This window comes from Uloborus diversus, chromosome 3 (assembly GCF_026930045.1).
Source record: "Uloborus diversus isolate 005 chromosome 3, Udiv.v.3.1, whole genome shotgun sequence".
Lineage (NCBI taxonomy): Eukaryota > Metazoa > Arthropoda > Arachnida > Araneae > Uloboridae > Uloborus > Uloborus diversus.
The window spans coordinates 61,782,206-62,070,563 of NC_072733.1; the positions used below are offsets into that span (position 1 = coordinate 61,782,206).

At 33.8% G+C, this 288,358-nt stretch overlaps 4 protein-coding genes across 5 annotated transcripts in view; 3 read left to right on the forward strand and 1 right to left on the reverse strand.

Annotated features, from left to right (window-relative positions):
• LOC129218767 (FRAS1-related extracellular matrix protein 1-like) overlaps positions 1-38,743 on the forward strand; it is a 75,012-nt gene extending 36,269 nt beyond the window's left edge. The window contains exons 11-16 of the mRNA XM_054853091.1: positions 3,748-3,950; positions 4,607-4,759; positions 4,871-4,968; positions 8,287-8,536; positions 32,635-32,805; positions 37,797-38,743. Coding sequence (XP_054709066.1) covers positions 3,748-3,950; positions 4,607-4,759; positions 4,871-4,968; positions 8,287-8,536; positions 32,635-32,805; positions 37,797-38,029 — 1,108 coding nt within the window. The 3' untranslated portion in view covers positions 38,030-38,743. The remainder of the gene's footprint in view (positions 1-3,747; positions 3,951-4,606; positions 4,760-4,870; positions 4,969-8,286; positions 8,537-32,634; positions 32,806-37,796) is intronic.
• Positions 38,744-70,517: 31,774 nt separating this feature from the next.
• LOC129218768 (uncharacterized) lies at positions 70,518-71,440 on the forward strand. Its single transcript, XM_054853092.1, has 2 exons — positions 70,518-70,773; positions 71,232-71,440. Exons 1-2 carry the CDS (start codon positions 70,551-70,553, stop codon positions 71,438-71,440), a joined length of 432 nt encoding a protein of 143 aa, XP_054709067.1. The 5' UTR covers positions 70,518-70,550.
• A 1,991-nt stretch (positions 71,441-73,431) lies between these two features.
• On the reverse strand, positions 73,432-78,549 carry LOC129218769 (putative nuclease HARBI1). Its single transcript, XM_054853093.1, has 4 exons — positions 78,340-78,549; positions 76,882-77,010; positions 75,703-75,844; positions 73,432-74,056 (listed from the first exon to the last, which is right to left on the reverse strand). The coding sequence occupies exons 1-4, from the start codon at positions 78,547-78,549 to the stop codon at positions 73,680-73,682; spliced, it is 858 nt and encodes a 285-aa protein (XP_054709068.1). The 3' UTR covers positions 73,432-73,679.
• An 11,006-nt stretch (positions 78,550-89,555) lies between these two features.
• LOC129219317 (calcyphosin-like protein) lies at positions 89,556-237,439 on the forward strand. 2 transcript variants are annotated; one of them, XM_054853667.1, is made up of 5 exons: positions 89,556-89,656; positions 121,235-121,422; positions 179,050-179,233; positions 232,712-232,921; positions 236,882-237,439. In XM_054853667.1, the coding sequence occupies exons 2-5, from the start codon at positions 121,274-121,276 to the stop codon at positions 236,981-236,983; spliced, it is 645 nt and encodes a 214-aa protein (XP_054709642.1). In that variant the 5' UTR covers positions 89,556-89,656; positions 121,235-121,273; the 3' UTR covers positions 236,984-237,439. The 2 variants fall into 2 exon arrangements, with proteins under 2 accessions (XP_054709642.1, XP_054709643.1); XM_054853668.1 differs by having other exon boundaries at positions 89,656-89,774.
• Positions 237,440-288,358: the final 50,919 nt, after the last annotated feature.

A 288,358-nucleotide genomic window follows, 5' to 3' on the forward strand; every position in this document is an offset into this window, starting at 1 on the left:
TCAAGCGCTTGAAAAAGTTTTAAAACCCTTAAAAAGTTTCTTAATGCTTAAATTCTTTCAAAAATCACCGAATTGTGCATAAAATTTTTAAAAAAATATTTCACCAATGCAATTTTCTGAACATGTGCGACTTGCAACATCGCGAAAAATTGTTTCCGTGTTTGGGATTTCAATCCTTTTGCATCTCGTAAATATTTTAAAGTTTTTTACAATCGGAAGTTATTTTAACACGTGGTGCCTCGGATTAGTTTTTTTTTTTTTTTTTCAATTTCAATATTTAACACAGGAATTAGTTTGGACAGCATTGAACTTGCTCGGATTTCGCGGAAAATTGCTCTTGTGTTTGAAATTTCAATCTTTTTGCATCCTGCAAATATTTAAATATTTTGGGTAATCAAATGTTATTTTCGCATATGCTATCTCAGATTAGCATATTTTATGTCTAATTTTAGTAAAAAATAAACAAATTTATTTTATGGAAAACATGCCAACTCAGACTTTGCGGAAAATTGCTTCTCATGTTTGAAATTTCTATCTTTTTGCATCTTGCAAATATTCAAATATTTTGGCTAATCAGATGTTATTTTCATTTATGCTACCTTAGATTAGCATATATTATGTTTAATTTTAGTAAAAAATAAATTTATTTTATGGGAAACTATCCAACATTGAACATAATTTGTGAAAATTTGCTTCCCTTTATTGAGGTTTCAACCCTTTGAATTTTTTAAATATTTTTATATTTTTAGCAATTAGAAATTATTTTATCACATGCTACATCTGATTAGCATTTCATATTATTTTTTAATAACTAATAAAATAATTACTTTTGTTTTGTTTAAATACATATATACTTATTTAATTTTGTAATTTTGATTTTAATTATCATTTTCAGTTATTACAGGTTTTTTGAAAAAAATTTAAACTTAGACAATTGAGCACCTAACATTTTAACTTAAAAGTTTGTATTTTATGTAAAAAGCTGAATTATATAATTTTATGATGTTGGATTTTAAGTACATCATTTTCTTTATGTCTGCTGAAACAATTAAGATAGGGCTGATTGTGTTTCGGTTATTCACTGGAAATCCATTAGTGTGTGTTATGCTTTCCCCTTCCTACCTCTGATTTCCCCCCTTTACCTCAAATGCTCAACTTTTGTAGGGTTGTGGGCACTTGGAATAACTTACCCGAAGAGTGGATTCCAACAATAACCCATTTGTCATAATGTATGTCAGCTTCCTGTGAAACTTTTTAATTTGGAAGTATAGCTCTATGAATCTGAGCATTCTGAGTATTTATCACTTCTTAAGTAGCTTTTGCAAACTTTGAGGTGTGGAGACTGGACTGGGGGCTTTCATAAAGTGTTTTCTTTCTCACTAATTTTTAAATTTACTTGAGGGCAGTTGAAATGCCTTATTGGCTGAACAACTAATACATAGCAAATAATTGATTTTCAAACCTCTAATATTTTTCAACTTAATAGTACAACTGTAAATTACCTTCTGGGTGGTGTTTTTAGTCCTAACCACTCTTATACAAGTTAACTACTATCAATATTAGAATTAAATATTGAAACCGGGGGGGGGGGGGGGATTGACTTCAAAGCATCCTCTCTGGCTATTCTATTGAACTTAGGTCCTATAAAAGGTAAAAGCATTCATGAAAGGTTTATTTATTTATATTTTTTAATATTTGCTTGCAGATTCTATAAAATATACCTCTCTGAATGTGGAGATTTCAAAATTAACCCTCATTGGATCTGCTCCTCTTTATGACCGATCTTTTCAGACATTTGCAGAAAAACTTTTGTCACAGTAGATCTTTTATCAAAGTGTCCCTTGTTGTAGAAAAGGCAATTTTGTTTTCTTTACTTTTTATATTATTGCCTATTATTTATATGTTTGAATTTGAATGAAATCTGCATACAATGTTTCTAGTACAAATTAATGATATTGCCTTGAAAAAAAATTTTTTTGCTTTGAAAAGTACTTGAAAAGAACTTGAATTTTTTTTCTTCCTGAAGGGTATGAACCCTGGTAGAGGAATGTGGAGTAAAGTGAAATAATTAACAATAACTTACCTTTTTTTCAAAATGAACAAACTGGAAATTTGTTTTGAAAAATGCAGTACATAAAGGAAGAACAATGTATTTTATAATATAACTTTTAATTGAAACATTATTTTTAAATTTTGGCAGCAAATTAGTACCTTTAAAAAAAAGGAAAATGTTCATTTTTTTTTCCCATGGGAAAAAGTGAAAAATTAAATATCTTTTGAGTGAAATATTTTCTATTCAATTATTAATAATATTTTGACTCAAATAAATAAGCAAATAAAGGAAAGAATGAATAGATAATGAAGTAATAAACAACTAAAGTAATTAGTATATGAGAAAAAATGTTGGAGTGAGTAAAAAAGTGAATGAGAAAATAAGTGAAAGAATGAATAAACAAGTGAGCTATTAAATAATGGAATGGGAAATGAATTGGTTAATGAATAAATACATAGGTGATTTAATAAATATTTATAAGAGTCTACGAAATTCGCTGTTTTACTTTCTTCCATCTACTTTGTCCCATATGTACTTGAATAATTGCATAAAACATGTAAAATAAAAATAAGTTTTAACACTAAATAAGTAAGTACTGTACAAAATAGTAGTAGGTCTCATTCAATGTTTAAAATGTTAAAAGCAAGAACTTTATTGTTTTATAATAACAAAAATAACTATTAACTTGCAACAAAATATTACAATGTGATTATCAGTTTTTGAAAATTTTTGTATTATCATATGCTTTGATCTTCAGAGCTAACTTTTTCCCGACTGAAATAGCCTACATACCTACATAACTGAAATATTACCAGATAGGTGGCTCTGAAAACCGAATAAATATTCAACCATTTCACTTTGCTCCGCTATTTCATTTTGCCTCACATTCCCCTATTTGTTTTTCATTATGAGAATTTGAATGGCTGTAGTCCAACTTAAACTGCAACTGAGGTTGAAAATATTGTTAGGTATAACTTTGTAATGAATGATTTGTTTTATATTTTTATCTTGCATAAGTATTTCTGTATTTCCCTCTTTGCAAATAATAGCTTTCTGTGTATGCATGATTTTACCTTCTGGGCAGTATGAGTAGCAAATAGTACCAAAAATGCATGTAATGTTGCATCTTATAAATATATTTCTTTTTTTTTTAATATCCAAGTATTGTTTTCAAAGAGTTTATTTTTTGCTATAAAAAGATAGAAAAGTTAAAGCTTTGTGAGCTGTCAAAATAAAAGGATATTGGTACTTTAATTTTCATATTTAATAAATTTAAACTTATGGACTCAGCAAAGATTGAAATTTGTTGCTTTTTTAAGATTGTAAGTCCTTATTCTAAGTGTGTGTCCCTCTAATATGCTTTAAAATTTCCTTTCCTGCTTAGCAGTAATTTTCTTTTATGAGAAAAAGAAAAAATATAAAACTTATTTTGTGGTTTAATATTTTGCATCACCCTTAATAACTGTACATTTTGCTAAAATTACATGATTTTCTTGCTGATTTTGAATTTTTTTTTTTTTTTTATTTTAACTTATAACAAATTGGTTGTAGGAACATTATTTTTGCCAACTGTGTTTAACATTGTTAAAGGCGGAGTAATGGTGCCACTCTGCAATATTCTGCCATTTATTTTACAGTATTTTAGTGTGTATCTATTAATTTAATTTGTATAGTTAAATATTTGTTTTGTTTAGGATGGAATTTCAGTGGGCTGCAGTATTTTTTCCTTTCTTGGAATATTCTGTTTGTGAAGATGCAGCCGCTCTAAATATTGTGATACATAGAAAAGGAAACTTGGACATTTCATCTTATGTTACTATTTCTGCTGTTGAACAGACTGCTAGAGAGGGCCTTGATTTTGTATCTAGATATGTGAATAAAATCCAATTTGATCCTGGTAACTTATTTTTCAATTAAGCTAATGAGTATTCATTGTTCTTATTAAAATTAATTTATTATTTTTGTTCCTGAAATACATATTTAATTTTAGAAACAATTTTATTACTTTTGAAGTATAAGTAGTTTCTTCTTGTTCTCATTTACAAAGTGTACCTGGAACTCTTTGGAAACATATCTGAAATACCACGAAACGAACTGATTAAATGAAAATTTTGTCTGTGTTATTTCATTTTCATTGAAGCATATATTGATGAAATTATATATATATATATATATATATATATATATATATATATATATATATATATATATATATATATATATATATATATATATATATATATATATAATATGTGTGTGTGTGTAATTTTATTTATATTTTTATATTGATCCTAAATATATAAAATGTTTAATTTTCTACTGTTATTGCTTCACACATTTGTGAATTTAAAAAAATGTGCAATTGTTTGAGTTCCAGACAGTTATTTTTGGTAACACAATGCATAGAAGTAGCATTTTGTTTTCCTGCATATACATTTTTCATTTAATTTGAAGTGAGGAAGCTCTTTAGTTTTTTTTTTCTTTATACTGCATGTTTAGATTTTCTTGCTTCAGATTTTGTAAAGATATAAATGAAATATTATCTTTTGTAAGGTATTTCTGAAGTTCTGTGGAAAATTATCATTGTTCAGGATGATCTTGAAGAAGCTCCCATTGAACAACTGCAAGTTATTTTATCTGAGCCTGAAAACTGCATAATCTCATACAAAAATCGAACAATTGTGAGCATTTATGACTTAAATAGAGGTAAAGATCTTACTGCTTAACTAAACATTTTTACAAGTTCTATTCTGTTTAATCTTTTTGTTAATGATAGTATTACTAGCATACTCTTATTGTTGTCTTGTTTATCTTTAGGTTCCTGTTCTAAAATTCCTGTCATTAGGTCTGAAACACATAAAGGAGAAGCCAAACCTCCTTTAAAAGTTTCAGAAAGGTCTGAGTTGGAGAACAATGTGAGTTAATGTCAACTGTTTAGTAATCAAAATAATTAAAAGTCTTAAGCTTAGTTCTAGCATATTTCTGAGTAGTTGTTAACCCACGGATGTATTTGTACTGCTAATCACAAATAGTTTTTCAAAGTTCTTGGCTATCCCGAAAAAATATAATGTAAATAAAAGATACACTATTAAACAGAAGTAATTTTTTATTTTGTTCATAAAGGCAAAGCTAATAGTTTGGTTAGATACACTCATTGGGACAGTTATAATAAGATGTTAACATAGTTTGTTTTTTGTTCAAAAGGAGAACATTTATTTTTGCAACATTACAATATCCTTTCTGAAAATTTTTCACAATTAAATTTTAAATTTACCTGCACATTTATTTAAATTTAGCTCTGCGGTACACACTTAAGTGTAAAGTAAGACATAACAATGTCAAAAAAACAAATTGCAGATTACTGCAGACACGTGTTTCGGCGTTACAGGGAACGTCTTTTCAATGCTAAAAGTAATGAGCTTATGGAGGAAAAGACATCTAATATCGATTCTTCCTCAGCACCTGTTTTTGCCCCAAGAATTTTTTCTTCATGAACCAATAGTAGTTGTCAAGTGTTTCCCATACTAATAGAAATTACTGTTGGTCTTTGTTAGCACAAATTCTATATTTGAAATCAATGCACAAGTATCAGTTTTTCCAAGGTATGATAGTGTTACTGATCTGGTGCAACTTCAAACTTTTTTCGAAATGAGGATATCAATCTTGGTAAAAACACAATGAATTTATTAACAAATATTAGCAATAAGAGCAGGTAACCATTGCAAATATCCAGCAATTAATCGATTATTGTTAAAACACTGCACGTTACTCAGTACACCACGCATTTAAATCCAAAATACGTGAAAAGAACAAATTTGAAAATCACAGCACAAGCGCTAATACATTCACAGGCAGCAGTGAAAAACAAGACTAGAACAGTTTGAAAGCAAACTGACTCTCTGCTTCATTCACAAGACGTCCGGCGTTATATACCCAGCAAAGAAACATCCAGAAAATCCTACAATGTTCTACCAATTTCTCATATTTTCCTTTTATTCCATTCACAATTGTTATCCGGGGACCATATACATCATACAAATGTTAGGGGGTTGTATATTCATAACAAGAAACAATTTACAGGTTAAGTTACTACAATAATTTTAGACGAAAATTAATGGAACAAACGCCAAAATTAGCCAGATTACAACAAATTAATCATAAAAACAATTATTATTTACAAAATTTGTAACAATAGGTTTAATTTTACCTTGCGAGGCAAAAATGCAAATGAGACCAGAGTGTATCTCACAACCGAATTGTACATATGTGTCAAACTCACAATGTTATTTCAGATTTTGATTTGGATTTTAGAGAAACTCTAGCAGGGCTACATTATAAATAAAGTTTGGTAAGTAAAAAGTCAAGTGTTGTTCTTGGAGTGTTGAAGCACTAGGAACCTACATGAATTGAGTTACATGTATTTTCAATGTGAAGAAGCAGCTCACCGTAGAAAATGAAACAAAAAGTTGCAATTTATCTGCTTTGGGACAAAATATTTGAAGATTCTTTGAAGCTTTTTATTATGTTGCAAAAGCATATTTAACCATATTTTTCATAAAAACTTATAGAGTACTTATATATGTCCCAAATGTATGAAAACATGTTTCTTATTACACTTCACATTGCACTCCAGAAGCATTGGTCCCTATTCAACCCATTATTTTTTGAAGGGAGACATAATATACTTGACTATATTTGTTTAATATGAGGGTGACCATTATCGAATCCTGAGAGTTTAAGAACAGTTAATGGATAGCTATGGTATTGGTTACACATCACTGTGAGGTACTAGCCTTAATGCAGAACTGAGTATGAGATACTGAACATGCTTGGGCTTCTTAAAACTTATTCGTTTTGCAGTTGGAGTTATATAAAAATTGCAACTTTCTGAATTATCTCTAGGGTCTTTCTAGGTCATTGGAATGGCGTTGAAATCCTCTTTCACATGATCCATACCCAAAGCCTTATGAATGGCAAAAATGTGGCTCTCATGGTTTACTTTGTTCTCCAATTTGACATCTAAAATAATATTTATTGGCAGTTTTAATTAACAAATTCATATTTCTTCTGTGAATTGTGCTCACAGATGTGCCTCAGTTACACATTTTAAAAGTATCCGTTTTTTAGCTTATTAAATATTTTGCAAATCAAACATTTATTTCAAATGAACAATCAAATTCACTTTGGTTGTCAGACAAAACTCATAAAAATGGCAGCTTTTTTTTAATCACGAAAATTTAGTATCATTTGTTTGCACTTTAAAGGAAAAAAATAGCATCTCATGAAACTTTTAAGCAAGGATATCTCTGAAATGAGAATCAATTTCACATTTCTATGAATATATTTGTAATTCTTGCCAGTGAGGTTGCTTGAACTTGTCAAAATTTACAACTAAAAAATTTCATGTTTATCAGTGTTATTTAAAAAGGATAAAAAAAAAACTAACCCTATCAAATTCTAAGAATGCTTACTTTTTCCTCAAAATCTGATTTTTTTTTTTTTTTTTTTTTTACAAAGTGAAATATAATTATTTGAGACTGGTTTATAAAGGGCTCCAAAAGTGGCCTTAATAATCAAAAATATTTTGAAATCTCTGAAACATTATTGCTGACTATAAAGGAAGTCAAATATCATTACTTTTAGGTTTGCAAAAACTTTCACTGTGTGTGGGTTTGTTAAGTTGGAATATTTGAAATAAGTAAGGGAATAAGCAGCCTTTTAGAGCAATTGTTAAAGGTTTTATTTATTTTTTTAAATAAGTCTGAATAATTTCTTATGTTGTGTGTAAGTTCCTCAAAGTAATTTTTAAACTGAATTTCTTGTAAAATTGTTGTGATGAAAACTTGGAATTTTTTATGGTAGACTTGCTGAGCTTTTACCTGTTAAAGTTGATAAGTGGCTCTGAATTAGCACATATTAACTGTCTTCTTTTTTTTTTTTTTTTGAATCTTTAGGGCAATATATTTGATGGAGATGAAGAAGGAGTAAATGATTCTGCATTTCCAATGGTATTGATACATTATTGTGCACTAAATTATTTTGAAGTTCCTGAATTTTATAATTATCATTTGGAGTATTACATATAATTTATTGATTTTGTGCATCATAGAATTTTTCTCAACTGAAGTTATCTCTATCTAGTTAAATGCATATAAAAACATTTTTGTTCTTTGTTCTTATTTTAAGATTCAACAAAATATCTTTATTGCAAAAAATGTATATTTTTGTCACAGGAATGCAATCAAGATATCTATGGTCTTCTGCACTTCAAGCAATCTACTCAAAGTTTATTCCAGTGTGATGGGAAAAAATGGTTGCCATGGCATTCCACCAAAAGTAATGCATCCAATATTCATTCTTCTTTTGGTATTCCTCACATAGATGACAATGAAAGAATTGAAGACAAGCTAGATAATAATACAGAAGCTTCCACATCAGAAGAACAAGAATCGACTACATTTTTGCCTGAAAATTGCCCAAAAGGTAATTAAACACTCACATTTACTGATGTACTCATTCTTAGCTGTAAAAATATTCAAAATTTAAGTCACACTCAAAGCCCTTTTATTGTAGGGAAATCATTATGTTTCTGCCTGTAATTTTTTCCCCCGCAAAATGTTCACAAAATATTGACTACATTTCAGAAAAATCTGTGCACTTCATCAAGATATCCTACTACGTTCCCAACTCAAAAAAGTATTTGTTATCATCCAAGACCCATCAGACCAACATTTTAACCACCCTGGATTCAATTTAGAATTGGTTACAATTTTGTGTTGAAAAGAAGTGAATCATGATCTTCTTTTTCTTGATGAATCAGTCATTCATAAGAACAATATTTCAATATGGTGTATAGAAAACCTTTTTTAATTTGCTTATCTCAACATCTGAATAAATTATCTGAATTTAGATTAAATGTTTTCTTATTATAGTAAAATTATTGGTGATCAATCTCATAGCGTCCAGATTTATCATTACTTTATTTTACTGGTGAGAGTATATGTGAATGGATGAGATTTGCGTCGTCCTTTTCTTCACTAATCTCTTTATAATCAAAATTTATGCTTTGTGACTTTTCTATGTGCGCTGTGGAATAGAAGGCAAGTTCAATTGACTGAAAAAATTGACACAGATGTCAAACCACTGTACTTAAGTATCTTTCACGGATTTATAGTTTTCTTGAAACCATCCAGTAATAGAATGAATACAGAAAAGAACTATTAATGAATTAAAAATCATTTTTTTATTTAATGAAACAACTTGAATGTATCATCATATCATGAGCATGGTGCAAAAAAAAGTGGGATCATTTTTTTTTATCGCCGAGAAATGCCGGAGCATTGTTGGGAAATCTTTGAATTTAATTCTTTTATTATTACTACTAGCCACTTGTGGTGACCAGTTGGTTTGCCTTTTTCCACCATTCGCCTTTTCATACTAACAGCTGCCTATGGTGGCTGTTTGACTTACTTGCCATTCACATTCTTACGCCGAGATTGCCGCCTTCGGCGGCTATTTCAATGAATTGTGCCGCGTTTTTATCAATCTATATCTATCTATATCAAACTTACTTTTACAAAAAAATTATCTATCTCCAGTTGACGTTGCTATTAGGACTCGACCGATGCATCGGCGCCGATGGTTCAACAATTTAGGCATCGGCGGGCGATGCTAACTTGCGGGAAAGATCGGCCCATGGGCCTTTAAAAACATCGAAAAGCCGATGGAATTGGCCGATGTTTTTGAAAAATAATAGGACCTTTGCTGTTTTACTTTTTTAATACAAAGTAAAGGGAGTTATTGTTTTTATATAAAATTAATCAGGTACCAAACAAGTTTATTATTGCGTTGTTTATTGCAGCAGGATGTACATATGTATCTCTCATAAGTCATAACTCAAAAAGGATAATCTGTAGAAGGTTAAAATTTCATATGTGGGGTCTGCGTACGTTCCAGTTGTGCACTTCCCCTTTTTGTTTTCGATCTGGTGTTCTGAAAAGCCTGTTTACTCATTTTTTGTGGCTATTAATTACTTATTTCAATGAAAAAACAATATAGCGTCTCAGACTTACGATCATTTGGTGATATATTGCCGAATTGGAGACCATGGAAACAAATATGAGATGGCGAAACCGTTTTTTTGTCACTTTATTAGATTCCCGTTGAACCGACGGTAATTTTTAATTTTTTGATATTTGTAATATGAATCACAGTAATGCAGTCTTTTCTGTTTCTCTTCGGTGGAGTTACAAGTTTGGTGCCCGTTGAAATACATTTTGGGGCCCTATTTCTCTATCACAGAAAATGTAAAATATTTATCATAGGCATTTTTATAACTCCTACGGTGAACCTATGGTTATGGGATCTCTTGCGCAATTGCAACATTTGCTATATTTTAAATCCGCCACTGCACGTCAAAACAAACTCGGGTGCAAGTTTTGAAAGGGTTTTTTTCCTCAATGTTTATGATTATTTTAAATTCTATTTTTACGACTATTTTCTGAATTTTCGAGAACACTTGCGTGCCCCTCCCTCAATTTCTGAAATTAAACTCTAGTTGTACTTCTGAGTTGTTTAAAACTAACACCATTCATAAAATTGGAGATTTTTTTTTCAAACTTTATCTATGGTTTAGAAAGAATTTAGGGCATTAATGTAAGAAACTGATTAAAGACGTTTTGAATGGTGATATAATTCAGAAATCAAAGGGACTTTTGATTTTTTTTTTCAGAAGTGCTGAAGTAGATTCAGAAACTCTTCCCAGGCGTTGGTGGTAGCGGTTCTGTACTAAAAAAATGAGGCCAAGGTTTTGGCCGAAGTGTGATTTACTCCAAAATCAGAGGGTGACCCCCCTAACCCTACCTCGTCGTTTCAAGCATTTCTTAAATATTTAGCGATTATTTATTTTGGTCAAGAAATGTCATTTTGATATTTCTCATACTTGTTTCACCTATATTTCGTAATGCGCCATCTTTTTTGCATCATAAGTTATTTTCATTTCTTATAGAAAAGTTTCAAGGATTTTCTATTATGCAATTTTTTAAATTTCATAAGATTATTGTTAAATTGAAAATTTTAATTTGAATTTGTTTGTAAAGCTTCATAAAAGATTAAACAATCAAATTGTTCAATATTATGTGTGCAAACATCAGATCTAATAGTATATGTATTCAATTATTGACTTGGTGTAAATATTGAGTTTGTTTATTGTAGCTGCGTTTTAAGAACCTCGCTCTTTGCATGGCTATTTCTTTTTTCAGCAAAATTTTTGTCACTGTTATAGCTTTTATGAAAAATGCCAACTTTTCTATTCATAAAATTTAAATAAGTATAAAAATATTCCTATTTTGATTTAATATTGTAATTTATCTGTTACTTTTTTGTTTAATTTGATGACTAAAAAATGTCTATGTCCATCTTTCCACTTTAATTGCGTAATTTGTTGACGGTTTCATAGTTTTATTCTTTTTTTTTTGAATGATTAAACAACATAATTTAATGTTTTTTAACTATGTTTAATATACCTAAATCCATACATTATTACAACGTTACTGAAATCTTAGTTATATGTTCAATAAAAAAAAACAAAAACAAATCAATTCGTTATTAAATCAGTCTCTTTGTTTTTCTTCCCTTTTTTTTTCTTTCTTTATTTCTTTATTTATTATTATATATATATATATATATATATATATATATATATATATAATTTTTTTTTTTTTTTTGGTGTTGTTCTTTCTCTTTCATCATACAGCAGTCAAAAAAGGAGAAGCATAACTACACCCTATACAGATTGTATGTAGTACAATCCAAATGTTCGGGGACAAGCTGTATAAAAACTTACCCAGAATAATTCACATTACCGAAGCACATCCACCTTCAAAAGGTCACCTTGAGGGACTATGTACTTCTGCCAGTGTTCATATAACTTTTGGAAACACTCCTGGAAGCCATTTTTCGCTACCTTCTATGATGCAGCTTTATCTTCTCCTGACGGAAGAAAGCGGCGTCCATGCAAATGTCTTTTTGCTGGGAACAGGTAAAAGTCACACGGAGCAAAGTCCGACGAAACGTTATGTTATTTGTTTGTCATATCAGAGTATTGACCAATAAAACCGTGCATCCTCGACATGAAAGTTGCCTTCTTCCCCACGATAAAGTTAAAGCAGCAGCGCAACAGGCCTTACAGGAGGTTGCGAAAAATGTCTTCCAGGAGTGCTTCTAAAAGCTATATGAACGTTGGCAGAAGTGCATAGTCGTTCAAGGTGACTATTTTGTAGATAGATGTGCTTCGGTAATGTGAACTATTCAGGGTAAGGTTTTATACAACTTGTCCTCGAACTTTTAGATCATACTACGTACGTATGAGTTTTCAACTTACTATTTCATAACGTTTTTGAGTGACGCAAGTTTACGCGCATGAAGGCATCACAAGAGAATATTCGATAATTAACTGAGGAGGCGTTCAAAATTTATATTTCGGTTATCTATATGTTTTTAGGGACATATGTATGTACAGATGTGCCGAAAAACTTTTGAAGTATAAATTGGGTGATCGTAAAATAGAAATTTAGGTCGAAATCTGATTTTTTTTTTTGTGATTACAATTCCTTATTCGTAGAAAAGAAGGAAAGTGAAATGAATCAATGATCCTTTAAATCCCTGACAATCTTATCAATTTATTTCTGTTTTTTTTTTTTTTTTTTTTTTTTTGCCATCGGCCAAAGGCATCGGCTATCGGCCATTTGGAGGAAAACAATCGGCCATCGGCCATCTTTGAACAATCGGCCAACAATCGGCATCGGCCCATCGGCCAAAAAATGCCATCGGTCGAGCCCTAGTTGCTATATCTATCTCCAGTTGTGTTTTATGCCATGCACCATTTCCCGCTAAGATTGCCGCCTTTGGTTGCTTCTATCTATCTATGCGATCTGTCTCTATTTATTTTACCTAACCGCCTATTCCCTAACAAAAAAATAAAGATCACTCAAAAAACTGTGTTTTATGTATTTAATTAAATAGCACAAAATTAAAAAAAAGCTCTATCTTTTGTTCCCCGTAGTGTGCAAAAAGTAGCATTTCCAAAAAAAAACCTCACTGCTTTTATCGAATTAAATGTGCGCAAATATGTAAGGTAAAATAGATACAGCAAAACATCCGGCGGGGGAGAAGGGGGATCGAAAAAAGAAAGAAATTACTAAAATAAAAAAAGGAAAGAAAAAGCAAGTGCTACCGTTAAAATATAGAAGTAAGCAATAGTAAAAAAACAATTAAAAAAATTGTAGCGATTAAGATTTGATTCTTCAATACGGAATCAAAATCCAGATTGTGACCTCACAGCAGAAGGAAAGAAAGTTTTTTCGACCGATCTATGGGCATGCCAAAACGGGCAAGGGGTTCTGCATTTAATAAGTTGTAAAAAAAAAATTTAAAAAAACTTGCGTATTGTTAAACATTTTTTTTTCTGAAGAGGGTGAAATGTTCTCACTATCACATATTTAAATTTTTGAAAAGAGGCTTCGCTACATTTTGCAGGATGAGTTTCGAAAAAACTAAACCCAGGAAAAAATGCAAAGTAAAGGTTTTTTCAAAAACTCATAAAAAATACAAAAATTGCTCTATCTTCGATTTTTTTTGTTTATCATATTTAAAATTAAATTTCCTACACTATAGTATAAAAAATGTTTGTCCGGCGCAATTGATTCAGGGTCTGTGAGGTAAAAAGTACTAAAAAGTGCAAAAAAAAAACACATAAAACATTAAATAACTTTTTTTGTAATTAAAATATCAAAAATCAAAGTCTGAGATGCACATCTTTGGCAAAAATTGCACCTGTATGCCAAATTTCATCTTTCTAGGCCTTGCCATTTTCCCGGGAAGTGCGCCACACACGCACACACACAAACAAACAAACAAACAGCTTATTTTATTATATGTATAGATTATTTCAATTCTAACATATACACCAGTGTATTTAGAGAAGGCAATTAACCAGCATCAACGAAGGTCATATACCGATTGCATCCATGACATTCCTAGCTACATTCTAAAGATTGTTTATGCCAATGGAGTTTTTGTTGCATTCATTACATTTCCACAACAAGGTTACCTTGGCTATAGATAGCAAAAAGTGTGGATGTTGTTTATATTGATTTTCAAAAGCTTTTGATAAGTTACAGCATGTTGCTCTTCTCAGCAAATTAGCTGATATAGGAATAAGAGGAAAAACTTTACTTTGGGTTAGAAATTGGCTGACTGGAAGGAAACAAAGAGTAGTTGCGAGGGGAAATCACTCTAAATTGAGTGATGTTTTAAGCGAGGTTCCTCAGGATTCAGTTTTAGGGCCTCTCTTGTTTATTATTTTTTATGAATGACATCAATGAGAATATTTCTGGAAGCATGAACTGTTTTGCTGATGATGTAAAAGTTATGGGGATTGTCGAAAATGAAGAACAAGTAAAACAGCTGCAAGAGGATTTAAATCATATTACTAAGTGGGCAGATAAATGGGGTATGGCAGTTAATGTAGGGAAATGTCAAGTGCTACACTTAGGTCATGGAAATAAGCGTATGAGATATCATTTACAGGGTTCAGTCATAAATCAGGCAGAAAATGTTATTGATCTGGGTATCTTAATGAATCAGGACTTCATGTTTAGTCAACAGTGCAGCATTGCAAGTACAGTTGGCTCTTTGTTTAACGACTTTCAAGGGATCACAAAAAAATCGTCCTTAAATAGAAAACATCCTTAAATAGAATGCTTTTGACACGACAGTGGACCCATGGGTGCAAGACGTTCCATCTCAGGACGGATTTCCGTCTTGGACAAATTTCCGAGACGGAGGTCGGGACGGAAAGAAATTTGGTGCCTTTCTTTCAGTTTTTACTTTTAAAAAAAATTAAGTGTTTGAAAAATATTGTAACGGATTCGGTGCGACTTCCACTTTCTTGAAATGAAAACACAGTTCTTGATAAAAACACAGGAAATTTATTTACACTATGTACAGGAGAAACCGTTAACAACTGCTAAATTATTCATCAGCAATTATCACACAACACCGTAAACTCAACGTTTACACACGTATTTACTTCCAAATACGAAAACAACACAGCGAAATGCCTCGCTATAAACAGAGCTAATACACACACTCAGTTCGAAATCTGAATCGAAACTCCCCGTTTATCCATCGCTAACGGCTTTTATAAACATCCAAGAATTTTCTACAACATTCTTTCAGCTTCGAGAAATGCGTAGACCGTTATCAAACTTTATCAATGAAAATAAAAAGAATAGGGGTTGTATACTTTAGCCATATGTTAAGGGGTTGTATATTCATTACGGGAAACTATTTACAGGTTACGTTCCTACAATAATTACTATTTACAAGATTTGTAACATTGCCCCCTTCCTAAGGACTGCACGTCCCGGGCAGTACAATCCCCAGAAAGGGTGCCAAACTTCTATCACAAGTTTACAAATATACACATTAATTAATAACTAACAGATACAGAAAACACAATAATAACAAGAAATATTACTAAACATTAAAAGCAAAAAAATTATCTACAACTTTTATGTTATCAACCATGGTTGTTTACGTAATACTCATGAACTATGGCCATAGTATGGGGCTAACCGATCATAATGTACAACCCTAGGTTTTGCATTAGGTGATTTTTGGATCCTCACTACGACGTCATTTAGTCGGTTAAGGACTTTGTAGGGTCCATCCCAATGCGACTGCAATTTGGGTGACAGACCTTTCCGTCGGATGGGATTCCATAACCAAACCTTGTCGCCTTCGTTGAATTCATGTCCAGTAGACCTTGTGTCGTATCTGGTCTTCATCTTCTCCGCCGCGATGTTGATTCGCTCTCGTGCGAAGTTATGAACGTCTTCCAATCGGTCCTGGAGATCCTGGATGTACTCCTCAGGCGATGCAGGCGCATCCGGAGGACGACCGAAGACGAGATCACAAGGTAGCCGAAGCTCTCGTCCGAAGAGCATCTGAGATGGGGTAAATCCAGTTGTCTCGTGGACAGCACTGCGGTAGGCCAGCAGGAACAAAGGTAGCTTCTTGTCCCAATCCTGTTGATTTCTGGATACCATAAGCGAGAGATTATTCAGGATTGTGCGGTTAAATCTCTCCACCATGCCGTCCGATTGTGGGTGTAGTGGTGTTGTCCTAGTTTTCTCAATTCCGAAAATTTGACATAGGCCCTTAAACACAGCAGAGATGAAATTCCTCCCTTGATCGGAATGAATCTGCAAAGGTGTTCCGTATCTCGAGATCCAATGTTGGACTAGAGTCTCTGCTACGGTAGTAGCCTCTTGATCTGGAATGGGATATGCTTCCGGCCATTTGGTGAAGTAGTCGATGGAAACGAGAATGTATTTGTTCCCATCAGCAGTTCTTGGTAGAGGACCCAGGATGTCGATCCCAATTCGTTCGAAAGGAGCTCCAACGTTGTACAGATGTAGCTTCCCTCTGCTTCTTTTCTTCGGTCCTTTACGAGCAGCACAGGCGTCACAAGAATGGCACCACTTCTCCACGTCATCCTTTGCCTTGCTCCAGAAGAAGCGTTCCCGAACTTTATTGAGGGTTTTCAAGACACCAAAATGTCCTCCAGTCGCACTACTATGTATTTCTTTCAGAACATCTGAAATCCTTGATCGGGGAAGTAGTAACTGCCACCTAGATGTTTTGCCGTCGTCAGATTCCCATTTTCGGTGTAGCACGCCGTTCCGTAAATGGAGCGAGTTCCATAAAGCCCAGTATCTTTTTGTTGCAGGACTGAAGGTGGAAACGTCCTGCCAGCTAGGGCGTCGACTGTCACTTTCCATGAACTCTAAAATTGGTTTTATGTCGGGGTCTTCAAGTTGATCTTTTCGAACTTGGTCATCACTCCATGGATCAGGTTCTGATAATGTTGGAGTCACTGTCACCTGATAGGCGGTAGGGCTAGTCGTTCCATACTGTTTCTCGATTCGGGAACAATAGTGGCAGTTCTCAGGACAGGGTCTCCTTGATAAAGCGTCAGCATTCCCGTGAGATAACCCTTTTCGATGCTTGATCTCCATGTCATATTCCTGGAGCCGCTGTATCCATCTGGCTATCTGGCCTTCTGGATTCTTGAAGTTCAAAAGCCAAGTTAACGAGGCATGATCTGTCCGAAGCAGAAATTTTCGGCCGTAGAGGTAATGATGGAAGTGTTCTACAGCTTTCACTATGGCCAGTAACTCCTTTCTGGTGACGCAGTAATTTCGCTCCGACTTTGATAAGCATTTGCTCCAGTAAGCGATGACATGTTCATTTCCGTCAATTTCTTGGGATAAAACAGCTCCAATTCCCTCGTTGCTCGCATCAGTGTCCAGGATGAAGGATTTTTCAGGCTGAGGATAGGCGAGGATAGGCGTTGATGTTAAAGCCTCCTTCAGTCGTAGAAATGCATCTTCGCATTCTTTGGACCATTCAAACTTTTGCTTGCTCTCCGTAAGCTTATGCAAAGGTCGTGCAATGTTGGAAAAACCCTTCACAAACTTCCTGTAGTACGTGCAGAGCCCCAGGAAACTTCGCAGCTGATGGATGTTTTCGGGACGACTCCAACTCTTGACCGCGGATACCTTTTCCGGATCGGTTTGTACACCCTCAGAAGAGATGATATGACCAAGGTAGTTCACTTCCCGGCGGAACAAATTACATTTGGACGGGCTTAACTTCAGATTGGCTTCCTTAAGCTTTTGCAGCACCTTCCTAAGATTTTCCAGATGTTCTTCGAAACTGCGTCCCACGATGATGATATCGTCTAAATAGACCAGACAGGATTCGTAGGAAAGTCCTCTTAACACTGTCTCCATAAGACGCTCGAACGTAGCTGGTGCATTGCAGAGGCCGAAGGGCATCACTTTAAACTGCCACAAGCCTTGTCCAGTTGTAAACGCTGTCTTCTCTCGGTCGTCAGGGTGTATTTCAACCTGCCAGTAGCCGCTCTTCAAGTCCAGGGTCGAAAACCACTTGTGTCCGGAAAGAGTGTCCAAGGTATCGTCTATCCGTGGAAGAGGGTAACTGTCTTTCTTGGTGATTTCATTCAGTCGTCGGTAATCGACACAAAATCTGGTGGAGCCATCTTTCTTTCGGACCAAGACGATGGGAGAGGCCCAGGGACTGGATGAGGGTTCGATTACATCATTCTCCTTCATCTCTTTCAGGAGGGTCTCAACCTCTTCCTTCTTGGCGAACGGTAGTCGTCTTGGATGCTGTTTAATAGGTGGGTGTTCTCCAGTGTAGATCCTATGCTGCGTTAAATTCGTACGGCCAACATCCTCCGATGTAGATGAAAACAGATTCTTAAAGTCATCCACCAATTGTTCCGCAGCAGTTCTTTGATCTTTCGATAAGGGTGCACTCCCAATTAACTTCGATGTCAAGGACTCAGAAGACACAGTCTCGGGGGAATTGATTCTTCTAATGATGCAGTTTACTGGAGTACAAGTTGCTAACACTTCACCTTTCCGAATATTCCTTGGCCTTTCACTCACGTTGGCGACTCTTACAGGAATTACATCCTTAGAAAGGTCCACAAGCGTAGATGCTACCAGCACTCCTTTTAGGCTATTGCTTAAGTTGGGGGATTCAATGAGTCCAAATCGAAAACTATTGCTTTCTTCAATGGAGCCGGGTATTAATGATTCTGACCTTGAGGGAATTGACAAATCTGTTTGGGCTATTATTTGATGAGCGGATTTGACATCACTTTCTGCAGGGAAAACGGCTATGTCTTCTCTTATCGAGTGCAGCTCATTAGTCTTGAAGTCGAGAGTGAAGTCATATTTCTTCAAAAAGTCCAATCCGAGAATGAAGGGGTCCGTGATATTAGCGACGAATGCCGTATGATGGTAGGTGGCATTCCCAAACACTATTTCCAAGTCCACTTTACCGTCAATCTCAATTTTGTCACCTGTCACAGTCTGGAGACTTACGCGTGGCGATGTCCACAGCAGTTTCAATCCAAATTCACGAGCCACATCTGTCCTAATGATTGTCACATTGGCTCCAGTGTCAACAATCAGTCTGCAGGGGTTCCCATTTACATGTGCGTAAATGAAAAGTCCATCACTGCCACTACTAGAAGAGGAAATCTGCAGAGCTTTAGTGGTGTTGATTTCCTTCCCTCGCGTAATTTGGCGAGCCGGACAACTCCTTCGCAGGTGTCCTTCACTACCGCATTTCCAGCACTTCTGCTCTTGTTTCTTTTGGGCTGTTATGCTGCTCAAATGTCTTGTCAAGTCACCGAGTTGTCTCTCAAGTTCAGCGAGGTGGGACGACCTGGAATCAGACTCATCAGCTTCCTGAGTCCGGATTAGATGGCGATCCACACGGGTTGCTTCTTGGGCGGCCTCGTATCTCATCGCATACATCAAAGCGGATTTCAAGTCGTTTACATTCGCCATCCGGAGGGCCTTCTGGATCTCAGGATTCCGAACTCCGTCGATGAAGTAGTTGAGTGCCAGGTTGTCCCGAACATCCGCAGGACAGTCGCAAAAAGCAAGATGAGACAGTCTCTCGACGTCCGCCGCTAGCTCTTGCAGGGTTTCCCCGGTTTTCTGGAAACGGGACTTCAACTGGAGTCGGCTGAACTCTTTCTGGCATTTCTCACCGAAGCGAAGCTCCAACGCAGATGTGAGGGCGGCGAAATCCAGGCGCTGGCTGTCCGGAAGGGTCTGAAGAATGTCCGCTGCGTCACCTCTCAGGGATGCTGCAAGATGGCAGGCCTTGGTAGCAGAGTCCCATCCGTTCGCTTCCGCCACTATCATGAACTGAGTTTTGTAAACCAGCCACGAAGTTTTCCCATCAAATGTGGCAAGTTTAATGGACGGTCGAGCAACCGATGTGGGAGCGCCAAACTGTACAGAGCTGCTTTCCGCGGTAGCCAATCTCCTTTCCACGTCCTTAAAGATCTCTTCTTTAAGTAGATGAAATCTTCTATCTTCATCTTCCAATTTATTTTCTACAGCATTGAATCGGCTTTCAACGGTATCAAATTTTTCTTCAATTGCATCAACTCGATGCTCTATGTCATTAAATTTATTTTCCATCACAGTCTTTACCGAAATAAGGTCGTTTTTAATTTCCTCTTGGTTAGACGCTAAGTCCTTTTTCAGCACCGTTAAATCGCTTTTTAACTGGTCTTGATTTGCCAACATACTTGCAGTCAGATCACTTTTTAATTGTTCTTGACTAGCCGCCATATCATTTTTTAATTGTTCTTGATTAGCCGCCATATCATTTTTTAATTGTTCTTGATTAGCCGCCATATCATTTTTAACAGAGTTGATTGCATCAAGAAGTTGTTTTAATTGTTCATCCATTGCGCGAGTAATCACCATAAAAATAAAGTCCAAATTTAAAAAGTCTTTATGAAAAAAATGTCCAAAGTCACACTTACTGCAAGAAAGTCCTGAAGTAGCCCCACGTTGGGCGCCAATTGTAACGGATTCGGTGCGACTTCCACTTTCTTGAAATGAAAACACAGTTCTTGATAAAAACACAGGAAATTTATTTACACTATGTACAGGAGAAACCGTTAACAACTGCTAAATTATTCATCAGCAATTATCACACAACACCGTAAACTCAACGTTTACACACGTATTTACTTCCAAATACGAAAACAACACAGCGAAATGCCTCGCTATAAACAGAGCTAATACACACACTCAGTTCGAAATCTGAATCGAAACTCCCCGTTTATCCATCGCTAACGGCTTTTATAAACATCCAAGAATTTTCTACAACATTCTTTCAGCTTCGAGAAATGCGTAGACCGTTATCAAACTTTATCAATGAAAATAAAAAGAATAGGGGTTGTATACTTTAGCCATATGTTAAGGGGTTGTATATTCATTACGGGAAACTATTTACAGGTTACGTTCCTACAATAATTACTATTTACAAGATTTGTAACAATATGCTTTAACTAGCAAAAATATCCGGCGTTGCCTGGGTCATTAATAATTATGAGAAAATATCGTTACTTGCTTTTGTTTTCTGTTTTAAGTGAAAGAATTTAAAACATCTTTTTGACGTGATTAAAAATCGAGTTTCTTCCTTATCCATAAAACTAAAATAGCAATAAGTATAAAGAACAAAATAGTATTGATTTAGAAACGAAAGCACTATATTTAAGCATATACAAATTTGTTATTTTTAATAACCAGGCGCAAGTTCGATCCATATATTTAATGAAAGCAATGATTATATACAATGTGATGAATATATTTGCATATGAAAAAACATTATGAACTAAAATATATAATACATAATCGCCTACCTTTGGTAGTGCGTAGAACGAAACATGTTGTATAGATAATGGCTGACTGGAGAGTACTGCGCAGTTCGATTCGCTAGTGTTACAATTAATATGATATGAGTGCGTTTATTAAAGACGCTTAAGGCGACATCTGGTGATCTGAAAAATAGTTAAAGGAATTAAAGTTCTGCATTAAGTTTCTGTAAGCAAAAATGTTCTATCATATCCCCTGGTTTTGTTATAGAAACTTAAACCAGGTTCATTTTACCCCTACAATACTGGTATTTTACTTTAGGAAGAGGTTTAGTCATTATATCTGCAAGCATCTCATTAGTTGGAAGATAGTCCAAGTCTATAATGTTTCTGTTGAACAAGTGTTTGATGTGATGATACTTTGTATCAATGTGTTTGGTTCGTGAACTGAATTTCTCAGACTGCACCAGCTTTATTGTGGATTGGTTATCTTCAAACACTTTTACTGGCAATGACTGAGAAAGTTCCAAGTCGTTTGTGAGTTTTAGCAACCATAAAAGTTCTTGCATTGCTTCAGACAGAGCTATATATTCAGCTTCAGCTGACGATAATGAAACTGTAGTTTGTTTCCTCGATGCCCATGAAATTAGTGAGTTTCCGAGAAATATCAGGTATCCTGATGTTGATTTCCTGTCATGCTGGTCTTGCGCAAAATCTGCATCCGTGTACACAGTCAAAGTTGGTGCTGATTTTGCTGTTAATTGTAAACAAACTTCTTTTATACAGTTTAAATATCTGATGACTTTCTTTATTGCGTTCCAGTCCTTTTGGGTAGGATTATTGCATCTTCTGCTTAGTATGTGAACTGCTGAAGTTATATCTGGACGTGTAATAGTCGAAATAAACATAAGGCTTCCAATAGCTTGCCTGTATTGATCATTCGAAGTTAGAAGATTTTCTTCTTTTTGCAAACTGTAATAATTCGTTTCCATTGGTGTGCTGGTTGGTTTAGCATCATCCAATCCAAACTGTTTCACAAGTTGATCGATTTTATTTTTCTGTGAGAGCATAAAACTTCCATCCTTTTCCCTGTTAACTTCCATGCCTAGAAAATATTTGGTTTCTCCCAGTGTTGTTATTTTATAACTTTTCTGCAAATCACCTATTATATTCTTGATTAACTTTTCTTCTTTAGCTGTTATCAAGATATCGTCAACATAAACGATTAGATTTATTCTATCTTCATTAGTTCCTTTTGTAAATAAACAGGGGTCAGCTTTGCTTTGTGAGAATCCGAGATTCGTCAATGTCTTTTCCATTTCAATATTCCAACATCTTGCAGCTTGCTTTAAACCATAAATTGATTTTCTTAGCTTGCAAACTTTGTTTTTATGATTTGGATCTTCAAACCCTTCTGGTTGTAGCATATAAATTTCTTCGTCTAGTTTACCATTCAGGAAAGCTGTTTTAACATCTACTTGATACACTTTTGCCTTGTTAATTGCTGCCCAACTAAGAAAAGTGCGAATTGTTGTATGTCTGACGACTGGCGAATATGTTTGATCAAAATCAATTTTGTACTTTTGTGTAAAACCTTTTACAACAATTCTTGCTCTGCATTTCACTTCTTGACCGTTTTCGTCATATTTAGTTTTGAAAATCCACTTGTTTCCAACTGCACGTTTTCCTTCAGGTAGTTCGGTCAGTTCATAGGTATCATTTTCTTTTAAGGACTGTATTTCTTCTTTCATAGCTGTGAACCATTTTTCTTGCTCTAATTTTGGTAATCTCAGTACTTCAACAAAAGATTGTGGATCTCTATTTTCATGTGACATTGGAAGATTTGTTTCAGCCTTGTATATCAACCTTTCTGGTGGAATACCTTTTGTTTTTCTGCTTGATCTTCTTTGAAGATTTTCTTCTTCCTCTACTTCTACCACTCCTTCATTTGTTTGCTCATGTTCTTTTTCTAACACTTCTTCACTGCAGTCATCATGTTGCTGAGGCAGATTAAAGTGAATTAAATCCGATTGATCGATATAATAATCTTCTGCTCCTTCCTTCGATTCATGTATCTCTTCAGAAAATTTTACTGTTCTGCTTACTACTATTTTTCTTCCACCTGTATAGATTCTGTATCCTCTACTTCTCATATCATATCCTACAAAGGTTCCTTCTATTGCTTTTTCATCAAGTTTCCTCTGTTTCTGTTTGTGAACGTACATGTATGCTTTGCATCCAAATACTTTCAAATGACCCAAATTTGGCTTTTGTCCGTTCCAAAGTTCGTAAGGGGTCTTCGGAGCTGCTTTTGTAGGCAATCGATTTTGAAGATAATTTGCTGTTGAAACTGCTTCTGCCCAAAAACCTTTTGGTAACTTTGAGTTTATAAGCATAGCAATAGTCATTTCAAGTAGAGATCTGTTTTTGCGTTCAGCCGTTCCATTAGAAGACGGTGAGTAAGGAACTGTGGTTTGATGAGAAATTCCTAGCTCTTTGAAGTAATTTTCCATTTCTTTGTTACAGTATTCTCTTCCATTGTCGGATCTTATTGCTTTAATCTTCATTCTGAATTTATTAGTTGTTGATGATACGTAGTCTTTGAATTTATCAAAAACTTCATCTTTTGAAGAAAGAAAATACACATAAGTATACCGCGAATAATCATCAATAAAAGTTAAAAAATATCTTTTTCCGCCTAAACTTTCAACTTCAAATGGGCCTGCTAAATCAGTGTGGATTAAATTTAAAATCTGTTGTGATCTATAATTAGCATTCTTAGGATATGGTTTCTCCGTTAAGTTAGCTTTTATGCATATTGAACAATCTAAGTTATGCGAACAGTTTTTAATTTGTATTCCTCTTGCTAAGTCATCCTTCATTATTTTCTTGATCGCTTCAAAACTTCTGTGGCCTAATCTTTGATGCCATTTTAAAATACAGTTTGAATCCGAGCAAGTAACATCTTTTTCAGATACGGTAAACGACCTTTCATCGCTTTTAATTATATCCAGTTTGAATGAACCATTAGTTGGTTCTCCTTTCAGTATAATCTTATTATTTTTCGTAACTGTGCATTTATCACTTTCGAATTTAACAACACAACCTTTTTCAGTACACGCTTTTACAGATAATAAATTGCTATCCAAGTCTGGTACATATAAAACATTTTCCAACTTGATTCTGTTTATTGTGTTGTCAAAAGATTTCACTTTGAAACGTATATCACCAATACCTTGAGATTTTAGTTTCTCCCCATTCGCAATAGTCACACTTTGCTTCTTACTTTTATCTAGCTGACAGAAAAGATTTAAATTACGTGCCATATGTGAAGTGGCACCTGAATCAATCAGAAATTCAGTATCTTCTACTAAATTAGAATATTCATTTGTTATTAAAACAGATTCATCTAACTCACTACAGTAAGTATCCCCGTTATTTAGTGCATCGGTTTCATTCCCGTTATTTATGGCTTCAGATTCCCAAGCACACTTGCTTCTTTCTTTATATTTTACTTCCGCGTTGGAATTATTTGGCTTGTACTGACCTTGAGCGCTGCGGAATCTGCATTCGTTAGTGAAATTTTTATTTTTGTAGTTTTGTTTCGGCTTCGAATCACGAGAGGCACCGCCTGCTTGTCGATTTAAATAATAGCATTGATCTCGAAAATGGTTATTTCTTTTACAAATATCGCAATACTTTTTCGTGAATCTTTTACTGGTTCCTTTCAAAGCCATAGAATCTACTTTGTTATGAACTTGTTTCATTTCTTCTCTACGCGTATATTCGTCTATTAATTTCCCTTTTACATATTCTAAAGTTAATTCATCTTCCGATTTACTTTCTATCGCAGTTATTAAGTTACTGTATGAATTTGGCAATGAACATAACAGAATCGCTATTAAGTTATTTTCTTTCACTTCTTCGCCAATGCTTCTTAATTTTTCCGTTAATTCTAAGACTTCGGTAATATGATCTTGAATTTTTGAGTTTTCATAGTATTTAATAGAATATAATTTTCTAAGAAGAAATAACTTATTTGTTAAATTTACTCTCTCATGTACGGATTTCAAGTGTTCCCAAGTTTCTTGTGCTGATTTGGAATGCAGGACATGAATTATTTGCGAATCGCTAATATTTAGGCAAATTAAAGCCCTAGCATTTCTATCACCTTTATTCCATTTTTCATCTACTTTTTCCGGTTTTGCTTCGAACACGACATCATATAAGCCTTCTTTAATTAAAAGTTGTTCCATTTTAAACTTCCAAATTGAATAATTGCCATCATTAAGTTTGTCAATATACACAGCATCTTTTTGAGCCATTGTGATAAATTGAAAGATATATGTGAACACAATTTAAAATACAGAATAACAATACTTATAGAGAAAAAAAAAATTCTTCTTTAAAGAACTAGTTTCTTTTTTCAGTTTTTACACTTGCGCCTTTTTTTTCTTTTAAGTCAGCCATTTGAAAAGTTATACTTATTTTTCAAAAGGTTAAGTTTCATTTTGAAACATTTACGACTTTAGATTTACTTAATTGAAGTTAAATACTAAACATCAAAATCTTCAATCACTTCAGTCTCATAATCAAATGTTATTTTTAATAACCAGGCACAAGTTCGATCCATATATTTAATGAAAGCAATGATTATATACAATGTGATGAATATATTTGCATATGAAAAAACATTATGAACTAAAATATATAATACATAATCGCCTACCTTTGGTAGTGCGTAGAACGAAACATGTTGTATAGATAATGGCTGACTGGAGAGTACTGCGCAGTTCGATTCGCTAGTGTTACAATTAATATGATATGAGTGCGTTTATTAAAGACGCTTAAGACGACATCTGGTGATCTGAAAAATAGTTAAAGGAATTAAAGTTCTGCATTAAGTTTCTGTAAGCAAAAATGTTCTATCATATTCTTTCAGTTTTTACTTTAAAAAAAAATTAAGTGTTTGAAAAATATGCTTTAACTAGCAAAAATATCCGGCGTTGCCTGGGTCATTAATAATTATGAGAAAATATCGTTACTTGCTTTTGTTTTCTGTTTTAAGTGAAAGAATTTAAAACATCTTTTTGACATGATTAAAAATCGAGTTTCTTCCTTATCCATAAAACTAAAATAGCAATAAGTATAAAGAACAAAATAGTATTGATTTAGAAACGAAAGCACTATATTTAAGCATATACAAATTTCCAAAACATGAAATTAATCTTCTCATGTTTAAAAAGATTAATCTTTGGATATTGTTTTTTTAATATGGAGTCTAAAACCTTCTCTGTATGGCTAATGAAGCATGAAGTGATTAAAAAAAAGTAGCTGCTCTCGTAATCCCCTTATACTTGCTTTAGTTATTTCGGGAAATTTCAATCATTGTGGGCTCTTGGTGCGATTTTACCGAATTTGCGAAAGTCGTTTTGGGGGTACCTTCGATGATGCTCCCCCATTCTTTCCTTACTTTGTAAAACGATATGATATTAATTTTCGTTACAGAGATATCGTCGCCAGATGCTGAGATATTTTTGGTCACCATAAAATGGAGCTAAACAGTTTCATCCGAAATGTTACCAAAATAAGTAATAAAATTTGGTGATTGTTTTAAATTGTGCAAAAAGGAAAATTAAGGGAAGTTTTTGTGCTGTTTATGGATTTGCCTAATTTAGTTGCTGAATTATTTAACACAGTAAAAAAATTTTTTGAAAATTCTTTGATTGGCGATATTTTGTTTACATGGTGAAAGCTGAGAAACATTATGACGTAGTCTTCGGCTTCAAAAACAGCAACGTTGAAAAAACTGCCAAATGCATCAGCTATGGAAATCTTTCTGCAAAAATTTTGGCGATCTGCTGGTTGATTGGATAATGAGTAAGTGTTCAATCAGCATAAATAATAATAAAAACCTTTAATTACATTAAAGTTCCGTTTAAATGGAAAATCATCAGCCAAATCATGTATTATTTGCCAATCTTGTGCAAAAATCTTACTTCAAGATTTGACTTGAGAAAAGCCTTGAACAATCACGAAAAGCAAAGAAAGTCAACAATACAACAATTGTTGCTATCGACAGGGAGTTGAGATGATACACCAAATACTGTATTGAGTTGAGGAAAGCCTTCGAACATGGATCTAAAAAGCTCATAACTCGTTTTTTATTCTACTTAGAAATTTCGAACAGGTGCCATCTTCAGCAGAAAAATCAGAGCTTTCGATGGACATATAATGTAAATATGTGCAAGTATTTTTTCATCCCAATATTAGAGAATTTATACAAAAATTGTGTTTTATTGCCCCCCTAAGGGGGTTTTGCCCCCCATAACGGGACGAAAACTACCCTATGTGTTATTCTGATGCATAAGCTATATTATTGTAAAGTTTCATCAAAATCCATTCAGTAGTTTTTGCGTGAAAGAGTAACAAACATCCATACATCCATACAGACAAACTTTCGCATATATAATATTAGTAAGATTACTGGACCGTTCCATAACTACGAATTTACATCGATATTCTCTCGGTTTTCCGCCATGGGCTTGTTTTGTTTGCAACATGCTTTTGGAGGAGTGTCTTTTCAACTCGCGCCGTTTGACTTTTTTTTAGGTATAGCTCTGTTATTTCCAACTCACTGCATTGTAGACCGATGAGTTACTCGCTATTCTCCCTGTTTTTTATCGAAATAATCGGCTCTAATTGAAAATTTAGCCTTTTCTCTTGCTATTTTCGATCATTCTTTCGTTTTTTTTCATTTGCGGGGTTTTTTTTTTTGCAAACTTTACATGCATAAATGAAAATTATGTACACTCTTAAAATGTCTTAAAGAGCTGAATCTGAATCACCGAATGAGAGTGATTGTTGCTGTCAAGATGAAATGTTTTCGCCACATCAAAGGGCGTCCACATACCAGGTAAAACGGAAACTATCAGGGATTTTGAATATTTCAATGAAAATGGGAATTTTAGACATAATCGAGGGGAAATATCAAGCTGGTTGGGAACACGGATGGGCAACCGTTCCTGCATTTTTGAGAAAGACTTTAGGAATCACTAAATTCCAATGTCATTGAATCTAACACTCACTAGAATGTAAATATGGGAGGGGGGGAGAGAGAAAGAAAAGGAGGAAAATGACGGCAGCACGAATTTGGAAAAAACGCTGCTCTTGCAAAGAGGGTAATCACTTCGCAAATTAACCCACGATACTGAGGTCTTAAAACAATATCTTGGACAATCTAAGAGGGGGGGGAGGATAAAGTGTTACTGAAGGGTTACACTATAAAATATCAAAAAACTGAATTGAAAGCCATTTTTGAAGCTAGGAGTGGTTCGATATTTCTCCTCTGCAAACTCTTAAAATTTTTTAGGTTGTCTTTAATGATGTAAAAGGGGGGGGGAGGGGGAGGTTTAAAAAAAAAAAAAATTTGGAGTCTTAAAAACACTAATTTAGGCAATCTTTGATGAATTTATGAGAGATGGTTTTGGTGTTTTAACATGAAAATGTTTTGTAGCTGATGTTTTAAAAACTATTTGAGGCTATAATTAAATGGACTTGAGTGAAATGGCATTTGGGACCCTCCCCCGAAAAGTGTTTGTAATTGAAGTCTTAAAGCTTTTAGGCTGTCTTTGGCAATGTCAAGAGGGAAGGAAGGGGTTCTCTTTAGGCGAAATTCTGACACTGGAGTGTTAAAAGAGCAACTTTAGACTGTCTTGGGGTTCGGAGTTCCCCTTTCCCAAAAAATATTCAAAGCTGAAGTATTCAGAACTCAGTTTTAGGTAATCTTTAAAAGACTTAAGAAGAGGGAATTCGAAGGCTTTCTCTCAATAAGTTTTAAAATTTTTAATATTTTCGTTTCTGAAATTTTAAGAGCTTTGTTTTGGGCTATCTTTGGATGACTTAAGGGGGAAGGGTGTAGGAAGGTTCTTTCAAAAAGTTTCCAAAATTAAAGTATTAAAACTTTTAGGTTGTCATAAGTAATGTTTATAGGTAAGAGGGGCACTATTCCTACAAAACAATTTAGAAACTGAAGCCTTAAAAATTGAAATTTAGGACGTTTGTGGTGAACTCAGAGGAAGGGTTTCAGGAGTTCTCTTCGGAAAATGTTTTGATGCTGAAAATTTAAAACGCTACTTTAGGAATATTAGAAAGGATACCTTGTTTAAAAAATATATCTACTTCACTGAAGCGATTTTTTATTGTTAATTTCACCACCTGCTATCTTATAAAAGAATTCTTTTTCAAATGAACACTGTGTGGGGGAATGGTGCCAATTCATTATCATTAGTCGGCCATACCCTTCCCCCACCTTTCCTTCATTTCTGATTTGTTGGCGCTACCTTATGTAGACATTCCGATCAGAACTGATTTATGTTGCAAAAGTGAAAACCTTATGTCCTAAGCGATTTTATTGCTACAATAAAAATGTTTACCATCGGCAAAAACGAATGGTACGAAGCTGCGAAGGCTTTTACCCCTAACATTATCCAACATCGTCTAAAATTGCATTTTTGGAACTTCAATTTCGAAATATTGCCGAAGGAGTGTTCCTGAACTCCATCCCTTCCATAGTGCATTCAAAAAGCATATAAACATTATGAAAGATGGAGTACAATTTAATTTTTAAAAGATCAATTTCTGGGAGATCCCAGAGCCCCCCCCCCCCCCCTTTCTCTTATATTTTCGAAAGCTGCCCAATATTGTCATTTTGGGACTATCAGTTTGAAGTAATTGATGTAAGAGTTCCTGAACCCCTCCTTTCCCAAAACGGCCTACCATAGCGTTTTTTGGACTTCAATTTGAAAAATTTCTGGGGAGAGTCACCCAGACCCTCCCCCTCCACTTATTGCTGGATTTTAGATTTTTTGGAATTATGATGTCAAAACACTTAAATATTACAATTTAAAGGCTTTAAATTTAAATCAGACACAGATTCCAAAACTGGCATTGTTAAAATCTACAACACTAATACACATAAATTTTTCCTTAAGCTTGCATGCAAGCATGGGGGGGGGGACTGAAAATATTTTCCGTCTTGAACACATCACCAAACTTGCACCCATGAGTGGACCATCTGAGACCATGAAAAGTTCTCGTTAAACAGAGAGCCAACTGTAACAAAGCCAAACAGAATGCTTGGGTTTATCAATAAATCTATTTCAAACAAATCTAAGAAGGTTCTTCTGCCTTTACATAGGAGTTTAGTAAGACCCCATTTGGAGTATGCTGTGCAGTTTTGGTCGCCTTATCTGAGGAAAGATATTTGTATATTGGAAAGGGTTCAAAGAAGGGTAACTAGACTAGTAAAGGGACTTTCAGATTTAGATTATGATACTAGACTTAATAGGCTTAATATGTATATACTGGAGCAAAGGAGGATCAGAGGGGACTTGATTCAGTTGTTTAAATTTATCAATATGAATGATGTTAGTGGATAAAATTTTTGCGTCGAAAGCAGGACGAGGGGTCATTGTTTTAAGCTATTCACATCTCAGGCTAACCTGGAAATAAGGAAAAACTACTACTTTCGTAGAATTGTGGGCACTTGGAACAGCTTATTGGAAGAGGTGGTAATGAGCAAGGGGGTGGATAGCTTTGACAGGGCCATTGATTTCCATTGGGGACTAATAAATTGACTAGGACCAGTCTAGCTGGGCCAAGAGCCTGTTGCTGGTCATAACATTTGTATTTATATTTGCATAATCAACGTTTGCTATGCACTGCTCATGGGGTTAAATTTATGTTTATTAGTGATATTTGTTCATACATTGGTATATTTCCACTAAGAATGCAATGCTGTTATTAAGTTAACAGTTTATATAATTTATTTCATTGTTGTGAATTATGTTAAATCAAAACAGTATTGCCAAGTCTCATTCGAATCTTACATAAAGGAATTCCCCTTCATAATTTAGTCCAGGAAAGAAGATAATTTTTCATGTTTTTAAGCTTTAAGTCAATATTGTTGATAGAGGAATAATCTGCAATTTTAAACTGCTTAAAATCTTCTGTTAAAAAGTAAAGTCAAGTACCCGTTAAAAGTATAACTCTAAGTTTTCACTTATGATTGGAAAAAGCTATAAAACTGTCCTTTTTTCCCCTGCTGGCTTCAATAAGTAAATGAAAATATTTGAGAATGTTTCAATTCTCTACAGAATACATCTTAGTACTTCTGATAAATTTTACAAATTTTCAAAGCAAATCATAGCAATGTTCAACTCTCCAGATTAACAGCTATATATTAGTATTTCTAAATTTAATATGGAAGCAAAATTGATTTTCAAAATCATTAAAAATTAATTATTCTCATTAGCTATTTTTCCCCACAGAATAACTATGGTAGGATATTCATTTACAGTCAATATAATGACATTAGATATATTTTAAGAAAACTATTTTTTGAAAATATATTAAAAGAATTATATGTATCCAAAACATATGCAAAAGTAATACCGTATAGAAAAAACATTTTAAGGCTACTTTTATGTTTTATACAAACACATGTGAAGAAAAACATGTATAAAAATTTAAAGAGTAGATTTTTCAGATTTTTTTAAATGTCAAAATTCATAAATAACTTTTATATTCAAAAAGCAATTTAGTCTACATTTGATGTATCTCAATTTTAAACATAGGGAATAAAATTACATTTTCTAAGATTTTTTTTTTTTTTTTTTTCAAAAATTTCCAAATGCAGTTATGATTTTTCCATTTTTGAAATGATCAAATATTTGATGAAGTTTATTTATTTTAATTCTTTATTTTTTATTTATTTATTTTTTCACATCTATTTATGAAAGTTTGAGCATGTCTTACTTTTTAAGATCTAAAGTGTATTTCTGCACCTGATTTTTCTACAAAATTATTGTATGTTAATTCATGTAATTCAGACATGTCATGTGTTAACATGAACTGTTGAAGATTTAGAAAAATGTTAATAATATTTTATAAAATCTTCAATGGTTCACAGTTCATATTAATACACAGCAAGTGTGAACATGTGCTTCATATCTCAGAATGTATGAAAATAGCATGGGTGTTTTCTTAACATCACCAAATCATTTAAAGGTAACTGGTTTTCAATTTAGCTTGAGTGCAAATAACTGAAAATAGTTATACTTGATTTAGTTGATAGTAAAAGTTATGTTTGCATTATTCTCAACCTGCAGGTAGTCTCAGTTGAATGGAACCATTCATAGTTTTTCAAATTCATGTTGTAAATGTTATGATGCTTCAAAGTTTTACTTGAACTTGCTTTATCATTTCTGTTAATCATATTAGTTCTTTATTTTAGGATGGATAGAATTTATTGGAAAATGCCATAAGTGGCAAAGGCAGCCTGTTACTTGGAATGCTGCAAAAGATACGTGTGAATCATTTCCTTCTAGTCAGTTAGTAGTAATTGAATCTCTTGAGCACAATACTTGGTTGCTGCAATTAGCTCGGGGGAAGCCATTCTGGATTGGTAAGTTATTTTTAAAACACAAACTACACTTTGATTATTGAATTCGAGAGATATATTTAAAGAGTGAAAGGAAAATTTTGTATGCGTTTCATATCCATTTTCTCTTGGGATGAGAAATAGCTCATTAATCGTAAATATCCTATTATGTATTTGGATTTGACTTGGTGTATGATTTGATTGTAATGTAGTTTTGGATTTGTTTGTCAGTACATTAGTATTAATTTTCATTATGTTTATTTATGCTCGTTTTTCATATGAAACTGGAAAAAAAAATTCATACAATATGCATGATTAAGTTGGAATAATGAATTCATCAAAATAATCTAGCAATGTAATGCTTTGTCGGAATGTTCTTAAAAAAATATCTTTCATGCGTAACTCCTTCCAGTAGTTTAATGATTTTGACTTGGGGTGAAAATTTCAACCCTATTGTAAAATTTTTTGGGGAAAAAAATATTGATGAAAAGTGGTGATTTTCATGAGTTTTACTCTTGTCCAGTATTCTGACTGAAAGGATGGGATGAGGGGATAGATTAAATGGTTAAATGAGATTCAAACTAATTTTAGTTACAAGAATAATTCTTTCCTGCTGTGAGTTTAACTTACCGGCGGTTTTGCACGTCTTATCACGCCGTAGCAAGATCACGTCGCTAGCGTTTTACACGTATTTTTCTGACACTAAATTTTCGTTGTCAAACGGTCCAAGGCGTAGAATCCTGCGTTTCCTTTCCCCTCTCCTGAGAGCGGCACCCCGGAGCGCAGGGGCCCACCTTCTGTATTCACACATGCAAACTATGCCCTTTCATCAAGTTGGGGTTTCAAGGTTCAGTGCATCCTTCTTATCAACGCAAAGATTTCTAAGCAAACCTCCTTGCTATTTATTGTAAGCATCTGCTAAAAGCAAAACTTGATTCCTAGAATGAAATATCCACTACTCTTTCTTCTAAGCTTAAAATTTACATTTAATTAATGATTGTGCTGTAAATGGATGCAACATAATTTAATCGACGACAATGACATTCAATTACATTTCAAATAAATTATAAATAAAAGCCGTGAGATTTCAAATTGAACGAAAACAAACTAAGTATCCTTTTGGAAATAAATTTATAGCTACGGCTTTATTCGCTACTTACATATAATTTAGGAACTTTAACTGTTATAAAATCACAATGCTATAAAAAAAACCAAAGAGTACATGTAAAAGATCAATTTTCAACTTTAATGTGCACTTACGCCGCGTTTTACGCACATTTAGGCAGATGTTGTACTCAAAACCCATTATAAAAAATATAAAAAAAGGGATATTTTTTCGAATTTATTTACTCTAACTGATTGGCCTTGGGTTTTGGTCGCAAATTTTACTCATTAATATCAGAAACATTTTAAATTCACCGATTCTGTCTAATACTTCAGCTTATAATTATTTTAATCACAAAGAAAAACAAACATTTATCTCTTAGCATACAATTTCAATTCTGTATAAGTAAAAAAAAAACTAAACAATATATAGTAAGAGCAAAAATTTTGCACAACACCAGGCAGCTATTGTGTTAACATTTATACAAAAAAAAAAAAAAAAACTTCAGTTGTTAGCAAAGAACAATAATAATATTTTTTTTATTGTTAATTTTTTTATTGTTATTTTTGTTAATTTGTTTCATTGAGAGGGGGAAGAAATTCAGAAGAATGGGACCTGACTCTTAATAAAGGAAATTTCTATGGAGTTGCTTAAGATGTACAGTATTTTGTAGGAAGATGGAAATGGGGAAATGGTTAAGTGAGAATTTATAACTATTCTTTTATTTAAAAAAAGGAATAATAATAAATAGAGAAAAATAAATAAAGGTTTAAACCGTTTTATAATTAAAATAAAACTTCAGCAGAGCTTAACTATTTGTACTTTATTAAGCAACAAATCCAGAATTTTCATTGATCTCAATTTGCCCAAAGCCTGATATTCATCTCAAATCACTATTTAATCTGTGCGATTGCTTGATACAAGTCATATGATCTTTCAATTCCTTGGAACAACTTCAGCAAAAATAATTATAAAACCTTGATTTTTATAGAAAAATCATCATAATTCATGCTTCATACTAATTAATAAACCTTTTACGGGGATGAAAATTCGTAAAATTATTTTAACAACTTTTTTGCTGCGACTTTTTTTTACCACTATAATTTAAAAGTATTTCGTTGTTTACTATTTTTTGCTTTAATTGTGTTTTCATAACTTTGATTTGATACCTAGTTCGGTCACTTAGGTCTTAACTACTAGCAGGGGCACTCCGAAATAAAATGAGAGGGGGGGGGGAGAGGTGGATTCTCAAATTTTCGAATGAAGTTCTACTTTTTCCAAATGATAAACATGAGCATGCACATTATATCATACTTACATAACATCTAATGAGAAGCAACATTATGCATCATTAAAAACAATTTTTAAAATTTGAAAGAAGAATCTCAATGTTGCAATAGTGTTTCCACATTTTTCAAATGAGAATTTTTTGGGGAGGTTACACTGTCCTTCTGAGCCTCTCATCGAGGCGCCCCATACTAGATCCCATGTGATTGTCAGTGTTTCTTTAATAATAGCTTTGTTAAATACGCCATAATTCAGTGAATGTTGGATTTAGTATTTGTTTTCCGATTTTCAAACGGGATCCTAGACAGTCCCGATTTTCATTCAAAAATCCAGTGTCCCGGCCAGTTTACTTCACGTCTCGGTAAAATATAAGTTTCATTACAGATGACCAAAAAAATATAAAAATAATTAACCGTGAAGGATTATTTAAAATAATAAATTTTTCATTTCTGTACCTCGTAGCCAGACTGACGTAAGTCCAAAAATTTGAATTTTCTGTTTATTACTGCTAGGGTTCGCCGATATATATCCGATATTTGTTCTGAAAATATCATATTTTGATATTTTCGATATTTATTTTTCCAACTACGGTATTTTCAGTATAAAAATTATATTAATCATAGTAATATAGCTCATTTATTATTAAAAATACCTAAAAAGTTATGCACTATAGTTTTATGATGTATTATTACACATTAATATAACAAAATAATGTTTTTTTTTTATTCATAAAATTATTAGTAATGTAACAATTTTAATGCATATTAAAAGTACCTAATTAAATGTTAACCATTGGTTGGAACAAAAGAAAATGTCTTATGACTGTGCCCCTGACTGTTGCATATTGTTTTTTTCTGAATCATATAACTGTGTAAAAGTAGCTAACAGAAGACAAATGAGTAGAACAGCTAACGCTATATTAACTCTATTAAAATTGACTAAAATGTAAAATGGAATATTAGATATGAATAATTAAAGAAACCTTAATTTTAAGTCTGCACATTATAATAATAAATAAAGAGTGATTTGAGGATGCATTTACTATTTTGAAGACATTAGTTTGCGTTGATTGAAAATATCGGATATTTTACATATTTTCGAAAATTGCACTCACATGACATATTTTTTTCTCTCCTGTAAAGTAGCGTATGTGAATCACGTTAGTTTAGCTCTGAGGTACAGATTTGTAATTTATGAGCTATAAAATTACTATCGGATTTGCTTGTAAGGAATTTTACAAAAAGATTTAAAACAAAAAAGACTTTCTAAAAAAGTCCTAGCCAATGCAATAAACAAGTAAATATTGTTCAAAATTCAATTCCTCATTTCTTGCTGAAGTAACTTCAAAAGATTAACGTTTACAAAATAAATTGTTTAAATGTATCTGCTTGCGTCATGTATCATTTATTATTCCTGGTTTAGGCTGATAATTAGTAATCATTTATCCATAGCATTGAGAATAAACTACCTTCTAAAACACTCTGAAAACCAGCCGGGGTGTGTACCTTTTGAAATACCCACGGTGGGGGGTGGGGGGGGGTCCTGGTTGAACATTTCGGAAATAAGGCAAGTCTAGGTATACCGCTATTACGATCACTTAGTCTCAAATATGGCGAGATTCGAAACATAAAAATGCACAAATAAAGAAAAAAATATACATATACAAACATAGTATGTAAAAAGTATGCATAGATGTATAAATTTGCAGTGCTTTTTTCCCCCAGCGTTAAAAGAAAAACAACGAATTGCTGTTGCGCGGAAGGGGGGAGGGAATTCCTTTATTGCTTTTTATTATTACGTATCATTTCAGGTTATGCAAAACATTACAATCATAACTAAATGCATTTAGCTATTTCATATTGAAATAACTTGTTCCAAATATTGTTTTATAAATGTTGAATATGAGTAGTTAAATTTAATAATAAAATATGTGAATAGTAATTTAGAGCAGTAGTAGGAGATAGCAATTCCAGAGATTTAAAATCTAGATTATTACTTCATAAATATTACAGAAAGTTGTGATTAGTAAAACACGATTGGCTGAAAGGAATTCAACTCGTTTGCTACACGTGTTGAGGGGAGAAATGGGCGGGACGGACCTTAGCAGCATGTCTGGAGGAGTTCCACTCTTCCCTGCGACACGCGTTGAAAAGAAAGGGGTTGAGCTTTGACAGCACGTCCTGGTCAAAAGGGATTAAGTGCTTTTTATCTCCTTCCGAAAGGGGGAGGGAATTTCAAGATAAAAAGTATTGACCATTTCGAGCAGATAGCCATGTTCCCCAGGTGACCTTTTCCAGGTGAAATTCCGCTCGTATGTCAAACCGCCAGAGAGTTAAAAGAATGGGATGAAATATGAAGAAAATGTTTTTAGAATCAATGAACATTCAGATCAGTTGCAGAATGTAATGTAATAATCCTGATAAGAATAGTAAAGTTGCATACCTGAAAACATAGTTTCGGAAACTACAAGGAAAATTATCAGTTTCTGCTAATGCTGAAATGTGTTGCAAAGCTACTAAGGGGGAAAAAAGATACCAAAAATGTAAAACTCAAATTAGATAAAAAAAATATTTCCAAAGTTTGTTTTTTGAATCATTCATAATGAGTTTTTTTTTTCTTTTAGGGTTGCATATGTCATTAGAGTCCAGTGACTGGAAATATACTGAGCAGAATGATGTATCTTTTTTTAACTGGAAAAAGGGATTCCCACGTTTGCCTCAAAGTGGAGAAGTTAAGCATCGTTGTGTACTTGCAAGGGGCTCTGGTCAATGGATCAATAAAAATTGCGAATTTCATGACCATAGCTTTATTTGTGTTATGCCAAAGAGTACAAGTGCTGTTGGTGACTTACAATGAATTCTGTGTCTTTTTATTTGTTGCATTTAATTTTTGTTTTACATTGTTTGCAAGAGACTCAGCAAATAGTTTTATGTCTGGAAAAAATATGCAAAAATGAGCAGACAGACGTTTATGAAATGTTTATATGAATATATGTTCCCATTTCTCAATTATAACTCATTGCTTTATGCTGTTCCTTTTTGCAGTAAATTTGGCTAAGAATTTTTGCAGATAACATGTTTCAAAATTTAGTAAAGAGAAAAAGATGTTGGTGATAATTGTATGTTATGCATAGTTAAGATAAATATTTACCCCATTTTGCATGTTTCTCAAGTGGCATTCTAGTCTCTTCTTTTTCTTTAAAAATGTGTGATTTATTTTGATTTGACAATTGTGATATTTCAAGCTAAAAACCACTTGTGTTTAATTTTATAAATTTTTGAAGAACTTTTATGTTTTTGTATTTTTTTAAATTTTATAACATTAGTACTTATGTCTCTCGATAATATTTTCTTTCCTTAAAACTTAAATGAATTTATTCCCAGCAATTTAATTTCATATTCTTTTAAATTAACACAAATATTTTTTCTTTTGAATGTATAAATTTGTCAGTTTCTTTAAATCATATCCGGTAAAAAATTCACTCAGTAACTTATCCCTTTTAATGACATGCTTTTTGCTTAAAATTGATGTTTTATTTTTATGCATATTATTTAAATTATAATGATTTATTTAATTTTTTTAAATTGAAATATGATTTGAATTAGTCAAAATCATGCCTGGTACTGTTGTGAATGTATACAGGCGTCCCTGTTTAGCCTGCAAAACCTCTATTTTCGCAACCAATACTTCTAGATGCCTACTTCCAATTGCAAAAATGGTGAAAATAAGGTGCAGAGTAAAGGTAATAAAAGTGTTTAGAAAATGAAATTTAGTAAAATGAAAAGTAGTTCCAACGAAAGCAATTTGCCATAAGTGTGACACACTTTCACAAAAATATCAAACGCTGAATTTTATGACTTACACCACTTTACACTGGCAGTAAACACCCTTTGGGGGGAATATAGTGGCTAACAAGGGTTTAAAATTATATATCTTCATAGAATGTGTTTTTTTAAATTGTGGGAGGTTTTTGTAGTGTGTCTCTGCATATCTTAGCGTAACACTTGCATTTTTTTCCGTAGTTTTGAAAAATGTAAATATTTTTTTTTTTTTTTTTTTTTTACTTCAGCAACCTGTCATCCTTTTGAAAAGGGTAATTAGTTGCAATCTCCTCTTCTGCATGGACTTTTTAAATTTTGGAGTTGAATATCTCCGTAAATTGTGGTTGCAAGTGTTTCAAATTTTTTGTGTTGGAATTCTTTTTTAATGGAGATTATTTCCCTAAATATTATTTAGGGGACCAAGGGTCGTTGTAAAAATTAGATTTTGTTTTTTCACTAGTTTTCTTTTTCTATTTAAACTTTCAATATTTTAACTCTGAACCTTATTTTGAACATTTTTACAATTGGAAATATGCATCTAGGAGTAATGGTTGTTGAAACAGAAGTCTTGCAGGTTAAACAAGGACATGCTGTATATACGTTATAAATATTGCATTTCTTCATTTTCCTGCAAGTTTTTAAAGTCATTTGTTACTTAATAGTTTTGAGGATACTCATTTATGTCAATTGTAAGTTCTATACTGAACTTACTGTACTGAACTGAAGTTCAAAATGGATGTACTATTTTCTTAGTATTATATAAAACAATGATTAAATACTAACTTCAGATTATAGAGTACATTTTGCTGAAAACTGCAAGTTGATAGGTCTGCCTTATATTAGTTTGTCATGTTGAGGGCAAAACCAGAACAGATATCTTATTTTTGTAATGATATTACTTTGATTTAAAAAAAAGTATGTTAATGTCTAAGTTTCATGAAAACAAAAGAAAAAAATATCTATATTTACTTTATTAATGTTATTATTGTTATTCGTATTTTATTTAAACAATATATTCTGAATGTGTTCCTCAGGCCCATCATTTCAAATTTTACCAAAAGGGAGGGGGGAGGGGAAACAATGCAATTTTGTTAGAAAACAGCCAAAACCACATGCCCACTTTTTCCAAAAACATTATTTTTTCAAAGACGGGGGGAGAGGGGATTGACCCAACACCCAAAAATGGCGGGCCTCATCTTCCTATAGTTTAATACATATTTCATGTAACATTCATCTGTTTAAGTTGAAGAAAAAAAATCAGAGGTTATTAAAGTTTCTGTGTAGCTTAATTTGTTTTCCTATGTATAAAAGTAGAAAAATGCTCCATCCATTTCATTACTTTTCACATTTATTTTCTGCTGTGATTTTTTATACTTAAAATGCAGATGTGATCCTCTTGTTAATTTTGTGATATGCAATAAAACAATCAAATGAGCTTTTAATTATGTTACTTCTTTGTGTATGAATTTCTTCTTTGTTTTCTAGACTCACATTTTAATATATTTGGATTTGAAAAAAGGAACTGTATTTTTAATGCAGGGATTTTTTTTTAAAGACATTAAAAAATAAGACTAAAGAAGACCCATAAAAGTAGCTCTGAAATAAAAGAAAAGCAAAGTTTCAATAAGTATTTTAAAACTAAGAAAATTGAATGTAGGCTTATCACACGCAAGAAATATCTGTTTTTTCTCTTTAACTGTTAGGGAACTATGCCATTCAAATAAAACTCATTAGCACATAAGATTTATGTGTGGCACTTTAACGAATCCCGCATCAATCTGTGTCTTGAAATTATAGTTGCTAGTTTATTCTTTAAATGTTTCTTGGCCATGTTTGTTTTTTAGGTAATAAAAATTTTTTTTTAATTCTTTTTCATTTCATTTAATGTTTCATTAATTTCTTTTAATGCTTTTTTTCCTTCAGTTTAATTTTTTACTTTTTTTTCTTTCTTTCTTTATTATTATTATTATTTTTTTTTTTTTTTTGCCCCTTTTTTTGAGTGATTTGGTAGTTGTTTTAAATTTTGTTTCGACTTTTATGTTACTTGTTTTGTTTTATTTATTTGTCTCCATGTTCTTAATTCTGTTACTCCATGTTTTGAACAGTTTGTTTGTGCCTTCAAAATTTTAGTTTTGATAATTTGAGTACTTTGCCATCTTTATGCATTGGTTTTGAGTTTATGCAAAGATGTTTCTCTACTTTTAATCAATTGATTCGTCAGCTCTTCTGCCATCGATCTAAGTAATTCTATTTTGCATAAATATTGTTCCCATCTTTCTGTGCTTCATCATAACTGCTCCTTACTGTCAAAAACTGAAAACTTTTGCTGTATTTCAAAAGTGGTTCCCTTTAACCTTGAAAATGCTTTTCTATTTTTTTAACACAATATTTTAGCAAAATTGAGCTTTAATAATGTATTTGTCGATAAATCAATGGCAAATTGTTGTTTTGATATGGCTGGCTGGATACAATTTCTTTTGCACAAGCTTAGTTAGAATGGGACAAGGCTTTTGCAGGTCATTGCAATGTGTTACATACAAAAAAAAGGGAAAAATTTACTTTATTACCTATAATTGGTAGTGAAATATTTAAAAGTTCAGAGTAAGCTGGGGGAATTATTATTTTTTTTCTTTCTAAAAGAGAAAAACTTCCTTTTTTTTTATTTTAAAATTTTACATAACCGATATAATTGTTATAAATGTTGAATTTTTTATTTGCTTCTAAAATCATTATGGTGCCTTAAAAATTCTTCTTTTATTTTGAAGAAAAAGAAGATTAACCTGAACAACACACAACAACATTATTTTTATTTTATGCACCTGCAACAATCATAAAATAAATGTGTGTTGTTTGTATGTGTTATTTTTCTTCACATAATATAGACTGTAGCATTAAAAATTACATTATTTCTGCATTAATGACATCACCCTCTTCCAAAAGTCCCAGTTGCAAGAGAAACAAAATAACATTAAAAATAAAATCAATGATCTATTTTAGAAATAATCTGTTTGAACCTACTAAATCTGAAGCTAAAGTTATGAAACAAAAAAAAAAAAAAAAAAAAAAGAAGAAGAAGAAAATATAATTTGGGGAGAGTTGGGTGGAATGGGATGGTGGTAGGAATGAAACTTCTTCATTTATGCTGCAATAAAATGTGAAAAAAATTCTAACTTGTCCAGTAGATATAGCAGATAACACTACTCAAGCAAAAGTCTAGAGCTGCTGTGTCTACTGGACAAGCGAGAAATATCATTTCAAGTCCCATTTCTCTCATACTATTTTTGGTTGAAAATGTTCATTTTTTTTACTAACAGTTTAAAATGAAAAATGTTACTAGTAATTGATGAAAAATATTTTTAATCATATAAAATACCTTCTTGGATACAAACAATGCAACAAAAATTATTTAAGTTAAGAATTTGACTTAAAATATGTAGTAGAGGATGAAAATTGGGATTCAAACTCATGCTCACATATTTTGCACATAAAAGATCTGACAAGTATACTATCGTGTTAACATAATACATGTAGGCACTTCTAAACTGTTGACTTGTAAGTGCATCTACTACTTCAGAGTTACAACACAAAATGAAACCATCCATCATTGAGAATTGTTTTGAAATATATATCAAGAGTCGGATACCTGTGTCCATTATGCTGCACAATGCTAAACATAAAAATCTGTTACTGAAATGTTATTTTGGCATTTTCTGTACCAAAACTTATATTGTATTAACTTTTTTTACAATAGCTAAATGTTTATAATGAAAAAAAGAACGAACCCCCCCCCCCCCCAGAAAAACTAGTCATCAGCGAGTTGTTTTCCTCACATGCATAGCACAGCTATCTACCCTCTTATTTATTATTGCCTTGTTTATTATAGTAAGCTGTTGCAAGTGCCCACGATCCTGCTAAAACAGTAGTTTTCTCTAATTTCCTCTTGTAGCTGTTCTTCTTGTACTTGTTCTTCGTTTTCTACAATCCCCATAACCTTGATGTCGTCAGCAAAACAATTCATTATTCCAGAAATATTTTCATGAATACCATTCATAAAAATAATAACCAGAATAGGATCTAAAACTGATCCCTGAGGAACACCACTAAAACAGCACCCCATTTATAATGATTCCCTTTACAACTACTTTGTTTCCTTGCAGTTTCAACCCAAATTCAGTCAGCTAGTTTCTAGCCCAAATTAAAATTTTCCCTCCTATTCCTATATCAGCTAGTTTGCTGAGCAGAGCAACATGTGATCCCTTATCGAAAGCTTTTAGAAAATTAATATAAGCAACATCTATGCGTTTTTTGTTATCTAAACCCATTTTGTCATTGAAATGCAATAAATTAGTAGCACATGATTTATTTCTTCTGAAACCATGCTGCAAACTATTTGTCTCTAGGAAATTCATAATCTTGATTTTAAGCAAACTTTCAAAAATTTTACAAGCCATTGAAGTTAGATTTGCATGTCTATAATTTCCTGAATTACCTTTAAAGTAGACCCTTTCTTGAAGATCAGTGTTATTTTGCCAGCTTCCATTCCTATGGCAGTGCGCCTGATTTATAAGAAACCTTAAAAGTATTCAAAATAACATCCACTAATTTTTCTGCACATTCAACTTAAAATGTTGAATAATTATTATCAAGTCTCAGTGCTTTAGTCGCTTCAATTCCTTTCAAATGAAATAAAACGTTTTTTCTGCAAAACACAAAACCTTCAATCTGTATGACTTGAGTCTTTCTTGTGTGAACTTTTTTGATACAGTTATCATTAAGAACACTGTAAAATCTGAGTAAGTTATTAACAACATTTGACAATATACCTATCCTTTTGAATTTAATTTCCATGCCCATCGACTTGTGACCTAATTTGACTATTTCTAACTTTCCCAGAATCAGCATTAGCAAAAAAAAAACTTTTAGGGATTTTTGTCAATGTTTTCTTTTCGCCTTTGTTCCAATTCTCTTTTAGGAATCCATACCCAATACAATGAAACCTGTGTAAGTTGACCATTTGCGGAGCACTACTTTAGGGGTCAACTTATAGAGGTTGAATTATATGATATAGATCCAATTCTGTGCCTGAAAATAGCCGTCAACTTAGACAGGTGGTCAACTTACAAGGGTTTTCAACTTTACAGGTTTTACTGTACTAAAAATTAGGACTAGTCTTACAGTCTAAAGTTTATCTGCACACTAACCAGTTTCTTCAAAACGATGAAAAGCTGCTTGCTTATGATTTAGAGCTTCTTTTAATCTCCCTGGAGAACCATATAAACCAAATTTTTGTATTAACACCTTTTCTCCTAATAGGAACATAATCCCCAACCGTTTTCGCTAGTTTTTCCTTTAACTCCATCTGCTGCAGATCTACATTGCTATTGTCCAATTCTAACAACAACAACAAAAAAAAAAAAAACATTTAAATCTCTCTAAGTGCAACAAAATCAGTATTTCTGAAATTGGACACAAACAGCTGATCTGAACAGAAAACTAGATCCAAAAGCACATCCTGTCGAGTTAATTGAGTTACAACTTGATCTAAGAAACAGTCAACAATTACTTTCAAACATTCCTCTTCTCTTTCATTACTAGGGTTAAAATTATTCGACTCAATCCCAAGAAAATTGAAATTCCCCATTATAATGACTGATCTACAACTGGACATATAAATGTTTCCGAAGCTTAGTTTTTGGCCTCTACTGCTCCTTAACTCCAACCCAAACCATTGAGAAGAGGTAAAATGGAGGGAGTGAAGATTTTCATTCATGAAACCAAGCTCCAAGTAACGTGATAGATTTTAAAGTAAAGCATTGGGGGGGAAGAAATCGGGTTTTTTCGCTTGTTTCACGCAAAAGTGCTAACCATTCGTCGTTGTTGAGTCACGTGACTTGGGGTCTTTGGGTCAGCTTTTACTAAGCCAATCATTGGACTTGCCCTCTCCATTTTAATCCCTGCTCTAAGACCCAAACGATATCCAAAATCTGAATCGACTTTAAGCGAATATATGCGAGAACTGTTTCACTACATGTTAATAAACTTACTAAAACTTCCATTTCCCCGGAGAGAAATTAATCTTAATACATATTTTTTCTGCCAACTGACGCAGTGGCTTCAACAGCTGGCTGGGATCAAAAAAAAAAAAAAGCCTTCTTGTTGAAACTTTCGGTATAGCCATTAAAAAAAAAATTCGGCGAATTTCAATCCTGATTTGTGCTAGTCCTGTGAGTGCCGCATTGGAAGACCTATACTGTTTTAAAAAATGTTTCATCAACCGTAGTAATTGTCAGATTTAATGTGAACAAAAATGAGAACACTAAACGAAATTTTTCAAACACTGTGAAGCTGTCAGTGTTTGAAAAAATCGAAAGACGAAAAATGTTGCTCAAATTACACTGCCAGATTAATTGAAAAATATATAGGTGAAAATTCGTTTTATTAATTCAATTTAAAGGTTAAGTTTTATCCAGTGTTCTTCTGCTTAGTTATAATTTTACCTACCAAAGTATACGTGTTTCTTGTTGCCCTTTCAGAAAAAGTTAACCAATTTCAGACAAGAAATTGAGGATTAAAATCTCGTTAGCTATTTCTCTAAACCTATTTTGTAAATTAAAATTGACTTAAAAAAATTAAAACCTTGTTGTTACCTTGTTATTCAATGTCTCAAAAATTATTTTCTTTCTCTTTTTTCCTGTCACAAAACTAGATTTTCCTAGTTACAAAAATTTGATTTTCCCTGCTACGATGATTTTTCTTTATTGCTGTAAAAGTTGCTCTCTGCAACTTTTTAAAACTTGATTAATGCATTTGCAAAAAGCAAATTGAATAAAGAAATGTTATTAAAATAACTAAAACTTAAAAGAAATAAGTTACATTCGTGAACTTAGACAGTCTCGCTAATCATACAAGAAGATTTTGTCAGATTGACAAAAAAGGAAGAAAGAAAAAATATCCCTTTCCGTTCAATTTGGAATGAATTCCAAAAGAAAATTCAAAAGTCAAAATTAACGTGTGGACGATGTATGAGGTTATGCGCGTAGAAAACCACCATCTTGGGGTGTTCAATTTACAATAGATTTTTTCTGTATTGACCTTTGAGGTCTTATGTCTTGGTTTTTTAGCCCAATTTAGGCTGTTTTTGAGTTCTCGTTTTCACAATATTATATATATATATATATATATATATATATATATATATATATATATATATATATATATATATATATATATATATATATATATATATATTCCTCCTTTCCATTTTCCTTTATTTTTTTCATGTTGCTGTTTCATTCGGAAAAAAATGTGAAAAGAAACCTCAATGTCTTCGAAGTTGACTTAAGTTTAGAGGACAAAGTAGAAGCAGCCTTTAATAATGGAGCGACAAGCATAAAATTGTGTGTTTATGGTATCAGCTCCCCTATCCCAAGAAATAAGGGAATTAAGTTCCATGAAGAAATAGATAAAATCACAGACAAGACAGATGAAGTCCAATTCTCAAGAAATAACAACATTATAATAACAACCAACAAAAAGAGCACAGTTGACAAGGTAAGTCAATTAAAATATTTCTTAAAAGTAAATACAGCCACTAGACTGATTGAAGACGCCCAGGCACGTAGCTAGAACTTTGTTAAGGGGGGGGGGGGGTCCAAGGTTTCACGAACTACAAAAGAGGAGGCATGCTAAAGCAAAATTAGTAGCTCATATTTACGTTAAAAAATAAATCCAATTAAAGCTAATTATTAAAATATGATAATTAACTAAAATTAATTAAATAATTGAAATTGATACAGCATTTATTAAAAAATTATTTAACAAAAATTTTACATTAAGTGGCAAAAAAATTATTGTCTGTTTATAAAATTAACATTAAACTAAAAGTTTTACCATACTAAGTTTTCATACATGGATAGAAAAATTCCATCACATAAGCTTCCTCTGTTGTTCTGATGCTTTGAAAATGAGTGATATAATTCCTATTAATATAAAGTTCACAATAAAAGAAAATCGGAAAACGAAAGCTGTTCTATGGATTACTTGGAAAACGCAGGTAATAGTTTAATAAAATATTAAAGCTTTGTAATATATTTAAACAAAATATGTACAAGTCATTTTATTTGAAAAAAAAAATAAAGAAATCTATATCTATCGCGTCGAATGTATAACTATGAATGCAATATAACGTAATTCCGCCACCCTGTCCGATTTGAACAAGATTTCTGGCAAAATTCAACCACCCTCTCGACGAAAATATTAGCAAGGTTTCATTTAAAAAGCTTGAACTAGTTCTTTATTTATCTACTTTATAACATTCTTTTGATTATACGAAATTGAATGAAGTTTCTAATTTTATCCGTTTTCTAATTATCATTTCTAACCATCATTTAAAAACTTGAACAAACTATTAACTCTTTGATGGATAGAGACTTCCTTTGTTGCAATCATTAAAAAAAAAAGAATGCGTATTGCCGTTTTTTTTAAATCGTTATTATTATTTTTTTTGCAAAACGAATTGGTAAAATAAGCTATCTTAGGATCCGTTATGGTATTTTTTTTTCTTTCTAATGGGGCTTCGTTAGAAGCTTTAGCCTTTTCGGATCTAGTGCGAACCACCGATATGGCATCTAGTCTTTCAAATGCTGCCATTAAGGCGCGGATGTGACTGCACAGGAAATTTCGATGCCGAGTTTCCACCAGATGGAGACACTTGAGCTCTCTTCGGTGCGAAACTGCACTAGGGGTTTAATTTTGTCAAGCCAAACGAATACCTGAGAGATCTTTTACCTGTCGAGTAATGGAATGAATGGTGAATGAAATTAAGCATCTATGTATTTTTATTTTAACAACATTTTGGAAAAAATGCAAATGATTGCTTTTTATAAATGTCTTTTATAAGGTCATGAATGATTTAAACATTATTGGCGATTTTCCTCTGATGTTTTCAATTTGATGTTTCATTTAAAAGATCAAGAGGAGGCATCGCACCCACCTATCTCACCACCAAACACGAGTTCAGTTTATTCTGCCAATACAAAAAAAACTTCTGTACAAATCAGTCTTTTTCAAATTAAAAATATAATTGTAAACAACTACAGGGTAAATGGCAATATACTCTATTACGAATTATCGTGTCAATATTTGATTATAACCTGGTTACTTTACTGTCTTTATTAGCAGAAAGCAAGTGTTCGACTCGAAAATTTCATGATTTGGAGTCAAACGTCAAATTTTGATCATTAAGGTAATCTTCGTCCCGTTTGCGATTGCGATAATACAGTAGCATTAAATTAGATACATTTTCAACAATATGTAATATGCATAAAGCTAGCCAATTTTTGAAATCAAAACTTATAGGTTTCTTATAGTCTCAGTTTATAAATTTTTTGCTCAACAGTCATCTGATGTTCAAAAGCCTAAAGACAATCTTTTGTAAAAAAAATCTTAGAATGATTGTGGTTAAAAATCCAGTAATGATTTAAATCTACCTTCCAAAATTCATCTAACAATAATAACACTTCTGATTCTTTCATTTTCAAATTGGTATAACTTCCATTCTAGGAGCGATTTTGTAATCATCATGTATTCTCGAAAGCATATCATATTTTATAACGTAGGTATTGACTTTTTTTTTTCTTTCTTTTATGTGATGTTAGTAAAAGATATTCTATTGCAAGAAATAGCAAATAATTTTAACTTGAAGAAATTAAGAGTTAAACAAAAAATCTAATATAGACGTGAAAAACACAAGAAAATGTACCTCGCATTGACCTTTTTTTAATTATATGCGCAGTAAATAGCAGAAACTTTCACCTAGTAATTTTATAGTTAAATGCACATGTCCGTTTTTTGTTACGTTTAATACTACCTTCGCAACTTACTAATGATGGATGCATAGACGCTTATTAAATAATTCCTCAGTAAAAAGGCGGTAAATACTAATCAGAAAATTTATTCCAATGAAACAAATACAAATATGCTTTTCTTGAAAAGCGGAACAACATCGAAGAAAGATTTTTTTTCTTCAGTTAAAAATGACTAGCTGCTCTTCTCTTGGGACCATAGACTCACATTTCAGTAAGATTTAAAAGAACGAATTTCTAATAATTACTTTTAAATTACATGTGTTAATATGACCGAACTTGCAATTTCATAAACTGATTACAGTAAAATATTCAAGTAATTTTCAATTTCATTCTTCGCTTCATAAAATTTCGATACAGCGAAAAGTAATTTCGTTGCATCAACTTCAAATTTATTTATTCACTTATGTTCAAAAAAAAAAAAAAAAACGAACTTTTCAGGATTACAGTTTAAAAGTTGTAAGCTTCCGGGGAGATAAGTAATCTATTATTGTTAAAAATAAACTAAAAGTTTAAATAAGATTATTAATCAAAATATAAAATGAATCTGAAATAAATCATACCAAAAATATAAAGTTCAAAAATAAATTAATAATTAATATTTATTTTTTCTCATCCTCAATTACACGAAATGTGTAGAATTTTTTTTCGTTGCTGCCGGAACTTAGTTTTTAAATGGGAAAACATATTAACACATAAATTGCTCGTATTGTTAAGAAAACTTTAAAAGGAAACACTACAACTTACCTAGTTTATGTACACTTAATTTTCTTCTGATTACAATTTTGTTCAAGATATGTTTCCTATAAGCGCGTGGTAGAAAAAAACTGTGTGTTAAAACAGAAAATAATAGGAATTTCAATTACTAATTCACCAGGGATGCACCTCACTCTGGCTGTCCTTCGTGCAGCATGTGTCTAGGAAATCAAGTCCAAACGGGAAAAGAGTCAAAACGAAAAGAAGAAAGAAAGAAAACCACCCCAATGAGACTGGGGAATGTTTGTTTTCAATTACTTTGCCGATGGCAATGTGGTGGGCTGAGGGAGAGGGGCCGAATTTCAAGGTCACAACCCAGTTGGGTTGAATTGGAAATTCGTCGTTTTCGGAAGGATTCTTCGCGACACAGGAAGAGACCGGCGGCAACTGGGAACCCGCAGTTATTTCACGAGGTTCTCGTGTTCTGAATTGACTCGGACGCGGGAAAATTGTCGATAAATGGGAATATTTAAGGGGGAAATTCCGGGTTTCATAAAATTTCTCTCTTTTTAAAATTTTTGTTTCGTGAGGTGCAACAACCGAGAAAAAGCAGACAGTGGTCTTTCGGGAAGGGGGGGGGTCCGGACCCCATGGACCCCCCCTTGGCTACGTCCTTGAGACGCCGTAAGCACCAAATACATCATTAGAAACGTCGACACTGAAACCTCATTAAAATATATCGCTGAAAAATTAACCGAAGACGGTATCATAGTCAGCCAACTAATCAGATTTACGAAAAAAGGCTCTACAGAACCCATTCCCGTCGTGCTGATAAAAGAAATAGACATAACAAATAGAGATAACATAAAAATAAGCCGATTACGCTTTAAAATTGAAAAATTCATCGACAAGCCTAGTATATGTAGAAAATAGAAAATGTCTTAAGATAGGCCATCCTGAAAAATATTGCCGAGGAACCCAAAAGTGCGTCAATTGCGGCGGGGAACACTCCACATGCAATATCACTCCAAAGTGTTTACGCTGTAAGGGAAATCACTCTGCTCTGGATAAAAATTGTCCAGAATACGAAAAGTACATTAACAAGAAAAATAGCAGCATAATTGAAATAAAACCCACTTACGCCAATGCAGTAAGAACAAACACTAACTTTGATATCCCTACTCAAAAAACGGAATCAAAAGAAAATAAAAACTACGAGACTTTATTAAATATCATCAAAGAAAAAGACTCTGAAATAAACACATTAAAAGAAGAAATCAAAAACATAAAGACAGAACTCTTCGCGTTAAGAAACGCTCTCACTGGACTTTTCTTCGATAATACTGAAAATGTAATGGGAGATAACGAAAAACAACTAATTGAACAATATAGAGCTCTACGAAACAAAGACATTTTATTCAGTTCATGTTCCGTCTTCGACTCCTCAAAAGAAGACCTTTTTTACGACGTTGGTAGTCCAATGCAAGTCTCTAGTCCTCATGTGGACGAACCAAGAGGAAGCACGACACCTTAACGGGTTTTTTTTTGTTTTTCTTATGGGTGTTTTTTTGCTTAATTGGAATTGCCGCAGTGTAGGCAAAAACCTTTGTTTTCTTAAACTTCTTATATCTTGGTCTAACCCCAATATCATTTGCCTCCAAGAGACTTGGAGTAGCGACGACAAAATACCAGTATTGTCTAATTACATTTCATATGCAAAAGAAAAACCGTTTCCTCATAAAGGTGGAGGTGTCTGCATTTATGTACAAAAAAATTTATCTTCCCGCTAACTTTTCTACGATACAAGTAATTTAACCCTAGAATTCAACGCAGTTGAAGTTTTTGTCGAGAACAAATCTATTAAGATTTTTAACTGTTATCGTCCCCCCGGACACTTCCATGATAACATTATCAACTTTTTTAACAACATTTTAGATAATAATATTATTTTTACCGGAGATTTTAACGCCAGAAACACATGCATCGGTGACAGAATCTCCCATCCTAGCTCGAAAAAATTTTTCGACTGGATTCTTGAAAAAAATTTATGTATAATCAATAGTAAAGAACCAACCCGCCGCAATAGAGGCAAAGAAGACGGAATCCTCGACCTCACAATAGTTAGCACCGACCTAATTCTCTTATTTTCTTAGTTTCGAAGTAAAGAAAGTGGAGATAGCGATCACTTTAAAACTTTTTTAAAACAAAGTAACGCAAAAGATACCAAACTCATCAAAAAACGATATACAAATTGGAATATTGTCACTAATAACATAAGTAATTTTATTGCCGAAACAAATATAAATCCAACACAAAGCGAAGACATTATTAAATTTAACCAAGGTATTCTTAAAGTCGTTGAAGAAAATACAAACACTATCACCTTTAAAGACACAAAAACTCATCAAAAATGGTGGAACAGAAGATGTGCTGTAAGCAAAAAGGAAAAAAATACAGCGATGAATAAAGCCTATCACACGAACAACGTCATAGATTGGCTCAATTATAAAAAAAAACTTGCAAAATTTAGAAAAGTAATCAAAGAAGAAAAAAATAAATATTGGGGAAATATCCAACACAACCTAAAAACTACCAAGGACATTTATCGTTCGGTTAACAATTTAAATCGTTATTCTACGAGACATAGTTACGTTAGTAATTTAGTTCTGGAAGACAAAGGCAATTTGATTAAAGAGCCACAAGCACAAGCAGACCTATTTGCAGAACACTATTCCAGAACAACGAACCCATCTTCAGATTCAACTCCCACAATTTGGACTAAACTTTCTCACAGACCCTGCATTTCGAAAGACTTCACCGCCCAAGAATTAGATTTTGCAATTAAGAATTTAAAATTCACAGCTGCAGGCACAGACGGGATAAACAACAAAATTTTAAAGAATTTACCAGCTACAGGGAAAAATTTGCTGAGAGAGTTTTTTAACAATAGTCTATCCACCGGTATCATTCCTAATATCTGGAAAATGTCCAAAATAATTCCCATCTGCAAACCAGGAAAAGACAACAAGAACACAGAAAATTACAGACCGGTTGCCCTTACTCAAAATACTTGTAAATTAATGGAAAGACTAATCCTTGAAAGATTGATATGGTGGGAACAAACATACAATATTTTCCCTAATTTTTTATTTGGTTTCAGAAAAGAAAGATGAACTGAAGACTTTCTAGTCAAATTGATCACCGACATAAAAGACGCCAGAACAGAAAAATATACCATCTACCTCCTCTCATTAGATATAAAGGGCGCATACGACAACATCAGAACGAACATCTTAATAGGAAAACTGTTGAAAACAAATCTTGACACAAAAATAATCAAATGGATAAATAATTTTCCAACAAACAGGTCTTTTAAAGTGAGTTGGAGAAACTCAATGTCAACCACCAAATCCCTCGCGTATGGTTTGCCTCAAGGCTCAATTTTATCAGCTTTCCTCTTTAACTGCTTTTTCATCGACTTACATCACATTCAAAACAAAGGATGCTCTATCTACGCTTATGCCGACGATATCACCTGCATAATCAAACACAAAAAAGAAGATGAAGCAAAGATAGCCCTTTATAGAACAGTACAACAACTTTCAGAGTGGGCAACAAAAAACAAACTTGAGTTTACCCCTGCCAAATGTTGTCTGTTGTCTCCTCAATGTTTCAGCAACTAGATCAAAAAATAATTTCGCCGTGAAAATGTACAATACTACCATACCATGGAATAACAACCACAGAATCCTTGGATTATGGATAAATAATAATCTCAAATGGAAAACTCACACAGATACAATCGAAAGAAAAATCATCAAAACAATCAATGTTCTTAAAATTCTCAGCACACAAAGTACCGGAATGAATAACAATAACCTTATCTCAATAGTTAAACAAACCATTATCCCACAAATTGATTACGCCAACATATGCAGGACAAAAGACACGAAACGAAACAAAAACAGATTCTCCACTATTGAAAACAAGGCACTTAGATGCTGCCTAAAAGTCAACTCTTTTACCCCAAACGATGTATTACGACATCTCACACACCTTGGCTCGTACGAAGACAGAATGACCTGGAACATTGTCAAATATAATCTAAAACAAAATTACAAAAGTGATCGTCGAAGTAACTTTAAAACCAATATAAAATTAAAAACCAAGAGCGACATAGAAGTCAAAGCACTCAGTATCATAAAAAATTATAAATCAAATTACGTCAGTAATCAAGACAACTTGCTGGGAAATCTCAATATACCACCATGGAAAGAAAACAACCTAGAGTTTATCACAAAATCCGAACATTTTCAAAAGGCAACCTGCATAGAAGAAATTAAACAATCTTTTACAGAATATACTGATCAACACAACAACTTTGATATCTGGGCAACAGACGGCTCAAAAATAGAAGACAAAGTGGGTTTTGGCATTGTGAACAGTAATAAAGTTAATAGGAAGATAAAACTTCTAGACATTTGCTCAGTGTTTACAGCGGAAATGATCGCCATCTATTATACCGCTAAATTTCTCATCGACAAATCAAACCCCACCATTATCATTACTGACAGCTTAAGTTCAATAGAAGCATTAAAGAACAAAAAGAAAAAAGAAGAAAAACTCATTGTAGCCACAAGAAATATCTTACAAGAAGCCAGCAGCAACAAAAAAATTATTGTAACCTGGGTCCCTAGCCACACAGGAATTTATTTAAATGAATTAGCCGACAAATTAGCTAGAGAAGCCGTCATAGGCCATAATATTCCAATACTTTCGCTAACAACCTGGAAAGACTGTAAAAACCACATCGAATCAGCTCATAAAAATGAACAAAAGGAAAGATGGATGAACTCAAAATATTACAACAAATTCAAACTAAGAACTATCCCTGATAAATCAAGCATCCATTGGATTAAAAACAGAAAACAAGAAATATTTTTAAATCGACTAGTCCTTGACAGTTTCCTCTTGAAATACGAACTCTTAAAACTAAAATTTGAAATATCCCCAAATTGTAATTCCTGTGATTCTCCCGAAACTATCTGGCACAGATTAAACACTTGCAATCGTTATAATAATCAAAGAAATCTGCTCATCCAACTTATCCCTAAACACCTTGTTTATTGCTCTGACGATTTTTTAGCCTCTCCCCTTCTCGCTTTCTCTCCATTGTTCGGTTCTCTCCTCGTTTTTTCTAGAACTGTAATCCCTTTTGGCTTTTCGCCCTGTTTATATTCAGTTCATCGCTCCTTGCTTTTATATCTCGATTTGGTTTCGTTCTTCATGTCTCTTAGGTTTATGCTAATTTCCTAAATTCCCACAATCATTCCTTATTTGCATACATATTTGATCTTTCCTTTTATATCATATTGTGTACCTTTTTCAATACAAGCTTTGTATCAACCTTTATATTAATAAGAATCCTTACAATTTGACGTCCAATTTCCTCAAGCCACTATTCACTAAGAATCGATAGCACTCCTTTTTTAATATCCCAGTCCTTGTAAAGAAGAAATATAAAGATCCTCCCATGATTGGTCAATCTCCTCGATTCAATATTCGCTCAATTTAACTAGCAGAGGCAAGGCGTTTTTCACGCAGTCCTCTCATCAACCTGGAGTCTGAAGACTCTTATTCAACTTCAACTTCAACTTCCAAAAGAAAAGACCAGTTCCATCCATAGACTAATAATAAGAGTAGACCGAGCTATGGCAACCCTTTTGCTGCTCATAAACCAAATCATGTGACTGGTGGATATCCTAGCAACAGCGGGCGTTGATTGTAGCAGTCGATCAACGCGAGCGAGAAATAAAATAAATAGAATTGATGGAACACGGAAGAATGATCTTTTATGGAGTCCGATTTGTAAATTTGTAATTCTAAGTTGTAAATATTTTGTTAATATAGCGAGATTTTCGTTTAGATAGTATTGTGCATTTTCTTTATTCAATTTCAATAACTCTCTAAGCAATTAAAGATGCAAGCGCCCGAAAAGAATCGACAAACGGTAAGATTTTTACCCACAATTTCAATTTAAGATACCGATTAGTACATTTTTGCCTTAACGCAAAACGTTTACGCCAACGCTGACGTAGCAGTTCCGAATGAAATAAAAGCTACTGAAAACTGTGATCAAAAACTAATTACTAATGTCAAAATAATGCATAACTAAAAGAAAAACAGTTCAATCATCTCTGCACCTGGAAAAAAAAATTATAATAAAAACACATTACGTCTTAAAATACATGTCGAATGCCAAACTGTAGATAATCCTGCCATCTAGCAACCATGCTGCCAAAGTTTTCGCCAAGCCTTCCACCAGTCACATGATGTATCCATGAACCAATTTTTTCATCAGCAAGTCCGGGAAAGCTCTGTCTACTCTTATTATTAGTCTATGGTTCCATCCTATCTATAACTAATAATATAAAGCTGAAGAGATTGTTTGATTGTTTGAACTCGCTGATCTCAGGAACTACTGGTTCGAATTAAAAAGTTCTTTTTGTGTTGAATAATCCATTTATTGAGGAAGGCTATAGGCTATTTTTTTTAAATCAGACTAACCGAAATATTTGTAATTGAAAATTAAATGTTTAATTAATTGTTTATTTCATTGAATTCTTAATAGATGGCGGGGTAAGTTAACTAATCGAGGGGGCGCTTGTCCATAGCTACAAGGAACCATGCCGAACAGCTCATACGCATGGTCGGCTACGCTATTTGGGGACTGTTGTGGTCAGAGAACTGATTTTTGAATTCGTTTTTTTTTCCGATGTTCAGGTACATAATTTGATTTTGTAGGATTTTTCCGTTGGGTGTTGGTTTCCTTATTTCTTCAACGTTTGTTTTTGTTCTTATAGTTGAAGATAGTTACTTATATAAGTAAATAATTTGATTTATCGTTTCAGTTGTGATTGTTCTTTATAACGTTTTTATTATAGTATTGTTTGTTTGGCGAAACATTTTTCACACATTGCAGAAAAAAAACCTCTTTACTTGCTATAGGACAGGGTTACGGTAGCGTTGTTGCTTGGCGCGTTAAGCGATGAACTATACAGTTGAAGGATTATTTTGAGTTTTAAAGCTACTGTTAATCTTTTTATGTGTTTTAGCGAATAGTTTTAAATTTCAAAGAGACTTTAATAGGTTTTTTAAAAGGTGTGTAGGCATTTTAATACAAATACAAATACAAAAGTGACGACCAGCAACAGGCTCTGGGCCCAGCTAGACTGGTCCTAGTCAATTTACAATCCCTAGTGCAGATCAATGGCCCTCTTAAAACTATCTACTCCCTTGCTCATTACCACCTCTTCCGGTAAACTGTTCCAAGGTTCCACTACCCTGCTATAATAATAATTTTTCCTAATATCCATCTTAGCCTGAGATTTAAATAGCTTAAAACAATGACCCCTTGTCCTGTTTTCAGTGCTAAACTTCAGCCCCGTAACATCTTTTATTTTAATAAATTTAAACAACTGAATCATGTCCCCTCGGTCTCTTCTTTGCTCAAGACTGTACATTTTTAACTGTCTCAGCCTGGAATCATAGTCTAAGTGAGAAAGTCCATTTATTAGCCTTGTAGCTCACCTTTGAACCCTTTCCAATACATTAATGTCTTTTTTAAGATAAGGAGACCAAAACTGAACAGCATACTCCAAATGAGGTCTTACCAAACTTCTATATAAGGGCAGAAGAACTTCTTTAGATTTGTTTGAAATAGATCTATTGATAAACCCAAGCATCTTATTGGCCTTGTTACTAGCAATGCTACACTGTTGGTTAAACTTTAAATCCTGACTTATTAAGACCCCCAGATCGGTAACTTTGTCTGCCTGACTAATGACTGAACCTTGCAAATAGTAACTTGTACACTTATTTCCATGCCCTAAATGTAGCACTTGACATTTCCCAACATTAACAGCCATACCCCATTTATCAGCCCACTCCGTAATATGATCTAGATCCTCTTGCAGCTGTTTTGCTTGTTCTTCATTATCTACAGTCCCCATAACTTTGACATCATCAGCAAAACAATTCATGTTCCCAGAAATATTTTTGTGAATAGAGCAACATGCGGTACCTTATCGAAAGCTTTTTGAAAATCAATGTAAACAACATCTACAGGCTTCTTATTGTCCAAAGCCATGGTAACTTTGTCATAGAAATGTAATAAATTAGTTGCACAAGATTTGCCTTTCGAGTACCCTGAGTTACAATTTGATCTAAAAAACAGTCACCAATTACTTTCAAAAATTCCTCTTCTCTGCTATTACTATGGTAAAAATTATTCCAATCAATTCCTGGAAAATTAAAATCTCCCATTATAATGACTGACCCCTTGCTTGAAATGTCACTAATAATACTAAACATCTGTTCATCTTGACACTGGCTTAAGTTGGGTGGCCTATAAATGTTCCCTAAACGTAGTTTATTTCCCTCATTGCTTATCAACTCCAGCCAAATCATATCAATCTCATTAAGTTTATCATTAATTACCAATTCATTGCAAGTTAAAGTGTCTCGAACATAAAATAAAACCCCACCACCTCTTTTACCTACTCTATCTTGTCTAAACAAATTATACCCAGCAATAGATAATAAATCATCATCACTTTCGGTAGCCCATGTCTCGGTAACTCCAATAATATCCAACCTCTCATCTATAATTATGCTTTTCAATTCTTCAATCTTGTTTCTAATACTACGAGCATTTGTATAAAAAACCTTAAGTAAGCCCATCTTACTTTTATTTAATGCTGCACGATTATTTGAATCCCAACTGTTAAAATCTTTTCTCTTATTAGCTACCCTATTTCCGTTTCTACTAAAATCCAAATAGTTAATACCCTTTCGAATTCTGCTCCTTAAACCATGCCCCCCATTCCAACTTAATTTTTTGATTCTGAAGGCTCTAAAACCAAACCACTAACCATTTTGACCCCTGTAGAGCTCAGATGCAGGCCATCCCTAGCAATCCAATCGCATTTACATTTACTCCACACATCAATAAACCTGATACTACGCTTAACGCAAATTTCCTTGAGTACCAGGTTCATACACCTAGCCCGTTGGTTTAACCAACTCCTATGCACTCCATACCTGGGAAGCAAACCAACCACTTGGACATTTGCCGAACAATTGGTTGCTTTGTCCAACAGTTAATCCCATTCCTTTGTAAACTCATCGTTGTTACTATGGCCTACATCGTTAGTTCCCACCCACAAAGTAACTACATCCTCTTTATTAAATACCCCCTTTTTTTCAGCAACCCTATTTACATCTCTCACCCGAGCCCCTGACAAACAACATCTAGCCACCTTACGTCTAACTCTGCCTATTGAGTTTCCCACCTTACGCACCATTGAATCTCCCAAAATTCCCCCCCCCCCTTAGTTTCCCAGTCTGTCACCTCAGCAATAGCTTTCCCTTTTATCTCTGGAATTTTCCCACTATCTAACACACAGCTAATGCCCACCTCCTTTTTACTAACTTCCTCCTTTACCTCTGGAATATTCCCACTATCTAACACACAGCTAATGCCCACCTCCTTTTTACTAACTTCCTCCTTTACCTCTGGAATATTCCCACTATCTAATACACAGCTGATGCCCACCTCCTTTTTACTAACTTCCCCCTTTCCCTCTGGAGAGTTTACCCCATCTACACTCCTACAGCCTAATGCTAACTCACTCTCCAAAGTAAGCATCCTAACTCTGATTTCTGAGAGTTCAACACAGTTAGTGCAAATGAAATCCTTCTCAGACTCATCCTTCCCCTTAAACAAGCAGAACATCTGACATAGGTCACAATAAATCCACTTGTCCCCTTTACCACTTTTAACCTCCTTCATTATGCATATAACCCCCATTCTAGCTCAAAATGATACACTTAAAAGTCAATACAAAAATGCAAAATTGAAGAAATAAAACTAATTATTAGAATTAGAAAGCATTTGAAGTAAAAGGTACAAAAATTACAAAATCCTAAGAACCTAAGACAAGCAGTAAATTAAAATAAACAAGTTACACACTAACAGAGCACTCAGGCTTAACAACAAAAAATCAGCACATTTTAGGCTTAGCTACAAAGAATAGAAAAACACTTTAAGAAAGCAAGTAAATCAAAAATAAGACTTAAAAGCACAAAAGTACTTAATTATATGATAAAATACAATAAAAATACTGAAATTAAAGCAGTAAAATAAACAATTACAGTAAAAAATCACTTATCTCAGGAGCAGCAAAATATCACCCCAGCAACACTAGCGCCCTCTATCGGCGGCCTGAGTTTTATTATATATTAATTATTTTAGTTGATGAAACATGATCATTTCACAGAAGGGGTTGGAGTGGAGGGGGGGGGGGGAGAGTCGTGGATTTTTTTTATTCAACGAACTTCCCTTAAATTCTTAGCATGGGCATCGCCGTGCGGGTACTGCTAGCAGTATGTATGAAAGCCGTCCAAAGATAATAAAAAGTAAAATAACTTACCTTCACATTTAAGTATTTGTTTAACTAACTCATTTTAAAATGTTATTATACTTAGCTTATGTAACATTTCTTTAAAACCTGGCAAAGTTTTATTTTATTTATTAAATTATTTTTTGTAAAAATAAGAACTCACCGGTCCGTGAAATTTTCTCACTTTTTTTACTGGTCCGTGTGTCAAAAAGGTTGAGAAACGCTGGTCTCGATCATATTCGGAACTGCGCTGCCACTTCCGACTAAAAAAAAAAACGACTATTGTTACTATTTTAAAGCAAAGGCATTCACATTTGATATTTTTCCAAAGTTTATTTTCGCCAAAATGTGACCCAAATCGACTATTTTGGGTGTTTTTCAGAACGATTCAGAGTTTGGTGTCCTGACATTTTCCGTTCTATTTAATGTTGAAAAAATTATTTTTTCGGCATTGTTCAAGCATGTACTGAGGCAATGTTTTACATTAAATTCATTACATTCAGTGCTTTTTTTCATGGTAGTAAATCAATAAGCCTTTTCAATTACTTTAGTCGGCTATTAATGAAAATTTCCTTGTCCTGACTAGATAGTTCGCATAAACTTTATGTTTTTGTACGCTTTCAAGCAGCTTTTTATTTTTTATTTTTTGTGCATTAAAGAAAGAAGTAATATTTGTTAGTTAAACGCAACTGAAACTGATTTTACTAAATTGCTGATCTAACATTTCAAAATTTCAATGTAGTTTGTGACCTTAAGTGCAACTTATGGGTGTTACCTCAAAGAATTAAACAGTTTTTATGCGCAAAATATTTCTTTATCGTAGCTAGCAACAGTGTTAGGGAAGTCATATTTGTTTCTTAGCATGTGTAAGTCTAAAAATGGATATATTTATTCCTTATTTATGTTGTATATTGAAATGTACAATTCAATCTGAAGAGTAGTTTAATCATCTCTCATGAGTGTTACCCATTATTTTGTTAAAAAAAATTAAGTACAGAAATATGCAATTAGGCAATAATGTACTTTTTGTTAAGGAAACAAGAGATCTAATTAAATTTTCAAAAACACCGATAGATATTCCAGCGAAGAATTCTTCTATAAACCTCATGAGTGTTACCGCTCATGATTGTTACTTGGAACAGGTAACATTCATGAGAAAGGAGTAACACTCATAATAAAAGAAACCCAAATGATGAGTAGATCCACATTTATACACTCCTGTTTGTGAAAATTGCAATACCACGAAGGACTTACGCGAGTGAGCTGAAAATTGCAGGAAATGTAAAGTAGGGCATGATATGCAAATGATTAGAATTGCAGACCGGTAGCGCATGCGTATGCTGAGCAGCTCCCTCTGAACGGCAGATCGAACCGAATATAAATAGACGGCTATTGCGAGGCGTGTATGATTATTGGTGGTTATATGCTAGAGTAAACGTCAACTGAATCTTTACTATGCCTCTTCGACGAAAGGAAGCGAAATATGAGCAAATTTCGGAGTTTAAACGGGACAGAATCGTCGGCCTTCGTGAAGCTGGATTGTCTTATCTTGCAGTAGTGCACGATAAAACATGCTGGTGTACAGCGTAACAGCAGCAGAATCATGCGTGTTTGGAAGCAGTGGACGGACGAGTGTCGGACAGCTCGGAAATCCGGGAGTGGACCCCGAAATGTGACGTCAGCTCGCGATGAGAGACACCTGGTGCGTATGGCGCTGACGAACCGCACAGCTTCTTGTAGACAATTGGCAGCACAGTGGTCAACAGCTACAGCTGTTTCATTGTGTGCTTCATCAATTCGGAGACGTCCGCTGCAGCGTGGGCTACATGCAAGGATTCCTTTATACAGAATTCCTCTCACGCAAAACCATCGCCGCCTGCGGCTACAATGGGCCAATGTGCATAGGAGCTGGCGTGCTGATTGGCAGCAGGTCGTCTTTTCTGACGAATCCCGCTTCAATTTGTGGCACCATGATGGCCGAATTCGTGTCAGGCACTATGCCGGTGAACGGCACATTCTGGAGTGCATTATCGAACGCTACAGTGGAGGAACACCCGGAGTTATGGTCTGGGATGCCATAGCATATCATGGGCGACCACAAGTGCTACGAACTGTGGGCAATTTGAACAGTACTTGATACATAAACGAAGTTTTACAGCCCCAAGCTATTCTTTTCCTGCAAGGATTGCCAGGGGCTGCATTCCAGCAGGGTAATGGCCGTCCACATGTGGCCAGGATTGTCAAATCCTACCTTGATTCGCAGCAGGTACAGCTTCTTCCTTCGCCTGCATATTCCCCGGATATTTTACCGATTGAACATGTGTGGGATTTCGTTGGGCGGCGTCTCGCTCGTGATCCTCCTCCTGTTGCTTCGACAGACGAACTTTGGTTGCGCATACGAACAATATGGAATACTCTTCCGCAGGCAGATATTCAAACTTTGTTTCACTCCATGCCGAGTCGTGTAACAGCCCTTATTGCGGCGCGTGGTGGCCACACAAAATACTAATTTCTATCTCATTTTATTGTTTGTTTGGTTTGAAAATGTAATCATTTATTTGTACCATTACCACTCAACTGTGTATTAAATTTCATTCAACTATGATGCTTCCTTCATGGTGTTGCAATTTTCACAAACAAGAATTTAGATAGTATTAACTTTCTCATACTTTTATCAAAGAGATATATCTTTTCAAATGAAAAAATAATAAATTCACATTTATTAAAAATTGAAGAGTGAACACTGACACGAAGCTGATGTTTGCAAAAATTTAATTTTGAGAAAAAATTACAATAAGTTATTTCATGAGTCCATCTCTCATGAGCGCTACCGTCTCTCATGAGTGTTGCTGTAGCTAAAATTCAGCATTTGTAAATAAATTCAATCTTTGAAAATTGGTTTCAATATTGACATTTTTTAGCTTTTCATGGTATTTGCAATGAAAACATTTAATGTTTATTTTAATATGTTTTTATGGTAAACGTTACCCTTTATTTAGGAAACAAAGTAATACTTATGAGAAGAACAGTTACACAAATACTTAAATTTTCCTAAATAAATACATATTTATACCATTTTGACTTATTATATATTATTTAAGAGTGTTTAATTAAGATTTGTTAGATTATTTATTTTTAGAATAGAAATTACAGAATGTTTTATGCAGGTAACACTCAAAAACGGTGACTTGCCAAGAAGTTTTTTTGGAGTTTGTAAAATCTAGGCAAATTAACTCACAAATAATCGCCTGGTTAGAAAGCTATAAATTGGAAGGAATTCATACCTAGAAAAGTTTTTATGTTTGTGATAACAAAATTTTTCACATTGTGTCTAACCTAATGTGTTAATGCATTTGATAATCACCCTTTTGTAATCAATTGTAAAAACACGACGACTGTTTTGGAGAAAACTCGACTAAAAAACATCAAAACTCCTCTTTTTTCCTAGGACGAAAAAATTGTTTAACCCTTCAAGCGGCCGTGACGTAAAATTCCTTCACCCAGCGATGTATCGAAGAGCGGCCATGTCGAAAAATTTTGCCATGAATATTCTTCTATAGAATTTTACGCCGCAGCCGTTCTCAAAGCAGAATATTCAAGGCCAAATTTTTCGACACGGCCGCTCTTCAATACATCGCTGGGTGAAGGAATTTTACGTCACGGCCGCTTAAAGGGTTAAAAAAAAAATGAAAATTCGCTTAAAGTTTACCACTTACTTTCCAAAAAAAAAAGAAAAAAAAACGGAGACGTTTTACCACGTTCATTTTTTGAAAATGAGCGTTTTAAAAACTAGGAAATGAAATGTAACAAATATATTCATGATCATATATGTGTCATGTTCACATTTTTTCACGAAAAGTTTCGTTTCTGCGATCGCAATTTTCGTAAGGCCGGTTTCTTTTTGCAATCATGATTTTTTGTAAAAAGTTAGTTTCCACTGCTACTATCTTCATTAACTCTTGTTCGCATTTTGAATGAATGCCAATAAAATTTACTTTATAATTGCTTGCATCCTTGTTACATTCATTTTTTTGAAAACGAGCTCGAGTGATTTTCACTTGATCAGAAATATTGCGAATGCGGCATTTTTTATACACTGGTGTAAGAAATTAAGAGAATTTTCAGATTTGGTCAATTATCTCCAAAATTACTGGACCGATTGTTATGAAATTTGGTATGTACATACATTGAAACAATACAAAACAAATATCAAACTAAAATTTAAAATACATAAGCATGATCATAAATAACACTCGTTAGAGTCGGATGGTATGAAACAGGAATTGCAAAATTGAAAAAAAAGGGGGGGGGTAGTAGGGGGTACGGTCCTCTCTAACAGACATGTAGGCCTCGCAGTGTGACTCCATACTTGAAATAAAGCAGTTCACGGGATCCTTAAGCAAGTATTTCCATTCGTTCCACAACGCCGTTCTCCAGCTATGGATGGTCCCCGGAGGGGTGTTGCGAGTTGCTATTGCCCTCCTAAGAGCGTTCCAAACATGGAGCCTGTTTCTCACACTCTCGATCAGGGAGCGTTAGGTCGACCGACGAGCGGTTCGATTCTCCTCTTCGGATCGACTCTGGCGGTCAGAGCGTTTCTGAGCACAGCTGAACGATGCTCTCGATGGAAGGAGCGACCGTCGATCCGCACAGTAAACTCCGCCCTTTTCCTTAAGTAAACCGATCTATCTCAACCAATGAGAAGCCTAAATCGTTATCGGAATCGTTTTTATCCCATGTGCGTCTGTGTAATGTTGTTAGTGTGATTTTTGTTTTCAAAGTAGTTGCTAGCTGTTGCAAAATGTGTTCAAAGCAGCGCTCTAGACCAATGTCCTCCAGCCAAATGGAGATTATTCTTCAATTTATGGAAACAAATAAGGAGTTTTCTCTAAACATTTTAACTCCTGAGATGACAAGTGCCAAGAGAAAAGAGCTGTGGGAAATACTTGCACAAAAATTAAACGCTGACGGATGGGGATCACAAAAAAGCAGTGCTCAGTGGAAAAAAGTAAGTCCGCCTATTTTATTACATTTCCAAAAAAAAAAATTTCCCTCATTTAAATGAGTATATGCATTTCCATGAATCACTATTCACGGATGTACATAATCCAACGTGTTACAGTTTAATTTGTAAACGAAATTTTTGCCATATAACTTTAAACAACTGCTATGACGAAAAATATAGTACACTGTTATAACCAGAGGTTCCAGACGAGTGAATATATTCCCCCTAAGGTGAAAGCATGGTGACCAAGGGTGCCATACTGGCCAGGAAGTAAAGCAGAGGTGCGAAAGTAGCAGACAGTCGTAGACAGGGGTGCCAAAACAGCGAGCAATCGCTAAATGACTTGCTGGCGCATGCGCTTCCGGCATACATTCACCATTCAACCACTTCAATATGGCGGACGAATGATAGGTTGCACTACGCGTGGCTTCTACGTCTTTCACATTGAATGAAGTACACTATTGGATTAAATCTCAACTTTTGTAGGATAATTCTTTAAAATAACAAGTAAGTACAGCTTTTGATCACTTTGTAGCTTTTAGGGCTTTCAAACATAGTTAAAAGTACGTTTAATGCTTTTCAGTTACCATTAGTCCGTTACGATACCGTAGTACCGTTAGTTGTTTATTTTCAGGTTACCGTTACTATCGTGAAAATTCCATCATTCACACAAAACGCTACTAAATGTATCTATCATTATTTTCTTGAGTACTCGATAAGCAACATTTAATCACCGAAATAGTAACCGCAATGATATTTTCAATAACCAACAAGTGAGAACCGAAATAAAAATCATTCTTGTGCTTCGTGTAGCGAGTGCAAAAAATAAAAACGAAATCTCTCTCCGTCTATCTTTTTCTTTTGCTTTTTCGTTCAAGTGTTTGAATCATTTCCTGTTAGCGGTTATTCGATAGTGTTAGGAGTTTCTTTAAATTTTTAACTGTCGAAAATTTTTATGCGCATTTTATTTTATTGTTATTTTGATTGAAATGTTGAACGTTTGAGAAACGATTTTGTTTTATCGTAACTTTAATATCCCAGAATATTTTTGGCTGTTCATGTAAATAATTCATAAGTACATCTACACTTTACTTTCGGTGCGGTTATTTCTCACAAATGATCATTAACTTAACTATGATTATTCAAATAATTACTCGTCTTTAACTTTAAATATATTTGTGACAACTCTTTGATACCAAATAAAGTCTGTAGATATTTATTGTTTTATTCATCTTTAATATTACTTTGTAAAAAAAAAAAAAAAAACTCATCAGTACGCAGAATTTTTTCACAAGTTTTTTACCGCCCCGAGAGTTATTATAATTATTATTATTTATTTTATTTATTTTTAAGAAAAGGATAAAAATTTCACAGGCTCGCAATGTTTTTCATTTGTTTTTACCGACCCGTGGGTCAAAAGAGGTTGAGAAACACTGATGTAGAGAACGATCAGATGAATTAAAGCAATGAGCACTTCTTAACTATGTTGAAAACTCTGAAATATGGTCAAATGCTGTAATTACAAGTTTTAATCATTTCCAGTACTGAATTTATGCAATGTGAAAAGTGTGCAAAACGTAGACTATCATGAATCAAAACAAAACTATTAAAAAAAGAAAAATACACAACTGTATTCAAAAACGCACACAATACGGGGGAGGGGGGGAGGATCTACAGTAAGGGTGCCATTTCTCTCTCCGAAGGTTCATTTTTTTCACCCCGGCTGCCTACTTTTTGAAAGGTGCCTGTTTTTCACCCTAGTTAGAGGTGAAATTTCGGCTCCGTATTGGGTGCCGCTGGTGAACAAGCGTTTCACCCCTGAAAGGTGCCGAATGCAACCTGTAGTTTTAACAGTGTAGTGTTAGAGATTTGAAATGTCAAATTTAGTACTGACCGATTTTCCCATTCTAAAACAGTGGAAACCTAGAGTATCATGTGAGCATACTGTATTAGAACAAAAAATTCTTACATTTTATGATACAGTTGCAGCTCGATTTCACAGTACAGCCCCCACCTTGTTAATTCCAACAAACTTAAAATGAATCCTGCCTACACAAAACTACATTTGTGATTCCCATTCTATTTATAAAAAGCTGATACTATTTGTTGTTTTTTGATTAAGGCAAACTAATTCTAAAGGTCTTGTTTAACAAGGTTCAACTAGAAAAATCTTATCTTATTTCCTCCATTAATGTCATGTAGAGGACCGTATACACTCTATAACAAAAGTAGCATTTGCATATCTGGTCAAAACACTCATTCATACAAAATTTCAAAGCAATCGGATGATTGCTTCTTGGTTTGTCTTTTTTTTTTGTTATAGAGTGTATTCAGCTGTACTGCAGGTAGCTAGCTGAATTGTTTGTTTATTGTATGATAGGTTGCATTTAAATATAGCATAATTGTTTTTACTGCCATGCTTACTTTTGCACAACTATCTCTTATTTATTGTTTTAATGTCTTGTTTGACCTTTTAGATTATATCTGATCATGTGTGCAAAATATCTGGAACTATATAACTCAATCATTAATGAATTTTTAAGAAAAAAAGTCGATATTTTATAAAGCTATTTTTCCTGGACATTATCATATTTTTTGTATAACACATACTGGTTTCCTTGAAATAACAGTGCAATTTTTACAATGCTGCATTTTAAACCATTAAAGATTGCTTACTTAAATATCCAAATTGCTTAGTCCAGCAAATTAATACAGTAATTATGTGATGGATATAACTTTCATTTTGGATATGCTAATTTTTCTTCTGACATTTTTTTTATTCTAGTCTTGGACGGATTGGAAATCCAATGTGAGGCACAAGGCCGCAGGAATTAATAAAAAGAAGCAAAAAACTGGTGGGGGGCCTCCACCCAATGAAAAATTATCTTCATTAGAAGAGAGACTGCTATGCTTGGTTGGATGGGGGTCGTCTGCCCTTGGAGAGACTACTATTCCGGAAGCAGGATTGATGCATGTGGTAAGTTCAAAATTAACATTTACGTTACTTTAATATTTTTTATTCAATGTTTATAACATGAGATCTATGAGGAAAAAAAAATTCCCTATCAGTTTTTAATACAGTCGGATCCCATTTAACAAAGTTTGAAGTATCGGAAAGCTCATTTAGACGACTAGCTGCATTGCCCAGCTTTGGACAATCCATCTCAAAAATAAAAGTTGCGTCAATGGATGATGTTCAGCAATGAGGCAAAAAATAAATAAAAAAATAAAAATTCTTATGAATGTGTAGAAAAGAACAATTTTCTTGCTGAAAATTTAAATCTAACCATCTTTGGACTGTTTAAAATCTTTTTTTAAATATTAGTAAAGATGTTAACAGGGGGTTCGTACGGGTCATGGAAAGTCATGGAAAAAAAATGAGCGAATTTCAGACCTGGAAAAGTCATGGAAAATTGAAATTTCCATTGAAAGTCATGAAAATTTATTTCAGGTCATGGAAAAATGTCTTGGACAGAGATAAAGTAACAGTAACTAAAAGAGCATTAGAAATCTTGAGTGATTTAACAGTATAGCACATAAAAGCTATTAAAAGTGGCAAATTGAAAGATCCCCAAAATCAAATCTGAATTTTGAAATCTCATTGTATCCATTTCTGTCGCAGCCGCTTGCCTTTTTTGCGATGTGATTTTACTATTTGGACATCTCTTATTTTGAATTCCTGTTATTTTCAACACTTCTGATGTTTCATATTCTGTAGTAGCGAACTTGCATGTTTTTGGTTTTGCCACGCCCACTCAAAAAAAAAAAAAAAAACAATTCAATTGCATTCAAGTTCGATTCCATCACTCGTAACAACTTTATTTTTAAATATATCACAGTTTATAATAATTTGTTGAAAGTTTTAGATCTTTAGTCAGGCAATAGAATACAGAAAAAGGGGAATTCTAATACTCTAAAACAGCAGTGCCCAACATACGGCCCGCAAAACTAATCCATGCGACCCTCTGCTACGTTCAATGTCAGAAATCACACATGTTCTGGAATTTCTGAATCTATTAATTTATATGCATTTGAAAATGTGAAAATAAGTAAACAAAACAAGTGTTTTTGAATCAGAAGATTGATTCATTACTGTATGGTATTTTCAAAAAAAAAAAAAAATGTCTGGTTTAGAAACATAAAGAACTAAACATTGTGGTTTTATTTTAAACCAAAATACTGTCAAGTTACGTGAATGATTAAATACACTGTTGACACTAAAAGGCAACTTTTGAAGCAAATTTATTGAAACTTAGTGATGACTCATTCAACCTTTGTCCCATTCATTATCATTCTGCCTGTTTATAAAAAAAAATTAGACATTTAAGCATCATAATTTTTGTTTCACTGCATTTTTACCTTACTTAAATTTAAATGATAAAAAAATAAACTTTTTTTATTTGTCTTCAAGTGTACACTTATATTTTTTACATTACGAGTAAATGCTTCAATGAGGCTGTGGCAATTATGTAGACATTTTGCTAAAGCTCATTTCCAAAAATTAGCAAATTTGAGATTAAATAATGCTATTCTCTTCGTAAACAAGGTCATGAAAATTTTTATTGAAGTCATGAAAAAGTCTTGGAATTTTTTCATTCAAATAGAGTATGAACCCTGTGTTAACATTTTATAGTATCAATTACTTAAATTTCATTACAGTAAAATTATTTTGCTGATCTCGACTTCATTAAAAAAGGTTTTGACTGAATTAGAATTGTTATTACTGCTGCATGTGCAACAGCAGAGTTGGAAGGCATCAGGCCTGGAACTGCATACCCGTGTGGGGGGGGGGAGGGAACATCTTTAAAAAGGTCTAATGAACTAGAAATTAAAGAAAAAAAAAAGCACTAAGACAGATTTAAGTTGTCAAGAGACACTACTCGCCATTGAGGGTTTATTTTCCATATTTGGTTTTATGTATAGTTGAGTAAGAAATCTTTGCTTGGGCTGCAAAATTCAAAACCATAGGCAATCTTTTTATATTCTCAAAATAAGTGTACTTTATATTTAGTACAAAATTACGAGTACGTATAGAAAAAATATAATGCAGGGCCCCGCTGTTCTGCACATTGGTAACTTAACATTTCTGCTGTTTTATGTGTACATTGCACCAAGGACGCAACCAGAATTAGTTGTGTAACGATTTTGTTGTGGTTTTTATATATTATATACCCTTAGCCGTTTTTGTCTTCAACTGGACAAACAGCTTGAATAATGAACCTGCCTGGTTGCTCCAATATATATGTATATATAGATATTATTTAATGTATTCTGCTAGTCCAAGAAAAAATATTAGATTTGTAATAAATACTTTTTCTTGACAAACTTTATATAAAAATACAGAAGCTCAATGCACATAACTGTACAATCTGTTGGTAAAGCATTTATTGGTAATTTTAAACAGCTTTTTTTTTCATGCATTTTTTTAAGGAGCAGTTGAAAGAAAAAATTTTAGTTTAAAACAAACACTTTTTGTCCTAGAAGCAGCCTTCCAAGACAGCACTCCTTCTGCCGAGTGTTAAGGAGAATATGAAAGATTTGCAGTCAACTCCTTCATGCTCGAAATCTAGTGATCACGGTTATGTGAGGCGATTAGAACTGGAGGATGATTGGATAGAACTAACACAGCAGCCTTATGACGTGCCTGAAGCAGAAATGGAAGAGACAGTAGTGCAGACGACAAGTTTAGAATCTGATGATTCATTGCTTGAAGATACTCCTTCCGGAAGGCTTTTGAATACGTCTCTAACAGGTGCATATTCAATGTGTTTCGATTTCTTTAAATTCAGCTATGCTAGTATATTTGTGCAACTTGAAATTCTACTAACCTTGTAGTCACAATGATTGTGGTGGAACTCTTTCAGGTATTATGAATATAAGTTTCTGGGTTGTTAAACCTCTGACTTATGGCATTTTGCTTGCATCTAAGCGATCAAATAAAAAAAATTACGTACAATGCAAAAAACAGCAATTGTTAACTTTTACTTATAAGTTGTTGTGTATAGAGGTTAACCTAACTCGAAATTCAGTTGCCCTGTGAGTGGAACAAAAATACTTGCTCAGTTGCAGCATTATCACTAACCTGTAGTAGATACTAATGCTTTCAGGACAATTCAGTTCATATGCAAGTTATATATTCCATGTTCCTTATTTTTAAATGCGTATTTTGTGTTATGACTTCGCAATTGATGCTTTGCTTTTCATTTCTAGAAAGACGCCAAAATCAAGGCCAGAAAAGGGAAAGGGCCCCAACCGTTGCACAAAGGTCGGAAGCAGCAAAAAAAATGGCGCAACAGTTCACAAATTCAGAAGAAGAGAAAATCGGTGTTTTGCGAGACATTTCCAATGCATTGTGGTTATTAGCAGAAGAAAGTGCAAAGCAAACAACATTGTTAAATCTCCTCTTAGAAAAAAAATGATAAATAAAGGAGTATGAGTAACTTATCTTGTCACAAAACATTTTATTAAGATCACATTGAAAAAAGTTGATTTACATAACAGAATTCATTACTTAAACTAGCATAAACAAATCATGACAGAAGAAAAAAAGTTTCATCATTTTGTTATGATGAAATTTAGGGCGCAAAAGTCAATCTTTTATAACATATGAAAGATAATTAGTTTAATACCTTTGTTGGAAATTCTCTTTGTTGGAATTCAGTCAAAAAGAATGAAATATGCTTAAATTTCTGTTTCAGAGAACACATTGTCATTCTGGCTTAATCCTCTTTTTTGTAGTGTACAATAATAGAAAATTACGAGAAGGGGCGAGAGAGGAAGTTTGAGTTCAGATATCACTAATTTTTTTAATTGTTTTTCTGTAACATTTTTCAGACTGTAACACAATATAGAACCAAAACGTAAGAAAATGCATTGAATAAATTACAATGAAGCACCATATATACGTTTCTGAAGTGATCGTATGGAAAAAGGGTACAAATAAAAAAAATCTTATAATAGAAGTACGTTAATATGTATTAAACTCTGCAGAAACCAAATTAAAAAATGCATAATTGGTAAAAACTTATTAACGGTGCTTCACTGTATATTAATGTTGACGGATATCAATTAAAATAGCTAAAGACATTTAATATTGAAATAAATCAAGAAAACTAATACAATTATAGGTCTCTTGATCCAAGAATATGATATTTCAATGCATTTAATTTTCAGAGCAACATTTATAAGACCAAAAATATCAAAAGCAGTAATTTCTAGCAAAACACTGATTTAAAAACTAAGGGGAAAGGGTAAAATGAAACAAGTTAGAACAGATATTTCAAATTACATGGATAAAATAGAAAATTGGTTCTCAAATTAAAAAATGAATAAAAATACAGTGAAACTTTGATAAGTCGAAGTTCCAGGAAATGCAAAAAGAAATAGAGTTGTCGAAAATTTATCCAACTGAATACGAAAACAAAACTAGAATAATATTAAGTACCACCACTGACACTCATTACATTTATAATATGAGCAAAATAGTGATGGAATAATGTATCAAAGATAATACTACACTGTCACCTCAGAGAAACAGTAGGATATCTTAGTGTTATTCCTGGGATTAGCTGTCTTACTGTTGTTCTGAGGCACAACATACTTGACATAATTAATGTATGATATGAATTCAAGAGTTTGAATAGGTTGGAAAACTAATTTATAGCTTCATGTCAGATATTACAATTTTTACTTACCAGAAAAAAAAACATACTTAAAAAAAAAAAAAATCTGTTATCAAACATATCTTTAAGCAGAAATTTGTTCTTTCGTTAAATGGTCCTTGGAACACTTTTAAAGCATCAGAAAGGGAGCACCGCCTATTGAATCTTTCTTTCGATTTTTTTAAATTGTTGAAAACTTAGAGTTACATCCAACTTCAATGAAATTTTCCTCTTCTTTGTTACTGTTCCAATAAATTCAACTTTTTCTTGATAGCTTAAAATTTTAAATATTTTCTTAGTCTATTGTAAAGTTTAGTCCCAAACATTCAGGCACAACAAACATTAACTTTCTATAACAACGAAAGAAAAAACCAGTCTTGGAAAAACTAGCAGCATTGTAGAATACTGCAAAATTCCAACAAATAGTACAGAACTCTCCCTCCCTCGTTTCCATTAAAAGTGAAATTATCCAAAATATACTCACCCATCCCTATCACTTATTAAGTCCCATTTCTGGGCTGTCCTTAATCAAAGCCTTGGTTTCCGCATAGCAGGTTTATCTTTTCTATGGAAAGAAATGAAGTAAACAATTTAAGGCAAAAAGAAAAAAAAACTTGCCAATTTATGTGCTAATAATCGGCTTCAGAGATTTATTTGATCCATTTTGTCTACATCCCTTTCGATGCAATGCCAGATGCCGATTTCTTTTTTTTTTTTTTTGTCATACTTTTTGGGGGATAAGAAAAAAAGTTTTTGACTAATAGAGTTACATTAACAAGGAAATTTTGATGACAGTCAATGAAATAAAATTCGACTTATTGAATATTTCGACTTATCAAATTCATCTTATCGAAAATATATAACATTAGTACTCCCTACAAGTAGGCGGGAATTCACTTCGACTTATCAAAGATTTTGGCTCATTGAAGTTCGACTTACCGAAGTTTCACTGTAATATGATCAAGAAAAGAGGGAGGACATGGTTCATCATCAAAATTTACCTTAAGTTGCTAGCAATGCGGTCTCTAATTCTTTTTGCAACCTGTAAAACATTATTTGGGGCAATGAAAGTAGGGGGCGTCGTATCAGGTTGTACACTATTGTCTACATCAGACTCTTCCCATTCAACATTATGGAGCATGCACATGTTATGAAGAACACAGCATGCCAAAATGATCTGGGAAGCAATGTATGGCTGATAATGTAGTGTTCTATGGTTAAATAGGCATCTAAAACGAGCTTTTAGGACACCATTACACCTTTCAACACAAGATCTAGCCGAGGCAAGCTTGCGGTTGAATCTTGTTTGTCTGGCAGTTTCTTCTTTTGGATATGGTGTCATGAGCCATGGTTCGAGTGGATAACCACTATCACCTGAAAAGATACAATAAAAAAGAAATGATGCTGTGCAGGATATTGTCAGTACAGTGCTTCATTTCAATAACAAAAAAGAAACATTTTTCACATTTCTACGAAAGCTTGTATGCATTGAAATAAAACTTGATAACCATCTTTCAAGATCAGTATCTGCTCTTATGTTAGTGTCAATTGTTTAACTCCCCTTTAAGAGACTACAACATAATTTTTAAATAAACAAATATGGCAGTAAATGTCTTCATAACCAACAGATTGAACATATGCTACCCAAATTTTCCAAGAGTTAAAAACACCTGTTTTCTCCTCCCATAAAATAATTGGGATTCATAAACAAAAAATTATGAAGAAGCGTAGAAGACCATTTATATAAAAACTGTAGCATTATGTAGTTCTTTACTTTCATAAGAAAGTATGAGAAGATTATTTAAATTATGTTTTTTTTTAGTTTAAGAGTTTTCACTTACAAGTTTTGAGATTAATATTTTTGTAAAAAGTGTAGCTGGTATTCAAACTATATTTTAGAATACATATTCTACTCCCCCAACATATTTTTGATTCTATTTAGAAAATCATTTCAAATTCTTAAAAGAAACATTATAATTGGAATGACCCCATGGAATTCCTTATACAGTGAAACCTCTTCGAGCAGCCACCCCTGGTCAATTTTTTGCAGCACAAATTTTTTAGCCCATAGGCTTAACATTAAAAACACCCCTGGGAACGGTCCCTAACCCTTCTGAATAACCGCTGAACAGGTACGTCCATTCCATACTTGTCAGGAAAATCTAACTTCTTTTTTATAATCCAAAGCCTTTCAGTTCAAGGAGGAGAAGTCTTACTGGCTCTTAACGAAGTCCGAGAATTTTGGAGAAAAAATGTCATTTACGCTTATTTTAGTAGTTGCTCAGTGTGTGTGTCTGTGTTGCAAACAACTGTCGAAGATCATTTCTATGAATTTCGGACAATGTATCTAACTACTGAGCAATATGAGAACGGAAAATTGGTAAGATAATTAATAGAATATGATTTCAAATTTTTTATCGCATGAAACAGCAATGGAGTGCTGTGATAATAATTGCAAAGCCAACTTATAAGAGAAACGTCTTCCAGTTAATAAGTCAGCGAAAATAAGCGTTTTTTAATCAAATCAATATTAATAGGAAATTGTTTTAAATTAACCAATTAGTTTGCTGTGTGCATTATTAACGTTTTTATAACAAATATGCTTATACGTTTTGTAGTTGGCAACAAGCTCAACTTTGAACTGAAGTGATTTTTGGGATAATAAATAAAGTCATTGGAAATTCGGATAAAATTACAAATAAATTGGTTAGATATTTACAGTTAGAACTGAAAAGCAAATTTGAAAACAATTGTTACAGAAAAGAGTAAATATTTGAGTCACAAATTGTACTTTTCTTTGAAATAAGTAACCAACAATTAAATAAAATACCCTGTGTCGGAACACTGATAACATATTTTACATAATTTATGTATAATAGAAATTATATTGCCACTGTAACGAAAACCCTTTAAAGCGGTCACCTCTTCTGAAGGGCTGAAATTTTACAGAATGGAGGAGTGGCGGCTCAGAGAGGTTTCACTGTATACCTTGAAGTAGTATGTCACAAAAATTATTTTACCTATTAACCACAGGTTGCCATCACGCCTGAACTTTTGCTCTAAATGTGGACGAATTGAGCTGCCCCTCCAAATGAATGAGTCGTGGACACTTCCAGGAAATCCAGCTCTTGCAGCCAAGATTAACATGGAGGAATCAACAATCTGAAATAAAATTTGAATCATGATAAACTATGCGAGAAAAACTAAGCAGTAATTAATAACTTCAATAGAACTACACACTTTATCAAAAACAAAAAAGCAAAAGAAAACAAAACATTGGTAACCGTTGTTCTCTCTGTTAGTTATTGACACATCCATCCCTCAGATCCAAATAGGGGGCAGAGTGCTTTTAAATAAAAAGGTTCTTAAAGACAACTTTTAGCGGAAATTTGGTAGTAAATGAGGTTTTTTTTTTACTTTTTTTGTATACCATATACACACACAAAACACAAGTATTTTCCCCCTTTTTTTAGTAGTAAAAAACAATTATACTATACTACACTAAGTATACTATACTAAGAATGCGTCTAATAACTTTTAGAAACGGAAACCTCGATCAAATGACATTTTGAAAATTTTTAAATTTTACACATGACTAGAAAGAATTTAAAAGCATTAGCCTAGCCAATATTTGGTTATTTATTAGCTAAACCATTAGTTGACTTTTTGAAATTAAATCTTTTTTTCAAATTGCTTTTTATGCAATTTTAAATCGCCGACTCACAATATTGATCACACTTGAGGGCAAAAAGTAATATCCTGAAACTAATTTAAAAAATGTTTTACTTTTTCCTTATTTGTTTCGCATTCCCATCATTACTACAAGCTTTACGCTGGCCATTCAAAACAGATTCCTACCCTTTTCCCCATCCTGTATATCTCTATATTTAAAGTTCTAATTTTTTGGTTTCATCAATTAGCTAAAAATGAAAGTAACATTTCAAATGACTTAATAAATATAATCATCAAGTGTAATTATTTTTAGGTGTAATCATATTTAGCGATGAGTTTAAAACGCACCAGAGATAGTCTGCAAACCAGTAGATATTCATGTTGACTGATCACAAGGACCAGTTAGTATTTTTTATGGATTTATAACTCTGAATGTAAATGCCATAAAATTAGGAAGCAAATTGTAATGCAGAATCAAACAATTAACAATTACGTGATTCCAAATGAAATATATCTAAGTTTCTTACCAGCTGCACATTGATGGAAAAAAAAACCCTTCCGATTAAAATAGGCAGAGCTATTCTGGTGCCTCTTGTTTGGAGCAATAGTGGCAATATGGGTGCAATCAATTGCCCCAACAACTCCAGGAAAACCAGCTGCATTGTAAAATCCTGCTTTGATTTCACTAATTTCTTCTTCAGAATCAGGGAAGCAAATCATTTTGGGCAGCAGATATTTAATGAGATGCTTCGACACAACTCTTATGCTCCGTGAGACAGTGGGTTTGCTTACAGCCAAGAATAAATCCATTCCAACAGCCCTCTGATAGCTGCCCTCCGCAAAAAATCTTACTGCTATCAGAATCTGTAATAAAAACATGCTATGAATGTATCATATATATATATAAATACAAATTGAAATCAAAGTATTTATATGATTTGTTAGTAGCAGAAGGAGCTTCCGTATCAAATGCGACAAACAGAATAAACACACATTAATGACACATTGAAGAATAATTCAAGGGAAAAAATATTTCAATTCTAACTTTGCGACCAGTGATGTGGATCGGTTAAATACCCAGTGGGTAGGTAAATATTTGATCTAAGTCTGGATAAATAACCAAAAACCGGATAATTTGGGCAAAAAAAAAAAAAAAAGTAAAATGTGAATAAATGATGAATTTATATATAAATACGAAATAAAATGTGCAAAATTCATAGATATATGTAGTTTTTAACACTTTTCTATTGAAGGCTTTAATGAAATTATTGAAAAATGAAATGTGCTAATATGGTGGAGAAGAGAAGTTTATGAGGAACAAGTGTTGAAGTCAACAATTATACTAAACTAAAAAAGGGTAGACATTTAAGTCAAGTATAGCATGAGGACGCATGATGTCGTATAACATTTGTGTTTCTTGATTTATTATTTTTGTCTATAAAATTAAATATTTATAAAGAGGGTTTAAACATTTAACTTTTCTTTACATTCAATTACATACTTACTATGAACATATTGCATTATCATTGTACAAAACTGTGGGTATTTCGTGTCAGGAGTTCACCGGAAAATAAATACCCAGTTAAACGTGTCAAAGAACCAGTCTAAAATTAAATACCCATTTAAATACCTATTTCAGGTATTCACCAGCAAAAATAATTACCTGGGTATTTTATACCACGGTTTACGACACATCTAATATACTTAGAACCAGTGCAGTAGTAGGTGGGGGAAACAAAGAATATTTGGTTGGAATCTTACTGCATGGTCAATCAAATTACTAAACATAACTTCTCTGCATCTTTACAATGACAACGCATGATAGATATGTTACACAGTTCTGCGATGGTGTGACTAAACCAGTAAATAAGCCTCAAATTGAAACGTCACACAATATGCACATTTGTAACAAGGAACTCCATTTTAAAGTAATCAATATTTGCTCAATAACACTGAAAACAAAAACTGTTGTAAATACTACTTACTCGAATGTAATCGGGGATATCCGACGGCGGGAGTCTCAATTCCAACATCAATTGATGTAAGATTGATTTGGATATCCTGAACTGCTTCTTGAATATATCATCTTCTAATTTCATCGGGTCAGTTCTATCCCGAATGACCCGCCTCTGAATTGGAGCTTCTATTTCTGCAATTAAACTAATTATAAAGTCTCTGTAACTCATTGCCGCCATGTTGGATCGACACAAATTTTGCTCTATCACCAGTGGATCGGCACCTCCGGAGAACCCGATCAACGATCGCGACTATCGATGGCGATCTACATCGCTCAAACTGTGCCAGAAACGCTCTTGATCGACAGGTAGACGAAAACGTCAGCAAATGACGTCAGGAACGACAAACCACGCCCTATCGACCGTGATCGACAGTGTGAGAAACAGGCCCATGTTCTACAGGATTGGAGTCTAGAGATCTGCTTGGCCAATTCATCGAGTGAATATCCTCCCCTTCCAGAAATTCGTCGACCAGAAGAGCTGTATGTGGTCTTGTGTTAACATCCATTAAAACTAACTCGGGGCTAACAGCGCCCCTGAAGCTGAAGAGAGGATCTTATTGCTCCAAGACCACACAATGTCTTGCAACTGTCACAGAGTCTCTCTCAAAGACATGGAGGGGTGTGCTACCATCCAACGTAATGTCATCCCAGACCGTCAAACCACCATTGCCAAAATGGTCGATTTCGCGGATATTGTAAGGCAAATAGCAAGTCATTTCAGCTTAAACGACTATTCTTGTCCTACATTTACATGGATAGACGCAAGAACCTGCTACCTACCCTCCAATATCGGCGAAATCGACCATTATGGCGGTGGTGGTTTGATGGTATGAGCAGGCATCATGTTGGATGGCCGCACAACCCTCCATGTCTTTGAGAGAAGCTCTGTGACAGTTGCGAGATATAGGGATGTGGTCTTGGAGCCCTCACTCTAAACAAGTTCAAGTTAACTTTTTCAATTTTACTATAATTTTCTGAAATTTAAAAATTGCATAACAGAAAATCCTTGAAACTTTTCTATAACATATTATTAAAAATAAGAGGAAAACAAAAACAACTTTCATTAATTGATTTTGTAAAAAGCATAAAAATAGTTATTTACAACAGAAAAAAAATCGATCGCTGTAAATGATGCAAGAAAGATTGTGCATAACGAAATATAGGTGAAACAGGTATGAGAAATACAACGCAAAATAAAATTTCTTGAGCAAAATAAATAATTGCTAAATATTTAAGAAATGCTTGAAACGACGAAGGAAGGGGGTGGGAGGTGCGGGTCACTCTCTGATTTTGGAGTAACTCGCAACATTAAGCTTCGGCTCTAAATTCGGCCTTATTTTTTCAGTAAAGAACTGCTACCGCCAACGCCTCGGAAGAGTTTCTGAATCTACTTCAGCACTTCCGAAGAAAAAATTCAAAAGCCTCTTTGATTTCCGAATTATTTCACCATCCAAAATGTCTTTAATCAATTTCTTACATTAATGCTCTAAATTCTTCCTAAACAATAGATAAAGCTTGAAAAAAAATCTCTAATTTTATGAATGGCGTTAGTTTTAAACAACTCGGAAGTACAACTAGAGTTAAATTTCAGAATTAGATGAAGGGGGAGGAGGGGGGCACGCAAGTGTTTTCGGAAATTAAAAAGTAGTCGTAAAAAATGTAGTTCAAAATAATCATATACATTGGGCAGAAAACCCTTTTAAAACTTGCACCTCAGTTTGTCTTGACGTGCAGTGGCGGATTTAAAATATCGCAAATGTTGCGGTTGCGCGAGAGGCCCCATAATCATAAGGCCTCCGTAGGAGTTACGAAAATGCCTATGATAAATGTTTTACAAGTTCCGTGATAGAGAAAGAGGGCCCCAAAAGGTATTTCGACGGGCCACTCCGCCGAAGCGATACAGAAAAGACTGCATTACTATGATTCATATTACAAATATCGAGAAATTAAAAATTACCGTCGGTTCAACGGGAATCTAACAAAATGTCACAAAAACTGGTTTCGTTACCTCATATTTGTTTCTAAGTTAGTCTCCAATTCGGCAATATATCTCCAAATGATCGTCAGTCTAAGACGCGCATATTAGTTTTGCATTGAAATAAGTAATTAATAGCCACAAAAATGAGTAAATATGTCTTTTAGAATACACGATTGAAAACAAAAAGGGAAGTGCACAACTGGAACATACGCAGACCCCACCTACGAAATGTTAATTTTCTACAGCTTACCATTTTTGAGTTATGACTTATGAGAGATACATAAGTACATCCAGCCACAAAAAACGACGCAAATATTAACTTGTTTGTGCCAGAATGCAGTATCAAAAATTCTTTCAGGGGTGACTAAAATAGAAATTCATACTGAAATTTAAGTAAAAAATTTTATGTGAAAACAATAACTACCTTTACTTTGTATTAAAAAGTAAAACAGCAAAGCTCCCCACCTTTTTTTCGAAAACATCAGCCAATTCCATCGGCTTTTCGATGATTTTTAGGCCGATGAGCCGATGTTTCCTGCAAGTTAGCATCGGTCGCCGATGCCTTTTTTTAAATTATTGAACCATCGGCGTCGATGTCACTTGTCACTGTTGAGGGACTTTTCTAACATGGCGAATTTATTTCATGGTAATCAGCTTTTTTTTTTTTTTACATGCAATTCACATCAACACATAAACCACAACCGCTAGGGTCTAGTGGGGTAAAGTGGTTATAAAATCGTAGGTTTTCAACTTAGGTGGATAATAAATACAATAAATTCTTTAAACACTTCAACTTTTTTTGTTGTTATTTTGCATTGCATTATTAAAGAACACGGTACATTGAATTTCAGGAAAAAAATATTGATTTATGTAGCTTTATAGCACTTTCATTTCCCTATGTACTTATGACCACTTTACCACATGGGCTGGGGGAAAGTGGTCATAGCATGGGGTAAAGTGGTCATAATTAAAAATAGATGCAAAACCATTATAAATAACACTAATTTCGGCTATTTTTAAAGTTACGAGTATATGTCTGAGTATACACGAGTATATACGTGTCGTGTAAACCGGAGTAAACACGTTCATATATGAGTAAATACATGTATAAATCAGAAACATCAAGTATATACGTGTATACACGAGTACATAAGCATGTATACGTGATTCACTACAGGAGTCTATCCACGTCTACACGAGTATATACGTGTTACGTATGTATACTAGGGTGGAACGAAAAAAACGAAGTTTTTATTTTCGGATCGTAATAGTGCGGAAAAGTTGCGATTGGTGAAGACTTACAAAACAAAACAAAAATTTTAAAAATCGGATAATATCTTCCGATCCCGCAACGAGCCTGAATATTTGAAAAAATGGAAAATTTCGTGTTTTCTTAGTGATTTTACAAAAATTTTGTTTTAATGTTTCTTTTTAAGGCTCTAAGACGGAAAAGTTACGATTGGTAAAGCGTTCAGAAAAAAAAAATTGAAATCGAATAATACCTTCTGATCCAGAAACAAGCCAAAAAAATCGAAAAAATTGAGAATTTCAGGTTTTTTTCCGAATTTTTAACATTTTTGGTTCAATGTACTTTTTCAGGCTACAGAACGGAGAAGTTACGTTTAGTGAAGACTTCAAAACAAAAAAAAATATATTTTTGAAATAAAACAATATCTTCCGATCGCGCAACGAACCTACATGTTTGAAAAAATGTAAACTTTAAGCCGTTTTTCAGCTTTTTTTTAAATTTTAGTTTAACGATCATCATAAGTTCGGTATGAAATACTAGTGGAAGAACGTTTGTTTATAAAACAAATGTGATAGTTTAGTATTAGCCTGCCTGTGAAATTGTTCACATGGCCCTTTAATCCCGCGAGACTTATACTATTTGTTTATGCTGCTCAGTACAGTGTTATGCATCTTATACGCCCCATTAGCGCCTCACGATCTTGAATTTATGAGCTTTTTAGTTGGTTTGTGTCTATAGGTATCTTACTTAAATGAATAAAGCAGGCGTGCTGGCATCAGTATTTCTCAATGTTTCTAATGTGCGTCGATTGCTCTGCTAAACGTGTTTCCAACATGAATCCATCTTTTCAGAAAAGAATTACGAGAAAGTCCTTTGAGTGCCCTATATTTGGCCACCCGAGAGATTTGCCGGCAAATAAGCTCCCTACTTATGAAAATGTACTTCAAAGTTGCTTTCAAGAGAGATTTGAGTTAGCTAGAAAAGTCAATAACACGAAAGTGAGTTCTTCCTTTGTTAAGGACATAGTGGCGTAAAAAGTTAAATGTATCTTTGATAAAGCCTCGATTCCTACAGTTTCCCTGAAAAGAATTGCTCAGCTCATTGATATCTCCTACAAAAAATATCTCAATTTCATGAGATCTTACAGTCGAGACAAGGATAAACCAAAGTTTAAAGAAAGGATTGATAAATTTAAAAGTGAAGCAAGGAAACTCTTTGACGTCTCTGCGTGTAAGTGCGTAATGAATGTTATTTGCACTTGTAAAAAGACCCTAGACATTTGTGAATGTCCAATTTACATGAAATGTACGTGTGAAAAATCTAAAAAGATACCGATCTCTGAACAAAGATTTCTCTATCTTCAGAGGAAACATGGAATAGGAAAAATTGGAACTTTGGACCAAAAGCCTATGCCATAAAACGAAAAGTTACTGAGTGCGTTTCAGTCATGAAAGATGAATCTGATCTTTCAAATGAAGAACAACCAAGTTGTTCAGTCCAGAGAGAACCTGATAATGATTACAAGTCAACCGACACAGAGAAGAAAACCCGGTGGCGGATGAGGATTAAGCTGAAAACTACGGCACTAAGTAGCGATCGTTACGGTGCATCTGATCGTGCAACTGCTGCCATAGCATCCAGTGTGCTTCAAGATGTTGGCTTAGTGACTGAAACAGAGACTTCTAAAGTTGTTTATAGACAAAAAATTAGGAGAGAAAAGAGCCAAAATAGAAAAGATCTGCAAAGTGGCATTAAACAAGACTCCGTTCGGGGTATTTATTTTGACGGAGAAAAGATGATACTTTAAATATAGATGATTGAATCAAAGCAATAAAGGCGAATAGTGAAAGAAGAGCAATATTCTATTATCAAAGAACCTGATTCCGTTTATATTGGTCACGTGTCTCCAAACTCTGGATCAGCCAAAAACATAGTGAATAGGTTTCATATCTAAATGAACAAAGAATTTCACTGGATGATTTAGCCATCGTAGGTTGCGATGGTACTAAAATCAATACTGGGTGGAAAAGTGGCGCGATTCGTCAATTTGAAATTTATATTGGACGACCATTGCAATGGGCTATTTGTTTATTACATTTCATTGAGTTGCCTTTTCGCCATCTTTTTCGGTATTTGGATGGTGGAACAACTGGCTCAAATTCGTTTTATGGACCAATAGCTGAACAACTCAGAGGTTGCGAAAAACTGCCAGTAATAGATTTTCAAGCAATTGACTGTACAATTCCAGATGTAAACAGAAAGTGCTTGAGCGAGGATCAAAGATATCTTTCAGATATATCTCAGGCAATAAAGGGTGGCAATTGCCCAAATGATTTGCCAAATCGTGACCCCGGCCCACTCTCACATTCCAGATGGCTCACTTGTACAAATAGAGTCCTTAGACTGTACGTAAGTGTATCGATCCCATCAGGTGACTTAAAAGACATAGTGACTTTTATTTTGAGATGTTACATGCCGGTCTGGTTTGAAATAAAGAACCGCAAAAATTTCACAGACGGTGCCATTCATGTTTACAGAACAATTCAAACCTGTTGATACTTACCTGACAATCTAAAACAAGTTGTTTACCCTGTCATTGAAAGAAACTCTTTCTTTGCGCATCCCGAAAACTTATTAATGGCAACGGTGTTTGATGAAAGGAGGCACATAAGAAAACTAGCGTTTAAAAACGTCTTAAAAACCAGGGAGTCTGTTTCTAAAGGCAAAAGCTCATTAGAAACTTTGTCATTCCATCTCTAAATTTCGAAGCAGAAGATTACACAGAGATTATTAATTGGAACACGACAAAGCTATCTTCTTCACCTTTTCTTCGGAAAGTTCCTAACAAAGACATTGAAAATCTTATTGCAACAGGCACTATACCCGACTGGGGTATCAAATTATTCCCCTGCCATACGCAAGCTGTCCGAAAGATGTGTGAAGCTAGTGACGGAGGCTTCACTCAAAGTGTGTGGATTTAAATCAAGAGATGGCTACATAAGAGCAACATTGAAATCTAGGTCAATTGCCCGAATTTTCCAAAAAATCTGATTATAAATTAGCTTTAACAAGTAACACTTAAAACAATAAGATTTGTATACTGGATTGTAAATTTGGTAAATATTTTATAACTTTTTATTATTTGAAAATGTTTCATTGTTGTAAAGGATGGTAGTTTTGCATGTTTAGAAGATACCTTAAAAGTCAAGAAATAAATTAATGTTTATGTGTAATATAGGGTTTTTAAAAGGCTTTTCCCTGTAACACTGGGGGAAAAAACAAGAACAATTTTATTTTTAATCACTATAAGAAAAGATGAAATTCTCCCTTTTTTTACTTTTCATGCTTGTTCCTGGACCAGAAGGTATTAATTGATTTCAATATGTTTTTTTTTAATTTCTGAAGGCTTCGGCAATCATAACTTTTCCGTCTTAGAGTATTAAAAAGAAACGTTGCAGCAAAATTTTTAAAAAATCGCTAAAAACACACGAAATTTTCCATTTTTTCAAATTTTTAGGCTCCTTGCGGGATCGGAAGATATTATCCGATTTTAAAAATTTTTGTTTTGTTTTGTAAGTCTTCACCAATCGCAACTTTTCTGCACTATTACAATTCGAAAATAAAAACTTTGTTTTTTTCGTTCCACCCTAATGTATACCTGTCGCGCGTATATACGAGTACATAGACGTATAAACGAATATCATATGCGTGTATGCACTTGTATCTCGAGTATGTACGTGCATACCTGAGTATATACCTGTATAGTAACGTATATACGCATATATAAGTGTACATACATATACGGGTATACGCGAGTTAACTCGTGGATACATCCAGTGCGTGTTTGAACATGTCTACTCACGTATTTGGAAGCACAAGCATATGCGTACGTATACGTGTAAACACGATTATATACCTATATAGACGTATATACGTACATTTACGTGAATACACCAGTACATGTATGTATACACGAGTATATACGCTCACATACATGTATGCCTATAGAGTGAATCCAAGCTTTTGGGCAAAAATCTAAGGGGTGTGAGAGGGGAGGATAAGAAGCAAAGAATCATAAGGAACTTATGGTCGCTGACGCGCTACATGCACACAAAGCCAGAAATTGATGGATGCAAAACAGGTCACAAATTCGTTGCACAAAGAGGACTTTACCCAACATTTTAGTTTTTTAAGAAATATTTAGAGCAGTTGTTAAAAGTTACGGCCTGCAGTAGCTTTAATGCACGCGTCGCAACAAAGGCGCAGCGACTGATGAAAGTTATTCAAAAGTCTCGTTATTGCAACAGAGGGTGCTTTGTGATTGCGACGCATGTATTACAGCTGCGGGCCGCAAATTTCATCAATCGCTATAAAACTTTCTTGAGACCTAAAATGTTACGTAAAATTGTATTTGTGTAATGTGTGTGTGAATTTGTGACCTGTTTTGCATCCATCAAGTTCTGGCTTTGCGTGCATGTAGTGCGTCAGGATTGTGTTTGTGACCATATGTTCCTTATGATTCTTACTTCTTATCCTCCCCTCTAACACCTTTTAATAATTTGAGCAAGAGTTTAAACTTACCTTGTATACTTGTATATCATATACTTGTATGTAAGTGTCTACTCGAGTACGTACGCGTACATACGTGTCTACCTGAGTATATAAGTGTTCGTATATATACGAGTATAAGCGAGCAGTGGCGCCCACAAGGGAGGGGTCCAGGGGGTCCGGACCCCTCCCATAGCTCTTGCATTTTTCTTATTTCAACTGATTATGAGTCCATGTACTTTATACACAAAATATTTCCAAACAAAGAAAACAAGAATTTCAGTTCTATTAATAGGGAAAAAAATCCTCTTGTTAAAAGATTTTTTAGAAAATGTGTACATTTCTTGTAACGAATTGCACAAGCGAGAGATCTTTCTCGACGTTGAGAAGGCTAAAAACAAACTTAAATAGTACTATGTATAATGAACGTTTAATGTGTTCTTGTACTGCTGAATTCAAGCAATGTCACCATCACACACTGAGGAAGTTATAAATAAAATCGAAAAATGAACTAGAAAACTAAATTTTATTCTACGATGTTTTGTAAACCTATAGAGGCAGACTATGGGTGACTGTAAATGAAAACAGAGTAATAATAATGTTTTTAGTTTTGTAATTACAGGTTAAATTGAGATTTTTCTTGTTCTTCAGACTTGATGCTTCTTATACTTGAATTTGGGCATCTGTTTTCATTTATGAACAATGATAAAAGTAAATACATTGCATAAATTCGTTTGCTTTCTGGTAATTTAAATATCTGTTATTAATATTTTTTTTATTAATTAGTGCTAATTATTTATTCAGTAATTTATTTTTTACTGTTTTTTTTCTCAAGAATCAATAAAATCAAGTCAATATGTTTAACGGCATATTGGGGTATGATATGAAAATGGGACTTTTAACTATAGACCCTCCCCTTGCAAAATTCCTGTGTGCGCCATTGTAAGCGAGCATATACGTGTATAGTCGAATGTATATCTGTATAGATTAAAAATACTTGCTGATACCTATATACGTATTTATTGGCGCATTTATGTGAATACGTCTATATACATGTCTACACGAGTATATGCGCATGCATACGCATATCCTCATATATTTAACCGTTTACCTGTAAAAATAATACATATTAAGTGAATTTTTTATTTAGTTTATATCTGCCTTGTACTTAAAGATTAAGTGACATTAGAAGAACAGTATTCGTTAACCCTAATATTATGACCACTTTACCCCATCTTACTTAAATTGTTCTAAAAAATTATCTAAAATAGATTCAGCTAACTGTGAACGAGTAAGAGTTCTTGAGACATGTAGGAAGTTTCCTGTGCAGTCAATCTGTTCATAATTCTAACAAACAAAATTTCCCAAGAAAGTTAAAAAAAGTGTTTAGATTTTAAAATTTTTCATATTCACACAAAATATTTTTTTTAACAAATATAATTTTTCCAGTTGTAAAATTTTGTATTCAAATAGTAGTTTCTAACTGCTAGATTGCTACAATGGCTACCTGCTACAATGGCTAGTTTCTAATTTTTATTAGACCATCTACCAAACCTGCTACAATGTCTAGTTTCTAATTTTTATTTAATTTATATCTGCCTTATACTTAAAGATTAAGTGACATTAGAAGAACAGTATTCGTTAAGCCTAATATTATGACCACTTTACCACATCTTACCTAAATTGTTCTAAAAAATTATCTAAAATAGATTCAGCTAACTGTGAACGAGTAAGAGTTCTTGAGACATGTAGGAAGTTTCCTGTGCAGTCAATCTGTTCATAATTCTAACAAACGAAATTTCCCAAGAAAGTTAAAAAAAGTGTTTAGATTTTAAAATTTTTCATATTCACACAAAATATTTTTTTTAAACAAATATAATTTTTCCAGTTGTAAAATTTTGTATTCAAATAGTAGTTTCCAACTGCAAGATTGCTACAATGGCTACCTGCTACAATGGCTAGTTTCTAATTTTTATTAGACCATCTCCAAACCTGCTACAATGGCTAGTTTCTAATTTTTATTTAATTTATATTTGCCTTATACTTAAAGATTAAGTGACATTAGAAGAACAGTATTCGTTAAGCCTAATATTATGACCACTTTACCCCATCTTACTTAAATTGTTCTAAAAAATTATCTAAAATAGATTCAGCTAACTGTGAACGAGTAAGAGTTCTTGAGACATGTAGGAAGTTTCCTGTGCAGTCAATCTGTTCATAATTCTAACAAACAAAATTTCCCAAGAAAATTAAAAAAAGTGTTTAGATTTTAAAATTTTTCATATTCACACAAAATATTTTTTTTTAACAAATAAAATTTTTCCAGTTGTAAAATTTTGTATTCAAATAGTAGTTTCTAACTGCCCTACTGTATAATAAAATTTTAACATTCATTCCAACGTTTATTTCCTAGCTATAACCATTTATTTGACGTATGACCACTTTACCCCACTGAATACTTTCCCCCATCAGACCCTATAGTCTTCTGCATAAAACAAAAACAGCGGCACATTATTTCAAATACCTGATTTCTAAAAAGTTACGTTTTTCGTAATTCGAAACTTCATGCGAACATATTTACTAGAATTACGTAGCATAAATGCCGAGTCATGTTAATGAAAAGTCAAACATTTTTAAAGCTTCTTTGGGGAATGAACATAACTAGCAGGAAAAAATTGCCGACAATCCGGAATAGAGCAGAATTTCTTAATTTATTTGATAAGTGGAATCCATTACTACTATTTTTTGAACACAATTTTATGAAAATGGTTTCCTTGCAATCAAAGTGAAAATTGTTTCAAACGATGTTTATTGTCTTCAAAGAGTAACTTCAAAAACTAATACAAAATGCCTTTAAACAACTCGTTTTACACAAAATACTAAAATTAAAATTTTGATGAGCTTAATTGTTCTTGTTTCACCATCGCAGATATAATAAATGTAAAGTTTACTCTCATGTCAAGGTTAGTAATTTTGCTACGATTCTATGTTTTGTTGACTTATAAGTTGAGTTTTGATATTTTCTCTGCAGTCCATTCCGAAAATACTGAAAAAAAAAAAAGCTTTGTACAAACCATTTTTAAAAAATGTTTTGCAATTATTTATTTGAATTCAAAAAAAAAAAAAAAAATGCAAGTTTTGTGGAACATTTGAATAATGTTCATGGAACCCTGGAGTTCTGCGGAACACAATTTAAGAAACGCTGGTCTAGAGTATTTCATATATAAAGGTTCGGCCCAAAACCTCTCTTTCTTCCGTTCTCTCTCTCTTTCTCGCTCGCGTTTGTTTTAGACTCATAAATTGCTTTTCAAAATCAAGAGAATATTTTGACCCTGTTTTATGACGAAAGTCGTTTTCTGAATTAGATGCTACTATGCTGCCCTCTTGCGGCTTCACTTGCCCTGACGCAATCGTTGTTTGCACTTAGTGCATGGCGGTCGACTCACAACTGCTGCTGATGGTTTGATTAATGAGCCAGTAGCTGTGTTTAACGCTTCCACCAATTTTCAGGTCAGTGCCTTTCACACTGTTAAAAAATGAAGCAATAGGAAGAAATTTGTATATCTTGCTTTGTGGCTATGCGATCCGCTCTTTGTCAGAAAAAAAATATCACATGTTTTAAACTTTGGTAAGAATATTAGTCATTTTAAATTTCCTAAAACACTTATCTGTTTTATTATACAGTTCATGAAACATAGAGCTTTTATCTAATATTTTCTTAAGTTCTTGTGTGTGTGTGTTTTAATTGTGGCGTTGCACTGTTAAAAGTTATTTTCAAAATAATAATAATAATAATAATAATAATAATAATAATAATAATAATAATGAAAATGTGCACAAAAGTTAAGTTTAATTTACATTCAAAAAACTAACTTGGTTTAGTAACAATAGTAAACAACGTAATCAAGCCCAAATTTCAAGCCAAATTTGGCAAACTGATTGCACTCAATATGCTTGTTTCTGCTTGATATTACGTTGCTTAATACTGTTGCACAAAGGTATTTATTTATTTATAATTTGGTTTATTAGGTTTTTAATTTTTTTTCTATATGAAACATCTTTTTAGAAGTAAACTCAACTTAAAGTATAAAATTAAAAAAAAAAATGTAAGAGCATTGATAACTGATAAGAGAAATTTAAAGATCACACTTTGAAATATAAGCATGAAAATATGCTTTTAACATGGAATCTTTCCGAAACTCATCCATTATATAATCTGTAAGAAAATATATTGAAAATCATGCAGAATAACTTGACAAAAACAGCGATTTGAAAAAAAGGTAACTTTTGTAAGTATTAAGAAATGAATAAAAACGTGTGGTTTGTATATATTTGCTTCAGTATGAAAAAAATGTATTCTTACGTTATTGATGATAATAAAAAAAATGGAATAGTTAATAAAATTTTGTTTTGAGATTTTTCATTACGTTTATTTTGATTTCGTCCAAATTCACAGTTCTGTTGGAGAACTGAGTTGAATTGTAAAAAGCTTTTGTTTTATCTGAAAGGGTTATTAGGGAAATATTTTGTTCTTAGCAAGCGAGCAGTTTTGCTGAAGAATATGTTAATTATATAAGGAAAACATTGATATAGATATTAAAATAATAATAAAAGTTTCACATTCATTCAAATGACATATCATAAGAAGAGAGTTAGTACAAATGAAATATCAAAAACATTATATGTATTTAATTATCTAATGATGTTTCAAAACTATAGACTTTTTTGACAAGTTAATTGACTTCATATTATACGATAGTAAGAATGTTTTAAAAAACTGTAATATATATTTTAGATAACCCTATATGAAACAATATTCATCAACTTTTAAAATTTAGAAATCAAGAAGAAATAAAAGTGTATACAATTTTTTTTCTCTAATACAGCATCTTCACTATCAATGTTTTTTCTATGTAAAATGTTTCAATTGTAATGAAATATTTATTGAAAATGCAAATAAATGTTGTTTTTGTTCAGGTCTGTCGCATAGAGTCGTTTGAAACTTCCCGTGAGACCTATGTGTCCCTGCGGTTGCGAAAAGATTCAAAATGTGCTTGATAGTTTTGGAATTAACCAAGTTAAAGTACCATTTGTTAACGTGTCGAAAAACAAAAATAAAATACTGAAATATTTAAACTCCATCAAAATAAACATAATGATTTTGTTATAAAACAAATATCAAGTCTTTCTTGAAATTTTCATGCAGCCAAAATGTGATTGTCACCTTACATTTATTAAAAATTCATGTCACATAAAACCACAATTTCTACTATTAGGTAGTAATTATAAATAAAAATATAATTTCAATAAGTTCAGTTCTGGTTTAAATGACGTTTTTTCTATCGATTCAAAGTGCATTCAATGCATTGATAATTATATAAATACATTAAATACAAATATTGAGAACCCTTATTCAAAGAGCACTTCTTTTGTTACTTCACGTTTCAACACTTCTTTTGCGTAAAGATTGCTCTTTCTTTTCATTAAGAATTTTATTTTCAATTAATTATTAGATTGTGTTTATTATCATACTTCAGTAACCATAAAAAATATTGACTTTTGTAAGATTTTAAGTGAAATTCACTAATACAAACATATGCTTGAAACCGTTTTATATTTTATCACAAGGTGGGGGGGGGGCTTTTTTAAAGCAAGCTGCTGGAAATTTTTTTTGTTGCTCATAAAAATGTCACTCAGTTTATTACATAGAACATTGAATACAAAATATATTTTGAGCAGCGTATAAAAATGGTTAATCTGTTATTGATCTAAAATTTGTTTAAAAAATGCAGTGTAAACAAATTTGACAACTTTATTTCAAGGCTACGATGGAGCCCCTTCGTCAATATCAGTGATTGTTTTTACTCGCCTATTATTGCTTTACTTCCCTTTCTCAACGTTTCGGCAAGCATTTTTCTGTAAATGGGCTTACACTGTAAGGTTACCCTTCTTGCCGTGAAGTAAAACATGTGACGGAGAAAAGGAAATGCATTAAAACTAAATTACAACTAAATTAAACATTAATTAAAACTAAAATACATTAAACTACAACTTGAATGCAGGTAATTTGATATACTCTGTGTCTAATGTGAGAGAAGTTTTGCCGTAAACCTTTCCCCGTTTATTCTTGCTTTTTTTTTTTTTTTTTGAAGTGAAACTTTTTATACGACGGCTTTGAAGTTTTGATCCGCAAACTTTTGTGTGACAGAAGTTGTTTTTGGTGTGACGAAAAGGCGCACTTGTGCTCTTCTCGCTTGCTTTTTTTCTCGTTGTCCGTGGCTGTGTGTATTTCCTTGAGTACAGCCGTTGGTTATTAATAGAGCATCCGTTAAAACACGTGTGTATAACCAATGCATTTCGAGCATTGTTTAGTGCTCTCGTTGTTTATAATCTGTATTCTTTATTAAAGTATTCAACTTCGTTGAATATTTTATTGTTAATCAGATCGCGCAGTAGTATGTGTGCGAAAACGGTAATTTATCTTCTTGAGAACGAAGAAGATCATGCACAGTGACACATATGTGTATATAATTTTATGTAAATAAATTCATTATAAACATAATCTATGCTATTTCAAAGTAATTGATGAATAATCAAAATATTTCCCTGCTATACAAAAGTTTCACTTCTATTGTGTGTCTAAACCACGCACCTTTTTTTTATTTCTTTCTTTCCTTTCTTTTTTTTAAATGTATATGTATGATGAGAATTTGTAATTAAGACTGGAGAAGTTTATTTTATATATTCAAACAAACTCAAAGAAAAAAAAAACATATTTAAGCTAATTGTTTTAAAACTGCATTCTTTATATCCTACATTCATTACTGCACGCATCAATGTTTTTTTTCTGTATTAATTAATTTATTTTTATGATTTTCAAGTACGCAAATATTGGGAGACATACGGGGTTAATATGTTACTAGAAATAAGTTTAAAAATAATAATAATATTCTAAAAATGATTCCAAGACAAAGTACCTTTAGTTTTTTTTTTGAAAATGATTCGAGTTTATTTTAACAAACTAAAATATATTTAACTGTTTATTCCCAGCTTGAGAAAATTCAGTTTTGATTTCGTCATAAAATGCATGTTCTTGTGTGAAATTTATGCAATTTAAGAAACGCATGGCTCTATTAAAGTAATTTTTTAAAGCACGAAAAGGAAGCTGCATTCGGGAAGCTGAGAATTTTTTTAAATCGTTCTGAATGTTGTGACTCAAGAAGAGATTTAGAGCTTTAATGCCTAGAAACAAAAGAAAGCATAATTCATTCATAGAAGTATGCTCAAAACTAAACGAACCTATATTCCCGTATACTTTGATTTTTTCTTTCATCAGTCGAACCTGTGGCTTAGTTGGTTTTGGCAGCAAATAATTTCAAAAATTCCTCTTTCAACCAGAACAAGTTTTTCAAAACAAAATACACATTTAAAAAAAAAAAAGAAAAGAAAAGAAAAAAACACTGATAGCTGATATAAAAAACCATTAGCATTTTATTCTTTTAAACTTTTTTTTTTTAAATAAGGCTTAAAAAGTTTTTTCAAAAGTAGTAACGTTCTTCTATACAATTTCAAAAAAGAAAACGACTACAATTTATTTTGATTGAGCTCTGGTTATAGGTGCTCATTTACTCTATTTCTGCACTTTTTTTTTTAAATCTTGAAATAGATATTACCCATGATAAAGTAGGTCAATAGGGAAGTTTTCGATTTTTCAATTTTATTTTTATATGATAGAGTAACATGTATGAACATCATAGGTGAAAAAAATTTTGCAATACGATAAGTAGTTTTTTTTTAATTAATTTTTAAAGTTCAACTGCTTGTGACGTCAAATGGCATAGGAAGTGACGTCACGCCCTCTTCCGATAGGGCAGAAGCCGAAGGTCACGCATTCGACTTCGAAGACGAAACGTAAAAGGCTTATCTCCTCGCATTTAACTCCTCGCGTTTCTGGAACATTAAACCTCTCATCCTCCCGGAAATATTCCAATAAAATCATTGATGTTACACGAGGAAGATTATTTAGATTGTGCTTTAACGAATCCGGTCTCCATAGTGTGTTCAAAAGGATTCTTGAATTTCTAAAAAATAAAAATATCAGCGCGCTCAAAATACTCCTAGCGAAAACAAGGGATCTTCGGCGGAAGGCTGCACATTCGCGCCCTGTGACGTAGGCTCGTGACGTTTCAGAAGCGCGCACTTTTGCGCGTGGATTTTTAAAAATTCATTAAAAATCAACCACGGTGTTTTAAAATTCGGTGCTGGTGAATTTTTTAGTTTTGAGGGTCAATTAACAATATACAATAGCCAAAATATGAACATTTAATAGGTTGCAGCTCCCCTATTGTCCCCTCCCCCTCTCTCTTTGGGAAATTAATATGTTTGGTATTTACATTTAAGTGGGCGTGGCTTTTGCTGTTTTTCGCTATAGGAAACACATTATTGTTGTTTTCTTCTGCCAGCTAGACTGGTTATTTGGGGTGTGCTGCTTCACTTTTTCGACTGTACCGTTATTTGATGTGAAGTCCGATTTCTACAGTACACACATACCGTAAGGACCCGTTTATAGTAGGAAACCATTCACAGCATAACAACACATTCACACTAAGAAAGGACAGGAGAGAGAAAGTACATCCATGCCCGAGCTGGAATTCGAGCCCGGGACCTCCCCATCGCAGTCAGACTTCTCTGATTACTAGACAAGACGGCCAGTATACACTTTAAATACATAGTGTATATACTTTGCCCCCCTTCTCCGGAAAAATTTGAACTAACGGGCCTGCGTTTAGCATTTTTCTTATTAGTGTTCTGTTTATGCATCTGTAATAATATGCCCTTGATTAAAATTATTGCACGTTGAAATCACATTTTAATTTATTATGCATGTTATTATTCACTAACTCAATTGAGAGAGATACACTCTCTTGTAACTGTAAGGGTTTATATTAAAAAATCATCAGTTATCCTCGCATAGTTTAATTTCCCTACATGAAAAAGGGTTTTCTTGTGACTCCTAACATATGCACTTAATTTTCATTTAAAAATTTGAGCCAAGCAAAGTTGGGTTTTTCAATGTAATTAGTTGGATCAACAGGCTCAATCAGTTTGCAAAGTTTTGACAGATTAAACCATTTTTTTCAATATCAAAACTTTCTAGCAGGGACACTAGGATGATTTTGACTAGAATGGTTGAAATTCGACTGTCATGTATGTCGATGCTGAAAATTATTTATTGTAATACAGCTTTTGAAAGCTGTACTTCTGAAAAACGAGCAGTGTCCAAAATGGTGGCAACTAAGCATTTTAAATTTTTTGAAGGGAAAAATTTTCCTTCATTTTACACTTTACACTGTTTTCAACAAATATAATGTTGAATGCTTTTACTTTTAATTCAGTAGTTATATGTACACAGAGAGACATGAAAGATAATTTTGATACTGATCTTTATTAAAATTATGCTCAGTGACTGAAGCGAAGACTTTGAGAGAAAATTTTTTAAGTATCATTCGTGGACTACAAAATAACTTGTTGAGGAAGCTAAGTTTTTATGAACCTTTGAATTGGGGAAGAGAGGACGAATAACGAAATGCATGAGAGATGGGGAATTTGGTTTTCTCACTGGGAAAAACTTAGAAATTAAAATTTATTCCCAAATCTCTCAAACATGGAAATATTTTGCGTATAAGTTTCCCTCTTATAAAACATTTGCCAAAACATTTTTCATTATATTTTCATAAAGATTTAACTTTAACGTAACTTAACTTAAACTTGACAGTTTTTAAAGTTTAAGTTATGTGTATGCTACTTAGCTTTTTAACTTACTCAAGTCAATCTTGGGGGAGGGTGGGCGGGGACGGTTCATAACAAATGTATTAGGGTGGTTCAAAAAAACTTTTTTTCAGCTAAAGTCCAGGACACCCCTATTTTTTTTTAGACTTAGTAATAGTTTTATGCTGTAAATGTTTCAGCTCCTTACTCAAATTTTAAGACTGTGCTCAATGACTCCTTCATTTAACATTAGCAGTAGCATAGAAACTGCCACAAATTTAGGAACATTTAATTTCCCCAGCTGTTTTTTTAAAATAATTATTTTATTGCAATGTATATGCTTATTACTAGTGTATATTATAATATGTAGCATTGTTTTTTCAGTTCAATGTATTTTTTAATCCCCCTCCCCATACTTATGAAGTTTGGGGGAAGGGGTTGAGCACCCTCTTTCAGTTGAAATAAGTAGCTAAAATACTTCCAGTATATTACTATCCACAAGTCTAAAAATATTGAGGGATTTCTTGTCATCTAGGAGAAACTTTTTTTTTACATGTATTTTTGAACCACCCTGAAGTATTTATACGTTTTCTATAGCATTCTTTTGTGATATCCTTTTTTTCTTAAAAATAATATACATTGGCTCTTACTTCTTTCTTTGAAGTAAAACGCAGACCAAAATATCCGAAAGCTAATGATATTTCCCCTCTCTCAATCGATATCAGCCAGGTGTTCTCCGAAACAATAAATCTATTTTTAACAGGAACTTAGTTTTTTACGTCTATTTTGCTGTTGCATTTATTCATTATTGCAAATCATTAAGTTCAGTATTCTGTTCTGTATTTTTTATACGATTTTTAAAAACCGCAGAGCCTTCATTAAGCAATTAAATGCCAATTTATGATATGAGGCAGTGCGAAACAAAGGTATGTAAGTGGACGTTTTCAAATTTTTTAGTAAAACGCGTTTAAAGATAACATCCTAGGTAGGCTTTCAATGATTTTTTTTTCTAAATCATGCTATACAGCAGCACCTACCAGAGTTACTAGTATTCTCTCTTGCCCCAAGACAGAGGGGAGGTTCCCCTACTATTTGTACTGGTTGTCTTCAAATTTTCAATTTTGCCACTTACATCCCTTTGCTTCTCACCGCCGCATATATCGTTTTTCTTTGCTAGTGATGATTTTAATTTCATTCTATTTTAATGTTTCTTACCGTAAGCCTATTTTGGTGTTATTTTTTATAAATCTTTGCATAACTTATTCGATATGAATTTGTTTTCTAGAATTCTTATTAGTTATCAGACTTTTGTTTTGTCTCTCCTACGTATTTTGTCATTAATAATTTATAAGAATAAATTGGACGCACTTCAACTGTATAAAAAATATAACCTTCTCGGTAACGCAATTGCTTTAATGCTCGGAAATATTATAGTACTTGGTAAATGAAAGATGTGCCAAAATCGCTTAAAATGGAAGCTGTCCTTTTCTTTTGTTGAATCATAATATCATCACAAAATATGGAATTCTTTTAATTACTTTCTTTAGTCATCCAACACATTTGTAACCTTTTAGTTCATTCCTTTTATTTTTATGCATTAAAATGCACTTTGACTTTTTTTCCATGGTGGGGGTGTGAACTTTTGGAAATCTCATTGAATCGAAATGAAGTATATCTTCTTTACTCTGAAAGCTTGACCTTTTAAAAGAAGAAATTTTTAAAGATTAAAAGACCAAGTTTTGTAATTTTGTGACACACATACACAAGCAGATGATATATATATATATATATATATATATATATATATATATATATATATATATATATATATATATATATATATATATATATATATATATATATATATATATATATATATATATATATATATATATATATATATATATATATATATATATATATATATATATATATATATATATATATATATATATATATATATATACAGGGGCGTACTGGCTGACTTTGGCACAGTCGGCAAAAGAATATTTTGGCTCACTTCTGTAAATTAGTTGAGCAAAGACATTAAACTACCACTAGTTCCTATTTTTCTTTAAGTTCCTGAATCAAGATTTAAAGTTCTAAAATAGAAAATTGTGAAACGTAAGATATAGCTAACACTGACAAATTTTTTTATGTGCCTTCGAAAGGATACTTAAGGTATAAGCCTGAAAAGGCACATCTTTAGGGTTCTATACTGACAACATAGGAAGGACACGAGGAAAGGTATGAGGAAGCAGGTAAATCCCCCTCCCCCCAGAAATTTTGTGAAATTGGTTGATCTATATACGCCTAAGAAAAGAATCGGGACACAGGGTTCTAGTCCCCTTCCAAGCGATATTTTCAAAGTTAATGTCAAAAAACGCAATTTTACAATTTTGGGTAGCGTTAAAGGAGAGGGAAAACAAGGGGTTCCCCCACAATTTTGTTTTCTTAACTTTTTTTTTTCAAAATTTAAATCCATTTTAGTCTATCTTTGTTTACAATAGAATGTCGGGGGCTCTTCCCAGAAATTCTCCGAAATGGGAAGTTTTAGAAATGCAATTTAAGCTACCGTTAGTAAAATTAATGGAACAGCATAGGGAAAAACTCTAGAAAAACGTTTAGAGTTTGAACTATATATTAAAAAACGCAAAACTAACTTTGGTCACGTTTGAGAGAATAGGAGGGGTCAGTGATCTCATTTGGAAGCATTTAAAAACTGAAGTATACTTAACCCAATTTTAAACTACATTTCATTACTAGAGGGAATCTGGCGGCTCTCCTTCGAAATTTTCCGAAATTGAAATTTTAAAAATATAATCTTATAATATGTTTGGAAATAGAGACGTACCGAGTAGCACTTTGACCGAGTACCGAGTACTTGGCCTTTCACTACTCGGCCGAGTACCGAGTTACCGAGTACCGAGTTCCAGTTATGTTTTAAGAAGAACCACCTTCACACCGGTAACGAATTTTGAACTCATTGGAATAGTAGTACTGACCTCCATGTTTAAATAATAGTTTTGAAAACAAAATTCCAGCTGAAATTTAATTATGCATTATTTAAAAGATTTTGTTCGTGTCAATAATATTACAAATAAGTTTTTTTTTTAATTAAAAATAAACAAATACATAAAAGGTAGGATTAATCAAGTGGGAAACAAAACAAATTATATCAGTCTATAATTTTAGTGCGCCAAACGTAAAGAATCTTTAAAAAGCAAATAAAACAACGTTAAAAGCACAAATGTGCAGGAGCACTGCAGATACGTGTTTCTGCATTACAAGGAACATCTTTTTCAGTGCATAAAATGCAAGCTAATGAAAGTAAAAAAAAAAATCCGACTTTTTTCCGATGTCTTTAAATCCAAAAGCCCACATTTTGTGCATTGAAAAAAGCATTCCATGTAATGCCAAAACACGTGTCTGCAGTGTGTCCGACTTTTTTCCGATGTCTTTAAATCCAAAAGCTCACATTTTGTGCATTGAAAAAAGCATTCCATGTAATGCCAAAACACGTGTCTGCAGTGTCCCTGCAAATTTGAGCTTTTAAAGTTGTCTTATTTTTTAAGAAAAGGTATTTTTATGCTTCTTATGAATAATTTTGTTTGTGGCAAAATCCATTTAATAATATAAAAATTTCACATTTTCTGTACTTGCCTTTTTTGCCCCATTTTTAATAAATAAGTTTCATTAACTTTCGGGCATTAAAATATAAGATTTGCTCCATTGAAGCATACCAACTTCATTATTCTCAAAATTTAAACTGTAAATGATGGCAGTCTATTATAAGCTTGCACTTTTTTATTAATTGTAAAATCGGCTTTGAACAATATTCAATTTTTTACAATTACTCGGTGTTGGCCGAGTACCTGATCAAAATTTGGCCGAGTACCGAGTACTCGGCAAAATGGCCGAGTAGGCCAAGTACCGAGTAGTTACCGAGCACTCGGTACGTCTCTATTCGGAAACATTGAAAGGAAAAGGTTTCCCCGAAGATTTTTTAGAAGGGCGCCGTGACCTCCCGCTTTTAAGCTAACCTTCGACCCCTGTCCTTGAAACGTCATTCTTTCGTTTCAATCATCTATCCACAAGAATCTTATTAGAATATATTTGAATGTTTTTTGCATTACCTTTAAAACTAAACATCAAAAAGCTTTAATATTTTAAAAGTAATTACTATCGAAAACACTTGAACTTTGTATGTACCTAGTATACCAAAAAGTAAAAGAAGTGCCTTTTTTATTGAACAAAACTTCTCTACCCTTTTATCTCTTTTATCTGAAAGCGCACTGCCCCTTTTTTGGTCTGGAGGAAACACTAGTTCTCTCAGGGCATTTTTTTCTGAAACTGAAAATAATTTTTGGTTGTATCTTCAAATAGAAAAAAAAAATGTAAATTTCCCTTCTAAGAAATCAGTCCTTAAAGGAAGAAAATGGCAAATAAAAAATTATCGAATAAATCAAACGCAATCTTCCTGATTATCTTCTGCTGCCAGTACAAAAAAAAAAAAAAAAAAAAAAAAGAAGATAAATCTCCAAATAATAATCAAAAGGGGAAAAGTACCTCAAAACAAAAACAAAATTTTAGTTAATCACAGTCGAGAAAAAAAAAAGTGGCAATCCTCTGAATGGCTTTATTCACGTTAATTTAAAATGAGATCGTGCAAACGACAATTTTCCGATATGAAAATGCTGTTCCATCAGGCTTAAAAATGCTTTTAACTTTTTTTCCAGTGATTTTACAGCTGTTTTTTTTTTTTTTTTTTTAAATTCAAGGGAAGAAAATCAATTCCAGGGGTATTTTTTGCGGGCTTTCGAAAATGGGACCTGAATTAAGAAAATCGGATAATTATTTCGGGTAGAAAGAGCCATTTGATGCCATTTTCGGGCCCTAAAATTAAAATTTGAACGTTTCGGTACTTTTTTGTGCTTGAAAACCCCTCTACGTTCCTTCTCTGGTGCCCAAGTACCTTCCTGCCAAGTTTGGTCGGAAGTAAATTATGGATTTGTATAGGGATTATACATACACACATATATTCTCTGTTTTATTTATATAGATTTCGAATAATCTGAACGTTTTCAAATTAAACTCGAATTAATACATTTCCTAGGCACAAAAACACGACCTAGTCATTCCTAGTCATTAAAACACAACTTACGCTTGTTATTTTTCAACCAATTATTTAGCCCACGTTATTTTTCAATTTCAAAATAATTAAAAATGACTCGAGGTGTTTCTTTCTAAAAATTACAAACGAGTATTAAAAGTGACAATAAAGTAAACAAAGAATGGAAAACGCAAATACGTAGTAGTTATTTTATTATAAAACGGATAATCACATGGTTCAGAATTAAATATAGTGGAAGTATACTTTGTGGAAAATGGATTCTCTCAGTTTTTACTTTTTAACGCATTCCCATCTACACAAAAACAGTAGTCGGGGGCAATTACCTTTCACTTTAAGGACAACGCCCAATTGGGTCTCGGGCGCCAGTTAAAAGCTTTCTCATTGACTTTTAGTGTTATCGTATTCCCTCGTAGTTACTTTGATACATTCATCTCCGAAAAATTACATTTTATCACTTTTTGAAAAACCTTGATTTTGCTGAAATTTCGTTGCAGTGTTTGAAAGCAAACGTGGAGCATATTTCGAAAGGAAATGATTACATAGAAAGTATCACCAGTGAAATCTTGAAAAGCATGTGAATCTTTTTCGTTTATACATCCCGGATTTCATGCACTAAAAGCCCATTAATATATGCATGCAAGCATGCACTAAAATACCTAAAACAAGTGCTAAAAATGAAAATATGAAATTTTTTTACTTGGGTCAAGTAAAGTTTTTACAACTGCTTAAAAAAGAAATTAGCATTTTTATTTTGCCTTAAGTTAATAAGGCGATAAGCATGCATTAAACTAATGCTTCAGGCAGAAATGGTACTTTTGTTAACTCTAACAAATCACAATATGTTTGTCGATGTTCTTTTTTTCTTTTTGTAATATTCAAAAATTGCTTTATTGTTATTTAATATCGTTTGTGAGAAAATGTTCCTTTAACTTCTATGAATGTTATTGGGCACTGTTTGAAGAATTAAACTTTGTCTCTAATCGTGGAGATACCGGTTGAAAGACTCATGCCCGTAAAATTTAAAAAGTTGTCAATCTCTTTCACTTAAGGATTTTTTTCGCAAAATATGTTTCAATTCTACGACTTTTCCCTTTTTTCAGCAACAAACTACATTTTTACCTGTTGTAAAATACATATTTATCTGTTACTTTTAGTTTAGTGGTACTTTTGTAAATTTTTAGTTACACTTTTTCACTCAATTACCGAGAAAAATTATAATACTTATTCCAAAAGATACGTTATGATTTGGAAAATCAAACTTGGGTGTCTATTAGACCCTAAATGTGTCCTAGACAAATATCCAAATTATGTATTTTCCTCCTCTTTCTTAGAAGGTACTGTCATATTTGGTGACTTTACCCTAAAAGTACATGTAGCACACTCCAAAAATGGTCTGTCTTTACAAAGATAAGTATTAATCAAAAAGTGTACTGCATATTTTAGCTGTTTTCTTTATCTTAGCTAGTCGAGTATTTTTCGAAAATTTTATACTCTTTTCTCTTTATGCACTTTTTTTTTCTTTTGTATGTTTCTTCGTTTATATTTTTCGCTATTTACGTTTTCTCATGTTTTACCAATATTTGTTTCTTTTTTTCACCACTTTATTTAGCTTTCTCTTGTGTATCTTTTTAGATGGCAGTTATTTATTGTACCTACTGCATGTTTGATGAAAGAAAAGAAAAAGAAACAAATACATCATTTTTCAAGAAAATAGTGAAAAGGCTCATATTTTTAAATCTCCAAAGAACTATAGTAAATGGCTTTAAGCTCAATATAAGTTTTGAGATGTGCTGTTTGAAATAAGTACGTCGTACCTAATACCATAGCAACGAGCCAGAGACTGACAAAAATTGTAAAATATTTGCAGTCAGGGAAAAAATTTAGGAGTCCGACAAGATTTTTTTCAGAGTTTACTGGAAACTTTGAAGTACCATTGCTTCTGAAAGATTCTTGCTGTGATAGAACTAGTTATCGGGGTATTTAATTTTTTAAACACGCCCGGGCGACTTGGCGACCAGAATTTGCCTGACTTTAGCAATTAGTAACAGTACTAAAAATTCTTAGCATTAGCATCTATAAACTTAAATGGTGGTAAGTTATTTCAAAAGAAAAATAATCGCTCTTTAGTGGTTACCAACAAAAAGATACAGGTAGTTATCAAAATAATGGAAACACTCTGTGACAAGAATGTTGGGAATCGCTACTCTGCCATAAATGTTCTGTTGATAATGGTGCCTTCTGACTCTAATCACTCACGCTAGTGAATCCAGATGGCGATTGAGTTCTTTGGTCACTTTTGCTGATATTGTTCGCTTTTTAGACATTAAAATCCTCTTCAATAGCCGTCGGTTTTTTTCACTGAGCGTCTCTTTCCTTTCATTATTTTGTTTTGCCGAGCTTGTCTTACCGTGCTGTGTGTATGCTGCCATGACTTTAGATACAGTACCTTTAGAAACACCAAAAAATTGGGATGTTTCAGTTACACTTGCTTCAGCTAGACGCGCTCCAACAATTTGGCCTCTTTTAAAATTTGAGAGGTCTGATATTTCAAGCGCTTGAAAAAAATCCAAGACTTCCAGAACTTCAATTAAGCCACCATATACTACCAAAATATGTACATTGCTATTTATTAAAAAAACTCAGGTAACAAGTTTTATTCTTTATTACGTACGAAGCACATTCAAAAATGTCACTTTTATTCACAGGTGTTTCCATTATTTTGATAACTACCTGTACTTCATGCAAAATTCACGGTTGCTTCATTCAAGAAATCTGGTGTTCATATGTTTTAGAGTTCTATACTACGTACTGATGATTGTTTTTCTGCCCGTAAACGCTAAGTGGTGCTACAAATAGGTCATCGATTCATTATTCCACACTAGACCGTTGCGTGCATATAGCACATCAGCAATCACGACTGCATTTTCGGTCCGTCAAAAGATTACTGATTGTGTCACCGGACAAAGTTATGACGGCGGCTTGGATTTTTTAAATTTATTGAAGTATTCTGAATTATTTTCAAAACCATTGACTAAGCCTAGAAAGTGCGCAGTTTTTTCTGAGAAACGATATAACTTATAGCGTTTTTATGTTTGTGACGCTCAAAAAGTTTAGCTCAACAAGTGCAATATAGACAACATAGATATAGAAATGGATAGTTTTAAAAACTCTGTCATTCAGAAACAAAATAGAATAGTTTAAATCTTCATACATCATTATCATTAAAAAATCATAAAAAATATACCTTAGTTTTAAGAAATAATATTAAATATTATTTTTAGCTATGCTCCAGTAATGGGCATACTAAATAGACGGATCAATAATGGGCTCTCCAAAATTAGGCCACTTAAATATACCTGCCTAATACGAAAAACCGCTACTATATCGATATACATTAAACAGTCTAGAAGCATTATCATCACAAAAGTGATAAAGCAGTTAAGTTAATCACTTTATTTTATTAGTATTAAGCTACAAGTGTTTGTCAAAAATGTATCAATCTCATGCTGGGGTGGTCTATTCCTAGTTCTGCAGATACAAATTAAAGTTAAGGCATGTAAAAAGTCAACTCAAAGCCTAAACTAAACAGCGAAACGCCGGAACCTGCGTATTAGTTTGTGTTTCAGAACTGAGCCAACAAACCCATTGATAGAACAATCGAACAGTATGTTATGATCCTAAATGAATAACAATTTAAATACAGCTGGAAGCTTATTCTTTGCTTCACAAACATCACTCACAATGTGTAGTGAAGCATAAAAATGTATTCCAGTTCAAAATAAATCTACATTTTTTAAAAGCAAAATAGCAACTAGAACACATATTTACCTCTTACAATGATCTGCTAAGACTGGCAAGAAATATCAGTTCTCAGCATTACTTAATATAAACATTAGGGTGTGTCTTATTTTTGAAGATGTTATTTTTTCATGAGGCACCCTCTCATTTTGTTCCTTTGGATGAAAAAAAATTTATATATCATAAAAATAAAAATTGAATAAAATTTAGAGGTTGCTACTATTGTTGCAAAATTTGAAATCTATTTTTTTTTGTATCTTTTATTATAATATTTATTTATGTTAATTTTCTGTCATTAATTTTAATTAGTAATAAATTCGATTGTTACTGACTTTGAAATTATTTCATATTTTATTAAATCATGTTATTTAACTGTAGCTACAATCAACTCTCAACCTCTTTACTAACTGTTGGTTAGCATCTCAAAAAAACACAAGTTTTCAGTTAGGAACTCAAAAAGAAAATTAAAAGAGTTCTATTTCAATAATCAAAAACAACATTATTGGAATCCATCATTAGATTATTTGCTTGACCTTGCTCTTGCTGACGATACTTTACGCAAGATTTCACTTCCAGGCGAGAAATTACTTCTAACTGAAAGAAAACTAGGAGGACAAGGCGAAATTGGTAACAAATTAATATCTTTTAAAATGGCAACAGAACTTGCGTGAAAAGAAGAAATTTTGAAAGAAAGAAAATCATGAAGAATCTGAATCAACTGTAGTGAAAGTATTATTATTATTATTTTGCCTCTATTGTAACTGAATGTACTTTGACTAATTCTGAAGAACAAGAATATGCAATAAAGTTTATCTAGATTTGATCTTTTGTTGTTGAAAAGCATTTTCACTTACAAGAAAGAAACTTGCTTCAAAAAATTTTATTTGACATCTACGAGTCATTTCTGAAGAGACAAACTCCAAATTGGTCTCTTTCTTAAAGATACTTAAAAGAACAACTCCTCCAATGAAACGCTGAACATCAGATGTTGTAGAACTAAAACCAAAGAAAAAAAAATAAAGGATTTCATTACTAACATTCAGATTTTTCACCATTAAGGTCTTTTTATCAAGTTTTTTTGAAGAGATATTATCAAATAGTTTGGATGATGAGTAGCAATCAGAAAAAGGCTTGTATATTTCACATTACTAGAAACAAAGGGGGAAAAATTACAATATTGGTGAATGTAAAAGAGTGAAATTGTAAACCAATGATATAAATGGCGTAGTGGAACTTTTGCATGATTTTTGTTTGACATTGTTACACAGCATAGCAACCATGAAGTGCTTATTATTTTTTTGTATGCATAGGAAATAAGTATTTGGGTTATGTTTCTACCTTAACCAACCCAAACTCATGTTGATGTCAAATATTGCAATAGAAAATTGGGAATATTTTTTTACTCTATTTTTTCACAATGAATGTAATTTTAATCGCTGGTAGCAACCCCTAAATTTTGTTCAAATTCTATGAAACTTTTAAGTGAGTGTTTTTTCATCAAAAGGAAGCAATTAAAGGAGTGCCCCATAAGAAATTCAAAATTTTTTTTTAAAAAGTGCATCATAAGACGCACCTTAATAAACATATGTCCAGCTGATCTACTACGGGTAAATTTTTGTTTTTGTTTTTTGTACATTGGAAAGTGTTTTTATACAATGAGCTATAATTATTTCATTTTAATGTATTAGGATTCAATTAACTTATTTTTCACCAATCAAAACAGATGATCTACTGATGGTACATTGCATATTAATGGTACATTTAACCTAAACTTTTTAATAATAGTTAGTTAAAAATATCAGGGTCATTATTCAAATAATTCTGTATGACTGTGAAAGTCTTCGAACACAGATTTGACATATTGTCACTTCAGAGCAACAGTAGGATATCTTGGTGTTATTATTGGGATTAGGTGTTTTAATGTTTCTCTGATATGTAGATTCAAAGTGATTTCGACACTCAAAAAAAAAAAAAAAAAAAGCGGCAACTGCAAACCTGTTTATAACAAATCCCATAGTAACGAATAAATATCTTTGTGCTGAAAATAAATGAATCAATCAACCAAAAATTTCAAATTACTGCAGACACGTGTTTATTGTTATAAGGAACACCTTTTTCAGAGCAAAGAAGTGTTAGTTTCTGGATAAAAAGTCATCCGAGGAAAGCAACACGGTGGAACAGGAGACAGTATAAATACCAAAAAATAGAATTCAACAAAACAAAAAAGACAAAATGACACCTGGAGCTGAAATTTACTATATAATTCCATCAGGAAAAAACCGTTAAGTAATAAATTTCCAAGAAACCCATAAACAATGCAAATTGTCCAAAAATGAAACCACTCCGAATAAATCAGCAATAAATTTACCGACGAGAAAAATTATGTACGGAAGTAATGTAACAAATGGAGGAATGCAGAAAAAAAAAACAGAGTGAAGGATAAACAAATTGGAATTAGTTGATCACAAAACGAAATAAGAAGCAAAAAATGAAAAAGTAAAATTAAGAAATGTACAGACCTTTACATAAAAGTAACAGAAAAACTAAACCAATTTTAAAAATATAGTCCACACAGAAGAAAAATACGGAATTGCAGTGAGATCGTTAATTAAATTAAACCGGTTCCTCAGGATGTGGAAAGATTCCCAAAAATCAAGATCCAACGAATTGGGGCATTTTTGGATTTTTATATGTTTGGAAAAAATGCAATTCTCTTTGCGTTTAAGTTTTTTAAAGGTTCCTTTCTTAAGGACCTGAAATTGCCGTTTATTATGATTCCTCAGTTTTATTGGTACGTACTCATTCCTTAGTCTTCAGCATAACTAGTCAAGTAAAATTAAGCATTTCAGTTCCAAGCACATATGACCAGAATTGAGTTTTCGGACATTCTTACTCAAAAACGTCATTTAGTATAGTTGCTAAAACATTAGATGCATTTGGTGAGATGATAAATAAAAAATACAGTAGTAGAATAGTTTTATTTAGTATTTTATTTATTTATTTTCTTGTTTTTGTTGTTCAAACGGACTTTTCAAAAGGGATTCGTCAGTTATCCATTTTTTTAATTTTAATGCTACTCGAATTGGTAAGTTGAAATTTCATAATATTATTAGAAAAAAAAAGTATTTTAATATAGTTTAACACTTTTTTTTGTGCATTTTTAAAACACTCTTTCTCACAACCAAAAGTAAACGTTTTGTTGCTTATTTTTCAAGGGGCATCACTGCCTTTTTACTTTAACTGCCAAAGGGCCTGGAATCACCCAGGTTATTATTTGTTGACTTCTAATAAAGTACACACTATATACGCAAGACGGCACATTCCAGTCGAAAATGAGATTTTGTTCAAAATAAGCAAAAATTAGTATTAGTTGCGATAATTACATGGCAAAAACTATTGCATGCTAACACTTTTAGTATGAAAACAAAATGCAAAGAAGTTACTTAGTCTACTTTATATTTTATAATGAACTAAATTAAATTGGTGATTTTTTTTAAATTTCAGTAACCGACATTAATTCAATTTAATTTGCTAAAGAACAAACTTTGGAGGGTAATCTCTGAATCAATAGGAAAATCATACAATATTGAAAATAATTTAGCGAAATCTAAATGCTTAGACAACTTGATTACAAGTTGTCAAATCTGGAGGCTACTTTTTAAGAAGGGTCAAGAACCTCCATAAATCAGTCTCTGCTATATTCGGAAATGAAATGTGAAAAACCTAACATTTTTACATATAAAAGAAAAAAATTAATATTTAATTCTTTAAAAAATGCATAAAGTTTGCCGTTCATACGCTTCTCCTTTATATACTCACAATATTTCTCTATTTATACCTGGGAGGTAAAAAGCACTATGTCACAAAATTTTCAACAGGTGGAATATACCAGCACGTGCTGTTTTCCATTATCCACCTTGTTTACTATGATGAATTGGTCTTACTGCTTTATACCTTTGAATAAAGAATAAAATTTGAGTAATACACTGCTCAGAATCTGATTTTCAAAAAACGGAAATAGTGCCCCCCTCCCCCCGACCAGAACAGATATGAATTCAATTTCTATCATGCTAGCATCAATTTGAAGCTTATTTTTAATTTCGAGATTTCCGAACGTTTAAAATTCAAATCTTTACTGTAGCGAAATCAGAAAGGTTTTTCATTGAAAATTATTACTTGTGTCGTGCGTTTTTTGCATTCAGTTTATTCTTTTTTTTTTTGGAAATCGAATTGATATGATCAGTGCTTAAAGAACTCAAAAAGTAAACACGATAAGTTTAACAAAGTGACTTTTTTACATGAAAACTTATTATCGTATTTGTTGAAAATTATACTTTTGCTGCGATTCAACCAAGAGGCAGGGAGGGCTTGATGTCTAATATGGCGTCCAATATGCCTTTGCATCGAAAAATGACGGACTTTCCGTGAGAATTTGTATCGGAAACGACCACACCTCAGACACTAAGTTCAATCTTTTGCTCATTAAATGAAGGGAAGTGAAATAACGGACGAAAAAGACGAAGTCCCCAACTCTGCGTGCAGAATTGAAGCTCAGTTGCACGACGCGGAAGAGCACCTCGACATCATCAAACTTGTGCAACATAATGTGTCTTGAATTTAAGATTTTGACCTCATTTAAGGTTTTTAACCTTACATTCCTTAAGATTTAATGAAGTCAACGAAACCAATGGTTTTTTTATCTGCTAGTATACCTAATGAGAAAAGGGATCCAGAAATAAAGTTTTTTTTTTTTTTTTTTTACTCTTCGATTCCATCAAGGCTATCACTGGTGATTTATAAATAATGATAACTGTGTAAAGTCACTGACGACTTTATAAATAAGTTTTCAACTTCTAAATCAAGTTCATAAACAAGATGATGTTAATTCAATCATCGTTCGTACAGCACAGGTATTGGAAGCGAAATGATGCTGTTTTCAAAACGCCGAGTATCGAGGTATGGGCTTCAAAATAAAATCAACTCCATCAGCTCGTATATACACACATGAGGAATTATTGTAAGTGACAAAATTAAAAATTTAAACAAGTACAAATAACCAGTACAAATAGTAAGTTAACCTCTCCTCTGTTTGAGTGCAAGAGATAATACTAGTAGAGAGCCCTGGTACACTGCAAAAAAAATGTTGTTTTTATATTAATATACTGTTTTTTCTTACAGTTTAATACTGCTCTCTGCTAAATAACAGAGAAAAACTGTAAAACTGTTTTAGATTGCGCAAAACGATGCGCAAAAGGTGTTTCTTTTCATACGGGAAGAGAAACTAATGAATTCAAGGTATCGACAGCCATGTTAGTTATTTTTCGGGGTGTGCTGAGACAGGATTGCTCAGCTGTAATCCAAGTTAAAGGTAAGTGCTAGTTATATTATTCATTCCCTTTTCCTCAAAATGTAGTTTTCTTTATCATCGATAATGTATGTAAAATAAAAGTGTTTATTTTGAAATCATAAATCGTATACCAATATTCGTTGATGTTGACTTTGGAATTTCTTTTAGTTGCTAAGTTGTAACGATTGCTTTATAGCAAAAATCCGAGTAGTTATTGTGATTCTGAATATTTCACTGCACGTATGATAGTTTTTAAACATTTTGTGAAACTCAAATTTGATTTAAAAATAAATCAATTCCTTTCTTGATCGTATTTAAAGTTATTAGAACATTAGACTTTGTTTACGATTATATTTTGTGTTATATAGGATGTGAATACTTAAAATTTAAATTCTTATGTTTTCTAGTAAATTTTTAGCGTATCGCGATTGACTTCTTTCTTCTGTTTTTTTTCTTATGTTCAGTTTTAAACTCTTTAACAGTTTGCATTTAACCATTTTATTTATAAACTTCTAGCGTCAGAAACCTTTATATCCTGTACATAATTTGATGAATAAAATGTAAAACAATAAAATAACAACGTAACCGATAGACATGTAAACAGTATCAAGTTAACCGATATTTTTGTTGAAGAATTTGCCATGGAAATACAATACTCTGATGTCTGAACGATTCAAAATTCTCTGAAATCTGGAGCCAGCTTTCATACTTATCGGACAAAACAAAAATAATAATAATTAAAAAAATCATCAATGAAGCACTCCAAAAAAACTGGAACGGGAAACAGAGGTATACAGTTTTATTTCACTTCTGAGCAAATCTGAAGCAGAAGAAAAATATCCTGAAAATCATAAAATAGCATGTAGTGAGAATTAAATGGGTTAAAGAAATGCTAAGACAAAGTATATATTGACACGACGGTTCTAAAGTCCGATTTGCGAAGCCGAGGTTTATTGTTCTGAAAATAACATTGAATATGACCCAAAATATTTTGATTTCACTTGTGATGATAATTCAGGAAAAGTATCAGATTTTGATGAAGATAGGGGGATAGTTCAAGTAAACTAGAAGCTAACATTTCCGAAGATGTAATTCCTTCGAATTTGAGACAAAGTTTGAGAACGCCAGAAAGTGAAGATTGGCAAAACGCAACAGAACAGACGAGCAGAACGAAATAATGCGCTTTAAGGCCAGATTGGTAATTTTAGGTAACCACCAGCTAAGGGGGCGAGGATACTTCTCGCAATTGTTCTCTCCACTAATTTCCTTTCTTTTGGTTGAGGCTTTCGTTTCAATTTTTGTGTATTTGCTACATTTGGTCCATTTCCAAGCAGATGTTTGCAATGCGTATCTATATGCGGAATTAAAAGAGGAGATTTGTGAGACAACCTGAAGGGTTTGTCGATTCCTGAAATCTAAATTTTCTCTGTAAATTGAATAAATCATTGTTATTCTGATACAGATTACGCCTCGAATCACGACAAGCGGATTCCAATGGTGGAGGGGGGGGGGGCGCTTGTAGTGTTTTTGGATACGGTACGAAGATATGGTGTACATTCAAACAAAAATGCGTAGCACTGTCAACGATGGAAGCGGAGTATATTTCAATTAGTGAACAATCTGAGGAAGTTATGTGGATCAAAAGAATTTTAAATGAATTGGCCACGAAATTTTAGAATTTTAGATTGAATAATAGTACTCTGTACTGTGACAATCTAGTTGCGATCGATTTTTCTAGTTCTGCAATAGAATATTGCAGAACTAAGCAGATTGATGTAAGGTACCATTTCCTAAGGAATTTGTTTGATGAAAATGAATTTGGAATAAAATTTGTTGAGAAACTAAAAATAATTTAGCTGATTGTTTCACAATCAGCTTTCTGTAGGGAAAATTTACGTAAAGCTTGAATTGCAATGACATATTTTTCGAGGTTTTTTTTTTTTGAAATGTTTCAATTATTCCATTATGTTTAAGCTATAAGTTGTGCACACAAACGGATGGCCTATAATATATTTTTTATTTATGTTTTGAAGTATTTCCTTTTTTCCGTGTGCTGGCGTGCCAAGAAGGGGGGAATTTGCTAGCGAATATTTTGTTCCTGTCCCTCCAGCGCACGGAGGAAAATTCATTGTAGTTCATTTCATTTTGAATTTGTGCCCGGTGATATGGTTGCGGTTAGGTATTTCGGAAAAATTTAAACTATAAATTTCACTCTAGCCATCTGAATTTACTTCATTTAAATTTACTCACTAATGCAATATCATTTCTTTGAGTTTAGTGGTATGCAAATATAAAGAACTACGTAACTTGTGACTACAATGATGAGGGTGGTCTCATTTTTTTCTCTTGATCGTTCAAGATGGCAGTTTCCACATTAAATTTCAAAGAAGCTTCTAATTTGAACGATGTTGCGATGATTCACTTTCTGACATAAACCACCAATGCTTTTGAGTTTTAGAGCGTTCTTAGCCACTGAAGCCTATCCTACGGTCTGAGTGCCATATTGGGATCCTGAAGCTGATTTTTGTGGCCCGTTGTCAGGTTCTATGTTAAAATCAAGAACCATGTGTTGGAATAAGATACACTAAATTTTATTTTGTTTTGATTGAAATGTGATCGGTCATACAATTCATTTAAGTCTGAATTTTTTAAATTTGTAATTCAATATTAGATTTTACGGGTAGTTGAATATTATCACTTCAAGAATCACCGGAATATAGAAATTTCTATTGCTAGAACTAAATTACACGTACATTTCTTTCATTATTATTTTTCTAATTTTCCAGTAAATTTTGGAACACTGATTCTTAGTTTTTCGATGTTATTAAAATCGAAGGAACCGAAGCAGAATGCTGAAAGTACGATGTATTACAGCGTATGAAACTTTCTTCGGATATTCAGACTTGTATGACACTTATCAAACAAAATTATAGATTATTTTTATTGTAATGTAAATAAAAAGCAGTTATTTTGCAAATGTGAGCATGTTTAAATCTACAGTTAAAAGTGGTGCGATCTTCTGGCAAAGCATTTTCAAGAAGAGTAGCATTGTTTACAATAAGGACGGCGGGCCAAATGTGGACTTACAATTTCTTAATGATTAGAACTGGCCCTACCAGATTTACTCCTTTTTTACTTGTTTGACGATTATTATTTTGTTAAAAACATTCAACTTTTCTGACCGAATTTTCATTTTTTTACTGAATTGACTTTAACTAAGCCATCTTGATTTTGGGAATATAGAATTGTTCCTTCAAGATTTCAGGTAAATTCTGAAAAACTTAAGATAAATTGTCTAAATCCTGTCAAAAGAAGTGTCACTTAAAAAAAAAAATCGCTGGTGGTATAAATGGGGACATCGATAGCTGTTGAAAACGGGGGTCTGGGCGGAGGGCGTCCCCATTTTGAAAGAAGACATAGAATATAAATGAGACATCTTAAATTATGCTTAAATATTAAGACATATATAAGATAGAATGTTCTTACGGTATTATTTTATTTCAACACAAATGACTCTTTTACGTGATTTCTTAGTACTTAAGAAAAAAACTCCAAAAAATTAAATTTTAACAATATAATAACACAATTATGGAATAAAATGGATGGAAAAAAATATTTAAAAAAATTAAGTAATATATTTTATATTAAGTACAGACAGAGTTCCAAATAATTATTTTACGTCACACTTTGTTTCATATTCAGATTTATAATAATGGGCAGAAAGAAAAAGATGAAGCTGGTATCAGTTGAACATAGCTCGAGCTGTTAACAAGTGTTGAAAAGCAATATGGGTTACAAAAAAAAAAAAAAAAAAAAAAAAGAAAGAAAGAAAGAAAAAACATCTACTGTTTTCAGTGCTACTACAGCAATTCGGGGAGGGGGGACTAAAAGAGGCTAGATACAGTATTCATTGTTTTAAATGAATACCCCAATATTTCCCAATTGGTTGTCCTAAAAGTCAACCTTGCTCCATTTTCTAAAAAAATAATTCTCTATCTCATCCTAACTATTGCTTTGAAGTAAACATATTGCAAGTCGATAATCTGGAGCCTATTATAAGAAGGAACTAGTTTCAAGTTTTATCATCCTTAAAACATTTTTATTTTTTTCTTTGGGCCTAGATGTTAGCTTTCCCATTTTGGAGAACTTTCCGCTGCTTTTTTTTTTTTTTGAATTCTTGATTTATAGAATAAGTTATTCTCCCGATCACTTCAGTTAGCCGATCGAAAAAAATAAATATTATTCTTAATCAACAATCTCATATGTAATTACGAAATCCTTCAAAAATACCGAAAATTACAAGGATTTTTTTTTTAAATTGTATTTCAGAAACCAGTATAAGTGCATTTCTTTACATGGAAGATAAAATGTAAGACATTATTTTCTTTCTTTTTTGAGTTCTTATGTAAAGTATCCAGATTAGGTCTACTTTAAACAATATATTTAGCGCTTAACTGGTTCCTGAACAACCGGTTCCATTACAATTTAGGTATATGTTGAGCGGTTTCAAAATAAAAGCAACTCCCAAGGCAATTTCAGACCATTCAGAGTCATAATTTTAATCATTTTAGTGCGTATTTTTATACTTACGTAATTTTATTTTTCCATGTATGTTTTTTGGTGTCTACAATTTTTATGAGATTCCAACAATTTTTATTTTGACAGATGCTTTCATAATATAAGTTCTAATGATGGCACCTAAGTCAGCAAAGATGTCACAAAGAAGAATCAAGTTTGTGATGTAAAAATGTTGACCTTGAAAAAATTAGCATTCGATTTTAAATGAATTTCTGCAATTTCACTGTAAAAACGACTAATCTATTTTTATAGGTAATGTATACGAAATAAAATAATTTGGCATTTTTTAATGGTGTGAATGTTTCGTTTTTTCTCATGAAAACAGTATAAGAGAATATAAAGTTATATAATTTTTGGAGTAGTAAATCAAATTTTTAACTTTTAATACAAGTACTCATAAACGTAACAGATTTTATTATACCGAGTGAAAAATTGTTTCTGTTTATTAGCTCTGGAATTTTGAACCGTCACATATTTATTGTTTTCATGTATGTAAACTTTAAAAGGTTAATAGGATAAAGTATTATCTAATCTATAATAATCAGTTTACAATAATAATCATTCTGTGCAGTCTAAATGCTGAATACTGCACCTATGGTGTGCAATCAAGTTAATTTGTCTGTAGTACTTCTCAAATAAAGTATAGGTCCAAGTGCAACTTATAACATTGAAAAAAGAAGAAAATCATGAAAATAATCTGTTTTACCAGAAAAGAAAAATAAATGCACAGAATTGCCTGTATAAAGTTAAAATTAACTTAAAGGTTTAATGGATTACATATTGCAAAACATTTCCCACGTTATGCTGCACATTTTAGCAACTCAAGTGAAAAAGGTACACTTTTAGTGAAGATATGATGTAGTATTTTCAGTTATATATAAAAAAACCTTCTCATTTTTACTACCTTCATGGATCAAAAAGTTTTGTTTTATGAAAAGGCTATAACTATTCTTAAAATAATGTTTCAGACCATATTTTGCAATTTCCTACTATTTGTAAATTTTTAAGTTTGCAATAGAGCTAAAAGTTTTTTGTAGAAATGAAAATGCGCCACTTTTTCTTCTTTAACAGGTGTTTATAAAATATAGAGATGGGGGGGGGGGCATTGATTTATTTAGTGTACAATGAAATTAATATCAATAAAACATATATTTAGCAGCAGTTAACTATTTTTATGTAAAAGGCTTTTATATTTCTTTAGTTGTCGCTTTTCATAGCCTGAAACATTTTTGTTGTTGAAAAACTTTAGAAAAGGAACAGATTTCGTATGTAGGCTAATTTCTACAGAGTACATACAGAATCAATTGCTTTACTTTTCTATATTGTTCTTCAGCTGTAAAAGCAGTGAATTCGGCTATGAAAAGAAGCAACGATAGGGTAACTCTTTTGCATAAAAATTGATATTTAATTTATGGTTTACTGCTGTTAATTTTACTGTACAAATCATTTATAAAACCGTATACTACTGCTGCTTTTATGGCGCAATTCAGATTTCGCAGCGTAATACTGCTAACTTTGCAGTTTGATACTGTTAATTTTGCAGGGCAATCCGTTGAAAAACAGTATAATTACTGTTAATTTTACATATTATCTCTGTTAAATTTACAGGTCAAGTCATTCCTAAAAGAGTATATTGCTGCTAATTTTACAGTTTATCGCTGTAAATTTCACAATAAAAGTCTCTTATAAAACAGTATATTATTGCAAATTTTACAGTTTAGAATTGTAAATTTTGCAGTTTTTCTTTGGAATGTGAGCTGCCAGTATCATACTGTAAAAACAAAAGGTTTTTTTTTTTTTGCAGTGTAGGTGCTGCTATTGATTTAGAAAAACTTTTCAATGAAGGTCTACCTAGAACCGGAACTTTAAACGTGTTTCACTCAAAACTTGAAAATGTCCTCTTACATCCCTTTGCTTCTCATTGCCTTATATGTACTCAGTATTAGTAAACGAACAACTTGCTAAATGTTCAAAAAAATGAATTAATGTAAAATAGATGTATAAAAATTTCAGCTAGCTTAAAGGGTGTGGAGTTAAAAACTTTCAACGATCTTGAATTTTCCGAGTGCCGAGTTGATGGAAATGACGAGTTATGGGTCATTAACATTTAGTCATTAAGTCTATTGTAGTATTTTATAGTACGGGAATGTGGGGCAAAGTGAAATGGTTAGGACCACTTACTTTTTTCAAAATGAACAAATTGGAAATTTGTTTTGAAAATTACGGTACATAAAGAAAGAACACTATATTTTGTAAGAAAACTTGCACTGAAACATTATTTTTTTATTAATAAAACAAGGCGGAAATTTTCCCTTTTTTTTCATGGGGCAAAGTGAAAAATAAAATATTTTTTTAATGAAATATTTTTTATTCGATTGTTAAAGATATTTTTGATAGAATAAATGAGTGAATAAAAGAAAGAATGAATAAATGAAAATAAAACGAAACAATAAACGAATAAATAAATATATAAATAAGTTAATACGTGAGAAAAATTAAATGTTTGCATAAAATAGCGAATGTGTGTGTGAAGAAGAAAATAAGTGAATGAATGGACAAATGTAAGGGGATTTTTAAATGAAAGAATGTGAATGGAACAACTAATTTTCTAAAACGTAAATGATTTTATAAAAGATTGAATAAGTGAATGAAATGGATTGTCTTTCACTTTGCCCCATCCACTTTACCCCGCATGCACTTGACTAACTGTACAAAGCATTTGAAATACAAATAAGCTTAAAATTAAGCAAATAAATACTGCACCGTACATTAGTAGGTCTCAATAAATATTTAAAATATTAATAACAATAATTTTATCATTTAATAATAACAAAAATAAATTTTTGACTTAAACAAAATATTACAATATGAGTATCAATTTTTGAAAATTGTTTGCATTATCAAATTGTTTGATCTTTAGAGGTAATTTTTTCTTAACTGGAGTAGACTACATGTGTTACTACATTGTTAAATTTTCACTAGGCAGGTGGCGCTAAAAGCAGAGTAAATATTTGAACATTTCACTCTGCCCCGTTATTTCACTTTGCCCATGTTCCCCTACGCTAGGGCGATTCTTTCGTTACGTGTGTTACTTTTGCACAACATTGTTCAACTTTAATGCCCTTTATAACAAACTTACTGGCCTCTTTTCATAGTTTTCTCAACTAGTTGTTAAATCTTCGTTCGTTAAAAGTATGTAAAAAAAAAGTTGAAGATTCATTTTAATTTTTTGTTGTAAAAAAAATTTCTGAACTTTCGTTACGTGTGTTACCCTTTATAAAGCTAGATATTTGAAACTTTGTACAGATACTTTGAATTCTGTGAAGTATAAATGAGTAAAATCAAGATTTGTTTGTTATATAGAGATACATTATCAAAGGTGTGTTTAGGGATCTTTTAAAAAAATTTTAAGCTCTAAATATATATATATATTTTTAATTTGGTGAAATTAGTGCGTTACGTGTGTTAACAGAACGCTACGTGTGCTATCCTTTGTGAATATTATTGCTTAATGGTCACAAATACTGCACAAAATAATTTGACATTTTTTGAAGGAAACCAATTTATTTTAACAATTGAAGCAGATCATGGTTTGGGAAGACAATTTTACCGGACTTTTCCACTGGGACGTGTGTGACTTTTTGACGCTGTTTCTTTGCAAACAACAATAAAAATTTCAATGAAGTTTTTAAAATGTGTTTTATTTCCTTTTAGTATGATAACGAAGAATATCAAGGGTTATTTTAATGGCAATATTTTTATTGTGGATAATTCTAAATTTCCTCATTAAATTTTAAAGCAATATGTTTGTGACCCAAAAAATGAAATAATTGGAATGAACTGAAGCTTTGAGAGTAAAATGAATCTCATTTTTTTGCATGTGTATTATGTGTTTCATGGGTTAATATTATTTGTAAATATATTTTTTTAAGCTCTTACGTTTCCAGTTCAAAATGAATAAATACTCTGTACAAATGTGCCTGAAAAGTATTACGAGTGCGGTCGCAAGTGAAATTTTTTTCATTCAAAAGTCATTTTAGTACAAAAATATGGTTTATTTAAGTCAATTTCAAATCACGTAAATTAAAAGTCCCCAAGATTGATGACTAGGGGCTCTCAGATAATTGAGTATTTTAGAGGAATGAATAGTTTAGAGGAATTCATTTTATAGGTGATTTTTTTAATGTCATTCGAGGGGCAGAGAGTTGCCCTGTAGGATTCCAGGGGGATGGGCCATCTTCTTTGGAGAGATGGTAACCTTTGTGGTAAGTTATGTGGTTTGGATTTTTCCCATCCATATAACACCAGAAACCTACTTGTATCTCGGTAACAGCCTTTGTTTTATTTGGTCAATCATCAAAAATCACTATCAAATCTGGCGCAGATCATCTGCACGCCATAATTTTGCCCTTCATAACTGACATGACACTGGAGTATATTTTGCATTTTTGAACAGGTTATCTTCAAGTTACTACCAACTTGATTGAATAAAAGTACTTTGGCTGAATGTGTAGGATCCTTTATAATATTAAGAAAATCAGTTGATGGCTGAACGCATTTATCGATTTACTGATACTTTTCTGCCTAAACCAAAGATTTTACCTTTTCTTTCACTGTGTTACTAACCTCTTTGCCATGCATGTGGATAACAAATATTTAAATAAAATTTTTCTTTAGATATGGAAATAATTTTCCTTTGGTTCTATTCTCTTTCTTAAAGTACAACGCTTTTTAAGCTCATATTCATACATTAATAATTATTTGATTTTTTCGCTGACGCATAGTTTTAAAGTCAGCACACAATATTTTTTGATGAATCATTTAAAACAACCTCACCTTAACTCTCAAATGTAAAGATCCAACATTTGAAGAAAAGCATACAAACACGTTACGTGTGTTACCTCCTTTATGAAGCGCTAATAAAAATTTTCTACCAAATGTAGAAAGATGAACTTCAGTTATCTGACTAGCATATCAAGTTAATTTATTATATGAGATATTTTTCTTTTAGCCCGCCAATTTAAGTTAGGACAAAAACTGTACTACTTTACGCGTTACGTGTATTACCGAAAAAAAATATGATCTGAGTATTTTTAAGGTTGAAAGTTTATTACAAGTCTTAATTTTAAGTTTTTAACTCTGAGTTCTAGTAGAACATTTGTTTTAAAGTTATTTCATAAGTTTTTCAAGAAAACATTAATAATTAAGAAAAATATGACTTTTAAATTTATCTTTATAACTATGCATTTTTTTTTTTGGTGCTGTCTGTGTGCTACCAAATATGGCCAAAATCTGACATAAAAAATGCTTTTATCATTAAATTGATGCTGAAATTAAAAGCAATAGATATTTTTTAATCTAAAAAAGGGATTTGTTTTCAATTTATGTGAAAAATATATTTCAGTGTGTCAGGACCACTTTTCGTGGAATCGCCCACTAGTTTATCAAGTCTACTAAAGCTATAATGCTCATTATTAAGAAGTATATCTTAAAATGCCGAGGAGAGATTTTTTTTTCATAATTTTTTTTCTTTTTTTTGTCTCTTGCTACTTGTGAATAGGTTCAAAATTCTATCAATTTTTGTGTTTTTTGCATCTAATCACTTTCCCCTTTCCCAATGATGAAGTTTTTGAAGAGTAATGAAGTATTTTATCGTTAATGTTTAGATGACGCATTTTCACAATGCGCACCAATTGCTATTGAGCATTTTTATGTTTCCCTAAATCTGATATAATCATTTTCACAATTTTATAAACTGCAAATAATCCCTAAAATTCAGTTCAATAGATGTTTTTTTTTCGGTCATTTCTTATCATTTTTTAATGATAGGCTTTGAAATAAATTTATCAATTTCCTTCCATGTCTTAAAACACTTCAAAAACTCGATCGCATTATCTGTACTTGTTTTACATATTTGTTTTGGACACGTTTCAATATGATTGAATTTAATCTGACTAGTTTTGGTCTGATTAATATCAATGTGAGTAATTTAGTCTGGACTAAATTAATCTTTTCTCGGAGAGTAATCCAATTGTTTTGAGCTAACGTTGGCTATCGTCTGAAAATGAATTGAGATAGATTGAAATCAATCTAAACTAAATTTAAGTACAGATACTGCTTTAGTGGATTGAAAACACACTGGTGTGTGTATGGTTTAATTTCTAATTTTGCAAATCATGTCCTATATTTTCTCTAAATTGAAATACAAAAACGAAATCCTTATCGTTTCAATTAATTTTGTCTCCCGTAACAATTAACTATGGAGTAAAATGTCCTCCATTTCCAGAGACCATCATATAGAATATAATCAACATTCATGTAGACTATAATGCGGGAAACTTGTTTTTCCATTCCAATAGAAATTAGAAATCCCTCCCATAAATAGGAAACAGCATTCTTTATAAATAATCGTATCTTTCACCTACAAAAATATTAATGTTTTTTTTTTCTTCTTTTTTTGTAGATATGCATTTATTGGTGTAATTATTTCCTAATTGACATCATGTACCGTCCTATGTCAGCTCAGACCAGGAATGAGAACTTAATGCGTGCAAGTGCGACTCGTCGCTTGGCAAGAGCTACGGATCCAGTGGAAAAACTTCGTCTTCTTTGCTTGCAAAGAGGATCCAGTGGAATACTCGGACTAGGCAGGTAAGAAAATTAAGTTGTGTGTGGGGGCAGGGGAGAGCTTTTAATTTGTTTACTGTATCTGAGAAATTTGTCTCACTCAAATTGAATTCAAAATTCATGCATCAAGCTTTCACTTGATATTGTACTTGATCTTACAAATTCGTAGTTTTAACCACAAGTCGACGTTTTCAACAAAGATTTCAAACGAAATGTAACAAATATGAAAACCTTAAGAAAATAAAACTCAAATAATATCAATATTCTTTCTTTTATCATCATTTGGGTTTGCGTTTGTTTAGTCTTTTTCTCAAATGTAGTTCAAGATTAGCATGTTTTAATGATTCTTTTAGTTTACAAATCCCCCCAAACGTTTTTGAAAAAGATATTTGACAAATATAATATCCGACCTGCCTTTTACTTGTGTTAGAACCGTCTTCTACACGTTTCAATATATTCAACTAAGACAAGTGAATTTGTAATTGTTATCGTTCCTTTTAAAATGTTCACTTTTCGCATATAAATCAGTCAGTTATACATTATACGTAGCACATCCTAACCTTCTCTTTTAACAGCAAGCACTATTCAATCTTTTTTCATATTTTTTAGCACTATCTTCTTTTTCGTATGCAATAAACCGGGTGCTGCATATTAATATAGGGATGCGTTCCACGTCTCCTCGTACGCAGACAGTTCTTACATGAGGGAGGGGGGGGGGGGCAGCTTCCACCTCACTTTCAAAAAAGTAAAGGGTCTTTTCCCCTCCACGTATCAAAGTTCAAAATTAACGATTGGTCGAAAAATAATAAAATCGATCAAATCACATGTTCAAAGAAAGAAGAATTGATTTTAAGAATTTGTGTTCCATATTTTTTTTATGTATTTTATTAAAATCAAAATGGAGCTTTGAAACGGGAAGGGGAGGGATGAAGGAGGCTACTATGTCCATCTGTCTTGATTTTTAAGATCATGTCCGGATTTTGTTTCGTTTAACCTGAATGACGTTAAAATTCAGTTATCCAATTCAAAAAAAAAAAAAAAGTGCGTCACGGGACGTTCAGCAGAAGTGATAACTTTCATAGGATTAAATTATTATCGTTATTTAATCCTATAAAGTAACAATTGGTTTATGGTAGCTATAATAAGCAACGAAATTTTTGCATTGCATGTTATCTAAAAATCTTGCAAATACTGCATCAAGTACAGTTCCGTGACTTGTAGTGGTTTCTTCTGGCTTATTAATCATTTGTAACTGTAATTTGGATTGTAGAAACGATACTAAATTTTTAGCTCGATCAGAAGCAAAATTAACAATAAAATCTCCGGTTAAAATTAAAGGAATTGTATAATAATCGTCATTAACTAAAGCAGAACCTTCTTGTGTATAATTTAAAAGCTGTTTATGAATAAATTGAATAATACTTGAAATACTTTTGTTTGGAGATACAGTAGACCCTCGTTTTACGTGGGGGTTACGTTCGACGGAAATGCCACGTAAATCGAAACCGCTTAAATTGATACCTAATAGTAGCGTTAAAATAGGGGTTGGGTTCCGTAGATAAAAAAATACTTCATTCCAGTGATGGCTAATTGTATCATAGTTTAATATGTACTTATAGCGATTTTTATGCACAACATGCATAAAGAAAACAAACTAATTTCGTGTTCTGTTTATAAAGAAGAGCTGGCTATGATAGTCTTTTGGCAGTCATTAAGAATTTTTCTCTGTAGTTCTTTGCAGAGCATTAACGCATCCATGATCACTTGCGTCATTTCCATGATAGAATGTTCTTTCACTAACAAATCAGAAAGATCATTTCTATTATCTAGGAATGGCTCAAAATTTTCAATGTGAACGTTTTTGGTTGTGTGTCACCAAAGTCGGTATCCTCGTTCGTGTTGGTCTCCTTTGTCACTTCTAAAAGCTCTTCCTCCAGTGAGTTCAGAACTGTGTGAGTTTAATAACTTTACTTCTGGAAAGAGCTCTGGAACCAGTAGCATAAAATGTCTCCAAGGGCCCAAGTTCGGTTATTAGCACGCCAAAATGCAGTTTATTACGTGTAATCTGCAATCTTTAGGAGTTTGGATTTTATAAGAGAGGAAAATGTTTTCGGTTTGCAGTGCCGCATCAGTGTAAAACCGAAACGCATCCACGTAAAATGAAATAAAGGTATCAAATCTTAAACCGCGTATAATCGAAACCGCGTAAAATAAACCCGCGTAAAACGAGGGTCTACTGTATATATATGTTGGCAATAATAATTTGTTGCTTTGCTTCATTGAGACATTCCACTATACACATTTCACCAATATCGTTTTGTGTAGCCGTATTAAAGCTTGTACCATTATTAACATGTAATCCTATATTTGGGGTGACGATATTTATGCAATCAAGATCATTCTGATAAACTGCTACGCCTACTGCTCTTATATTTTTGACGCTTTAATTGCACAATAAGTTTAAAAGATGGAATAATTTTAGTATCATCATTTTCAAGCCATGTTTCACATAATAAAAGAATATTACAGCGTTGAGAGACCGAATCAATAAGATTGAGACTATGAGCTTCAAGGCTTTGACAATTAATTGAAAAAAGTGACATTCCTCTTTTATTTGAAATGAACTCAACGATACTTTGATCAATCGTTATTAATGCGTTTAGAGATAATCTTTGAAATTCTTCTCGTAATGCTGTTAATGACGTATCGTTTCTTTTTCCATGGTAGAAAGTGAAATCACTATTCAGCGTAGTAATGAAGAGACCCTCAATTGTAGGAACTCGAGATAAAGCAACGTTAAGTAATTGTTGTGGGTGTGATTTTTCATAGTCATAAACAACGACTTCCGTTTGAATAGCCCCAAAATAATGATAAATATTGAACGTTTGAATACGCAAGAGAGAGAGAGAAAGGTGCTTGATAGTTAGATTTTTTATTAAAAAATTTTTTGAAAAAAAAAAGAACCGACTTCAAAATTGCTGTAAATGAAATAATTTTATTCTTTGATCACCATTCAGGCTACTTTTAAACATAAGTTTCGATGTCGGCGCAAAAACAACACATTAAATGATGCGTTGTTTCTAAATATTTCGTTTATCAGAAAAAAACACTCAAACCCGCGGAACATTTTAGATTTTACTCTATGATGAAGAAATTAAATGTTTATTTAGTATTTTTGTTTTCTTGGCCGTCCCCAACCCCCGCGTTACGGAGTATGCGGTGATGAAGTTCGTTTAAAATATGTACACCATATCACAGTTCACAATCCTAAATGAAGCGAGATATTTTTAGTATAACTAATCTCAAAAATGTTTTTGTTTTGAAAATAAATTTAAAGATTAAATGGTGTTTTGAATATATATTGTTTACAATATTATTGGTATTATATTATATTATTAAACTCACCTTTCGTTAGCAGATTGCGTAATGTTGCGACGATCATCCATCTTCTGTTAGTTTCATTACTTTTTCTACTATCACTTAACGCTTAAAGCTGACCCAAAGAGCAAAGAAACAAAATTTCCCCGACCATGCGCGCTTCTGTCGTAAGCGCGAACGAAAGGAATGCCAGACGAGAGTTGCGCCGTTACGCGCGTTATGTCACAAATCGGTTTATCCTCCCATAAGAAGTTCTTCATAAGAAGTTCCTTCAAAAAATCAGTTTTGGGGGCACCACCAACCTAACTTGCTCCGCCCCTTTCCGTTCCCTCACTTACTTTGACACCCCTCCCCCACACACTTTTTTCCCCACCAGCCTCCTATGCTCTCGTGAATGTGAAAATTTCGCCTTGTGAAATAGAGTATGTACTTCTGGAAACGCATGCAAAATTATTTTGGACGCCAATAACCATTCCTAAAGTTTTAAACAATTTCTTAACATTTTAAGATCATTTCCTTTACTATATATATATATATATATATATATGAAAGTTAGCAACGTTGATCACCATTATACTGTACAGTATTGTAAAAGCGCATGATTAGTGGTCAGTTGGACAGCCGGACATAAAGTAGGTGAAGGTCGTGTACCTTTGACAGTTTTTTTTTTTCATTGCTAATTTTAGGCATGCTAACAAAATATAAAACAAATGGTTCTTGATTATACGAGTCCTTCTGCTCGTTAGCTTTCTATTTATTTTTGAAATTTCGAAAAATTTTGATTAGTTGATTTTTAATGAATGTTTTTCTAAAGAGTGATTTTCAAGGTACACTCAAGGGCATGCGTTTTTTTCAGTTGGGAAATCGAAGAAAAGTGGGGAAAAGGTTCCCAAAAAATGTTTTCCGTAAACTTTTATTTCAGAATATATTTATGAGTAAGAACTAAATTGCAAACAACAAAAGACATTGAACAATACATTGGATCACAAGAAAGTTTACATTGCTGCTATTTACAAGTCTTTAGAATAAATTTAACTTTCAATAGAACTTTTAAATTCCTTACGAGAAACTTAATATTGTATTCATAACAAAGTCTTCTGTTTATCACAATACAGGCGTCAAAACTAGACTGAAACTTGAATCTGATTATAGTAAAAAGAGAAAAATGAAGTCTACTTAACTAATAGAAAATTAAACGAAAATCAGCATTTGTTACGGAATAAACCGGTCAATCACTTTTTGTGATTTTATCTAGTATTAAAGCTAATGAATATTGATCCCATCAAAAGTAATGTTAAATTGGATCTCATCTCGCCAGTGGACAAGAGGATGGGGTAATACTTTTATAACATTTGCAACTCTCACTCTACAAATGTCTTCAATCGAAAGATATATAAAAATATTTTTCTGCTTTCGTAAAAATTTCACAGTCATTTGCTCGTTCTGGTTAGCTTCAAGCACCTGACCCTCGTTAAATTTAGGTACGTTTGCAGTCAAGAAAGATACTAGAACCCGTTTGCCAATGTTTTCTGCTGAATTGATTAGGTAAATCCCACTCCCCCTCGATCCATTCGTCCTGAGCCTGTGCTTTCTGACTTTTTTCTTCTGAACTTTCCTCTTCGTTCCTTTTCTTTGATCTCTTCTTGTCACATTTAAGCTTTTCCTTCGCTACTTGGTCTTTTTTCTTCTTCAAACAGCATTTTCTGGCTTGTGAAGCTTTCATCGTATCATTTTTATCGGGTATATCAGTAAGGATTCTTGCAGTCTCCCTCCTGCAGTCGGGTATATCAGTAAGGATTTCTCCAGTCTACCTCGTCTATTTTTCCTATTTTTTGATGCAGATGCTCTTGATAGGGGGGCACATTTGAAGTGTGCTTAAAAGTTGTAGTTATGAAGGTGTCTTATACCGATGTGGTTGTATCTTGAGCACCTACTTAACCACCTGTTTTGGATGGGCAAGGTACAAGTAAAATATATAAACAAGGTACACGAAAGTGACTTTCAAAATATTTTTCAAAAAAACAAAAAAATGTTGTTAAGAAAACGGAAAACTCGATAGCACATCATGAAGCGCGCATTTCAAAGTGTCGAAATAATCTAACACTGAAAAAAAAAAACCTTTCCTCTCACTAAACAACACAGGTGAATGGGCGAGAAAAATTTACTTCCTAATACCACTAGTCTTGTTTCTCATATCACTACACAAAACTGAAATGGCGACCGATGGAGCAACTAAAACACAGGAACAGGGTTGCCACAACATGCATGTCCATTTTTCCGCGCACATACGAAGTTTCCTTTCCAAATGACAGAGATAACCCAAGGTACACGACCTTCTTCTATAGTATGCAGTAATAAAAATAACGTTCAGCAATTTTATCGTAATACTGTCCTGTATAGTAATAATAATTATAAATGTGAAGGATTTAGATGATGATAGGTGTTCTGTGTGTATAGTTGAGAAGCTTGTGATTAGCGTTCTTACAGAGTCTACACATCAGGCAGTTCGTCTGGAAGAGAAAAAAGACAAAGTGACCACTGGGCAATTGAACTTCTGCTTTTAGGGGAGATTTTTTTTGTGTATCAGACCTATTTACCATGAAGGATATTATTTTTGGTCCCCGCAGTCTTTTCAGGATAAAGTAACCAATCTTCAGTAGCCAATCACGAAGCCGATACTAAACTCCTCACTTCCTTTGAGATAAACCTGATGGTGTAGGAAAGGAATTCTCGTAAACTCTGGGATCTGTTGAAAATCTCGCTTAATTTTCATTTCGCACAGATAGATCACATCGTAGTGCGAGATCTATTGTACTAGATTTCAAAGACATTTTTTCGTCAGCTTTTTTAGAAACGTTCAAAAATAATTCTTTTATCAATAACTTAAATGCTTGGACATAATTTAGGAAAAATTAAAATAAATATATTTTGGAGAAGTCTAGAATGGACATGGCTTAAGAGGGTGTTGTTTTCTTCTACAGTAGCAGCTTCAAAGCACAAGGCAGGATATACGTTTGTTTGTCTTTTTGCGATTCCCAATCGAATCTATAGCACCTTCAGTCATGACATTTAACGCAGAGCTAATGGAGGTATCCACCTTGTCATTGTTACTCTTTCCACATTTTGATATTAAGCTATTCAAATAAACGCGTAAACAAGGACACGAAAAATAACATTTTTCACATTTATTTCTTTATTTTAAAGCATCAGATTTTCTTTCCAATAATCTGCGGGGTAGGTCGAAAATTTAAAAAAATAATAGTCTGCAAGATAAACAGAAAGTACTCAGAGAGATTAGTATTGGACCCAATGCACAAATTTCTCTGTCTCAATTCATCCAAAAAAGAGGGATGGACCTAAAGTTGAAGCATGGAAATTCTGTTTCCCCATTACCGCAACTGAGGATACTTTATTTTATTTCCATACTAGCCGCCTTCGGCGACCAGCTGGTTCGCCTTCTTACGCCATTCACCTTTATATGCAAGCAGCCACCTACGGCGGCTGTTTGTCTAACTTGTCATTTACCTTTGTACTTGAAGTTTGCCGCCTTCGGCGGCTGTTTAAAACAAATTTGGCTGCAGTATTAATCAATCCATCTCTATCTTTTTTTGTGCCATTCACATTTTTGCGCCAAGATTGCCGCCTTCGGCGGCTATCTACCTTTACGATCAATCTCTAAATTTTCTTTTACATCTCTATATATTTTAACCTCCCCACTCATTTCCTAATAAAAACAAAGATCACTCAAAAAACCGCTTTTTTTTCTTTAAGTAGAACAAACAAAAAAGTTATCTCCAAAACTCCCCGTAGTGTGCAAAAAGTAACAAAGTAAAGTAAGTGACAAAGAAAAAAAAATCTCGCTGTTTTTATTGAATTAAATGCGCACAACTATGAAATGTAACGTAACATCGAAACAGCATAACGTCCAGCTTGGGGGGGGGGCGGGGGAGGAGAGATGGAAAATAAAATAAATGCATTCCCTAAATTAAACAAAAAAAAAAAGAAAGAAAGAAAAAAAGCTGCCGGAAAAACACGTGGTCATCACGTCATAAAATGTAGAAGTAAGCTATATAGTAAAAAAAAAAAAAAGATTAACATTGTTTGCGATTAAGATTCCGTCGTAAATATCGAATCGAAATCCAAGTAGTGACGTCAGAGGCATAGAAGATTGAAGAATGCGTTTTTCGACCGATGCGTAGAAAGATATGATGTGTTCAGCATTAAAAAAATTGTTAAAAAAAAAAAAACTATTGCGTATTTTTAAGAACTTTTTTCTTCTGAAGAGGGCAAAATGTTTTTACTATTACCAACTTAAATTTTAGAAATGAGGCTTTGATACTTCTCGCAGGATGATATTAGAAAAATGTAAAACCCAGGAAAAAATGCAAATTGAAGGTTTTTTCAAAAATTCATAAAAAATACAAAATATGCTCTATCTTCAAAATTTTTTCATTCATCATATTTAAAATTAAATTTCCAACACTATAGTACAAAAATATTTGTGTGGTGCGATTGGTTCGGGGTCTGTGAGGTAAAAAGTACTAAAAAGTGCAAAAAAACACATAAAACATTAAATAACTTTTTTTCTAATTAAAATATCAAAAATCGAAGCCCGAGGTGCACTTCTTCGGCAGAAACTGTACCTGTATACCAAATTTCATCTTTCTAGGCCTTACAGTTTTCCCAAGAAGCGCGCCACACACACACACACAAACATCTTATTTTATTATATGTATAGATTTTTATTTATTACTTTAAAGTTTGATCTCAAGTAGCGAAAATACAGCTTTCAGTACTTGAATACTTAATATTTTGAACTACGGACCTAAGTACTCTCATTCAAATTTCTAATGATCAGGGAAGGAAAGAGGATTTGAGGAAGAATAGAAACAATTACGTAACGGCAACTAGGCTAAATTATGTATATTTCTGCTGATGTGATTCGGAAAATGAAAAACCATATTACCAACACAAACAGGAATAGCTCTAATGGCAACTAAACTAAATTACGTATCTTTCTGATGAGGTACGTTTAGAAAACTGCAAACCATATAAACAACGCAAACAAGAAAAACCCCTTTTGCTAATTAAATTAATTTATGCTTCTTTATGCTAATGTTCGTTTAGAAAAACATTCAACCAACTGGAACAGGAGTAGTTCTGGTGGTAACGAAATTAAATTATGCATATTTCTGCTGACGTACGTTTGAAAAATTGCAAAACATGTAACCAACACAAACAGGAATAGCTATAATAGCAACTATAATAAATTAAAACGATGCATCTTCCTACTGACGCACGTTTGGAAAATTGCTAATCATATAACCAACTCAAACCGGAATTGCTATAATAGCAACTAAATTGAATTATGTACCCTTTTTGCTGACGTAAGTGTAGAAAATTTATGAAAAAATATAAAAAATAGCCATTACTCCGAATTTTTTTCAAATTGGTATTACAAATTTGAGTCATTTCCAAAATTATTTCTCTGCCCTTGAAAAATCAAACTATTCTATGTAAAGAGAGAAGATTCAATGTTACTTTTGCGAAATCTGTGTCAGACAATTAAGTCCTAGTGGCTTTAACCTCACGAGGATTAATATATCTATATGCTGCAATGAATGAATCAGCATCGATCCCCCAAAGACTTATTAAATCTGACAAATGCTTTGGGAAACTATAAAGCATATCGTTTCCACGAATATAGAGCAAATTTATCCCGCTATAACTGCCGGTATTCCAGTACCCTTCGATGCATCGTTAATGGCTTTAAATTTAAAAAAAAATCACATTTTGTAAGCATGTGTCAAACACCTTGTGATTCTTTGCTTGCCCGGTGGGTAGTTCAGAGCCCTACTGTGGAGACACACCCCTTCCTGGATTACTGCCAACCTTACTTTTTAAATTGATCTATCTTGTCATCGCAGGATATTAATTTTTGGAGGTACGATGCAGAGGGATTCGCCATAAATCCATTTTTCTGATAATTCAGCAGAATTTATTATACTTTATGAAGAATGTGTATCCGTTATTCAAAAAATTTCGTAGAAATACGTTGAACTTTCATTTATTGACCGTTTGCTACTAAATATTTCAAGCATTTTTAGCCTCTTGGTATAGTGCTGCGAAGTAAACATCTGTGGCTCGATAAAAACTTCCCGTAGATGTCGTTTGATATTGGTCGTCATTTTAAATTTCAACAAAAGCAAGTTCTTTTGTCTTCATGATCCCAGTTTTCATAAAGCCCGAGAATATTAGGATAGATGATTTTGTAGCGGCTGTATTTTTTTGATTACATTTAACTGTTTGGTAACAATGTAAATTACCGGAGCAGCGTTTAGCAAAAGTTCGTCGGAAACGCTTCAATTCATTTCGAGGATTCTAAAAATAAGGAACTACTAGCTGATCTACTTGAAGCATTCGCTCTCAAAATTTGTGGCTCTGCTGTAAAAGTACCGTAGGTATTAGGTAAAGGTATATATTCGCCAAGTAGAAAATTACCGAACTCGATTACCCACGAGCAAACTTAGATAGTGCATAAACCTTTCAGAGTTCTGTGTACTTATTGTGTGTATAAAGTTTTAAGACGTTATCAAGACGTCAAGACTCTTTAAAAGAGTTACTACGTAGGTATTTAATTTTTAATATTGTTAGCCTACTAGGAAATAAGAAAATCATAATGAAACATGTATTACGCAATGAAAAGTTAAACAATTAAGATGTCTACACGAAACGTAGTTCTAAGTATGTATAAAGCATTGAGACTGCTCATGTTAAAAGAGTTAAGTAAAGTACTGAATAGAAGTATTTTTATTTTGATAAATTTTCCCGCAGCGATATTACTTTTGCCGTCATTAGTCCTCTTTGATGATGGTACAGGCCTGCCTTTCAGTAATGCAAGCAGAAGTATGCAGTCGATTCAAACGAATTCCTCAGAAGTCTGTTCATCTATTTTTCGCACATAGCAGTAAAAAATTCTTTAAATTATGCCGTATTTGTGAAGTTTGCTGCCGTAAAAAGGAAGTTACGGCAACCCTCAGCAAACAAACTTGAGAAATATTATATATTATCCAAAACCTTTCGTTGAATGTAGAGTTGCATGGATAGTAGGTTGGTGTAAAACCATTACGGCTTAAATTTCCCCAAACAAATCCAAGTTGGTCAATTTTGTCGCACGACTCATTTTTTACTTACTGTAGAATGCGTTCCATGTAATTCTGGCTTGTGTAGTTTCACATTTGAATCTTAATGTGTTATTTTTTCTCACTAACCTAAAACAGCTTTACAGGGCGATTCTGTAAGAAAATGTAAAAAAAAAAAAAAAAAAATTTAAACAAAAAACCCGACTGCGTAAAAACCAAAAAAACTGAAAAGAAAAAAAAAGCCCAATAGTTTAGAATGTTATTAAGTACTACTGAATAACTACGCCATTGAAATAGTTTTATAATCGACACACACAAAAGACACATCATAAATTCAAAAGCAGAATAGAAAGATCAACAGTCGGGGCCCATTCAAATTTTACGGGGTTCCTTGATTGGTCAAAAAGGAATGGGCAAGGAACCGTTAAGCTACGTAAAAAATAACAGTAAAGTTACAAGAGATTTTTTTTTTTTTTTGCAGATTTGAAAGTTGCAGCATTTTTGTCCCTCTCTTCCATCATCTGTTTACAACCATTTCCACTGCTTGAAATACATATGTTTACTATTTGATATATTTCCTCGTTTAGGATACTTTTTCAGGATATTTTTTCTTTCGTATTCGTGGCATTTTCTAGAAAAAAAAACACAAAATTAAAAAAAAAAAACTAGATCAACAAAAGTTAATGATTATTTTCATTTCTTAATAAAATATGTATTGTATTATTTAGACAGTTATTAATTATTTATGTATATAGTGCAGTATTCATCAATTTAAATAAAGTGGTAAACATGGTTTTTACTCGAAAATGTTTTTTTAACATGAAATGATACGGAAGGTTTCCTGGCACTAGCGTGCTTAAGTAAGCTTTTGAAAAAAAATGAAAGAAAGTTTTTGAATTAGTTTCATAATCTCTATTTTGGTTCATGGAAATCCTTCTTTTGTAATGTTGTATATTACCACATTAGATTATTTGAAAATATAATTTAGGTAAACATAATAATGTATACTAACTCATACAATTTTGTAAAATTTAGATCATTAACGTGTTTTTTCATTGCTTAACCGAACAGTTAATTGTAATAAACAACATTAAGAGAGACTAAGTTCTTCAATAGTTACTCATTTAGAAAACCAAAAAGAGAGCAAAAGAGAATAACATCAGTTCTGGAGTTATGGGTCATGTTCCATTCCTCTCTTAATGATAGTGTCCCATTCCTCCAGCAGAAGGACTTTCTGTTTTTTTAATACTTCTAACATAAAGCTTGGAACATTCAAACCCAATTTGATAGTTTTTCAATGCTATATCTATGATTTTTTTTGTTCAATTATAACATTTTTATTTCACCTAAAACGCAACTGGAAAAATGAGGTGCAAATTTCTTCGAGGTATAAAGTACTTCTGATGTATAAAATTAAGGTTTTTTTGTTTCCACCACGAACAATACCGAACTTCGTTCAACAATTAGCACCAAGAATGAGTCTATGGGTCAAGTCTAGTGGAAAAAGGAAAACAAGTCCTAACATCTTATTTAGACATACTTGCAGGCGTCCTTATCTTCCCGAATTTCTCTCATTGTTTCAATAACGGGTTATGTAATCGATAAAAACAAATACAAATACAAATACAAATGTGACGACCAGCAACAGGCTCTGGGCCCAGCTAGGCTGGTCCTAGTCAATTAATTAGTCCCCAATGAAGATCAATGGCCCTCTTAAAGCTATCCACTTCCTTGCTCATTACCGCCTCTTCCGGTAAGCTATTCCAAGTGCCCACGACCCTGCTAAAGTAGTAGTTTTTCCTGATTTCCAAGTTAGCCTGAGATTTAAATAGCTTAAAACAATGACCCCTTGTCCTGCTTTCCCCGCAAAAATTTAATCCATCTACATCTTTTATTTTGATAAATTTAAATAACTGAATCATGTCCCCTCTGACTCTCCTTTGCTCCAGGCTATACATGTTAAGCCTATTAAGTCTGGTATCATAATCTAAATCTGAGAGTCCCCTTACTAATTTAGTTACCCTTCTTTGAACCCTTTCCAATACAAAAATATCTTTCTTCAGATAAGGCGACCAAAACTGAACAGCATACTCCAAATGAGGTCTTACTAAACTCCTATATAAAGGCAGAAGAACTTTCTTAGATTTGTTTGAAATAGATCTATTGATGAACCCAAGCATTTTGTTGGCTTTGTTACTAGCAATACTGCACTGTTGACTAAACTTGAAGTCCTGATTTATAAAGACACCCAGATCCATAACATTTTCTGCCTGATTTATGACTGAACCCTGTAAACGATATCTCATACGCTTATTTCCATGACCTAAGTGTAGCACTTGACATTTCCCTACATTAACTGCCATACCCCATTTATCTGCCCACTTAGTAATATGATCTAAATCCTCTTGCAGCTGTTTTACTTGTTCTTCATTTTCGACAATCCCCATAACTTTTACATCGTCAGCAAAACAATTTATGCTTCCAGAAATATTTTCATTGATGTCATTCATAAATATAATAAACAAAAGAGGCCCTAAAGCTGATCCCTGAGGAACCCCACTTAAAACATCACTCCAATTAGAATGATTTCCTCTCACAACTACTCTTTGCTTCCTACCAGTAAGCCAATTTCCAACCCAAAGTAAAGTTTTTCCTCCTATTCCAATGTCAGCTAACTTGCTGAGAAGAGCAACATGCGGTACCTTGTCAAAAGCTTTTTGAAAATCAATATAAACAACATCCACACATTTTTTGTTATCCAAAGCTGAGGTAACCTTGTCGTAGAAATGCAATAAATTAGTAGTAAAGGATTTACCTTTCCTGAAACCATACTGCAAACTAGTCAACAGACTATTAGTCTCTAAGAACATCATGATCTTAATTTTGATCAAAGTTTCGAAAATCTTACAAATCACCGAAGTCAAACTTACAGGTCTATAATTCCCAGCAATACCTTTAGACCCCTTCTTGAAGAGTGGCGTTATGTTAGCCAGCTTCCAGTCCTCTGGCACCGTCCCCGAGTTATAAGAAGCATTGAAAATATTCAAAATAACATCCACTAATTCCTCTGCACATTCAACTAAAATTTTTGGATAAATATTATCTGGTCCCGGAGCTTTAGTTGCTTTAATCTTTTTCAAATGAAATAAAACCTCCTCCCTGGAAAATACAAAATCCTCAAGCTGTATAATAGCTTGTGAACAATTTTCTTCTGGAAAAAAAAGAAAGAAATCTGTTGCAATTCAGAAAACAATCTAAGAAATAATTCAAGCTCGAGACAACATGACGCATCCTTCAGACAGCTTATCGATTGGTTGAAGGAGATAAAGTACAATTTTCGAAAGTTGATTAACATTTTTGTCTGTCGAATTTTGTCTGCAGAAAATGACCTATTTACCGTAAAATATCTCAGAAAATATCTCTTTAAAGAGAAATACATTTTCAGAATATGTTGCTGTAGAGGAAGTTGAAAGTAAAATCGTCCAAATAATGGACAAATACAGTTTTCAATCACAGAGGACATTACAAATTGCTTATATACTTTATATACTCAATTCAAATTCTAAAATGAAACATAAAAATAAAAATGTTTAATAATGTGTGTGTCATCTATTTTCCAATAGGTGATCCCACAATCACGTGTAGGACAATCAGAATAATTTTTTACTAACATTTATATGCGTTTACCAGTTATTTAGAGCTAAAAGTTAACGATTTGTGAACGTTGTGAAAGTATTTTATGTGATTTGTGATTTTTTCCCCTTAACTTCTCTTTAATTGTTTTTTTTTTTTTTTTTTTTTAATGAAATATTGCTGTTACTTGCGGGACACACGTTTGAACTTCAATCTTAAACTTCTCAATTGCAGCAAAAAATCCACCGAATATATTGTATTGATGCAACTGCAAACTGTTTATACATAACAATTGTATTTTTTGTTTTTTGAATAGTATTAGCTTGTAAAGAAAAGCAGACTCATTATTTTTTAAATAATTGTCACGAGTGGGACACTATGCGATTTTCGAAAAAAATGTATCTACTTTCCATCCTTCTAGTTGTTCCCCCTGAACAGGGCTTGTCTTCATAAATAACAATAACCCATTTTCTACTTTTAATTCTTCACTGGACAATGGACATTAATTTTGTTGAATTTTTCAAATCAAGTTTGAAACTTTATCCCCAACGGAAGCAGGTTCTACACATTATGCACCTTCTTTTGCACTGAATTGTATGGAAACTTGATATTATTTTGATGGTTCTGGTGTTTTTTCAGGGGTTTTTGCTCCATAATTTTTCTTCACTCTCATCTTTTCCAATGTTGAATTCTTTTGCGCTTGGTTTGAAATTGCTAAGTTAGCAAAATCTTTGGCAGATTGAACTGTGTGCTTTTCATTTATATACTCATTATCTTTTGACGAAAAAGTATCTTTGAGTCACCCCTCACGTCATTACCTACTCCTTTTAAATAAAGAGTAACAAAATACTTCCAGGTAAAAAGTTTTTCTTCATACTTTTTTGAAGATTACAATGCAGTTTTACCATGTATTAGAAGAGTAGGAGGGTCCATTACTCCATATAATTTATTTCTTTGAGGCATTTTCACATTAATGCTTTTTCTGCATTGCTCATAGTTTAAACGATTTATCGGAACTTTATCTGCCATCTGTTGCCGCTTATTTTTCTTTCACTCAGATATTCCTTTTGTCTCCTCTTTTAATTTTTTTTGTTTGTTTTTGTTTTTCTTCCAACTTTTCTTCAATTTTGTGTATTTTTTTTAAAGGGCTTTCAAGTAACTGATACCATGAGTTTTCCCAAGAAACAATTTTGGTTATGGCCAGCTATAAATACTTTTATAGACAAATCTTTTGACAAAAGAAAAAAGAACTACTTTACTAGAACTTGCTGATGACATCATAACACTCTAAAATCAATATTAAATTGAAATGCGAAAACTAAGAAACTATTAAAACAAAATCTGACATTAAAAACTTAGCTTTGAAAAAATAATTATTGCCATTTATTCTCAAATTTAATAGTTAATATATGTTTTCATTAAAGATATTTTTACTTTCATAACTATAAAGTTCCTGTACTTACGAAACAGAAGATTACAAATAAAACAATAGGAACACTCTTGTGCAGTGGCTCCCAAAAGTGTTCCTACACCTACGACTTTCAATGGAATAGGACCTTATTCATTGGTTAGAATTAATATTTCGGAACAGGTATTTAATTATAAGATCTATGATCAATTTTCAACAAAACTACATGACATTTTTTAAAAAATATTAAAACTTATTTTTTTTTTAAATCAAAAACCAAAAAGTGCCGCAAATTTTATCTCACAAAAGTCTTCGTACACTTTAAAAAATGTCTATAGACCATTGAATAATCTAACCTTTTATTAAGTTATTTTTTAGTAGAATATCATGCAGTATCAACAACACCTTTTAAACGTCTGACAATAGATTTCATTCTTTTTTCTTTCTTTTTTTTCGTAATTTCTGAGCAAGTGTTCAACCACACTTCGAGTCTTACTGTTTCTAGCTCTATTTTCGTTCCAAAACCGTATTTTCGTAATCTAGCCTCCAGATATCTCTAAATATATTACATTGAGTTTAAATCTGGAGATTGAAGGGGTATTTTCTAAACTTTAGGACAATTTTTGAGACACTACATGCAAACGTTGAAAATCGTGGTGCTTCTTATCGTTATCTTGATAAAAAAACAAAGTTGTTTCCGATAACCAAATTTTTGACTAATAGTTTAAAATTGGATTTTAAAATATTTAAATGAACAGCATGATTCATTATTTCATCAAAAAATTCCAAACTACAAAGTCCTAATGTTGATATGCACCCTCACACAAGAACACCTTCACCGTCCTGATTAACTGGTCCTACTAAGTTCTTAAGTTTAAATACCTAATTTTTCTTTCTATTTACAATTATACAACAATTTAACCAAAAAATGATGAATTTATTTTCGTGTGTAAGTAAGACGTTATTCCAAAACGTTTTGAGCTTATTTATCATTTGTTTTGCGACGAAAAGCCTAAGCTTTCTGCTTTTCGCACGGCCAAGAAAATTTATGCGAGAAGAGGTCCCATGTAATCCAGCTAATCAGAGAACTTGGCGAACAATTTTAGGTAAAAATTAAATGTAAAAATTTTCATTTAACTCTGCAGAAACTTTTATAGCACTCAAATGTGTATTTTTCATAATTCTTTTAACTGTAAATCTCCGATCACGCTTTGTCAACTTTGCCGGTTGACCTTCTCCAACCTTGTTTTCGGTCCGATTCTTTTCTTTTAAGCATTTTATCAAACACTTTACTACAGAATGGAATAAATTAACTAGTTTAGAGACATTTCAAACCAATTTACCGCTACTGTGGGGAAAAAATTCAACTTTCGAATGGTGTTTGTGGTTTTTTTCGAATACCAGCCATTTTAAAGTAATAAGCACAATATTAAAGAATAAATACACAAAAAATTAAAACCAAATGACCTTTATGGGTCAACACAATGCAAAAATAATAAAAAAAAAAACGACATATGATAATTTTAATTATGAATTTATTCGAAAATATTTGAATGTACGATGACTTTTGTGGCGTATCATTTCTCTGTCTCTTCATTTTTTGACCAATTTCAAAAAGAAGATCCGTCAATATTGTGAAAAAACTACAGAATTTTATTTAAAATGACATAGGAATGATGTGGAAAAGAAATTGGACTTCATATTTGAATTCAGTTTCGCGTTAGTTTGGTTTTACTAAAAAATTTCAAAGTGTACGAACACTTTTGGGAGCCACTGTATCTTTATTCAGAGACACTTTTTTTTAAAAATGTCTTGAACGCGACGTCACATACGAGACAACATTGATTATCTCATAACCAATTACTAAACTGAAATTACCCTAAAATATTTTCAAAGATCTTTATACATATTAAGGCTGCTTATCAGCCGTTATCATTTCAAGTTTTAGTTCTTTGTTTATTATCAATTTCAAAAGTTACTTTTATCTTGTCACGTGTGGGTCATGAATTTACGACAGTTGTGATCTGAAATAGAATAATTTATACTGCAGTAAAATCCTGAAAATAATGCATAAAATAAAAACGGTACTTATCTTTTTTTAAAAATCTAGCTTCGTACATGTATATATCTGAATCCAGATGAATGTGAAGTAAGATTACTCTGAAATGAACACGTTTTAATTGCACCAAATCCAGCTAATGGTAGCTATCTTTCAAACCCTGTTGCAGTTCAAAGAACCAAAATACCGGAAAAGTATAATTAGATAGAAATTAAATGAACTTTAAAAAAATAACTGTGCTGCTTGTATCGTTTAAACAAAATGTTTTTTTACGTTATAAAATATTTGGTTTTCGTGAAATGGCCCCGATTGGTCTAATTGACACAAAAGAGTGATTTTATTTTCACAATCGGTACTAAATATTTTACCTTACACTATAGTGCAAAATGATCATTAAGGCTGCTCTTCAGTGGGAAAGAAAAACGATCTCGCTTGAAAATGGGCTTTTTCTTTAAACGAAAGCAATGTTCAGCAGTGAAGTGATTGACACTTCAACAGCCAATAGAACGAGCGTTGGCCGATGAAAGTGTGGATCATGTGACCTGTCACATTTTGCAGGGGGACAGACCGGACGCTCCCCTGCTGTGCAAAGTAGTCGAAATAGGTAATAGCTGACGGCGAAATGAAACCGCAGCTTTTTACAGACCCTTCCAAGGAAATTCTAGTTCTTTCCCTCTTGAGTCTTGACTACATAGGTAAAAGAAAAATAACTCAGTGTAAAAGGCGCGGCATTTTGCAATCCCGCTTGTGATATTAATTTATTTGCATTCGCACTAAAATTAATTTTTGAAACGAAGATTTTTTTCCCCATTAATACGGTTCCTGATCTCATCTAGGAAAAATTAACGAATGAATGAATATTTGCAATAAATAAATTTATAAATTCGTTTTATTTTTAGAAAAATGTTCGTTATTGAAAATTGATAATATCAAAAAAGGAAGGAAAAAAAAGATAGCCTGCATGACCACACTGAATTTTAACGAAATGAACTCCAAATTCTAACCAAAAAATATTCTTTAAAAATGGATGATCCTACTTAATAAATTTGAAAAATCGAGTGCCGAATAAAAGTGGGGACTAACTAGTTATCGGTTGGCGAAATTCTTTCACTTCCTCTGCCTGTTTGCCACTCTCCCCAACCCCATCCGAGTTAGCAGAAAACATTCTTAAAAATGAAACTAGATCCTCTTTGCATAGTTAATACTTGATTGTACAATAAACATTAATGCCACTAATTAGTTACATTAACCTTTATTTGAACTGATAATATTTATATTTTAGTGTTAAATTAAATACTACTTTGTTGGTTAGTTACCTGTTTTACAAATGTAGTGGCGACTAGAAAAAAATGTGGCTACTATAAATACCTTTTCTCACCACTGGTGACCAGAAAATTCCCCTAATCTTTTTCTTTGAATCCTTTTCTTTTTGAAAAAATATTTATTTATCTAAGTACTATATGCAGATGAGAAGGCTACGATAGCATTTCTCAAGGGGTTGTTATGGTGAAAGTTCTTTCAAATTGAGCATAACAACGGCAAAGTCGCGGACGGCTACGGATAAGGATTTCCTGAATTTGAAAAATTAAAGATTTTTCTCTGATCTTTGTATGCAAGGGTGCTCACCCTGCTCCAAGCTCAAAGGCAAAAATCACTCCTTCCCCCACTCTCAATGTTTGTAAACTATCTTGCGTTGAAATTTTGCAATAAAACTAAACCTAGCACTTTTAGAGTCTCAGATTCCCAGTTACTAAATTCGGCAAAATACATGAGGTATTACATGCACTATATGACCAAAAGTATTGGGACACTTTCAAAAATTCACAATTTTACGGATTTCTCAAAAAATAAAAGACCAATTGCTCTCTGCTCTGTAATTTTTTTCTCATGAAAAGTATACTCCAGACGTCAAATCCAATAACAATTAAGTCTGCTATTCATTTAGGGGACCAGCAACAAATAATCTGTTCTTATCATGAATCACTCTATAACGATGGCAGGAAAGTGTTGCCAGTTTGCTAACAATTCCTTACCATTCGTCGCCTATCCTAGAATTATAGAAATTCGGCTCATTAGATTGCTGATAACTTTTTAAAATTTAAAGAAATTGCGGTGGAATTTTTTTCATGGATTGTAGGATGTATCTGAGCTTTGAATTATGAACGTTATAAATTGCTATCTTTCGTGTCTGCGCAGTGAAAAATTAATAGCTTTAACTGTTCATATTTCAACAAATTTTCAATATTTTAACTTCAAATTTTATTATTATGTTTCTCTAAAATGCTGTCAAATATTTTAAAAGTTTAGTAACGTTTGACGAAATACTCTGCGTAATATAAGGCGAAAACCTTCAAAAAAATTTTGCATTTTTGAAAGAAATGCTTATATTTCCATGGGTATAAGAGATACTTTCACAAAAATATAAAAATAAGTTTTTGATAGATTTTTAACTCATTTCTGAAAATTATAGCTTATTCCCAGCAATTTGCAATGAAAAATTATCAAAAAACTTTTTTACTCAATTTGTTGTCGGTCCCCTAAATGAATAGCAGACTTAATTTTTATTGGAAAATGACAACTAGAGTATACATTTTATGCGAAACAAATTATAGAGCAATTGGACTATTATTTCTCGAGAAATCCCTAAACATGTGAATTTTTGAAAGTGTCCCAATGCTTTTAGTCATATAGTGTATATAGTGCTTCTACTTCAACACATTGAGTTTTTATTAAAATTTTCTAATAAGTCTTGTGAGTGTCTGATCCTCGTTAGTTGTCATAATAAATATTAAGGGTTGTACTTTTTCTCAGGAGGCACGAAAATATTACCTACATGTATATCTGCCTGAAAAAAAAAAAAAAAAAAAATCTCGAAATACTTAGATGAAAAAAAATCTCAACGCCTCGCTCTGCCAGATTTTAAAGTTTTTATCGCTCTGCCTCGTTTTCATGCATCTTGCATTTAATGAATCAATAATAAAAAATAAAAAAAGAGCAAGAAACAGATTTGCAGGAAATACATAAAGTTGAAACAAAAATGAAAATGAACAGCTTACATTTAGGAAAGCAATTATAGGTACAAGTAAGGGTTCACAATTAAAAAAAAAAAAACAAGACAAACTTTTTCTTTTAAGTTCTGTGTTACGCACTTCTGTGCCGAAAAATTATCGTATCCTGTCTTCAGTCACAGAATAAAATGAATGTTCTAATCCAATGATTATCAAGTAATTTTCATTCGTATAGAACAAAAATCTTTTTTGAGATCCCACATTTTCCATTCTATTGACTCCTAGTAATATGTAAATACAGCGAGAGAAAGGATTTAGCTTCTTGTTTAGGAGAGGGAACCATTTCTATATTTAATTAACATGATCTTTATCGTAAGCATACTATTTACTCAGAAATACTCCCTATTTTCCCAAGCACTCTGTTTGAGGGCTATGCCTTTTAATTTTCTCGAAAATAAAAATTTTCAAAATGCACTTTTAGACGATCTCTGGTAGTATTTGGAAGTAAGTAAGAGGTCCTGTGATCTTCCACCAGCAAATTTTTGAACTTGAAACGCCAAAAACACAATTTCAGGTTCTTCAATTCTGTTAGGAAACGGGGAGTTCGGAAGCTTTCCCCGGAATTTTTCGAAATAGTCTAAAAACGCAGTCTTAGTGTGATGTTGGGGGGGAGGCAAAATTTTAAAAGTGTTATAAACATGATTGTAGGCCATCTTTAATAACGTTGGGGACATGCAGGTTTTTGAAATCCAAAAATGCAATTTTAGACGACTTTTTTTTTTTATGGTCAAAGAAGGACTTTTCACAAACTCCCTTCCCGAAATTTTTTGAAATTAAAGCCATAAAAACGAAATTTAAGACGATCTTTAATGATGTTTTTTTAAGGGAGGGGGGGGGGGTGCTTATGTGACCTGAAAACCTTTATGCCTGTAATTAATTTTTTCTACATTGTATTAAAATGCTGATCTAGCTTCTGAGAATGAAAATAGAAAACAGTGAAAACTTGTAACCCCCATTCTATATTGTTCACATTTTAGTTAGCTTTGTCGGCAACATAAGGCTGAAAACGTCATTAAAACTAATACATACAATGCTTAGTAATTCTACCACGGTGTGTTTCTTACATTAACTGAATCATATTAAATTGCTAATATATTTTTCATGATTTTCTATGTGTTTAATGAGTATGTTGGTGTACGGAATGTTTTCCGCAATTGAATTTTCCACCTCCCAAACCTTCTAAAGAAATTTGACGAGTCTGGCTCTTAAAGACACAAATAATTTTCAAAAATGTTTGTTGAGCTGTGGAAAGCACTTTATGTGTGTACCATTTGTAGTAACATAAAACACATGTAAAACGATGCAAAATACCCAGTATCTGGAATACGATTTAATCTATATATAAAAATATTTTTCTACTGGAAGGGAAAAATGTCAACTTTTCGCATTCGACAGCATTGTAACAATGTTCATTATATTGTAAATAAACAATTTGACTCAGAAATATTCCTTTCAAATCTACTTCTTTTCAAAGCACAAATTTGAAAAAAAGCAGATGTTGCGAATTTAACAGCTAATAGCACGCATCTACATGGATTCACTTTCAAAAGCACTTGATTCTTCACGAAAGCCTTAGGAAAAGAGGAAAGAAGAAAGGACGTCCAGCGGAGGTCATTGAGGGGAACTAATGAGAGGGTAATAAATCTTACACCCCATTAGCACTTACCCCTCAAAAAGGGGAGGTTTCTAATATAGGGCGGGGCGAATGCAAAAAGTGAACGTATTTTGAAATTTTTTTCAATAGTTAGAACATGATATTTGTTTAAAAAATGGTCGCATTATTTCAAACAAGATCTCAAAAGAGAGCTGGAAATATTTTGCGTGTCAGGGCGTTCTTAAAATTTCGATAGCACGAGTTGCAGATGTTTTACAGAGCGAAATGTTCAACAGTACCTCGTTTTCGAAGAAATTCATTTTTTCTCGAATTTTAAAAAATCGGAGAATGGACACATCAAAAAAGTAAAAACTAAAAGAAACAGACATGGTCTTGAAAAATACTCAGAAAAAAAACCGGATCCGAAAACTTCACAGGAATTTGTAAAACAAGCTCCAACTTTCTCCCCCCCCCCCCCCCCGTAGGTTAACATTAGATCCGAATCTTTCAGACTCTCAGTGAAGAGCACCCTTAACAAGCCTAGAAAAGCGTTACATTATAGACACTTTTTCGCTCATAAAGAAGCAAATAAAACTTGTAACTACTCTCAGATAGTGTAATGGTTAATATCATTTTTATTATTATTATTATTATTATTATTATTATTATTATTATTAATTATTATTATTATTAAAGACTTTTTCTGTACTTACTTTTGTCATAATTTTCACACTTTGCTTCCGGTTGCCGGGTTAAATTTAGATCGATGAAACTGAACACACTTCCGCTTTTCAATTGTTGCCAGAAACAATGAAATAATCTTTATAGCGGAGCGGCCTAGCGCATTGTGCCGTTAGCACACGAGGAGTCTCACATAAGGAAAAATATTTATCACTTATGTGAGGACCCTCGTGTGCTGACGGAACAAAGCGTTAGGCCGCTCAAATGAAAAGGAGTTTGGATTAGACTTTTGGAAGGGATGTGTGGTAACAGGGCGAGAGATGAAGATATTAGGGGTGGCCAGAGGAAGAAAGGGGAGTGTGTTGCGGATTTTGGCCATTAAATTATTATATAAGCTAATTATTATTAATTATCACACTTTGCTTCCGCTTGTCTGGGTTAAATTTAGCCCGCTGAAACTGAACACACTTCCGCTTTTCAATTGTTGCCAGAAACAATGAAATAATCTTTATAGCGGAGCAGCCTGACGCATAGTGCCGTTAGCACACGAGAAATCTCACCGAAGGAAAAATATTTATTACTTATCAGATGGTCCTCGTGTGCTTACAGAACAAAGCGTTAGGCCGCTCCACTGAAAAGGAGTTTGGATTAGACTTTTGGAAGGGACGTGTAGTAACAGGACGAGAGACGAAGATATTGGGGATGGCCAGCGGAAGAAATCGGAGTGTGTTGTGGATTTTGGCCATTAAGGCTGCTCTTCAGTGGGGAAGAAAAACGATCTCGCTTGAAAATGGGCTTTTTCTTTAAACGAAAGCAGTGCTCATCAGTGAAATGATTGACACTTCAACAACCAATAGAACGAACGGTGACCGATGGAAGTGTGGATCATGTGACCTGTCACATTTTGCAGGGGGACAGACCGGACGCTACCCCTGCTGTGCAGAGTAGTCGAAGGAGGCAATAGCTGACGGCGAAATGAAACCGCAGCTTTTTACAGATCCTTCCAAGGAAATTCTACTTCTTTCCCTCTTGAGTCTTGACTACATAGGTAAAAGAAAAATAACTCAATGTAAAAGGTGCGGCATTTTACATTGCCGCGCATTTTGCAATCCTGCTTGTGATATTAATTTATTTGTATTCGCACTAAAGTTAATTTTTGAAACGAAGATTTTTTTTCCTCATTAATACGGTTCCAGATCTCATCTAGGAAAAATTAACGAATGAATATTTGCAATAAATAAATTTATAAATTCGTTTTATTTTTAGAAAAATGTTCGTTATTGAAAATTGATGATTTCAAAAAAGGAAGGAAAAAAAAAGATAGCCTGCTCGACCACACTGAATTTTAACGAAATGAACTCCAAATTCTAACCAAAAAATATTCTTTAAAAATGGATGATCCTACTTTATATATTTGAAAAATCGAGTGCCGAATAAAAGTGGGGACTAAAAATACTAGTTATCGGTTGGCGAAATTGTTTGCCACTGTCCCCAACCTCATCCAAGTTGCCAGAAAACATTCTTCATAAAAATAAAACTAGATCCTCTTTGCATAGTAAATACTTGATTGTACAATAAACAGTAATGCCTTTAATTAGTTACATTTACCTTTATTTGAACTGATAATATTTATATTTTAGTCCTAAATTAAATACTACTTTGTTGGTTAGTTACCTGTTTTACAAATGCAGTGGCGACTAGAAAAAATTTGCTTTTTCTCACCACTGGTGACCAGAAAATTCCTCCAATCTTTATCTTTGAATCCTTTTCTTTTTGAAAAGATATTTATTTATTTATCTAATAACTATATGCAGATGAGAAGGCTACGATAGCATTTCTCAAGGGGTTCTTATGGTGAAAGTTCTTTCAAATTGAGCATAACAACGGCAAAGTCGCGGACGGCTACGGATAAGGATTTCCTGAATTTGAAAAATTAAAGATTTTTCTGTGATCTTTGTTTGTATGCAGGGGTGCTCACCCTGCTCCAAGCTCAAATTCAAAAATCACCCCTTCCCCCCACTCTCAATGTTTGTAAACTATCTTGCGTTGAAATTTTGGAATAAAGCTAAACCTAGCACTTTTAGAGTCTCAAATTCCCAGTTACTAAATTCGGCAAAATACATGAGGTATTACATACACTATATGACCAAAAGTATTGGGACACTTTTGAAAATTCACAATTTTACGGATTTCTCGAGAAATAAAAGACCAATTGCTCTCTACTCTGTAATTTTTTTCACATGAAAAGTATACTCCATACGCCAAATCCAATAACAATTAAGTCTGCTATTCATTTAGGGGACCAGCAACAAATAATCCGTTCTTATCATGAATCACTCTGTAACGATGGCAGGAAAGTGTTGCCAGTTTGCTAACGATCCCTTACCATTCGTCGCCTATTCTAGAATTATAGAAATTCGGCTCATTAGATCGCTGATAACTTTTTAAATTTTAAAGAAATTGCGGTGGAATTTTTTTCATGGATTGTAGGATGTATCTAAACTTTGGATTATGAACGCTATAAATTGCTATCCTTCGTAGATGCGCAGTGAAAAATTAATAGCTTTAATTGTTCATATTAATTTTCAATATTTTAACTTCAAATTTTATTATTATGTTTCTCTAAAATGCTGTCAAATATTTTAAAAGTTTAGTAACGTTTGACGAAATACTCTGCGTAATATGAGGCGAAAACCTTCAAAAAAATTTTGCATTTTTGAGAGAAATGCTTATATTTCCATGGGTATAAGAGATACTTTCACAAAAATATAAAAATAAGTTTTTGATAGATTTTTAACTCATTTCAGAAAATTATAGCTTATTCCCAGCAATTTACAATGAAAAATGATCAAAAAAACCTTTTTTTTTTCCTCAATTTGTTGTTGGTCCCCTAAATGAATAGCAGACTTAATTTTTATAGGAAAATGACAACTAGAGTATACATTTTATGCGAAACAAATTATAGAGCAATTGGTCAATTATTTCTCGAGAAATCCCTAAAAATGTGAATTTTTGAAAAGTGTTCCAATATTTTTGGTCACATAGTGTATATAGTGCTTCTGCTTCAACACTTTGAGTTTTTATTAAAATTTTCTAATAAGTCTTGTGAGTGTTTGATCCTCGTTAGTTGTCATAATAAATATTAAAGGTTGTCCTTTTTCTCAGGAGGCACGAAAATATTACCTAGATGTATATCTGCCTGAAAAAAAACTTGAAATACTTAGGAGAAAAAAATCTCAACGCCTCGCTCTGCCAGATTTTAAAGTTTTTATCGCTCTGCCTCGTTTTCATGCATCTTGCATTTAATGAATCAATAATAAAAAAAATATAAAAAGGGCAAGAAACAGATTTGCAGGAAATACATAAAGTTACAACAAAAATGAAAATGAACAGCTTACATTTAGGGAAGCAATTATAAGTACAAGTAAGGGTATTTCACATTAAAAAAAAAAAAAAGAAGAAGAGGAAGAAGGAAAAAAAAAACAAGACAAACTTTTTTTTTAAAGTTCTGTGTTACGCACTTCTGTGCCGAAAAATTGTCGTATCGTGTCTTCAGTCACAGAATAAAATGAATGTTCCAATCAAATGATTATCAAGTAATTTTCATTCGTATAGAACAAAAATCTTTTTTGAGATCCCACATTTTCTATTCTATTGACTCCTAGTAATATGTAAATACAGCGAGAGGAAGGATTTAGCTTCTTGTTTAGGAGAGGGAACCATTTCTATATTTAATTAATATGATCTTTATCGTAAGCAAACTATTTACTCAGAAATACGCCCTATTTTTCCAAGCACTCTGTTTGGGGCTATGCCTTTTAATTTTCTCGAAAATGAAATTTTCAAAATGCAGTTTTAGACGATCTCTGGTAGTATTTGGAAGTAAGAGGTCCTGAGATCTTCCACCAGCAAATTTTTGAACTTGAAACGCCAAAAACACAATTTCAGGTAGTCTTCAATTCTGTTAGGAAACGGGGAGTTCGGAAGCTTTACCCGGAATTTTTCGAAATAGTCTAAAAACGCAGTCTTAGTGTGATGTTGGGGGGAGGCAAAATTTTCAAAGTGTTATAAACATGATTGTAGGCCATCTTTAGTAACGTTCAGGGACATGCAGGTTTTTGAAATCAAAGTTCCAAAAATGCAATTTTAGACATGGTCAAAGAAGAACTTTTCGCAAACTCCCTTCCCGAAATTTTTCGAAATTAAAGCCATAAAAACCAAATTTAAGACGATCTCTAATAATGTTTTTTTAAGGGGGGGGGGGTGCTTATGTGACCTGAAAACCTTATTCGTGTAATTAATTTTTTTCTACATTGTAATAAAATGCTGATCTAGCTTCTGAGAATGAAAACAGAAAGCAGTGAAAACTTGTAACCCCCATTCTATATTGTTCATATCTTTGTTAGCTTCGTCAGCAACATAAGGCTGAAAACATCATTAAAACTAATACATACAATGCGTAGTAATTATATCACGGTGTGTTTTTTATATTAACCGAATCATATTAAATTACTAATATATTTTTCATGATTTTCTATGTATTTAATGAGTATGTTGGTGTACGGAATGTTTTCCGCAACTGAATAAATGTTTTTAAAAAGTATCTTTATTCTCCAAAAATACAGCTTCCAAATTCTTATAAAGATAAATAAAAAAAAATTATAAAAAAAAACTGTTTCTATTGTGAAAAACTTTTTGAAGACATCAGAAAGCCTTCTGAATTTTTGTTTTCTTGTCAATCTTAAATGTCGGTATTAGTAATCTGGAAATTTTGTATTTGAATGAAATTTTGCTTTTTAATTTCATCCACATTGATGTTTTTTTTTCTGAAATGTAATTTTACACCCCCCTTTTAAAAGTAAAATCTACTTAAGTTAAATCTTGAATGACTACAAATGATTAGTAACCATGGCGACGAAAATTTGACTTCTTAGTAAATATTGAAACAACGAGCTAGAGTTATTCTTGTCATCATGACAATCTGAAAAATCCGAGCAACATCAGCTTTGTTCAAGTAAGGATAATAAGCATTCGCAATTGAACAAAAAAAAAAAAAAAAAAACTTATTTTTTTCTGGAAGAATAAATATTGTCCTGAATTTTAGTTTTTTTCCAAAAATGATAGCGCGGTTGGAGAAATAATATTTAAGCAACGTACTTCAAAAAATATAAAACATGTTTTTTAATTGTAAAGCTTGATTCGCTCTAAAAAGTATGGAATAACACAAGTACATGGTTTCTTGATTGAAACACTCAAAACCTGCAGTTAATCACAATATCGACATATTTAAGCTATTTCCAAAACAGCTAATTAAAAATAAGTATTTTAACTTTTTTTTTTCATTGTTTCTGGCAATAAATAAAAACTTGAGGTAAAACGCAGGAATTATGACACAAAATGTAAGCTAGGAAATAGTCTTTAATAAAAATAAAATTAACCACGATTCGCATTGCTGCGCTAGAAAATAAAAATTATGCTTTTTTTGTTTCTCACGTAATGTTTTAAAAACTGTATAATATCGTACATGTCTTAAAAGAAGGAGTAATATTGCGACCCCATAAGAAACGTTTCACGACTCTATTTGGGGTCAAATTATGCATCGTTTTCCTCCTTAGGAAGTTTTCTAAAGAGAAATACAGTAAAATCCTATTACAACGTATACTAATGCAACGAAATACTTGTTTCAACCAAATAAATTTCCAGTCCCGATTCTGAAATTCGATGGATTTTACTGTATATTATGAATTACATGTTCAATGTGTATGTACCTTCTAAAGAAATTTGATGAGTCTGGCTCTTAAAGACACAAATAATTTTCAAAAACGTTTGTTGAGCTGTGGAAAGCACTTTATGTGTGTACATTTGTAGTAACATAAAACACATGTAAAACGATGCAAAATACCTAGTATCTGGAATATGATTTAATCTATATATAAAAATATTTTTCTACTGGAAGGGAAAAATGACAACTTTTCGCATTCGAAAGCATTGTAACAATGTTCATTATATTGTTAATAAACAATTTGACTTAGAAATATCCCTTTCAAATCTGTTTCTTTTCAAACCACAAATTTGAAAAAAAGCAGATGTTGCTAATTTAACAGCTAATAGCACGCATCTACATGGATTCACTTTCAAAAGCACTTGATTCTTCAAGAAAGCCTTAGGAAAAGAGGAAAGAAGAAAGGACGTCCAGCGAAGGTCATTGAGGGGAACTAATGAGAGGGTAATAAATCTTACACCCCATCAGTGCTCACCCCTCAAAAAGGGGAGTTTACTATAGTAGGCGGAGCGAATGCAAAAAGTGAACGTATTTTGAAATTTTTTTCAATAGTTAGAACCCGATATTTGTTTAAAAAATGGTCGCATTATTTCAAACAAGATCTCAAAAGAGAGCTGGAAATATTTTGCGTGTCAGGGCGTTCTTAAAATTTCGATAGCACGAGTTGCAGATGTTTTACACAGCGAAATGTCCAACAGTACCTCGTTTTCGAAGAAATTCATTTTTTCTCGAATTTTAAAAAATCGAAGAATGGACGTATCAAAAAAGTAAAAACTAAAATACACAGACATAGGCTTGAAAAATACTCAGAAAAAAAATTGACCCGAAAACTTCAAAGGAATTTTGTAAAATAACATTCAACTTTCCCCGTAGGTTAGCATTGGATCCGAAGCTTTCAGACTCTCAGTGAAGAGCACCCTTAAGTTATTATATAAGCTAAATATAAGCCTTCAATACAAATGTTTTTTACTTATATGAGGATCCTCGTGTGCTGACTGAACAACCCTAGTGAAAATGACCAGCTTTTACCGCCTTAAAGGCGGTTTTTGGACAGGCGGCAAAAGACGGTCAATGCCGGCTTTGACCGTCTTTATCTCAGATGGTAATAACCAGCTTTAACCGTCTTAAGATTAAGACGGTAGAGACCGGCTTCAGCCGGCTAAGGCAATGAAAGCCGGCATTGACCAACTGTTACCGCCTGCCCAAAAACCGCCAGCTTACTATACTAATGACAAGGATAAAGCTTATGCAAATAACACAAAAGGTTACAGTTTTAATGCATCTCACAAAACAATTCCTATTTTACCCTGCTAAGTATATGATTTTTACTATTGTATTTTAAGATTCGAAGAAGATGGATTCAAATGCAGAGCGGTTATATAATCCCAAATATCATAATAAAAAACAAGGTGTTGCTTAGGGTAATCTCATACAATTCTGAGATTACATACAACATTTACATTTAGCAACAACAGATTAAAAAGCAACAACTAAATGCAAACAGGACACTTAGTTCCCCTATTTGGGGGAAAATATACTTTAATTTAAAAAAGAATGTAAAAAAAGGTATTTATATTAAGTTTAAAGAATGCAATAAATACAATTTCAAAGCAATCAGATTAATATTACTTTTATACCAATAATGAAAACACTAAAGAGTTTAGCTTGCTGTTGTAAGCCAATAGGAATGTGCAACATTTATTTCAGGACCTTCTAACAAGGGTCGGAAAAATATTAACAAGACAGATTTAGACACTGCTGGCCGGTTGGTCGGTCGTTGAATTTGTTGGGGGCCTACAGAGAAGAGCTCTTTTACCCCGAAATTGAAGGAAGTAAGTCTCTTTACATAACGCAAAATGCCGAAGCCAGAGGGAGTCGAGGATCCGAAGGGAGCAGCGAAGCTGCGTCAGTACCAAGTTGTTCGTACGGAGAGGGGAGCTTTTCTCCCCAGGGTTGTGTATTGAAGTCAGGCTGGAGCGCATCTTCATTTGGGGGCGCATTTTCTTTTTCTTTATTGGGGCAGTCTTGCAGTCGGTGAGGGCCGGCGCAGAAGACGCACCTTTACGTGATGTTGCAGGTGTAGGAGCAGTGCCCTCACCTTTGGCAACGGAAACATTAGAATGGGCCACGACGGGGATGCAGCTTCTCCAGGTGGGCAATGAAATCCCCGACTTTTATTCTTTTTGTAAAAATGTCCTCTTCTCCGCTTTCGAGTTTCCTGAGATGTACGCAGAAGATGGGGAGGGGGCCTTCCCGGTTGATGAATTGGCGTACGTGAACTACGTCTGCTGAAGTTGCCGGAATGCAGGTTTCATATCCTTCCGGTGAATGTCAGATGGGAGTCCTTTAACTATGCACAGGTTGGAGGGATATAGCCGATGGTTGGGGAGTGGAAGTCGATAGCATGATCTTTAGCATAGTTCTCCACTTCAAATTGGCCATTTTTGGAAGAGGGGGTAATGATCGTCTCATCTTTCTTTAAAACGACTTTAAAATCCTCTTCAGGGTTCTTTTTCTTGATTTCCTCGATAACGGTCTTAGGATTGGCAGCGTTGATAAGCACGACCGGTTTTCTTTTCTTTTGGCTATTTGATGAAGGATCTTGTTTTCCTCTTCTAAATGGGCGACCTTCTTGAGCAGGATCTCTGCCTCCTGGTGCTACTATAGTAATACTTTCTGGGTTATGCAGTGGCCGTGTCTGAACCATGACTCTCTTCAGTAGTAACGCATCTCTTTTGGAGATTTCATCGTAAGGAACTTTGTCTATCCATTTTCCTGCAGTTACGAGTTTTTGTTTTAAGTCCTCCAGAAATTGCATATCATGACTTGTTAGTAGCGTCACCTATTCCTGACCATACGATGCCCAAAATCCTTGCATGTGGCTTCGAGTGTTAAGTAGTCTTCCATCTCATTATCGGAGTATGCTGATGTAAACAAACAATGGCTTTGCGAGTCATCATTTTTCCTCACGTCTTGGCTGGAATCACTGCTGGTATGAAGGGGAAGGGACGCCACGGTCACGGGGGAACCCCCGTTGGCCCCAAGAAGAGTCTTTTGATCGTTCTCCCCCTTCGAGATTTTTCGTTTCGCCATCTCAGTAGAGCACGTCTTCCTCAGACCTTACAGAGTTTCTAAGAAGAATGATTGTTGAAGTGAGTTTAAGTGGAGCATGCGTTAAGGAAACAGCAAACCTTTTGTGGTTGGCAAGGAGTACCGTATCAGCCGTTATGACAGCGTACATGAAAGAGGGTTTGACGACCTCTTCAATGCACCACAGGGACCGAAAGTTAAAGCTTGCTGATAGGGATAGACGAGTTTCGAAGCTCATAGTAGCTGAAAGCACAAGCAATTGTTATCTAAGATTACATTCACAATGAAGTCATCTTCAGGACCCCATTTCAACAAAAATTGTCAAAAGGGAACTTCATGCTGCGAACATTTACAACAGAGTGGAAATTCACAAACCCTTAGTGACGGCCACTAATGCTTTCAAGCGACGGCAATACTGCAGAGATCACCACAGCTGGGGCAACAGTTAACATGGTCAGATGAATTGCCATTCACTGTATTTCAGGCAACCGAACGCGTTTATGTCGAAAGAACGCCTGCAGTTGAATATCGCAGTCAGCCAATGCATATATTTATAGACCGCAAATGTAACTGCACAGCATCAAATGTATCCGCGAACGGCGTGCGTTTATATTATTTAGCTATCATGCCTGTTCCCCATTGTAGAGATTTGGGTGTGTAGCGATTGAATAAACACACTAGCTAAAAAAATAATTTTACAATGTTCGATAACGATACAGTGAAAACAAGTCGTTCTATGACGCTCACTAGTAGGAAAGTCATGCCGGCATGCCGTTAGACACAACATTCTATTTTTGCGGAAGAAGTAGGAGTAGGCAATTACCTGAAGGAGTACGAATACTCGGGAGAGTGTGGATACATCACCACAAATCTATGAATTTTAAATTTGCAAGGCTCTTCAACAAAATTGTTTCAAAGAAATGTAAATGATTTTCATGGAAAATAATTAAAACTTAAGTAAGAATAGATTTAAGTTTGAACACAAAATAAAATGTTGCAAAAGTTTTTATTTCTTTCGCTAGTTTTTAACTCAAGAAAAAACTTAAATGGCATCAGTTTATTAACGACTTTGTTTGTTTACGTTTGCTCTTCATGGTTGCTCGGCTCGTTGGTAGACAACAAGCAGCCCTGTTAAGAGAGCTGTGAAAATCATACTGCACTAATAACATTTAAAAATTAAAACTAAATGTTTTTTTATTTTACTTTTATCCTACAATAATTTACATTGTTTTAAAATATAAATAAAAGTGTTCAAATGCTAACAAGCCTCCGTTTGGTCTTGTAACCCTTCACTGCACTATCATATTTGATGCATAATTTGTTTTCTCAGTATTTTGTCTTTTTATAAATGCTGTGTTAAATTAGGAACATGAATGCATGCCTAAAAATCATTATTTGAACCACATTAAGTGTAGTTGACATCGATAGTCAGTTAATTTTTCCTGTTGCACATGTTGACACATTTACAAATTTTTTATCATTTAGAGTGTTACCTCTTTAATGGTTTCATAAACTGCTTATATGATTTCATATCATAAACCTCTTCGATGAAATATATTACTTACTTAATAAATACAGTGAGGGATTTCAATTTCAGGTATCGAAAATGTGATAACATCCCTTCTTTAGAAAATGCTTTTAAAAAAAAATCCTACCCAAAAGGAACTAGACAATCACAATCTGACACTTGTTTGCTTATTTTGGGAGGAAAAAAAAATTACTTTTTATCCATTACTTATAATTGGCATCTTATTAGTTTAGTAAATAATGTTTTATTATTATGTTTGCAGAATAGTGAAAAAACAAAGAAGTTATACGAACAAAAATTTTAATTTAAAGCTGCAAAAAAAGTAGAAATTGATCTGCAAGTCAATCGTGAAAGGAATGCCGCAGCTTTAGCAGCTAAAATGGAAAGAACTGAAGCATTTAAAATGTCCATCAACGTCTATGCTGACCAATGTTGCGACGTGTGCACAAAAACTTGCTACCCAAATCAAGTTGTAAAATTCAAGGTGCCTGAAGCTCCAAAGGTATATCTGCCGAATGAACTAGAAGTTAAAGATTCCCTTCTTTTATGTCATAGTTGCAAGGCTAATCTCGCCGATCCAAAGAAGCGTCTTTTCCCGCCAAAAGCTTATTGGAATCGGCTTGATCCTGGTCCTGTACCAAAAGAAATTGAAGTACTCACAAGGTCAGAAGTTGGACTTTTGTCTCGAGTTCACGCATTTATGAAAATAATCAAGTTTGATGGCAGATTTGGTCAATATGGTTTCAGAGGTCTCGCAACACTTTTTGCTCAAGATATATTTGAAGTGACAGAAAAAATCGATACACTACCAAGATCTTCTTACGACTCAAATATAATCATCGTCTCTGAAGAGCTTGAGAAGTTGAACATCACAAAAGAGTACAAAATAGATCGCACAAGAATATTCAATGCTCTCGCTTGGCTCCTCGAACCTAATCCTTTGTATCGTGATGTAAGTATCAATAAAGATGTCCACCTCGATGAAAATGATTTAGTAAGAACTGGACCAGTCGAAGGTAACCAACAGAAAAATGAAATGAGTCAGCCTCAAGAACTTCCTCCTCAGCTGCTGCCTCAGTCTTACAAAAAAATCTGCGAAAAATCAAGAATCATTCATGCTGGATTTAATCAGGGTGAAGCTGTCTTTGAATCTGGCTATGCTGGCTTACAATCAACAGCCATGTCATTGGCTGCAATTGTGAAGTCAGGGCTTATTTCACCTAGTCAATGGTTCTTTCATCCTGAATGATATTCTCGTCAATGGTGACGTGTTTTATTCAAAAGTGAGAAGGCTAAGTCAAAGTATTCCTAAGCACCTTCTCCTTCACCATTTTGATAGTTTTAAAAGCGATCTCTCAATGTTTGGTGAAAATTTCCAACTTGAGTACAACGATGATCAAAAAATCATTGTCACTTTAAATGATCGTGAAAAGAGAAAGAACAGGGAGATGCATATGAGTGAAGTTCTCAACAGTTTATTCAATGATCACACAGCAGCAATATTGTTCACCGAATTCAAGTCATTTGCAGTTATCAAATCTAATAACAGATACTTCTTTGCTGACTCTCATTCGTGTGGTAAAAAAGGTGCTCCTGCAAAATCAGGGAATGGCAAAAGCGTGTGTTATTCAAAGTGATGAACTTCATGAATTTGTCCGAATCATCAAAAGAGCAATTGGCTCTCGAAAAGTAAAATTGACTCTCAATTTCATCGATGTTACTCACAAATTTCCTCTTCAACAAGCTTTAGCTCTAGCTCAACTCATGCAGCACGAAGATACGATTCCTTCAATTTCAGCTCCAATTCAAACCATGCACAATCAAAATCAATTTGAGCCTCAATACAATGTCAAGAAAATGCAAATTGAAGCATCGGGAAATCATGAAGATTTCCTGCCATTTGCGTTCACTGCCTTCAATCCCAACCATAATCCAAGGACAGTGCATGCAAAAATTGTGCGCTCTGATTTTCATCAAGACAGTATGTTTCAATCAATCTATGCAGGTGTTCAGTGTTGTATGGCATTAGCTTCAATTGTTCAAATGAAGTTGGTCCCTCCTAATTTGTGGAACAAGGAAGTGTTAAATAATATTCTTAAAAACGGCGATAAATTTTATTCAATGGTGAGAGCTATGTCAGCGATTCGTGAAGTGTACATTCCATTAGATGGATTTCTTTCAGTTCAGAATTTTGATGTCCTCAAAAACGATTTCTCGTTGTATGATGAAGCATTTTCTATAGATTATGGCACAAATTTGGAAATTGTTGGTTCTTTGGAAGATCTTCCCAATAGAAACGAATTTGGATATAATTTAAAAGACGGTCTAGCTCAATTATTTCAGAATCATTCATCTGGAATATTGATTGCCAATTCCAAGTCTTTTGCCGTTATGAACGTGAACGGTAACTACTACTTTGTTGACTCTCATTCCTGTGATAAAAATGGCGAACCTTTGTACACGTATGATGGAAATGCATGTGTGATTCAATGCAATTCCATCGAAGATCTCGATGAAGTCATTCGTAGGACAACTGGAAAAGTGAACAATGTCTACACTCTGGACTACGTTGAAGTAAATCCTAAACAAAATACAAGTGGTCCTCCTCAAATGAATCAAAGAAATGAGATTACTGATCAAGAGGGAGATGAAATATGCTTGCGACAGATTGACCATGATGCTATTGGCATCCCATTACAAACTTCAGTGATGCTGGCTCAAGAATATCCTGAACTTGATATTAAAGACGCTTTTACAATTGAAGGCAGAAAAATCATTCGAAAAACAACAGACAACATTGTCAACATCAATCGTGAAATTAGAGCTGAGGAACTTGCATGGTGGTTCTTGTTTCCCTATGGCATCAATGGTCGGAGAGAAGAAAGAATTGTATCAATGTCACCGCTTCAATACTTTCAATGCAGAGTCCTTGGAAAAGACACACGATTCCAACGCAACGACTATCTTTTTTATGCAACAGCAACATTTGAGTATCTTCGAATACAATCAACAATTAATGCCTGCTGTAAAAAGATTGAAACCAAAAATCGCGCTCCAGAAAATTTACATACGTATCTCAAAAATATACGTGGCACTAAAGCTTACTGGAACAAAGCTTGTTATGAACTAATAGATGCAATTAAGAATCTTGGCCCACCGCACTACTTCATCACGTTAAGCTGCAATGATCTTAATTGGAGAGATATGAAGAAAGCTCTTTTAATTGCTGATAGAAGACCTGAAGTTGATCCAAATTCCTTAGACATTAATGAAACTCAAATATTGATTGAACTTTATCCTGTTGTAGTGAGCCGACACTTCAGCCATCGAGTAACAAAATTTATGAACTTTGTCAAAGGCAATCCGTGCATTTTCAAAAGCACAGTTCTTCATTATTGGTGGCGAGTTGAATTTCAAAATCGAGGCAGCCCACATATTCACTTGGTAGTTTGGATTAAAGATCATCCTGAATTTGAGAGTGAAGATGGATTGGCAAGAATTGATGAAGTAATCACTTGTCATTTGCCTGATGCTGACAGAACTCTGCATGACCTTGTTGAGAAAACACAAAGACATCGTCATTCACAAAGTTGTTACAAAAACAAGAACATATACTGTCGCTTCAACTTCCCTCGAATGATTACTACAAAAACTAAAATCATTGCAAGGGATACAAATGCATTCAACCGTAATGGTAAACGCGTATGTAACATAAAACGTATTGCCAATGAAAGATGGATCAATAACTACAACACAATAATGCTCGAAGCCTGGGAAGGTAATATGGACATTCAAGTTGTTGGTGATGATGAATCAGTCGCATATTATGTTGCAAAGTATGTCGCAAAAGCTGAACCTGATGAAATTCAAGTTGCCATGAGAAAGGCAATGAAAAAGATTAGAGAAGAAGAAACTAATATTTCAAAGAAAATGTTCAAAATCTGTATGTGCCTTCAGAAACAGCGAGAAGTTTCCGCATGTGAATGTGCATACTGATTGCTTCATCTTAAAATGCGTGATAGCAACATGAGCTTCGCTTATATTAATACAAGAAAGCCAGAAGATCGATATCGCTTAATTAAATTTGACAAAAATAATGAAGGATCTGGATATTGTTTGAACATTATTGAACGATATGAAATGCGACCTTATGAACACCTAGATTATGATTTGAAAATATGTGTTTAACTGAATTTTCGATGCTCTTCGAACCACATTACAACAAGCAACAATATGAAAATGAAGAAGAAAATGTTGATGAAGATATTGAAGGTCCCGAGAAAAGGGCAAAAACTCGAATTATTCGATTTCTTGATGGTAATGCAATGAAAATTCGAAACAAGCCTGCAATTGTAAGAATTCCTCGGTTTCTAGTTCATACGCACTCTGAAAACTACTATTACAGCCTTTTAATGCAGTATAAACCATTCAGAAATGAAACTGAATTAATTCGAGGTTTTGGTAGTGCTAAAGAGGCATTTCTTGCTTGTGAAGAAGATTTGAAAGCAAATAGCAAATTAATGGAAAAGTTCAGAAAACGTGATCAAGAGTTTGAACGTGCTCTTCAAAGTGCTCATGCTGAAGTTCTTTTTGAAGAAGACGAGCCTTTGGAACAAAATGATATTGGTGATGACGTTGATGCAAACGGTCAAGATTTGATGAATGATAAATTATTCGACAATGCAATCAATGCGCTAAATTTTAAGCAACAAGAACTTTTTGAATTTATCACAAACAGTATTGACGCTCAACTGCAAGGCTCTGATGAAAGATTCAAAATATTTCTCACTGGAAATGCAGGATGTGGTAAAACATTTGCAATGAAAGCAGTTCAAAATCAAATTGTTCGATTGTATGGAAATAATCAGAATTGCGTAAAAATTTGTGCCCTCACTGGTGTTGCTGCTGTACTTATCAGTGGAGCAACACTTCATAGTACATTTAAGCTGCCAGTTCAAAAAGATGGACGAGTAAGTGGCTGCTCACTTCTAACTGGATTTGTGCTGCAGCAAATGAAAAATGCCTAGAAAAATGTGAAAGTTCTCATTATTGATGAAATTTCGATGGTGTCTTATCAAATGCTGACAATGATAGAGTCAAGATGTCGCCAATTGAAAAATGAAGAAAACAAACTCTTTGGGGGACTTAATGTTTTATTGTGCGGCGATTTGCTTCAACTTCCACCGATTAAAGGAAATCAAATCTTTGATCAACCGTGCAATATGCAAGCTCAATTACACATTTGGCGCCAATTCAAACTATGCGAACTAGATGAAAATATGCGACAAAAGGATGATCAGACCTTCATCAATATTCTCAACTCTCTTCGCATTGGAGAGCTGACTTTAAATGAAGTGACTGTGCTTCAACGGCAAATGATGAGCAACGTAAACATTGATAAAGATTTTGAACTTGGAAAGGCTATTCGAATCTATCCAACTCGAGAACTTGTGCAAAAGCACAATGATTTGGTTCTTAATGAATTTAAAAAGAAAGGAAAAGAAATGTTCAAGATCACAGCACAAGATCAAATAATAAATAGTCCAAATTTGACTCGTGAGCAAATTCGGGAAAAAATTTTCAGTGACATCAATAAAACAGGTGGACCTCCTGCAAGTTTGACAGTTTTTTTTGGGGCCAAAGTTATGCTCAAGTCGAATGTCGATGTTAAATCAAAACTCGTAAATGGTTGCTATAGGCTACATAACTGAAATAATTTGGCCTTTGTTCAGACGTGGCCAACTCTATGCTGAAGATATTCCAAGAGTAAAAGTTAACTTTGATGGTGTTGGAGAGCACATTGTTTTCTCAATGACAAAAGAGTTTCAAGCAAAAGGAGGCGCAAAAGCTGAAATATTTATGCTGCCTCTTGTTCTTTCATGGGCATGCACAGGCCATAAAATGCAAGGAAGTACTCTCAGCTCTGCCGTTGATTACCTTTCAAATATGTGGAACTGCAAAGGTTTGGCTTACGTAATTTTAAGTCGTGTACAGTCATTGACAGGACTACGGCTAGAAGCTTTGAATCCGACTGAAATTGTTGGAAGTAAACCTTGCAACATTAAAGCAAAAGAAGAAATGGAACGAATGAGAATAGTTAACAATCAAAATAGATGTTAAGTTCAAAACTGAATCGATTACTGCAGAAAGATCGCAAGTCCAACTGATGCAACTTTTCAGGAATCAATAAAAAGTGACTATTTCATTCAGAAATGAATTAAATTCTACGAAAATTTTTGTGACTAATTTAGCAACAAGTAGGATCATTATCAGACCTTAAATTACGTTTCACTTCGCCACTGAAATTATTTAATTTTTTTTTCAAATTTGGACTTGCGCCCTTTCTGCAATCAACATCATGAAAAACTAGTTTAGAGTGATAAAAATGTAAATAAAATGAAACAGATTTGTTTCAAACTGATTGAATAGTAATATAACAAATTGACAAAAATAATTAGTGAAGTCCGTATTCATAAATTTAATACCTTAAGAAAACACATCGAGTATTTTTCTCTTTCTTCTAGCGAAATAATAAGTCTGGTGTAAAAAAAAGAGAAAAAAGTTAACTTCAGATCAATTTTTAAAACGAAAAAACTTTGAAATAAAATAAAAAAAAAACTTTTAAATCTAAAGACTTTTTCATTAGCTTGATTCGCACTTAAAAGTATGAAATAAAATAAGTATTTAATTTCTTCATTATAATGCTCAAAAATTACAGTTCATCTTAGTATACTTAAATTTACGTAAATGCTAAATCAGCCAAGAAAATAAGTAATTGATTTCTTTGTTATAATTCTCAAAAATTTCAGTTCATCTTAATATACTTATATTTACGTTAATGCTAAAGCAGTTAGTCAAGTTTAAATTAAAAATTTGTTGGAAGAAAATGGCGGTATATTGTTCAGTAGGAACAGCTTTTACTATACCGCCTATTTCTTCCATCAAATTTTTAATTTAAACTTGACTAACTGCTTTAGCATTAACGTAAATATAAGTATATTAAGATGAACTGAAATTTTTGAGAATTATAACAAAGAAATCAATTACTTATTTTCTTGGCTGATTTAGCATTTACGTAAATTTAAGTATACTAAGATGAACTGTAATTTTTGAGCATTATAATGAAGAAATTAAATACTTATTTTATTTCATACTTTTAAGTGCGAATCAAGCTAATGAAAAAGTCTTTAGATTTAAAAGTTTTTTTTATATTTTATTAAAAATTAAAATATCATAAGTAGTTTTAGATATATACCGAAACAAAGTTGAAAATAGCTACATTTATGATATTTTTACGACGACCTGACCGTATCATCGTAGATTCTCAACACATACATCAAAATATTTACGGATTTATTGCACATTAAAAAGTTAAATTAAAAATAATTCAAATTTTTCATATTTTACGTATCATATTTTTCAATACCTTTGGATATTTTCCATTTTTCAGATTTTTAATGTACTTTGTAAATTTAGAATATTTTATACGTATTTTTAGAAAGCGGAAATGTTTCACCACTTTCATCATACATATTGAATTTTAATCGAAAAGAGTCGTTACCCATTTGTATTCGTTAATACAGAGCGGGGCGCGGGAACTTCCTTTTTTGAATTTGGCTCGCAAAAAGTGTGAACGTCACAGAGGGCGGGAAGAGGCTCAACGGAAAGATCTGAATGGGAAGTTTTGTTACATCACACTTTCAGTTGCCATACTTTGGTCAAGACAGCATCGCGCTTTTACTGTGGAAGCGTATTTTTCACGCTCGCCTGATTTAGCCCCCTGTGACTATTTCCTGTGGGGAGATCTGACTTCGCAGTTTTATAACGATCGTCCGCGAACCCTGGAGGACCTGAAAAGCGGCATCCGAGCCGAAACTGCCAATATACCGGTCGACATAATCCAAAGTGTTGACCAAAACTTCCGATTTCGACTGAATCAGTGTATCGACAATGGAGATACACTTACAAGATATTGTTTTCAAAACAGTGTAAAGCATAATCTCCCATTATTTGGGACATGAAAAAGATAATAATAAACACTTAATATATATATATATATATATATATATATATATATATATATATATATATATATATAAGGTGCTTTATTTATATATATAAATAAAGGAGGTGCCCGCGCTCCACCCTGTATTTACGGTTCAGCTTTAATCTCGCTAGTATATACTTCCATAACATTTTTTTCCTTCTTCTCAATATCGCGTCAACCTCCTTATGTAGTAAAAATACATTTCTGCTTTACCTCAATTTTGACACGTTATTTCGCGGCTGTGGATCAACAAACTATGCTATACATAATTATTTATGAAATTTGATGGAACAAAAGAATAAATCACATATGAATGCTTTTGTGTACGTCCTAATTTTTGCGCCAGACGCAATAGATGACCAACGTTTGCGTTGTAGTTATTTTTTTGACTTAATCACTTGGGAAACTGAGACTATGTTTACTCTGGCTCTGATAAGCGGACTACCAATCTACTGAGACTTAAATGATTCCATTTGTTAAAATATGGGTGATGAAAACTGGTTTGCGTTGCGACAACGATTGTTAGCGTAGTACCAATCTAAATCTTACGTCTCTTTTAACCGAAGATAAATGAGCTCGTCCATGCTCAAGTATGAAGTTACCAGAGCTGCACTCAAATTGAGGCAGATAAGTGCAGTTTCCGTTTCAATGAGCACCACTCAGGTGTAAGTCCGATTTAGCTTAGACAAAACACGATAGATGGAAGCACCATCTGTAAATATTTTGATTTTTTTGATCCAGAAAAAGAGTCGAAAACCCCTGACCATCAAAGGATTTGTAACGGGAATTCGAAGAAATTTGTGACCACGACAGGTTTAATATGCACCCGTCGCCAATAGCATATATGGAGGGTCTTCGATAGGTCCATAATTGAACCCGTGATCCTTTGATGACGTCATCGAGGCAAAGTCTGTTGGGTAACGTTTGTTGCTAACTTCTTATCAAGCATTAGATACTAATATTCGTTGTCAATTGAAGAAATATGGCAGAAAAGATTTTGACTTTTCTTTGTTGAATTTGAAATTGGCAGCATCAAAACTACAACGTATATGAAAGCCAAATACTTTCTCTCCTCTACATTCAGCTAACTACATAGTAGATCATTTAACCAAATAACTTTCTAAACCACTAGGTAATTGCTGTCACCTGAAACTGCCTATGAAGAGGTGACAGGGACAGAGCGCATCCTTAAGCATATCACATAAGAATGCGAGAAAATGCAAAATTTGAGAATTTGTCATTCAAAACACTTCTTCAATGTAGATAATAAGATTTCACGCTAAATATTGTTAGGTTTATCGATGTCGATACACCTCATGCGGCTTATTGTTAAAATATTATTAGTCCTATAAGTCAACATACTTCTGCGGCTTATTAATAAATTTACTATGAGATCTGAATAAATGAGCAACACCTTAGTCTCTGCACAAATACCATCGTTATGGATACAAATCGATATTTTAGCAATCAAATGTTTATGACTATCCCTATCAGGTAAAGTCTTCTGCGGATGAGTGTTTTTGTATCAACTATTGATCACATTTCACATTCTGTTAAGTAAATGAAGATCAATTTTTCATGAGACAATTACACGATGCTCCTAACATACTATTAACACAAAACTCGTCAAACTATACAGTATCACTGTGGTGGTAAAGCTAATTTCATAGCCCAGACATGGCAGAAATAACTTTAGTGAGAAACACCGATTTGTTAGGCTACATCAACCGCAAGGGCGTGTCCTTTACTTATGAATAACTTTCTGCAGTAGGTTTAAAGAGAAACGTGGTTGCCCTTCTGTGTGAAAATGAATGCTCATTTGTCTCGTTACGTAGCAATGCAAATGACTCGTACATTTTCATTTACAAAACAAGGGTTGTTTCTGTATAATTAATTAGATCCGGAGGTCAATGGCCGACATTTAAGAGACAGGGCTGACATTTAAGAGAGCAAAAATGCGGAAACATCGTTAAAACAAATTTCTTGAGAAGAGAAACTTTTTTCTTTTTTCTATACATATTTATGAAATGGAAATTAGTAAACGAAGCTCGTATCAATCGATCAAATTATCAAGAAATTTTTCAGATTCATATTCAGAGTTCGACAAAAATAGCTATCTTAGGAGTCGGGAAATTGTTTTAATCACCACGCAAGACAAATTATTTTTCAGAGTTCATTGCTTTTAGAGGAAAAATTGGTAAGGTAGGACTAGTCAACAAGTCATTTTGTGATGAACAACTTGACTTTTCAACTATAAAAAAATCAGAGTATTGAAACTTAAAAAAACACACAAAGACACAAATGAAAGTTATTGCCTTGAAATATTCAAAAGAACCGGTTCATCTGAAAGATCAAATACTAGCAAAAAAGAAAAAACATTTTGCCTAAAATTTTTAAAAAGGAAAGTATCTTGCTCAATTTAGAATGTTTTGAAAGATATCAGATGTACTACAGTTGCATATAGATGGGCATTATTCTGCTTATGTAATGAATTTCCAAACATGATTTTGTGACAAAATTCTTCAATTCTGAGTTTAATTTTAATGTAGGGGAATGTGGGGCAAAATGAAATAGTTCAGATAACTTACCTTTTCCGAAATGAAGAAATTGAAAATTTGTTTTTAAAATTATTGCACATAAAAAAGAACAACATATCTATATAAATAAAACAGAATAATGTGTAGTGTATATATGTATGCATGTTTTCTATACTAATTCAATTTACGTCTGATCTCTACCAAATTCGGCAGGGAATACTTGGGCACCCGAGGAAGATTGTATAAGGGATAAGGGGGGGGGGGGGGAATCGAATGCCAAAAAAGTTCCGAACCGTTCGAATTTTAATTTTAGGACCCGAAAATATTGCATTAAATGGCTTTTTCTACACGAAATAATTCTCCGTTCGATACGATTTTAGTCTCAGTTGAAAGCCCGCGAAAAGTACCTTTGGATTTTCAAACCGTCAAGGCAGCAAAATCACCAGGAAAAAGTTATAAGCATCTTTAAGCAAGGGAACATTAATATTAAATCGGTAATTTATCATCTGCTGCTACCTCAGTTTTAATTAGCGTCAATGAAATTATTGAGTGGGGGAAAAAAACTGTTTCTATTTTTTCTTGATAGTGAATAAATAAAATTCTTGCTTTTGGTTTAAGGCTGCTCTTCAGTGAGGGAAAACATTGAAGTTAGGGTGTAAATGACTTTCTTCCTTGAACGACGGGAGTGAACCTGAATCAAGTGATTGACACTTCAACGGCCAATGGAGTGGACGGTAATCGATGTAAGGCAGGAACACGTGACCTGTCACAGCTGTCATTGTTCTGGAGGGAAAGGAACCCCTAAATGACCCCCGTCGTGAAGAGCAATCAAGGAAATTAGCTGGCGGCCGAAACCCCACTTGAACAGTACCGATGCGAAGGTTGAACAGAACAGAAAATAAAGTCAGTACCAAAGGGTCTGCCGTAATTTTTGAAACAAAGTTTTTTTTTTTTGGATATGCGTTCCCAGATTTTATATTCATGAAAAATTGATGAATGAAATGAAAATTTTTCATAAATTGATCAGGAAAGACGATTGTCTTATTTTTTTTTTTAAACGATGTTCTCAATTACCACGTCCGAATTTCTTGTCTGAAGTTTAATTAAAGAATGCAATTTTTTGCGTTAGGATATGATTATATATATATATATATATATATATATATATATAAAGGGAAAACGTAAGAGGTATAAGCTTAGTGTAAAACTGTGGTGTAGTCCCGGAAAAAAAGGGTGATGGGTGAGGAGGGATGATTACATATCGGTTATCGGATATTTACAGTCAAGAGGTGGAACGATGCTGATTTTATTTGTAATTATTGGGAGGACGGCAGAAATGGCGTAATCAGAAAACAATTTCTGATTAGGATATGGTTACATTTCAAAGAGGGGGGGGGGGATCCCGCTATTTTTAGTATATATATATATATATATATATATATATATATATATATATATATGTGTGTGTGTGTGGTGCCGACTCTGGTACACCCTGGTACACTTGCATAGCCATTCTTACGTTTTAGCCTTCTTATATGGAAAACTCGCCAAGAGATGACGACGTAGAGTCCGGCGACAGAACGAACAGCGCCAAGGGCGGTAAAACTTTTTGATTAGTGAATAACTTTGAGGAGACGAAAGACGTAAGACGTGGTATAAAGACGAGCAGCAAGACGGCTGCACTTCTGCATTGTAATCATTTTTGTAAATATTAGTTATGTGTAGTTTAGGGGCCGTGGTAGCCTGATCGGTAGGGCATTGGACTCGGGGCCGGAGGGGCTCGGGTTCGATCCCCGCTGGTCGAAGACCCACCGTCGTCATTAAAGGGGACTGGGCGACGTTAAATATGCTCGTGGTCTCAATGTCCTCCAAGTGAAACGATACCTCTGGGGGTGCTAGTACCAGGTAGCTATTAGCTCTTGGACTAGTTCTAAATTCTCATTAACTGTTCGATCCGGTGATGGTGCTGCCATCTATCGGTATATAAAATAATGGAGGCAAGGCACTAGTATGCAGACCTCGACATAAATACAGTTGAAGTCAGTTGTGACTCTTGAATAGAATAGAATGTGTAGTTTAGCTATCATTAAATGTTTAGTAGCTAAAATTATGTCATCAATGAGTGCTTCTATAAGTGAATACAAGCATTTTCATAGTTTTTACCAGTAGCTCGGCTCCCACATATATATATGGTCGAAAAAGGAATACTTCTGCAATTCGATGGAGGATATGCAACGCCAGGCCCGGACTGGCCCACCGGGCAACCGGCCACATGGCCGGTGCGCCCCTACGCCGTATTTTTTTTTTTTTTTGTTCAAAAAGGTTATTTGCAAAAAAAAAAAAAAAAATTCTTCTTAAAAAATATTTTTCTTCTTTAACTGTCGATTTTTCTACTCTCTAATCCTGGCACCTCAAAATTCTTCAGGCAAAAGTTTTACGGCAATAAAAGCCTTTTAGCTAATTACTGATGTGCCTCGAATTATTTTGCCTTCCTTTTCAAAACTTGTTTCTTTCGTTCAACATCTTGTTGCGCCCTTTTGTCTTCTAAAAAGCCCTGTAGACATTTTTCCCTTATGCAGACAAACACCTCGTACCTGTAATCGTTAATTTTTAAACGCCCAATTGCGCCCTTCTGTCATTTTAAAGCGCCCTGCAGCCAAATTGTGGCTCCCCCCCCACCCTCTTACCTTCTTTTTTCAGGTCTTTAAAAGAATAGATTTTGAAAGGCCCGTTTTTGCGATCGTTAATTTTAAAATTACTTAAATTTAAACAGATATTTTGAGACATTAAAAAAACATTTTCAGATAAGAGAGCTCTTTCAATCTAGAATTAAGACAAACATCCCGTACTTGTAATTGTTAGTCAGTTTCTAAGCGCTCTGTTGCGTTTTTAGATATCCCCTTCAGTTATTTCATTTCACGTTATCGCGACAAAAATGTCTTTTTTCCAGGTTTGAGGAGTCAGAGGCGAAGAGCCCGGAGTCACGCTGATTTGAGGGTAAAGGAGGCCCTCTGTGGTGTGCTCTGCCCCCCCCCCCCCGTACTGCGGCGTGCGATTACGTAAATTAGGGCCTGCCTCTTCCCTCATTTTTCAGGTCTTCAGGGATATTTTTTATACAATAAGCGAATAGTTTCTTGAAGGATCCGTTTTTGCCATCTTGAGTTTTGAGAAGACTTATTAAAAATACATTTTGAGACAACAGAAATTTCTTGCAATTTACAATGAAAAAGTTATTGACTGTGGGAAGGTAGTCAAGAAATGAGACTACTTTTATCAGTGTGAGAATATTTATTAAATTAATCCTTTAAACTTTATATTTATTACCTTTTACTTTTTTGAGGAAAATGTTTCCTTTTTAAGAGGCATCATTATATACATGTATTGTTAATTCATATCTTCCCTTATCTGATTCCACAATCGCTATTATTGACTTCAGTTCATTTTCTTATTTCGTAAAATTTATTCACAATTATTTATAGATTTTTCCGTTATTTTCAGATAACATTATATTACGTTTTTATTTATATATTTAGTCATGTTACTTTAGCTTGGGATGTGGTAATAATGTTGACCAAAAGAGCAATTTCTTGTACACTATGATACGGTAATCACAATTTTTAAATATAATTTTAAATCCAAAACAAAAAACCTTTTTCCTTTTATTATAATGAAATATTTAATATTATCAAGTATCGGTAAACAATAATATTTTAATTCGTTCAAAAAGAGCAAGAAAGTCAATGAAATGTAATCAGTTAAATTAGAAACGTCATAAAAGCCTTACAGGTTCCTTTAGCAAAATTTCTATGCAATTATTAAAGAAATTTTGGTTGGAGGTCAGTGGCGCAACCTGAAGGGTGCCCCTCCCCAAAAAGCTGAGTTGAATGTTTTTCAGATTTATTCTTTATTATTGAAGGGAAGCAAAGAACACGTATTGGGAAAACAAAGTGATTTTAAAGTAAAAATAATAATAATAATAATACGGTAAGAGGAAAATCTTAATTTCTTTGGAAGAAATCTTTGAATGAAATATATTTAATAGTTACAGCTTATTCAGTTAATTACCCCCCTCAAAACCCATATTACATTCTTTTTTTCCTAGTTCGTCTGAAAATAAGTAAGTTTTCAAAATGCTACTCCTCCGGACCCCCCCTTCCACACCGAAAGCATTATGTAGCATCTGAAATTTCATGTCCAAATCTTCAATTTCTCAATTTCCAGGGGAGGCTCCAAATACCCAGCAAGTTCGAAAATCGCTAAAAACTGCTTTTTTGGAGCTTTAATTTCGAAAAATTACTGGCTCTAGTACAGTGACCGCCGCTTATATGAATCACGTTTGCTCTAAACAGTTTTGATTCCATAAAGCGGCTAATTCAACAAAACTGGATTTTATTCTGTTTTTGACAATATGATTCATTAAAGCGGTTGATTCAATTAACCACTGATTCAATTAACCGGCGTCCACTGTATTACAATCGCGACAAGCAAAGGTCCCCGAGCCGCCTTCCCCTAATACAGCAGTTCCCAAACTTTTTCAGCTACGGACCTACGGAACCCCACTTACACTTCAAGGAATCCCTAAGACGAAATGCTAACGATCTGAAAGTCAAATGAAAAGTAATAATCATTCGCTATCATAATTACTTATATAGAAGAAAAACTCGGTTTCGAGAAATTTTTCATAATTTGACATATTAGCCAGTTTTAAGTTGTGTCCAACCTACTTTGAGTATTTTTCGAATCTGTCCGTGCGTCTGCATCTGCATGTATTTGACCGATTTATTGTGGGCACTCCAACTCAAAGCGTAAAGCATAGAATCGGACGAAATTCGGTACATATTTGTTATCCCTATCGCTCCGCGGGGAAAAACATTGAAAGCTTACAGATACTGATGTTTTTTGTTCCAGTTAAAAAAAGCTTCAGTTCGTCAGGAAGTTCATTCAATCTCATAAAAATAATATTCCTGTGGAAAGCAAGCATATTTCTGTCTGGGAAAGTAGTTATTTGTGTTAACTACTCATATCTCTAATATGAATAATATAAATATAGCTGAATAGTCTTAACTGGAGGGCATGAAACTTGTTAAAAATACTGTTAATGCTGAAGGAAGAATTTGCTTCAAATCAGAAGGAATTTCCTTTGTCATGCTGGCATGGCGATGTGAAACACAACTACAATCTGTCGTGGCATTTTAAATCCTTGATGTTATTTTTTCTTTAATTTTTTTATTAATTTACTGTAGAAAATATATTTTTCAATAACTAATTCGTGGCGGAACCCTAGTGTTCCACGGAACACACTTTGGAAATCGATGCATTAAAAAAAAAAAAAAAAAAATAGGTTCTTTACACTACACTTACCTTCTTGCCTTTTCCAGGGAAAAGCTCCAGAACCTCCTTTCCATAAAATCTTCAAAGTTTGTCGACAAATGAGTTTCTTTAATTTTAATTTCGAAAATTTAAAAGGAGAGAAAAAATTGATTTCGATTTTTTTTTTTTTTTTTTTTTTGTTTTTAATCGATTGGGGCCAGCCCTTGAAGCTCCATTCCATTACCCTAATTCAGTAAATCTGGCCTTTAATCGTTCTTTTAAGGCTTCAATTTCTAGAATATCCGCTGAGACCAATGTACCTTTTTTTCCCTAACATCAGCAAAGAAAGTCTAAAATTGCGTTTTTAAAACTACAAGTGTCAAAATTTTTTCCGGGGGAGCACCCCCGGACCTCACCCTTTCCTTTCTTCTCCTTCCCTATTAGATCTGAATCTTTTTATCTTTCGTTTTATTTTCATGTGTTCCCTCTAAAGAAAATTCTTGTTGCGTCCTTGTTAGGAGAAAACCTTAAATTTTAAATCATACATATCTCACTTAAAGGAAAACCCTACACTACTCTCCTAATACCATTCCCTCTTTTCAGGTCAATCAAAGAAAAAAAAGATAGCAGGCAAAATATTATAATCCCACACACACACAAGGACGACGACTCCCCTTCCCCGAAAATACCCCGCAAAACGCCCGAATAAAAGTTTAAATGCACCTCTCGTGTGAACACGTATGCAAGAAGTTTTGTAATTAGTAACAGAGTCTACAATTGGTTAATAAGTGCACAGATATCATGCGCCCCTCTGAAGTCCTAAGGTTTGCGCCCCTCTGAGGAGTCCAGTCCGGCCCTGTGCAACGCTGAACTGACATTTTTGTTAATTAATCAATTAATATTTTAGATATTTATTTATATTATTCCGGTGATTCATCATGCGCAGGGCTGCATTTGTTTACTATCAGTAAACAAATCATCCCGCAAAAACATAGATAATCAGCATGGTGACTAGAGCAGCATACACAAGACTAAATGATCAATATACTTCTTAAAATTGAAATTCTTTTTCAAAAATAATAATAATAATAATAATAATAATAATATTTTACGCATCAGACGAAAAGTGCAACAGGCTATAATAATAAGTAGTTGGTAAGTCTTTTATTGAAGTGTATTTTCGAAGCACGCAGTTATATGATGTTTGAGAACATTTGAAAATACATTTCGTGGGTGGAATTACACGAGCAACAGGGAATTACTTGCAATAATGTACTTAAATTAAAAATACAAGCTGCAGTTTACTTGCAGTACACTTGGAACAATGTACTTCGACTTATTCAAATGCAAAATGTTAGGAGGAATAGAATAACTTTTTAAAACTTTTTTTTAATTTTTTTTTCTTCTCAGGTCTTTTTTTTTTCTAATGGTTTTCAATATTTGGTTACATTAGTTATGCATTGCTTTCTGCGATTCAAAATAGTTATAATAACAATTATCAGAAATGCTTTCCTTTCTGCGGATACTATGGTGAGAAAAGCAACGGCTAAAAGCACAATTTTCAGAAAATTCATTCATGCTCGCATTTCGAAATTAAATGAAACCTCTTTATTACCACACAATGTTGACAGCTTCGTGCAAACGAAGTCCTAAACTTGATAGCTGCACTCAATCAAGCTTTCATTGATGCAAATTATTGCAATCAATCAAACAATCGTAACAATTACGTGGAATAATCCCTACTTACGTCAATTGTTTGCTCGTAAGAACGTGAACAATGTCTTACATACGTAATTTATATTCAGAAAAAAATATCAGAATTGAAAATATAATCCGACATTTGAAAATCACACACATTAGTGTACCATCCTTTAAATTTAAAAAATATTTCAATTTAATTTTTCTTTTTTTGTATAAAAGTATTCATGAAGCAGAATTTATAAATTGTTGAGTGTACTAACATTTATTGCTCTAATTTTTCTAATTTTTCTTATTTTGATCTCTTCTCGACTTCCCGGGGAAATTTTAAACCGTTAGCAAAATTAGGGTAACTCAAATAACTCTAGAACGTGGAAGAGAAATCTCTCAGGCCCAATAAAAACTTTTTGAATGATGTAAAAGGCAGAAACACATGTATCTATCTCTATTGATAAAGATGTTCTTAGTAACCCCGAAACAAGAGTAATTTAATTTGCACGTTTGTACATTAAAATAGTGTAATTTCTATGTTAATGAATGTTAACATTTAAAATCAACAAAAGTTGAGAGATGTGCGCAAAGTTGCGTGAGACTAATACCAATCATTCACCCTCGAATACCTCATTAATGCTTGACCAAGACCAAATATATTCTATTTTTGAGCGACCACAGTTGGTTATTGTTTTCATTTGTCCGTAGTTGATGTTCTTTCGACTTTATTTTTCTATGCTTTTAATGCAAACTCGTCTGTTCCACGTGTCTTCGCGAGCATGTCCTTCCTCCAGGGTGGTGAAGTTCATGTCCCCCGCTATCAACTTTACTTATTCCCGACCCTCTCGATTTTACACAATACTTTTCAGACAAAAACAGCATTCAGTCAACAACGTCCAGCATCCAACCCCTGGAATTCATTTGAATGTAGACGTCTTGTATTCAAATCATGACTTTTACAAATATAATTCGGATAGGAACCATTTGTAGAAATAAGAATCCCAACGAGTAGGGTTCTACCACAATTCGTGATTGTGAAAAACATAATTTGAATTCAAGACGTCAAAATTCAAATGAAAGCTATGGGCTGGATGCTAAATGTTTCTTTCTTTTCTGTTTGGTATTATTATTATTATTATTTTTTTTTTTTTTTTTGAATTTTTTCCCCCAATTTATGAATAATATTAAGTAATGATAATGTTTCAATGAAGCTTTAACACAATTTTAAATCGGGTGTTCCAAAATATCTTCAATTTTTAAAAGTGTAAATTGTAAATAAAATATGCACTTTAAAAAGCATGAGCTTTGTGCAAGGAATAGATAAAAGTCAAAAACAACGTCTTAAAAGCACAAGTAAAAGATGTAAATTATAAGTGTAGAAAATGCATTGCTTGATTGAAAACTTGTGGCTATGTATTTGTTTTTTTATCCAGGATATTAAAAAACTTTGACCGATGACACTTTGAATTAAAATTCAACTAGAAATTTGGTTTTTCGTACTAATATTCAAGCCGTATATATTGTATTTATGGTTCAGTTCCCTTCTCGTTGTTTACCTCTTTATAGCGAAATTGAGGCTATAAACGAAATTGTTATTCGGTTCCTTAGACTTCACTATGAACAGGCGCGACTGCACAGTGCATACACACAAATATATATTGATAAAGACCGGTTAAAATTGAAAAATCTTAGGTTTCAGGGAAATGTTTTAGACGTCAGACAAATTATTTGTCTGAGCTTATGAAAATTTCAGTGTAACACGACTACCGAAAGATTCTTAGAACATTGTGTATTCATCCAGTTAAAAACAAAATGGTCAGTGTTCTCCCCCTTCCCCCATCAGTTCTCTAATTATCTGTAAATTTAAACCAGTGGTTCCCAATCTTTTGCACATTGCGACTCTTTTTTGACCAAGTAAAGGACCTGTGATCCCGTAGTCTACATGTCAGTAAAGTATCGCTGTGGACCTAACCTGGCAACATTGTGAAAGCTACGTTAGATCCTACATTACAAAACTGCTATGTTAGGTTCGATCCACCCCCAACTATACTGTGGTAAGAATAATGTTTCGACCAAATAAGAAACGCTACACGACCCCATTTGGGGTCACGACCCTGGGAACTCACCCCTGCTTTAAAACAATTTTTTTATACTCATTCATGCTTTAAAGAAATGCAGGTATGTATCATTTTTCTCCTTAGAAAGTTTTCAAAAGAAAAATTCAGTGAAATCCTGTAACAACGTATATCAGTATAACCAAATACCCGTTTCAACCAAATAAGTTTTCAGTCCCGATTTTGAAGTTCATTGTTACTGGATTTCACTGTATTATGAATTACATGATCAATGTGTACATACCTTGTAAAGAATTTTTTACGAGTTTGGCTCGATAAATTATTTTCAAAAATGTTTGTTGAGCTGTGGAAAGCATTTTATGCGTTTACATTTGTAGTAACATAGTATAATATAGACAAAAATAGATTCCAAATATCTAGTAAGTATCTGGAATACGGTTTTGGACCCCGGTTTTTTTTTTTTTTTTTTTAGAAATGGTCGCATTATTTCGAACAAAGTCTCAAAGGAGTGCTGGAAATATTTTGCCAGATTTTTTATGGAGCAAAATGTCAAACAGTACCTACCACCTTTTTCAACGAAATTCATTTTTTCTCGAATTTTAAACAATCAAAGAATGGATATTTCAAAAAAGCAAAAAGTACACGACACAGATAGAGGCTTGAAAAATACTCGGAAAAAAATTTACATGAAAACTTCAAAGGAATTTGTAAAACCTTCATCCAACTTTCCCCGCAGGTTAACATTGGATCCGTAGGCTTTCAGACTCTCAGTGAAAAGCATCCTTAAATTTGCTTATAAAGTAGCATTAATATACATATTTATCTTTCTTTGGATGCACCAGCTCCATTGTTTATGCCTTCTTGATGTAGTGAAAAGTAATGGGGGTAGTGCATCCCCAAAAATAGAAATATTCATTAATGCTATATTATAATAAGCATACTTAAGATCATTTTAATCTTAATTATATCCGTGAATTAATTTGAATAACACGGAAAGGTTCTTCACTGAAGGTCTGCGATGCAACTTTACTTAAAATGCGATACTTCCTTTTTTTTTTTAAATTTACAACGTGATTATTATTATTTTTTTTTTCGGATATAGGGTTTATAGGTGTGAGTCCTATACTCTGGTTTCATGCAAAAAAAATAAGGGAAAAAATTGCAAAACAAACCTCTAGAAAAAAGGATTGGTTTTGATGATTTTAAAAATATAATAAGTTTTAATACCCCCCATGAGTTAACTAATTTCCTCCATATGTTCTTGCGTACAAACTTAGCACCTCTCTAGCCCCTCAGAAAAGTATTAATGTATAATATAACGATCTCTTCCCCTCCAAATAAAAATAATGGCTATGAAACTGTCAAAAACTGAAAAAAATTGCGGGCGACATTTCCAAAAAAGCGGGACGTGTGAATGGAAAAAGGTGGTCATATTTGGATTCAGGAGGTCATTTAGCACAAGAATTCACAAGAATTATCTCCAGAAGCACTCTTTAAAAAATATATCCTTTCTAAACACAAATCAAATCGTGAAGATGTTTCCAAGCATGTGGATTCACTTTCAAAAGCACTCATTCATTCCTTCATTGAAAAATGCCTCCGGAAAAGAGGGGAGTAGTAAATGGAAACGGTCGTTTGCGCTAATGATTGTAAATCTTATACACCTCACCCGGTTTTTCCCCTCAAGAAAGGAGGGACCGGTGGTAGGCGTGGCTTAGTAGAGAAATTGAGCTTTTTCGAAAATATTTCAGATGGTTGGAACTCCTATATTTTTTTAGAAATGGTCGCATCATTTCAAACTTAGTCTCAAAAGAGAGCTGGAAATATTTTGCGTGTTGGGGCGTTCTTAAAATTTCGATAGCACGATTTGCAGCTTTTTTACAGAGTGAAAGGTCCAACAGTACCTCGTTTTTGAAGAAATTCATTTTTTCTCGAATTTTAAAAAATCGAAGAATGGACGTATCAAAAAAGTAAAAACTAAAATACACAGACATAGGCTTGAAAAATACTCAGAAAAAAAATTGACCCGAAAACTTCAAAGGAATTTTGTAAAATAACATTCAACTTTCCCCGTAGGTTAGCATTGTATCCGAAGCTTTCAGACTCTCAGTGAAGAGCACCCTTAAGGCTTTTCCTGGAATCCGAGAATTTAAAATTTTTCCACGATCTGTCGGGAAATTTTACAGACTTTTTTTTTTTTGTTTAATCCTTATTGTTTAACACGCGTCACTTGACATAACTTTTATTTTCAAGGTGGATCGTGCGAAGCCGCGTAACGCAGCTAGTTTTATAGTAAAACTTTCACTGAAACTTTATTTTTTATTTTGAGCAGTAAATTTGTACCTCCAAAAAAAGTTCTTTTTCACTTTCTTTTCCATGGGGCAAAATTAAAAATGAAATGTTTTTCTAATGAAATATTTTCTATTCAATCATCAAAAGTATTTTTGATCAAATGAATGTGTATATAAAAAAATGAATAAATGAAAATAAAATAAAACTATAAATGAATAAAGAAATACATTAATTTATACAGGGGGGGAAATGAATGAGTGAATAAAATAGTAATTAAATAAGAAAGTAAGTGAACAAATAAGGGCATTATTAATTGTAGGAATGTAAATGAATGAATTAATTTACTAATGCAAAAGTGATTTAAATAAATGATGATAAATAAACGAATGAACTATTTCACTTTTCCCCGTCCACTTTGCCCTGCATGCACTTGTTATTGTACCAAGCATTTAAAACACAAATAAGCTTAATATTAAGTAAATAAATACTGCACCGAATATGAGTAATAATATGTGCACAATATGAGTAGCAATTTTTGAAAATTGCTTGTATTATCATAATCTTTCACATCTGGAATGGACAACACTTGTTTATAATCTGATAGGTATAGCTCTAAAAGCAGAGTAAATATTTCGCTATTTAACTCTTCCCCACATTCCCCTACTTATCCAACTTTTTACATTAGTTTACCCATGCGTCGGAAGTTGTATGTTGCTTAGAAGACGTTGATAATTGAAAAATCTAAATTTTACTACAGTAAATATTACTTTTCTTACTAAAACAAAACATAGCGTTTGTCTCAAATTTTTCTCTCTCTCTCCCTGAGAGAACTAGCTGCCTAGATTTTGTTTTTAGTCAACGAGTGACCTGACACATATGAGGCCAAAAAAAAAAAAAACCTAAGTGACTGGGATTTGTCTGACATTTTTCCTATATTGTTCAAACTAAAATTTGCGCACATAAATTCTTTCAAATAATGAATTGCCTGTGAAGTACATTACTGTGTAACGATTTGACAAAGAAATGCACTTAATTATGAAGAGTTATCAAATTTAACCACTACTGACCTGCCTTTGGCACTGAAGTTGCCAGATTGCAAGACTCACCTTATCAATCTCTTAGCTCAGTGACTCGTATTTTTCTAATGACTGAAGTTCTCTTTTTTACTCGGTAGGTATTGAAGTCCAAAGACTCACTGATAGCGCATCGCGTTTCCATGTCGCAAACCCGGGTTGGCCGCGATCGACTCAACCGTTCATTCTTTCTGTAGGTAGATAAAACGAGTACCAAGCGTGCTTGGGAACTAAACTTTAGGGATTCCGTGATTGGTTGACCATCTAACCGGAACATCTGCCTTGCACCACAGAGCCCTTTGGTCAAAAAGCTTAGATGGGCACAGTAGGCCTTGGCCCCAATGCTCTGTTGAGTTACTGAATTTCAGTTTTAGGTCTTCGACATAATACGTAATTAGAAACTCATTAAATATATTCCCGTCTGGCTGATTTATTGTTTAATTTTGTTTTAAAAATAACTACAAATGTGTCTATAGAGAGCATTAAAACTGAGTTACGGGCTCTTCTTCAGACGCGTAACATTTATAGAGCTTGTTTCCATTGACCTCATGTTTTCATTCACCCCAATTGATTCTAAAGACATTTGACATAAACCAATAGTCTTTGCATCCACTAGTTCACATCTTTTTGTCTTTATTGACGGGAATCCTTTTAACCTTGAAATACGTGTCTGCATTAATAACGTAATTGATTTTATATTTACCTTTTTAACACAGAGGTATTTATTTCTTAATTAACACCAGACCTTGTTTGTTTCAACAATCAAGGAAATTGCAGAAACTCAGGTGTATTTTTAGTTTTTGCTTTGAGAAATAGAAAAAAAAGTTTCTGAATAAAAACTAATATAAATTTCTTAGTAGGCTTGTAAAAATTAGTAGGCCAAATGTTTGAACGACCTAGTTTAATTTACAAACTGTTGAAATTTGAAGCACTTAATTTTTCCTCCTTATAAAAGAACCGAAAATGATTTTTGTCTCTTAATTGAGCTATATAATCCTTCCCCATATCTTTGTTTTCGTTCGGTAGAGATTAAATTGCAAATCAACCTTTGTTTATAAATTTAATATTGTGTTTTATTTATTATTTATTTATGGAGCATAAGCAGTACTAAACTTAATTTATTTAACCCTAAATTTAGTGTCTATGAAGTGAATCGTAAATATTTAACGTACCGCTACCTTAACCGTAAAGTTTAATTTCTATAGAAATTTTACGAGAAATGTTTAAAAGCATTGCGCTTTAACAATAAAAAATATTTCTTTCAGAGTTTTCCGGAGGATGGATGACAACAGCAACGGTTTATTGAGCTTAGAGGAATTCAAGAAAGGCTTAAGTGATTCTGGAATGGATAGAGTAATTGACGAATACGACGAAGAGGAATTATTTCAGCGGTTCGATAAGGATAGTTCTGGTTCTATAAGCTACGAAGAGTTTCTTCGAGCCGTGAGGGTAACTTTGATTCTTTTATAGAAATACCTTTAAGCCGGTGCAATATACAGGGTGTTTCTGAACTCTTGGGCAAAACTTTAAGGGGTGATATTACGCATTAGGAGAAACAAATGGCAAAAATAAGGGTCCCACACGTCTTCGAAAGGAGAAAGGCTCTATTAAAGTTTAGGGTCTAAAATTTCAAATGATCTTAAAAAACGGAAAAATTAGTCGATTCTGTTTGAAGTTTTCTCTAAAACTATTATTTTTATCATTATTTTCTTGCAAATAAATTTTTACGATGTAGTTTCAAAAAGGCCGATCGAGGGCACTTTAGACTTTGGAGTAACAAACAACTATTTTTAACCGCCATTTTTTAATCTCATTAGCTTTTTTCTACCGTTTAGACTCAAACTTAAAATTTCAGCCAAAAACCAGGATCATTAGGCGAGATTAAGTCACGCAAACTGAACTGTGTTTAGAAGTTGAAGTGTACTCTGTCACAAAAAAACAAAAAAAACATTAACTCAGTAGGAAACGAACGATCTTCACGAAACTTAAAATGGATTTAGTCTATGACAAGACAAGGAAATGATTACAAATTCAGAACAAAAGATTGTTTTATTAAGAAGTTATGACACAATTAAGGTTACAAAACCGTAAGTTGTATAGCCTCCTCTAGTAGCTTTACACGACCAAAGACGGCGTGGAATGGAGTGAAATAGGTTGCTTATGACCACTGTGACTAAATCGGGATTCATCGTTGAAGGTAACATGCTTCCTGTCTGTCACAGCCCAGCTAATCAAGTGCAGCGAAAATCCAATAGACGGAAATCCAACCCATCGCAATGAACGCCGGTTCGAGATACCAGCTTCTTTCAGTCCACTCAAGATTGTTTTTCTTGATACCATCAGTTTCTTGGAATGTGTTAAACGGAACTAATGTTAGCGACCTTGTTGATACGGTAGTGGCCGCTCTTATGATAAGCGATCTTCGCGCTCATTTCTGTTTCTAGAATGCTTTAACCGACCGCAATGGAGTGATTCATTTATTTTTACCTACACTAAGCTACTACCATATCGCTCCGAACGAGGTGACAGCAGATACGCAGGTTCAAACAACCTGCTTCTCTGAGACATTCTGTACGTCCCTTTAAAAAGTACAACAATTGTTCGTTACCTCTAAAAAGTCGTCCTAGTCACAATAGCGTTCTTACAACTCGACAGTTTCGTTTAAAGTGTCCTTTGACACAAGCTTTCACACTTTCAATCGTACCTATCTGCGCATCTTGTATGCGCACAGCGCGCTTACCCTTTCGTCACTGGTGTCGAAATTTAAATCGTCTCTTACCAAACTACATTCCTGCCAAGTTTGTTGGTTGCAGCTCAATTTATTCTTGATGCATGCATTTTTTTGTGACAAAGTGTATTTCAACCTTTGAAGACAGTTTTGAGCTCAAAATTTAAGTTTAAGTCCAAACATTAGAAAACATTTAATGAGATTCAAAAATAGCGGTAAAAAATACTTGTTCGTTACTCCCAAGCCTAAAGCGCCCTCTATCGGCTTTTTTGAAACTACATCTTCAAAATTTATCTTCAAGAAAATACTAATAAAACGAATAGTTATAGCGAAAACCGCAAACGAATCGACCAATTTTTCCGTTTTCTATGGTCATTTGAAATTTTGGACCCTTAACTTTAATGGCACCTATCTCCTTTGGAAGACGTCTGGGATCCTTATTTATGGCATTATATTGTTTGTCCAGATGTGTACTACCCCCCTCCCCTTAAAGTTTTGCCCAAGATTTCAGAAGTATCCTGTATATGCTTATGAGAGAGAGAAAAGTGCTGTCACATTACATTTTTACTAATATCCCTTGACAAAATTTGGCAATGAAACTTTAAAACCAACCCTTCATTTCTTTGGTGTAGCCAGTATTCACAAACAGTGGCGGATCACCGCATAGGCGCATGAGGCGCTAGCTGGGGCCTCCAGCTAAGCAGGGGGCCTCTGAGCCGCGATGTGTCACATAACTCAAAGCCAATTTTTTTTTTTTTTGTTTTAGGATTTGCCATGGAAAGTCATAATTTTTTGTACAAAATGCTCAAAACTCATGGAAATTGACAGTTAGTCATGGATTTTAGGCGCGGGCTGATTGCTCCCAATAGGGCCGTGTCTATGGGGGCCCCTGGCTTTAGGTGCCTTTGTTCGGATTTTGTCCAGGAGAAAAAATTGTTTGTTTAGAGAATTTGCAACAGAAAGTCATAGTTTTGAGTGGGAAATACTCAAAAGTCATAGAATCGCCCAGTTAATCATGGATTTTAGGCGCGGGCTGACTGCTCCCAATAGGAGCCCCTGCCTCTAAAGGGGCCCCAGGCTTCAAGTGCGTTTATTTGGATCTTTCCAGGAGAAAAAAATGTTTGTTTAGAGGATTCGCAATAGAAAGTCATAATTTTGAGTGGAAAATGCTCAAAAGTCATGGAATCGACAGTTAGTCATGGATTTTAGACGCGGGCTGACTGCTCCCAATAGGGCCCCGCTGCGTCTAAAGGGGCCCAGGGCTTCAGGTGCCTTTTTTTTTTGGATTTTTTCCAGGAGAGAAAATTGGGACATTAGAAAAAAAAGTATGTTTTTTTTTTTGTATGTACAAGGTGCAAATTTCAAAATATATTTGTTTCTTTCTTCCGGAATGCTTCATCAAAACAAGCAGCAGATTTCGTGTTCCACCGTAGCCATCACTTTTTCTGAGATCGGAGAGTTCCCGCTTTTTTATTCAAGGTCGTATGTCCCCTAGAGAAAGTGATGTGTTAGATAAGAAGTGACAAAAGGGAAGGCATTACTATGGCTCAAGTTCCACGCTAAATGGAATCACAAAGAGGGGAGTTGACCTTGGGAAAATGACCGGGAGCACCGTTCTTCTGCCCTGTACATTCCAATCCAATTCAGTAGTGCAATGTTATCTTGTCTTGCAACAGTGGTCAGAATCTTGCTAGTTTAATGAAAGAAAAAATACCTTCTAACTAATAATACAGTCCTGGAATTTAGGTGAGCAATGAAACTTTCTTTTCTCTAATGCCTTAACTTACTTTTTAGTCGTAAGTTTAAAAACGAAATTGTATCAAAAGAGTCGAAAAAGAAGGGAAATGTGGGGCAAAGTGAAAAAAAAGATTAACATCACTTACTTTTTTTTCCAATATGAACAAATTAGAATTTTGTTCTAAAATATACGGCTCATAAAGTAGGAGCAATACAGTCGAGTCCCGACTTACGCGAGGGATGCGTTCCAAGACACCTCGCGTAAGTCGGAATTTCGCGTTGTGGAACATGGTATGTTTAGTAATTTTTTTTATAAGCATAAACAATTGTTTCAGACGTTTGTAAACACTGCTCATATTGTTTCAAACCGTTTATTAACTATATATTGCAGTATCTTTAACAAGGAACCGACATTTTCTGTATTTAAAAAAAAACGTTATTATTTGACATAAAATTCTGTAATTTAGCTCAAAATTAATGATTAATGGGGGAGAGAAACTTTAAATAAAGCAGTATGGTACTTACAGTATGTACATTACAGCATTATTATAGCACTTAACAGTATATATAGTAAATATATTTATTATTTAAAAAATGAAGAAGGTTTATGCAGCGCGATCAGAATGTTATCAGAGAGTATTTTATCAACGTTCATACAGTGGCTCCCAAAAGGGTTCGTACACCTACGACTTTCAATGAAATAGGCATCCATTGGTTACAATTAATATTTCGGAATAGGTATTTTATTATAAGATTTATGATCTATTTTTAACAAAACTACATGAAAATTTTTAATAAAACATTAAAACATAATTTTAAAAAAATCAAAAACTAAAAATTGCCGGAAATTTTATCTCACAAAAGTCTTCGTACACTTTGAGAAAATGTCAAAAAATTAGTAAATAATCTAACTTTTAACAAAGTTATTATTTAGTAGAATATCATGCAGTATCAACAACAGCTTTTAAACTTCTGGGAATAGATTTCATTGTTTTTTCTTTCTTTTTTTGATAAATTTCTGAGTAAGTGTTCAGCCGCACTTCGAGTCTTACTGTTTCTAGTTCGCTTTTCGTTTCAATAGTGTACTTTCGTAATCTAACTACCAGATATCTCCAAATATGTTCCATTAAGTTTAAATCTGGCGATTGAGAAGATATTTCTAAGCTTAAGACAATTTTTGAGGCACCAAACGCAAACGTGTGCTTCTTATCGTTATCTTGATAAAAAACTCAGTTGTTTCCGTTTACCAAATTTTGGGCTAATAGTTAAAAATTGTTTTTTAAAATATTTAAATGAACAGCATGATTAATTATTTCAACAAAAAAATCCAAATTTCCAAGTCCTGATGCTGTAATGCATCCTCACACTAGAACATCTTCACCGCCCTGATTAACTAATCCAACTAAGTTCTTCCCTTCAAGCGGCCGTGACGTAAAATTCCTTCACCCAGCGTTGTATTGAAGAGCGGCCGTGTCGAAAAATTTGGCCTTGAATATTCTGCTTCGAGAACGGTTGCAGCGTAAAATTCTATGGAAGAATATTCATGGCGAAATATTTCGACACGGCCGCTCTTCGATACATCGCTGGATGAAGGAATTTTACGTCACAGCCGCTTGAAGGGTTAAGATTAAATTCCTCATTTTTTTCTTCTATTTACAAGTATGCAACAATTGAACCTAAAACGTTGAATTTATTTTCATCTATAAGTAAGACGTTGTTCCAAAACGTTTTGAACTTATTTATCATTGATATTACGACGGAAAGCGTAAGCTTACTGTTTTTCGCACGAACAAGAAAATTTCTGCGGGAAGCGGTCCCATTTAATCCAGCTAATCAGAGAACTCGGCGAACAATTTTAGGTGAAAATTAAACTTAAAATGTTTCATTCAATTCTGCATACACTTTTTCAGCACTCAAATGTGTATTCTTTATAATTTTTTTAACTGCAAACCTCAGATCACGCGTTGTTAACATTGCCAGTTGATCGAAACCTTGTTTTCGATCCGATTCTTGTCTTCAAAGCATTTCATCAAGCACTTCACTATAGAATGGTATAAATTACATAATTTAGAGACATTTCAAACCAATTTATGGCTATTGTGAGGGAAAAAAATCAAATTTCGAATCGTTTTTGTTGTTTTCTACGCATACCTAACATTTAAAAATAATAAGCAGAGTATTAGTGAATAAATAGACAAAAAATAAACGGCAAATGACTTTACAGTGACATTACGATGCAAAAAAATAATAAAAAAACCATACATGATAATTTTAATCATGAATTTTTTCGAAAATATTTCAGTGTACGATGTCTTTTGTGGCGTATTATTTCTCTGTCTCTTCGTTTTTTGACCCATTTCAAAAAAAAGATAAGTCAATATTTTGAAAGAAACTACTGGGTTTTATTCAGAATGGCATAGGAGTGGTGTGAAAAAAAAATTGGACTTCATATTCGAACTCAGTTTTGTGTTATTTTGGTTTTACTACAAAATTTCAAGGTGTACGAACACTTTTGGGAGTCACTGTATGTAAAATGAAAAAAAAAAAAGCTAAGAATCGTAGCGGTTATTTGTATAAATAAAGTAAAGCGTTGTTTAGACTAATGCATCATGTAAACTTCCACTTTCAGTGATGCTAAAGAGATGAAAGTCCGTTCACAAAACCAATATTTAGTGTTAACGAAGCCCATTCTAACTCTCCGCCGCTCTTTTCGGAAAAATTTCATGTTGCAGGCGAGTAATTTATGTCCGCACTAAAAAATTTATTACTCATGAAAAGCTCGCGTTATAGCCATTTCGCGTTAGTCGGATCGCGTTGTAGCGAGATCCGACTGTATATTTAAAAAAAAAAAACCGCTTAAATATTATTTTTACTTTTTGGCTATAACTTTGAACATCCTTTGATCATTTTTTTTTTTTGAATGAATTTTTTTTTATTTGATTAAAAGGTATCGTTGATCAAATCAATGAGTAAATAAAAGAATGAATGAATAAATAAAAAGAAAAGGAAAAAATAAACAAATAAAAAATAAATTAATCAATTAATATACGAGAAAAATTAAAGGATGAGGATACGAGTGAATAAAATAGTGAATGAATATGAAAATAAATGAATCAATCAATAAAAAAGGAATTATTAAGTGAAAGAATGTAAATGAGAAAAAAAAATTAATAAACAAATGCGCAGTTGATTTTATAAAGTATTAAACAATAAACGAAATGAACTATTTCACTTTGCCCAGCATGCACTTGAATAACTACAAATTATTTGAAACAACAAATAAGCTTAATATTAAACAAATAAATACTTCGCCGAATATTAGTTAATCTCAATTAATATTTAAAACGTTAATAACAGGAACTTTATCATCTAGTAATAACAAAAATAATTTTTGACTTACAGCAAATAATATTACAATATGAGTATCAATTTTTGAAATTTGCTTTATTATCATATTCTTTGATTTTCAGAACTTTATCTGTTCTGAAATAGAATTCATGTATTACCATACAGTTAAAATATTAACAGATAGGTGGCGCTAAAAGCGGAGTAAATGTTTCACCACTTCACTTTGCCCCGCTATTTCACCTTGCCCCACACTCCCCTCTTCTTTTTGACGCAAAGCTCCTACGTATCTTTTTTTTTTTACCATGCTGAATTTTTCCTTTCCTGCTACCGAGTTGTGACTATTCGACAGCAGTCTTTTTTAATTTCCGAATTATCCGTAAAAAAAATTTTTTTTCCCGCAAAAAGTAAACTTTTATAATTTGCTTTCAATCGTCGCGTCTCGCGTAGGATGCTTAACTAATTATATCATATCAAACCAAGATTTGTGTTTCTTGAATAGAAGGCACGATTTTTCCTAACAGAAGTTTCTTGTATTTGCAAATGTTTTCCCCGCGTTTCTGAGTTAACGTAAGGGCGATGTTTTTGTCAAATCGATACATCGTGCTCAGATCAAATTAATACTGAGTAATACTTACTCACAAATTTTAAGGGTTATTTTCTTTTTCCAGAAATGCCCCCCTTAGAAATGACCCCCCCCCCCAAAAAAAAAGAGCATTCATAAGTTACATTTGAATTTCGACGTCTTGAATCCAAATTATGTTTTTTGAAATCAGGAATTGCAATAAGACCCTACTCGTTGGGTTTCTGGTTTTTAAAAATAAAAAGGAATGGAAATGGTCAAGGAATTTGCACTCGTCATATTATGAGTGGTGATTTTCTAGAATTGGTAATACGAGGCATATCCACAAAAGAGAAATGGTGATTAGAATGCGGTAATACAAATGAAGAATTTATAGCCGATATCTACCAGTAAGTCATTTATCAGTCTACCTATCATGGAGATTTTTTGTAGTGTATAGCGTTATGTATTTTAATTTCTTATCAGTCTTAAATGATGGGATAAGGGAACAGAGTACCAATTACGTATCGAGTACTCGGTACCACACTAATTACTGCTATTTGACCACTAGTCTAGGGAAATTGACATAATTATTGTATATTACTGATTCTCGTTGGCATGTTCTACGTAATACATTGTTTTAAGCAGCTCCCCCTCTCTCAGATTTCTTAAGTCTTTCAGCAATCGCTGGTCATCTGGGCACGCCAGGCAGCCAGATACTAAAACGATCTTTTTTGGACTGATCACACATTTGATATTCTGACAATTTCAAGTTGCTCTTTCACTGCTTTTTGACAGCGATTTTGAAGGAATCAATTTTTAAATTTTGTTGTATTAGAAAGTTTTTTTTTTTTTTTTGCCATTTAGAAAATGGCAAGATTTACCATTTCCCCCTCTATTGCTCCTTACAAAGCCATTCATTAATAAACAATGTTGAAAAGTTCATTTGAATATACTAGAAGCTTATTTTTTATATTTACACGCAAAACTATTTTCATGCCATTTTGATACAATTTACTAATTCCTTAGTAAGATAAAGTTAAAAACCACTTTCACAAATTTATTTGAAAAAGATTGAAAATTAGGTAAGAAAAAATGCTATGCGTCTTAATTTAAACAAAATATATGCTTTATTATTTGGAGAGTAAGAAAAAGAAATTCATAAAATTAAAAAAAAAGCCTTTAAAACGACCGAGAAGATAACCAGCAATAGCAATGCATTTTTTAAAAATAGTAAAAAATATTTAATAGAGTTTGGAAATTTTTGGAACAATGACTGATAATCATCACTAAGGATCGCATTAAAATCTTTATTTGATATCCTAAAGGTATAAATAAATTAATATTCCCCCTCCCGTTGAAAATAAATCAAGACTGTAATTGCTAAGGGGCTAAAATAATGTGATAATGAAATAATGTAATAAATGTAATCCGTGGTTGGACAGTAGGTATATCAAAATAACCGTTACGTAACGTTTCAGAAGTTATTTATCAAATTCAGTCTCCAGTTAAATTTCGTTCTCTAGCTCAGCTTTAATTTAGACTATGATATGCGCAAAATTAGAAACGCTTGTATCTGTCCAATATTAATTGAGCGAATTGTAACAGACTTCATTTTCTACGGAAGAAAAGTTCTTTTCGATGACGTAAAATATTAAGGAGTGCGTACTTCAATTTTAAACTACCAATTTTTGATATTTATTCGTAATTACAACAGTGGCGCAACCAGAGGGGGGAGGGAGATCACAGCCTCCCCCTCAGATTGCAGAGTTGAAAATTTTTTAAAACTATTTTTTATGATTGAAGCAAAGAAAAGAACACGTCTTTGGAAAACACAGTGATTGTTTAAAAAAAAATAATAATAATGATAGAAATTTTTTTAATTTCTCTTTATCTAAAATCTTTGAATTAAAAATAATTCAACAGTATAGCTTACTGTTCTTATTGCCCCCCTCCCATCTTATTTCGTTCTTATTTTCTCTTTTTTAGTTTTAAAATTGCCACTTCTCTGAAGCCCCCCTCCCCCCCCCCCACACACCGAAATCATTATGGAGAGAAGAGCGAGCATCTGAAATTCCGTTTTTGAAGATCTTCAATTTTACCAAAGTGCGAGGGAAAAGCCTCCTAACATCTAAAACCATCGATTAAAACTGCGTTTTTGGAACTTTAATTTCGAAAAATTACTTTAGCTAATGTTACAAAATATGGTCTTAATAATTTCGTTTTTAAGACTTGAATTTCAGAAAATATTCGAGCAATGATCCCTGAACCACCTTCCTCTAATATCATTAAAAAAAAGAACCTAGAATCTGTTTTCTGTAAAATTGTTTATTCCTTAACGCTTGTCTACAACTGCGCTTTTGAAACTTCAGTTTAGAAATTGGAAAGGTGGGAGGAGTAATTGATTTTGATGAATTTTTTAAATAAAAAATCGATTAAAGGCAGTCCCTGGGCTCTATCCCTTACCCTAACGTTGATAAATGTGGCCTATAATCGCGTTTTTAAGGCAACAATTTTCCGCTGAGGCCCCTGCACCTTTGGCCCCCTAACATCAGCAAAGAAAGACTAAAATTGCGTTTTTGAAACTTCAGTTTCGAAAATGGGGAAGGTGGGAGGAGTAATTGATTTCGATTTATTTTTTTAAAATCGATTAGAGGCAGTCCCTGAGCTCTATCCCTTACCCTAACGTTAATAAATATGGCCTATAATAGCGTTTTTAAGGCAACAACTTTCCGCTGAGACCTTTGCACCTTTGGCCCCCTAACATCAGCAAAGAAAGACTAAAATTGCGTTTTTAAAACTACAAAGTTTCAAAATTTTTTCGGGAATAAGCCCCGGACCCCCTCTTTCTTATCTCCCCTATCCGATTAGAAGTTCTCTCTCTCTCTCTTTTTGCCAAGAACCCCCCCCCCCCCCCAAAAAAAAAGAAAAGAAAAATAAACACTTTTCTCTGGCTGCGCCACTGAATTACGCGCATTGGAAAACTGGGTAATGCTGGAATTTTGCTACATGCCAGAAATCGGGGATCTCACCCCCTGCACTAACTAAATTACGAAAAAATAGAAAAGACAAAATTTTTAACTAAAATTGTATTTTTTGTTTTGTCGGAAATGTTTTTCTCCTTTTAGATAAGGATGTAACCACCTCCCTCCCCCTCCCAAGCTTGTTGATTCAAAAAATAAAAAAAGTTATGATTTTCTGCATCGTTAATATTAGCAAACTATATCATTTTTGTTGTGTCAATTAGAGGGCCTCTGGATCAGGTTGCGCCTGGGGCCTCAAAATCGCATGATCCGCCACTGTTCACAACAGGGAGGGGCAAGCAAAAAAGAAAAAAAGGTGTCCTCCACCCCGTGCTGGAAGTACGATTTTTTCGAGGCTGGGGCAAAAACTTTAAATTACTGTCTTTACACATCTCCCTCCAAGTCAGTATGTTTACTATAAAAATAAATATGTCTAATATTAATATGGTCACTAGGACTCGACCGATGCATCGGCGCCGATGGTTCAACAATTTAGCCATCGGCATCGGCATCGGCGGCCGATGCTAACTTGCAGGAAACATCGGCCCATCGGCCTTAAAAACATCGAAAAGCCGATGGAATTGGCCGATGTTTTCGAAAAGGAAAAAAGACCTTTGCTATTTTACTTTTTAATGCAAAGTAAAGGGAGTTAATGTTTTCGTATAAAATTGTTTACTTAAACTTCAGTATGAATTTCTATTTTAATCACCCATGAAAGAGTTTTTTATTCTGCATTCAGGTACCAAACAAGTTAATTATTGCACTGTTTCTTGCGGCTGGATGTACGTATGTATCGCTCATAAGTCATAACTCAAAAATGGTAAGCTGTAGAAGGTCAAAATTTCGCATGTGGGGTTGCGTACGTTCCAGTTGTGCACTTCCCTTTTTGTTTTTGTTTTTTTGTGGCTATTAATTACTTATTTCAATACAAAACTAATATAGCGTCTCAGACTGACGATCATTTGGTGATACACTCTATAACAAAAAAATCGATGCACCAAGAAGGAGTGATCCAATTGAGATGGAAATTGGTGGATAGGAAGAAAATGCACAGAATAGTAAATGAATAAATTCTTAGAACAATTGAATAAATTATATCAGAGTTACAGTAACAAGTTCAATAAGGTATTAACCCGCCTCTAGCCTAGATACAAGCTGAAGCACGACGTGGGAAACACCGATAAAGCTCCCGGAGGTTGTCTTGCGGTAGTTCCGGCCAAATTCGCTAAAATTGTCGGACGAGGTTATCAAAATTCCTTGCCCGATGCAATCGCCATCCCATCATATCCCAGACATGCTCGATGGGAGAGAGATCTGACTATCTGGCATGCCATGGAAGAGTTTGACAAGCTTGCAGACAGTTCATAGCAACACATGCTGTATGTTATCTGGCATTGTCCTGCTAAAAACCAGTCGAGGGTACTGCAAAAGGAACGGCAACAAAACAGTCTTAGGATGTCGTCGACGCACCACTGTGCAGTAAGTGTACCTCTAATTACGACCAAAGGGGTCCAGTTAACAAAGGAAATGGCACCCCAGACCATAATGCCTTGTTGAGGGCCAGTGTGGCGTGCAAAAGTGAAACCAGGATCCCTCCTCTGCCCTGGGTATCTCCAAACGCGTTTTCGATGATCGTCATGACACAGTTGGAAGCGGGATTCGTCGCTAAAGATTATACATCCCCATTCGGCACCATTCCAACCTGATCGAGCCATGCACCACTGTAATCTGGCTCGGCAGTGTGCAGGCCTCAGTGGAAGGTGGCGTAACGGTTTGCGCGAGCGTAGATTTCGTTGTCCCAACCGTCGGTAAATGGTCATGATGGACACTGGTGTTTGGGTTGAATGTCTGATGGTTCATAGAGATGAAGAAAGTGCTGTGACAGCTGATCGGACAATCACTCTGTCATCACGATCTGTTGTGACCGCAGGTCGATCGCTAACATCCTGAGGCTGAACTCTACCATTTTCTACCCATCCTTGCCAGCATCTTCAAATCGCCGCATCACTTCGACTCAAATGACGAGCAATTTTCCGATTTGACCAACCGGCCTCTTTCAATCCAATGATATGACCTCGTTTAAACTCTGATAGTTGCTTGTAATGAGGACAAACCATGCGGCGAGGCATTTTGAAGTTGTTGAAAGGTAATCTGAATCGCAATCAAACCGAAAGTTTTAACAACTGCTGAAGAACTGATCTTTATATACATCTGCTGGATATGCTGTTTCGATGCGCTGGAGATCAAACTATTCATTCATTGAACACCAAATTTTAATCATTTGCATATCTGGTCAAAACAGTCATGCATATGAAATTTCAAAGCAATCGGATGATTGCTTCTTGGTGCGTTGATTTTTTTGTTATATAGTGTATATTGCCGAATTGGAGACCACGGAAAGAAATATGAGATGGCGAAACCGGTTTTTGTGTCATTTTTTTAGATTCCCGTTGAACCGACTGCAATTTTTTGAACACTTGCGTGCCCCCCCCCTCCCCCCCACCTAGATTTCTGAAATTAAACTCTAGTTGCACTTCCGAGTTGTTTAAAACTAACACCATTCATAAAATTAGAGATTTTTTTTAAAAAACTTAATCTATTGTTTAAGAAGAATTTAGAGCATTAATGTAAGAAATTGATTAAAGACGTTTTGAATGGTGACATAATTCGGAAATCAAAGGGACTTTTGAATTTTTTCTTCGAAAGTGCTAAAGTCAACTCAGAAACTCTTCCGAGGCGTTGGTGGTAGCGGTTCTATATTAAACAAATGAGGCCGAAGTTGGAAACGAAGCTTAATGTTGTGAGTTACTCCAAAATCAGCGGGTGCCCCCCCCCCCCCCCGATCCTCCTTCTTCGTTTCAAGCATTTCTTAAATATTTAGCGATTATTTATTTTGCTCAAGAAATGTCATTTTGCGAATTTCTCATTCTTGTTTCATCTTTGTTTCTAATGCGCCATCTTTTTTGCATCATTTATAGCGATCGATTTTTTTTCTATTGTAAGTAACTATTTTCATGTATTTTTATAAAATTAATGAACGAGTTATTTTCGTTTTCATCATATTTTTTAATAATATGATATAGAAAAGTTTCATATCATAAGGATTTTCTATTAAGCAATTTTTTTAAATTTCAGAAAATTATTGTCAAATTGAAAAATTAAATTCGAAATTGTTTGTAGTGCTTTATAAAAGATTTTAAACAATCAAATTGATCAATATTATGTGTGAAAACATCAGATCAAGTAGTATATGTATTCAGTTATTATTCACTTGGAGTAAATATCGAGTTTGTTTATTGTAGCTGCGTTTTAAGAACCTCATTTTTTTCATGGCTATTTCTTTTTTCAGAGAAATTTATTTCTCTGTTATAGCTTTTATGAAAAATTCAAATTTTTCTATTCATAAATTTTAAATAAGTATAAAAATATTCACATAATGATTTAATATTGTAATTTATCTGTTACCTTTTTTGTTTGATTTCATGACTAAAAAATGTGTCCATGCAATCTTTCCACTTTAATTGCGTAATTTGTTGACGGTTTCATATTTTTATTCTTTTTTTCCTTTTTTGAATGGTTAAACTACATAATTTAAAAGTTTTTTTATCTATGTATAGTGTACATAATCCATACATTATTACAATATTGCTGAAACCTTAGTTATATGTTCAATTAAAAAAAAAAACACACATCAGTTGGTTATCAAACAGTGTCTTTGTTTTTCTTCCTTTTTTTTTTTTTTTTTTGGCTGTTGTTTTTTTACTATCATCAACAGTCAAAAAAGAGAAGCATAACAACATCCTATATAGATTGTACGTGGTACGATCCAAAATTTCGGGACGAGCTGTATAAAACTTTACCCAGAATAGTTCATATTACCGAAACGCATCCACCTTCAAATCACTTTGACAAACTATGTACTTCTGCCAGTGTTCATATAACTTTTGGAAACACTCCTGGAAGCCTTTTTCGTAACCTACTATGATGCAGCTTTATCTTCTCCTGAACGGAAGAAAAAGGCGTCCATGCAAAAATGTTTTTTTTTGCTGGGGACAGGTAAGAGTCACACGGAGCTAAGTCCGACGAAACGTTATGCTATTTGTTTGCCATATCAGAGCATTGATCAATCAAACCGTGCATCCTCAACATGAAAGTCGCATTCTTCCCCACGATGAAGTTAAAGCAGCAGCGCAAGATACCTTACAGGAGGTTGCGAAAAATAGCTGCCAAGAGTGCTTCTAAAAGCTATACAAACGTTGGCAGAAGTGCATAGTCGTTCAAGGTGATTATTTTGTAGATAGATGTGTTTCGGTAATGTGAAATATTCAGGGTAGGGTTTTATACTGCTTGTCCTCGAACTTTTAGATCATACTACGTACGTATGAGTTTTCAACTTACTGTTTCATAACGTTTCTGAGTGACGCAAGTTTACGCATATGAAGACATCACTAGAGACATTGTGATAATTAGCTGAGGAGGTGTTCAAAATGGATTATTGGTCATCTATATGTTCTTAGGTAGAGGTACGCGTGTACAGATGTGCCGAAAAAACTTGTGAAGTTTAAATTGGGTGATCGTAAAATAGAAATTAAGTCGAAATTTGATCTTTTTTTTTTTTTGATTACAAGTTCTTATTCGTAGAAAGGAAGTAAAGTGAAATGAATAAATGATCCTTTAAATCCCTGACAATCTTATCAATTTATTTTCGTTAGATTTTTTTCTTTTTTTTGCCATCGGCCAACGGCATCGGCCATCGGCCATCGGCAATCGGCCATTTGGAGGAAAACAATCGGCAATAGGCCATCGGCCATCTTTGAACAATCGGCCAACAATCGGCATCGGCCCATCGGCCAAAAAATGCCATCGGTCGAGCCCTAATGGTCACTATAAGCATTGCAAGGTTACTTAGTAGCAAACAACTTATGGCAAAGTTGTTGAATAGATGCTTCTCAAGATACTGAGTAAAACTACTGACTTGTTTTTATATGAGATCTCACAATTACAGTGGAAGCGAGACTTGCATTTTTGTACATTATATTTTTGATGGGACCGCTTTATTATTTAGCAGGTGTAGAACGTTTGCTCGCACATATTTCCTTAGATCATTGAGACACAGATAAAGCAAGTGGGAGTGGTTGTTGAGGCAGAAATCTTCCCGGGGGAAAGTGAGGGGAGACCAAGTGACTGCGACCTTTCAGGGAAGACGTTTCTCCAGAGCTACACTAATTCTCGTAGGGTTTGAATAGTCGTCGATTTTAATTTTTTACCTTCTGCCTTAAGGGTGCTCTTCACTGAGAGTCTGAAAGCTTCGGATCCAATGCTAACCTACGGGGAAAGTTGAATGTTATTTTGCAAAATTCCTTTGAAGTTTTCGGGTCAATTTTTTTTCTGAGTATTTTTCAAGCCTATGTCTGTGTATTTTAGTTTTTACTTTTTTGATACGTCCATTCTTCGATTTTTAAAATTCGAGAAAAATTGAATTTCTTCGAAAACGAGGTACTGTTGGACCTTTCGCTCTGTAAAAAAGCTGAAAATCGTACTATCGAAATTTTAAGAACGCCCCAACACGCAAAATGTTTCCAGCTCTCTTTTGAGACTAAGTTTGAAATGATGCGACCATTTCTAAAAAAATATCGGAGTTCCAACCATCTGAAATATTTTCGAAAAAGCTCAATTTCTCTACTAAGCCACGCCTTTCACCGGTCCCTCCTTTCTTGAGGGGAAAAACCGGGTGAGGTGTATAAGATTTACAATCATTAGCGCAAACGACCGTTTCCATTTACTACTCCCCTCTTTTCCGGAGGCATTTTTCAATGAAGGAATGAATGAGTGCTTTTGAAAGTGAATCCACATGCTTGGAAACATCTTCACGATTTGATTTGTGTTTAGAAAGGATATAGTTTTTAAAGAGTGCTTCTGGAGATAATTCTTGTGAATTCTTGTGCTAAATGACCTCCTTAATCCAAATATGACCACCTTTTTCCATTCACACGTCCCACTTTTTTGGAAATGTCGCCCGCAATTTTTTTCAGTTTTTGACAGTTTCATAGCCATTATTTTTATTTGGAGGGGAAGAGATCGTTATATTATACATTAATACTTTTCTGAGGGGCTAGAGAGGTGCTAAGTTTGTACGCAAGAACATATGGAGGAAATTGGTTAACTCATAGGGGGTATTAAAACTTATTATATTTTTAAAATCATCAAAACCCATCCTTTTTTCTAGAGGTTTGTTTTGCAATTTTTTCCCTTATTTTTTTTGCATGAAACCAGAATATAGGACTCACACCTATAAACCCTATATCCAAAAAAAAATTCAGGTTGTAAATTTAAAAAAAAAGGAAGTATCGCATTTTGCGTAAAGTTGCATCGCAGACCTTCAGTGAAGAACCTTTCCGTGTTATTCAAATTAATTCACGGATATAATTAAGATTAAAATGATCTTAAGTATGCTTATAATATAGCATTAATGAATATTTCTATTTCTGGGGATGCACTACCCCCATTACGTTTCACTACATCAAGAAGGCATGAACAATGGAGCTGGTGCATCCAAAGAAAGATAAATATGTATATTAATGCTACTTTATAAGCAAATTTAAGGGTGCTTTTAACTGAGAGTCTGAAAGCCTACGGATCCAATGTTAACCTGCGGGGAAAGTTGGATGAAGGTTTTACAAATTCCTTTCAAGTTTTCATGTAAATTTTTTTTCCGAGTATTTTTCAAGCCTCTGTCTGTGTCGTGTACTTTTTGCTTTTTTGAAATATCCATTCTTTGATTGTTTAAAATTCAAGAAAAAATGAATTTCGTTGAAAAAGGTGGTAGGTACTGTCTGGCATTTTGCTCCATAAAAAATCTGGCAAAATATTTCCAGCACTCTTTTGAGACTTTGTTCGAAAGAATGCGACCATTTCTTAAAAAAAAAAAAAAAAAAAAAAAAAAAAAAAAAAAAAAAAAAAAAAAAAAAAAAAAAACAGGGTCCAAAACCGTGTTTCAGATACTTACTAGATATTTGGAATCTATTTTTTTCTATATTTTACTTATGTTACTGCAAATGTAAACGCATAAAATGCTTTCCACAGCTCAACAACATTTTTGAAAATAATTTGTCGAGCCAAACTCGTAAAATTTTTTTTACAAGGTATGTACACATTGATCATGTAATTCATAATACAGTGAAATCCAGTAACAATGAACTTCAAAATCGGGACTGAAAACTAATTTGGATGAAACGGGTATTTCGTTATACTGATATACGTTGTAACAGGATTTCACTGAATTTTTCTTTTGAAAACTTTCTAAGGAGAAAAATGATACATACCTGCATTTCTTTAAAGCATGAATGAGTATAAAAAAATTGTTTTAAAGCAGGGGTGGGTTCCCAGGGTCGTGACCCCAAATGGGGTCGTGTAGCGTTTCTTATTCTGTCGAAACATTATTCCTACCACAGTATAGTTGGGGGTGGATCGAATCTAACATAGCAGTTTTGTAATGTAGGATCTAACGTAGCTTTCACAATGTTGCTACGTCGGGTTAGGTCCACACCTAGCGATACTTTACTGACATGTAGGCTCAGGCCCGGACTGGCTCCTTCTGGGGTGGTCGGCTAGGTACTGGAAAGGGGACCCCTGGTAAGGGGGTTCCGGGGGCCCTTTCCCGCGAAAATGTGAGAAAGTTATTGTTTCAAAAATTGCTTTTTCTTTTTGGACATGCTAAATAATAAAACTAAAGTTAAATTTATGTATAAAAAACATGTGTTTGAAGTTTTACTTGACTTACCCTTTAGCGAAACGAAATTTCATACCATTTTTACAAAATCTATTAAAGGTGCGTTATTTTATTTATCATTATTTTTGAATTGAACGTTTTTCTTTCTTTTTCCTTTATTTTATTTATTTATTAATTTTTTATTTTATTTACGTAGTAAGCGGAGACTGTGTGTAGAAGGATTGTGATGCAGGGCCAGGGTTGGAAAGTTTTTTCCCACCACCGGTATTTACCGTCCTGGGAAATACTGTATTTTTCCCGCAAGGGAAAAACTGATTCTAAAAAATATAAATTCAAAACAATCTTTTAAAGTATCAAAATTGCGTTCTAAGTTAACAATGGCTTGAAGGACAATACACATATTACAAATCATAATCGTGTTCATATATTCTTCGTCTTCTACTTCCACATTGGATCTTAGCATCATATAACAAAACACTAATTCCCAGTATTTCCCAGCGGGATGAAAAAAACAAGTTTTGGACGGGAAAAAGCCAACCCTCTGTGCAGGGTTGGCACCTCTTTCAGTGAAGTAGTGTAGACCGGGGCACGTTTACGCAGCGCCCTTTTTTCAAAACGAATTATAACCTGGAGGGCCAACAGTTATAACAGATTGATGCTGCTCCCTAGCAAATATCCTCACAAGGTTTTGAGCATCAGTCGAGCTTCGGTCAGTGTTGCCAGATGGTCACATCCAGATTTCCCCGATTCCCTTCCTACTTTTCCCCAAAAAGCGATGTTTTCTATCAAAATTCCCCAAATTCAAAAAATATTTTTCCACTAATATTTTCATAAAAAAAGTCGACTTCATTTAATATTTTTGTCTCCAGAATTTTTTTTCCCCCAAGTAGCCAAGTTTTATAAAATTCCCCAACTTTTTTTTTCTTCTCATTTTCACTTTTTTTTTTTTTGTCTTCTTTACCTTTATCTTTCTTTATCTTCTTTACTAATAATAAAGCTGAAAGTCTCTCTGTCTGGATATCTCTCTGCCTGTCAGGATCTCTGTGACGCGCATAGCGCCTAGACCGTTACGCCGATTTTCATAAAGTTTGGCACAAAATTAGATTGTAACATAGGGGTGTACACCTGGAAGCGATTTTTCAAAAATTCGATTTTGTTCTTTTTCTATTCCAATTTTAAGAACATTTTCCCGTGCAAAATTATCATAAGATGGACGAGTAAATTACCAAGCTATCATAACGTAGAACCGTAACGTGGGCAAGCCAATTGGCAAAAAATTCATCATGCATTATTTGTAAATATATATTTGTAAATATACAGCAGAACCAAAACACCTTTTAATTTTCTACTGCGGGCAAAGCCGTGTGGGTGCCACTAGTCATAAATACAAGCGCCTGACCGAGAGATAAGAAATAGCCAAATGTTTTTCTTTCTACTCGCATTTACTACTCTGCTTGTGTATGTACATTTAAACTATGATTTTTTTTATATATTTATCCAAGAACATTCTTCATCACCCTTATTTTTACCTGTTTCACGTATCAACTAGTTACTCAAGCAGAACATTAATGCGAATTCCGTAGCATAGTATTCCACATAATGCGAATTCCATAAAGTTGATCAAAGCTAAACCAACGCTGTTTGATACAAACAATGTAACTACTTCTTGTCGTGAATCTCAGTACGAAAAAAATTCTTTTTTCCCCGAGGTTTTTTTCTTTCCTCAGGTTCCCCCCCCCCCCCCTCCAAAAAAAATCCCCAAAGAATTCCCCTCAAAACTTATTTCCCCAAAATGGGGAAATTTCCCCCAATCTGGCAACACTGGCTTCGGTCTAGCATGCAGAAAGAATTATCGGTTTTCTAGCAAGTCGAGTAAATTTTAAGTTGAACGGTTTGAGGCTTAATGTGAATAAATAATACTTAGTTAAAAAAGAACAAATATATAAAAATTAGCAGAATTTTATCCTTTTTTGAGAATTATATTTGTATGAACTGAAATGTTATTAACTTTTTTTGCACGTTGAAAATAAATCCAAGCTTGGCGACGGGGCAAGTTCACGCGTTGACGTGAGCACCTTTACACACGTTCTTATACTGTGGCTTACTTCTAAACGTGCCCTGAAGCTTTTTTCGCTCCAAATTTTCTCAAAACTTTTTAGCATCATCAGGCTATTTAGTTTTGAAAATCACTGTTTTAATTTTTAATTGAGTTACAAATCCGTATCTTATAGCTTACAATCATGTAGTGCTGTCTTCATGCCCGTTCAGTTTTTACTATATACACTATTCAGTCTGTAATAAATTTGCCTTATTTTAACGATGGTAAGACATTATGTTCAAAACACTCTTACAGAACCACGTTAGGTGTCAAAATAAATATGCGTAAACGTGCCCCGTGTCCGGGGTCAGTTTACGCAACCGACTTGGACTCAAAAATAATTTTTTTAACGGTTAAAAACAAACTGAGCAACAACTGAATATACTAATCTTGACTCCATTAAATGCTTCATAAAATCGCAATGCCTGAAATTTCCTAAGTTAAAACATAGAATTTAGAAAATTCATTGAAAAAATTCTGCGTAAAAGCCTTCTGAAAGTGCCTATAGAATACCCCCAATTTTAGGGGTCCGGGGGTCTCCCCCGGGGAAATTTTTGAAAATCAGATATAAAGTTCTGCATTTTTAGGCCTAAGGGGGGGGGAGCTTAGTCTCTAAGAGGGAGCCCCTTACTGTCCAACCATGGATTCTATGGAATTGGCAAACGTCCAGTTAAGGCAAATCTATATGAATGAGGGGGAAAAGTAAAAATTTTTGATCCGCGTGTTCCGCTCATTTGAATGAGACTCTGCTTAACTTAGAGGCTAACATACATCTGCAAAAGCTGACATCCCTAAAAACTAATAGATGCGTCCATTTCCAAGTGTAAATCGGATGTTTGCCTTTCCATACAATCCGTGGTTGGACAGTATCATCTCCGTGGGTGAGCCACTGTTGGAAGGTGCTGAGTTTCTTTTTATCACATGCTATTTTAAGCTTAAAACAATGCCTTAATAGTAAAAAAAATATCATACCTTTTTTACTTCATCTTGTCACTATTTTGTCCAAATGTATCTATCTTTTAATTTCCATAATAAAGATTATAGTTAGCTTGCACGCAAGTAAAATACAGAATGGCCAATATCCCGTCGGACCCTATCGGAAAGATTTCCATGTGCATTCAATTTTCCCATTTATTTACTGGTTTAAAAGCAAAAGGAGATGGTGCACTAAAGCAATCTACATGAACCCATTGAGTCTTGAACAAGTCATGAAGTTTTTATTGACTCCTATTTTTATTACATCTGCATTTCTCTTTTGCTCGAGTTTTTTTCACACGGCCATCCTCCATACCCAATATCCACAGTTCTTGTCTTATCTCATCTTATTGATTCTACAAGAACTTGCAGAAACGTGGAGAACGCACTTTTAGCGGCCTGGATCACAAAGGCTGGCATCACTCTCCGAGGAGTCCTAATTTAGTCCTGTCACCGGAGCAACTTAACCATGCGTGGAACCCAATTGACAAAGACAGACCTCCTGTGTAGTACCGCCGACAACCCCGGAGGCGTCGGTAGTACACTTGGAGAAAGAGGGAAGGAAAGAAAAGTTGTTCCTTAAAATTTTATTTGTTAGAATTTGTAAAAGATAACTTTTTTCAACTTTAGGATTACTCTGGAGATCTGCTGCGTACTCGCTGACCACCCTGCTCGCAGACTCCGCAATGCGAGGAGGGGGAGGGGGGGGGGAAACCACTAAGATGCCCACAGCCCGAGAAACCAAAGAATCTTTTTAAAAATAAATCGAACACAGCTAAACACCTGCAGGATCTGATTACTGAATAGGCCAACTAGGCCGTGGCCTAGGACCCCCGATATTTACGGGCCCTCAAATGGCTTAAACTACTTTAGTTTGCGGCTAAAATTATTTTAGCCAATGGATAGAGTGTGACTACAGGGCCCCTCAAAAATTTTTTGCCTACGACCCCTCGATATCTTAATCGGGCCCCTAATACCTTTGCTGAAATTTCAAAAGTTAAAAATATGTTTTAGCAACTCTTTGAAGGAAAAACGAAACTCAACGCATATTAACCCAGGAGCAGTTAAACTGTGCAACTGTGACGTTTAAACACATTTTTAAGTAGACAAAAAAATATATGTACGGAAAGCATGAAAAATCCACAAAGTTTTAAAATATCTCTTCAGGGGTACCCAACTAGGGGGGTCAAGGCACAGACTGCGCCATTGAAAGTTTTAGGGGGGTGGTTTTGAGGGGTATGTTTTACTTTTCTGTAGGGGCTCTTTCTTTGGGGGGGGGCTTCGTGATATTTAGGGAGGAGTGCCCTTGCTCTTGGGGGGTTGGGCACCGCTTAATCTCTTAAGGATAGTCTCATCAGTTCTAAAAGGATGAAAACAAAAATTTAACTTGATCAAAAAATTGATGTTAATGTTTTGTATATCTACTTGTATAAAAGGCACACAACACCTCTAATCATCCCGGTTAATAAAGGAATAAAATGAAATTAAAAAAACGGATTCAAAGCATTCAAAAATTAATTGAAAATGCCGTGAAAACTGGTCGAAGTATTTTCACGAAAAAATGTTTTGACCAGTTCAGGTAAACAAAAATTCTGTGAATTTCGGTTCATCACAGACCTAAACCTAAAATGCCATCAACATAAACATAAATGAAATAAAATTAATTAATGAGACAAAAACGAATTCAAAGAAAATTTCAAGCAGACAACAGAAAATAAAATATTTGAAAGAAAACCCTCAAATCGAAAAAACATGCCTCAAACTTATAAGAAATACAGAACGAAAACTAAATCATTTACCAAATCAATATGAATTCCATACAATGTGAATACTTTTTTTTTTCAAAACCAAGATTTACAGAGGAGAACAGTTATTATTAGAATACTGTTAAGTCCTGGGAAATTCTTGTTTATTTGCTTATATAACTTAAAATTGAAATGGGCATCCAAAAAATCGGGATTAAAAGTCCCACATAACTACTCAAAACCTTAAAACAATAATAAACTTGAAAAAATATTTAAACATATGAATTCAAAATGTAAGTAGAAATATTAAAGCATACAAAAACAAACTACAACCACTCTTTTAATTTCGTTTGAGCGGGGGGGGGGCAATTCAGTGGGCGGTTAGGGGCCCTAAAGTTTTTTTGCAGGGAGGCCGAACATTTCTGTTGGGGCCCGTAGGCGATTCCTAAGTTGCCTATTTGGTAATCCGGCATTGTTTACGGGACAAATTCAGAGAATTTAAAGCCCTAGGGGCCCCTAACCTAAAATTAATGTTTGCCTCGGGGCCCTACCTGGCCTTAATTAGGCCCAGTGTGCTATTTGTATAAAACTAGAAAGAGTGATCAAAAGCATCCCGGACAGGGCCTAATTAAAGATATAGGAAGGTTCTAAGCAAAGATTTTTTGGAGCCGCTATGCAGTCAAATCTTACTTTTAGTCATTAGCTAAAACAACTTTACCCATTGGGGGGCCCCTAAAAAGCAAGGGTCCTAGACAACAGTATAGTTGGTCCATTCAGTAATCATGCCCTGATCCTGGCAAAACGTATAAGGAAACAGATTGAAATAGTTACAAGGAAATCAAAGAATTGTAAAATCATTTTTTGCTACATTTTTTTTTTGTTTCATTTGGGGGCCCTTTCTAGCTTGGGGACCCTCGGCGATCGCCGACTAGCCGACCTGGCCAGTCCGGGCCTGTGTAGGCTACGGGATCACAGGTCCTTTACTTTGTCAAAAAAGGGTCGCAACGTGCAAAAGATTGGGAACCACTGGTTTAAATTTACAGATAATTAGAGAACTGATGGGGGAAGGGGGAGAACAATGACCATTTTGTTTTTAACTGGATGAATACACAATGTTCTAAGAATCTTTCTGTAGTCGTGTTACACTGAAATTTTCATAAGCTCAGACAAATAATTTGTCTGACGTCTAAAACATTTCCCTGAAACCTAAGGTTCTTCAATTTTAGCCGGTCTTTATCAATATATATTTGTGTGTATGCACTGTGCAGTCGCGCCTGTTCATAGTGAAGTCTAAGGAACCGAATAACAATTTCGTTTATAGCCTCAATTTCACTATAAAAAGGTAAATAACAAGAAGGGAACTGAACCATAAATACAATATATACGGCTTGAATATTAGTACGAAAAACCAAATTTCTAGTTGAATTTTAATTCAAAGTGTCATCGGTCAAAGTTTTTTAATATTTTGGATAAAAAAACAAATACATAGCCACAAGTTTTCAATCAAGCAATGCACTTTCTACACTTATAATTTACATCTCTTACTTGTGCTTTTAAGACGTTGTTTTTGACTTTTATCTATTTCTTGCACAAAGCTCATGCTTTTTAAAGTGCATATTTTATTTACAATTTACACATTTAAAAATTGAAGATATTTTGGAACACCCTATTTAAAATGGTGTTAAAGCTTCATTGAAACATTATCATTACTTAATATTATTCATAAATGGGGGAAAAAATTCCAAGAAAAAAAAAATTAATACCAAACAGAAAAGAAAGAAACATTTAGCATCCAGCCCATAGCTTTCATTTGAATTTTGACGTCTTGAATATAAATTATGTTTTTCACAATCACGAATTGTAGTAGAACCCTACTCGTTGGGTTTCTTATTTCTACAAATGGTTCCTATCCGAATTATATTTGCAAAAGTCATGATTTGAATACAAGACGTCTACATTCAAATGAATTCCAGGGGCTGGATGCTGGACGTTGTTGACTGAATGCTGTTTTTGTCTGAAAAGTATTGTGTAAAATCGAGAGGGTCGGGAATAAGTAAAGTCGATGGCGGGGGTCATGAACTTCACCGCCCAGGAGGAGGGACATGCTCGCGAAGACACGTGGAACAGACGAGTTTGCATTAAAAGCATAGAAAAATAAAGTTGAAAGAACATCAACTACGGACAAGTGAAAACAATAACCAGCTGTGGTCGCTCAAAAAAAGAATATATTTGGTCTTGGTCAAGCAGTAATAAGGTATTCGAGGGCGAATGATTGGTATTAGTCTCACGCAACTTTGCGCACATCTCTCAACTTTTGTTGATTTTAAATGTTAACATTTATTAACATAGAAATTACACTATTTTAATGTATAAATGTGCAAATTAAATTACACTTGTTTCGGGGTTACTAAGAACATCTTTATCAATAGAGATAGATACATGTGTTTCTGTCTTTTACATCATTCAAAAAATTTTTATTGGGACTGACAGATTTCTCTTCCACGTTCTAGAGTTATTTGAGTTACCCTAATTTTGCTAACAGTTTAAAATTTCCCCGGGAAGTCGAGAAGATATAAAAAAAAAAGAAAAATTAGAAAAATTAGAGCAATAAATGTTAGTACACTCAACAATTTATAAATTCTGCTTCATGAATACTTTTATACAAAAAGAGAAAAATTAAATTGAAATATTTTTTAAATTTAAAGGATAGTATACCAATGTGTGTGATTTGCAAATGTCGGATTATATTTTCAATTCTAATATTTTTTTTTCTGAATATAAATTACGTATGTAAGACATTGTTCACGTTCTTACGAGCAAACAATTGACGTAAGTAAGGAATATTCCACGTAATTGTTACGATTGTTTGATTGATTGCAATAATTTGCATCAATGAAAGCTTGATTGAGTGCAGCTATCAAGTTTAGGACTTCGTTTGCACGAAGCTGTCAACATTGTGTGGTAATAAAGAGGTTTCATTTAATTTCGAAATGCGAGCATGAATGAATTTTCTGAAAATTGTGCTTTTAGCCGTTGCTTTTCTCACCATAGTATCCGCAGAAAGGAAAGCATTTCTGATTATTGTTATTGTTATTATTACTATTTTGAATCGCAGAAAGCAATGCATAACTAATGTAACCAAAAATTGAAAACCATTAGAAAAAAAAGACCTGAGAAGAAAAAAAAATAAAAAAAAAAAGTTTTAAAAAGTTATTCTATTCCTCCTAACATTTTGCATTTGAATAAGTCGAAGTACATTGTTCCAAGGGTACTGCAAGTAAACTGCAGCTTGTATTTTTAATTTAAGTACATTATTGCAAGTAATTCTCTGTTGCTCGTGTGATTCCACCCACGAAATGTATTCTCAAATGTTCTCAAACCTCATACAACTGCGTGCTTTCTAAAATACACTTCAATAAAAGACTTACCAACTACTTATTATTATAGCCTGTTGCACTTTTCGTCTGATGCGTAAAATATTATTATTATTAATATTATTATTATTATTATTATTATTATTATTATTATTTTTGAAAAAGAATTTCAATTTTAAGAAGTATATTAATCATTTAATCTTGTGTATGCTGCTCTAGTCACCATGCTGATTATCTATGTTTTTGCGGGATGATTTGTTTACTGATAGTAAACAAATGCAGCCCTGCGCATGATGAATCACCGGAAAAATATAAATAAATATCTAAAATATTAATTGATTAATTAACAAAAATGTCAGTTCCGCGTTGCATATTCTCCATCGAATTGCAGAAGTATTCCTTTTTCGACCATATATATATATATATATATATATATATATATATATATATATATATATATATATATATATATATATATATATATATATATATATATATATATATATATATATATATATATATATATATATATACACACATATACTAAAAATAGCGGGATCCCCCCCCCCTCTTTGAAATGTAACCATATCCTAATCAGAAATTGTTTTCTGATTACGCCATTTCTGCCGTCCTCCCAATAATTAAAAATAAAATCAGCATCGTTCCACCTCTTGACTGTAAATATCCGATAACCGATATGTAATCATCCCTCCTCACCCCTCACCTTTTTTTCCGGGACTACACCACAGTTTTACACTAAGCTTATACCTCTTATGTTTTCCCTTTTTTTTTATGTATATATAATCATATCCTAACGCGAAAAATTGCACTCTTTTATTAAACTTCAGACAAGAAACGAATTAGCTTTATGAACGAAATAAGATTCGGACGTGGTAATTGAGAACATCGTTTAAAAAAAAATAAGACAATCGTTTTTCCTGTTCAATTTATGATAAATTTTCATTTCATTCATCAATTTTTCATGAATATAAAATCTGGGAACGCATATCCAAAAAAAAAAAAAACTTTGTTTCATAAATTACGGCAGACCCTTTGGTACTGACTTTATTTTCTGTTCTGTTCAACCTTCGCATCGGTACTGTTCAAGTCGGGTTTCGGCCGCCAGCTAATTTCCTTGATTGCTCTTCACGACGGCGGTCATTTAGGGGTTCCTTTCCCTCCAGAACAATGACAGCTGTGACAGGTCACGTGTTCCTGCCTTACATCGATTACCGTCCACTCCATTGGCCGTTGAAGTGTCAATCACTTGATTCAGGTTCACTCCCGTCGTTCAAGGAAGAAAGTCATTTACACCCAAACTTCAATGGCACATTTTTTTCTGTCACGCGCAAGCGCATAGTTTGCTGATTCATGAATAAGTTTTTTTTTTTTTTTTTCAATTTCTACAGTAAGTTTTCAGTTATGCCGATTTAAAAATGACTAAAAGTTTCGCATATTGAGAAATGGAGTTAGTATTTCACACACGTTTTCGAAACAAAGTAAATAGCTGCAAAGTAGAGTTCTTTACAATGAATGGAAATTTCTTTATTCTTTTTCGCTTTCCTTTTATAGTGCAAGATAGTTTTTTTTTTTTTTTTTTGCTTATTCATTTACTATTTCATGTCTACTGGAAATGAAAAAAATATTAAATCTGTGAAAATGATGTTAAAAGTTTTAAATGGTAATGTATTTCAAACTATTTTTTAGCCTATCTTCCCCGTAAAAGTTTTTTTTTTTTTTTTTAAGAAAATTAATGAAATGAATAAAGATTTATCTATTGCAAAAACAACCCCAAAACAACGCAAAGAAAATTTTCAATAATAAATAAATTGAATGATGAAAAAAAAAAAAAAAATTCAAAAGACGAACTGCAATTTTTCCTCCCAAATTTGGGTGTTTTAACATTGTTTATAGTTTTATTTTTCAGCAAATGTTTTTTTTTTTTTTTTTAAATTCAGTCGTTGAATAATAGAGAAAATTTTAGAAAATCTAAACATTTTTACTTCCTTTTACAAAAAAGGAAGTATTGTATTCGCGAAAAAATTTTCACTCAAAAATCGCCCTTATATTTCCATTTTGCTCACCCCCAAATGAATGTTGAGTTTTTTTTTCGATTCGACCACATGCGGAAAAGTGCCTAAGAATGTATAGACACGCGAAATATCCATTTTGACCATCACCGAGGTAATTACAACGACTTTTCTCGTGACGTCTGTATGTATGTGCGTATGTGTGTATGTGCGTATGTGCGTATGTGCGTATGTATCTCGCATAACTCAAAAATGGTATGTCCTAGAAAGTTGAAATTTGGTACATAGACTCGTAGTGGGGTCTAGTTGTGCACCTCCCCTTTTGGTTGCTTTCGGATGTTCCTAAGGGGGTCTTTTGCACCTTTTTGGGGGGAAATCATTGTTAATTTCGATGTAAACTCAAGTGGCGTTATAATTTGTCGGACACTTGGCGATATATCGCCAGTCTTTTGGTCGCCAAGTTTTGTCGCCAACTTGGCGACAAATTTGGCGGAGTTTTTTTTTTTTTTTTTTTTGGTTTCAATTTGGCCATTGTTGGTGATATTTAGAGAATAAATATTGAATCACATTAAAATAGCGAATAATGGGGAAATGACATTAAATTGGAGTAAAAGGAAGTCATGTGATGCACACATCAGCTCGTTAATACTTTGTTTTCGAAATTCGAAAAAAGTTCTTTGTGAAATTCGAAATGCAATTTTCCATAGACTTCTTAAGTTAGAGGTCGGCTGATTTTAGAGACGTGCTTTCATTGTGCACATGATTTTATTGCGTGTAAAAGTGATTGGTGAAATGAAAAAAGTATTAATATATTGTTTTATAAGACAGAGAAAAAAAAGTTTTGATAGAATAATTGTTATTATTTTGTAAAATACTAACAATTATTTTATCAAACCTCCCACCCCCAGTTCACACCCTTCTGGGGGGGAGTTACACCCAAAATGCTATTAAGAGTTACTGAAAAATGTGAACATTGAAATTCTGATATATTTGTAATTTTATTTCATCTCTCAAATGCAGTGGCTACGGGAGAAGTGATTGAGTGGGGAACACATGTCTGGGAAATGATATCTAAGCTGCATTTAAAAGTGGAACCTTTGCGCCAAATTTGGTAAAAATCCTACGAAAATTATGTATTTGTATGAAGAACCAACACACACACCCACACACAATCATACATCCCTTTATGTATACATACACTGGTGGACAATTGCTAAGGACGGATCAGAAAAGACTATGTATCGCGTAAAAAGTAAGTGTGATTTGGATGCCAAGTAAAATAAATTAATGCCAGAATGCTAGAACATTACAATGACGATAATTAATTGTGCTCTGAAACCAAAAAGGCTTTAAAAATGGTTTAAAGGACAAAACGGTCGATTTGTGTTGAATACGTAAAAGTGAAAAAATGTAATTACCGTCCCCAGGTTTTCCGGCGCAAGTTGTTAGTAGGGGAAACCATGGAAAAGTGGATACCTCGGGCAAAGCGAATATTGCCTATTAACTCTTGTCGACCAGCAAGACTCTTCTCCAAAGCATTTTAAACATTTTCAATGGGATTCAGATCTGGAGAACGTTCTTGCCATCCGATAGGTTGAATATCTTTGCTCTCTAGACACTATTGGACAGCGATGGTTCGATGAAATATTGCATTGTCAGCAATGAAAACCAATTTGTCACACAAAGCACCACAGAACATGTGAATATGAGGCAGCAAAGCGATATTAATGTATTGCAAGTCAGCCGTTGTCTTTTTTAGAAGCTCAGAGGCGACGTACGACCATAGGCGGATTTAGGACTGAGTTCCTAGGGGGGCAGGATTTTTTTTTCTTTTTTAGCAACATTTTTACTGCCCCCCACTCTCATGTTTTTGTTTGTTTCCTGTGATGCATAAGTCCATGCTTTACTTTTTTGTGTTTCGTTTTCATTAATGCGTGTTTTCATGCTGTCCTTTTTGAATTCACCTTAAGAGAGGGAGTTGGTATCAAGAGAGTGACGCAGGACTCCAATTTTAGGGGGCCGGGGGTTTCTCCCCCGGAGGAAATTTTGTAAAATGGATATAAAATGCTATATTTTGAAGTCTTATAAAGGTTAATTGGATAGACATAGAAATTGATAACTAGATTATACAGTTATATAGTATTCTTCAAACTTTGTAAGAAACAGCCATTTTAAGTTTGAAAGAAAAAATAAACTGTAGATTTCTCATTACAACAACTTTTTTTTAATTATAAGTAGTTCAGAAACGAAAAGGAATAGAGGTAGTGTATCATTTTTTTTTCCTGGCTAAACAGATTAACAATATGCAGTAGAAGTAATTGGAGCCCACTTTGCTTAGGATTTTCAAAGTCTTATCTAATTATTTTCAAGGACTCTAGAATAAATAAAATTATTTAACGCACTTCATTTGTACTTTCCAGTCTCTGATATTTTAGTACTTGACTGTAAATTTTTACAGTCCTGTTCTAACTTTGTGAGAAATAGCTATTTTAAATTTAAAAGAAAAAAGAAAACAGATTTCTCATGACAACAACTTTTCTTCAGTTGCAAGAAGGGCAGATAGTGTGTATTTTTTTCCGTGCTAAACAGATAGACAATATGCAGAAGAAGTAAGATAAAAACAATCAATACAAAAGAATTTCCAAAATACTGCATTCGGGATTGAATAAATAGCAAGATATGAATTATGTGAGTTACAAAAATTTATTTCAAATAATATTTAACAAACATGAGGACCATGATTTTTACATTTTTAATACAGGATGTGGCAAGCAGCTGAATTTGACATATTTTGGCATTCCTCCCCCTCTACCTTTGTTAGAAATTTTAAAGTTTAAGGTTTGTAGCCACACTTTTCCAAATATTCAAGGTTTTCAAGCACTTAAAAATGAAATTAGTTTTTTCCAAGCAATTTCCATTTTTTAAGGAACGAATAATGAATTTTTTTTTTTGGGGGGGGGGGAGTTAGGAACTCACTTCAAAACAGGGGCCCTAAGCAATAGCTTGTTTACCTTATAGGCAAATTCGGCCATGTTTGTAATTCACTCTTACCTGCAAATTTTTGCTTGATTTGTTTGAAATTTTAACGAAAATTCGTCAGTTTTTACGGTTAAAGGATTTTTACGATTTTACCAATCTTTGTTAGGTTTTTATAGACTTTTATAAAATTTCAGCAAATTTTTCCAAAACTTTTGATGACTCAATGATTTGGATTTCAATAATGACAAGGTCTGACTCACTTAGACTTACAGATGATTATGACTTACCTTACTTTTTAAACAGTATTTGTAAAGGAAGTAAAATTGTACTCTAAGTAAAAAGATTCATGTAATCAGAATACTCAGATAACTGAAATTTATTCAGTTTGCAGTAGTATTTATTTTCTTTCTCTCTCTCTCTTAAAAAAAGAGAAGGAAAAAAACTTTGTTTTTTGTTTTTTAGAATTTCTCAAAAGGCCAATTAATCTATCTACTAAGAACATAAATATTATGCATAAATATACTTGAAATGTGGACACAAATCATAACGAGTAGATCGTTCTGTTAGCGCTAATAGGGGGGGGGGGGGGTTTAACCTTTGCATTAGGTTCCAATTTGTTAAAATAATCGTCAATTATTATAAGTGTTGCAGCTTAATGTATAGCTCGTTTAGCTTATATTTTCATTCATATACTTGCCCAAATGGTTTTCAGTCCAAAATAGTGAATTTAGACACATTTTCAGCACCCCTGTGACAGCTGTACCATTTGTATTTAATGTTCGTTCCCCCCCCCCCCCTTTTTCTTTTCTCCCATCAGAAAAGGACATTTGCTTTTCTCTTCATTTTCATTGAGCTATTCAAAAAAGAAAAAGTCATGATTTTTCTGTTTTAAGATTTTGGAAGATGTGTTGTTACTATATAAAGTCCTCCCAAAAATGGGGGGGGCATTGCCTCATATGACCCCCCTATAAATCCACCCATGCCCTTCTGAACTATTCAAAAAAGACAAAAAATTTAAAAAAAAAAATATTTGGAAGATGTGTTGTTGCTACATAAAGTCCTCCCAAAACTGGGGGGCATTGCCCCCTCTGCCCCCCCATAAATCCGCCCATGCGTACGGCCAGGGGCGGAATAGCTGACTTTGGCCCACCTCTGTAAATTAAAAAAGTTAAATTAACCAGTACCGGATCTCCATCCTTCCGAGTCGAGCAAGCACATTAAACTACTGCTAGTTTCTATTTTCTTTTAAGTTTCTAAATAAAGTTTTAAAAGTTCTAAAAAAAAAAATGTGAAACGTAAAATAAAGCTACCACTGGCACATTTTTTATGTGCCTTCAAAGAAGGATACTAATGGTTATAAGTCTGATAAGGCACATCTTTAGGCATCTATACTGACAACATAGGTGTTGGAACTGAAAATAGAGAATTTGAATAATAGAATATTCTCAATGTTTTGTGTTCATGTTTAATTACTAATGTTGTTTATTTAATGTTTATGTAAATTAACCTTGTTCGATTTTTCTAATGGCTTTACTTTTGATGTGGCAACAGTGCTGCCTAATGTATAAAACTTCCAGTGTTGTGGGAGTCAGGACTTGGTTTTCATTTTCGTCACGCGTATGTAAACTAACCATGCTTTTAATTTGTTTTTAATAAATAGTTTTGTTGAAGTTTAGCGTTGTCTCTCTAGTTTAAATTCAGCAAAATAATGATGAAGTAAGAATCAAGGACATTGAATCAAATGTCCCGTACCTGCAACAAGTTAAATATGTTTAGAGTTAACATAAACTTTAGTGGCGTCCGCTTAGTGAAAATTTCTTGCTTCAGAATTGAACATTGTACTTGAGTCATGGATACGCTAAAAGCTCAACGGAAAGGTCAGAGAACGGCATTTTCTCTGCTTTCGAAGAAAATTACCGAGGAACTTTCTAATGAAGTTAGTGATGATGAGAATCTACGGATTTTGTTGGGTCAGCTGAAAGATAAATTTGAACGTTTGGACGCAGCTCAGCAGGCCGTTCTTCTAAAGTTAAGTGAAGAAGCGGAATATTTGAGCGAATTTGCAGCATCGGAAACATATCGGGATACTTTCATGGCCTTGAAAGTGCAGTTGGAAAATCGGCTGTGTGCGATTACGAAGAGTTCAAAAACTGCTGAGGAATTGGACGAGAAGGGAATTTCTACACCCCGGATTCGTAAATTTCAGCTCCCACTGCTCGAATTAAAGAAGTTTTCCGGAGATCCTAAAGAATTCTTGTGCTTCTGGAGTCGGTTTTCAAAGATACATGAGGATTCCGACATTGTTCCGGAAGATAAGTTCCAGTACTTGTGCCAATGTGTTGTGCCAAATTCCCGCGCATTTCAGTTGCTAAGCTGTTTTCCCCCTACTGCAGAAAACTACCCGAGGGCAGTTGAGCAGTTCAAAGAACGATTTGGGCGAGGTGATTTACTCGTACAAATCTATGTGAGAGACTTGTTAAGTCTGGTTATGAAAAATGCTTCTGAACATTCGAATATAGATTTAGCTTCTCTGTACGATACTATAGAAGGCAAATTGCTTGCCTTGGAAAGTTTAGGCAGAACGAAAGAGAAATTTGCGGAATTCTTGGGTCCGCTTGTAGAATCTTGTCTGCCAGAAAGTGTTTTGCACGCCTGGGAAAGGACGAGGACACCTGACGGAAATTGCAAAGACTCTGAAAGAACATTAGATAAACTCATGTGTTTTTTACGACATGAAGTTGAAGCTGATGGGATGATAAAACTAGCTCGATCGGGTTTTGGAAACGTAAAAAGAAAAAATAATGAGAGTGTTTCGGGTAATGTAAATTCAGGGCATTGTGAAGTGCCTACTTTTGCTATGCTTTTGTCCACTGATTTTGGGAAGGGCAAGTTCAATTTGTGCTGTATTTTCTGTGAAAAAAACCATCCAAGTTATAAATGCTTTAAAGCAGAGCGAATGAGTTTAAGTGAAAGGGAAAAAATTGTTTTAAGAAAAATGTTGTTTTAGCTGTTTAAATCCTAACCATTTTAAACATCAATGCAAAGAAAATACAAAATGTCCTGTATGTAATAAGAACCATTTTAAGCTAATGTGCCCTAGTTTTTATAATGAAAATGTTGATAAAAATAAATTACATGACCCAAAATCAAATGTTTCAATGTCGAATAATAGTAGAAACGAAAAAGTATTTTTACAAACTTTATATGTAAATGCAAGCCAGAATGGTAAAACTTTAAAGTGTAGAGCTTTGATAGATTGTGCTTCACAAAATTCTTATCTATCTGAAAGAGTTGTAAAACTGTTAAAATTAAAACCTATTCGTAAGGAAAGGGTTATTCACGGTCTTTTTGGAGGTAAAGAAACGGAACCTATGCTTCATTCAGTTTTCGCTTTAGAAGTTTGTGATTTAAATGACACTTATAAATGTTATTTCGAAGTTTTTCGGAGAGGAAAATTTGCGGGTTTGTCCCGAATGTTGGCGATTTTCATGTCCTCGAAGAACTAAAAAGAAAAAACATTGTATTGAGCGATTCTTTTTGTGAGGAAAAAGACATTGATATGCTGATAGGGGCAGATGTTCTCGGAAAATTACTAACAGGGGAACATGTACAGTTAAATTCTGGATTGACAGCTACTAGAACTAAGTTAGGATGGGTAATTATGGGTAAAATAGATTATAAACATGAAAGGGACAATATTTTGACTTCGCTTTCCTTGCATGTAAATAACAGTAATTTACAACAACTGTGGAATTTAGAAAGTTTGGGTATTTCTGATCCCATTGCAGAAATCGATAGGAATAAAAAGTATGCAGAAGAGTCTGTTAAATTTCAGGAAAAGTTAACTATACTTCCTTTCGGAAGATATGAGTTAGAATTGCCGTGGAAAGAGTATAGTGTAGAACTATCTGATAATAGAAATTTAGCATTTCAACGCAATGTGAAAATGATAAAACGGTTAAGTAATGATAATTTATTAAAAGACTATCAACATATTTTTAATGAATGGGAACAAATTAATATTATAGAAAAAGTATCCGAGAGTGAGTTAAATAAAAAGTCATTTTTTACCGCATAGACCTGTTATCAAAGATAGTAGTGCAACAACGAAAATGAGGCCAGTCTTTGATGCTTCAGCTAGGGAAAGGGGAAAGATGTCTTTAAATGAATGTCTAAGGGTCCAAATCTTATGGAACTGATACCGGATATTCTAGACAGGTTTAGAATGTACCCTATTGGCTTAAGTTCAGACATTGAAAAGGCGTTTTTGTAATTAGGTATTGCTAATAGGGATTTTTTGCGATTTTTCTCTCCTTCTGATGATGAAATTGTTTACCGCCATTGTCTAGTTTTTGGACTTTCACCGAGCCTATTTTTGCTCAATGCCTCGATTAGACACCTTTTGGATCATTCTTCTTTTGAGTATACTGATGTTATTGAAAAGTTAAAAAAATCTTTTTATGTTGACAACTGCATTACCGGTGTTTTTGATAATAATGAAGAAGAGCATTTTATTGAAAAGGCTAAAGTTGTTTTATCTAAAGCTTGTCTAAATTTACGAAATTGGGAAAGTAACGTGGCTTGTAAATACACAACAAAACACACCGGTGACACATTATTATTTGGGAATGTTATGGAATTTGGATGTGGATTCTTTAAGATGTAACATTAACTTGAAAGTTTTAAATTGTGATATGAAACTCAGTAAGAGACTTATTTTATCTGTAGTGCAATCTATATTTGACCCTATTGGTCTGTTATCTCCAGTTACACTAATTCCTAAACTTATGTTGCAAAATACCTGGTAACTTAAGATTTCTTGGGACCAGATATTGCCACCTGATATTGAAAAGGACTTTTATAAGTGGATTAGTGAGGTTCATTTGTTGAAAGAAGTTGCAATACCTCGTTATATCGGTTCCAATGCAACCATTGAATTGCATGTTTTTGTTGATGCGTATAGATTCTTATACTGCTTGTGTGTTTTTGAGAGTGGTTGAAAAATCTGAAGTTAAGATTACTCTTATGAGAGAAAAAGCAAGAGTTACTCCTTTAAAGAAATTAAGTATTCCGCGGTTGGAATTGATGTCTTGTTGCATTGGGGCTAGATTGGCTTTTGCTGTGAGTAATGCTCTTAGTTTGACTGATGATAAAGTAACTTTTTGGTCTGATTCTACTGTAGCCTTGTGGTGGATCAAGGAGGGAGGAGATTGGTCAGTTTTCGTGTCAAATCGTGTGAAAAAAATAAATTAATTGACTCGACCTCAGTCTTGGCGATGGGTCCCAGGGAGTATGAACCCTTTTGACGTGGTATCCCGGGGCTGTTCCATTAAGAAAATGGTAAAATCTGAATGGTGGACCGGACCTCTGTGGCTTAAGGAGGATCCAGAACATTGGCCAAAAGACAAAATCGAGTGTCCTTCGGAGGAAATTAATTTAGAAAGGAAGCGTGTCAAATTGGTAAATATTAATGCATCTGACACCTCTCCCCCTTGGTACGCCATAAGAACTTTTGACTATGGTAAAATGATTCGAATAATTGGTTGGGTTTTACGTTTTATAAATAACTGTAAAAAGAATAAATATGCTAATAAAGTCTTCTATTTCTGTGGATGAAATAGAAAATGCTGAGAAAGCACTGATCCGTTCTGTTCAAAAATCTTATTTTTTCAATGTTGAAAATGTTAAAACTGTTGAACTAATAATTGATAAAGATAACCTTTTACGAGTGAAAACTCGTATTACTGAACGTAAAGATAAATTGAACTTTTTGTATCCTTGTCTTTTACCTGGTAATTGTACTTTTACAAAAATGCTAATTGAATATACCCATAGGAAAAATTGTCATGCAGGAATTCAAATGATGCAATGTATTTTGAGAGAGAAGTTCTGGATTCTTAAAGCTCGTAGAACTATTCGTAGTGGTTTTGCGTAATTGTGCTAAATGTCAAAGGTTTAAAGCTAGGTCAATGCCGTGTGAACCTACAACACTGCCAGCAGATCGAATAGAGGATTGTGCTGTTTTTCAAATTGTGGGAATTGATTTGGCAGGTCCGCTGTTTTTAAAATCTGGTCTAAAAGTTTGGATTGTGTTGTTCACGTGTGCCGTCTATAGAGGGATTCATCTCGAGCTTGTAAGTTCGTTATCGACGGAAACGTTTTTATTGGTTTTGAGGAGATTTATTAGTAGGAGGGGAAGGCCAAGAACAATTTATTCTGATAACGGAACTAATTTTAGAGGAGCTTTTAATGAATTTTCAAATTTAGATTGGGAGAAAATTCAAAGGGAAAGTAACACGTTGAGAATATTTTGGAAGTTTATTCCGCCCACAGCTGCTTGGTGGGGAGGCTGGTGGGAAAGATTGGTTAGGCTAGTCAAGGAACTGTTGAGACGTACTCTGGGAAATTCAGTTTTATCCTATGAAGAGTTAGAAACTGTTTTATGCGAGTGCGAAGCGGTAATCAATTCACGGCCTTTAACTTACGTTGGGGAAAATTCTCAAGATTTAATTCCATTAACTCCATCTATGTTCCTGACTGAAAATCGTAGTTCCGATGTTAGAGATTTGGATGAAATAGACAGCAAACATTTAGTAAAACGAATCAGATACCGGGCTAAACTTTTAGGGGATTTAAAGGGACGATTTCGAAGAGAATATCTCAGTCAGTTAGTTCATAAAAGTAAACAGAATGAAAGCAGTAAAAAACTCGAATTAAATGAAATAGTTTAGATTGGGGATGACTTCAAGAAACGTTTATATTGGCCTTTGGCTAGAGTAGTTGAGTTAATTTCAGGGCGCGACGGGAAAATTCGAACCGTTAAACTCGAAACACAGTCTGGGATAACTACTCGGCCTATCCAGCGGGTTTTTTCTTTGGAAATGAAAACAGGAGAACTAATCTCGGAGGAGAATATCAAAAAATGCATCTCTTTGATCAATTCAAACAAGTTGGATTTGTTTCTTCGTCCTTTGTATGTTTTGAGTTGTTTGCCACCAACTCAAAGTGGGGAGTATGTTGGAACTGAAAATAGAGAATTTGAATAATAGAATATTCTCAATGTTTTGTGTTCATGATTAATTACTAATGTTTATTTAATGTTTATGTAAATTAACCTTGTTCGATTTTTCTAATGGCTTTACTTTTGGTGTGGCAACAGTGTTGCCTTATGAATAAAACTGCCAGTGTTGTGGTAGTCAGGACTTGGTTTTCATTTTCTTCACGCGTATGTAAACTAACCATGCTTTTAATTTGTTTTTAATTGTTTTGTTGAAGTTTAGAGTTGTCTCTCTAGTTTAAATTCAGCAAAATAATGATGAAGTAAGAATCAAGGACATTGAATCAAATGTTCCGTACCTGCAACAAGTTAAATATGTTTCGAGTTAACAATAGGAATTACACGAGGAAAGGGTAACACGATCAGGTAAATTCCCCCGGAAATTTTTCGAAATTCATTGATCTATGTAAGCATAAAGAGAAAAGAATCGGGACAAGGGGTTCTAGTTCCCTTCAAAACGATATTTTGAAAGTTGATGTCGAAAACCGCAAATTTACAATTTTCGGTTACTTTGAGGAGAGCTAAAAGAAGGGGTTCCCCCACTATTTGTTTTCTTTACTTATTTTTCAACATTGAATTCTTCATTTTGTCTGTCTTTGTTTACAATAGAATGTCGGGGGCTTTTCCCAGAAATTCTCCGAAATGGGAAGTTTTAGAAATGTAATTTTAGGTTACGCTTGGTAAAAATTAATGGAACAGAGAAGTATCGGGAGCTTTCTACGAAACCGTTTCAACCTTGAACTATTAAAAAACGCAAAACTATCATTGGTCACGTTTCAGAGAAGAGGAGGCTTAGTGCTCTCATTTGGAAGCATTAAAAAACTGAAGTAAACTCTATCCAATTTAAAACTACATTTAGTTTCTACGGGGAATCCGGCGACTCTGCTTCGGAATTTTTCTTCACTGAAAATTTAAAAATATAATCTAATGTGTTTGAAGACCTCAAAAGAAAAGGGGACAGGTTTCCCGAGTGTTTCCCCCAAAATTTTTAGGAGGGCGCCGTGCTCTTCAGCTTTTAAGCTAACCTTTGACCCTTAACTTAGTCAACCCCTCTTGCCCCTTAAAACTTTAAACAAAACTTCCCAAAAGCGAAAGGTAAAGCTTCATACAAGCCTGTCCTTGAAACGTCACTTTCTTGTTTCAATAACTTATCCACAAGAATATGATTAGAATACATCAGAATCTTTTTTGTGTCACCTTTAAAACTAAACATCAAAAGCTTTTCAATATTTGAAAAATAATTACTATCGAAAACGCTTAAGTTTGTATGTACCTAGAAAACCAAAAGGTAAAAGAAGCACCTTTTGTGTTTTACAAAACTTCTCTTAAAAAGTATCCTTTTACCTGAAAGCGCACTGCCTTTTTTTAGTCTGGGGGAAACACTAGTTCCTTCTGGGCATTTTTTTTCTGAAACTGAAACAAATTTTAGGTGCAGAAAAAAAGTTTACAGAGCTCTCCCACGAAAATTTCAAAAAGCGAAATTTTAAGCTATCTTTAGTGACTTTAAGGGAATGGCGAAGGTTCAATGGAGAAGGTTCATTTTTCGATATTTAAATCTGAAAAAAAAATTGAAGGCCTTGATGCATAATTCCAAACTCACTCATTTTCGGTAAGACCATCAAATAGCATCAGTGCCCGGCAGAAAGGCCATTAAATTAATATCTTTCCCACATTATTTACAAGAAAGCAGAGGTCTGATCAAAAATTTGTGTCCTGTTGCACCAGTAAGAACTTCTATATTCTCCCACACGCAAAAATAATTTTTTTAAAAAAAAATTTGGGCTAAACTGGTTGTTGCATCGAAGTTCTCAATTGAAGGCTTAAGACTCGTTCGTGATTTTAGGACTACAAAGGGACCTCATACCTGAAATACCTTAAGAAATCTGGCCCCGATTATTACTAATATGTTGCTCAAAAAAAAAAAAAGAAAGAAAGAAAGAAAATATAAACCTTGCCGCCCCTTGGAATTCGATCCTAAATCCGCCTATGATCAAGAGCTCTCTCTTCTAAGTCGAAATATTGTCCTGCTTCAGATTCAGTTTATCGTAGCCCAGACTTGCTTTGTGGTATGCGATTCTGAGATCGAAATACTTGTATAGCGATAATTTACAATAGATCAATGAAATATATTGCCAACTGACAGCATTTAGTTGAATCTATAACAACCAGTGAATACCAGGGGCGTGCACAGAAGTTTTGGGGCCCGTCATAAATGACTTTTACTGGGCCCCCTCAATCTTGTTTACCCCTACGGAACCGGGCCAACAGGTGTCCCTTCTCCCTCCCCAATCCCCCTCGTGCATGATTCTGCTCATGTATCAACACCCCAAAGCATGGCCCACGCATTTATAGCAGGGCTGGAGCCGCTTTGTCTAATGGTGAAATTCCCTTCAATTTTTGTTAACAGACGTAAAAATACAAGTTTTTGACGGTTTTTTTCCGTCCCGGGTCCTTTTTCAGGCAGCGTCGGAACCCAGTTTCTCTGCCCTCCTCCGGTTTCATTAATAGGGGAGCCATGGCTCCAAGGGTGTGCACAGAATTTTTCGGGCTCGTCACAAATGACTTTTGCGCCCCCCCCCCTCCATATTGTTTTACATTATGTCTACATACATTTCACCTCTAATTCCAAAATCTTCGGCCTAATTCAGGCTCGGGTCCGGGCCAACAAGTGCCTACTCTCCCCTCCCCCTCTGCACGCCCCTGCATGGCCTCCAGAGCTCTAAATACTAGAGAGAAAGTTCATAAGAGAGGAAAGCATTCGCACGTGTGAACTTCGGCTATTTACTTTGGTCCCTGCTTAGGATGGGGGAAAAAAACTTTCCAAACGCTGTTTTCACATAGAGTAAACGAATTACATGTTTTTTTTTTTTTTAATTTTTTTATTTTGACATTTAAAAAAATGTTAGGTCTGAATTTAAATGTATTAAGTTCAATAAAAAAATTGCTTAAAGTGGCCCACTCGGTGGGTTCGAATTGAATTCCAAAGCTTTAAAACAACACTGCGGCTGACTTCGAACTCCTTGGCAACATCTGCTATTTACTGCACTTCTTCAATTTTGTCAGTAATACGACTACACATAAAATCATGTAAGTGATGTCGGTAAGACATACCGAAACTTGCAAGTTCGTCAATTGATTCTTTCTTGTACAACTCTGCATTTGAACAAAAACGGTTTTACGAGTCAAATACTTTTTTTATCGCTTATCAGCGCTATCACGTGACGAACAACGCGTTAAACCAAAATTTGCATACGCACAATACGTCTTACCGTATTCCGAACTTGTGCTAGTTTCCATAACTCCCTGCCTTTCATTTTTTGGTTGCTAACGCTGATATTGCAATCCGTCCTTAGCAATTGTATACCAGTGTATATACAGGGTGTTCCGTTTTGACCTGCAATACCTTTATTTTCGCAACCGTTAGTCCTAGATGTATACTTCCAATTGCAAAAGTGTTCAAAATCAGATGCAGGGTTAAGATATTGAAATTTTGAAGTGAAAATAAAAATGAGTCAAAAAGTACAAAATTTAACTTTTTATACGGGCCTTAGGCCCCCTAACTTATGTTTGGGAAAATAATCTCCATTGAAAAATAATTCCAACACAAAAAGTTTGCAATTAGTACGACCAATATTAACCGAGATATGAAACGCAGCGTTCTGTGACTTACACTACTTTTCAATCGCCTTCAATAACACCTTTTGGGGGAAAATATAGTGGTTAACAAGTGTTTAAAAATACATGTGTGCATAGAGAGTGATTTATCAAATTATTCGAAGTTTTGTAGTGTGCTTTTGCGTATCACGGCATGATATAAGCATTTATTTTTGAATAGCAATGAAAAATATAAATACCTTGTTTTTCTTACTTTGACGACCTGTCATTCTTCTGAAAGAGCGATAATTTCCAAACCCATCTTCTGTATGGTTCCTTAAAACTTTAAACTGGAATATCTGCTTTAGTTTTGGTGGCACAAATGTCAAGTTTTTTGTGTTAGTAACAGTTTTCAATGGAGATTATTTCTCTAAATATTAGTTAGGGGACCTAGGGACCGTATAAAAAGTTAAGTTTCGTATTTTTTGACTCATTTTTATTTTTTCTTCAAACTTTCAATATCTTAACCCTGCATCTAATTTTGAATTTAGCAATTAATTTAGTCAATTTATAAACATGATTTTCTTCCGCTTCGTATTCCAACACATGGTTTTCTAGGTTTTTAAAAATGCGATTTAGTTCAACATTTCTCAAAATCTGCCGTAGAACTGCCGTATAGGAAGAAAACGCCAAAATCCTGAAGGTCGTAGTCACGTGGTACACGCCGGCGAAATTATTTGATGTTTTCCCCCGGAGATAAGATCTGTCGCCCTTACTCCTGATTCAACGCATACAATACGAATGAATAGGAAACTTCGTCTATCTCTCAATGATCTAAGGATATTTCATGACTAGTGGCAATTACATAACCTTATTGCAGTTAGGAAAAAACATTTATATATATATATATATTTTATATCGTACGTAAAAAAAAAACCTGGTAGATACTAAAGTTGTTAGCGAGATTTAGCAATAATAATATTAATATTTAATAAGAAATGAAGTTTTTTCAAGCTGGTTGTAAAAATATGTTTTTATAACTCAGTTGTTACGATGAAATATAATATCTAAGCAATAGTTTTAAGTTTCAAACACATGGAAAATCAGCGGATTTTCATTCTGTTCAATTTTGGTACATTTTATGTTTTTGGATTCATGAATCTTTTCTCAAAAGTATTCATGAAGAAAAATTAGACAATGGAAAAAATTATTGTAGTTTAAACTCATACGCTAATTCCAAATTTCCTTTGTTAGTATTTGCAGAAAAATTTTACATTGAATCCAAGATTCTGAACTTTCGAATTTCTATCTGAAACGAATGATACACTGAAAAATATCGCTAAAAATATGAAATTTGAAATGAAAAAAAATAAGCAATCATTATCTACGATTGTAAAGTTTCCGAGAAGTTCTCCATTACTACTATTTCAATGATTTTTTTGTATTTTCAAACGCTTTTTTTTTTGCAGACTTTTTCTTACTGTAATAGAATTTGTGGGTTTAATTAGTATTATGAACTTTTTTTTTATTTTTCTTAACCACAACGATCTTCAAGATCATTAGTTTCGGACATTGGCGAATAGTTAAGTGCTAGTACCAAGAACACAACACAAGAGGAGGCAAATTCATCGAGTTAAGTACTAATCAACATACATGAATTCAATTTATATCATGCAGAAACCTGGAATTAGCCGTGTAAAACTGTTATTACCTGCAAAGAACCTAAACGAAATATCTCATACCGAGTCTTAGGTGATAGCAAAGCACATAATAAAGAAAACGGTAGTACTCTTAGCCGCTTAAAGGAATGCGAATGTATCGAATTTAGAGAAGAGATTGGAAAATTGTAAAAAATTAAGGAAAAAAAAGATGAAGAATTTAGTTTTCAATGAGGTTAGGATCCCATGACGGATCATCAAATATAATTGAATGTTCAAACGTTATCAAGTTCACAACACTACAAACATTGGATTTCTTTTTTTTTTAGCTTAATACTTCAGGTATTTATTATTTTATTCTGTTCGTATTCCAGGCGCGGCATAAGTTCTGTGTGGGTGCGGTGTGGAACCCTGAAAATACGGGTGTCCCGCTGTAGATCAAAGTATAGAAAAAAAAATCTTAAAAAATTATCAATTAAAAATTAATTTATTTTTCCACAGTAAACAAAGTATATCATAACTATGAAATAACACAGCATGATTAAATTTATTTTTGTGCACCATAGGATTTTTTTACAGAGCCACAAAAAAAAAAAAAAAAGTGCGGCTTACCTGAATCGATTATTTCAGAAAGGGCGTAAGTCCAACTAATGCAACTTTTCAGGAATCAATCATAAAAAAAGTGATTATTTCGTTCAGAAATGAACTAAATTCTGCGAAAATTTTTATGACTAATCTTGCCTCAACTAGGATGATTACCTCACCTTAAATTACGTTTCATTTTGTCACTGAAATTAATTATTATTATACTTTTTTTTAATTTGGACTTATGCCCTTTCTGCAATAAATATCCTGAAAGACTAGTTTACAGTGATAAAAATGTAAATCAAGTGAAACAGATTTTCAAACAGATTTATGATGATAAAAAATAATATTACAAAGTGACACAAATAATTAGTGAAGTCCGTAATCATAAATTCATTGTCTTAAAAAAATACATCGTGTATTTTCCTTTTTCTCTCGTCTTGTTTTAGTGAAATAATAAAGTCTGGTGTAAAAAAAATACAATAACTAACAAACTGAAAAAAGCAAAAAAAAAAAAAAAATATATATATATATATATTAATTTGAATTTTTGGCATCTTGAATTCAAATTATGTTTTTCGCAATCACGAGCGTGTGTGTGTGTTTGTGTAGGCGCATGTGTGTGGGTGCGTGTGTGTGTGTATGTATGTATGTATGCATGTGTGTTTGTGTCTGTGTGCAGGCATGAGTGTGTGTATGTGTGTGTGTTTGTGTGTGTGTGTGTGTGTGTGTAGGAGTGTGTGTTTGTGTCTGTGCGCAGGCATGAGTGTGTGTGTGTGTAGGTGCGTGTAAGTGTAGGATATTGACGCAACCTGGAGACGGTTTTCGCTAGTGGAGCAGCATCGTGAGGAGCCGGTCGACGGTGGTGCTGCAGAGGGTGCTGGCGGGAAAACAAAATGATAGGAATTCAAAACAGTCAAATGAGAACAATAAGCACTCGTGATTGCTCAAAAAAAAAAAAAAACTGAAAAAGCCAAAGTTTTACATGCGTATTAAACTATATTCATAGTCATATTCATCAAATACATCCTCCATGGACATCTTTTTTTCTATTATTCTCTTATCTTGGTTTGTGTATCAAGCTTGATGTACATATTAGTATGACTATGTTCAAAATTGCACTGAATAATCATCTTGATATTTGTTATTTCTTTCCACAATATGAAAATTTTCCTTTTATACTCAATATCGGCAAAAGTAATTCAGCCAACACACGTTTCTTTGCAATATTCTCTTGGAATAGCTAGTCTGAAACCGTTCCTTTGACGTTCTATCGAATATTTAAACATCATGAATATTGATAATTGAAAACATCTGTAGCCCAGTAGAATCTTTTTCCAAAATCTCAATTTGGGAGATAAGTCCTCTTAAAAAATAAAAGGCACCTGTTTAAGCAGTTACAGATTTCATTTTTTCAACAGATTTGACGTTGAAACTTGATGTAATTTCAGGATTTCACTGGTAAGAGATTGGATTTCACATGGTTATAATCTGTCATATCTGTTTAACATTCGCTCTACTGTCGAAAATTCCCGGTCGCAAAGGACAAACGAATGTCTTCTCAGAGGAAGGTTATTAGCAATTTTCTTAAATTTCTTCAGTGTTATTTCTAGAAAAAGTAGCAGTGCTGTTCTTATTTTGACCAACGTATGTCTCGCTGAAAGCATACAGTTTTTCCGCAGTTCCTAGAGTGATGTTAATAAAACCGCCCTGAGAAATTAGCGAATTTCATTCCGATTCCATGATTTCGAATCCCCTTTAAAGCCCCCCCCCCAAACTGACGAACCTACCATTACCGAAATTATGCTAAATCAAAGGAGTTATTCGTTTTTACTTCATTACACCAAAAAATCTAGTTCTTCTATAATCTTGCCATTGCGTCTTACTATTTCTTCCTTCGCGTTTAGTGCAGAAAGAGCATAAGTTCGGGACTTACGCCCTTTCTGCACTAAACGAAAAATGTGACCCCTAAATAAAGTGCTTTGTTGTACAAGAATTGAGTTCCCTGTTATACTAGTCGATGTCTCTACATACAAGCATGGGAAAACCGCAGCTAACTTAATTTTGAAAAAAAATGTGACTTATGCCCTTTTTGCAATAATCGATTCAACTATCGGATTTACTATATTTTACTACGCCCTTCTTTTAGCTGTACATTTCAAAATCATTTCGAATCATGTAAGGATCAATTTTTAATCTGAATGAAATATTTAAGTAGAAAATGCATTGTTAATGGTAACATAGGGAGTGTAAAAACACTAACAGTACTATAACCATGTTTTCAGATGCTTTGTTACTAGCGTTAAAAATTGACGTTACGCTCTAATATTCTAAAAATAAAAGGGCCCTAAATGTTGTACCAATTATAAAACGATTTAGACTGAACCGTTACGAACCGCAAATAATACTTTTTTAGTCCAGACAAGCTGTTGGAAGACAGCCAGGTCATATTAAGTGCTCAGCGTTTTCAAGTATTTTGCAAAGAAAATTGGAAACTGATGTTGTAACGATCTTTTTTTGACAATTCATGATCAGAGCACGTGTCCTACAGAGCAATATTATCTATCATTTTGTTGTACGTACAATAATCGAATTTTCCACAGAAAAGAAAGCACGATAATTTCAAATATGAATGTGTTTTAAGTTTTCGTGAAGCCATTTTTTCATTTTAAAGATATGCACTTTTTTAAAGTAATTAGATTTGGTTAAAAATTTACAGTTTCACGAAGTAGAGGGGTAAAAACATTTGTTCTCTCTGATATTCAGAACCGACTTTCTTCATCATCTTTGAATTTGTTAAGTATCTGCATTTTTTCCAACTTATGGAAATGAAATTATCATCTTGGTAGACAATTTATTGACTTTTGAAATGCCGTGAAGTGGAATTTTTAATTTAAAATTTGAATTGGTAAAATTTGTTGCTTGTATACAGGTACATATTTGGTCATATGGCAGATCAAACCATTTAGAAATAATTTTTCAACTCATGTATTATGAAAATAAAATTTAAAATAACTGAAATACACTTGCGGGATTTCTAACCAAATTTAGACTAATTTGGGTAACAATAAAGTTTGAAAATTCTTTAATGGTGATAAAATATGAATTCTTCAGGAACTTCGTATTAGCAAGTACCACTTTAATTCTAGATGAAATACATCCCGACTTACGCGAGGGATGTGTTCCAAGACTCCTCGCGTAAGTCAAAATTTCGCGTTGTGGAAAAGGGTACGCATATGATTTTTTTAATAACATACCTAATTGTTTTAGACAGTTTAAAGCACCTCTCAAACTGTTTTAGACCATTTTTAAACATATTATCGTTTCTTACATAAAGAGCTTACTTTTTACTGTATTTTTAAAAAAGCTGCATTATTCAACATAAAATACTGTTACGATGCACAAAATCAATTATTAATGTGCCAGAGAGAAGTAAAATAAAACAAGTACGGTACGTGCAGCATGTAATAATAATAAAGCGCTGCACTGTAATAGTACTGTACATTAGATACAATTATAGTCAGATTTATAACTTAAAAAAAATTAAGATTATGATTTATGCTGGCGCAATCAGATCGTTATTCCAATATACTCTTTAATGCAGCATGAATTTTATAGCTTTTCCATCCATGGTAAACCCCTCTTTCAGGGTCTCTATAATCCATAATAAAAGAGCAGCTTCAAATTTCATACTATTTGCATTTTGCTTAGACACTAGTCTGCGAGTTTCATATTAAAACTAAGTTCTGAACTTATACGGATTGCCTTTTTCTTGACTCTTAATTGTACATATGGAAGATTCACTCATACCTAATTGTGCTATACCTTCGATCCACTTTTTAGTTGTTCAAGCGTATTAAGAATCTTTACATTTTCTTAAATAGTTTCAAATTTTAACTTTTTGTTTCCACCTTCACAAACTTTAAATGAAACAGAGTGCCTATAGGTGCCATAATATTTCATCACCTTTCATATTTAAAATTAATTAATGAAAAATGGGGAGTGGATATTTATACACACTAATAATGCGATGTTTAGACTAGTGCGGTGTGTGAGAACTTGCGCAGTCAGTGATGCTAAAAGTATAAAAGTCCATTACGATGTCAATGTTAAGCAGTCGATAACGAAGCCGACACAAAGCTCCACGATTCCTTTGCAAATACTTTCGTGTTGAGAGCAAGAAATTTGCTTTAACTATAAAATTCGTTGCTCGTGAAAAACTACGCGCTATTAGCCATTTCGCGTAAGTTGAGTCGCGTTGTAGCGGGAGTCGACTGTAATGTAAAAAAATTTTGAATAAAAAAATAGAACCGACTTCAAAATTGCTCTAAAAAGTGAAAAATAATTTTATTCTTTAAACATCATCGATAATGCTTTTAAACATAATTTTTGAAGTTGGCGCAAAAACGATAGAAAAAATCATTCACAGACATAACTCAACTACAACTATAAATTTAACCAGGCCCAGTTTCTTCACTATCACATACATTATGCATTGCTGACAACATATTTGAATAACGATATAAATGCTTCGTTCGTAACTTTGGATGCTTTTCTGAAAAAAATTATGAACGATGAACGAAGCATGGTTACACTGGATTTTACGTTTTGTTTTTGCGCCAACTTCAAAAATTATGTTTAAAAGCATTATCGATGATGTTTAAAGAATAAAATTATTTTTCACTTTTTAGAGCAATTTTGAAGTCGGTTCTACTTTTTTTCAAAATTTTTTTATTTCATTCTTTTTAGTGTAAATGTAGGTATTTCAGAAATAGTAAGAAGTTACCATCACGAAACTTCACCTTATTTTTTTCATAAAAATGCACCATACTAAAAAAAAAAAAACCTATGAACAAGCGTTAAACTTTAAGCGATTGGCACTAAAAACTTATATTTCTTCCTCTCTGGAATTCATGTGTAGTTAATTTAATGATAACTATTTAAGTATTACGTTTTCCTAACTAATTTTCATTTCACAGCATCTAAGTTGCTTATTATGCAATCCTGTATCTTCTTACTTAGCCCCGATCATCTGTTATTGGCATAGACGATAACGATAAAATACTACTGTGTGTAGTTGAGGCAAACCTAATGGTAGCATTGTGAAGGCTAAGCAGATCCTAATCACTGCGTCACCTCGCTTCCAGGTTAGGTTTACCCCACTATGGAGCAATAACACTGAAGAAGGGAAGATTTCGATAATTCACATAGGGTTACTATAAATCAGCAGGGTTACCAAAATAAAATCATTTGCGCCAAAAATGAGACGACAGTGCCAGATTCCCGATTATCGAAATATCCCCCTGAAGAAACTTGATGCTTGCTTCAGAGAAGCCTTCATTCAAAATTATCATTACAATTATTATTAATGTTACTGTCGTATGCCACCAAACTTTCATAACAATGGGTTTTTAATTTAATCATTTAATAGGGAAATTGAATGAAATTTATTGTTTTTTGCCCATAACTTTTTTTCTAAAAAACAAATATGGTCAAACAAAGTAATGGGACTTAAGTTGAGCCATCCCCTATCCATTAAAAAAATAATCACAAAATCGGTTCACTAGGTGAGACGCTGTGAGTGGACAAACAGAAAAAAAAACATACATACGGTATGAACTGATAACCGCCTCCTTTTTGAAGTCGGTTAAAAATAATTTCTGTGTAACTTTTTCGATTTTTTTTTAACTGGTGACATATTTCACAGAAAATGTACCGGAAGTGTACTCTACAGTTTGATTTTAAGAGAAATATGAAACGGGTTTTGAACAGCTGTTTCGAGAAAGAATATTCGTTTATGTACTCCGAGAAATAAATTAATTTTTGTTTTTAACTGCGTAATTGTTACAAAATTAAAATGAAATAAGTCAATGATGCGCAAAAATTTTGATGCATTATTGAGATTCTTTTTTCAACTGTTCAAAACTTGGAACCCAATGTGAGTAATTTCAGGATTTTATCTTAAAAAAAATATGCTAGACGTAAAATGTCTAAACTAACCACAGAAAAGTACACTCAAACCTGTTTTTGTCGGGTCTTTTTTTGTGCGATTTTGTTTGTGTTGTTTTGTGGTCTCAATTTGGGACCCAATTGCTGACATGGCCTTTCGTCGACCCTGATTGCAAAAGGTAAAAACGCTCTTGTTCTAAGGAAAATGATGCATACAATCTCAATTAAAAAATACTCCTCTTCCGCTAAAAAAATAAACTACGCATTACACTTTAAGCAAACGAAAAAAAATCTCCCCCCCCCCCAGGCATGATATTCCAAGTTTTTAGAGAAGGGCACGGGCATATAGTCATGCATGTTGTATCAAAAAACAACAAAAAATACGCGTAAATCTACAGAAATACATTAATTTTTCGAAGGCGGAAAGAGTGGCAATGCCTCTACTGACCCTCTTAAATGGTGGACCTACCCCCTCACCCCCTCCGATGAAAAATAAATAACTATAAGAAGTGTGTATTACTGTAGAAAAAAAACATTTGCATTGCACATAAGTCTTTGTATTGCCGAATTAAAGCCTGATTAACATGTAAAAACCATCGATTCTCGTCAAATGATGTATACAACAAAGGTGGCTTTTATGAAACTTAAAACAACTAAAAAAATTATTTAAAGCATTTGATCGGCAAAAAGGCCATTGCTGGATATGTACGTGTAACATGTCTGTAACATGCAAAATTAAAATTTCACTGAATGAAAAGGAGAGAATGGTCGGTTAGGAAGTGACAACGTCTGTTGGAGTTCGAAATTACTTTAAATATAAAAAGGAGCAATATGTTTTCAAAAAAGTGAGAATTTCCCATTTTTTTCTTTAAAAATGAAAAAAAGAAGAATTTTGAGGCACAGGTGGCACATTCATGGATTGACTTGAACTACTTATTTATTTGTATGGTGGAACAAATTGCAAGGGCGTCGCATCAAGTATCTAAAACTTCAAAAATAAGGACCACCCCAATATACATCGGTGCACAGTGAAACGTGGGGTACAGTGAAACAATGCTACTTTTTGGATTTTTTAAGCCTGTGGTTGTTTGCCAAAAGTTGATTTGTCAAATTTGATATGGATTTGATGAAATATAAACTTTTAAATCTTTGTTACGTGTACAAAAATTAAAAAGTTTTAAGTTTTTGTACTTTGTTTTTGTTGTTTTGATGGTTTCGTTTAAGTTTTGTACTTTTAGTTTTTGTAGTTTGTAACGTGTCTTAGCTACCAGCTTATAAAACTGTTTAGCGGTAGGTGATAAAGATTGCTTGCTACAAGCTTTCTTCTGAATAGCTGATTTTAAGCTTTTTTGCTTTAGTAAACTTTCGTTAGGTAATCCACTATAGTCCTTATCGCAATTGATTTTTCACTGCGCATGCACGAAAAATAGCAATTTATAACCCTCATAGTTTAAAACTCAAGTAAAAACTCAACCCAACTCATAGTAAAATTCTAGTTCAATATTTTAAAACTGAGAAAGACATCAGCGAACTAATGAGCTAAACTTTAAAAATTCTAGGATAGGCGACGAATCACGAGGAATCATTCGCAAATAATCTGTTTTTATCATGAACCACACTGAGCAATTGCAGCCATATGCCAAATATGTAAATTTCAAATTTTCTGTCAAAATTAAAATTTTTATTACGCCAATTAGAGTTGATGCGCTGCAAGTTAATTTTTTTTTAATACTAAAAATTAGTTCTGTTTTAAAAGTAGTACATTTAATTTAAAAGCAGCAAATGGTAGCAATTCCTCTACTTTTTCTACACTGTTGCCTGGAAAACACAAAACTGCTATTCTATAGCTAGGTTCTTTATCAAAACCTATAGTTGCGTTTTTCAGACTTCAATGACAAACAATTTCCAGAGAGAGAGAGAGCAGTTATTTTTCCCCTCTCAATTTCCTCACGGTCTTCAAAGTTAAAACTGCGTTTTTTAGGCTTCTATGTCTTGCCTATTTCTTTAAAGTTACCAAAAAGAGTAGAAAATTTATGTTTAAAAAAGTTTAATTTCGGAAAAATTCCGGGAGGAGCCACGGTTCCCAATGACCATAGAACATAAATGTGATTTCAATTTTGGAAAAAAAAATCACGTGGGAACATTCCCCAAGGTTATCAAAAATTGAATAATGCAATTTTTACGTCAATCTTAAAAATATCTCCTCACCCTGCACCCTTTTTCATTTTAACACCACAAGAGAGAGAGAGAGAAAAACTGCGTTTTCAGCCTTTAATTTTGAAAACTTTTCACGTGATTTCTCTCGATCCTTCCTCTGACGTCACCAAAGACAAAGACTGAAACTGCATCGTTAAGACTCATAATTTGGGTACCAATCTTTCCTTCAAAAGAATAAATTTCACAAAAAGAATTTCTGAGCATTAAACAGCACGTTTTATAAATTCTCTTTATTTCTGTTTTCTTTTTAAATTTATTTTTCATTTTTTTAATCATTCAACGAATTGCTTATTACTCTCACGACCAAAGTTGATACTACTATGATTTTTGGACCCGTTTCCTTAGCGAGCTTCACCGTCCAGTGGTCCCTGCAGACACTGTCCTCCGGGGGTGCCCTAAGGGCACACCTGGAGGGGCAGCCCCTTGCCCAAGGGCAAAGGCGCACCCCCCTAAATATCACAAAGACCCCCAAAAGCAAGAGACTCCCCAAAAATGGAAAAAATGCCCTCAAAACAACCCCCCTAAAAATTTCAATGGTGCAGTCTGTGTCATAACCCCCCTCCCCCAGGTGGGCACCGCTGGCTACTCTGGGCCTTTGCCTCCACCAGCAGCACTGTCCACTGGAATTCGCTCTTCCTAGGCGGTGGCGTCCATGACACACACACGTACGCTCGCACGCACACACATACAAGTCACCGCCCGCGAAGAAGGACGTGCTCGAGGCCCCTGAACCAGAGGACGTAGACACCACCGCCCGGAAGGATGGACATGCTCGCGGAAGCTTGTTGTGCGTTGGATGCTGCTTTTATCTCAAGAGGTTTGCATAAATTCGAGAGTGTCGCAGGGATGCCCACAGAGAGGGATTATAATAGCGCAAGTTGCGCCATCAAAATGGGGGGGGGGATATTTTAAAAGTTATTTATTTGAATTTATTCATTGATATATTGAAATTTATGTACTGATTTATTTTTATTTATATTATTCATTTTATTTTATTTTATTTAATTCTGTTTATATTTAAATTCATTCATTTATTTAGTTTGTGTGTGTACTGTGTATACGTTTTTGGCGCAACACACAACTTTTCTTTTAAAATAATATAAATAAAAATAAATAAACAAATTTAAAAAAATAACAAATTTTAAAAAATCATAAAAAATATTAAAAAATTAATAAAATTAAAAAAATTAACTAAGAAATAAAAAATAAAAAAGGGAAAGAGGGTTGAGAAAACTTTTTTTTGGGGGAGGGGGGGAGTTTGCGCCATTGAACTTGGGGTGGGGCACCCCTGGAGCGTCGGGTATAAGTGAAGCCAATTCTGGGGTACAGGAGTCGTTTGTAGAAACAATAAGGCATAGCTGAAAGGGGAATGAATTCCTAGATAAATTAATATTGTATTCAGCAAATAGTTTTTTTTTTTAATTTGTAAAAATCTGACTGCAATGTAGTATTTTATTAAAATAGAAAAAAAAGAAACATCTTTCATTGCGTGTAAAAGACCAAAATCCATTATCATCACTCATGTCCACAATTTTTTTGCAGCCCAAGATGTCAGCAAGTCGGCAAAAAATAGTAGAAAAAGCCTTCGCGAAACTGGACAGGACAGGAGACGGGGTCGTGACTTACCACGATCTTAAAGATGTCTACAACGTTCGATATCATCCATTTTATCAGAACGGACAGATGACAGAAAAAGAACTTTTCTTAAGATTTTTGGCAAATTTTGAAGTTGGTGGAAATCCCGATGGCATCGTGAGTGGTTAAGATTGTTTTTTCTTTCTTACTTATGTTTATTTCTTTTTATAATGCTTTCTGAATATATATTTCTGAAGCACGTATTTATTTTATTTGTCCTATACTTTGCGAATGAAAGAACCTAATTTGAAAGTACAGTAAAGGAATATTTTTTGAATATCACTAAATTTTTACATTTATTTTATCTTACACTCAGGAACATTGAAAATAGCGCCCCAAGAAAGAAGAAAGGTACAATCGCGAAATTTTGCATATAAGAAGAGTGACATCTTATATGCAAATGATCCAAGTTTGATGTGTCAATGCGCATGACGTTTACTCTACAGTATCGGTGCAATCAGGAAAAAGGTGCTATATAAACCAGTGCATAATTAGGGATTTATAAATGGTACGATTACATCACGATTGTTGGAGAGCCTTAATGAGTGAAGGATGCCAGGTCGATTAGTTAGAAAGCATTTCTTACAGTTAAGCGAGTTTGAGAGAGGTTTGATCATCGGCATGAAAATTGCAGGCTGGTCGACGAGCCGTGTTGCTGCTCAGGTGGATCGTTAGGAGTTTTCCGTTAGAAACTGTTGTAGGCAATGGAGACGAGATGGTACCCACGTGTAAAAAACCGGGTCTGGAGCTACCAGGGAGTCGACGAGGAGAGATAATCAAAGGATCGTTCTGCAAGCACTCGTGGATCCCGCAGTGACTCGTTCCACCATACAAGCAGACGTAGGGGTAGCAGTTGTTCCTCGAATTATTTCTAAACGTCTAGCGGCACTGAATCTGCAGTCCAAGAGCCCTTTTTGAGTACTCCCATTTCCACCAAAGCATAGGCAACTCCGTCTACAATGGTGCGGAGCCAGAGCGATGTAGGGCGTCACTGACTGGCAAAAGGTGGTGTTCAGTGATGAATCCCGGTTCGTTTTGGGGTCAGATGAAAACCTCGAACGGATGTGGAGGTGCTCTGGAGAAAGGTACCATTCAACCCAATTTATCGCACTACACACTGCCCGAACAGCGAGCATAATGGTCTGGGAGGCCATAGCCTATGATAGCCGATCCACTGTAGCTGTGGTACGTAGAACTTTAACGGAACAGCGTTATTTTAATGACATTCTGCAACCACATGTAGGAACGTTCCTAAATGGTCTCCCAGGGGCAATTTTCCAGCAAGATAATGCTCGCCCGCATACAGCTAAAGTTGCTTAAGACTTTTTACGTCCTTTTGAGACTCTTCCATGGCCAGCCCGCTCCCCCGACTTGTCCCCCATAGAGCATGTATGGGATCAGCTGAAACGCCAGACGCCGCCGTGCGTCTCTGTGCAAGATTTAGAAGTAGCCGTTCAAAATTTGGGGGTCCATCTGCCTCAGGACAACATCAGACGTTTAATTAGCTCAATGCTGGTTCGTGTTACGGCATGTTTTGCAGCAAAAGGGGTCCAATGTGCTAGTGAAGTAGCACTGTATTTATCTCATTTCTTAGCCTGTATTTGTTTAATTGCCTGGATGTTCGGATCAAGTGTCTCTCTCACCAGCATTTTTATGCATATTAAATTTCATTTCAATCCAATGCTTGGGGCTCTATTTTCAATGTTTCTGACCTGAGTGTATTTAAGTTTGAAAATGATGGATATTCTTAGGAACGATAGCCCGAACGAAGAAGTTAAATTTGGTTTTATTGATTTCGTTATTTTCTTAATTAAAAAGTACATAGAATTTCTAAGCATTAGATTCTTATAAACTACGTGCATTATATTATTTTAATAAATTAAAAGTGTTTCTTTTCGTTGATGGTACATTTCTTATCGCTTTGTGACACATTAATAATATTGAACTAAGCAAATACGTGTGAAGATAACTTAAACGAAAAACTATTCTTCGCAGTTCTTTTCATCAACAATGATTCAGTGGCAAATGCCCTCGGATAATCCTAAAAATGAATAAATCTGCAGAGAAAATTATTTTCAAACTAGAAAATCGCCCGTCAAGGTATGGCGGGTGAAAATTGCTTCTACATTTGAACAAAGCCTGTTTGGGGATAGTTTGAAAGTTGAAATTTTAAACCTAACTCCAAAGGATTAACCCTAAACTCCAGTAGATAACGCTCATTGTGAACCACTTTTTCGTTTCTTCATTATCTTAAAATGACAGTCTTACCAGTAATGCAGTTAAGTGACCGGATCCAGTTCAGCCTTGTCGAAATAAAGCATTTCCCTTCTTGTCAAACATTACCAAAAAATATTATCATATTATCATGCCGTGGCACGAGTGTCATTGTTGCTGACGTCAGGAGCGTTACTCGATCATTTGCTATTATATAGATGAGAATTGAAGAGAATCAAAGGCAGGAATGACCATAATAATAATAAAAAAAGAGTACATAGAAAGAACATTTAATAAAAGAAAGAAAAATCATTTTAAAAATCAAACTGTGCTAAATTCATGTCATACACAAAAAGGTAATTTATACCAAAATTAAATCTTCGAGAAAGAAGGGAAAATGACAAGCTTACATTTAACCCATTATGTAAGTGGTGAATGGAAACACCGAAACTGCACATCAAGAATAGCAGGTCAGGTGAAATGCATAACTAAAAATTTTTAATTTTCCATCCATGTGACTAACAAATCTACTTCAAAACAGTTACTTCTCATTTGTATACTAGCTGGAGAGGAAAAAGTAAAGTCACTGAACTAAAAAAAACCTTTTGGGTGACGTATGCAAACAATAATGACGTCCACACAATCGTTCGGAAACACGCAAAAGTTGGAATGGCATACTATTCGTTTCTTCTTGAAACTAACACTGAAAATTAATTAGTAGGAAAGCAAAGTATATATTTAACAGATTTGCAACAACAGATTCGAAGGGATATATATTACTAGAATAAAGCAGAACTCTAAAGCAGATGTCCAAAAGTGTGTCCCACACGTGACCGGTAAACTTCATTTGAAAAATACCAATTTAAAAAGAAATTCGAAATAGATTTTTAACTTAACAACTCTCACGAGTCAAGTACTTTCACTTGTTCAACAAACTTTTAACTTCTATTCATTACTAATTTGTATATACAGAGTGTTGTCAAGTTTTTTGTGTTTACTAATTTTCAATGGAGACTATTTCCCTAAATATAAGTTAGGGGACCTAGGGCCCATATAAAAAGTTAAATTTTGTATTTTTTGACTTGTTTATTTTTTTGCTTCAACTTTCAATACCTTAACTCTGCATCTGATTTCGAACATTTTTGTAATTGGAAGTATGCATCTAGGACTAACGGTTGTGAAAATAGAGATTTTTGCACGTTAAACCGGAACACCCTGTACATGAAACTGTAAGGAAAATTTTGTCTCAGCTGTCCCACACGTGACTGTGGAATCACCATGATACAGTTTGTATCTACCCCATGTTTCCGTTCAACTCAACTCAGGCCTGGCTCTTGGGGTAGGCGACCTAAGCGGCTGCCTAGGACGGCAGAATTAAAGGGCGGCGAATTTAGAAGTTGATTTTTTTTTTTTTTAAGTATGAATATCTGTTTTAGCGGTGTAAAATTCGTAGCTTCAATGCTAAAAAAAATAATTTCGAATGTACCAGTGCTTGAATATGCAAGACATCGTTGGGAATTTAGAGACGGCAAATTAGGTGATTTAAAAGTCTTTTTGAAAATACTGATATATGTTTCAATTTCATAAGACGTACTACTTTAATGCTAAAAAAGATAATTTAAAGTGTGTATCAGTGCTTGGACATGCATAACCCATTTCGGAATTTAACCAGAAACACACTTTAATTTTAAGCATTTTACTATTATTTTATTTTATTGATATATTATTATTTTACATTATTATTATTATCATTATTATTAAATGGGGGGGGGCGGCACTTGTCAATATCGCCTAGGGCAGCAAAACAACTAGAGTCGGCCCTGACCTAACTGACCCTGAATAATTTTTTCTCTTGTCTTGCAGGTTACTAAAGAGGAATTCCTGGACTACTATACAGGTGTGAGTGCAAGTATAGACGAAGATGCTTATTTTGATCTTATGGTTCGTCTAGCATGGAAACTCTAAATATGAAGAAAACTGATCATAAACGAATTGTTGTTATAAAAATGGAACAAAATAAAGTAATCAATAAAAAAAAACTGAAGGTATGCATGAAAGAAACTGAAGATATATCGTTAAAATAAGTGCATAAGAAGTGAACCCTTTTGGATAAAACTACTGTTTTAGTGCTGATTTAACGTGTCATAAATTCATTTACAAATGTTTCCAGTGTTTGTTTTCCAATATCTTTTTTAAATCGAAGAATTCCACCTAATTTTCAATTCAAGTCAGAAACGTAGAGTTTCTCAGACTTCCTTGTGATAAAGTGTTTAAAGAAGGTTGCAACTAAAAAGAATACAATTCAAAAATTACTTCCATCCAATTAACTTTTTATACTGTCTAGTGAAAAAACTAATTTATGTTTAAGATATTTCTAGAACATTTTTTTTGCTCATATTTCATTACTTATAGAGTTTCAGGTTTTGCTGCTGTTTCTTCAAATTTTTTTGTAAGGGATCGAGTCCATTAACTTTAACATTGAAGGTATGTAGGAAAACCTACTGTACGAGTTTGATAATAAAATGCTTTTAATATATCTCTAGATTTTACTCGTAACCAAACTGAGTTGAGAAAACTCTTAAAGCATTCTGAATCATTTCAGGATTTAATTGAACTACGTATTTCATTTGTGTTAAGTTTGATAAAGATACTTTAATAGTAACAAATTAAAAAAGTCATTGTGTGTTTAATATATAAGTACATTAATTAATATATATATATATATATATATATATATATATATATATATATATATATATATATATATATATATATTCATTCACACAAACAGTCAAAATACAAATGAAAAAGCAATTGAAAAAAGCGAGAACATCAAAATGGAAAATGAAAAAGGTGAACCCAGGACCAACACTTTCTCAAGGGGGGGATTGGTCCTAAAGTTCACAAGGCCCTTTCTGTCTAGCAAGAGGGAAGGTCCCAATAGCTTGCTATCCTCCCCGAGAGCCTTAGAAGAGAAAGGAATCAGAGAACATACCTTAAGATAAAAGAGCAGAAGAAAGTTCCGGAGTGCATCCAAACGGAATGAGCACATTGAAATTAAAATTGACCTGCATCTTTGCCTGGCACGTGCAGGTCAATTTTAATTTCAATGTGCTCATTCCGTTTAGATGCACTCCGGAACTTTCTTCTGTTCTTTTATCTTAAGGTATGTTCTCTGATTCCTTTCTCTTCTAAGGCTCTCGGGAAGGATAGCAAGCTATTGGGACCTTCCCTCTTGCTAGACAGAAAGGGCCTTGTGAACTTTAGGACCAATCCCCCCCTTGAGAAAGTGTTGGTCCTGGGTTCACCTTTTTCATTTTCCATTTTGATGTTCTCGCTTTTTTCAATTGCTTTTTCATTTGTATTTTGACTGTTTGTGTGAATATGTTTGTACTGTTTTTGTTTCTAGCAGCTTTGCTCTGGCATTACGTTACACTTTTGTATTTATTCTTTCGTTTTTTAATGTCGTTGATTTTTTCAATTTCTTTGAATTTCTATTTTAAAATTGTATTAAATTGTATCTCTTGTTTTATATATATATATATATATATATATATATATATATATATATATATATATATATATATATATATATATATATATATATATATATATATATATATATATATATATATATATATATATATATATATATCTTCTGTGCGGACGTTTGTCACCATAAGGTTTTTGAACGGCTGGACCGATTTTGATCAAATTTTTTGTGTGTAATGAAGTTGTGGCAAGCATGGTTTTGAAGCACGATAGATCGAATCGGAAACGTTTTTGTTGATTAATTTATTAATTTAAACATTGGATGGTTACATTTCCCAAATGATTAATATTTATTTTAGCCTATTGTTGAGCGAGAATTGAAATAGATATTTAACCCCTTGCCAAATCACAATTAGAAAGCCAGCTCTGCTTTTTGTAATGAAATTTCCTACTGTGATATGTCAATTGAGAATAGATAATACGTAGGGAGAGAAAGAGGTTGAAGCCTTCATTTCTTGAAACGGTTTTAGGTCCCGTGATATACTTAAAAGTTAAGTACTGGAAGAAATCGGATTTATTTCACTAACCAAATGATCAGAAAGTACCATACCTAGCAACATTTGGTTCTCAGCTCAAATCCATCTGAGTTTTGGCACCAATGTCAAGGATACTTTAAGGATTATCAACCTATTCAGTACATTATTAAAGGGAAAGACGGTGGAATTTAAAGACGAAGCAAACTTTATTTTCCTTCAGATAAATTACAACAGGGGGATATCTCGATAATTGTGAATCTGGCGATCTTTCTTCGTTGGTGTCAATTTTTGGCTCCAGCGCCTGCGCGAGAGGTATTTTTCTTTACAAATCAAATCAAAGAGATCGGAAACATCTATTCACATGAGGTTACTATAAATCAGCAGGGTTACCAAAATTAAATTATTTAAGCCAAAAATGAGACGACCGCGCCAGATTCAGAATTATCGGAATATCCCCCAATATATGAAGATTATTTAAGTACGCAAGGAAACATAGAGAGACAAATGCTCAGCGAGAGAGCAAGATTTAAAAGTTTTCGTTCAAAAGATCGGACGCTCATCGGTCGGAGTTTGCTTCGCTCACCGATTGGCTGGATTACAGTAACGTGGTAGCTTGGCGAATTTGGCCATAAACAATAGAGTTGCGGTATTATTTGTTTGCATTTTAAAGCTACTGTTAATGTAATTTATTGCATTTTTTGTTTATTTGGCGAAATATTTTAAATTGAGAAGAATTGTTGTTGATTTTTAAGGAGTGTTTAGTCATTTTAGTTGAAGAATGTGTTTATTTTACATCAGGAGGGGGGGGGGTTGATGAGTTACTCAGAGAACTGTTTTTAAATTTATCATTTTTTTAAACGATATCCTTTCGATTGTTATATTCTTTTTCACATGGGGGATGTTGCAGTGGGATTTGCTGTTTATTTTAGATGGGAAATTAGTTTTTTTTTACTTAATATCTGAGGACGATTTTTATCCTTTGATTATAGCGGAAGGAACAAATCATACAATCTATGTAGATCTTTCAAGTACGCGAGAAAAAATAGTTAATAAAACAATTGATCAGTGGGCATTAGATAAATCAAGTTGTGTAATGAATACACGCATTCTGACACCCAACAGTTTAAAACATTTTCTTTTTCCTATTTTTTTTTAACAAAAAATTCAAACACTTGATAGTGTATTGAAATTTTTCAAATTTACAGCTTACAAAGTTTGAACAGAACAACGCCTGTCGGGTCCTCTAGTATATATATATATATTTTAGGGTGGTTCAAAAACTTTTTCAGCAAGAGTACAGGACACCTCCCCCCCCCCCTCTTTTTTAGACTTACTAATAGTATTATGCTGTAAAAGTTTTAGCTTTTCTTACTCAAAATTAAAGAGGGTGCTCAATGACCCATGTAGCATAGAAAATGCCACAAATTTAGAAACATTTAATTTCCCCCATCTGTTTTTTTGTAAATAACTATTTTTTTTGCAATGTATATGCATATTACTAGTGTATATTATGATATGTAGCATTGGTTTTTCGGTTCAATGTATCTTTTTAACCCCGCTACCCATACGTTTGAAGTTTGGATGAGGGGGTGGAGCACCCTCTTTCAGTTGAAATAAGAAGCTAAAATTCTTCTAGTATATCACTATCCACAAGTCTAAAAATATTAAGGGGTGTCCTGTTATCTAGGAGAAACTTTTTTTTTTACATAAGAGTGATGAAAGTCATAAGTAACCATCAGAGAACCGGTGTATTCAACATGGTATGGTCGTTGACCAATAAACCAGACAGTCCGGTTATCACACCCTGAGACTGCAGTTTCGTTCTTATTAGATCTCCTCAGTCAACAATAGTGAATAATCAAGCTGGAGGCAGACGTACCCATTTATAATGCAAACATTTAAGTTTGCTTGAAACCAGCTTTCAAAGTTGTTTTTTTTTTCTTTTTATTCAAAACGGGACGTTTATCACTTTTGGATGTAACAGCTCATATACAAATAGTAAAAGAAGAAAATATAATCATAAATCATTTATTTCAATGATTTGCATTCAAAGCTTAATTTGCATTCGCTTTATGAGATGTCCCTTTTTTATGTAAAGAAAATATTTTATTGAACGAAAAGAGCATTTGTTGTTTCGGAAAATTAATTCAAATGACGTTCATTCAAAAGGAGTTTTGCCACGAACGAAGTCATTTTTTAATAAAACCTATAAACACACTGATAAAGTAGAAAATACTGTCTGTTTTCCTTAGCTGAGACCTAGTGCCAATTCGCGCATGCGTCAGGTCTGCTCTGATTTTATCAAAATAGGGAGGGAATCCCAGAAGTAAAAGGTGCAAAATAACGTTATCAGCAGTTCTTCCAAAATAGGGTCGAAAAAGGCAGTGATAGCAAGTTCGAGTGCAAAGTGCCCTTCCTCAACCTTTCGCCCCTTTTGAAAATGGAATCCATCCTGAGTGCTAGTCTTCGCTTTCGAGAACGAACAGTAAAATTGAAAAATCTCATCAGTTGTTTGGAGTCACAACATACAAATTATGGATACAAACTAATTAATAATAAATAAATAAAAATAAAAGTAACTTTAATGCGTTCCTTTAGTTGTACAGACATCTTTTAACGGTAAAACTAGGCATAAGTACAGCCACCCGCCAGAAATCATTCACCCCCCACCAAATGGAAAACCGTCACAATCGCAATCGCAAATTCTGAACCGTGATCGTGAATCCTATTCCAGCTTGTGCGCAGAACGCTTTGATTACAATTCTACCAAGACTGCTATCAGGAATCTTCGGTGAGTTGAACGTTGAAAAGTACAGTGCATTAACTCATGCTGTTTCGCAGAAGCAAAATATCAAACAGCTCTCAAGTTTTACATCAATATTTTCTGGAAGTGAATTGTTTTCAATAACAGCAAGCACCCGGGCTGAACGAGTCGAACGACGAAAATAAAGGTTAGCTTTACCATATTTAATTACTGATTTTGGACTCGAACAGAGTTCGTGTTTTGTATAAATTGATATTATTCGATTAGTCTTAGGTTTGAAATTAACAAGAGGATAACAAACCTCGTGATCACTTTAATTATACATACGCGTTCCAGTTTTCACGTGGTGGCCAAGTATAGCATCAATCACAAAATCTAGCTTCTCGGGTATAGGTAACGGATTATAAAAAAGTTACTTTATGTGCTGTTAACTTATATCGGGACAAGTCGTTTTCTTTGAAATGTGTAAATAATTTTGATAATGCTTGTAGGGGGAAACTAGGGAGGCTTGATCCATGAAGGTTTTTTTCATGAAAAGGATACTTACGGAAACTTTTAGTCATATTATTGGTTGAACAGTCACACGACAGTATTTTGCAGGGCCAAGCTATTTCAGAATTGTCAGTGGTTTTCAAGAAATTCAGTGTTAAATGATGCTGCACCTTAAAAGTAAAGTTTGAAGATTTTAGAATTTTTTTAGATTTTAATCCTCAGTTTTCATGAAATTGAATTTTAAAAGTGTACATGTTTTAGTCACTTTCCCAGCTATCTATTTATGTACAGTAGTTTTATGTAACATTAATCTAAGTTGCTAAAAATTTAAGGTAAACAAAAGAAAGCTAACTAGGGAGCTTTGACCCAAGGTAAGTAGGAAGACTTGACCCAAAGACTAATTTGATATTTTTGTTAATTTGATGTTTTTTCAATGAATTTTATTTTTGAATATATAAAATAGTGTCATTTAGGACTAATGATTTGATTTTATTCATGCAATGACTCTAATATTGTGAACATGAAGGCCTTAATTGTTTTTTTAATTTAATGAGTAACTATAATATATAATATTTTGGTCAAAAAAATTGTTTTTATTTGACAAAGAAATAAAATACTAATAATCTTTGAGCCTAATGAGTTTATACTTAGTAAAATAATTGAAATATTGCTTAGTTCCTGATAAAATTTTGATTTCAACTTCTGCTTCTCCTGCTGATGTGGAGTAAGATTCATAATAATAAAAAAGAAATATATGTATCACTTCACCTAAAGAGTGAACATTTTGTATATTCCCCTTCAATTATCACTTATTTAAAAAGAAAACATCATCAAACCTGCGTTTTTGATTTAAATATCAATGATTCTTTTTAAATTCATGAGGGGGGTCAAGTCCCCCTAAGTGTTGGTTCAAGTCTCCCAAGCTCTAGGGACACTTGATCCATTTGCAGACTTGATGAATGCAATTTTTTTTGTACCATTTCTACTTGAAATTATGCTATTTTTCAGCTATAATAATATGCAGAATGGCAAACTATTTATAAATATTTTTTTATTTCGTTCTAATTATCTACCAAAAAGAGGGGGGGGGGGATGAAAAACCGAAAATTAGGTCGTCTCCCTAGTTCCAATTATTAGTATTACATGATTCCAATATAAGAACAATAAATTTAAATTCAAGTTCATCGTTTCTAGCACTTTCGTTTACATTGTATGGTTGATTATAAATGAAAATAAAATAACTTTTGGGTTTGTTTTTTCTTCAGTAGTTTATCAACTGCATACTTCATAAGTGAGGATGTGCAAATTGCTTGTATGCTTCTTTCTTTCAAAAAGCTCTGCTATTATTACGCATCAATGTCAGAATGCGTATTATTGGAATTAATGGAGTATCTTCTCATCGCACGGATCCCGGGGAGGGAGAAGCAATACTGGGTCATATGGCATCGAAAAAAAGCCTACTCTATAAAAAAGTCTAAGGTTTCCGATCATATATTTTGTATTGTAACGATTTAAAATAGCATTTAGGTGTTTAGAACTTATGAAATACGTTCAAGACAACGTTCATTGAAAAGGAATTTGGCTACGAATGAAGTCATCATTTAATAAAACTTATAAGAACACTGATAAAATTGGTATACGTACTTGAATTCCGCATCAAGTAGTGGCGTGTGTTATGAACGAAGTCAGTATTTTCCTTCTTAATTCGGAAGTTATAAGTTGTATTCGTTCAGCTAATGCTGTCCGAAAGGTATGAGTTGCGCTCCCGGTAATGAGATAAATATACGACAGAAGTAGTCTCATTAGGTTTTTTCGTTTTTCATTTTTTTTACAAATATTTCTTTTTAATATTTATTCGCAAACGTTTTATTCAGCGTAATATCAATGATTTACTTTTAATTAGAATTATGAATCGTGTTCATACCTCAATTGGTTAATTTTTAATTGTTGCATTAAGACGCTTTTTTAACCAACACGCATTCACTTTTCAGGGCTTAGGAGAGGCCATATCAGCCTTGTCAGAAACTAGGGGCACGGTCCTTAGAAGGGCCCCGCTTTTGAAAACTTTATAGGGGGATGGGATCCGGGGAACAAACTCAGAATGGGCCCACCTGGACCTTCGGCGGCCCTGTTAATTTTCCATTTTACTATAATTAAATATTAAATTACTGATTGAAGAATGCAGATAATTTCTTGAAATTTCAAACACTCAACTATCACACAGAACTATCAAAGATTATGTGTTTTTGAGTTAGTATTTCAATTTCTCCGTAATTATATCCCGTATTCCCGTTTCAAACGATATATGGGAAGGATAGAAATCTAAGTATCGTTGCCGCGGTGATAGATATATATCGATATATGACGCTATATCGGTATATCGCCCAGTCCTAGTCCGTAAGTACACCATTTCGCAAATTGATCATTTCTGTATAGTCTTTTGCTTGAAAATTGAGAGGTGAAATAACAAATAACGAAGAGTCATTAGAAAAAATTTGGGTCTTCAGGATTGTTCTGTGGCCTAATTTCTTCAGGGGATAGTGTGCAGTTGCTCATGGTTGTTCCGTAAGAACTATTTCTTTTGAATAACAGGGTCAGCTACTAATTTCAGCTAATCGGCGCTGAGATATCGTGAGTAGGGGAGAACTCCCCAAAGATGCTGTGCACCGGTTGTGAATCTTTAGAAATCAAAACTTTTGCATACACTTACAGAATGTATTCGACAATTGTCTAGTCTCTGTTTCATATGATGGCTCTTTTGTTCCAATATATAAACGAAGTACTCAGTTTCATGTTCTAAGCATCCTTACATGATATAGCTTACTTGGTGGTCTGGTTGATAATGATTTTGGACAATTTCCAAAATATATCGCTTGAATCCAGAACAAATAGATTTCTATGCGGTTCAGATTTGTTTGTATAACTGTCAAGAATAGGCAGATTTGTGAGACTGCTGAGAGTGATTGAAATAGTTTCATTATATCACATAATAAGGAAAACAAATATATTCTGCGCAATCGCACCATCTATCACCGACAAACAAAACTAAGCAGAAAGAGAAGAGAAAAATACCAAATTACGCAAATTTCAAAGGCCTTGCGAGGGCTTTAAATATAAGATGATAAAATAATTATTTTGTTCTCAAACAAAGGGTCCTACTATTCAACTATTTACACTGCAGACAATTTAAAAAATAAAACACAAGAAATGAAAAAAAAAAAAAAAAGGTTTTTAAAAAAGTCAATTTTTACATATTTGGTGAAACTTCAGGAGCCTGTGAGGGGGGGGGGGGGGTCTAAATATGTTTTAGTTTCCAAATATTTTTTTAAAACGAACATTGGATGTCAATGCGCAACTTTTCCCACCCCAGGCGACTTAAAAAAATGTACATAAGAAATTTATAAAAAAAAATATAAGTGTCGATTTTTAGATATTTGGCGAAACTTTAAGGGGCTTGAAAAATGCAAAATAAAGTAAATCACATGGTAGTTTCTTGGCGAAATATTAATTGAAACGGCATGTAGTGTCTAAATTTTTAAGAGCAAATCAGCAATTTCTTTGAAATTCACAAAAAAGTAGTTTCTGAATTCCTCAACAAAACCTATACATTATAAAGCTATAATTTTCTTACTTATATAATATTTTATAGTTAAAATCTATATTCATTTAGAAAACTTAAATGAGGTTTGGGATTAAAATAACCTTGTCCTCGTGTCATAATCACAATGAAAATGTTCCTAATTAAAACCGCTCATTTTTACGCATATCGGTGAAATTATATAGCGTTTAGTGTTCAATTGACTTGAAATGTTGCAGATATTTTACTTCCACATTTAAAGTAGAAAAGTGCATTGTTTTTATGTATTTAAAAGTACATTAATTGGCCTTAAGGAATACTGAAAAAAAAGGAAAAAAAAAACACATTTGAAAATAAAGTCGTGAAAACTTCTCTATGAAAAATTCAAATTTGTGTGCGTGGGGGGGGGGGGGGGAAGCTTTTCAATTTCTTTGGCCCTCTCGAAAAATTATTTCTGTATCCGCCCCTGACCACAAACGTTTTCGATGAAAAAAAAGTTAAAATCGACCCACCCCAAACGGCGGGCTTCATCAGTGATATCTGGGTACACTGGGATGCATTTTTCATGAGCTCCCTCCCACTTTTGCGGCCCGAGTTTTTCAATACTTCCTTACTAGCAGAGACTCGATAACTGGTGGCGCCATCTTTTGATCTGTAATCGAGTTATCGTTCAATTTAGGAAGGAAAAAAAAAAAAACTCTCGAGTTCCCTCTAACGGTACTGTGCAAATTAATTGGGGAAAAAAGATATTTTTTGAGAAAACTGTCCATTTTAGGGAATTTTTTGCAACAAACCAGTTTCAACTGCATTTTCTTTGAACGTGGGACCGTCCTTGACAAATTTCCCTTCATTTGCTGAAAGAAGTTGTCGAGTGTATGAATTATCTACTTCTGACGTGTATTTAAGAAATCAATGTCCCTCCAAGGAAAATGACTAGAACTGTTACACTTAGTCAGAATATACTTCTATGAATGATTATGAAGAATATTCCTGTAGCAGTTGGAGAGAGAAATCCAGCATTTCTAGGATTATTAATCAGCGAATGAATTTTGGGACAGTATCTCCAAAACAGATGGGTAAATGTGGACGCAAACACAAGACCACACCTCTAACAGACGAATTTATTGTACGAAATAGAGAGCTAGTGAGAGCATGGGTTAATCGACAATTCGACGAATGCTTATTGAATCTGCGAGATTTGCAAGAACACCAATAATGAAAAACAGTTTTCAACACCTGTAATGAAGATAAAAAGCTTTGAATGGGTCAGGAAATATCAATGCTGGACTGCAGAAGACTAGAAGAAAGGTTGTATTCAGTGACGAAAAGCATTTTGTATTGTGCAAGTGCTTCGACCAAGATTTGTCAAGCGAAGTGATGGAGAATTCATCCGGGAGAAACATCTTATTCACACAGTTAAGCACCCTCAGGAAGAGATGTTTGGGTTTATATTATATTTCTGGAGGACCTGACAGCTTAGTGCAAGTGCGTGGGATGATGAACTCTAAAATATACATTTCTAAAAATACAAAGATAAATTTGTATGCAAACATTCGCTGTTGGTGTTGGTATCTCCCAATCAAGATCTTCCAAAAATATTTTGCAAGAACAGAAATTAATGGTTTCGTATTGCTCTGGTAATTCTCCTGTTGTAAATCCTATCAAAATTTTCTAAAACATTGTAAAGAGACATGTGGATAAAATTGACTGATCAACAAAGATTGAGAATGATATGAAAGCTTTGCTTGTTGAGGACGAGATCAGAAGTTCACCTTTTTTCATCGAACAACATTTGTGAAAAATTTTGAGCCTGTCCCAATTACGCTGCTCAAAACAATTAGGGGAGCAGATGGTTTTAACAAAATTACGCAAAGATGTAGACCAATAAGTAACATAAAATGAATCATCCATAACTTAAAGCCTACCAGGAAACGAAAGAAGAATACTTTATATGCAAATCAAAGTTCATGACGTTAAAAACCACAAAAAGGAGACAAAGGAAGAAATCGGGATGTTGCAGAAACGTCTGTTTTAATGCCATCACTGTGAAATTCGATTGCACAGTATTTTTTTTTTTTTTGTTCTTTCTTTCTTTTTTTTTTTTTTTTGATACAAAGTTACTTGAGAATTTCTCAACAGTGTCGTGATTTACCGGAATTCATGGCATGGCGTGTTTTAGGCAGACTGGAATCCGGGCAAACACAACGCAGTGTGCAGACGCTGTTAGAGTAGCCAGAAGTGTTGTAGCAAGGCTGTGGAATCGATTCCAAGAAACAGGAAATGTTAGACGTCGACCAGGGCAAGGTCGACCATGCTCCACTACAGCAACTGATGATGTATATACGGTTAACAGTCCTTCGAAACAGAACAGAGAATTCTACGCAGCTGCAAAGACAGTTGTTCTTGGCTACATGATGAAGGGTGTCCAGCCAAACAGTACGTGATCGGCTTCATGAGGGAGGGCTCTATGCACGTAGGCCAATAGTCAACATTCCGTTGACCCCACGCCACCGTGCGGCCCGAAGAAGATGGGCTACTGAACATTGAGATCGGGAGCAACATGATTGGAGCCAAGTGCTGTTTACAGACGAGTCCCGATTCAGTCTGGAGTGCGACACCCGACGTGTTCTGGTATGGAGGCACAGGGGCACTCGAAATAACCCCGCATTCATCCGTAAAAGGTCACAAAACCGACGAGCTGATTGGATGGTATGTGGCGGAATCAGCGTAGGCGGACGTTCGGACCATTCATCATATCATTCGGAACGGCACTTTGACGGGCCGAAGGTATGCAGACGAGAAACTGCGACCTCATGTCATCTTTTACGCTACAGCCATTGAAGATTCCTTTGTTTTCCAGGATGATTATGCCCGACCGTATAGAGCTCGTGTGGTGGAGAACATGCTTGAAACTGAAACAATACAGCGTATGGAAAAGCTAGCGTGCTCTCCTGACCTGAACCCAATCGAGCATGTTTGGGGCATGCTCGAACTACAGATTGCTGCGCGACCAAGGCCGCCTGTTGCTGTTCAAGGCTTGCAGATTGCACTTCTTAAGGAGTGGAACAGTATTCCCCAAAGTCAGATCGATAACCTCATCGTATCCGTGGCAAACAGGTATGAAGCAGTTTTAGCTGTTCGATGTGACCACGCGCCCTATTAAAACTAATGCATCATGTCTTAACAGAACCTTTTTTATCGTTTACATGTAATCAAATTGTTGCCCTAAATCAGCTTTTCATGTTTTTCCATATTTTCAGAGAATTAAAGATTAATTCCAAATTTTTTTACGTCTTTTTTCTGTTTTGTGCATTGATACGCGTGTACTATCCATTGTATGCCAATACGAGGCTATCTCACACGGTTTTCTTTACTGTTTTTGCTCGCACCCCTAATTGTTTTGAGCAGTGTAATTTGCACAGTAGTGTATGTAGCACTACTAGCTTATTTCTGAGGATAAACTAGGGGTACCCACCTGGGAGGGGAGGGGGATCAGGCTTAGTGGTCATCGTGGTGGCGCAGACTGCACCATGGATTTTTTTAGGGGGGTTGAGGGGTACTTTTCTCTTTTCTGGGGGGTCTTTGTGGCATTTAGAGTATGAGGCCTTGCTCTTGGGGGGAGGGATGGGAACCCTGGGATAAGGATAATGCTATCTTTTGAAAAGATGGAGCTATCCTCTATCCTTGAATGCTACAAAATCCTGAGGGTTTTAATCTCGAAAATATTGAACGGGATTACCCTGAGCATAATCAATTTACTAGCATTGTTGTTAAAGCGTCAATCGGCAGCAACATGTTTTCTTTCAAATCAGGAAATACTTTTCGATTTTGTTTAATCAAAACACAAGTGGGAGAAAGATGAAGTTGACAAAAGAATTTTGATGGAGCGGTTTTATCAACTTCAATCTTAAACATTATCTTTCGAATAACACTCCCAATCCGGACCGTCACTTGGGAATTTAAAAGGAGAGGCCTGCTCTCTGATTCAAGCACGAAGCTAAAGAAAAATTTAATTCCTCTGTATTTTTCAATATGCGATGGCAGATTCAGGCCCGGACTGGCTCCTTCTGGGGCGGTCGGTTAGGTACTGGAAAGGGGCCCCCTGGTATGAGGGTTCCAGGGGCCCTCCCCGCGAAAATGTGAAAAAGTTATTGTTTCAAAAATTGCTTTTCCTTTTTGGGCATGTTAAAAAATTAAAACAAAAGTTAAATTCATGTATAAAAAACATGTGTTTGAAGTTTTACTTGACTTTACCTTTAGTAGAACGAAATTTCATACCATTTTTACAAAATCTATTAAAGGTGCGTTATTTTATTTATTATTATTTCTGAATTGTACGTTTTTTTTTATTTATTTATTCTTATTTTTTTATTATTATTATTATTATTATTATTATTATTATTATTTTTTGGTTATTTACCTTGTAAGGGGAGAGGGTGTGGAGAAGGATTGTGATGCAGGGCAAAGGTTGGAAAGGTTTTTCCCGCCACCGGTATTTACCGTCCTGGGAAATACTACGTTTTTCCCACAGGAGAAAAACTGATTATTAAAAATATAAATTCAGAACAATCTTTTAAAATATTAGAATTCAGTTCTAAGTAAATAATAGCTTGAAAAACAATACACAAATTACAAATCATAATCGTGTTTATATTCTTCGTCTTCTACTTCCACATTGGATCTTAGCATCATATAACAAAACACTAATTAAGAGACTTTTTGCAAATTTTATTTAAATTTAACACAAATTACTTGTTGCTTCTCTTGATGACCCTGGTATTTTAAAGTTTAAAAATTTTAGTTTATTGTGATCAAAAATATTTATTTAGGAAATTAATTATTGATAAAAGAAATTGTGAGCAAATTTTATGTTATTATGCAATAATAGGGAAGTTTTCAATTTTTCAATTTTATTTTTATATGATAGAGTAACATGTATGAACATCATAGGTGAAAAAAAATTTGCGGTACGATAAGTAGTTTTTTTTAAATTAATTTTTTAAGTTCAAGCGCTTGTGACGTCAAATGGCATAGGAAGTGACATCATGCACTCTTTCGATAGGGGAGAAGCCGAAGATCACGCATTCGACTTCGAAGACGAAACGTAAAAGGCTTATCTCCTCGCATTTAACTCCTCGCGTTTCTGGAACAATAAACTTCGCATATTCTCTGAAATATTCGAATATCATCATTGATGTTACATGAGGAAGATTATTTAGATTGTGCTTTAACGAATCCGGTATCCATTGTGTGTTCAAAAGGATTATTGAATTTCTAAAAAATAAAAATATCAGCACGCTCAAAATTTCCCTAGCGAAAACAAGGGATCTTCGGCGGAAGGCTGCCCATTCGCGCCCTGTGACGTAGGCTCGTGACGTTTCAGAAAAGCGCACTTTTGCGCGTGGATTTTTAAAAATTCATTAAAAATCACGGTGTTTTGAAATTCGGCGATGGTGAATTTTTTAGTTTTGAGGGTCAATTCCAATAGCTAAAATATGAACATTTAAAGGTTGCAACTTCCCTATTCTTCTTTATTTATATTCCTTTCTTACACAATAATTAAAAACCCAAGGGGAATTCGTAATAACTATTCATTTCTAACCTTCATTCTACACATCAGATTCAGATAGTCAAAATATTTCTTACATATTGTTATTTAGAAGTTTTTTCCGGTATTTACCACTTTTGAAAAGCGATAGCTTTGTGCAAGGTAAATTAGATAAAAATAGAACAACGTTTAAAAGCACAAAAAGGATAAAAAGTTTTTAAAAACGCAGACATGTTTCGGAGGCAATAGGAAGCCTCCGTGTATTTCACGCCTCCGTGAAACATGTTTTTTTTTTTTTTTTTTTTTTTAACTTTTTATCCTTTTTGTGCTTTTAAACGTTATTCTATTTTTATCTAATTTACCACTTTTCCCGGTATTTCTTCCCAGTATTTCCCAGCGGGATGAAAAAAAAAACAAGTTTTGGACGGGAAAAAGGCAACCCTGTGTAGAGCTTCCTCTTTCGGTGGATTAGGGTAGACCGGGGCACGTTTACAAAACGAACTTTTTTCAAAACAAATTATAACTGGAGGGCCAATAGTCATAGCAGATTGATGCCGCTCCCTAGCAAATATCCTCACAAGGTTTTGAGCATCGGGCGAGCGTCCGTCTAGCATGCAGAAAGAATTATCGGTTTTCTACCAAGTCAGGTAAATTTTGAGTTGAACGTTTTGAAGCTTATTATTGTGAATAAATAATACTTAGTTAAGAAAGAACAAATATATAAAAAATAGCACAATTTTATCCTTTTTTGAGAATTGTATATGTATGAACTGAAATTTTATTAACTTTTTTTGCACGATAAAAATAAATCCAAGCTTGGCGACAGGGCAAATTTACGCGTTGACGTCTGAGCACCTTTACGCATATTCTTATACTGTGGCTTACTTCTAAACGTGCCCTGACGCTTTTTTCGCTCCAAACTGTCTCAAAACTTTTTAGCATCATCAGGCTATTTAGTTTTGAAAATCACTATTTTATTTTTTAAATGTTTCATAAAACCGCAATGCCTGCAATTTCCTACGTTAAAACATAGAATGTAGAAAATTCATTGAAAAAATTCCGCGTAAAAGGGCTTCGGTCGACCGTATAGAATATCCCCAATTTTAGGAGGTACGGGAGGTTTTCCCCCGGGGAAATTTTTGAAAATCAGATATAAAATTCTGAATTTTTAGGCCTAATGGGGGGGGGGGGGCTTAGTCTCTAAGAGAGAGCCCTTTATCCTCTCCGTGGGTGAGCCACTGTTGGATGAGGCTGAGATTTTTTTATCACACGCTATTTTAAGTAAAAGCAATGCCTTACTAGCAGAAAATTATCATACCTTTTCTGCTTCATCTTGTCACTATTTTGCCCCAATGTATCCATCTTTTAATTTCCATAATAAAAATTAAAGTTGGCTCGTACGCAAGTGAAATACAGACCTTCAACTATCTTACTATAATACAGATTGCAGAAGTAAAAACCACACGTGGAATAGTTTTATGGTCAATATCCTGTGATTAAGACCCTATCCGAAAGATTTCCATGTGCATTCAAATTTCCCATTTATTTACTGGTTCAAAAGCAAAAGGAGATGGGGCACTAAAGCAATCTACATGAATCCATTGAGTCTTGAACAAGTCATGAAGTTTTTATTTACTCCTATTTTTATTACACCTGCATTTCTCTTTTGTTCGAGTTTTTTTCACACGGCCATCATCCGTACCCAAGTTTTACAGTTCTTGTCTTATCTCATCTTATTGATTCTACAAGAACGTGCAGAAACGTGGAGAAACGCACTTTTAGCGGCCTGGATCACAAAGGCTTACTCCGAGAGGGCTCCTAATTTACTCCTGTCACCGGAGTAACTTAGCCATGCGTGGAACCCAATTGACAAAGACAGATAGTCCAGTCAAATTAGGTCATGACCCAGACATTCAAAAAAAAGAATGTGCACCTATACCAAGTTGTTCAGTATCATGAGGAGATAACGTACCAAAAAGTCCCAAGAGTTTGAGCGTCGGGTTTGCGAGTTATGGGGGGGCAAAGAGGGGGCTCAAAATGCAGATTATTGCTTTATTTCAGCTGTATTTCCAACACTATTCGTTTTAATGAAAGGGTAATTGAATAAAAGTTGAATATGGTACATATAACTAATATTACAAGTAATATTTTTTGCAAAGATTTTTCTTTGGGGGGGGGGAAATTCCCCCCCCCCATTTTTGAGATATGCATTGTACAAATGAAAAAGTTTCCTTGCTCGTGTTTTATTGTTTTTAAAATAACATTTTTTGAGTACATTCCCTTTGCTACCCCTCCTCCTCACCCCCCCCCCATGTTAATGAAATAACAGGCTTAATCGGGTCAAAATACAAATTTTTGACGTGTTTCTCAGACATTTCAATGTCTATTTCTGACAAATATTATACCAGATTAAATTGAATGCAGGGAAATTTTTTAAAAACATGATCCAGATTTAGGTTTCATGTGGTTTTTAGCTTTGTCTTGTTCCTCACCATGTGTTTCCGTAGTTTGAACGACTCGTTCAAAAATGTTTAGTTTTGATAATTGAAATACTTTACTTCCTTATTATTCAGTCTTCAAAATTTCATAAAAGGTTTTAATTTCCTGGTTATTCGTTGATAAAACCACGTCTTTAACTCTTCATTGGCCGAGTTTATAAGACGCTGGATTTTGTATGAATGCCGTTTAACTTCTTAGTTAGAATTTCATAATTTAAATAATGGGAATTATATGCTTGTGACAAAAACACATATTTAGTGTGTCACTTTTTTCCCGATTTTATTTCACGTTCTACATTTTCTGCCATTTTAGCTCATTTTTCTTTTGCTAACATTATAGTCATACATTCCGGACAAATTTTTTAGGACCACGAAAGAATGTACCGCAATGCGGCTTTTTCAACATTTTAATTTTGCTCTTCAATTTCATTTGTAAGCAAAACTTTCACAGAAATACCTTAATTTGGAGACAAAAAGGTTTTTACATTCTTTTAAAATAGTACGTTAATGGAAATGAAAGTTCAAAAGTGTAAACCTACATTTTTCTTGAAGTAAACAGAAAATATATTTATATTATGTCCCCAAGAAAAACCGAAGCGGGTCGGATTGAAATGTAAAAAGATAAGAACAGACGTTAAACACACTTTGCCGAACTTTGACTGTACAAGCGATACAAGAATTGATTATTCATCAGCATTCGATTGATTGTTAGTCTGAAATACTGAAAGATTATGAACGATCTCAATTAAAAACGTTGAGCGAAAATAGTACACTGAACTTCCGTCAAAAATTGATGGCTACTTTTAGAACCGAAGCAGCATCGCTAGGGACATACTTGTTAGTATTTCAACCACAGGAAGGGAGGGGGGGGGGTGGAGATTTGCAAGTATAATCTTTGCTCTTGCCAAAAAAAAGGTTTTTAAAAAATCAGAGATTCTTTGTCATTTCCTTTTTTTAAATGAAAGTAAAATGTTTGTAATTTTTTCTTAAACCTTTTCAGAAATATAACATATTATACATTTGGAAGCAAAAGTCTTTGTTTTTACTTTTGAAAATGTTCCAAGGAAAAAAGCAATTCAAACTTAAAAAATGCCAAAAATTACGTTCGAAAATCAAAACAAACATCGTTTAAATGAGTTATTTCCCATGGTGCATTTGCTTTTTTTTCTGCACTCAACAGAGGTTATAGAAATAGAAGTGGCAAATCTGCAAAGTGAAGAGAAAACATAAATTAATTTTATAGAAGACTTTAAGCAGGCCCCGATTAACCTCTGAAGTGGGAAAGCTCCTTCTCATTTCAGGGCCTCACAAATTCTGTGTTGGAATTTTTTCTAAAAATTCAACGCACATTTAAATAAAATTCACTGTTGCCTAGACACAGCAAAATTCAGATCAATGTTTAACCCTCTCCTCCTACCCGACTGATAGAATTTTTGTAAATTACATACGTTTTCACTGAAATTCTAAACAACAAAGGGTCGTTAGTTGCTGAAACAGATTTGTCCTGTCACAAAATTGTTATGAAAGTACATTGTAATAATTCGGCCAAATTTGATAGAAACCAGTTCTAATGTTTGCAGTACCTTTAAAAGCTGAATCTGGAATTTTTAAGCAGTTTTTCAGTAATTTTTGGGCTTTCCTGAAAGTTCTGAGGGGGAGCTCTAGCTTCCCGAGCCTTTTGGGTAATCAAGCCCTGCGCTTACGGCGCAACGTCTTACCTTTCAGATTTCAGAAACTAACCTTTTCTATACATTCAACATTCATTCCGACATCCGATTCACACTGAAACCCAAAAACAGACGTACAGAGCAGTACCTACAATGCAAAACTGCAATCGCTAGACCACCAAATTTTCTTCTATTTTTGTCCTTCAAATTTTTAGAACCGATGTGTGTGTGTGTGTGCTTTCGTTTCTATATTTTAAAACTTTGAGGATTCCTAATGATTATATATATTTCTGTGCATAGTATATTTTATTATTAAAAGGAATTTGTATCAAATTCACAACTTGGTGACTCCTGTTAAACTATTTTTATTAATTAAGGTTCGCTAAAGTTCATAAGTAATACTATGTGTTGAGTTTCTCTATATATAGTTCCTCAAATTTTCTCTAAAAGATTACAAAAACATTTTCAGCTTTTAAATTTGAAGTATTGGTTTTTTATTTAGTTTCTTAAAGTTTTTTGGTTTTAAAGCCCCCCCCCCCTTCACCGCCCTCCCCTCCCCAACAGACCCCCGCATTGCTGGGTCTGCGAGTACGTAGATTCGAGCCTGCGTACAGGAGAATTAAATTTCAATGCCATTTTGACGCCATTTTAACTTATAACTGGAAAAAAAAAAAAATCACTTTAAATACAGGATTACTATTAATATTCTTAGTATAATATCCATCGGCAAAAATGAATCTATGAAATGTCATATTCTATAGCACTTCTTTAAAAAATCCAAAGAGAATGCACTTCGGAATTTTTTTCTTATTCGATGAATAAATAAGTGTCAACGTTATTTGGGATTCAGATACGTATGATTAGGCCCGTCATTTCATTTACTCATGGGTGGGGGGGGGGGGGGGAGGGGCAAAGGGGAATACACTGGAAAATGTCATAAAAAATAATAAAATACCTGCAATGAAACTTTTGCATTTGTACAATATATATATCTCAAAATCCGAAGGGGGGGGGAGGGTATGGGTGCGGGGGGGGGGGGGGGGGTCGAACTCCCCCCCTTAATGACGAATGTGTGTAAGAATAGTACTTGCAGTGTTTGTAATTTGTTCCATATTCAACTTTTATTCAATTACCGTTTCAATAAAACGAATAGTGTTGGAAATACAGCTGAAATAAAGCAATAATCTGCATTTTGAGCCCCCCTCTTTGCCCCCCCATAACTCCCAAACCCGACGCTCAAACTCTTGGGACTTTTTGGTACGTTATCTCCTCATGATACTGAACAATTTGGTATAGGTGCACATTCTTTTTTTTTGAATGTCCAGGTTCGGCCCTTTTTCGACCTAATTTGACTGGACTAAGACCTCTTGTGTAATATCACCGACACCCCCGGAGGCGTCGGTAGTACCAGGGCTGTGGAGTCGGAGTCGGAGTCGAAGAGTCAGAGTCGGACTGATTTTGGGGTAATGGAGTCGGAGTCGTTACAAAACATACCGACTCCGACTCCGGGCTTCTTTTTTTCCTTTCCTTTTCACTGACTCTCCTTGCATTTTTTAAAAACTGACTACCAATTGGTTCGATTACATGTATAAAAAGATACTAATGAGAAAATAACTGCCATTAAGGCAATCAGCTAGCTTGAATGCTTACCGAACTTTCTGTAGCCGTCCCCTAGTTTGCTAGCTATTTAACTTAACTAATAACAACTGTCAGCAAACGGTTTTGTTGCCTAACATTTTCAAGTAATCACTTTCAAGTAAAAATAGAAATATAGTGTTTTGTTCGATCTCAGTTATAAAATAGTAAAAGAAAACGTAACAAATTAGTAAGTCGAGGCCCGTAGCTAAGGTTGAAACGTTTAAGGGTGATCGGCAAATTCAAAGAAGTTCTGGCGAGAAAGCACGAATCCAAAAGATTCGATGAAAGAATCTAATGTTTTTTTCTTTATTAAGACTATTTCTATAAGCTTGGTTCTTACTAAAAAGTATGGAACAAAATAAGTGGAATTGATTTCCTGATTACAACACTCAATAATTGCAGTTAATCTCAACATTTTCATATTAAGGTTCATTCTAAAGCGGCCAATAAAATTTAAATTAAAAATTTAGCAAAGAAGAAATATAGGTATAGTAAAAGCTACTCGTACAAATTTGTATACCGTCGCATTTTGTGTAAAATTAGCTCCTGACGTATATGTGCCATATTTCGTTGAAACTTTATTGATGAAATATAATTAAAAACTATATTCGCGAAAATTTTCAGAATTAAAGTATTTATATTTTTTATAAACTCTAAAATTAATTTTGGATGTCATCTACCATATGGGTGTCACCCGGGGCAAACCCACCCCCTCTCAAGAACTTGGATTTAGAAAAAAGCTTTTTTTCTCTCACGTTACAGCTTTCAAAAATTGAAAGCCCACAATTTGATCAATATCTATTTGTTAAACATTGAAAGTGGGGGGGGGGGGAATTACTTTTCAAATTTTTTAAAATGGATTTTTAAGTCATCTCACTTTTTAACTCGTAACTAATGGAAAATTTGATTTTTAAATTGAATTTCTAACGTTGTATGCGTCTTGGGTTTACAATAAAAAACAAAATGCGAAATTTTCATAAAAAGGAATTAATATTTTAATCTCTGTTTAGAGGTTTTCCCCCCTTCTCCTGAAGGGAGAGAGGGAGTTGAAAAAATACAATTAAAAAATATAAAAAAAATCCGGAGTCGGAGTCGGGCGTTTCAAAATCCAGGAGTCGGAGTCGGGGTCGGCCATTTTCCTTTCCGACTCCGCAGCCCTAGGTAGTACACCTGGAGAAAGAGGGAAGGAAAGAAAAAGTTGTTGGTTAAAGTTTTATTCGTTGGAATTTGCAAAATATAACTTTTTTTAACTTCAGGATTGCTCTGGAGATCTGCGTACACGCAGACTCCGCAACGCGAGGAGGGGGGGGGCACACCACTATGGGGTCCCACAGCCCGAGAAACCAAAGAATATCTTTAAAAATAAATCGAACACCTAAACACCTCCAGGATTTTATTACTGAATAGGCCAACTAGGTCGTGGCCTAGGACCCACGATATTTAGGGGCCCTCAAATGACTGAAACGACTTTAGTTTGCGACTAAAATTGTTTTAGCCAATGGGCCAATGGAAAAAGGTTGGAAACGCCCCCCCCCCCTCAAAAAAATATTGGCCTACCACCCCTCGATATCTTAATCGGACCCCGAATACCTTTGCTGAAATTTTAAACGTTGAAAATATTTTTTAGGAAATGTTTGAAGAAAAAACGAAACTCAACACATATTAACCCAGGAGCAGCTAAACTGTGCAATTGTGACGTTTAAACACATTTTTAAATAGACAAAAAAAAATATATGTACGTAAATCCTGAAAAATTCACAATGTTTTAAAATCTCTCTTCAGGGGTGGCCACCTAGGGGGGGGGGGGGGGGGTACGGTGCAGACTGCGCCATTGAAAGTTTTAAGCGGGTGTTTTGAGGGGTATTTTTTACTTTTCTGGGGGGGGGGTCTTCGTGATATTTAGGGAGGTGCGCCTTCGCTCTTAGGGGAGTTGGGCACCAATGAATCTCTTTATGATAGTCTCATCAGTTCTAAAAGGGTGAAAATAAAAATTTAACTTGATCAAAGGATTGATGTTAATGTTTTGTATATCAACTTATATAAAAGGCACACAAACCTCTAAACATCCAAGTTAATAGAGGAATAAAATGAAATTCAAAAACGGATTCAAAGCATTCAAAAATTAACCGAAAATGCCGTGAAAACTGGTCGAAGTATTCTCACAAAAAAAAAAAAAAAATGTTTTGACCAGTTCAGGTAAACAAAATTTCTGTGAATTTCGGTTCATCACAGAACAGAACCTTAAATAGCATCAACATCAACATAAATGAAATAAAATAAATTAATGAGACAAAAACGAATTCAAAGAAAATTTCAAGCAGAGAACAGAAAATAAAATATTTGAAAGAAAACCCTCAAATCGAAAAAACATGCCTCAAACTTATAAGAAATACAGAACGAAAGCTAAATCATTTACCAAATCAATATGAATTCCATACAATGTGAATATTTTTTTCAGAACCAAGATTTACAGAGGAGAACAGTTATTATTAGAATACTGTTAAGTCCTGAGAAACTCTTGTTTACTTGCTTATATAACTTAAAAATAAAATGGGCATTCAAAAAATTAGGATTTAAAGTCCCACATAACCACAAGAAACCTTAAAATAATAATAAACTTGTAAAAATATTTAAACAAATGAATTCAAAATTTAGGTAGAAATATTGAAGCATACAAAAACAAACAACCACTCGTTAAATTTTTTTTGAGCGGGGGGGGGGGGGGCAATTCAATTTAGTGGGTGGTTAGGGGCCCTGATGATTTTTTGCAGGGAGGCCGAACATTTCTGTTGGGGCCCGTAGGCGATTCCTAAGTTGCTTATTTGGTAATCCGGCCCTGTTTACGGGATAAATTCAGAGAAGTTAAAACCCTAGGGGGTCCTAACCAAAAGTTAATGTTTGCCCCGGGGCCCTACCTGGCTTTAATTAGGCCCAGTGTGCTATTTGTATAAAACTAGAAAGAGTGATCAAAAGCATCCCGGACAGGGCCTGATTAAGATAACGGAAGGTTCTAAGCAAAGATTTTTTGGAGCCACTATGCAGTCAAATCTTACTTTTAGTCATTAGCTAAAACAACTTTAGCCATTGGGGGCCCCCTAAAAAGCAAGGACCCTAGATCACAGTCTAGCTGGTCTATTCAGTTATCAGGCCCTGATCCTGGCAAAACGTATAAGGAAACAGATTAAAATAGTTATAAGGAAATCAAAGAATTGTAAAATCATTTTTTGCTAAAAAATTTTTTTCGCTTCATTTGGGGGCCCTTCCTAGCTTGGGGGCCCTCGGCGATCGCCGACTAGCCGACCGGGCCAGTCCGGGCCTGGGCAGATTGATACAGTCTGAGTAAAAACTTTAACTCCAGTGCACTTTTTTGAGAAATTGGACACACCTTAATCTTAGGATCAAAAAGTCATATGAGTGATAATTATTAACCTTAAATACAAGTAAAAAAGACAAAAAAAATTCAATTGTAAGTGTTTCATTATCATAAAATATTACAGATCAATATTTGAACCTGAGTAAAATCTTTAAGGCCAACATAGAGAAAAGCATATGAGGACAAAAATTCAAATATTTATAAGCTTGTGTGGAAGTCATTCCTTCAAATTACTTCAAATATTCTTGTTTTCATGAATAAAACTAGTTTTTGAGAAAATTCAGGATGTATTTTTTACTATTCATCTTCGATGGTAGATTTCAGCTCTATAAACTCTTCTTGCTAAGTCACCTAATAAGTTCTCTTTTGCGCTAAGATCTGGAGACTTTGTTGGTCATTTCAAAGTTTCAACATTGTATACCTAGAGCCTATTTTTTGCACTGTTACTCGGATGGATAGATGCATTGTTTTGCTGATATTTTCAATTTTCTCCAGCAATAAATTCAGCATTTGGTAAAAAATGACTTGGGAGGACATTTTGATATGCTTGCGAGTTCATTTTACCTGAAACAACCACAACTGAGCACACACCATTGTAAGCAAAGCACTCTCAAGTTCTGACAGAGCCTCCATCTAATTGGCGCTTGTAGAATATTTCGTTTTCTTTTCGTAAATCATGCCAATAGTACTTCGTCCGTTTGGTCCATAGAAACTCCACTTCTTTTCGTTAGAAAAAATTATTTGAATACATTGGTTATCCCAGGTCATGATTTCCTAGCTAAAGTTGAAACCCTCTATATTGTGCATTTTCAATAAATGAGGTTTAAGCAATTTTGCAGCATTAATGAAATTTCCACCCCTTCTAATTGTGTTACATATTGCTTTTGACAAATATTTAAACCTATCGTCTCAATAACTTTACTGGTTGAGTACTTTTCAGGTAGTGTAATAATTTCCAAACTCTTCTTCCATGACGCGAGGACAAAGCTTTAAGTTTTCCCGGGTTTTCTTTTTACCCTAATTGTGTTTAAATCACACAAAAATGTTGACTTCAGTCTTCGATCTTCCTATTTTTTCACAATAGTTCGCCTACTTATCCTTTTTTAAAAAAACTTCAATCTGCCCTCTTTCTTGAACAGTTAACTTTTTACCTTACGATATCGTCACAAGTAGTACAAAAACTTTGAAGAAATTAATCACAAAACTGCAAGTTGAAGGGTTTCCACCAGGGTTGCCAGACGTCCCGGATTTCAAGGGACAGCCCCGTATTTTGAAAAATTGTCCCGCGTCCCGGGAAACATCCATACGGGACGGCTAAAGTCCCGTATTCTGGCTAATAACAGTATTTTACAAAACAAGACATTATTTTAAGGCGGGGGGAACAAGCATGTGAAATAAAGAGCAAAACGAAAATTATATGGCAGCAAATGCAAAAGTTGTTATTGTTTTGAATTGGTTTGTATGATTTGTTTTGGCGGCAGACCATGAGGCTAACTCAGTCAAATTTCCCCATTGGCTGGTGTGGCATTAAAAAACAAATTTTGCTCCACGATTCCTTGCATTACTATTTCCGATTAAGTAGTCACATTTAACAAGAAATTTTTTCGATTGCACCGTTTCTCTTATAGCAAACGCAAGTAAAAAACTAATTAGCACCTGTTCCTATCAGCGTCGATCTGTATACTGAACATCGTTTTCGTTCTATTGCTTGCTTTATTTTCTGAGATAGAGTTCTTCTAAATTTGTGCTCACCCACAAACATACTGAGAGGAATCTTCCGAAAGCTATAAAATCATGGTTGTTTATCACCCCTTAAAAATGCACCATAATCACTAATTACACTCAATCTCAAAAATATCCCCCCCCCCTTCACTCCTTGAAACCTGTCCCGTATTCACTGTTCTTAAATCTGGCAACCCTGGTTTCCACACTCTTGTTAACTGAGGTGACATTTATTACAGTATAAGTACTTGCAGTTTTTTAAAAATACAAGTGGCCTTAAAGTTTTTACTCAAGCTGAAATGCTAACTTTGAATAAACCACTGCTTTTCTGGTTATTGCATGCTTTACAAATCTTGTCTGTTGCGTTATTTCTTACCAATGAACATTAATAATTAATAGTACAATAATATTAAAATTCCTTTAATTTCATTTTCCTTTTTTCAAAGAAAATTATACTGGCCTTAAAGTTTTTACTCGTGCTGTAGATAGTGTTCCATTAACTTGATCTGTAGTTCGAATTTCAAGACCTAAATGGGAGGTATTGGATATTGGAATCAGGTAATTATCATTGTGCTAAATGAGATACACTCTTTAGTTCAATAAATAAATATGTATCAGCACTTCTAAAAGTCCATACTCTGAATTGGCGGGGGTGCTCATCTTCCCTCCCCCAAGAGCAAGGGCGCATCTTTCTCCCCCAAATGCCACGAAGCCCTTAAGAGTGAGTCCCCCCCCCCCAAAGGCGAATTCAGGGGACTATCAGAGGGTCAGCTGACCCCTCAGTGAGAAGAATTTTATTACTATTATTATTAACTTTCATTTTTTTTCTATCCGAAAAAGTAGTACATGGAATCAAAATCAATGTTAACCTTTTTGTTTGGTTCTGTAAGGTATTTCTTCTCAGCGCGTCATAAGTCAAAGGATGGACTGCGTTCGTTTACTGGGCTACAGCTATTTTGAGGGTTTTTTTTTTTTTCATTTTCAAGAGAACAATCATCTCTAACGGGTATAACTTTTTTTCAGAGCACTCTTCCGTCTCAAGCCACATGTCATGTGTTGTGTGTGATTTTTTCAAATGTGTTATAGCTGTAATCTCGTATATTCAGAACTTACGGTAACGTGACCACTGATCACACTGTTTGCCTAAAGAAATCAGAGTTTTGGTGAAAATTTGAGGGAATGTGATCCATGACGCAGGTTGCGTCATAAAAATTTAGGAGGGAGGACTTGAAAGGGTTTTAATCTCATTTCTGGAGGGGGGGCATCATCCTTTGGGGGGGGGGGGGCACCTCTGCTTAACTGATCCTTTTTTCTGTAGAAGATACAAGGCTGGACGACATTGAAACTTGACCCCCCTTACAAAACCCCTATTTACTTTACCCCCCTTTCTGGATACATCCCTGCCCCACACAAAAAAGAGAAAAATACGCTAAAAACAATTCCCGTATAAATTTTACTGGCACATTCTGCGCCATGACTGACCTCCTTCCGCCTAGGTGTGCACTCCTGGCATTAGAACATTACGACGGAGAGCAATTTTATCTTCATGTTTAAAAAAAAAAAAACATTGCTGTGTTTCATACATTGAAAATTCAAATATTTTGCTGATAACTTTTTATGCGTAATGTTTTTGTAGCATTTACCGTTTTTTAGTTCGGTGAAAATCGTGTCATAAGTAATATATCATGCGGACAGCTAATAAATGATCAAATATTAAAAAAAAAAAAACTTTAATATGCTATTGACATAATGATTGCTGATTCTTATGTAAAATACCCCCTGAATTCAAATATGACCACCGTTTACCCCTACATGTCCCAATTTTTGGAAATGACGCCCCCCCCCCTCATTTTTTTTTTCGAAAGTTTCATAGCCATTACTGTTATTTGGAGGGGAAAGGAGCGGTATATTATCCATTAACACTCTTCTGAGGGGCTAGAGAAGAGCAAATTTCAAATGCATGAATATTTGGAGCAAGTTGGGAAACTCATAAGGGTATTTCTCTCTAAAATATTTTTAAAATTACCAAAACCGAACTTTTTTTCTAGGGGCTTGTTTTACAATTTTTTTCTCTTACTTTTTGGCATAAAACCAGAGCATCCACTCCTGTGAGCCCCACACCCGAAAAAAAAGATGTTAAACGTTATGAAAAAAATTATGAAAAAATATTGGAAACATCGTATTTTGCATAGTCAGAGTCGCATCTCAGATCTTCAGTACAGAACCTTCCCATATTATTCAACTAAATTCACATATATAATTCAGATAGAAATAATCTTAAGTAAGCTCCTAATATAGCATTAATGAATATTAATATTTTTGGGGATGCACCAGCTCTATTTTTTTACTACTTCTTGGTATAGTGGAAAACAATGGGAGCAGTGCACCCTAAGAAATATAAATGAATATTAATGCTTTATTATAAGAATTAAGTTCATATTTAATCATAATTTTTTTCTGGGAATGCAAGTTGAATTATACGGAAAGTTCCTTTACTGAAGATCTGCAATGCGACTCTGACTATGAAAATTGGACATGGGGCTCATAGGAGTGAATCCTATACTCTGGTTTTATGTGTCACGTGTTGGTCTGCCAAAAAATACGCGAGAAAATTGTAAAACAGATTCCTAGATAAATTCCTTTTAAATAATAAAAAAAAAACCTTCCTTCAAAAAACACCAAGGAACTAAAAAGCAAAAAATAACCGATTACACTTACATACTCTTTCCTACACAAAACTAGAAATGAAATTTATTTTACAATTCCAGTACAAAAATCAACTGAACGAAACACCCAATTATAAAATAAACACTGATTTTAATTACTATACGATGAATTATTTTAAATACGTAACTAATTATATACGATTTCTTTTAATAAAGTCGGGGAAGTCGTTGAAGTCGGGGCCTCCTATAAACCACTAGCTAACGTAACTGACAACCCACCGAATCCTGAATTAATTTAACTAAACACGAAATTAGTATTTAAAACTAAACTTACTCAGTTACGTTACAGTGCTGGTAAAAAAAATTGCATCACCCTCGCATTTTCACAACAATGGGATTATGTGAGAAGTTTCGGTCGACCGATTTACGATGAATGTATGTGAAATTCTGCAAAACTTATGAAATAAACATTTAATAGCAGGAATCCGATAATTGTTTACGTAGATTGGGGCTGTTTCCGGGCCAAGGCAAACTGCTGACCCCATGCTCATTTTTCCATTTCTGAACCTGCGTGTGAGCTAAGAGAAAAAAAATTACTTAAACCCATGTCAATTTAAGTCTAATGGCAGGATAAATGTTTTTAAATTGTTACTTACCAGTTTTGCCCTATGGCACGGAGCAGAATCACCCTGGAAAATAACGTTTGGAACTGAAGTAAAGTGATCCCGGATAGTATAGAAAGCAATTTTTCCTCCAAAATACCTATATACATCTGAGCGTTTTCTGTTCCTTGCCCAAAGTGAAGCCCACCAACATCTTGATCAGAAATACATCCCCAAGGGTCATTCCATGCGAAATGAGCAAATCAGCTGTGGCTGACATGTCACAGATTTCAATGAAAATTTTTATTTAGGTAAATCATGCATATAATATGAGGGAATGCAAAGTATGGAAGTTTAAAAACTGTTTGTTGCTTTGTTATTGAAATTAGAAGTTGATGCTTATGCTAAGCCTAAATTTTTAGAGCTCATGGCAGCCAGTTTGTGACTCAATAACTCCGTAAGTTATAAAGGTAAACTTAAAAAATAAATATTTTCACATGCTATAAACAAATCTCTATTAGGAAAGAGAAAAGTAAAATTTATTCGGAGCTTTTTTTTTTGAATCTGAGATATTAACAAAGATTGAAAACTTGCCAATTTACTTCAGATTTCAAATCACTCTTCTAGCTCTTTTAATGAAAAAATAACAGCAAAAAGGATTCAGATTGAAAAACTATCTATAACTAACTGTCTGCTCTAATTTAGTAATTATTTTTTATTTCCTTGATGATGAAATCGTACTTTAAAAAATCAAAAGTTTCCGAAATTTTCATTTTTTCCTCTATTTCAGATGGTTGTTTGAACATGAGAGAATGCCCTTAATTAATTCATTTTTTTACGAAACATGTTGAAGTGTCTTTTAGATAATACAAAATTTTAATCGTTGGAATCAGCGTATTTATGTTACTAGAGTAGCTTGAACTAATATAAAATTCCATTAGATACGGCTATTTATTATAAGTTTAGCAATACTTAACAATTTCTTTCATGTTTCATTTTCTCATAAATATGTTTCTGAAGTACTTGCTGAAATGTTTCTCTAATTATTGTGAAGTACATAATAGTCCAGTATGCATAATTAAATATAATTGTGCCACTGAAAGTTGAATTTTCCTTTCTACCAGTGGTATAGGAAAAAATAAAGTTTCTAGAAAACCTATCATGACTAAAAGAACATACTGAGTTTAAAGATTAAGAAAGAGGGCCATCTCGCCTAATTCTCAAGAGCATTTGAGATTGGGCTATGAGTTTGAGGAAATTTGTTTTATCCATGAACAAGTATATCTGACGAAATACACCCATTTATTTCAGCCGTCCTGCTGCGACGTTCTTTGAAACAAAAGGATTCCTTTGGTAGCGAAATGGTCTATTTTAGTGGACTCTCTATTTTCGTTACATCTTTTCTGTCCAGAATAAAAATTGCCAGTTAAACAACATTTGCCTCACAATGGATCTCATTTCCAATGGAAAACAGATCACTTTTCTTTCTACTATCAATGGCAAAAATGCATATTATGGCATATTGATAAAACTATCAAACTATTATCCGTCAGAACAAATATGCATACGACACACAATAATCCACTTATAACCGCAAGATATTTTTTCCTTCTGCCTGCTACAATCACAAATAGTTTTTTTTTTTCTTTGTATCATAAATAAAACTTATCAATCTTGAAAGTTAGGCTCAATAACAATTTATTGAAGTACCCATAGCTTTCTTGGAGATATGAAACCATCATCGTTTCAGCTCAATTAACAATTGAAGAAGTAAATTAATAGTCTCAGATTTGTCTCAATCATCGGTGAAAGGAGCATATGTTTAAAGAGAAAGAGTTGAGAGATCAGGCCAAATCCAACATCAATAATTTCATTTGTTTGTTACATATAATGTAGCAACTATTTGCGGCTGGGTAATGTTTTTCTACACATTGATTTTATGCATCGATATCTTTTCAGATAAGTGATTTTCTTACTAAGTTAGTGAGTCTACATGGACCGTTACTATACCACACATGACCTATTTAAGATGATGTCTGGAACTTCTTGAAATATATTTATAAAAGCACTATAAATGTCTTCAACTGGATTTTCCTACAAAAATTGAACCACAAATTTTTAGCCAGATCGAAAGAACTTTTGTAGAGAGAAAAAACAATATTTTGATGCATTTGTCGAAGTTAATTATTATTGTTTAAGATATAAATTTTATCCACTAATTGTTTTATAAATTTCACACTATGCCAGTACATTTTTTCCAAAAATTGAAATGAATGTTAGATATACTTGCTTTTGCATCATTTAGTTATTTATCTAGTTTTTTGAATTTTCGTAATTTCACATAAAACACAAGGAAAATGCTAATGTTCTGATTTTTTTTTTTTTTTTTAAGCTTGAAAATCAAAAACCAATTTCAAATTTTTTCAAGCAAATAGTAGAAATACTGTTCTATATTCCTGCAAAATTTGAAAGTTGTCGAAATTTTCCATCATTTAAATTTTTGGGCCCATGTGAAGGGGAAAATCGCTGTTTTGCAAAATGTCACTTAGTTCAAAACTGATTTTGATGACAATAGGAGTTAAAATACAACTTCAAAAGTACGGTATTTCTTTCATGACACTTAGCATGTTATTATGTCTCAATTTCAGCAAAGCTAATAGGGGAGAAGGGGGCTAGTGTGGACAAGGGGTTAATGCGGACATCTGGAATAATTCTGTTATTTGTTTTTTAACATTTCTCTTTTAATATATGCATAATGACAACACCAACATGAACTTCCATGTGTAGTTTCATGACAACACACTTGATAATCCAGTAGCAAATTACAAAAGAAGGTTTTCATAGTGGAAAAGTAAATTTTGGATTTTTTGTAATTGATAGATTACAGTTTTTTAATTTATTATTTCAAGTGAAAGTGGATAATATATCATAAATAAATGTATTAAATATATTTTTTGATATTCAGTTCTACTGCGCATAGTTTTAATTAATAATTAAAAGGCATAAAAGAAAACATTGCCCCATGAGGTTAGAGTGGACACACGGTGATGGGGCTACTGTGAACACATGGTAATGAGGCTTCTGTGGACTCATGCTCACACTAATCCCTTGTAGCTTTGAGTGAGAAAAAAAATAAGGAGTTAAATATAATATATTTTATGTTATTTGCCTGAATAGATTAATTTTTACAAGTATGAATTCAGTTACAAAGGATTTTATGTCTTGTTTCTTTCGTATTTTAGGTTTCATTTACAAATAAGATACATTCTTGTAAAGTGATAAGTTCTTTTACAAAAGATTTTATTTATTAAATTTTGGGATTTTGCTCTTTACCAATTGCTTCATAAAATGATTTATTGAAAATGATAAAATGATGATATTTAGATAGGATTTTGTGTGTTTTTGCACATTTTTAAGCTTTTTTTTTTTACTAAATGAGTGTGCTTGTTGAAAGGTGATAAATTAATTCGCCAATGAATTCTGTCATTTTCACACATGTTTTATTATTATTTGTTTATAATTAAAATTAACAATGACAAAAGCCTTAATTACTTTGTGTTGGTCATGTTTATGAAAACAAATAGCATTTTGCACTATGTTGGACGAGTGAAGACCGTATACATATTAACTGATTTCATTATGCATTCCTTCTGAGAAAAGGTGAACAAAATAATTCTTTGAAGCACAGAAAATTATTCGTTATACACAATGGAAAATATGTGTCCTAAATTTCGTGAAATGAAATTGTAGGGAAACTACCAGCGCAAGATGTTGCTAGTAGCACACTAAAAAAATTCCAAAACGTTACTGATTATATCGTGGAGCGTTACATTATTTTACGGGTTTTCACAAATTTCTCCGTAAAATCAATTATTTTTGAAAAATAGTTTTCTGAATTGCTTTGAACTGCACGAATGTCGACTCCTCAATGGTGTGAAAATAATTTTAGCTACCAGTTTAACTGAGTGTATTTATTAAGTGTATCGTCTTACGTTTGATTATGATCCGTCCAGGTTGACTAAGCTCTCTCAATGAGAGATCTACATATTTTTCGGAAAGATTGGCGTTTTATTTCACGAAAAGTTCTGTTGTTAGCGTAAAACATTTCTGATTTTTTGCAAGTGATGTTACAGGCAGAAATTGGGCACATGAGCTGCCCATTAATTTCCAGGAACGTTTCTGAATTGTTTTTACGGTTCATCTTCTACTCTGCATCTCACATGTAACTTTTAATGTTGATATCTTTAATAATAGTGTACAGTAGAAAAAAATTATCTTTTGCACTTAAAATAGCCTTTTTTCATCTAAATAAAAGTGAATAGCTTTCAAGCATTTTAATTTGTCTTTTAAATAGTTTCTTTACTTTTAGACAATTCACAACTACGAATTAATATCTTACACTTTTATTATTAATTAAAATATGCTTTGTTAAGGTTAACATTGTCCAAGGAATCTGCTATTTAGGTTAAAACTTATTTATTTATGTTTTCAAGTCCACTGTTTTCATTGCTTAATTAGTATTCTAGCTTGTCCACACTAGCCCCGTGATATGGGGCTAGTGTGGACAAAATCAAGCTTTATTGAAAAAAAAATTATCAAATAACTGTTCGGCCAAATGTTTTAATATATCAATTAAAATAGTGCAAAAGTGTAAATTATTGTAAAAAATATGTCAAGTGCAATAAAAACAGTATTTATTATACTTTTTTTTCCAAAAATGCAAAATATGTCCACACTAGCCCCCTTCTCCCCTACATTCCATTAAGCTTGATAGTAAAAAATGCTTAATTATGAGAAAACTGAAATTTTTCAGTATTTAAAACACGTTTAAAAGTTAACTATAATAACCTTGAAAATTTGACTCATATCAGATGAATTGCCCTACTCCATGGATTAGCTCTATATATAACTTTTATGTTTTTATTAAATGGTTAATAAAATACATGCCTTCAAAAATGCAACATTTAGCATTTATGAGCATTTAGCATTTATGTTCAATTTGACCAATTTTCAATCGCATGTAACTATTAAAATAAAAAATATTTAGTCAAAATATGTTAGATATTTTTATATAGGCATAAAAGGAACCTGTATAGGGTAGACCCACCAGTGAGTGAATACCACCCAGTGAATGAACAACGCGTCATTTTTTAAAAAAAAATAAGCTTCCAAATTTTTTTTTCTGAATAAATTCACTACAAAAGCGTTCTTTATTGATATTCTAAGCTATCTGACACCTGATTGGTTACTTTGGATACGCATTTTTTTCTTGGGAAAAATTTGAAATTTTTACTGTCGTGAATCGTTCTTTCTCTCTTTCAAAATAATAAGGCTGGTTTCGTGCTAGCAATTATTTTGATACATATTATTTTTATCGATAAATTATATTTTTTAACTCTACGAAAGAAAAATTAAGGATACATATTTAGGCTATGGATTTACATTGTTTCTGTTAATGCAGAATGCGTAGATTTTCAGGTAGAGGGGTGTTCAGTCACTGGGCATGAAAAATTGCGAAAACCCAGTGAATGAACAATGGCAAAATTTCTTTTGATTTAAAAAGAAATTAGAAGTTTCTTTGAGATACTTTCATTTTCGTACTTTTTTTTTATAATGCAGATAGTTTTATATGCTTTTTTATTTATGTATTTCATTATATATTTTATAATTTCTTTATTTTTGTCTTTGTATACAGTGCACTTTTTACTGAGTTTTATCTTTTATCTACCTATAGCTCTATCTGTATATTAACCTACCTACCTACATCTATCTTTCTATATCTTTATCTCTCTTGATAGATAGACAGGTAGATAGAGAGATAGAGAAAAAGAAATATATATACACAAAGAGAGAGAATAGATAGGTAGATATGTATGTATGTTAGTATATAGATAGATAAATAGATAGAGGAAGATATAGAGATAGATATATAAAAAATAAGAGGTGAATAGATATATAGGTAGGTAAATATAGAGATAGAATAGGTAGGTAGGTAGATAGATAGATCGATAGATTTATTGATAGATAAATAGATAGGTAGTGGTTAATAGATAGATAGGTAGATAGAGAGACTAATATAGAGATAGATAGCTAGGTAGAGAGACTGATATAGAGATAGATAGTAGGTAGATATATAGACATGTAGATAGACCGATAGACATAGATTGGTGGATAGATATAGAGGGTAGATATACTGATAAGAAGATAGATAGACAGGTAAAAAAGCAGGTAGATAGATGGATAAATAGATTGATTAGGATAATAGATTGGTAGATATTTAGATGTACAGACAGATAAATAGGTAGATAGTTAGGTAGATAGACAGATATATAGATAAATAAGTAGATATATAGATAGATAAGTAGATAGATAGATAGATAAGTAGATAAATCGATCGATAAGTAGATATATAGATAGATAAATAGATAGACAGATAGATAAGTAGATAGATATATAGAAAAATAGATAGAAAGGTATATTGATAGATGGATAGAGATATAAAAAGATAGACATAGATAGATATAGATAGTTATATAAATAGATAGATAGATGAATAGATATAGATAATTATATAGATAGATAGATAGATAGATTTCAAAGAAACTTAGTTTCTTTTTGAATCAAAATTTATCATGTTCATTCATTGGACCAATTTGTGTTCATTTACAGGTTCGAGGTGTTCATTAACTGGGTCGTTGTGCCATTTTTTCTTTAAACACCTAAAAAAGTCGGAAGCGGTACCATTTAAGTTCCCGCGATTTTTTAGAGATATTTACATAGATCAATTAAAATGTCTTAGCTATCACGATCTGTATAGTATAGAATTTAAAATTACTAGGATTTTTAAAAAATAAAATTGTGCTTAACTGTTCATTCACTGGTCGGTCTACCCTACCAAATCGCATAAAAATCTGGTACCATGCGGTCAGCACTTTTTTGTGAATTTTGCTCATTTCGTATGGAATGATCCCCAAATCATCTGGGATACGGGATGCTTGACTGTGTTGAATGCAGTCGGGATGATATTCCTCTCCTATGCGGAGCGAGTGATGCAATTTGTTTTACCACCACTGTAGGGTTATTAAAAATTAGGAGATCGTATATAATTAGTTACATATTTAAAATAAATCATCATGTAGTAATTAAATTCAGTGTTTATTTTATAATTGGGTGTTTAGTTTAGTTGATTTTTGTACTGGAATTGTAAAATAAATTTAATTTCTAGTTTTGGGTAGGAAATAGTATGTAAGTGCAATCGGTTATTTTTTGCTTCTTAGTTCCTTGGTGTTTTTTTGAAGGCGGTATTTTTTTATTTAAAAGTAATTTATTTTTTGCTTTTTAGTGCTGTAAATATAAAATAAGTTCGTAGGATAGAGTGTGTGGTACATGATGTTGAGGCCTTTTTTACGCGCATGTCGAGTAAGAAAACGTCAAGCTGAAAACAACTAAGTTGAGCACGACAGAGAAAAAAATAGACCACAACGTCTCGGAGACTTCCGACGACTGTGAAGAAAGGCTTTTTCAAATGCGCAACTATGTAAAAAAAATTTTTTGTCTTCATTATTAGTTCGACTTCATCAAAATTTGCTTTCCGAAAGCAAATGCACGAGTCACTAAAAAAACAACAGAAATCGCTTTAAGTTTAAAATTGTAACATTGTAAATTCTGAATTATATTTCACAACAATACGTATCACACAACCCTCGATAAAGCTGTTATAGATTTAGGAAAATAGAGCTTTGAGAAAGGACGAGTATATATACGTAGCTCTCAGCATAGTCAAGAAGTAATAGCTCGATCTGACTGTGAACCCTTTAAACAACTTTTAACTAAAGCTTACGATGAACGAGCATTAACAGAAATGCAACAATTGATACATTTCATTTTTGATGAAAAGTATAGACTGGACTCAGTATTTAGTTAGAACTATTTAAATGTTTACGGTTTCCTAAACTACAAATAAACTGTAAATTGCAAGTTGTAAAATTGTAAATTATAAATTGTAAAATTGTAAATTGTAATTTATGTTTCACAAGAATACGTGTCATGTAACTCGTGATAAAAGTCGCATGGTTCTTCAAATGCCACCATTATAGATGAAGATAAAAAATTCAATAGAATGAATTTTATGTTTGCTTCAGAGAGCCCTTGATTCAAAATTTTCATTATGATTACTCTTAATAATAATGTTTTTTAGTACTTTCTTTAACTGTGGGTAAAGAAAACACATACCTCTTTTTTTTTTTTTTTTTTTGTTTTATGGAATTTTTTTTAACAATGGGTTTTATATTTAATCGTTCGTGAGGAAAATTACATGAAATTTATTGTTTTTACCCATAACTTTTCTCTAAAGAACAAATAGAGTAAATCAAGGATTCGGAACCTTAGAGTAAAGTTAGACCACCCCCTATCCACTAAACAAAAAAGAATCGTAAGAACCGGTTCACTAAGTGAGACGATATACAAAGTTAGCAGTGGCGCACACAGGAATTTTGCAAGGGGAGGGTCCAAAATCGAAAGCCTCATTCTCATAAGATACCCCAATACGCCGTCAAACATATTGACTTGATTTTATCGTTTCTCGAGAACGAAAAACAGTTAAAAATAAACTATTGAATAGATAATTAGCATTAATTAATGAACTATCTTCTTTATTATATTATCTTTACTAATAATAAAGCTGAAAGTCTTTCTGTCTGGAGGATGTCTGGATGTTTGGATCTCTGTGACGCGCTTAGTGCCTAGACCGTTCGGCCGATTTTCATGAAACTTGGCACAAAGTTAGTTTGTAGCATGAAAGTGTGCACCTCGAAGTGATTTTTCGAAAATTCGTTTTTGTTCTTTTTTTATTCCAATTTTAAGATCATTTTCCCGAGCAAAATTATCATAACACGGACGAGTAAATTATCAAGTTATCAAAACGTGGACCTGTAACATGGGCAAGCCAATTGGCGAGAAATTCACCATACATTATTTGTAAATATACAGGCGAACCAAAAGACTTTTTAAATTTTACTACGGGCAAAGCCGTGAGGGTACCACTACTACTAATAATAAAGCTGAAAGTCTCTCTGTCTGGATGTCCAGAGGATGTCTGGATCTCTGTGACGCGCACAGCGCCGAGACCGTTCGGCCGATTTTCATGAAGTTTGGCACAAAGTTAGTTTGTAGCATAGGGGTGTGCACTTCGAAGCGATTTTTCGAAAATTCTGTGTGGTTCTTTTTCCATTCCAATTTTAAAAACAAAATTACCATAAGATGGACGAGTAAATTACGAAATTATCATAACGTGGAACCGTAACATGGGCACAAGCCATTTAGCGAGATACGAAATTATCATAACGTGGAACCATAACATGAGGACAAGCCAATTGGCGAGAAAATTCACCATACATTATTTGTAAATATACAGGCGAACCAAAAGACCTTTTAATTTTTCTATTACGGGCAAAGCCGTGCGGGTACCACTAGTACTTAAATACCAGAAAGCAAAATAATATACGCATTAACTTTTTGCATAATTAAAATTGGATTCAGCAAAGCAAATTCATCGTTGCAGAAGCACCATATGATTAAAGAAGTTCATAAAATGTCACTTGATATGATCTGTTATTACAAAACTGGAAACATGGTTAGTGTATTCATTTATAATCACCATTCTGCTTGTTATAGGCAATTTGTTAAAGGAAAAGTGCCCAATATTTTTAAAAATCTTTTAGTATGAGGATTTTATTTTTTCACTTATTAGAACTGAAATTTGTTGCATCCCGAAGCAATGACTTCGACTTTCACTTCAACTGAAACCGTGACTGTTGGCTGCACGTGTATGTGGCCGTGCTTGGAGTCCGGCGTGTTCGCTGCTCGGCGATATGAATCCGCCGAATGTAACCATGTTTTGTAAATAAATAAAGTGTTATGTTACTCTGGAATGTGAGTATGATGATTGAACCACCAAATACAACAATGGCGACGAGAAAAAACGATTAAAGGATGGCCACATACGGAAGGATTTCAAACTTTGATGCAATAGTAGAGTCATGGTCGCAGTACGTGGAGAGACTAGAGCTGTATTTCGAGGCGAACGAAGTGCCGGAAGGAAAAAAGAAAGCAATCTTTTTGACGCTCATAGGCCCAGTAGTTTACAAGCTACTGCGGAGTCTGGTAGCTCCTACGTCGATAGCGGATTCTACGCTTGAAAATATCCTGCAGGCGCTGAATCAGCATTACAGCCCAGTGCCGTCCGAGATTGTTGAGCGGTTTAAGTTCAACTCAAGAGTGCGGAAGACGGGGGAATCGGTATCTACATTCGTATCGGAGTAACGCTGTCTGTCCGAATTCTGCAATTTCGGTGCCACACTCGATACAATGGTGCGGGACCGCTTAGTTTGTGGAATACAGAACTCGGATATGCAGCGACGATTGCTGGCGGAGCCGCGACTAACTCTAGCGAGGGCAGTCGAGATAACAGTTTCCATGGAAACAGCGGAGCGCGACGTCCTTGATTTGCACTGACAGCCGGTCCCAAGTGTGAATAAAACGTTCGTTCACAGCAAAGGGAAGCCTAGCAAGGGCTCAAATTTCAAGGAGTGTATTCGTTGTGGTGCTCGCGATCATTTGCCCCGGAATTGTCCGGCCCGCGAAAAAAAATGTTTCCAATGCGGTACAACAGGCCATTTATCTAAAAAGTGCTTAAAAAAAAGCAAGTAAGGGTCCCTGCAATATTGTGCAGGCAGTCCCAGCCTCAAGTAATGTTGATAGCACCAGTGTGCAAGCAATTGGTGGTGCACATGATGCATTGTTCAATGTTGAAATGACTGGAAAGACACCCAGCCACTGTGCAGAGTACGATATTTTTCATAATTCAGCATCTGCTGAGAAAAATGCAAATGTTCCGCAGCCATATAGAGCAGTTTTTAGTGTGAATGGTGCTCACGTTAATATGGAAATCAACACAGGATGTGCTGTGTCGCTCATTAATGCGAAAACATACAGTAAATTGGGTCGTCCAACTCTACAATTGGCAGATACAGCCTTGTCCACATTTACTGGGCAGAAAATAGCAGTGTTGGGGAGTTTTGCATGCACTGTTGGGTACAAAAACAGCGAAAAAAGGCTGTCTCTGTTGGTTGTGGAGGGGGAAGGTCCAAATTTGTGTGGTAGAAATTTTATTGAAATTTTTAATATTTTGCCTTTGAATTTTTGTTTAAATATTTATAATGTTGGTGTGCAAAATGTTTTAAATGAATTGAATGATGTGTTTTCAAATGTTTTGGGTCATTTTAAAGATTTCAAAGTGAATTTAATGTTAAAGCAAGATGTGAAACCTGCCTTTTATAAAGCGAGGACTGTACCTTATGCAATGAAGGATAGGGTCAAAAGTGAGCTTTGTAGGTTAGAGGAAGCAGGAATAATAACACCAGTTCGGTATTCTGAGTGGGCCGCACCAATAGTGCCGGTTTTAAAAAGTGACAAAACCTCTATACGCACATGTGGGGATTTTAAGTTAACAGCCAATATAGCAATAGATCCTGACAAATGCCCTTTACCTAAGGCAGATGACATCTTTGCCAGCCTAGCTGGGAGTGTCCAGTTCAGTAAGTTAGATTTAAAGGATGCTTACAATCAGCTCGAGTTAGACGACTCTTCCAGGAAGTTAACGGTGATAAACACTCACTTAGGGTTGTATGAGTATGTTAGGATGCCATTTGGTGTCTCTTCGGCCCCTGCAATTTTCCAACGGATAATGGAAACCCTTTTGAAAGAAATCCCTAATACTGCAGTGTATTTGGATGACATCATTGTCACAGGGTCAACAGCTGAACAGCATCTAGAGAACTTAAGACAAGTACTTCAGAAGTTACAATCCTCAGGGCTTAAGTTGCGTAAAGATAAGTGCAAATTCTTTTGCGATTCGTTGGTTTTCTTGGGACACTCGATTGACAAGAGTGGCATTCGACCAGTAGACGAGAAGGTTAAGGCTATTAGGGAAGCTCCGGCCCCTAAGAATGTCAGTGAACTGAGATCCTTTCTTGGTCTGATAACCTTTTATTCAAAGTTTTTGCCGAATATGAGCACTAGGTTAGCCCCTCTCTATGATTTATTACAGAAATCAGTTCAGTGGAGTTGGTCAGAGAGGGAAATGGTAGCATTTCAGGATGCCAAGGATGCATTATGTAGCAATAGGCTATTAGTACATTACGACCCTGACAAGGAATTGACGTTAGCTTGTGATGCTTCTCCTTATGGCATTGGTGCAGTCCTGTCTCATACTATTGATGGGGAGGATCGCCCAATTGCTTTTGCATCAAGAACACTCTCACCAGCAGAGAAAAATTACTCGCAGCTGGAAAAAGAGGCTTTGGCACTAGTTTTCGGTGTAACACGATTCAGGGAATACCTCTTGGGACGTTCATTTGTCCTATATACAGATCATCGCCCACTTGTTACCTTATTGTCAGAGAGGAAACCTGTTCCGCCCATGGCAAATTCCCGCATCCAACGTTGGGCTTTAACGCTCTCAGCATATACATATACCGTTCGTTATAGGGCGGGATCTGAAAATTGTAATGCTGATGCATGTAGCAGGTTACCTTTGTCGGCAGACATGGCTGATCCACCATTACCTATGGAAGTCGTGTTGCAGATTCAAAGGATAGAGAATGGTCCAGTGTCTGTAGAGGATATCAACAAGGCAACCTCGCAGGACCCTATCCTAGCTCAGGTGTTCAACTTGATTGCTGATGGGTGGCCTGAGAGTCTAAATAATTTCCCAGCTAATTTAAGCAATGACGCTCTCTTGCCATACTTTCGCAAACGATATGAGCTGTCTATAGAAGGGGGTCTCATCCTCTGGGGGAATAGGGTAGTTGTGCCTACTGGTGCTTCAAGCACAGATTTTGCAAGAATTGCATGGCACACATCAGGGGATTACAGGCATGAAAAGCATTGCCAGATCTTTGTTCTGGTGGCCAAAGTTAGATAAGGATATTGATGAAATGGTTCATACATGCCCTGTGTGCATACAAAATGCTAATATGCCTAAAAAGGACTTGCAGCCATGGCCAGTAGCAACTAGGGCTTGGTCGCGATTACACATAGATTATGCAGGTCCCATAGATGGGCATATGATCTTGATTGTTCAAGATGCTCATTCAAAGTGGATTGAAGCAGTGGCTGTAAAAACTTCAACGGCCTTGGTTACACTAGAAAGGCTGTACGATATCTTTGCGAGGTTTGGGTTCCCAGAAATCATCGTAAGTGACAATGGTCCAGCGTTTAGATCCGAGGAATTTGAAACTTTTGCAAAGCGTAATGGCATTAGGCACATGTTTACAGCACCGTACCACCCCTCCTCAAATGGGCAAGCTGAAAAAGCTATGCAATTCATAAAAGCCAGGCTCAAAAAGGTTACTGAGGGTTCGTTGAGTATGAGGTTGTCTAGAATTCTAATGAACTTCAGACGTACACCGCTAGCTGTACACGGGGTATCGCCAGCAGAAATTCTGCTGGGGCGGCAAATTAGATGTCGGCTCGATTTGACTCACGCTCCGATTAAGCCTCCAAGTACTCAGGAGAGATTTCCCAGTGGGGATAGTGTTTTCCTGCGTAATTATGGGAAGGGGGATAGGTGGGTCCCAGGAACGGTTAGAGAGCACATGGGGGAAACAATGCGAGTTGTAGAACTCGATAATGGTGTATTGGCGGAAAGGCACCTTGATCAGTTGAGAACTCGACATGCTCCTACCGCGGACGATGTCCGACCTCAAAAGCAGGCAGAGGCTTCAGATAACTCGAAGGTAACAACAAATCCTAGTGGTGGAACTATGCAGAGCCCAGAATCAACCTTAGGGGTCCCTGCTCAGTGTTCGGCTGGGGAGCCCTTAGCAGAAGCTAATTTCCCTCCTGCTCGCCGGTCAGAAAGGAATAGGAAACCTCCAGAAAAATTTAAGGACTTTGTGGCTTAAGTGGGGAGGAGGTGTTGCATCCCGAAGCAATGACTTGGACTTTCACTTCAACTGAAACCGTGACTGTTGGCTGCACGTGTATGTGGCCGTGCTTGGAGTCCGGCGTGTTCGCTGCTCGGAGATATGAATCCGCCGAATGTAACCATGTTTTGTAAATAAATAAAGTGTTATGTTACTCTGGAATGTGAGTATGATGATTGAACCACCAAATACAACAAAATTATTGTTACCTTTTGTTTGAAATTATTTTAGGCACAAAATACATAGAATCATAATCAATCGGGAAAAAAAGCAAGACCTATGAGAGGGGTCCGGACCCCCTGGAGCCCTCCCTTGTGTGCGCCACTGAAAGTTAGTAAAGTACAAATCGCTTTAAATCTGAGTATGATATTTGAAGAGTTCCTTCAAATTCATCAAACCTGAACTTGATTACCGTTAGATCGCCGTGGAAGTGGGGAAGTATATCGTTTCAAAAAAAAAAAAAAATTCCTAATCGGTACAGGCAGGGTCGTGCACAGAAATTTTGGGGCCTCTCAACAAATGACTTTTCCGGGCCCCTCTCCATATTGTTTGGTGTCACCCACGGTTCGCTCGCCTCTCCAGTCAAGCGGAAACTTGACGAGTGGGCATCGCCCACAGAGGGGATTAGTGTCAATCAAAGTGAGGAAGAGCAAGAAAAGGGTAGAATAGAGATTTTCCTTTTCTCTCTGAACAACACGTGTAGGGAATCTCTCTCTTGGTTGACCGTTTTTTTTAGCTCCTTCAATTGCAAAATGGATTTCTCTTTTATTTCCTCAAAACGCGGAGGGAAATTGTTGATTTTCGAAGATTATGTATTCAGGATACATTACAGAAGTAACGCAAAATCATATTGGATGTGTACAGACCCACAGTGCAAATCGCGAATTGCTCTAAATGAAAGTGGAGGATGCTTGAGCTCCATCGTTTCCCCTGAAGTTATTGAGGACAGTGAACAGTTACGAATTTAGGAATTAATTTACAAAAAAATTTAGAAGAGAACTCCCAAACACCTCATTCCCCATATCAATGAAGATCAACAAACATTTAATTTTTGAAACCTCATCACATTCCTGACAAGCGACTCTAAACTCCTCACTACGCCAAAATTAATATTACAATCGTCTCAGTTTTCATTTTTATGACAAATATCGAATTCCGGACTTCATTTCGGAAAATTTCTGAGGAAGAAGTTCTTCCCTCAGAACTACCGTTTTCTGAGGGACATCACCCCCGAAGGACGATATAGATAAAATATGAACTTTAGAAGTATTACTTCCATTGCGCGTATGAGTGCATGCATCTAAAATAAGTTATTGAAATGACATTGAATACTCAACACGGCTGAAGTGATGTAGTGCACTCATTAGTTTTTTTTTTTAATTTAATAGATAGATCAGCATTTATATTTAATTATGTTTTACGCTCTTAAAACAACGTTCCCTTCTTTAAACAACTTATTGTAACAGAAATCAAATGCGTATGAATTCAAATTTTTTTGATCAGATTTCACTCGAAATGTGTCTGGTATAACCTTTCCCGAAACGAAATTCTGGTTAAGGTCCTGTTCTAATGTTACTAAATAAAACCTATTGCGTTCTTAATACTTTAAAAATATAAAAAACGGCGATCTAGAATTAAAATTTGCGAATAATTGTTTAAGCAATTCACAAAACCAGTTCTTCTGAAAATTGGTGAATTTAAAAACGGACCGAAACTATAGTGGAGGAATTCCTAAAGCTTTAACAGTAAAGGATATTTCTTAACAGTAAATAAGTAGTCCTTAATCTTAACTAGGGATGAACCAATTAATCGGCCATAATGGTTATCGGTCACACTGCCAAATATTTAATTAATATCCAATTTTAGCTAATTAATTAGCGAATGGATTTATTTTTTTTAATTAGGACTAGGCAGGATGACTTTCTTAACAATACCCCAATACACAAATACAATTTTTTTATTGTTCAAAAGCAAAGTTGGTGGTTATGAAATGGTTATATGCATTTCTGTCTTAGTTTTCCACGCTTCTCTAACTTTTGAGGGAATACTATTCGGAGAAAAAAAAATTCAGTCTTCATATTTATCTTTTAAATACACTACTACATACGTTTTGCAATTTGTTTTAAAAACTGATACTTTTTGTCCTGTATAAATTGATTATTGAAGCAATATTATTATTTTATAATATTTTTTCATTTAATTGTAGTACTACTCTATATGGAAATTAGTGTCACTTTGAAAAAAAAAAAAAATTATCTTTTAAAAATATCTATTTGCAATTAATTCGCTTTTGTGTTATAATTAATCGGATCAAGTCACCGGCAGCCAATTAATCGGTAATCGACCAATTAGCTTATCAGTTCAAACTTAGTTTTAACAAAAGGATAGAACATGTAATTGAATGAATTGCTCTTATTAATCGTTTCTTCTAAAAATAAGTTAGTGTATAGGCTATTTTCGTATGTGTTTCAAAAAATTGAATTTTCATGCCTGGAAAAGTTTTTAAGTTTCCCAAAGCAAAAAACGCCTTAAAAAAATTTAAAATAAAGTGTTTATACTTAAATTAAGAAAAATATTTAATAATTTCTATCAGAAACATATTTAGAATCTGTACTTAAGTAAAATTCAAAGTTTGAAGTATTCAACTTCACTACAAAATGTAAAAGTATAGGAAAAAAATCTTATACAAAAAACCACTCAATTCCGAAAAATTGCTGAATTATAATGTAGTAGCATAAATAATAATAACTGTAGGATGAATGGAGAAGAAAAAAACTCCAAAATGCTTTTTAGAAAAGTCATAAAATCAAAGACTTCTGGAACAAACTAATTGAATTTTCGAGATTATCAAAATTTAAATTTAATTTCTTTTTGTAATTTATTTCAGTTATATTCTCCTACGGGTCATTCCATGCTAAATGAGCAAATCAGCTGTGGCTGACATGTCACAGATTTCAATGAAAATTTTTATTTAGGTAAACCATGCATATCTATGAGTAAATGCAGAGTATTAAAGTTTAAAAACTGTTTGTTGCTTTGTTATTGAAATTAGAAGTTGATGCTTACGCCAAACCTAAATTTTCAGAGTTCATTGCTGCCAGTTTGTGACTCAATAACTCCATAAGTTATAAACGTACACTTAAAAAATAAATATTTCCGCATTCTATAAACAAATCTCTATTGAGAAAGATCAAAGTAAAATTTACTCGGATCTTTTTTTGAATCTGAGATATTAACAAAGATTGAAATTTTGCCAATTTACTTCAGATTCTAAATCGCTCTTCTAGCTCTTTTAATTAAAAAATATCAATAAAAATGATTCAAATCGAAAAATTATCTATAAGTAACTATCTGCTCTAATTTAGTAATTGTACATGAATTTCTTGATGACGAAATCGTACTTTAAAAAATCGAAAATTTCATTTTTTCCTCTATTTCAGATGTTTTTTTGAAGATGAGGGATTGCTCTAAATTTACTCAATTTTTTTTACATAATGTACTGAAGTGACTTTTAGATGCTACTAAATTTTAATTATTGGTATCAGCGTATTTTTGTTACCAGAGTAACTTGAACTAAGGTAAAATTTCATTAGTTACTTCTTTTTATTTTTAAGTTTATCAAAACTAACCATTTCTTTCGTGTTTCATTTTCTCAAAAGCATGTTTATGAAGTACATGCTGAAATGTACATTTTTTAAATTGAAATAAATGTCAGTTTTACTTGCTTTTGTATCATTTAGTCGTTTATCTAGTTCTTTGAATTCTCGTAATTTCACATAAGAGTCAATCCATACAGGTTCCATACAGTATAAACTACTCATTCATGTCCAAATATTTCTAAGTTATCAAATTAAAATAATTATTTTGAAAATTTACAATATGTTTTTTTCAGTATAATGTATTATATAAGGCACAATATACGTAATTTAAGAAGGTGCCATGAAGTTTTCACACTTTTTATTTCTGTTTTAGTGTGAACTGACTAGCAAAATTGCTTAATTTCAAAGACCTGTATCTTTTTTACAAATCAAATACAAAAAACAATATGTATAACGTGTATAGTACTTGAATGGAATATTAAATTGGCCAGGAAATTTTATTTTTAATTCAGTCCCCTTTTGGTTTATAGGAGTCTAAAAATGTCACTTTTGTCATTTTTCCGATTTTTGAGGGGCTGTAATCTATAAAGGGTACGCAAACACACAGCAACAGTTATATATTCTTTTTAGCATGGTTCTAGTGATTAATTTTTGTCGTATTTCATTTTGTGTTTCCGTCCCCTACGTGAGTTATCCCCCTTCGAAATGAGTAAAATTTTTACGTTTGGCCTTGAACTTTATCCTGTTGCCATTATTTTAATTATTAACTTACAGTTACGTAACTCAGTATGTAAGAATATCAAGTTATGCACTTTAACATCAAAGCGTTAAATTAACTGTCATAAATGTAATTCAAATAGATTTTGACCAAAATGCAAAGGCCTAAAAGTCCCATTTTTAATTACGAAAATCACTTTTGATGACCTCTACAAAATCAAAGGTCCAGTTGAGAGAAAAAATAAAAGTGGTTTTAAACATCTTTCACATCCAGCTTTTAGGGATATGAATTTCAAAAAAATTAAAACTGGTCGAGCGCACCCATCCGTCGAACCTATATGGATTGACCCATAAAACACAAAGAAAATGCTATTTTTCTGAATTTTATTTTACGTTTGGAAATCAAAAACCAATTTCGAGTTTCTTCAAGAAAATAGTAGAAACACAGCTCTATATTCTTGAAAAATTTTAAAGTTGTCTGAATTTTCCCTCATTTGAATTTTTGTGTGTACGTGAAGGGGAAAATCATCATTTTACAAAATGTCACTAAGTTTAAAACTGATTTTGAAGAAAAATGAGTTAAAATACAACTTCAAAAGTAAGGTATTTCTTTTATGATACTTAGCACATTATTGGGTAATAATTTCATCAAAGCTAAGGCATTCCTTAAAGATTGAGATTAAAAAATAAAATGCTTAATTACGAGAAAATTGAAATATTTTCAGTTTTTGAAACTCGGTTAAAAGTTAACTATAATAACTTTGAAAATTTTACTGATATCAGATTGATTACCCTACTCCATGGATTGCAAAAACATATAACTTTTATTTTTTCATTAAATAGTTAATAAGATACAAGCCTTCAAAAGTGCAACATTTAGCATTTATGAGAATGCTGTTCAATTTGACCAATTTTCAATCGCATGTAACTATTTAAATAAAAAATTTTAAGCAAAATTATTTTAGATATTTTTATATAGGCATAAAAGGAACCTGTATACCAAATTTCAGAAAAATCTGTAACCATGCGGCCAGCACTTTTTTGCGAATTTTGCTCATTTCGCATGGAATGACCCCTACATGAATGCAATCTGCATCAGCATAAAACAACTTATCCATCGCCCCTTTGGAACAAACTTCAATAATTCAAGTTAAAATAGTAGAATATCCTGTGCGCTACATAAACCAAGTCCTGCGAAAAATCCCTATTCCAAAATGTTTTCCCTACCAATTTTCCCTAAATTCCCTCCAAACAGCAGGTGTTCAGTTTGCTCTTCCAACAGCTATTGTCCACAGGTTAGGGGAGATAAGCCCGAGCGAACCGTGGGTAGAACCTATTGTTTACCCCTAGTTTTAAAAATATTGGGCTCCCTTCATTTTCTGGCCCAGGCCAACAGGTGTTCTTTCTCTCCCCTCCCCCCTGTGTAAGAGTATTTATAGAACATTGTACAAATAAAAAACTAACCCGGCGAGTTCAGAACCTCCTCCTTTGTTTGAATCCTGCAAATTAGTGTAACCCTAATTTCAAATTTAACTGGCGGCATTGTGAAAAAGTAAATCTAGAATACTGGTCAAACTTCAGAAATCAGACACCAGTTACAACTCATTAAAGAATATAAGTTAAAGCATCGGGGAAGGGGTGTTCTGTATTCAGTTCCCCTTGGATTAAACACTAAATATGTTTAAAAACTGAATTTTCAAAAAAAAAAAAAAAAACAAACAAACATTTTAGTGAATAAATTAAGTTATTTTAGTTAAAATTAATAGTATGGTAATTGATTCGGTTATTAAAGTAGCAAAATATATTTAATTTACTGCTTTGCTACGTAGTAAAACATTGGTAGCACCTATAAGTAAAAATTAACAGGTGGCGAAAATTAATCATCCATATGCCGCGAAAATTCTCGTTCAAGACGAAGGAAAAACCTTTGCTGTGAAAATACACCGGTCAAGGAAAATCCACGTGAACTATGACGTATTCCGCACGCTGACGTAAGCCTGGATTACGTATCCACAACGTGTGAAATTCAAATTTTCTTGGATTTCTCCGGGACCCCTTATCACATCCAGACCAAATCAGTATGGGACCATCTGGGCAGTATAGGGCCTGGTGGGGTAAAGTGGTCATAAAATCGTAGGTTTTCAACTTAGGTAGATAATAAAAACAATAAATTCTTTAAACACTTCAACTTTTTTTGTTGTTATTTTACATTGCATTATTAAAGAACACGGTACATTGCATTTCAGGGGGAAAAAAATGAATTTAAGTAGTTTTATAACACATTCATTTCCCTTTGTATTTATGACCACTTTACCCCATGGGATGGGGGAAAGTGGTCATATCTTAAAAAAACTGCAAAACCGTTACAAATAACCCTAATTTTTGTATATTTCGATTATTTTTATAGTTACAAGTACATGTACGAGTATATACGGCTATACACGAGTCTACTATACGTGTCGTGTAGACATGAGTAAACATGTTCATATATGAATAGATACATGTATACATCAGATGCATGCACATGCCTACTCAAGTATATACGTGTATACACGAGTGTATACACGTATATACTCACGCATGTATACGTGATTACCTATAGGAATGTATACGTGTCTACACGAGTATATACGTATCACGTGTATATGCGAGTAAAGCGTAGAAAAGAACATCATACGCGTGTTTAGCGCTTGTATCTCGAGTATATGCGTGCATACCTGAGTATATACGTGTACAGTCGACGTATATACGCATATATAAGTGTACATACATACTCATACGAGTATACACGAGTTAATTCGTGGATATATCCAGTGCGTGTTTGTACGTGTCTACTCACGTAAATATATATGAAAGCACGAGTATTATTCGTATGTTTACGTGTAAACACGATTATATACCTGTTAGACGTATATACGTGCATTTACGTGTATACACCAGTACATGTATCCACGTATATCCACGAGTATATCCGCTAATATACATGTATGCTTACAGAATGAATCCAAGATTTTTTGCAAAATCTAAGTGGCGTGAAAGAGGATGATAAGAAGCAAAGAATCATGCACAAAAGGTCAGAAACTGACGTTAGCAAAACAGGTCACAAATTTGTTACACAAAGATGATTTTACCCGACATTTTAGTTTTTAAGACATATTTAGAGCAGTTGTTAAAAGTTACGGCCTGTAATAGTTCTAATACACGCATCGCAACGAAGGTGCAGCGACTGATGAAAGTTTTTCAAAAGTCTCGTAATTGCAACAGAGTGATTGCGATGCATGTATTACAGCTGCCGGCCGCAAATTTCATCAATAACTTTAAAATTTTCTTAAAACCTAAAATGTTGTGTAAAATTGTCTTTGTGTAATAAATTTGTGACATGTTTTGCATCCATCAGTTTCTGGCTTTGCGTGCATATAGCGGGTCAGCCTTGAGTTTGATTCTGGATGTTTCTTATGATTCTTGCTTCTTATCCTCCCATCTAACACCTTTTAATAATTTGACCAAGAGTTTAGACTCACCCTGTATACATGTATATCATATGCTTGTATGCAAGTGTCTACTCGAGTACGTACGCGTATATACGTGCCTCCCTGAATATATAATTGTTCGTATATAAATGAGCATATAAGCGGGAATATACGTGTATAGTCGAATGTATATCTGCATAGATAAAAAATACTTGCAGGTACCCAAATACGTGTTTATTGGTGCATTTATGTGAATACGTATATATACGTGCCTACACGAGTATATGCGTATACATACGCATATACTCGTATATTTAACTCTGTTTATTGTAAAAACAATACATATTAAGTGAAATTAATATTTAATTTATATCTGCCTTATACTTAAAGATTTAGTGATTTTAGAAGAACAATATTCGTTAAGCCTAATATTATGACCACTTTACCCCATCTTACTTAAATTGTTCTAAAAATTTATCTAAAATAGATTCAGTTAACTGCTAATGAGTAAGAGTTCTTGAGACATGTAGGAAGCTGTCAATCTGTTCATAATTCTAACAAACAAAATTTCCCAAGGAAGTTAAAAAAAAGGTGTTTAGATTTTAAAAAATTTCATATTTACACAAAATATTTTTTTTTACCAAATAAAATTTTGCCAGTAGTAAAATTTTGTATTCAAAATATAGTTTATCAATGCACTACCCTAAAATAAAATTTTCATTTATTCGAACATTAATTTCCAAGCTATAGCCATTTATTTGAATTATGACCACTTTACCCCATTGACCACTTTCCCCCACCAGACCCTACCATTCCAAACAAAAAAAGAATTTCTCAAATCGGTCCAGTAGTCTTGAGAAAATCCGAAAACATACATAAAAAGCCGCATGACGAAATCATAACCTCCTTTTTTGAAGTCGGTTAGAAAAAAGATTGGTTTTGGTGATGATTTTAAATGCTTTAGGTGGGATTAAAACCTGAGTCTCCCGACATG

Coding starts and splice junctions, on each gene's coding strand:
- LOC129218769 (XM_054853093.1), bottom strand. CDS start 78,549: ATGGCGGCAATGAGTTACAGAGACTTTATAATTAGTTTAATTGCAGAA. Junction 77,011..78,339: donor ATATCCCCGATTACATTCGA/GTAAGTAGTATT, acceptor TTTACAATGCAG/CTGGTTTTCCTGGAGTTGTT. Junction 74,057..75,702: donor TGGCAACCTGTGGTTAATAG/GTAAAATAATTT, acceptor GTATCTTTTCAG/GTGATAGTGGTTATCCACTC.
- LOC129219317 (XM_054853667.1), top strand. CDS start 121,274: ATGTACCGTCCTATGTCAGCTCAGACCAGGAATGAGAACTTAATGCGT. Junction 121,423..179,049: donor GGAATACTCGGACTAGGCAG/GTAAGAAAATTA, acceptor TATTTCTTTCAG/AGTTTTCCGGAGGATGGATG. Junction 232,922..236,881: donor GTGGAAATCCCGATGGCATC/GTGAGTGGTTAA, acceptor CTTGTCTTGCAG/GTTACTAAAGAGGAATTCCT.
- LOC129218768 (XM_054853092.1), top strand. CDS start 70,551: ATGAAAGATTTGCAGTCAACTCCTTCATGCTCGAAATCTAGTGATCAC. Junction 70,774..71,231: donor TTTGAATACGTCTCTAACAG/GTGCATATTCAA, acceptor TTTCATTTCTAG/AAAGACGCCAAAATCAAGGC.